At 37.4% G+C, this 288,358-nt stretch overlaps 2 protein-coding genes across 5 annotated transcripts in view; one reads left to right on the forward strand and one right to left on the reverse strand.

Moving 5' to 3' along the window:
- The first annotated feature begins 218 nt into the window (after positions 1–218).
- On the forward strand, positions 219–163,855 carry LOC145987118 (sodium-coupled monocarboxylate transporter 1-like). The gene is made up of 15 exons (XM_083121603.1): positions 219–386; positions 109,792–109,999; positions 110,722–110,881; positions 112,831–112,896; positions 116,395–116,446; positions 117,532–117,599; positions 119,508–119,662; positions 123,336–123,476; positions 124,264–124,372; positions 130,334–130,443; positions 132,999–133,182; positions 144,658–144,744; positions 148,467–148,633; positions 161,112–161,313; positions 163,559–163,855. The coding sequence occupies exons 2-15, from the start codon at positions 109,794–109,796 to the stop codon at positions 163,670–163,672; spliced, it is 1,821 nt and encodes a 606-aa protein (XP_082977729.1). The 5' UTR covers positions 219–386; positions 109,792–109,793; the 3' UTR covers positions 163,673–163,855.
- A 10,505-nt stretch (positions 163,856–174,360) lies between these two features.
- The window catches only part of LOC145987119 (sodium-coupled monocarboxylate transporter 1-like), a 138,010-nt gene continuing 24,012 nt past the window's right edge, over positions 174,361–288,358 (reverse strand). For 2 of the 4 annotated variants that reach the window (XM_083121604.1, XM_083121607.1), the window contains exons 2-15: positions 249,502–249,745; positions 243,810–243,969; positions 239,795–239,860; positions 239,483–239,534; positions 232,505–232,572; positions 212,215–212,369; positions 208,715–208,855; positions 208,238–208,346; positions 197,687–197,796; positions 196,435–196,618; positions 193,517–193,603; positions 183,495–183,658; positions 180,901–181,090; positions 174,361–175,764 (exon numbers count right to left, since the gene is read on the reverse strand). In XM_083121604.1, coding sequence (XP_082977730.1) covers positions 175,642–175,764; positions 180,901–181,090; positions 183,495–183,658; positions 193,517–193,603; positions 196,435–196,618; positions 197,687–197,796; positions 208,238–208,346; positions 208,715–208,855; positions 212,215–212,369; positions 232,505–232,572; positions 239,483–239,534; positions 239,795–239,860; positions 243,810–243,969; positions 249,502–249,698 — 1,806 coding nt within the window. In that variant the 5' untranslated portion in view covers positions 249,699–249,745 and the 3' untranslated portion in view covers positions 174,361–175,641. Of the gene's footprint in view, positions 175,765–180,900; positions 181,091–183,494; positions 183,659–193,516; positions 193,604–196,434; positions 196,619–197,686; positions 197,797–208,237; positions 208,347–208,714; positions 208,856–212,214; positions 212,370–232,504; positions 232,573–239,482; positions 239,535–239,794; positions 239,861–243,809; positions 243,970–249,501; positions 249,746–281,391; positions 281,499–287,601; positions 287,719–288,358 lie in introns of those variants that run through there. The other 2 variants (XM_083121605.1, XM_083121606.1) reach the window with 2 other exon arrangements.

The raw sequence follows: 288,358 nt of genomic DNA on the forward strand, positions 1-288,358 counted from the left end.
GCCCTATTGGATCCTCTTACATAAATTCTGACCTAGTGCCCTCTCCCAAGAAAGATTTCCGGAGATGCCCTTGACAGCGCCTATGCATTGGATTACAATAAGCGAAATTGCAGGTGGGTGGGGCAAGAGAAAGCAAGGAAGTGGAGGGAGAGTCAGGAGTCAATTTTGCTCATGGAAATCGCCTCGGGAAATCCCCTCTCCCACCTGTGACAAGCTGCCTCAGCCGTGCGTGCTTCGTGCAGTTCTCTTCCAGTACAGTGCTTCTGCTAGGGTCGATAAGGTTAGAGTGTTGACAGGGCGGTCGTTCGAGCTCCCATGGATTGAAGTAGGTGCCTATTTGCCTACCTGCAAGGGAATACATTCAATTGCTACTTCTCAACTACCAAGTAAGTAGTATTATGCTATGACTGAACATTAATTTTATAATGTCGTAAGATTGATTCACTAATTATTATTATTATAGGGCCTCCCCGAAGGCGTAGTGATAATGTTGTCGCCTTGTAATCAAGGTTCGGGTTCGATACCCGGTGGCGACACATGACACAGTGGTTCGGATCCCACTTTTAACTGTAGGTCCAGTCTCGATTAGCCTTTCTGTGCATAAACTAGACTTAAAACAACAAACCAACCAATCAATCATTTGGTTTATTTTACTTCGCATTTCTGTCTCTTTTGGCTAATCGCGAAGACGAGGATGAGTGATAAGAGCCTCCCCGACGGCTTAGTGGTAACATCCGGGTTCGAGACGGGACAGACTTTTTAAAATTCGAGACGGGACGAGACTGGCCACCAGTCTCGTCTCGTTTTCGAGACGAGACACGAGACGGGACGAGACGGCTCCTGAAAAGTCTCGTCTCGAAAAAATATAAACAAAATAACTAATCAATTGCAAATATTTATTTAATCGGAATAAAGCATTTTCTTTGGAAACCCAAAACAGCTTCTATTACAGGAATAGAGATCTGTAAGATTCCCCCTCGAAAAATCCTAATTCGTCACACGTTGTCAGTAACGAATTTGCAAAGACTTTAGCCTCGTGTCCCTGTATCTTCCTACTGAAATTTCCTCAGAATACCTTATATCTGGCAACTATCTGCTACCCCAAGAGCTCTCTTCCATTCATCCTTGAGCAAAACGATCCGGATGTAGTCACTGCCATTGTTTTCTACGGCCCTGTTCCAGCCATACTGGCGACAATCGTCATAAAATTTCTCGCCCAAACAGGCCCTTTTTTCATTTGCGACCCTCTTCTCAAAATCCACAGCAGCCTCAAGTGCTGGTTGCAAACTTCAAAGATTTCGCACTAAAAACCTAGGTAAAGATAAAGTTCCAAGTGCATATAACACAGTGCCATGAAGGCACATTTACGGGATGTCGGGGAAAGGTCATTTGGAGGCGAAGTGATCAGCATCACACTCCGGACGCTTTTGCCCTCCAGGATTGCCTCCATGCACCCATTGATATGAGGCTGTTGAGCCCCGGAGCTGCTTTATGCGGGGACAATGCGGATAATTCCGACCTTTATTCACCCACTCCGGGATTCGGACCCGGGTCTCCCGCCTGACAGTCAGACGTCCTAACATCTACACCACCGCGACTCTAAAAAGCTAGTGCAATTAGATACACTGCTTTGACGTAACGAACATAAAATTGCCTGAAGTCATAGGAGTAATAAGCGACATGCGACAGCAACAAGTGTCGCTTGGAAATGTACCCACAGTAATAAATGCAAAGTTCCGAACGGAAGCGACTAGACCGGCAAGCGGCACGTGTTGCTTTGTCGCTTGCGTATCGTTCGGACTGGGCCGTTTTTTAATAGCTTGCATTGTATCGCCTCTGTCTGTTGATAGTGAATTCACAGTGAAAGCTTGCTTATAGACTAAGGGAGATTTCACATCGAAGCGACACGCGACCCGTAACACGTGTCGCATCAGGATTTCACCAATCGAACGCAGGTTTGTGCGGCCTGCCATGCTCCTACGCTATGAAACATTGCTGTTCATTGGTTCGTTCCAAAGCAACATGTGTCGCTTGTCGCTCCGGTCTGAAATATCCCTAAAGGAGTGTGTCCCTTGTTGCTTTGGTGTGAAAACCATGTGTTGCTTGTCGCCTGTCGCTTCAATCTGAAAGCTATCTTGTAGAAATTTCACACTGAAGCGACAAGCGACACGTATAATTCCCTGCCAAGCGACAAGCGACACAATCTTCTTCAGTCTGAAGGAAAACATTCACCCCGCATCCGTGAACAACGGACCGAGGCTACAAGAGACACGTGCAGCTTTTCGTGTCTCTTCTGTTCGAAAGGTTGCATTGACTACGGAAAGTTCGCTTCCAAGCGACTCGTGACGACATCCAACTGATTACGATTAGTAATTGCGTTTATGGCATAGGATTGCATAAAAGACAGATTGGTAAGGCATGAAGAATTTGGAAGAAAGCCGTGTTGTGCTGGGTTAATGTAAGGGGATGTGAATTTCAGAAGTCTATTTTTTAGAATCTTTTCACAGACAATAGCAAGTGTGGAAAGGAGAGAAATGGGCCTGTAACATGTAATATCGTTTGCATTGCCAGATTTAAAAATAGGAATGATATTTGCTTTCTTCCATTGAGTGGGAAAGCAGCCTTCTGAGAAGCACCTATTGTATAACATTGCTAGAGGAGTAGCTAGTGAGTGAGCTGTTTTTTGAAGGAAAATAGTAGAAATATTGTCTGGTCCAGATGCTCGGTGAGAAGAAAAGGATGTAAGGAAGTGCAAGACTTCACTTGGTTCTGTAAAGACGGTAGAAAGAGAGTGACAGCAGATAGATTTGATAGGCGGGTGATCTAAAACATCATTCGAAACAAAATTATTTTGAAATGTTAGATTGAATAGTTCAGCTCTATCATTACCAACAGCTGAAATATCATTGTGTGTTGCTTCTAAAGGGATGCGCTTGGATTGTCCCCGTGAATTTATTAATGTCGAGAATCTCTTTGAATCAGTAAGGAGTTCGTTTGTGACTGTGTTGACATATTCTGTGTATTTCTGTTTCATAAGGTCTTTACTACGAGGGTCACTATTTATATTTTGAGCCTTGGCAACACTGATTGAAGTTAGGCGCAATTTGACGTTTGCACGGAATCGTCTGGCATTATTGACCATAACGTACTTCAAATGTTTTGTCAATAGCTTGATTTGTGTTGTTTATGTTGCCTTGGAGATTGCGCGAGAACAATAAAATGGAATTAACTCGTGAACATTTTCGTGCGATGATTTTTTACGATTTTCGACGTGGATTATCAAGACAAGAGTGCATCGATCAACTTACTTCCACATTTGGCGATGAAGCCCCATCCTTTGCCACTGTGAAACGCTGGTATAACGAATTTAATCGTGGCCGCCATTCGCTCACCGACGAGATTCGCGAAGGTCGTCCAAAATCAGTTGTTGTTCAAGAAAACATTGATGCTGTGCAAAACCTAATACTGCAACATCGTCATGTGACATACTGTGAGATTGAGGCAACCATAGGCATTAGTTCCACCAGAATATATAAAATATTACATGATCATTTAGCTGTGAGAAAGGTATGTTCTCGTTGGATCCCACACAATTTGACAAAAACTCAAAAAGACGCTCGCGTCAATTGGTGCAAACAAATGCTCAATAAATACAATCGTGGTGCTTCAAAAGACGTATATAAGATTGTAACAGGTGACGAATCATGGATATATGCATATGAGCCAGAACGTAAACAGCAGTCGACTGTATGGGTGTTTCAAGATGAACCCAATCCAACAAAAGTTGTTCGCGCTCGAAGCACATCGAAACAAATGGTCGCCTGTTTTTTTTCTTCGGGAAAACTGGTCATGTGGCAACTGTGCCTTTAGAGGAACGTAGAACGGTCAACTCTGAATGGTACACAACAATTTGTTTGCCAGAGGTCTTCGGTCAAATACGGAAAACAAACAAACGCCGTCGGATCATTCTTCAAGACAATGCCAGCTGTCACACATCTCGTCTAACAACCGACTTTATGAACAGTCAAAAAATCGAATTGATGGGTCATCCGCCGTACAGTCCTGATTTGGCACCCAATGACTTCTTGTTCCCGAATGTCAAGAATAAATTGCGTGGACAACGATTTTCGTCGGCGGAAGACGCCGTTGATGGGTTCAAAAAACATATTATGGAGGTGTCTCAAGAAGATTGGAAAAACTGCTTTGACAAATGGTTCGAACGAATGCAAAAGTGTATTGACCATAAAGGAGAATACTTCGAAAAACAGTAAAGCAGTTTTCAATGCCAAATTCCTGTTTTTTCATTGTTAGGCTCAAAATATAAATAGTGACCCTCGTATGCTTTCGAAGTGCTTTGAAAGTGTTGTGTGTACGATGGATAAAGAGTGGATGGGAGCTAGAAAAGCAAGGCAGATTCTATATATTATCTAGCTATTGATAATCAACAAACTTTATTTGATATACTCATGTTCTTATGATTAAGGAATCATATTTATTGTCACTATAGCTACAGTGAGCAAGGTGATTACAGGTTTAACGAATTTTCGAGAATAATATTTGTGATGTCTCCCAGTTATAACTTTTGTTGGCATAATATCCTGCATTACTTTCACGAGACGGGACAAACGAATATTTTCGAGACGAGACAAGAGACGAGACAGCATTCGAGACAGACCAAAGTCTCGTCTCTTTTCGTGGGCAACACTAATGGGGGCCTCACATTCTCACCCAGGGCCCCGCGATATGTTGCTATGCCACTGGAAACTGAATTCGTTGCCCAGATCATAATATCTTTTGTTTTGCTGCCAGTAGGCATAACTGCAAAATGTATTTCCGTCCGCTGAAGGTCACTTCGTGCAACTTTCACCAATTTAATTTATCGCCGATCGAGGAAGGAACATATTTTTCAGAAGCCTCCAAATGACGTCAAGAAGGAAAACTAGTAATTAAAAGCCTTTAGTTGGGGAAAGTAGCGGAACTCTTATGTTTTGATACCTTGGAAAAGATTACACTGGTAAACACACATTTTATTGCCAATGAAATAAATTATAGTCATTTTAGGGTATCTTTGCCATTGTGATTTCGAATATGATATCAGTTTTTCTACATTGGCTCTAGTTTTTGAGTAATGGCTGTCCTTTAAAAAACATAAAAAAACATGAAATCTCATTGTTAATCACTCTTAATGATGAGAAAAACGTTGTTTCTGAGATTTTCTTATGTGTAGGGTGTCGGAACAATCACGTTGAAGATCCCAGCAATAGTCTGCCACACTAGTGACGATTAGGTACCAAAACGGGAAGGGGGCAGGTGCAAGGACAGTACAGTCTCCCTTAGTAGACATGGCTTATCATTAAGAGACCATAGTGCGGAGGCAAAAAGTGGGTGGTAAACAGGGACGTAGCTAGGTTGATCAGTTTGGGGGGCCCAAACGTAAGATATTTTTCTATCAAACTATTATAAATTAACAAACTATCTATGCACCATAGAGGCCTATACTGCACTGTAAAAAAAAATACACTTTCTGCACATTTTTGGAACACTTCCTAGAAACTACTTTTGATCACTTCTTGTACACATTAAATGTGCACAAGAAGTGTACAGGAAGTGCTTCAATAGTGTACAGGAAGTGCTTCAAAAGTGTACAGGAAGTGTACAAAAAGTGCAGCAAAAGAAGTGTACAGGAAGTGTGCAAGAAGTGCTTCCAATGTAAATGTGTCCCAAAAGTGTGTAAGAAGTGTGCTGCAGAAACTACTTTTGATCACTTCTGGTACACTTTACACATTTGGAACACTTGTGAAAATACTTGAGCGACACTTTCAGAACACATTGAAAGCACTTCTTGCACACATGAGATATATCGCAATTCAGTACTCATACTTAGTTTCTAGAATAAAAATACAGTTGAGTCACATTGAACTTGACAATTGAAGGAGGAAAAAGCAACAACTTTCACACAGAACTCAAAGTGTGTCAATTGACACACAAAAGTGCGTAATTTTTTTGACTCCAATGACACCTTAAAAATGCATCAAACTGAAAGATGCACCTAAATGCATCGAAATAAATGTGTCAAATGACACATTAAAGTGGATATTTCGGTTGATGCACCTAAACGTGTCGTTGGAGTCAAAAAATTTGATGCATCTTTAGTGTGTAGAGTGACACATTGAAATGCATCAATTTTTTTCTTTTCTTGCATACCTGCAAGGGAAAAGTTCCAATACATTTCTCCACTGTAAAAAAATTTCACTTTTCAAACACTCTCTTGAAGCACTTCACATTTAATATGCTTCAGAAGTGTTGTATATGCTGAAAAAGTGATGGAAAGGAATATTGTCAATATTATATATTCTGCAAGTGTGTTAAGTGCATTCTAGAAATTATTTTATCATTTATAGTACACTTCCCACATTTAGAACATGCTGAAAACACTTCTTAATACACAACGAAATAATTTATCAGTACTGTAATATTTTAGGCGGAGGGAGCTTAGTGTAAATTTCTCTAGTGCAGGGTAATGGGGGTGCTAAGCTACATTTAATTAAAAAATTGAGCTTGTTCACATTTGTGCATATATAAACACACCTTTCTGCTTCAAAGTGGCATGGCCTTGTGAGTTCATGGTTGGTTATATGTGCAAATTTTGAATTGAATATTGAAACTGAAATGACACTTTCAGGAGATATTGAAAATAACTTTTGCACAAAATGAGAGATCATAGCTGAAAAAAGAAAGTAAATAAATTTTTCTTCTCATTTAATCTACATGTTTATGCCTTATCGTGTATACATGCAGATTAACAATCACAAGAATAAACCAAATAGGAAAAAAATTCAATTATGAACAAAAAATAAATGATGCAGGAGTAAAGAAGCATTGTCATTAAACAGAAAAAAATCAACAACCTGTAACCTAAAATGAATATAAAACACAGAAACACTATGAATACCATTTTCAATCACCACACCATTGTTGCTAATGAACAATAAGAGAAACTTAGGTGCAATTCATAGTAACAAATGATACAGAAAATCCTGACACAGAACATTTATTGTTTGTCACAGATACACTGGTACTTAATGCATAGTCTGATTTTAATCCTTGAACTTCTCACATAAGATAGATGACTTGAGGTGACAGTCTGTCTTTATGGCCTAATAGTATACATATACTGGACTAATACCATACATGTAGCACAACTTTTGGGGTAGTCTAATTCAAAACTATAGTATATGTCAACAAGTGCATAGATAAATGTTCGTAAAGTGGCACACTGCACTTTCTAGCATCTGCAGCTACCGGGACAACATTCCTTCCACTAATAGTGCCAGATAGGGTGCTTCTTTCTCAAAATCTTTTGTTACCAAATGGTGATAATTCCTGAAAATAAATGAAGCATGCATAAATATCATATTTTTTTCTTGAATTTAATTACAAAACATCACATTTATTCCTGATCAAGTATTATCCAATTAAAACAATCTCTCTTTCGCAATGAGACTTAACTATGCATCAACCCACAAAAAAAGATAAAAATACATGGTAGAACAATGCCCTCAAATGGCTGTTGTACACTGACATTAAATTTGACTTATTTAATATCTGCCATGACCCAAGAACACAATGCTTTGACATTCAAGCAGATCCCTGTACCAATTTGCTTCCCTTTTACCTACACTAAATTCCATGACTCCACATCCCTTTGAGGGGTCAAGGCCTGCCAGACAGACAGCTTTTCATTGGATAATATGTGCTTAACGCATTGTGTACCATCAGCACTGTTACTGGTGTTCAAGCTCACACTATTTTATTTATTGCATGTAGCTCCCCAACTGTTATGATATTGGGTTAATACAGAACTTTGGAACTCCAAAGAGTTCAAACCAAGAACCACTCATATTAAAGACAACAACAGTAACCAAGAATTCAGCTCTTCTATTTTACTAATGACTACAAAATATTTAGAATCCAACTTGTCAACTTCTAAACCTTTAGTATATTACTTTCACTGTTCCTCCCCTCAACTACAGCAATTAAAGTTTGTATGCGCTTACCTTTGATGCATGAAGACGGGTACACAAAAATACTCCTATACAGGCCAGACTTGAACCCGAAACTCATCACAAGAGCACTTTCTCCTTTATGTTGCATGTCTTTGCACAGGGCCAAGAAAATATTGATGTGAACTTACTGTAAAACAAAACAAATACCATATTTACTGGTATGAAACAGAGAACATTCAAGGTTTATTTAAATTAGCACTGGGAAAATATTACCATACCCAGGTGGTGTAAATATAATAGCAATAATATTCTTTGTAAAACTATAGAGGAGACAGATTCTGAAATATACTTATAAGCCAAAACAAAATGATTAAAGATATAGCATACTCAATTTAGTTCATTTATATTACTTTTCTGTTCATAAACGTTTATCCTATACATAAAAAATTGATTTAAAAAATACAAGACTAATTTTTCCTGTTTATATCATATAATATGAATGTGAAACAGTCAACACTTTATCACAGAGGAACATTACTTGGAGCTTTGAAAATATAATAATTAGGAACTTATGTGAGACTAAAACAGATGGAGAGAATGCATGGTTTTAAATTATGTAATTTGTATATGAATTACAATTGGAAACTCTTCATAACTTATGCCCGACCCTGTGGCCGAGTGGTTAGCACATCGAGCTGCGACGCCAAGGGTCCCGGGTTCGAATCCCGGTCGGGCTTGGTTGTTTGTGAATGTCCATTCATCAATTTCATCATTTCATCACTCATCCCCATCTTCGCAAATTAGCCAAGAGGCACAAAACGCGAAGTAAAATAAACTAAATCAATCAATCTTCATAACTTATCTCTCTTTTCTTCTCTTCCCTCCCCCTCTCACTCTTTTCTCCTTCCCATCCCACCACCTCTCTTTCCCTCACAAAAGGATAGAAAATTTGAGAGGGAGAGAGAAAGGCAGACTGAGGGCTCACTCTATCACTCTCCTCTTCTCTCTCACTCTTTTCTTCCTTCTCTCTTTCCTTTTTCTGTTCCTTCAGAGAAAGGATGACTGTCTCACACACATATTTCTCTGTCTGTCTCCCTCTAGGAGAGAAGAAAAATGGAAGAAATGCAGTGAGAGAGAAAGGGAAGATGACACACACATACACACATATTTCTCTCTCTCTAAATGAGACACACACTCTCATACATATGTGTGTGTGTTGGAGAGAAGAAAAATGATAAATCCAGTGAGAGACACAGAGAGCGAGAGAGATATAAAGGAGAAGAGGGAATAAAAGACATGAGTGAGGGAAGGAGTCTATTTCCCTCTGACAAAGAGAGAGGCTGAATAGAGAAAGCAAGTGGAAAGAAAAGAGAAAAGAAAGGATGAAACAAAAAGAAAAACAAATAAGAGGAGAAAGAGTTCTCTCTGCTCCTCTACCACTTTCCATGACTAAATGTCATTGTAATAATTAAATTTCCAAGTCTTTGATGTGCATAAAAGTTTGTATGTTAACAGAAAAAAATACCATTCCATATATCAAGCAATTAAGAAAGTGAAAGAGAATATACATGACTGTTTCTCGTGTTGGCCATTATTTTTGTATAGTTAAGTTACTTAAAATAATTTATCACTTGCACAAAAAAATATTTAGAGTGGTGTATTCTGGATTTTCCATCTGTGGATGACAGTTTGTATTTAAAGGTGGTAGGAAAAATTTAGAGCCAAAATTACTTTATGACTTAAAAATGCATATTCCACATGTCATTAGGATAATAGGCATTGCTACAGACACTTTTGAAAGGAAGCATAAAAAGAGGTAATATGCACAAATAGATAAAATAAAATAAAAGAGACAAGATATAGTTATTGCACATTAAGCAGTATAAAAGCAAAATTAAACAGCAAAATTGACATGATATCCTTATCTATAACATCTATGAGTATAAAAATAATTTTCTACAAGAGAATTCCACTACTGAAAGAGAGAGAGACAGACAGACAGACTACAAACCTTAACAGTTAAGCATATTGAATTAACCTAAGTCTCATTTATAAAGCTGGTATCAAAGGTATGAGGGGGTTAAGATCTGATCATTATGTCATCCAATAAGAAGCTATTCAGATTGTGAATGATGTTATGAGTTATCAGGATTTTCGAAAGGAGGAGGGGTACATATGCTTATTTTTATTAATGAGCCCTCAATTTGCTATTTTTTCTGCCTTTGATGTTTTTTTTCAACATTTTTTAAGGAATACTGAGCAAAAGAGGTGGTTATAAGTTGTGACCCCCACCAACCCCCTTTTGATATGCCACATTGATGTTGCGTCAAGCAGTTTAATAAATCTGAGCCTTAAATGTACCTAATGTTGAAGCGAAGGAAATATATTCTGAAGACAGTTTAAATTAATTCAACTTTGACTTCTTCTATTTATATTTGTTAACTCGCAAGTCCAAATTTCAAACAGGAGGAATACTTTTATCATGGTAAATTGTCTACGGAAAGTGAGATTTCTTATCACTGATTGATTTGGAAATGCAAATATTCATGTTTCAGATAACAATATGTAACACACACTTACCTTTTGCATCCTTGGTGGGTAGATATCCACAATAAGCACAGAATAATCCTTCTTCAGTCGAATCATATGCCTCACAATTCTCTGCACGACAATAGCTTCTGAATATTTCTCTCTTGTCTTCATGACAGGAACAATAGGTGCCTTAAGAATAATAATAAAAGAAACTTTTGCATGAGAACTAGTGATATCAAAACAAAATACTAGTTGAGTATATCAATTTAATGGCACAGTTAAGAATAATGAACAACAGACAAGTAGCATTTAAAAATATTTTTTTTATAAAGTCCTAGGATGATCATTTCATTCTTATTACTAAGATGAGTGATATATATTTTTTTTATTGTTTAAAGTGATGTTAGTATGGAATGTTAATTCGATATTATCCATTGTCAAGTTCTTGAAACTACACTGGATATGGAAAATATCCAATTAATATTGCGTGCTAATGTGGCGCGCCCAAGGAGAGTTATTGGTGGGGGTTATAACCCCCTTTCGCCTGCACTTTAAAAAAAAAAGAAGAACGCCAGACGTACGAAAAGATGGCAAAATGAGGACGGACCACAAAAGAAAGTGCGCACGCCACTGATAGAACCATTGTCTAGCATTCATGGATTTTTTAATATAATATTTCTTATCTTTCACATATATAAGGTTAAGATATTCTAGATTTTTATTACGCCTACTCCTCTTTTCTAAAAGAAAAAAAATAACATCCAGAATGTGTAAATGTCTCTCGTTCGTTTCCATATTTCTTTCCCCTCTCTCGCTTCCCTATTTCTCTCTCTCTCCCATGTACTCGTATTTTTTCTCTTTACCCCCTCCCTCGGTTCTTGTATTCCTCTCCCCCATCCTCTTCGGTGTATGTCTATGTATCTCTTCTCTTTCCTTCACTCTCTGTCCGGTTCTTCAATTCTCTTCCTTTCTCATATTCTCTGCCGCTTCTTTCATCTATTTTTTCTCTCCTTTAAAGCACTTCTTTCTTATGATGACATGCGAACATGATGTAAATATTTCCAACATCTCCACATAAGAAAAAGTGTTTTAAAAGAAATATAAGAAAGGGAGATGGAAGAAGCGGCAGAGAATGTGAGAAAGGAATAGAATTAAAGAGTCAGACAGAGAATGAAGGAAAGAGAAAAGAGACAGATAAAGATAAAGGAGCGAGTCGGGCACACACACACACGGTGAAGAGAGAGAGGAGGAGAAGAGAATTGTTTGAATTGTTGGTTTTAACTACACTTTTTGTACAAATAGGTTGGTCGGAACGGACCTATAGTTTAAAGCGTGATCCCAATCACTGCGCAATGTGTCTGCAGCAGGTATCGAACCCGAGATCCTTTGATTACAAGCCAATGACGTAATCAGCCATCGGGAGGGAGACCGAGGGCAAGAGAGGAAAGAGGCCGAGTCAGAGACAGGCGGGCGAGAGAGAAATAGAGAAACACAAGAGAGATAAAGCAATAGAAAAACGAGCGAAATAGAGAAGCAAGAATTGGAGAGAATGATATATATATCTCTGTGGAGATAGTAAAGAGAGAGAGAAAGAGGAACAAGTAGAAAAGAACAAACAGAAATAGAAAAAGACAGAGAAAGAAATATAAAAATGGAGAAAGAAATAGATGAGAGAGAGAGAGAGAGAAATATAGAAGCAAAGCAAGCGAAAAGAGGCAGGCAAGGAAGAGGAATAATAACAGAGAGAGAGAGAGAATAAAGAAGAAACAGGCCGAAAATGTGAGGGTAAACATAGGGAAATGAATGCTCGAAAACAGAGGAAATAAACAGGAAGGAAGAGATACTAAAATGAGAAATGAAGATGGGAAGCTTTAACGGAAAAGAAATTGACAAAAACGTTACAAACAAAAGGGAGAGAGGAATGAGAAGGCAGTTTTTTTATTCCAAAAAAGAGAATGAGGGGTCAAGTCACCGCGAGAGAGAAAAAGTGTGCTTTCTGCCATTTTCAAATTTTATATGCCTGTATATTTGCTTCACGGCAATGGAATTGTCCGCAATGACAAAAATAAATGAAATAGGCAGAGAACAAAAGCAAGGAAGCATTGAACTCTCACCTAACACATAACTTAGTTCTTGCAACTATTTAGATAACAACGCAGCTTAATGTGAAACTATTATGACAGTAGCGTACGCAGGATTTCATCAAGGGGGGTGTTCTTTCGAAAACTTTCTACAAATTCACATTACCATTGTTTTATTATACTTTAATAATAATAATAATAATAATAAATTAATTAATAATTCTTATAATTAATTAATTAGTTAAATTACTACTAATAATTACTACTAATGCAGCTGCTATTTATGAAAGAAATATAACAAAATTTCACATCACCTGCAAAAATAGTTCGAGATCGAGAATCTTTGGGGCCCGCCACACCACTACGTGTGCCTTCATGGCACGTTGCTATATGTACGGGGGAATCTACATTACCTTTACCTATGGAACTCGCCCAGGATGATGATGAAGCGCGAGAATACATGTTGCTAAATTCCATTGAGTCTATGTTTTCGTTGAAAAGTAAGTTTATAGACATTCCAACACATTTATCACTTCTAGGTGATTCACAAAGCACTTCTTCAACATTATTTAATGATGTGGATGTAGACTCAGCATCACTTGAGGAGTTCACAAGGGGATGTGAAATCAGTACCGGGAAGAATGTTTGCAATAAGGTCGGCAGACTCGGCACACTGCGACGAAGCAAGGAATTTTCACAATTCTCGCACGTCACTGCGCGACTTTTTGCAAAAAAAAAAATAATTGCAAAATTGAACTTTGCGTCCGCTTAGATTGTGTTTGGAATGTTGTGTTTTTCTTCATGCTGCATGGGAATAATAATTCAAATTATTATTATTACTGTCGCAGATCTTTGACTGGGATAAATTAGCCATTTTTAATTTTTTTCTACAACAATTTCCATAACATTTCAAAAGCTCAAGGGGGGGGGGGTTAAACCCGGTAACCCCCCTTGCGTACGCCACTGTATTATGGTATGGTAAATAATGAGCCCTGAAGCTAATCTCCCATTTTGGTGTAATCGTTGGGTCTGACCAGGTTCTTTCCTTTATTCGCGCGTTTATAATTAGGCAGTTAAATCAGAATTTCAGCGAACAAAGAAACATATAAAATGAAATTGTAGAAAACATGCATAAATACTTACTTTTCTTACTCCGAAAATCTGTGGTGGTAGTTCGTTCTCTCCTGAATCTGCACAGAACTACAATACACAGTACACAATGCGAAATGAAGCACTACTGAAACACGTGTCGCGAGAAGACGCCAACCAAGCGAAATGCTTCCGGCGATTGCGAAAGTTGTCTTCAACCCCTCACGCCTCTCAAGATGTACCGTTACGGTGGTGAGTCATGAGGGGTTGTTTGTCCAGAATTTTTCAGTAGCGAGCAGGTGGAAGAGTAAGAATAAACTTAGAACCAAAATAACCATAAGTTGGGACTCTGGGAAAAATTTCCTGTTTTGATTTTATTTTTGTTATTTAGCTTCGTATCACTTCCACTTTTGGCTAATCGCGACGATGAGGATGAGTGATGAAATTGATGAAGAGACACGCACCCATCTCCAGTCCGGGATTCGATCTCGGGACCACTTTCGTCGTAGCTCGATGTGGTCTTTCATATCTGTGCATCGTTAAAAAGAATAAAAAGACAAATAACTATTCGGAACAAATGACAATTGAAATTTGGTTAAAATGTGCGGCTTATATTCGGGCCAATACGGTATACCTATAAAAAGAAGCGAGGCGAATCCAGTTTCTATCTAATGAACGTACGGTAGTCTATACTTGTTAACAACTCCAAAGTATATTCAATTCAATGTCAATTTTATTGTTTGTAAGGTAATGATAATAACCAGCGCTCTTTTCCTGGTATATTTTAAAATTTATAAACATGCCGCAATATTTTCAATAGTTCTTACGATGAACACAAGAACAAACAGATGTCAAGTGTACCGAAACCTTTCTTCCCAATAATAGAACATTGATAACAACGCTAATAACACGGAAATTTTAACTTTCTATGGCTGAAGGGCAATAGGTCAAATCTTACTCTTAAAATCCTGTGCTTAAAATAATAATTTAATAATCGGGTCGTACATCTCTGCTACACTTAACGTTCCCTAACATTTTTATCGAAGAGAGTTCACCAAAAATGACAAAACGGGTATTATTTTTACAGTGTACAAACAATGTACCAATAATAAAATATTAGTGGCTTGTACGTACATGCATGGGTGGCACCAATTGTGATGTGACATTTTATATGTGTTACTGCTTTATATAATGAAATTGATTTATGTTCATAAGATATTAATTTGTCAAAAAAGTATAAAATGACAATCGATATGACCAACAACACAAAATGAAATCATGTGCTACAAAGTGTACAAGAAGTGTACAGACTTACTTTAAACAAAAGTGTACAGAAAGCGTTGAAGAAGTGCGCACAACTTTGAATGTGTCCCCAAAGTGTGCAACAAGTGTACAAAATTTCGTCATTTCGGGTCGCACACATCTAGAACACTTTAAGTACACTTTTGCAACACCTTCAGTACACATCTTGTGCATATTATATGCAAGAAAGTGTACAAGAAGTGTATTTTTTTTTTACAGTGTGTGTGTGTGTGTATATATATATAGTCTTGGAAATGAACAAGGGCCTCCCCGATGACGCATGGTAGCATCGTCGCCTTGTATTCAAAGGGTTCCGGGTTCGATACCCGGCGGAAGCACATAGTGGTTCGGATCCCACTTTATACTGTAGGACCAGTCCCGAATATCCTCAATGTGCATAAAGTGAACTTAAAACACCAACTCAATCAATCAATAAATTGGAAAGGAACGTCATTTTGTTCTGTAGCCCCCAACAGTCTACGGATATAGATTCACTAAATCCACAGCCATTATTCGGAAAACTAAATGCAGAATGAACTCATTAACTTAATGGCTGATACACCAGGAACAATGTTATTAGTCTTTAGATTTGTAAATTCGCTCGAAGAAAATTGAGAATTATGTAAAACCCTTTTCCGTGGTTTTAGATGCTGGAACCAGGTTTTACAAGTATTGACAACAATGCAAATATGAATTGTGTGCGTAATGAGTTTAAGCTAGGCATCTCATGTATATAGTTTGTACCGGAATCGAATTCGGTATATCTTAGTTCAAGGCGACCGCGTTAAACACTATTCTATAGAGCGGGCCGGAGTCTTCTATGGCATCTGATTGTTCACTTCCAGAATGATGACGATAAGAAATTTTATGCACACGTCTAATTCCTTAAAATTAATCTTATTTGTGTATGGAAAACTGAATATATGATGACACTGGATAAAACAAAGTTCCACACGCTCAAATGATTACGTTCTCGTCTTTGGTTCGACAGGTTCAAAAAGGGGTCCCGGGTTCGATTCCCGATGGAGGCACAGAGTGGTTCGGATCCCACTTTAAACTGTAGCTCCAGTCCCGATTAGCCTTACTGTGCATAAAGTGGACTTGAAACACCAGTTCAATCAATCAATCAATCGAAAGGTTCAAGGTTCGATCACTGGTGGTCAGGCCGGTAGCCAGAATTTGATTTTGGAAGTGGTTTATCCCTTGTCGGCAGCCGCCACCTAAAGGCGAAGATGTTGGGGGGAGGGGTAAATGCGCTGAAGATGAATTTCTCGGTATATTGCAACTTCCCATATACAAGATGTTTAATCATGTTAATGAAGTAAATTTAATTACTACCATACATTATTAAAATCAGATATTTGTAAGATTTTGGGAAAGGACTGCAGCCCCCGAACCCCTTCCCCAGGTACAGTCATGTTAGAAAAATTTGTCGCGTGGAATTTTTCTAAGTCGAACGTCTTACCAAATTATGTTAGTAGCTCTGCAACAAGGAAGTGTTGTGAAATATACAATCCTCCAATCAGAGTAAAGTTCCCTTTGGAGGAGCAAGAGTTGTGCCTCACGGTCTTCTTCACCGGAAGTTCAACCAACGCAACATTTTCAAACATGACATAAAGTCCCCATTGGTCAAATATTGTTTTAATAACTCAAATCAGCAGAAAGATTGTGCAAAATTTTACATTGCCGCTTTAATTCCATTTAATCGTTTCAAATTAGTATTAACTTGTCCCATTTATAGTTCACGAACTAAATATATGTATTCATGTATGTGTTTGACAATACCGTAATACATCACTCATTAGAACAGTTTTCACATTGTTTCCACTACGTGAGATGATATTTAATTTACATTTACGATAAAATAGTGGTTTGCATGTAAAAACAGTTTTCATTAATTGATTTAGAGATGCATTTTTATTTGTTGAGTTATGATTAAGTTAATTCGTTATTTTTCGAGAAAAGAGAACCACAGCTGAAAGAAAATACACAAATTGTATTATTGAGGTCAAGAGTTAGTCTTAACATCACTTTTTGCACACATAGGCTAATCACGACTCGGGATACATTTAAATTGGAATCTGCAACATTAGGCGACCTGACTGGAACTCGGAAAATGGCACACTGATGACAAGACGTCGATACATTATACCACTGTGCTCTGGCGAACGCCTTTAATAAAAAGGGGTTGTGTAAGTGGAAGAGGGGTGTCGGAAAGTAGAAAATAAATAGTATTTTTTTGTATTGAATTTTTTATTTATACACATACTACAACCCTAAGAAAAGATTTAGTTTGATACATGTGTGTGTGTGGGGGGGGGGGGGAGGTGGAAAGAGAGGGACAGAAAGATATTGGGACAGATAGGATGAAGAGGTGATTATTTTAGTTGTAGAAAATGTTTTACTTGACGTTCAGTAATAAAAACAATCAAAAATGACTATTTTATAAATACCATATTTAATGCAAATTTATTTTAGAAATGAGGGGGGGGGGGCGAGAAGCTGTTTGTTTAACTTCAGTGCAGGATAACAAGGGGTTTCGGGTCGAATACCCGGTGGAGACGCATAGTCGTTCGTATCTCACTTTAAACTGTAGGTCCAGGTCCGATTAGCCTATCTGTGCATAAAATGAACTTAGAATTCAGTAGGAAAATAACGTCGATCTAGAATTTTGGATTTTAGATGCGTTGAGACCACTAAAATTACCAATTCTTATAATAAGAAACCTGTCCTCATTTTTCAATTTTGAGAGAGAGTTAATTGTATAATCTTTCGTTGTTAATTCGAAAGAAGACTAATTCAAATAGTAACAATGGGGAACGAATTAAGCTTACGAAAAGTTTTTACAACCTTGGGGATTTGAACCTACGACCAATTGAGTGACAACCCAGTGCGATAACCACTATCCCACGAGTTCGTTCTTTCATACGGCATGATTATAAGGGACGAATTCGTTAAATGTGAATTAGAAATATTATCCCCAGCCGCCTCTTTATAAACAACACACTCAAACGCCCTTTTGCAACAAATTAAAGAAAGGTGGTAAAAATGTCACAAAACATTTAAGCAATATCTACTATATGTACGTCGAAGTCGTTTTACATGGAGAGGCTACAGCTTTCAAAATTGAGGTTGTGGTTGTGACTGTAATTGTAGGATACCCCATAGCTATTGATAAGTCAAGGCTCTAGTGTGCACTAGGTTGGTTAATTTGTAGCGACGTGCTTAGGAATTTGTAAAGAGGTATGTGTTTAATTTAGTCAGTGCTTAATTTTAATATCAGCTGGGTGTACGAAGGGTTACGAATTTCACCTATATCTCGCTGTCCATTTCATTTTCTCACTTAGGATCTAATTAGTATTGCAGGAGTCATACTGAAAAAAATCAGGTGACAATGACGAGAAATTAGCTTTACCGAAGGAATAGTTTTCATATTTTATAACCCAAGGCGCGACACGCCTCGAAGGGTCTTGGCCTATCTCCCGACTACCAGTCTTCCTCCCACAATCCTACCTAGAGGTGTGGAGATCTTCAACTGGTAACGAGGTGACGTGGGTCAGTACGTCGAACCCTCAGCCGTTATAGAATATATCTAAAACCGGGTTGCACCAGTCACTCGCAGCTCCCCAATTTCCTCACGATGGTGGGTTGCCACCGGTCCTATACACAGGTCGAGAACAGAGTCCGACTCGAACCCATGCCGTCCCACAGTCGGAGTCCAAATCACAGGGCTTTAGACCGCACCGCCACGGAGGAGGAGAGTTTTCATATCTTGTTTCTTATAAATGTCGACAATACATTAATTCTATTACGCACCAAAAATTAGTGAAAAAAATAGCCGTTTCTATGAGATTCGAACCTTCAATCTTCACTCAACTAGGTCGCTATTTTTAACAATTTCCCACTTTCTCACTCAAAAAGCTTCGTTGTAAACTTTATTAACCTATCTGCTGTCTATCACCAATTTATTGTACAACCTGGAATAGATTTTGATATCTGCAATTTAGAACTAGACTTTTGTGGTAAGTAATTCTCAACCGTCTACTATCCCTCGTTAACACAAACTCGCTTAAGACGAACACTCGGTTAACATGAACAAAATGTTGGTCCCGGCAAGGTATAGAAAGTTTTATCGGTTAACGCGAATTTCGGTTACAATGAATTACGAACTGGTTTTTAGTCCGTTGCGTCATTAGATCTCATTTAACACGAACTTTCAAAGTTTTTCATATTTTTTTTCTGTTGTTCCTCTGTCTTTCCTCTGATAGGTATGTAAGAAATCGTTCAACAATCTCTATCATCTTGTCAACAATCAACTTATACAGTATTGTAACCAACAGATTCAGATTAACAATGTGTTCAAATGTGTTTTTTCTATTCTTTAAAACGTAGCCAGTACGAGTAACATCAAGTTGCAAGCAGTATGACTAGAGTCATGGCCAAGAGGAAGCAGACAGGCATAGATCTGCAAACAAAACTGAAAATCCCCGGTTAGCACGAATTCTTTTAACACGAACTCATGATTTTTCGGTCCCTTGGGACTCGTATTAACGAGGGTTTACTGTATAATAAATAAATCAAGGTCTAAATATCTCATATTTTGTAAATGCGAAATGTCATTGTTACATTTTACAAACGATTTCTCATTCCACCGTTAGTTCCAGATTTAGCCACAGCTAATTAAATTTGTGTTTGGCGCTTTACTGAGGTGAATGTGACGTTTTATACTATATTTGCACTCTGGAAACCAGCGTGAAACGTGTTTCCCACATTTGCAAGGTCAGGTGAACCCTTATCAGTTGTATTGGATGCCTGTGAAAATGTTACTTCATACGTCATGGGGCTGTGGTGGATTTCTTCCCCTTCACCTTTTACCTTGAACGGTAGTAATCAATGACTGGGCGCTTCGAAACAATCACAGAAAAGCAGACTGTCTTGTAAATCGAATGTCATATATTATTTCGAGCTCCTAGGTTTTGGAAAGTGAAATAAAATAAAGGTATGTAACATAAATTCATATTGGTTAGCTTCTTTGGGTATTATTCCATGTCACTTTTCTACTTACTCCTCTCAAACTTTTGTCTACTGTTTTCAGTAGATCAATAGGTGTTTTGAAACATCTACAAGGGTTGGATAAAAAGTAATGGCAACACTGGTATAATTGGTACTTGACTGTATTGGCAGAGGAGCATGTGTTATATTCCTTCAATGTAATCATCGCCCCCCATCTCTACGACCTTCTGCCACACGTATGGAAGGCGTCGTACACCGTCAGCGCGTCCATCTTTATCGATGTCCCGCAGTGACCGCCCTATAGCACGTATGATGGCTTCGCGCGTGTCGTAGTGCTTCACGCCGAATGGTTCCTTCATTTTGGCAAAAAGGTCGTAATCACACGGTCTCATATACCGGTGAATACTGCGGATGTTCCAGTACCTCCCACTACCAGTTATGCAGGAGCACCGTTACAGTGTTCGCAGTGTGACACCTTGCATTGTCAAGCATGATGATGGGACACCGTGCCAGAACTTGCCGTCGCTTCCTTCTTAATGCGAGACGAAGGTGGTGTTCCAAGAAGGTGCAGTATTAAGCTGCGTTGACCGTCTGCCTGAGAGACGTTGTTCTTCTTGCCTAAACATATTGTTAGGGCGCTTGCACTCTCGTCCTCTGCTTCAGAGCACTGCTGTTTTTGACTGAATAACATACAATCGCACCCCACTCACTATACTTCCTCGTCTGACATTCCTTTATCAGCCACGAAACATTTGTGGCGCTGTGACTCACCCCTTTCACGGAACAGCAGTGTTGCCATTACTTTTTATCCAACCCTTGTATGTTCAGATTTTTTAACTTGGATTAAAATTTGGTGCGTCAAAACTTAGTGTATTTTGCACCCGTCACACTATATGGTGTCCAGCCCTTATCATTACAAAAATAAAAGCGTGTTTGAGAACTAAAATATCCTTACCTGGGTTAAAAGCTGAGGCTGTAAAGGGACACTCAGCACAAACAAGGACAAAACACAGGACAACACACACACACAGTCCTACGAAGGTTATACTGGCCATAGTGCCAGTCGCCAGAGCCTCGTTAGTCTGCAAAATGAAGTTCAGGGTGTACTACGTGGAAGTGAGGTTGGTTTAGATTTTAAATAGATATAAAAACAAATTGTGAATCAGGAGGAATAAAAAGTTATATTTACAGCCAACATGCTGAGCTAAACACACTACATGCAATATTACATGTAGTAATATAGAGAATATTTCACTTGTAGTTCCTCACAGAGGTGCCCACAGGGGATGATATGGCGCAGGCTGCGCCATCGAAATTTTTGGTGGGATTTTTCCCTTCAAATAATATAAAATTCAACATTTATATATTTTTCCAAAATATACGTAAATATTTTACCCCTTAAATGCACCATATTTAATCCATTAGATGAAGAAAAGAAAGCGTTTAAGGGTATTATCCAAGGGAGGGGGTATCCAACTTTTACATATTAGGTCTTAGGTGACACATTGGTTCGGGGGGAGGGTATTCTGAATTAAACGTTGGGGGAGCAGTATCCAAATCTAGGTCTTAGATTGTGTCAGGTATTTTATTTAGAAGGGGATTGAGCATTAAATTGAGGAGGGTATGCAATTCTTGTGTATTGCTATTGTCTTAGGCTGTTGCGGAAATTCTGGTGTGGAGACTGAGAATTATATTTTTGTAGGAGGAAATATCCACTGTTCATTATCAACAGAAAGTCTAAACTTGTCATGAAAATTTTGGTGGTAGGATTGATGTACATTAAAGAATACGCTCTGAGAACGATTCAACAACGTGCTGTACGTAGCCTATGACTTGTCGCTGGGAACTGTTCTTTTCTATGTCTGTTCATATAAGTATCTCATTTCCAATTAATTTCTTTAATCGGTTAAGCATTCTCTTAATTCTCCATATTTCTCGATGTTCCAATATTTCTTCGATTTGCGAGTTATATTCTGTAAGATTCCCCCTCGCAAACCCTAATTCGTCACACGTTGTCCGTAACGAATTTGCCCCGACCTTAACCCCGTGTTCCAGCTTCCAAAGATCCCTATCTTCCTGCTGAATGTTCCTCATAATACCTTAAATCTGCCAAGGTGTCAACGATCTGTTTCCCCAGGTCATTCCTTCCATTCATCCTTGTGCGAAACTATATGGAGGTAGCCACTGCCATTGTTTACTATGGGTTTTGTTCCAGCCATACTGGGGACAGTCGTCATAACCAGAGTTAGGATTTTTAGGGGAAAATTTCATTGGGAAAAAGGAAGGGAAAAGGTGCTAAAATAAGACCCAAAAAGGGGCAAAAAAGGTGCTGATTGGGGCAAAAAAGGTGCTGATAATTATACTTATTAAAACTTTCCCTCCTATTTTATTAGTCTACGCTATTCACTCGAAGCTGTGTACACATCACACACATAGGTTGTGTTACAGTTATTCACCAGAGTCGGGGAAATACTCAAAGCTGTTGTACCTTACAACATTAAGCATTTCTAAATTTTTAAAAGTGAGTTTGTTTCTTTTCGGAGATAAAACATCTCTCTACATCCACAGAAACAAGTGGAGCAAACTTAGTATTCACTCGGAATGGCAACTCTGTGGAAGTGTCAAATTCCACAACATCCGGATTCTTGTCAAGACTAGCCTCAAGTTTGTCTCTGGCAAAACCATCTAACTGCCCCCTCACAGTAGTAAAGATATCCCATTGGTTTTCCTTTTCGACGCCTTGTTCTTCTAAGCTTTTGATGGCTGTCGACAGGTACTTGTACGAATGTACACAAAATAGTTCTTTTTGCAAATCATCTATCTTGTCTGGGAGGAGAAGTTGCTGTGCTCGGTTGAATCCAGGGAAAGCAAAAACTCCTTAATTTTTTCAAGATTTTCACATAGAAATGCAGCAAACTCAATTTATGATCCCCAGCGAGTAATGATGGGGAAATGTGGCAGGGGCAGGCAGGTAGTTTCTCTGTAGGCAAGAATGCGACTCGGGGCCTTAAGGAGTATTTTCTTCAGATCTCATTTACAATGTTGTATTCATTCCTAATAGATTCAGAAACTATGTGAAGGGCATGAGCCAAACAGGTTACATGCTTTAACTCAGGGAACAACGGCTTCAATTGGTTAAATGCCGAAAGCATGTAGGGAGCCTAGTCAGTAACTGCAACAACAACTTTTTCGAACTGAATTCCACCGGGCCACAGTTTTTGACAGAAATCCATAAATTACTGCATCACTGTACTGGCATTGGTTTTCTGCAACTCATACATGTTTAGTAACATGGGCTTAACTTCCTCACCTGTCAGAGAAAAAACCAAAATGTTCAAAACATATCGTTGCATTGAGTCCATCGTCTCATCCAGAATTACACCTATATCGCAATCTGACACTTTCACCTTAATTTTACGAACAGTTTCTTCATACACAGGTTCAATATAGTTTTTCCTTAACGTACTCTCATCGGGCACTGACAACCGTGTGTACTTTTCAAGGAACCCTTTCAAGGCCGGATGGTTCACATTGTTGAGTGTGTAAAAGATGCACACAAGTCAACATTAAATTCCTTTAAATTTTGGTTCTTGGAAGAACACAGTTCAAATTAATTGCGTAAGAGAGGCTGCCGAGATTTACTTCCTTGCAGATTCTTGTTCTTTTGATGCTTAGAGCTGGTAATATGTTGCTGGATGTGATCTCTCTGGTGTTTTCATCTAATGTGATTCCCGTATCACAAACCGTGCATCGAATAACAGTTCCATCACTTTCTATGAACTCGTGCTTAAATTCTTGAACCAGACTGAGAAATCATGATCTGGGCACTTTTGGCATGGTAATGTACATGCACTAACAGAGTGAAATAGCAGGTAAGGAACTTACATCCACAAACAATATCTGTCCACTGCGCACACATGAAACGTGAAACCCACCACTTCAGAAACACATTGTTGCTTCACTGCTTCCAAGACCAAACTGCGTTTCCTACTTCCTTCCATCTTAAAAAAATAACGCCGATCTGGTGCATATCAGTAGCGGTCTTTCCATTGTTGATTTCAAATAGGCAACAATCAAGCACAGTTTAAATACATTCAATTTCAGTTAACAATGTGAAAACATCTTAAAGAGAAAAGTGTCGTGAAAAAAGAAAATACAAATTCAATGATTTGCTGAGGAAATACTAGGCAGATCGGAAAGTAACGCACAATATTTTTTTCTGCCCAGATATTGCAGCTGGAATGCTGAAATTGTACGACGAGAGAGTTTGAAGTTTGCACCACAGAGGGTATTTTTTCCCCCTCTGCAGCTCTAGCGAGAGAAGCCTGAACTACGAAACAAACATGGCGCGCATGTTACTGTCGTCCACGTGTGAAGAGCAGCAAAGTGTGGTTCGATTTTTGTGAGCCAAAGACCATACACCGAGTGAAATTCACAGGGACATGCGTGGGGACGACTGTCTGGACCGTAGCAATGTCTCCAGGTGGTGTGCATTCTTTCAAGAGGGCCGTGTGAACCTTAGTGATTCGCCACGCTCCGGGCGGCCGGTTACAGCTTCAACTCCGCAGAATATCCGCGCCATTGAGGCAGCAATTGTGAACGACCGGCGTGTGCACCTGCGAACCTTATCGCATACGTTCAACATTTCCTATGGTGCGGTGTACCACATTGTTCATGACACGTTGAAATTCCGTAAAGTTAGTGCTCGCTGGGTGCCTAAGATCCTGACAGACCACCACAAGGGCCAGCGAATGATGACAAGCATGGATCACTTAACGCGTTACGCCGCAGAAGGGCATGACTTTCTGAAAGGAATCGTCACTGGTTATGAGTCGTGGGCGTACCACTACACGCCCGAAACCAAGCAGGCCTCTATGGAGTGGAAACATGCTGGTTCCCCAGTACGAGAAAAATTCAAAGTGACTCAATCTGCTAGGAAAGTGCTTGTGACAGTGTTCTGGGACATGTTTTGTGTGTTATTGGTGGACTTTGCTGAAAACGGGACCACTGTGAATGCTGCAGTCTACATTAAAACTTTGGTTAAGTTGCGTCGTGCCCTTCGTGACAAACGCCGCAACATTCATGCTGATGGTGTCAAACTTCTTCGTGAAAATGCCCGTCCCCATGTTGCTGCTCCTGTTCTTGAGAAACTCACCGAATTTGGGTGGGAGGTGCTCCAGCATCCACCATTCAGTCCGGACCTGGCACCATCGGACTTTCCTCTGTTTGGTCTCAAGATGGAATTCCTGGCCGGCCAACACTTTGCGACAGATGCGGAAGTGAAATCAGCAGTCCGCAGATGGCTAAACTCCAACCAAACGGACTTCTACGAACAGGGCATATTGAAACTGGTACCACGATGGGAGAAATGTGTTGAGAAACTTGGTGACTATGTAGAAAAGTAGGTCAAAGATGTCAGTTCATTTGTGATTTGTTTGGTTTTTGTTACATATTAAACTTTTTGAGAAAAAAATTATTGTGCGTTACTTTCCGATCTGCCCACGTATATTTAACACACCAGTAAAAGGACACAAAAAGGGGAGGAAAAGTGATTAAGAACACGAAAAAGGGGGAAAATATATAAATGTCCCAGAAAAGGGAGGGAAGGGGAAAGGTTATCAAAAAAAGGGTAAAAAAGGTGCTGGATAATTAGCTCCATTCTCACGTTGAGGCAACATTTCACACACTGAGTCCTTCCAGAGAGGTCTCACTTTCACTACGAAAAAAAGGTGCGCACCTAAAAATCCTAACTCTGGTCATAACATTCTCGCCGCACAAACAGTTGTTTTATTGTGATCCCTCTTCTCAAAATCGTGTTTCAAGTCCACTTTAGGCACAGTAAGGCTAATCGGGACTGGACCTACAGTTTAAAAGTGGGATCCAAACCACTAAGTGCCTCCATCGGGTATCGATCCCGGGACCCCTTGATTACAAGGCGACGACGATACCACTACGCCATCGGGGAGGCTCTATAGTGAAATCGCGTTATCTCCCGGCGCGAGATCGCTTTTATGGCAGTGACACTCTGTTGCCGCGTTTACCTGCGAAGGAACTCTCGGTCAAGCAGCCAATTACTCCCACCGTTTGGGCAACAGCCGACAACGTTAAACGTGCCGCTTGTCGCTTGCGTGTCGCTCAGACTTGGCCATTTTCTAATAGCTATAGTGCATCATGTCGCCTGTGTGTGTTGATAGCGCATACGCGGGGAATGCCCGCTTGTAGACTAAATCAGATTGTGTCGCTTGTCACTTCTGTGCGATACCCCCGTGTCGTTTGGGGAATCCACCCAATCGAACGCAGGCTTGAGCAACCTCTCGTGCCGCTACGATGTGCAATGTTGCGGTTGATGGTCTCGTTCCCAAGCGGCATGTGTCGCGTGTCGCGTCGGTGTGAAATCTCCCTTACATGAAACCTTTCTAACCGAAGCGACGCAACAAACTGCACGTGTCGATTGTCGCTTGCGTGTTGTACGGATTACTCCGTTTTTACAATGTGTCCTCGGACTATTGTTCGCGCATGCGCTGTGAATGTTGCTTATTAACTGAAGTAGCCTGTGTCGCTTATCGTTTCGGTGTGAAACTACAGTGTTGCTTGTCACTTCGTTCTGAACTCTCCCTTTAAGGGAGCTTGCAGACCAAAGCTACAGGCGCTTGGAAACGAACCCTCAGTAAATGTAACCGAAGCAATACGACCAGCTGCACGTGCAGCTGAAACTGGGTCGTTTTCTTAACATGGTGCGTGGTGCCGCCTTGGTCTGTTGGTAGTGAGTAGTGTAATTGATGATAATATAATCTCGAGAAATGATGAGCCCCCCTCAGGCAGATTTGGCTACACTTAACACTAGCTCAAGATGTGCATATGAGCTTATTGCTCAAGTGTGGTACTCTGTCTAACCCAAGATTTTTGTAAAAATGCCCTCGGGAATTTCCCGTGAAATGATGAGCCCCCTCAGATTGATTTGCCTACACTTACAAAAGCCACATCTGTGAGATTGTTGTCCATAAGCTTGTCAAAAATATGCCCTTCTTGATATTGTATGATATCTTAAGTATAGTGACTGCTATAGTGCCCTAGCATGTATAGATTTCAAAATATTAACAATTCTGTTAATATTGCACTTTTCAGAAAATTCTATTTATAGAACAGACATAAATCAGAGATTTACAGCTTTGCATATATCAGGAAAATTATAGAGACAAAAAATGTAGAGAATCATGCCTAGAATATGCCTACAAAATTTTAAGTCTCCAGCACTGATAGTTTTTGAAAAAATCACAAATTCAAAAAATTATCGATTTTTTAACAAAACTTCTAAACAGCCTCTAGAGTTGAAATAAACAACTCCCATGCCTCTATCTTGAAAAATAGGCAAGTTATTCAAGATCTAGAGAACGGCAAGAGATTTTTGAAAAATTATAGAGATCAAAAAGTTGCATCTCGGCATGCCCATGTTAAAGCAACAAGCCCCATGTCTCTAGCAATCATGGTTCCAGAGATAATCAAAATTCAAAAAATTATCGATTTTTTCAAAATTTGAGTATGTTGCACTGGGGGGCATGCAGAGTCACCCCCAGAAATATAACTGGCCTAGGATCAAAACTAGTGAAAAATTCAGAAATAAAATTATCGATTTTTTTTAAAATTTCAGTATGTTGCTCGGGGGGCTATTCAGAGTCACCCCCATAAATATAACTGTCCTAGGATCAAAACTAGTGACAGAATGTAGAAACAAAAATTATAATAGGGCTTGGATACAACAAGAAGGGCATTCTGCTGGCTTGTATACAGCTACCAGCCACTATATTTTTATTTTGAACACAGCACTTAAAACTAAGCCAAGATGCTCACCCACCCACACCCACCCACACCCACCCACATCCATACATATTTACTTCCGGTCCACTTCTATTGCATCATGTTGTGCAATATAATGCAATAAATTATTGGGCATGTGTTGTTTTCTGATTAGTTGGTTATGACATAATGTGATGATGTGGTGTTTTCTGATTGGTTTAAGTAAGCAAGATTTCTATTGGCTCTATAAATCTATATAAGCCAGAGCACAGTGCTGTTTGTTACCATTGCTGGATCGGCAGTGGAACCCACAAGTGGGGGGCAGAATCTGAACAGGCTCTACCAGATTGTAGGAGACTTGAAGCATACAGTCTGGTAGAATAACTCAAGTAAGATCATAGGGACAGTATACACTGGTGCAGTAAAAGCCAATTTTTGGCAGGGGGGCCAAAGTGGTTCCTAAATACAAAATAATTAATATCTCAAGAACTAATTGACATAGAGCTATGCAGTTTTTTTGTCTGCACTGAACCAAACTGATATTTTTTATTAAGCATAGAATTTTGATTTGAATCCCAAGAAATTTTATATAATAAACCAACAACAAAAATACCAAAGCAAAAAATATTAAGACACTAAGTATATACACTAAATATACAAAGCACACTGCTGAACCCAACTGATATTTTTTATTAAGCATAGAATTTTGATTTGAATCCCAAGAAATTTTATATAATAAACCAATAACAAAAATGCCAAATCAAAAATATTGTACTCAATGCAATAAGAATATATCCAGCCCCAATTGGGTTAAGCACCAAAAGAATTGTAATCCAGACAAATGCAAAATTCTCACAAAAATATGCCCAAAATGCCATAGAAAATATAGCATGGAATACTTCACTTATAAACATATAGATACTTGTTCTGCACAGTCATCAACATTGCCAAACAAAATTGATTGGGTGTGATTGCCCTGTATAGCTTGGATTGCAAGGCCAAATTTTGTAATTTTCTAGACCAGGAGCTGGATCCTGTGCACTAATTATGTGAGCATCATGGAGCACACAATACACTTTACAATTTTAATCACAGAGGATGATGAAAAATATCTGTGACCTAGAAGGATATGCACAGAGCATGCACCCTGTGATGCAAAAACTGTTCAAAATAATCAATGCAGAGGTGGGAGATACAATTGTTGTGCATGGGGAGGTGATAGGACCCAAAATCCAGAATAACATATCTTACATACCTAAGGGCTCAGAGGTCTATGTCTATGATGTTTACAATCTAACAACAAGATTGTGCATACCCTTCCAAACCACAGAAACTGTCCTGTATATTGTATGTGTTTCTGCTGCACAGTATAGTGGGTGAGCCTTCTTGAATCACAAGGGCTATGTGAGACCCATCCAGCTTGTCAGTGATAACCCACTCATCTTCAGGGTCTATAGGGTGTGCATATTTTTCACAGTTCACCATGTCAGGGTAATAAACATTGTTTGATTTTGTTGTTTCACCCGCCATATTTTGTACAAGATAGGACAATTTGCAACAATATAATTATTACTTGAGGTTGTTACTCAATCTGAAATGTAATAATTGTTGAATTGTTAATAGATGATTGCGGTGCATTCTGATTACACTGATAGAGTGGATAATTCTTTACCACAGTTACATATATAATGTAGATTGTTTTTTTCCAGTAACTCAATAATACAATAACCAGTGCAATCTCTAAATTTTTGCCTTAGAAAATACAGAACAAGTTCATTCATGTGGGCATGTTTTGAGTGGCATACAAGCTCTGGGTTAAAATCTCTACCACTATACAAATATCCATCATCTGTTGTAACAAATTCAACATTTCTATCTATAATTCTTCCACTAATAATCTTATTCAAAAATTTATAGTGCTTCCAATTTAAACTTTGATCTGCAATCAGGTACAGTTTGTACTCTGCACAGTAGTTGTGATTATTAAACATTCTTATTGATGGGTAATAATAATCATCATTTTCTGTGTAAAAACTGACAAAGAATCCAACAATTTTTTTGCATAGATTGTATGTGAATTTTTCAAACATGCCAATCATATTAAGAAATAGGTATTGAAACATTTTGTCACTGGCAAGCACCCACTGCATCTCAGTTTCATTCTGAACTGCAAACAGGTTGTGCTCGGACAGGCCATGGAATCTAAGCTTAAACCCCTCAACAAGAGATTTGGATTTTATGTATTTTGAAATACATCTTGTGTCAAAAAATCCAGTGTCAGAATTATCCATATAATAATATAATTACTTTGGCTGCTGCTGACTTGTATTTCTCAAAAACTGCTTTTGTAACTTGGTATATCTATAAAAAAATAGAATTTTGTTAAGCAATACATATTTATAGAATAACTGCTATTCATTCTGTATCTACAAAAGCTATACTGCTGCTGCTTGTTCTGACAGGGTATGCCTGCCTACAAATATGTACAAATCTGCAGGCACTCAAAGCCCAGTCACCAGAAGTACAATTTGCCCAGAATCAGGATTAGTGACAGCACACCAAATAATATAAGCATAGCTTTGGCAATTGTGGCACTGCACATAATATCCTTTGATTCAGAATCAGCAGGGCAAGAGCAGCAGTCTCTATTCACCCTGTTCTCACTATAAGGTGGTGGAGCAGTTGGAACTAACTCTTCTTTATAATATTCCATGCTTGGGTGTATATAGAATATTTACCTGCTCTGGCAAAGTACAGCTACTAGGTAGGTAAAATTGTGGTAGAGTGAATTCAAGCTGAGCCCGGCTCTGCATTTGCAGGTTCACAAAGCTTTCAAGTTAATGGAGATCATGCCATGTTTCTATCTGGGTCACAGATGGTCCTATCTTCCCTGTGTTAAAGCCAATTTTTATAAGCCACATCGGCATATGCTTTTAAGCTTTTAAGCTAATACATGCTTTCAAGTTAATAATAATACCTACTTAAGCCAATACATTAATGCTTCTAAGCTAATGAATCAATGCTTTTACTCTTATGAAAATATGCTCTGAAATGGTCACTTATCAGTAACATCTGCTTTTGATTCATACCCCGTGAATATGTATAAACCTGTACGGGCAAACATCTTACAATTTTTAAACTTACAACTCTACAGGCCTAAGATGCTTGTACAGGCAATTATTACCTAACCCTGTTACCCCTAATGCTGCCCTACAATTGTAGGCAAAGCTGCTTACAATTGTACAGGCAGAATTACACTGCTTACAATTGTACAGGCAGAGCTGCTTACAATTGTAGGGCAGAGCTGCTTACAATTGTACAGGCAGAGCTGCTTACAATTGTACAGGCAGAGCTGCTTACAATTGTACAGGCAATATACAGGCAGAATTACTTATATATATTATAATACTGATATTTCTTAGTGTATAATATTTATAATATTGAGTACTTACAATTGTAAGCATCTCTGCCTGTACAATTGTACAGGCAATATACAGGCAGAATTACTTGATTGAAAACTTAGAGATATATAATATCTAATAGTTATAATACTGATATTTCTTAAATTTATAATATTGAGTACTTACAATTGTAAGCAGTTTTGCCTGTACAATTTGAAACTGCTCAGATTGATTTAAGATCTAAATAATATAACCTGCCTGCTGTGTAATAAGCATGGCCATGCAAAACAATATAAACTGACTGCCCTGAAACAGTGCTGTCCCACAACCTGCTTGCTGTACAGTCTTAGAAAAAAATACCTGGGCCACGGGACGTAGAATTTCGTAACGTCTTAAGCCTGTTGTTTATGCAACCCAAATAACAAAATATTCGCTTAAGTTTGCCTGGTGATTCTGAGTTCTCGGGAAGGATTGAGCTTTGATAGCATGAGTCACATGACTCGTGCCCCAGCCACAACAAACAGCTGGGTGCTACGATGCCTCCAGAAGAAAATTTCAGGAACTGTTTCTTGACGAAGCTACTCGTAAGGAAATACTCTTCTTTCAAGTGATATTAGAGTCATTGTCAAGAAGGTTCGCTGAAATGATGGTTCTCATCACAGACCACATGCCACACGTTAATTGTTTAAGTCCAGTTCATGCACTGGACCTACAGATTAAAATGGGATCCGAACCAAATCCTCTCTATTTGGTATTGAATTCGGAAGTCTTTCATTACATGGCGAAGACGTTACCACTACGACATCAGAGAGGCAATGGAACCCCTTGAGAAAGAGATAAGCGAAAATTGCTACGTGACAAACCATATTTGCCCGTAAATTTTAAAAATAAGACAATATTTTGTACTGACAGTTTCGAACCGTGGGAGAGGCATATATTTTTTTGTACCATCGTCCATTTCACGAGTTTATAATTCTTCCTCACCGACACGAGTAACGCGAGTGGTAGAAGAAAAGCGAAGTAAAATAACTGAAATAGAAATAAAAGGAAAAAGCGAAATAAATTTTATTCATAATATTCTGCAGTCACTTGAGTTGTATTCACGGGATGCTATCTTTAAAGAAAGCCGTGGTCTCTTCCTTGTCTTTTTCGCTTCCTTTGTGCTCTTGCTTCTCCCGTCACGATTGGTCTAAAACTAATTAATGCGACGTTAATTAAACAATCCAAACAACGAAACAATGCACAATCAACTGCACAAAACAACATTCCAAATGTTTTCGAATCGGAAAACAATTGAGATGCTGTAAAATGACTTAAGATGCAGTAATAAAGTGGGAATTCGGTACCGTATAGAATTAAATCGGTAGAGATGTTCGATTTGATTGGATGTTTGTTATTTAGATTTGCAATTCTTTCACTTTTGGCAAATAGCGACGATGAAGATGAGTGATGCTGTGATAAAATTGATGAAGGGACACTTACCAAGGACACCCACGCCCAAGTCGAGATTCTAACCAGGGACCCATGGCATCGTAGCGCGCTGTGCTAACCACTCCTCCATGGAGTGGACATTATAGCATATTTTGTGTGCTCAATTGGGATCAATCAATGGAATGAATAGGCATATTATATGATTAATAAATTCATATCATAATACCACGTCATATTATTCGGCACGAAGTAACATCAGAGACATTCAATCTTGCATTTTTGCCTTTCAACTAATTCTTTGAATTCAGGTTAATCACAACAATAAGATAAATTATGAAGCAAATGATAGTTATTACGAATTACCTGACAGAAACAACATTAAGCAGGCTCGGTGGTCAAGCTCATTAAGTGATTGACATTCGATATCGTCGCCAAAGTTCCCGGGTTTGAGTACCGTCCTTGTCGGGGGTGTTTGACTATTTCGTCATCAATTTCATGTAATGGTCACTCGTCCTTATCGTCGCGATCATCGAACAGGGAATAAAAATTATAAAAATAAATACGATGGAAGAGTACTTACTTCATCTCTCACGAAATCTCCTACAAAACCGGAATATATAAAATACATGTATATTCATTCACATACATTTTCGATTTCTATATTTAACTAATCGAGACCGAGAACGGGAGAGCAATTTTCAATTCGACAAACCGAGAGACGGAGAAACTGTAAAGTCTCGTTTCTTCTTGGCACCTCCGTAATCGAGTTATTCTGTTTGTCATTGGCTTTGTATTGGCAATTATTGTCATTATTCTTTCCCTGCAGGTAAACCATAACGATGAATTATGATGAAATGAAGCAGATAAAAGGGCAAGAACAAGAAAGTCATGCCTGTTCGGGACTCCAACCCAGAACCTTACGTAACGAGATTTGAAATTCTGGAGAAGGCGTCCGTGTTTCGCTTGGTTTTCTCTTTCCTCTACTTCCCTTATATTATCATACATGTATAATAAAAATGGATCTGATACGATATGTTGCGATTCATAATTGTGCTGGTTAGATGCTACAGATGTGAACTCCAACCTGCAATATATTATTCCCTTTTGTTTCGTATCTGGTTGAACATGAAATTTTCTTACACTGTGACAATTTCTTTCTTAGTTTTGGTTTGGTGCACAGATATGCTAATCTGGACTCGACCTTCAGTTTAAAGTGGGATACTAACCACTATGTGCATCCACCGTGTATCAAACCCGGGATCCACTGATTACAAGGCGACGACGTTATCACTACGCCATCGAGGAGGCCCCATGACAAAATGTTATTCACTCGATCTCTACCATAATTTATTTCAGCATTTACATTTTCGTTTTCTTCTTCTTTTTTCCTTTTGTTAACTACTCTTATACAACTCTTTTTGCGTCTTCGAATTTCTTCTTGTTTCAGGAAAAAATAATACATGCAGGCTGTATAAAAATCCCCCGTTCAAATAGATAAAACGTTCACTCTCGAGAACTAATTTACATGTTTATCACTAACGTAACCATTAGGAAACTATTGAAATGTTAACTGATATAACTGCAGATGAAACAATACTTACAGCCACTAACGAAATATCTATTCTTGTGTAGCCTCACAGACAACAAGTATCTGGTGAGTCATTCACTCTTGCTGACTACGGGCGAAGGTCACTGAACTAAAGGGTGGTGGCAAGCAAGCAGGCTTCTGCTCTACCAAAGACGAGGTCACGTGTTCCAGTTATCAATGGCGTACGAAATAAGGAGGAACACAGCTATCTGACGTATGATTTGGTCCCGTCATTGCACGTAGAACACTTTATCGTCGTGGCCTTGAAGTTCCCTCAGGGCACTCCTACGTAAAGGCTTCTCAGCTAGAAGGATATCTTCCCCATTGAGTGGAGGAAAAGTGGGTGCGTATAGAGGTCCTTCAACTTTCGTATTCTTTTTCATTTCAGAACCCGTGCTGTATCGTCGACTTAATCCAATCTATCCGATGTAGGTTTTAGGTTCTGTTTCTGTTCGGTTATTTCACGTTGTCTTCCTGCTTATGTTATTCGCGACGAAGGTTCTGGATTCGATAATCTGGACAATAACGGGATTGTGTTGGTTGCTTGATTTGGTGTCTTAAGTCCACTTTATGTCCTGTTAGGGTAATCGTGAATGGACCTACAGTTTAAAGGGGGATCCGAACCACTATGTTCCTCCACCGAGTATCGAACCCGGGATCCCTTAATTACAAGGCGCCCACGATCCCACTCCGCCATCGGGGATTGTGTTCGCAACGAATGAATCAAATTTGAGTGATATGATATGCAACCATTGGAAGACTATTGAAAGAAAAGCAATGGGAACCTGCCAGTTTTTCTACTGCAGACAGGAAACCATAAACATGGAAGAGAAGCTTATATTCTATGAAACCTGACGCTATGTGCTTGAATACTGGCTAAATATAATTCATAGAGGCATAGCAACGTTAAACAACCTCTTATATGATACATATAGGTTTAAAAATGTCGAAATACAAAGATTGTGTGCGCCTCACTGATGGCGTAGTGGTAAGGCCTTGTAATCAAGGGGTCTCGGGTACGATACCAGGTGATCGCACATAGTGGTTCGGATCCCACTTTAAACTGTATGCATTTCAGATTAGTCTATCTGTGCCGATGACTCAGTCGGTAACGCGTCTGACTACCATGCTATAGGCCCCGGGTTCGATCCCCGGCCGGTTCAAGCCCGGGAACTTTTCTAACGTTGGAAGCGACCCCGGCGCCCACCCAGCGTCGAATGACATGGGTACCTGGGGGAAACCCTGGGGGTAAAGGCGGTCAGGGGCGTGATGCTGATCACATCACCCACACTCACTAACGAATCAAGAAAGTGTGGGGCGGCGTGATGCTGATCACATCACCCCCACTCACGAACGAATCAAGAAAGTGTGGGGCGTTACCCCCACACCCCCTATACGACTTCATGGCGTAGCGCTAAGCACAGGTGAGAACTTTACCTTTTTTTTTTTTTTTTGCATAAAGTGGACTTACAACAAAATTTAAACTTGCGATAAAGATTATGATAAGGTATTAAAGAATTGGGTCTAACACATTTTTTTATTGTTTACCAATGACATTGTTAACTAATATTCTTAATTTCAGTTTCAAGATGAAATCGGCTACGAAATAAAAGGAGTGGGTTCATATTTCTGTTACGAAATTCCACTTTTGTAGTAGACCTGTGCCACACTAAGATGTGACATAATAAACAAATCTGAGACACTTTCAAAGTATTAAATTGCTATCTACGTATTTGGGAACAATCTTTCAATATAATACTTTTTTTGGACGCGTCAAATCATAGTATTTAATTCCTGTTTTAGCAGCTTTAAGAAACCTGATTTGGGGGGGGGGTTACAAATGCCCTTTCTGCTCCCGTCAAGTTACGCCTATGACAAACAGGAATTCAAAGTAAAAGACTGTTCCGACTAAATAGGGAGACACGTCTGATAGATTTACAATTGGGAAAATCATAATTAAGAGTGTAGTTGAAAACAACCTATTTTCATATATTGCATGCAGCTCTACTTTTTCTGCAATGTGGATCAAGAACTGGGGACGTGGAGAAGCACAACACTCCACGTAACCAATAGTCACGTGATCCTCTTTGCTTTCCTGCCATGTTGACCTTCGCGTGGAACACATTTCTTGGTGTTAAGACAGGCAAAATCACCCGATCATCGAAGGGTGCAATATGTGTTGCCTACCCTCCTGCATTACTTGCTCCTATTAAAGCCTTATGGGGAAGAACTTTTTTCCATGACTGTACACCACTGCTACTTCTTAACATAACCTGCCTGCTGTGTAATTTTACACATGTTCGGGCATAACTGCCTGCTGTGTAATAAGCATGGCCATGCAACACTGCCCATCCTAAAACAATGCTGCCCTACAGTTCTTAACCTGCCTGTTGTACTATAACCTACCTGCTGTGTAACATGTTCAATCCCCCAACATGATATTCTCAGTTCTGTTCTAAAATATTATAACCTGCCTGATGTGTAAATCCCTAATACTCGAAAATATTATAACCTGCCTGCTGTGTAATAATATTTATACCTGTTAAATCCTAACATAATATTCTCAGTTCTGTTCTAAAATATTATAACCTGCCTGCTGTGTAAATCCCTAATACTCGGGCCTAAAATATTATAACCTGCCTGCTGTGTAATAATGTTTACCCATGTTCAATCCAGAGACATGATACTCTCAGCTCTGTCTTAAAATATTATAACAACATGCCTGCTGAGTAATAATGCTGAGACATGTTTAATCCAGAGACATGATACTCTCAGCTCTGTCTTAAAATATTATAACCTGCCTGCTGAGTAATAATGTTGAGACATGTTCAATCCAGAGACATGTCTCAGCTCTGTCTTAAAATATTATAACCTGCCTGCTGTGTAATAATGTTTACCCATGTTCAATCCAGAGACATGATACTCTCAGCTCTGTCTTAAAATATTATAACCTGCCTGCTGAGTAATAATGTTGAGACATGTTCAATCCAGAGACATGATACTCTCAGCTTTGTTTTTATAACCTGCCTGCTGAGTAATAATGTCAATCCAGAGACGTGATACTCTCAGCTTTGTTTTTATAACCTGCCTGCTGAGTAATAATATTGATGCATGTTCAATGTCTTAAAATATTATAACCTGCCTGCTGTGTAATAATGTTGATGCATGTTCAATCCAGAAACATGATACTCTCAGCTCTGTTTAAAATATTATAACCTGCCTGACGTGTAATAATGTTTACCCCTGTTCAATCCAGAGACATGATACTCTCAGCTCTGTCTTAAAATATTATAACCTGCCTGCTGAGTAATAATATTGATGCATGTTCAGACCAGAGACATGTTCAATCCAGAGACATGAGATACTCTCAGCTTTCTTTTAAAATATTATAACCTGCCTGCTGAGTAATAATGTTGATGCATGTTCAATCCAGAAACAGTTCTGTCTTAAAATATTATAACCTGCCTGCTGAGTAATAATGTTGATGCATGTTCAATCCAGAAACAGTTCTGTCTTAAAATATTATAACCTGCCTGCTGTGTAATAATATTGAGACATGTTCAATCCAGAAACATGATACTCTCGGTTAGGGCCTATAGTTTTAATATTATAACCTGCCTGCTGTGTAATAATGTTGAGACATGTTCAATCCAGAAACAGTTTTGTTCTAAAATATTATAACCTGCCTGCTGTGTAATAATGTTTATCCATGTTCAATCCAGAGACATGATACTCTCTAATATTATAACCTGCCTGCTGTGTAATAATGTTGAGACATGTTCAATCCAGAGACATGATACTCTCAGTTCTGTCTTAAAATATTATAACCTGCCTGCTGTGTAATAATGTTGAGACATGTTCAATCCAGAGACATGATACTCTCAGTTCTGTGTTAAAATATTATAACCTGCCTGCTGTGTAATAATGTTGAGACATGTTCAATCCAGAAACATGATATTCTACTCTCAGTTCTGTCTTAAAATATTATAACCTGCCTGCTGTGTAATTTGACACATGTTCAATCCAGAGACTCAGTTAGGGCCTACAGTTTTAATTTCAGAATTAACACAGGTGCCCATATAGAAATAATTTCATTCTGGGCCGATGGGATGACCCGGCATGGCTCACAGAACAACATACTCAAATTTTGAAAAAAATCAATAATTTTGTTTCTCTGATATCTCTGAAACTATTGATGCTAGAGACATGGGGCTTGGTGATTTCTCATGTGCATCTCAAGATGCAACTTTTCGGTCTCTATAAGTTTTTCAAAATATCTTGTTGTTCTCTAGATCCTGAATAACTTGCCTATTTTTCAAGATAGAGGCATGGGAGTTGTTTATTTCAACTCTAGAGGCTGTTTAGAAGTTTTGTTAAAAAATCGATAATTTTTTGAATTTGTGATTTTTTCAAAAACTATCAGTGCTGGAGACTTAAAATTTTGTAGGCATATTCTAGGCATGATTCTCTACATTTTTTGTCTCTATAATTTTCCTGATACATGCAATATTTAAGCTGTAAATCTCTGATTTATGTCTGTTCTATAAATAGAATTTTCTGAAAAGTGCAATATTAACAGAATTGTTAATATTTTGAAATCTATACATGCTAGGGCACTATAGCAGTCACTATACTTAAGATATCATACAATATCAAGAAGGGCATATTTTTGACAAGCTTATGGACAACAATCTCACAGATGTGGCTTTTGTAAGTGTAGGCAAATCAATCTGAGGGGGCTCATCATTTCACGGGAAATTCCCGAGGGCATTTTTACAAAAATCTTGGGTTAGACAGAGTACCACACTTGAGCAATAAGCTCATATGCACATCTTGAGCTAGTGTTATGTGTAGCCAAATCTGCCTGAGGGGGCTCATCATTTCTCGAGTTTATATTATCATCAATTACACTACTGTAGTGCATATGCGGTGAATACTTGCCTAGACGAAAGGGGTTCGCGTCGCTTGCAACTTTGCAAGATTACAACCGCTCCGTGTGACTTGTAGGCTGTCCCGTATTTGTTCGGTGTGCAAGCTCCCTTCGTGTACGATGGATAAAAGGTGGATGGACGCCAGAAATACAAGGCATATTCCAGAAATTATTTAGCTATTGATAATCAACATCCTTGTAGTTAAAGAACCTTATTTTTTATGACTGTACGGTGAACATAATGTTTTAAAAGTTTAACCCACTTCCGGGAATAATGTTTCTCCCACTTTTAACTTTTGTTGGCATGAGTTGGGTTTGAGTTGGTGTTTTAAGTCCACTTTATGCACAGTAAGGCTAATCGGGACTGGACCTACAGTTTAAAGTGGGATCCGAACCACTTGTGCCTCCACCGGGTATCGAACCCGGGACCCCTTGATTACAAGGCAATGATGCTACCACTGCACCATCGGGGAGGCACTTTGTTGGCATGATATCCTACATTAATTTTACGAGACGGGACGGGATAAATAAAGCTCCTCGAGACGAGACAGCATTTTCACAAGACGAGACAGACCAAAGTCTCGTCTCGTCTCGTGGGCAACACTATCTCACAGTTGTCATCGGTTGTGTCCTAATTTCGAACAATGCCTAAATCGTCCTAATTGCGAATACATAAAACTGAAAAACATGTTTTCAAAAACTGATAAGATAGTGACGCAGAGAGACAGCTGATTTGACTAACAACAATAGCCAACCCGATTGACTTATCATGGTCTTTTGTTTCGTAAATCTCTCCAAGGTCATTTCACCCTTTGTCTGTCGACGTAACCTGGCTTTCATTCGTGTGTTAATGACTCGAAAACTCCTTGGTGCCTTAAGTGATGTGAAACTGCTTGAACAGGAAGCACCGGACAAATAATGTAGTGGAGGGATGGAACCGCAAAATCAACAGAGAGCTAGGTAGTCCACATCCGAGAAGGGAAGACCTTTTATAAAGCTTAAAGATTGAGGCAGAAAAGTCCAATGGCATGATTCTTAGGAGTCTGGAAGATGTAAAACGGAAGAAGAAAATGTGTTTTTATTTTTTTGGCGAGGAGCACTAACAAGTATTCCTAAATTATTAAGAACAGTGTCACATGTTTTGAAATTTAGGTAAAGTTAATAATTGTATTATTAAATGACGAAGCTCTTTCCAGTTAAGAACTGTGCAATACATATTATTATAAAAAATAGGCCACACTTTTATTATTAAATCATATATACTTTGGCGACTCTTTAATCATGTCGAATTTTCTATGATCCAACATAACACTGACAGTCTTAAGTCTGGAACTGAGTCCTTTTTAAAAGAAAATCGTTAAATAGACTCTGGAAGCGTGAGAGAAAGTTGTAGGTCCGAAGGCAGAAAAATGTGTTCGCGATTAGTCCTTGGAGTATTTTTCTGTTCAGGCAGCAAGCGATCGCAATTAGAACTATTCGCAACTAAGACTGTTCGCAATTAGGACGACAGTCATCGAACTACTATAAGCCAATTGACCCCCTCCCCTCTGGTTTACCCCCTCTTGAAAACCAGTACAAAACCATTGCGTCGTCTGATTAGATGAAACTGAAGAAGTATAATAATATTAAAACAAGGGGGGGGGGGCGAAGAAAGCCCGCCTCCACCCGCATACATTCGAGGGTATGCGCTTTGTGTCCTGGTACCTTTAAATAAACCACGACGTCAGTTTCTCTGAATTTAAACGGTTCCCCGCTTTTTTATTCTCTTATTTATTCAGTTATTTATTATATGCATAACGTAGCACAAGAAAATAGAAAAATACAAGATTTAGCTACATTGTTGTTATAATTATGCTGTTTAGTGTGTAATTTACCCATTCTAGAGACTGGAACGGTATTAAATGCTGCGTAATTAGTTAATTTAATTAATAAATGTACAATTAGTGAATAGGGAGTATGGAATTTAATAATGTTAATAATTTCTTTATTATCTTTTGGTTTGTACTTAAGGTTATGGTATTTCATAATTGTTGCTGGGTGAAAATTAATTCATATCGGCTTTTCTTATAGCTATTCTGAATGTCCAGAACAGTTTCTATAATTCTTCATTGGGGTGTTTTGCATTAACAACGTAATGTATTATAAAAAAATGTAAATTGAAGACCTGGTATATGTGTATTTGCACTGAAACAGAAGAAGGGACAATCGCAAAGAACACCCATTCCGAGGACTCGAATCCGGGAATTTGGGTGGAGAGATTGGAAGTCTCCACTTAACGCGCTGGACAGCGAGCGGCATCTTTGAACCTGAGTGAACAATAGCAAGTGATGCGTAACATCGTAGTTTTTTCCTGGCCTGTCTCAACAGCGAAATACCGTGGTTGCACAAGCAGCAGTTTCAGATGCTGGGGGAAAAAAAAAAGCTTTAGAAAGGCAACATAGATTGTTGTGTTACTGTTTTCCTGGAAGTATGCAGCGGGATTTTCACTTCTACGCTGTCATTTTAAGTCGTTTCGAAACATCCTCCTCTGCGGAGCCAACACGCGCGTGCAGAAAAGATGGAGGCGTTTGCACCTGGAGCGTGACCCGTTTCGCTGAGGTTGCCAACTTTTGTTCAGTCTCTCAATGCCAGTCCATTGAACGAGGGCAGAAGAGGAAGATGCACAAATGTCCTGCAGAGTAGTAACTAGGGGAAAAGTGAAAGGAAGCAGTTACGTTTCTCTACGGGAAATCCCCAATTGGATACTTTCTATTTTATGCTGAGAGGTGACCTCCAGTAAGAATCATTTTCTGCCTTCGCGTTCGACATGACCCCAAAATCGGCCAATTTTGGTTAAAAATTCAGACATGGGTGGCTTAAGGGCCAGGCGAACCGGACCGCCGCCCTCGAGGGAGCGTCACAACCGGGATGTCTTCCTTGAGTAGCGCCAACCAAAAATCTTAATTTTGATTATAGCGAGGCTATTTGTTTCAAAAGGAGTTGTTACAAACCAGATATGCTTATAACACGAGATGGAACATAGATGGCTTTGGTTTGGTTTGAGTTGGTGTTTTAAGTCCACTTTGTGCACAGTAAGGCTAATTGGGGCTGGACCTACAGTTTAAAGTGAAATCCAAACCACTATGTGCCTCCACTAGGTATCGAATCCGGGACCCCTTGATTACAAGGCGTCGATGGGAACATAGATGGCAGCACACGATGAAAGAATATAAATAAATTGTTGGAGGATAAATATCGACTTAGTGAAAGTAGAAATATGACAAAAAGATGTAGAAAACAATGTGTTGATGAAAATTAAAATAGAAGTTCAACAAGTTAGAGCGTGTAGTCAATTATTAGACACGCATAAAGAAGTACTCAACGAAGTAAACACTTAGGGAATCCAGAAGCACAGTTCAATGTAGCCTGTCTTCATTGCTACCATCCCTCCGAGTTGGAAATTTCTGAATTTATTGTTGCATAACTTAATATGCACTTTGCAAAATCATGTAGCAATTTAAGCTAAGAGATTAGTGTTATTTTGATATCATTATGTAGGTATTAAATAAATGCATACGATCAATCAACGAATTCTTTTGCATGCTGTATGGAAGTAAGGCGAAGATGTTTTTATTTATTTATTTGTTTTGGTTATTAGATATTTATCATATCATGTATGAATTTGTACTCGTACCTCGGATAAAGTGCACTTTGGCTGTAAACAATTATTGCAATACATCTAGCCACAGAAATATTTACTCGATCAAAAGTCTTATGTTTCAAGTTGTAAAAGGAATAGAATTAATTATAAATAATAGGTATTATCTTTCACCATATTTTGCTACGATTTTTGCTGTCTTACTCGGTAAACTAATGTGAATCCAAACACATCGAAACTTCTTACACGGCCATTCCATGTCAATTCATCCAGGTCATATCACCCACCAACCACAATTTTGATCAAATACGGTATGGGTCATTCCACGTCAATTCATCCAGGCCATGTCACCCCCCATCCCCGATTTTGATAAAATTCGGTATCCTTATATAACTTTTGATGTTGGTTACAAAAATGACATTTTTTTAAAAATTGGTCAAGGGGTTCAGAAGTTATGCGCTTTTTAAGATCTCCGTGTACGCCACATGCGGTTCCACTTTGAATGACACGCATTAGGTTATAAACAGAACTAGGAATTTTAGGTGCAAAATTTTGCCAATAAAGGTGAAAAAAAGGTGCCAATTTTTGTACAAAAAGGGTGCTAAAATAGGTGCTAATTTTCAGATGTAAAATTTATTGTGAGCAGTGCATAGGATACATATATGATTCAACTTGTCTGGATAAACACATAGAGTATTCTCTGGTTTTAAATCGTTTAATATAACTAAGCAAAGAAAATTTTATGATACATTAGAAAGCGACATAAAAGAAAATATGCTTCTTCTTACTTGCTTAACCCTAGAACACTACCGTGTTCCAATATTACAGTGGAACTACCGCTACGTAAATTTTACGTACATGAAGGAATCTACTTTTAAAACAACCTCTACATCATGAAAACAAATTTCTATTCATTGCGAACATTATTTTGTTTATTTTTCCTTATATTGGAATTTTATTCTTCATTTTAAAATGTATAAAATTTTTTTTATTAAACATACAATATTGTAAGAGAAGGTCTTGTTTGACAAGCCCGTTCGTACATTAAGAATGAAGGTGAAAAATGTCAAAATTACGTGAAAGATATTTCTGTTTTTACACAGATACGTAAAATTGACGTACAGTGCACAACATAACAAACCAAGTCAAGACAATCAGCGCTTGCACCCTCCTTATGTGTTGCCTTATGTCTGACAGACAACTTGAGGCACTTCTAGGCAGAAGGATGAGTGGGTGCGAGGTGGGAGGTAATGGAGGAATTTGAGCGCAAAACATATGTAAATTTTACGTACGGTAGTGTTCCACAAATGGGCTTCCCACAGGAGCAGTACGTAGTTGTCATCCTCCTTTTTTTGTTCCCTTGTGACGTGGCTGCTACTGTACTTGTCTCTTCCTTCCCCAGTACATTCAAAATTGACTTTATTAACTCCTGTGACAGTCCCGGATTTAGCATTTGCTCCTGCCAGATCTTGGTCAAGTTCTCATTGAGGTGAAGCATGAACTGAATTCGTGAGAGTAGTCTCTTTTCTGAGTTGACCTGATTGTTGTAGAAGTTGTGAGTGTGAATAATGTATCCATTGATCGCTGCTATGTTGATCATATTATAGAAAAATTCAAGCAAATTTTACGTGAACACAAATGGCGTTATTACTACATGCACGTCAAAATTACGTGCAAGATTTTTCTTCTGTTACTATCGCTACGCATTATTGACGTACAGAGTCCCACATAACGCACAAACTAAAGACGTTCACTGCTTGCGCCCTCCTTACCACAGTGCTGCCACGCACCTGACAGAATGCCCGAGGAATACCATAGGCAGAGGGGTAGGTGAGTGCGATGTGGGAGGTAGGGGAGGGAAATGAGCGCGAAGCATACGTAAATTTTACGTACGGTAGTGTTCTAGGGTTAAAATTAGTCATCTAGAAAACTGTTAAAATAGATTACATTCAAAATGTCTATGTTCTTCTGAGTGAGGCTACATCTGCGGTCACTAAGCAGATACTTGTAAGTTGAAAAAGAACGTTCAACGTCAACAGACACAAGTGGTGCGTATTTTGTTTTCAACCGGTAATCCACATCCTTGTTGTAGATTGTAGGGTTTGAACAACAATTCGTAAACAATACAGCATAGGACAAAAAAGCACAACTTCTAGCAATTGTAACGCGTCATTGTTGGCACTGTTTAAAGTCCGCGCGCTTACTACAGTGCGTCCATTTCGATCTGCAGCCGAGAGATCGGGAGAAACGTGGCGGGCGGCGCTGACGGAGATGCCGACATTTGAGGCCTGTAATGCCCGCTTATTTTTGTGGACATCTTGCAAAACGAGCACTAACCTGTGTTATAACACGCAAAAGTTCTTCTGTAATTCTTCCAAGTTCCACCCTTATATACACAAATAAATACGCTTTAGAAATTATATTAAGAGCCACAGATAATACTCTGTAAAACATTTTAATCATAGTTTTGACCAGTAACGTCCTGCTTAAGTTTATATCCTTGAAAGAGTTTTGTGTCGATGGGGATCGTTTGGAGGTTTCGAATGTGCAACACTGTATCAAGATTACGCTGCAGACGAACCGTTAAAAGCTAATGGTGTTCTTGAGCTTCCTTGCAATCCGAAATCTCCTAGCTCAAGTTTTTTGTTCCTTTGCGACTACAGAGCTGTGAAATAGTGGCAGGCAGATGTAAACCAAGAGCGTGTTAATTTCGTACTGTGCGTAAGAGTGTTATTCTTGGTTACTTGCCGTTACTTGTTTGTGTTATTGCAGTGTGTATGTGTGTTGTGTCAGTCAGACGATTGGAATGCCAACCGCAAGGTTCACGTTAGAACAAAGAATTTTTATGTATGACACTTACGTGAAAACAGACTCGTGTCGAGACGTGTGTAGGCAATTTGTACAGAAATTCCCAGGCGTTTCACCTCCACATAGAGATACGGTTAGACGTCTTGTCCTTAAATTACGAGAAACTGGATCGTTAAATTTTAAAACACCTAAGCAAAAACGACGGATTCTAACCGAAGCAAAACTCGATGAAATTGGTGCAGCGTTAGAACGTTCTCCAAACAAACCTCTACGCCGTGTTTCACAGGAGATGGGCGTGTCAAAATCATCAGCACATACAGCCACTAAGCTACTAAAATTAAAACCGTACAGAGTTTCTATAGTGCAAGAATTACGGCCCCCTGACAACGTAAGTAGAGTAAATTTCTGTAATTGGGTTTTGCAGAATATTGTAGATGGTATTGTTGATCCACAGTTAATAATTTTTTCGGATGAGGCATGGTTTCACTTGCGTGGTCATGTTTGTTCACAGAACAATAGATACTGGAGCACTGAAAATCCCCGAATAATACACGAAGTTCCGTTACACGATGCAAAAATTGGTGTGTGGTGTGCTGTAAGTGCCAAAAGAATAATAGGGCCTATATTTTTTGAAGACACAATAAATTCAGAGAGGTACCGCACACAAATACTCGCGCCGTTTTTTCAGTTATCAGATAATGAGAGACAATATGGGTATTTTCAACAAGATTCGGCCACAGCCCATACCGCAGCTGATTCTTTGGACGCTATAAGGGAGGTGTTTGATGACAGAATAATTTCAAGAGGTTTATGGCCTTCACGTTCGCCAGATCTTACCGTATGTGACTATTATTTGTGGGGAACTTTGAAAAATAGAGTCTACCGAAATAACCCTCATAGCATCGACGAACTAAAAGACAATATAAGGGCAGAACTAGGAAGAATTACGAAAGAAGAACTTTTGCGTGTGAATCAAAATTTCATCAAACGATGCCAGGAATGTGTGAATGTAGGTGGACATCACTTTGAACAACTCTTATAACACAGGTTAGTGCTAGTTTTGCAATATTTATATAAATGTCTGCATATGTCCATAAAAATATGCGGGCATTACAGGCCGCAAATGTCGGCACCTCCGTCAGCGCCGCCCGCCACGTTTCTCCCGATCTCTCGGCTGCAGATCGAAATGGACGCACGTTACATTAACGTCCAAGAACTGAAGAAAACCGATTCATTGTTGTGCGGTAAACAAGAATCGCGTGCTAAGAAGCCGTGCCTCGAATGTGGGTGGGGTTAAACAGCGCGCGAGTTGTATTAAAAAATGACAAAGATGCAAAAAGGGCGAAAAGGTGCAAGAGGGTCTGAGATTGTGAAAAAGGTGCAAAAAGGTGCAATCGAAACACCATGAGTAGAGTTCAATACGTGCTTATTTTGGAGATGAGTCACTTTTTTACCCATTTTCACAAAATAATTTAAGGTGCAGCACCTAAAATTCCTAGCTCTGGTTATAAACGATCGTATCTTCCCTCGGGTTTGCCATAGAAACTTCAAGTTTGTTTTCTTTTGTTCAGATAGTATAAGCTTTCATTTAAATAACGTTTCAGATGAATGCATCAATGAACATGTATTTTTATATATAGTTTTATGTATTATTTTAGAAAAATAAATGACTAACTTCAAGAGCGAATTTCATGCAATGCCCCCCTTAAATGTCCCCCCAATTTTATATGTAGGTAGCTCGGAGTGTGTACTAATGCCTGATGAAAAAATTGGGATGGGCGGTTCAGAGACAGGGTGATAAAAAATCATTTACATTAAGAGTAAATCTTATTAAAAAAGCTTATGTATTTAGCACAAAGCCTGAAGTTCAATATGTTTCAAGCTACAATATTCAAAATTTATGTTCACTCTGTGTGAATGTAAGCATAGGCGTAACCTGGCAGGGGCAAAGGGAAGCTCTTGCCCTCTCCCATATTTATAGATTAATTTAAAATTTGCAAGTAATAATTACAGTGGAACCCCGATTTAAGATCCTCGATTTTACATTTCCTTTCATTTTGCATTCAGTCTTGGTGGTCTGTTTAGAAATTTTTCAAGATTTTACAGCTTGGTCCCTGGAAAACGTAAAATCGAGGTTCCACTGTATCAAAGTTAGTTTCAACAGCCTTCATTTTTTTTTAAAAAAAATTGTATATTATATAATTATATATAGAATCATTATTAACATTCCCAAGTTTAGCAAATTTATCTTCGAGAACATTCTTTTTGTGCATTTTATCTCAATATGGAAGTTCTTTTTTGGCTACTCTTCATGAGGATACGTAATATGAAGTAAGAATTAATACTACACATTTGTGCTGATAGAGTTTTTTTTCAAATGGAGCTTTTTCGCCACATACCGCAGAAAATATCCTTGTGACGGGATGGTTGGAACAGTAAAATACTTGTATAGGCTTCTACGTATAGTATAAAGCAACAAGAACGGCAATTATGTACCAATTCCGTAGAAATAGTATTCAAGGCATAAATTTCTTAGTAATCATCTAGGATGAAATGACAACAACCCACAGTACAATGTGTCAGCGATTGCAAAGTACTACAACAGTACCAGGAAGTATGCACTATATTGAACTTACAGGTTCCGTAAGTTACTTTCTGCAAGTAACTGAGTTACAGTCAATCATTAAAAAAGTTACTCAGTTATTGTTACTGGTACTTTTAAAGTAACTGAGTTTCTTTTACAGTTACTGTAACAGTAATGTACTGTTAATGATCATTGATTTGTGTAAACGTTACACAAAATCAATAATCATGAAGACTACCGTGTTTTACTTATGTTTCTAGTACATAATATGTATTCATATATTTACATTATTACTGCTAATAAATTATGGAAAACACAGTCAGCTTTGTTTGAACGATTATAATTTTAAAAAATATTTGTATGCTGATCACTTTTTGAATATGGTGTCATTGATTCCACTTGCACTTATTCCTTTCTCCTCCATTCCAAGTTCAACAACATCCAAAGATCCACTCCCTCGACAATGACTTTTTCCTAGCTGGACAACATTCCAAACGTAAGCAGCAGTCTACCAAAAACAATGGAGTTTTCACATACAATTAGAAATGAATTACAGTAAAGCGTGGATGTTCTAAATTTAGAATGCAACAAAGTATAGCTTCCTTGCCAGCAATTCCAAGAAAATCCTTTCACGTAGCATCCGGAGAAGGTACATATTTTATTTTTATAGTCTGGAACAGAATTGTCCAATTTAGCTATTTCCCTACTGCAAAAAGTAACTCTTGTTACCGTTGTTAACGTTACAGGTACTTACTTTTAAAAGTAGCTAGTTACAGTTAGAGTTCATAAATAAAAAGTAACTGTACTTGGAACTTTGTAACTATTTACTTCGAAACACTAGTTGTTTAACAGTCAGAGAAAAAATAGTAAGTGCCGATGTAATATGTTTTGTATAGCTGTATGGTTTGACTTTTGTGAAGAAGTGGCTTTCCGAATTCCAACAGTAAACAGTTATGTAGTAGCATGTGTGTGCGTGACTCAAACTTGTTTGTAGGATTGCTTCAAAAGTCCACGTCAAAATGGAGTTGCAGCTATTAAATTCTTGCATCCACTTGGTCCCATCAACTTCCCACTACTGGCCAAAAAGTATGCTGTGTCCAGTGGACATTAACAACACAAACGGATGGACATATGTACTTAGTGATAAGTCAAATACTTTAGTGTGTTTAAAATGGTCAAAATATCCATCTAACATGTGAACGGCACAATTTATAGTACATGAAATTTTGGCAATGCATACAGTACAATTTTTAGGTACTATCTTAATGGGTGTCACTTGGAAACTATCTTCGGATTGAGATAATCACAAAGGTTTCCATCCCAAAAAAATAATGTCCAGGATTATTTGATAAATACATTTGAAAAATCACAATTATTACTCTTTATTCGTTTGTTCCTCAAGTGCCAGGAGGACCACAAAATATATTTAACTTGTAAATTAAAATTAATATATAAATTTGCGAGGGGGCAAGAGCTTTCCTTTGCCCCTGCCAGGTTACGCCTATGCTTACATTCACACAGAGTGAACATAAATTTTGAATATTGTAGCTTGAAACATATTGAACTTCAGGCTTTGTGCTAAATACATAAGCATTTTTAATAAGATTTACTTTTAATATCATTTGATCAAAATGATTTTTTATCACCCTGTCTCGGAACCGCCCATCCCAATTTTTTCATCAGTCATTAGTACATACTCCGAGCTACCTACATATAAAATTGGGGAGAAATTGAAGGGGGGACATTGCATGAAATTCGCTCTTGAAGTTAGTCATTTATTTTTCTAAAAGAATACATAAAACTATATATAAAAATACATGTTTATTGATGCATTCATCTGAAACGTTATTTAAATGAAAGCTTATACTATTCTGAACAAAATAAAACAAACTTGAAGTTTCTATGGCAAACCCGAGGGAAGATACGATCATTTATAACCTAATGCGTGTCATTCAAAGTGGAGCCGCATGTGGCGTACACGGAGATCTTAAAAAGCGCGTAACTTCTGAACCCCTTGACCAATTTTAAAAAAGTTGTCATTTTTGTAATCAGCATTAAAAGTTCTATAAGCATACTAAAGTTCATCAAAATCGGGAATGGTGGGTGACATTTTCACATAATTCTGGATGATTTGACATGGAATGACCCGTATACCTATAGAAGATTTGATACTAATTACAGAAATGACATTTTTTTTAGATTGGTCAATGGGTTCAGAAGTTACGCGCTTTTTAAAATCTCCGTGTGCGCCGCATGAGGCTCCACTTTGAATGAAACACATTAGGTTATAAATGATTTTATCTTCCCTCAGGTTTGACGTAGAGCCCTCAAGTTTATTTTCTTCTGTTCAGAATAGTGTAAGCTTTCATGTAAATAAGATTTCAGATGAGTATATCAATAACCATTTATTTTTATGTATAGTTTTATGTATTGTTTTAGAAAAACAAATGACTAAATTCAACACCAAATTTCATGCAATGCCCCCCCTTCAATTTACCCCAAATTTTATATATAGGTAGCTCGGAGTATGTACTAATGCCTGATGGAGAAATCACGATGGGCGGTTCAGAGACAGTGTTAACAAAAAATCATTTGCATCAAATGACATTAAAAATTTAATGTTATTGAAAATGCTTATGTATTTTCCACAAAGCGTGAAGTAAAAATGTTTCAAGGTATAGTATTCAATATTTCTATTCACTATGCGGGAAAGTAAGCATCGGCGTAACCTGGTGGGGGCAAAGGGAAGCGCTTGCCCCAAAATATATTGGTTAATTAAAATGTATAAGTTAAGTATATTTTGTTCACCTCCTAGCACTTGAGAAGTGTACAAATAAAGAGTAATAATTGTGATATTGCAATTGTATATACCAAGTAATCCTGAACACTATTTTTATTGGATGGAAAACGTTTTGATTCTTTCATCCCAAAGATAGTTCCCAAGTTACGTCCATGAAGGTAGTACCTAATAGTACTTACTCTATTGTACTCTATGCATTGGCAATATTTCATGCACTATAAATTGTGCCGTTCATATTTTAGAAGAATATTTTGACTATTTCAAACACACTAAAGTATTTGACATATCACTAAGTACATATGTCCTACCATGTTTATATGTCTACTGGACGCAAAACAATTTGTGGCCAGTAATAGGAAAGTGATGGACCAAGTGGATGCATGAATTTAATTGCTGCATCTCCTTTTCTCACGTGGACTTCTGAAGCAACCCTATAAACAAGTTTGAATCGGACACACATATTACATAACTGCTTATAGTTGGAATTCGAAAAGCCACTTCTTCATAACTGTCAAATCATACAGTCATACAAACTTATTTCATCAGCACTTACTATTTTTGCACTAACTGTTAAACAACCAGTAATAGTTTCAAGTAACAGTTACTTTTTATTTAGGAATTCTAGCTGTAACTAGCTACTTTTAAAAGTAAATAACTGTAAGGTTTTCAACAGTAACAGAGTTACTTTTTGCAATCCGGGAAGACTTAAGTTTGACAACTCCGTTTTCAATTTTTTTTAAAATACACGTATGTGCCTTTTCTGGATACTAGGTGAAAGACTTTTCTTCGAATGGCGTGGCAAGGACCCTATGCTTCATTGCATGCTAAATTTAGAACATCAAACTTTATTGCAATTCATTTGTAATTGTGTGTGAAAACTTCAGTGTTTTTGGTGGAATGTGGAAGTCGAGCTAGACTCTATTCCTAGCTCGACTTCCACATTCCACCAAAAACACTGACGTTTTCACATTGTCATTGTCGAGGGATTGGATCTTGTTGAACTTGGAATGGAGGAAAAGGAAATAGGTGCTAGTGGAATCAATGACACAACATTCAAAATGCCGTGATTAGCATACAAATGATTTCTTAATTAAAATCGTTCAAGCAAAACTGACTCCGTGTTTTATCATTTATGATGTAATAATATAAATATATGAAGACCTATTATGTCTCAGAAAATTAAATAAAACACGCGTCTTCATGATCATTGATATTGTGTAATTTATTACACAAATTAATGATCAGTAACTGTAAGTTACTGAGTTACTTTTAAATGAGTAAGTGTAACTCAGTAAATTTTAAAATGTAACTTACCGAAGAACCTGTAAGTTTAAAATAGTGTATACTTAATCTTCCTGGTACTGTTGTAGCACTTTGCAATCGCTGAAACATTTTACTGTAGGTATTTGTCATTTCACTGTAAGTGATCAATAAGAAACTTTTACCTTGAACGAACACTCTTTCTACAGAATTGGTACATCATTGCCGCACTTGTTACTTGATACTGTAGAAGTCTACAGAAGTCCTTTAACTGTTCCAACCACCCCACCACAAGGAGATTTTATGTAGTGTGGCAAAAAAGCTCCATTTGGAAAAACTTCAATCAGCACAAATATGTATTAATTCTGACTTCATAGCTATTGCATATCGCCGTTAAGAGTAGCCAGAAATAGAACATCCATATTGAGATAAAATGCACAAAAGAATGTTCTCCCAGATAAATTTGCTAAACTTTGGAATGATAATAACGACTATTATAATTAAGAAAACAATTGAAGACAGTTGAAACTAACTTCTTAGCTATAATGCGACGTTACATTGGTTCATGACATGAAACTCACATTAAGACACTACTTAGGACTTGCAAGACAAAGCCTTGGTTGCTGGGTCAAATAGCAGAATTTCATGGCAACAAGATTGCAAGGAGGTAGTTGGGAAAGGAAGCTGGGTTCCGCTGCGGTTATGTAACTGGCCTTGAATGTCAGAATATTCTCCCAAGCGTAATTATGTTGTTAACAATGGTATAGGTCCGGAACACGTGTCTTCATATGTCCGCGTTTAGAACAGCTACGCACACTTTGCTTCAGTCCATTGACTTTTAAAAACATGTCTGTGAAGAAACATATGACGTAAATATACTCACGAATTTCTTTCGGCGATTTAGAGGTTTATAACCTTTTTGGTGGTCATGTTGTAACTCACACTCCCACATGACGTCACCTCTGTATGCTGCCAAAGATGCTCCGGATGTTCGGATATCCAAATGTGTGCATTATCCGGACAGTTTTATAGTTTGTCCGTTTTAAGGGCTATCCACATATCCTGTTATTCGTCATTTTCGTATTTCACTGCGTACAGATTTTCTACAAATCCTTTATCAAACCTGTTATATTCAGATATCCGAATTATCAAAATATTCGTATTATCCGTTGCATCCGAAATCCGGATATGCGTTATCCGGATTTTCTGACCATTCCTAATTCAGACGAGACTTGGCAGTCATTTCGACTTGTAAATGCATGTCTCGTTCTCGTCTTGATTGATGGGCACGGTGCTATTTTCGTCTCGAGCCTCGAATTATACAAGCCATGAATACGAACAACGCTTTTGAATGAAGCTTTTGTTTTTGACGCATCGTTATGAATGACTCTATGAACCCTCGAAAAGGAAACTTTATCCTGAAAATTCAACCACGTGGCACAGACACAAAATTTCCTCTAATGGATTTGCTGTGATATATATACATATATATATATATATATATATATATATATATATATATATATATATATATGAAAGGGTGTTTCTAAAGGTCGTTTACAACGCTTGGGAGGTGATTCCTCACACGAAAACAAGCAAAAAGTCTAAGTTCCATTTTTACGACAGAGGCTTCGTTTCCGAGATAGGAGCCTCGCAAAAGGTGACAAAGTGAACGTCACACTTAACTGGGACGAATACTATCACAGATAGAGAGGCGGTTCCAAGGGAATCATAAAGGAATCGTATGTGCTCAGTCCGGAAGTCACTATGAAAAGTTCACTGCACGCATGCGCAATGGAGTCCTCAAAGGAATTGGGGATTTCCAGCAACAACAATGCATGGAAAAGGTATGTAACGCAGCAAGAAGGACCGTGACAATGAGAAATGCGTTCAAGACAACACATCCCGACCTCAAACATCAAAACATGACCACCGAATACAAAATCCGAAAAGTTGAGCACGGTTGCATACCCCAGTTACACGCGAGGAATGAACGAATCATGTCATGTGGCATACGAGAGACAGGAGGAGGGAAAGAAAAACACAATATCAGATGATTGAGACAACGTGTATTTTTACACGCGACAACTGCGTAATATCCCCCCCCCACACAAGTAGTTGTATTTGTGCTATTATGAGCACCACTTACAAGTGTAGAAAGTATGAACCCCCCTCAAGCAGATTTGGCTACACTTAAAACAAGCTCAACATGCCCATATGAGCTTTTTGCTCAAGTGTGGAACCCTGCCTAATCAAAGATTTTTGTAAAAATGCCCTCGGGAATTTCTCGGAAAGTATGAACCCCCTCAGATTGATTTGTTTACACTTACAAAAGGCACTTCTGTGAGATTGTTGTCCATAAACCTGTCAAAAATATGCCCCTCTTGATATTTTTTTTGGCCACACTTAAAATTAAGCCAAGATGCTTATAAAACCCACACCCACACACACCCACACCCACCTACACCCACCCACATACACCCACACCTACCCACACCCACACATATTTACTTCCGGTCCACTTCCGGTCCACTTCCGGTCCACTTGTGGCCAAGTTGTGGCCTATTTCTGCTTTTTTTTATCCAGCATAGAGTTTTGATTTGAACCCCAAGAAATTGTATATAAATACCAATACCAAAAATATCAACACACATACACACACACACACATACACATACACACACACACACACACACACACACACACACACACACACATACACACACACACAAAGCACAGTGCTGAACCCAACTGATATTTTTTATCCAGCATAGAGTTTTGATTTGAACCCCAAGAAATTGTATATAAATACCAAAGCCAAAAATATTAAGTGTATACACACATACACACATACACACACACACAAAGCACAGTGCTGAACCCAGCTGATATTTTTTATCCAGTATAGAATTTTGATTTGAACCCCAAGAAATTGTATATAAATACCAAAGCCAAAAATATTAAGTGTATACACACATACACACATACACACACACACAAAGCACAGTGCTGAACCCAGCTGATATTTTTTATCCAGCATAGAGTTTTGATTTGAACCCCAAGAAATTGTATATAATTACCAAAGCCAAAAATATTAAGTGTATACACACATACACACATACACACACACACAAAGTACAGTGCTGAACCCAGCTGATATTTTTATCCAGCATAGAGTTTTGATTTGAATCCCAGGAAATTGTATATAATAAACAACAACAAAAATGCCGAATCAAAAATATTGTAATCAATGCAATAAGAATATATCCAGCCCCAATTGGGCTAAGCACCAAAAGATTTGTAACCCAGACAAATACAGAACTCCCACAAAAATATGCCCCAAATGCCATAAAAAATATAGCATGCAATACTTCACATATACACATAAAGATACTTGCTCTGCACAGTCATCAATATTGCCCTCACAACCATCTACATCTGGTCTGAAAAGAAAGCACGAAGCACCTGTCAATGCTAGAGCAGCAAAACAGCCACGCCATGCACCCATCCATAGCAGTTTTAATGCCCAACTTAGGGATTACCGGTTTGTATCAGAGCCAAGATGTGACATTAAGAATTTTTTGAACAGTATAAATTCTGATCTGCAGGCAATTCTAAATGCACAAAATGGCTCTTATAAACTGTCCCTTAAATTGTTTGCACAATATAAGAAACCAAATGGCACAAAATTTACACAGCCCCACATAACAGAAACTGTACCGGTATACTCAAATGCAAATTCAGACAAAATAATAAGCAATATCTTACGTCTGTGCGTAAGATATTGTAGCATTTGTTGTTTGTTGTGTGTGTGTGGGGGGGGATATTACGTAGTTGTCGCGTGTAAAAATACACGTTGTCGCAATCATCTGATATTGTGTTTTTCTTTCCCTCCTCCTGTCTCTCGTATGCCACATGACATGATTCGTTCATTCCTCGCGTGTAACTGGGGTATGCAACCGTGCTCAACTTTTCGGATTTTGTGTTCGGTGGTCATGTTTTGATGTTTGAGGTCGGGATGTGTTGTCTTGAACGCATTTCTCATTGTCACGGTCCTTCTTGCTGCGTTACATACCTTTTCCATGCATTGTTGTTGCTGGAAATCCCCAATTCCTTTGAGGACTCCATTGCGCATGCGTGCAGTGAACTTTTCATAGTGACTTCCGGACTGAGCACATACGATTCCTTTATGATTCCCTTGGAACCGCCTCTCTATCTGTGATAGTATTCGTCCCAGTTAGGTGTGACGTTCACTTTGTCACCTTTTGCGAGGCTCCTATCTCGGAAACGAAGCCTCAGTCGTAAAAATGGAACTTAGACTTTTTGCTTGTTTTCGTGTGAGGAATCACCTCCCAAGCGTTGTAAACGACCTTTAGAAACACCCTGTATATCAAATTGGTATGCCGAAGAAGTCCCGTAGTGAAGTCAATTAGGTGTAGGAAAATTTTCAGATATCAGCGTTTTGTCTTCGTCTCAATTTTACATAGGCCCCACGATGGCGCAGTGGTAGCGTTGTCGCCTTGTAATCTCTGTAAATGCCACCAGTGGTTCTGAGATTGTTCATAATGTATCTTAAGTAGAATCCTATAGAGACAGACATGTATTGTAATCAAGTGGTACGAGGTTCGATACCCGGTGGAGGCACATAGTGGTTCGGATCCCACTTTAAACTGTAGGTCCAGTCCAAATTAGCCTTGCTGTGCATAAAGTGGACTTAAAACACCAAATCAATCAATCAATCCAATCTATTTTACGTAAGTTTGTCTGGTTTCGTCATGGTCTCATTCTTGTCCATTTTTACATGGCTGTCTCGTTTGGGTTTTTGTATTAAGTACGCTTTATGCACAGATAGGCTAATAGGGACTGAACCTACTGTTTAAAGTGGGATCTAAACTACTATATGCCTTCCCCGGGTATCGAACCTGGTACCACTTGATTACAATACATGTCTGTCTCTATAGGATTCTACTTAAGATACATTATGAAAAATCTCAGAACCACTGGTGGCATTTACAGAGATCGAAGTTTGGAAACCCTGATCCTCATCATAGCTTTTCTTCAGGAGTGTATACAGTTGAACCTGAGTTATACGTATGTCAATGTGAAGAGAAAAGAATACGTATAACTGAGAATTACTTACAAATCAGATGTAGTAATACCATGTCATATAATTATTAAGGTACTGTAATTGTACATATTTTGAGGATATACGTACATAATACAGGTTATTTCTGCCATATAATGGTAAATTGACGAATCTAAAATTTGATTCTTAAATACGTATAACATTTGCTACTTTATTAGTGAACACTTTGATACTGAAATACTGGAGTAGACGCTACTGTTTTTTAGTTTTACTACCAAATTTTAAACAATCGTGTAAAATAGCATTTCTTTTACTAATGACTGTCCAAAGCGTGGCATAAATGTTGCCTAAATCTGTAGCTACTTCAGTTCTAGTTTTATGTGGATTAGCGTCCACTTCCCGTATACATTTTATTTTTCCTCTTTCTCGTCTCCATGGCAATTACAACTGAAAACTGTCACTTCTGTGACATTGTTGTAGCTTGGTTACGTTCAAATTAACTGTATCTTATGAAAATTAGTACGTATAACACCCAATTACGTATAAATGCATTACGTACAAATAAGGTTTAATTAACTCGTTTTAAAATTAAATTTGGCCCGAACCTACAGTAATTTACATATAAAACAGAATTACGCAGTGCAGAGTTACGTATAAAGCAGTCTCATCTGAATATGTATTCCGGAAGAATTTCTCGTATAGTGCAAAAAAAAAAGGTAAAGCTCTACTCCTCTGTATTGCACTGTGCCATGAAAATCACGACGGAGTGATAGCGTCCACACATTCCCTTTCTTTGATATTTATTTATTTATTTATTTATTTATTTATTTATTTATTTATTTATTTATTTATTTTAGAGGTGATGTGGTCAACACCACACTCCGACCGCCCTTTCTCCCAGGTATCCGATCCTTTGCTCAGGTTGTGAGTGAGAGCCCCCCCAGAGGCAATTTATGCAGATATCTTATCAGAAAAATTACCCACTCTTAGAATCGAACTACTGTCCCGTGTGGTGTAAGGACGTATCCAAACGTATATCTTTGTACTTTTGTTATTTATCGTTGCTTTTCTTCCACTTTTGGCTAATCGCGAAGGTGAGAATGAGTAATGATTAGATGAGATTGATGAAGGGACATTCACTACGTATGAACCACACGCAAAAGATCTTGCGCAGACAAAAGACTCTTGTTCAGTTCGGTCACCGAGCCCGTTACCCAATCGTATCATATACCATCATATCGTATCATCATTGGCTTGGCGAATTTAGCTGGAGGGCTACGGGGGCACGTACCCCTCTCAAAAAGGATGGCTAAGTACATGGCTACTCTAAATGATTAATTCGATTTCAAAACACTGTATTTTCCAAAGTATTGCACATACAGATATGAATGATGCACGATAATAAGTGTAAACTCACCAAGTTTTCCTCACATTCGACAAATGTTCTATGTGTGCCCCTCTGGCCACACGACACACATCCAAGCGGTAGTACTTTTCTGTTTACACAGACAACCAGTGTCCTTAAACTGCCGATACCACCGCAAAATGCTCTGTTTACGTGGTGGTTCTTTTCTGTACTCTCTTCTGAATGCACACTGCACTGCAATAACAGATGAACATCTCGCATATTCCAACACAAAAAACTCTTTCCTCGGTTTGTCGAGATTTTGCATGGGCTCTGCACTCGTGCTGCCATCTGATGTGTCACGATGCAAACTTGGTGAGTTTACAGTTATCTTTATGTATCATTCATATCTGTATAATAATAATAATAATAATAATAACAATAATACCGGTAATTCCTTTATTTAGCGGACAAGGTTCAGCCGTAGGCTGCTCTACGTGCAATGCTTTGGAAAATAGTTTTTTTGAAATCGAATGGATCATTTATAGTAGCCCTGTATTATGAAAAATGATTGATTTCCTAATGAACAAAAATGTTCGACCAACATAAAAGCACAAATGTGCTAAAGGTCTTTTCTACTATTACGGTGGCCAATCCTGGCAAGGGAAGTGGGGGGGGGGGGGGCGAGGAAGCGACCGTCCAGCACGATAAAACCTGGTTTACGTTGGTCAAGTAGACGGGAGAGTAGCTGGAGCGAGTAGGGTCCCCGTGTTAAGAACCGGAGAGAGTACTGGAGCCGTTACTCAGTCCAGTAGTCAGGACACGACCGAGTTGCTTCCTCTTCCATCGATCTTTTCACTCGCGCGTAAACTCGACAGACCACTTGATCAATGTAAACGCTTTCTGAGGACAGTTCGAGTCTGTGTTGTGTGAGTGTCCATGGAATTTGTGTTAATTATAGGAACAAACAAAATAAACTACGGGTGTATGAGGCTATGTTGGAGATGAGACTTGATGTATTTGGCGTAGAAGTAATATTAAAAATGAAGAATTTACGTTCTACGTACAACCAAGAACAATTGAAAATAGAAAAATCAAGGAAATTAGTTTTCTTTCCAGACACGTCCTCGTAAATTTATTGGATTCATTTCTCGTGAAAAAAAAGTGTGTAAACCGTTTCAGAACTTTTTTTTAAAGAAAATCGCCAACGTCGTTCATCGGTTCATTTTGTCAAAAGAGCACCAAACAGCTGCAGCTACTATCTCACTTTGCTAGAAAGTGTGTAAACAGCTACTCGCCATAGAAGGGTCGAGTCAAGCAGACAGGCCAGTAAATCTCCCGCTCACTCGACCAATGTAAACCAGCCATAAGAAACGCTCCAGCCAGTAGAACGAGGTTCGCGTAGTACTTTTTCCCGCCACGTAGTGTCTCTCGGCGCCACTGCTGTTGCCTGGCTGGTCTGCGGCGTAATCCCCGCTTCCCGCCCGTCCATTATTTTGACTATCTCCGAGAGCTTCGTGCTACTAATATTACCCTCAATTCTTCCCTTGCCAGAACTATGACCGGCCGCCGTAAGAGTGGAAAAGACCTATAACAATGACTGGATCTCCTGGACGCTGAAATGTGTTGACGCCAGAAATAGAATTAGGGACTTCTTGAGGTGGTCAAACAATAGCGTAGTAATTACATTGAATTGAGACAATACAGAAGTATTTTTTTCAAGATCAAGTCTTTCCAATGTTTCTGAAAGTGTCGTCTGAGGAAGTGATTTCTCAAGCCTCCTTTTTTTAATTTTTAGTCAAAAAAATGGGAGGTTGTCGGAAATAATTAGGAGAAACCTGAATTTCGGTGTATTGTTAGACCATCATAAGAGATGTATTTTCCCAAAAGTCCCCGCCCCTTCCCCCCGTAGCTCCCCCCCTACGCCCCCTGAACATTCAATATGCAGTGTTTTAGGAAAACGTCCATATCTCTGAAACTAGTGGACATATCGGGACGTTCTTTTATTAATTTCCGTTCCAATATTACTCTCTATAAATTTGGTCATCTTTATGTTTTAAATATTCTCAGTGGTTTTTGAGTAATTTTAAGACAAAATGAAAAAAATGTAAATTTTTATACTTACTTTTTTCTTCTTGGCACTGTATTTTCGTTACGAATGATAAATTTGGAAAATTATCCAAACAAAAGTTGTAGAGTATAAAATTATCTTTAATTTGATACCAATGATGACAAGCTTGCTACTAAAATTTGCCCTGTAGCGAGTAAAGTTTGAACTCATGCGAGCGCTTTCACTTGCTGTGTGCGCTCCCCTATTCTCGCTACATTCCGCAAAAATGTGCACATTTTGATGTTTTTTGTTTATATGTGCTACATTTAAACAATATTTTTAATATTTTGTAATATTTTAAAGTAGCCCATGTGCTGTAGATGGATATAATATACAATTTTAATTGTCTTATTTAGAAAATATTAAAATGACCTGCATGCAAATATTTGCGTTAGTTAATAACCCGTGGTTCGACAGCCCGTGAAGGGCCTAGGCCGATCTTCCGACTGCCAGTCTCCTTCCCACAATCCTACCTAGAGGTGAGGAGATCTTCAACCGGTAATGGTGTGACGTGTGGTCAGCACGTCGAACCTCCAGCCGTTATAGGAGATATCCATGACCGGGTTACTTCAGAAAAATATCACTCTCGTCTGTCATTCTCATATTGTTGAAGGGCCTTCCCAATGGCGCAGTGGTAGCGTCGTTGCCTTGTAATCAAGGGGTCCCGGGTTCGATACCCGGTGGAGGCACATAGTGGTTCGGATCCCACTTTAAACTGTAGGTCCAGTCCAAATTAGCCTTACTGTGCATAAAGTGGACTTAAAACTCCAAATCAATCATATTGTTGAACTCTACACATGATTGTTTCAAGTACTTTTTCGTAGCCTAGTTACACTCTGTACGGCGAATCTTTCGAGAGAAAGGGAGAAAGCAAGTGAACGAAAAGAACAGTGCACGCTGCTGCAAACAGCTGGTAGCTGCAGCTGCGTTTCCCCTCCATGCACTCACGCACTCATTGGTCGAACCCTCTCGAGTCCCACTTGCGCAGAGGACTTGTTCTTGTTTAGTCTAATGGATTAGTGATAAAAGGATGGAAGGGACGAACCTACTGTAGAACGGTTGTGGATTGCATTTGTCGCTGTTGTATTAATAATTGAAGACATCCAAAAGATGGTCCATAGATCTGATTAATTCACTTCACTGGAATCAATACGGTATGGAGGAGAAGCTGTAGAGCCTGAAACTCTTAAAGCTTTTACAAAGAGCAAAGAAGAAAATTGGTTATGACTCTGTACAGATCAATAGCAATAACGAATGTGATAATATCAGCTGTCAGCAATGGCCATTTCAATTACCAAATGAAATTTCACTGACATTTCCGTTCCATTGGCTGTATGGGTGGTTGGATTGCGTAGTGGTAACGTTGTCGACTTATTACCAAGAGGTATAGGGTTTGATTCCCGGTGGAGGCACATAGTGGTTCGGATCCTACTTGAAACTGTAAGTTAAGTCTCGAGTAGCCTTTCTGTGTATAAAGTGGCCTTAAAACCAAACTCAAACAAACTAAGCACCTTATTGATGTTCTGTCATGTTCCAGCTGTCAAAAAGAAACGAAGAAAGCAGGACTTAAAAGTGAATGAATCAAGGACTATGGAGGTCTTCAGGGCAGCGCTTGAAGTGCAAAATGTTAAATGTTTGGACAAGCCATGGGGTTAGCTGGGGCGGGAACTACTCCTGTGATTTAACATGGTTACAATTAGACAGCTGGGAGAAGGCTTTGCGAAAATCTTGCTAGCTGTGGGATAACATCTCATCCCATCCGCCCTCATTTCGAGCCTTGATTCAGGGCTCTTTCAGAAACAACTTCAATTGTGTCGTCACTATTTTTTATGACTAAGAGGTTTGAAAGAACAACCAGGCTAAAGCATCCAACAAAGGAAGATTAGCTAATGCTGTTGCTCAGAAATTTGTTTTAGGAGTAGTTCTTGAAGATGCGATTACTGATGTGGACCTAATTTAGGTGGGTATACAAAAATTGATGATTAGTCAAAAGTTGTAATAGTTGGATCAGATGTAGATTTGCTGGTCCTGCAGTTGCACTGACAACGAAGTCCCCTGTGTCCTACAGTATCCAAAAACTCATTCACCGAGATGATCATAGATATGTTTCCTCCTGGCCAATGAAGGGATTATTTTTTTTAGGGAGAGTGGGGTTTGGGAAGACATAAGCAGAGGGACTTGTTATCATCTGATGCAAGAGATCAGGCCTCCATCTTCAGCCAAGGAGGATTTTCTCAAGAAGAATTGATTACAAATGAGGAAGAAAAAATATTTTTGTCTTGTTTGAATTGAGTAAATACAAACATATAGACTTTAGCTTCATAATTCAAACAAGCAAATCGTATTAGAAAGCTCATTTTGATTTGGATGAACTCCCTCCAAGTGCCTTAGCAGCATGGCAACATATTTTCAGGGCTCACTTACAAATCAAGACAAGGTTTGGAAAAAAACTTCAACATACTGACTGGCGATGGAAAAAACGTAGCCAAGGAAAATACATCTCTTATGATGGTCTAACAACACACCAACATTCAGCTTTCCCCTAATTATTTCCGACAAAAATCCTTCGTTTACTGTGTTATATAGAGTTTCTACTGCACAGAAGCTGCTAATAATGTCGCCTTGTAATCTAGAAGTCCCGGAATCGATTCCCGGTGGAGGTATATTGAACAGTGGTTTCGGTTTCTACTTTAAGCTGGGGCCCTGTTTCAATTAGCTTATCTGAGCACAACGTGGACCTAAAAGAAACCTTGACAAGCTGGAAAAAGATGGCGATTCGTAATAGTTGATACAATATAAGGTTATATGAGCTCCGTTGTCGGATTGATGGGTGATATTTACTAATTCGACCACGCATGAATTCCAAAACGACATCCTTTTCCCTCCCTCATGTAAGATTTCTTAACCATCATCATCATCATCATCATCATTATCATGAAATTGAGTATAAGGTTAATGTCAATGCTGATAATTAACTTTTATTCACTTTAAAACAGTAACAAAGACAGGTAACACATACTGAAGTTTCATTTATTTGCCAGAATCTCAAGAAGTGCCATTACAATAGTCACAGTCATCATCATCATCATCATTACCATACCTGTTCTCTTGCATATTAGGACGTGTTCACATAACCTTTGTACAAGTGTTCAGTTGAAGTGAAAATCATTTTTTGACGCATAAGCATACAGTTGAAGAAGTTGGAGTGTTGCTTTGAAAATGTTTAGTTCTCTTACAGCAAATAACATCAAGAAGCATAATTGAAAGCAGATAGACACTATATTATAACATATGCACCACATTACAAATAATGACATTATGTTACTGAGTACCAGTGGCGTAAATAACACCCCCGCAACTCCCGCATTACTGGTCGGCGCAGTACCTTGGTGGGCGCAGAAAGATAGATAGTTCACAAAGTTTTCTTTTCGGCATTAAAATATATTTTCACCAAAGTTACATTTTTATGCGCCTACAACTGCAAATATAAAATGTTAATGAATTTCGTCGCAGACCAACCAGACAACAGCAGTGCCGCCGAGAGACACGACGCGAGGGAAAAATGTACTACGTGAACCTCGTTCTACTGGCTGCTGCGTTTCTTATCGCGGTGGATTGGTCGCTTCCCCGCTCTCCACTTCCCTTGCCAGCTTATAGGGAGCCCGCCGTAAGACTGGAAAAGACCTGTAGAAAGCCAATTTCCATATTAGAAGAAGACCTATATTAGCTGAATATTTCAACTATTATACGCTAGCACTAAAACCGGACAGAAAATAGAGATATTTTGGTTATGCTACTCATCTATTTTAGACGCTGTTTATTTTGTTGGTTGGTTTATTGTGTTTCTTAGTTGTGTGTCAATAGGTTCGATAAACACTTTAATTATGCATGGTGTAAAGGTAAAATTAATGATTGGGTAGGTTTAAGTAAAAAAAAAATCAAAACACGAAATGGGCTGAATTCACTTGAATGCATGGATGGCATACAGTGCCTGGAAATATCACAAAGATGTGCAAACAATGTTACATTAAAATAATTTTAGATGTAATAATAACATTATCCACCTGTAGTTAGGCTCTCAGGGGACATCGACATCATAGACTTCTTAAAACTCATGTATTTTCATATATAATTTTTAACAGTTTGTCTGTTGTCTTAACCTTTTTTTACCAGTTTTCATATTGTTTCAAATTACATGTAAGTATTTTCATATTTGTGTATACCTGATATAAATGTAGGCTTGAATAAAATATTTTAGAAAGGAGAGCTTTATTTAAAAAAAACTGAAAGTTGCGGGAGGGACGCAGAGTGTATTAGTTACGCTACTGCTGAGTACATTACAAAATATACGAACAATACAACCATATTATATTTGACATTATGTTAATAAGATATGATAAAGTGAGTGAGTGAGTGAGTTTATTTTTAAGTCCACTTTATGCACAGATAGGCTAATCGACACTGAACCTACACTTAAACTGTAGGATCTGAACTACTATGAGCCTCCATAAGACTGGAAATACAGACATCGCAGTTCACTTGTCAGGTACGTTGCAATTCAGCAGTACACTTCAGTAAATAGTTATTTTGTTTTGGAAAAGGTCGTTCATGCTTGATTAACTTTCTTATATCTGTGCCTAAAATAACACTTCTTTCATCTTGGCGAAGGATAGATCTGTGTGAAATTTCTTGCAGAGATACTGGAAACATTCGCCAGGTCACTGCCAATGTCACCTTTGCTTCTGAAATTCCTGACATAGCATAAGGGAAACATTGTTGCTGCACCTACATACTTACAACAAAACACGGAACTATATTAAATGGAAAGTTCACAATACACAAAACATTGCAGACCAGACAAAGTGAATGTACGCGCAATAACATATTAATGACATGGTAGCTGTAGAGCATTTTCGTTATCAGCACCATGGATATACTAAAGAAAACACCATTACTTCTCTGACCCCTGAAACATGCAGGCCTGTGTAATTACAAGAGGGGTAAAAATGATATTAAGATAGAAATTTTAAGAACTAATTTCTAGTTACGGCCCCAGTTGAAATGTGAGTCAAAGACATAAGAAAAAACTGTAATATGAGTAGAAAAGTGATAATGGGGCTGTCTTTGCACCTGATGAAAAGTATTGTACATGACTTTTTGGGGGTTTGCGTGGCTTCCTTCAGTCATTTCAACCGCATGCTACTTTTAATGAAGGCCAAAGATGCTCCTTTGCATTTCTTCTTTGCTCTTTATTTTCTCATCTTTTCTGTCTTATTAATCTTTCGCCGGCCTCGGTGACGGAGAGGTTAGCACAGCGCGCTACGACGCCGGTGGTTTCGGGTTGGAATCCCGGCCTTGCCATGGGTGTTCTCTGTGAGTGTCCCTTCATCAATTTCATCATATCATCACTCATCCTTATCGTCACGGTTAGTCAAAAGTGAAAGGAAAGCTAAGAAAATAAACAAAATCAATCAAGCAACACTAACCCTTTAGAAATGATCGTTAAGTAGATAAAAATATTCGTCGTATTTGATGCTTCTATTTTATGTACTCGTAACTTCTACCGTAAAGGAAGTAGTTAATGTTCTAAGAAATGGCGTGGCTTTTAAAATATAACAGTACTCAAGAGTATTATAATTTCTTTTTACATTTTTGATCGCTGCAGCCAAATGTTGTTATAAATATTTTAACTTTTAATATATTTTTTTTAAACACACATTTTGGAAGTGTGTTCAAGCCTTAGATTTTTCTTTTAATGTTGTCATTCAACTGAATACCAGGAAAACGTGTGTACTTGTTGCAGAAACTGGTCTTCCATTTTTTATTTGTACAAATCGGGCGAAAACGTAATTATGGACTAGAGAAATCGTTGCACGTTCTCCTGGCCGTGGGCGCTGCTTTTCGTGAAGCAATTCTAATTGGGTGCATCTAACGTTTGTTTTAATTGCGAGGATCACGGACGGTTTCTTAAATAACAGAACCGTAAGTCAGGTCTGTAACTAAAGTGGGTTGACGTGTTTTTCTTCCTGCGCTAATAACATGATTTGTAGTTCGTATGCCAATCGTAAACTAGGGAAAATGTCGCCTCTTACAAAGTCAGGGTCCTGTTCAGCACATACAAATAGCCTGCATGAGAAATTTTCATTAAAAAAATCAATAAGCATTTTAACACTACAATTGTTTTTGGTAAAGGACAGTGCAGCACGCGGTGTCTGGTGTTCACTCCACGTATATTTTGCTCCTGAATATTGTCGACACTAGAAAGGATCACGATTATCATCCAATAACAACCTGGCTGTCCTTTGACGAAATATTTATTTGATGAGTAAGTTTACGAAATTGGGAACAAATATTCTGTTGAATGAAATTGATTTAAGCTTTTCTATCAACTTCCTTTACATTTTTGTTGGAAAACCAAAAGAAATACCTCAACCCTTGAAACAAAAATTGTGATCTAATGAACACTTCGGTTAGGCCGTCGGTTTTATTGTAGGAGGAAAATTATGCAGGGTATGATCAGACCCTGATTTAAGGGAGCTGCAGCCATAGGCCTCCACAAGGGAAAGTTTCTTTGAAAATAGATACATAAGGAGGAGAAATGAGGTACTGGGAATGAGGTACAAAAATTTAAAAAGATATAACTAACAATCGGACATAATTGACCTAAACGTTGTAACTGAAACTGTATAGAGGTGGAGGTAGGGTCTCTATGTTGTCAGCCCAGAGCATCCCTATATGAGCCATTCCATATGAAAGTGACAAACAAGGTTAATTTGTATTTATTGAAAGTATCACTTATTATGTAATTATGAAATTAAAGGGAAAACTAGTCAGAATTTGGAATTTTAATACAAACATTCACAAACATTAGTTTCTTGGCTTTTAAGTAATATTTTTTTCAAACCTCTTACTTTTTATAGTAGTGGTGTTTCCACTTAATTTAGTTTCATTAAGATGCAGTATTATACCACAAGAAAACTAAATTAATTTTAATTTCGTTCTAATTGTCTCACGTATATCTTAAGCTCTGAATTTCTTATACAAACCTTCGTTTGAAAAATTTCTTTGTTATTTCCACAGCCTTTGCATTGCTCGATAATCATACATTTGCATGATATCACACGCGTCACAAAATTTGTCACACCCGTCACAGGCAAAAAATGTTTATAAAGAAAGTATATATAATATATATAAATGGATGGATGTATGTATGTTCAGGCATAACTCCCGAACGCCTGTATCAATTTCAACCAAACTTGGTACACATATGACTTGCAATCTGGTAAGAAATACTGTGCGGGTAAGACACCCTTCGCGCCCCTAGGGTGTGGGGGTAGGAAGGGGGTGACATGTCAAAATAATCGAAAACGACCGATATTAGTGTGGAATCCATAGTTTTCTGAGTCGCTAAGATGAATAGTGACACTACGAATGTCGTTCAACTCCAAGTTCATCACCTATCGGCATGGCAGGTGAGAGGGGGTGAAAAATAAAATGTCAAAAATGACCTACATTAGTGTCGAATCCATAATTTTCGGAGTCTCTAAATTCTTTGGTGAACCCTCCCTTGAGCAAGCCACACTATAGTTAGAATTCATTATTTTCCTGTCTAATAGAAGATTGGGATAAATAAATACCCGGGCAACACCGGGTAATCAGCTAGTGTAGTAATATTTTTAGAAACTAAAATCATCTAAATGTCGAGTAAAGTTTGATGTGTGAATATATATATCTATATATATTTAGTAAACCCATAGATTTCACACACAGAGTTTTCTGAAAGCCTGAGGAAGTTCCTAAAGTCAAGTCTCAGAAGTGTCACATCCATCACAAGCACAATAAAGGTATTTTCTGTAGCCGAAAATTGAGATGTGGGGGGGGGGGGGTATATTCTGAAATTAAATAACTTTCATCAGAAAAATTGAAATTTCATGAATTGATAGTTACATATTTGAAGGTGCTAAGAAAATAATTTAAAAAGAAATATAAATTTGTCTGAACGTCACGCCCACCACAATGGAATTGCCCACCCTGCTGCTGCACTCTACAATGTATTAAATATACAAGGTATTGAAACGGTTGGGTGCTGGTAATACAGAGGTTGTTCGCTTTATATCAGACCATTTTCGATTCGGTGCTACCACCTGGCGTACCATGCTGGAACTATGTGTCTGCTGGCGGGAGCCGTGTTGTGTCTGACTTTGTAGGTGCGTGAGTGTTGGTCGTAAATGTTATGAAATGGCGCCGAAAATCAACCAAGTATTGGGAGGGTTACGTAATGGCCCTTTTCCATGCTAAGTTTTCATACGTACGCATTGTGAAACAGTGTCGGGAGAATTGGTTAACATTCGGGGCGACTACTGCGAAAGCTATTGTGGCCCGTTACACACAACAGGCTCTCCTTGCGAAACATTCACCCACGAAAACCACCAGGAGAAGGGCCGCAAGCCGTGTACACCACCTTCTACCGCGTCACATTGCCGAACGTAAGACGAACTGCAGGAAACTGTGTGAAAAGTACCTGACGGGTTCCAAATGGAAGAAAGTTGTCACAATGGATGAATCATATGTCGATCTCACTGCTGGTGGTTACATTCGGACGATCACATACCGTGACATTGACGGCAAGGGGCGCAGCAACTTTGTTCGTCAGTGCAGGGAAAGTTTCAATCTTGGCTTTATGGTTGTGACGGAATTCGGATATGAGGGTAAGTTGATGATAAGCAAGGTGGACAAAAACGTGAAGGTGAATGCCAGATACTTCCAATACTCCATTCTGATACCTATCTATATGAGAGCCATCCCACAATTGTATGGAATGGACGCGAACCAGGTGATGATCCATATGGACAAGGCTTCGAGTCATACCGCCAGAACATCACTACGTTTTTATCAGGAAATGGCAGAGGAATTAGGAATTCGTGTCATTCCGTTTGCAGACATTCCTGTGAAAAGCCCAGATGCCAGTCCAATGAATTTTTGCGCATTTGGACTGTTGAAACGACGTCTTCAACATCGCCGCCCGCGCACCCTTGATGGTCTATGGAAAGCTTGCAGGGAGGAGTGGGACAGAATTCCCATGCCTGTCCTGCGCCGGAGCTTGCTGCTATGGAAACTGCGATGCCGGGCGATAGTCCACAATGCTGGGAGTCCAATAGAACATGATCGGTGGTTTCGGCGCGGTATCTCTTAAGGTGTGTACCCGTCAAAAATGGTCGGATATAAAGCGAACAACCTTACTGTGTTAGTAGTAAAGGAGAAGGTCTAAATATGGGCGAAGGTTTAAATATGGGTTTTGGAGTTATCAGCGCTCCCGGGTGCTGCAGCCTGGCAGAGGCTATTGAAACTGATTATCTGTCAAGGACAAAGGTTGCGGCGCCAATTCGCAAGAGAAAGTGCAGGTTAGTTTCGGCCTTGGATGCTGTTATAGAATTGCGACCTCCTAAAACTTTTTGCAGGTATGTTTTAACTCAGTGTTTTCTGAATTCTCATCTGCTTTGTATAGGTTATGATATTAGCGGTACATAAAACAAATGTGGGCTTTTACAATGCCATGATTTGTTTGTGAAATATGTACCACAGGGAGCGAAAATAAATTGAAGATGAAAAATTGAGTGATGGTCTAAATGTGGGCTATGACATGAGGTCTAATGTTGAGATCACATTTTCAACAAATATTTGTTTTTTTTTTCTTAATTTCATTTTTTCCCATTCCGCGTGGTTTTCAAAACAGATTATTCATAAATATGAATTTTATAATATTTTAGCGATAAATGACTTTTTTAAAATTTTAATTGCTTTTTGTGATATTGCCACTAGTAGCCCATATTTAGACCACAATTTTGATTGGATTGATTTGTTGTTGTAAGTCCACTTTATGCACAGTAAGGCTAATCGGGACTAGACCTACACTTAAAGTGGGATCCGATCCACTATGTGCCTCCACCGGGAATCGAACCCGGGACCCCTTGCTTACAAGGCGACGACGCTACCACTGCGCCATCGGTAAGGCCCACAATTTTGAAATACATCATTTTACCATTTTTTTTGGAAATTGAGACCTTCTATACTTTAGCATGCTATTACATTTAAGTATATATTTCATAGAGATGCATTTTAAAGGCAGGTGCTTGATATATTATTTTTTTTCCTTCGAAAATGACAATATATAAAGAGGGGGCATATTTAGACCTTTTCCTCTAGTAGTAGTAGTACTAGTAATAAAATTCTTGCAAAAAATAATTGCGATATTGAAAGAATATTTACAAACTTACCAACGCAAAGAATTTCCAATAAATATGGACTGAAATTGAAGAATGTTCATTCCAAAAAGAAATAACGAACGAAGTATAGAATTGTTGCTTGTTGTAAGTTGTATACTTAAATAGTTTGTTTTAGTAGTAAAAATTCCACCATTATATGGTACATGATATAAACTACATTTATTATACACGAACTCTTCTCACAGTGTATATGAATTTTCACACAATTTCGTTTGGAAATAACAGATCAGTCCTCAGAGGTAACTAATTGCTTTCAAAATTTTTGCTCAAAAGCTCTAATTTTGCGGCAGGTAGCATCATGAAAAAATATCGTCTACACCTCTTTTGAGTTCCTGGTTAGAGTAACCAGACGTTCCGGTTTCAGTTTGTTTTTTTCTCTCTTAAGTTCACTTCATTCACAGAAATCCTAATATGGACTGGACCTGCAGTTTAAAGTGGGATCCGAACCACTATGTGTCTCCACGAGGTATCGAACTCGAGACACCTTGATTACAGGGCGACAACGATACGTTTCGGTTTCACGTACAGGGCCTGATGTCCCGAAATATATTTTCGGAACACTATTCTTCCAGGTTTTAATCCACAAACGATATCTGCAATATTTTCTGAGTAATTTGATTTTATCATTTTTAGTACCCGATCCTCAAATAATATGAGAAATTGTAATATTCCTATGGCAAATATGAACATAATTTTCAGTTTGCATTGTGTCTACGGGGTACAAATAACAAAGAAAATGCAAATAATTCTTGTGATACTTTATTATGTAATCTTTCGAAGTTGTGTTGCGAGATTACCTCGTAAGTTCGAATGTTAACGAGGAACACTCGTAATGTTATTTTTTGAAATTCCGACTCCATTACATATTGCTATTTTTGTTCCAAGAATGTGGGCCACGAGAGGGCCAGCCGATTTTCCTCGGGGAGGAGGCTACGTCACTGGTGGCATCCCAGATTGTGAAGAAAAGGAACGAAACCTATGAGAGCGACGGTAGATCTTGTTGATGGAAGGAGTAAGGTGCTGATAAGCAGTGTTCTTAGATATGCCCAATTTAACTTCATGCTCGCAACCATTACATACAGTCACCGGCAAAAAAATGGGACATCTAGATCCTGAATTGATTGATTGATTCTTTAAGTCCACTTTAAGCACAGAAAGGCTAATCGGGACTGGATCTACAGTTTATAGTGGGATCCGAACCACTGTGCCATGTGCCTCAACCGGGTATCGAACCCGGCACCATCTAGATTCTCATATACTCGCTTCCGTGTATGCAAGGCGTTATGTGTGTTGCCTAACTCTACGGCTGTGGCAGAAGTTGCCATTGAAAATTTGCTATTAAAATCTACTTATCGCCGTGGAGTTAGGCAACACACAACGCCTTAAAGGGAAGCGAGAATTTCAGGATCTGGGTGTCCCATTTTTATTACTCCTGACTTATGTGATGCTAATAATTTGATGGAAGTTTGGAAATTTTCAGTTTAAAAACTTCAAAAGAGGTGGTAGGAGCATTCATTCCATTGTCACGGGTGGGACACGAGGACTACATTTTTAATAAAGTAACTATTCTACAGATAGTTAAGCGAAATTTTTCTTCCAGTTTCTGTGCAATGAAATATGAAACTTTCACTGTTGATTATACATAACTAACCTTAAAATACTTTCCCAGATTTGTAGCTATAAGAGAACAATTTTGCGTCAAGGGTGTCACAGACCGAACACTGCCTCTTCACTTAATAAGAAATTTATTTTAGTTTCTATGAATTTTCTTGTAATAAGAAATTTATTTTAGTTTCTATGAATTTTCTTGAAATAAGAAATTTATTTTAGTTTTTACGAATTTTCTTGTAATAAGAAATTTATTTTAGTTTCTATGAATTGTCAAATGATGAAACATAAATTACTTAAGACAAAGAGAGAAGGTAATTGACCTTTGAATATTCTAGTAAAGTTGAGGGAGAAATTTAACAGTTAGGAGAATTATTTTTAGTGTCACGGGTGGGACACGACACAAAACTCAAGTAAATTAAAAGTTATAATAAAATAATAATATGGAAAATAAAATAATAATATGGAAAATATGCATAATACTTGAATTTTTGTCCAAAATACAATTTTAGATTGTTCACTCACAAGATAGGAGAAAGTTACAGCATTGAATTTAATTTTAAAGATTGAGATTTATTGTACTTTCACATGAAATGCCCAGTACGATATGTTCATATGCTAATCTACTTAAACGCCTGGTTCTAACGATTTCACGGAGACCTTGGCAGCCTTGCAAGAATTGAGGCGAGAATGAGATGAGACCCCTCGAGACGAGAACGAGACAGGCCTCTGTAATATCGAAATGAAACAAAGAATTCATATCGAGATTCTCGTCCTCGAAATCTCCTTGCCGACCTGCAAATAATTTATTGAAATATTTTTGATTTTCAAGACCTTAAAAAGGAACTGATTGTGTTTTATAGATCTGCAACATTCCAGGATAAACCCCCTGTAAATTGGCAACATTTTAGATAGAATAAAATTTGGACAACGGTTTTAAGGGATTTTTTCGTTTGTCTAAATTAATTTGCACTATACCAGCTACAAGTGTCACTCTTCGCCACTGGTAAGCACAGCTAAAAGCCGCCAACAGAAATCATATTGTTAAGAAAATTGCATGGGTATATATGTGTATGTATTTACTTATTTCGATTTAAGTGTTTTAAGCTGGACGTAATGTTTACTAAATTAAAAAGATTAGAATTCTCTTAAAGCCACTGCCACTGATTGCTAAATCTATAAAATTAGCTTACTTTGTTCTTTGTACATTAATTGTTGAAAACATTGGAAGATTTACCAGTTTTCGTGCATCAGGAAGAAGCAATACCATGGATATTTTCGATTGTTAAGATTTTAAAAATCGGCAAAGGAGTTTCCATGGAATTAGTGCAGCAAGAAACTAGATTAGCACTAAACGTATATTTTGCGGTAAGAAAGAATAAAACGATTAAGAAAAAAAAAAGAATAGAGTGATATATTCACGAGCGAAAAAGAAAAGAGACAGTGAAGACATGAGTGATATGCCAAGTGAAGAGCAATCACGGTCGACTGTCCAAGAGACAGTGATAGATGCAAGTATATGTGCTGAGGCTGGTCCATCAGCCGACGGGAACCCTTCTTCAAGCGCACCACGAAAGGCCACCGCAAAGCTCGTTCGTCTGAAGAGCTTCCGACGAAAACAACCGGGAAGCGATGACAGCGACGAAGAGAACGAAGAGGTCTCCCCCACAGTGGTGAAGTTCGCTTCGGTCGTCGAGCAGTACTCCATCAGCGACTGCTCGCGTTCAATAATCTCCGAGGTTCGAGTACGGCAGGAGACTCAACGCATAAGATTGATGGAACCCGATGCACACCCAGGTGAGGCGAAGAAATACTTGAAGAGGATGGAAAAGGTATTCTACTACCTCATACCCTGCATCGGGATCGGAGGTGTATGGAGATTCCCATACATGTGCTACGTTCATAGAGGAGGAGCCTTCCTCTTTCCCTACCTCCTCATGATCTTGATTTGCGGATTACCAGCTTTCCATCTGGAGACTGTCGTGGCGCAGTTCACTAGCCGAGGCTTCATTAAAGTGTTCGTTGCGTCACCAATCTTGCAAGGAACTGGATACGCGACGCTTATCCTGAATACTTTCCTGTGCGCGTACACGAGTATCATAGGAACTTACTCCCTATACTTCGTGTACTTTCCTCTGCACCAGGGCATCGACTGGAATGTCTGCAATTATGACTGGAATAACGATAATTGCACCCGAGTAGGAAGTGGTAGCGTCGACAGCAGTCCAGAAACTCCACAAGAGCAGTATCTGACGCGATTCGCCCTCAGGACATCTAAAAACATTGACAACCCCGAAGGAGTTGTGTGGGAGATGATATCATTTCATCTCTTGGTGTACTCTGTGATCTTGGCCTGCTGCTCCTTAGGGTGGAAGAAAATTCGGACCAGCTTCTACGCCCTGATGCCTCTGGGATACCTAGCCATGATCATCATGCTGCTTCGTGCGGTTACTCTCCCTGGCGCAGTGAATGGGATAAGAGCTTACCTGGTGCCCCAAACGAAGGAATTTCTTAGCGTCAGAATATGGGTCGACGCTGCAGTCCAAGCGCTGTTTACAGTGGGAGCAGGACTAGGCACGGTCGTTCACCGAGCCCGCTTCAACTACGTCAACCACAACTGCTGGTGGGAAGTGTTCTTCGTCCCTGCTCTGAGTACAGCGGTGAGCGTCATCTTTGGACTTATATTATTTTGCGGCCTTGGGTACTTACACGCCGAGACAGGTATTCCAGTGTTCTCCCTGGCAAAGGACGGTCCAGCAGTAATGTTCTCCGTGTATCCGGCAATGATAGACAAAATTCCAGTTCCCCAGGTTTGGAACGTTTTCATTTTCGTCTCCATCTGCTTTGTCACGCTCGCATGGATAGTGATTCAACTTGACGCGTCGCAGTGGAGTCTGTACGATGTGTATCCTAAACTAAAGAAGAGAAGAATGCCTCGTATTATACTGGTGACCTTACTCCTCTTCATGGGCTCCGCGTTCTGCCTTCAAGAAAACGGCATCTATTGGATAAAACTTCTGGATACCTACGCACCCCTCACAATAGCTCTTATATGCCTCATGGAAATTCTTGCATTTGTGTGGATACATGGTATGAAGAACTACGCGAGAGTTCTGAGGTTTGTCCATGGTGCAAGGAAGGTGAACGGACTCTGGTGGCTGTGCTGGATGTTCCTAACTCCTGCAACATTAGTCGGTGTCCTTTGTTTTTCCGTGGCCTGCGACAAACGGCTTTCGTATGGCAAAGAGCTGTTCCCCCTTTGGACTGTAATAGCAGGGTGGATCATCTGGTTAGCATCAGCAGTTTTCATACCAGGGTACGCTATATTCAAGATCTTAACCACGAAAGGAACACTGATAGAACGGTTACGAAATCTCATCCGTACATCTACCAAATTTGCACCAGAGGATGAAGTAGATGCGGAATCTTGGAGTGCTTTCTGTTCACTGTATTCACCCAGCACAGGCCTTTCAGATTGGATTTTATCGTGTTTCTCTCGACATTCACATGATGTCGACATTGAACGGGAAGAAGTGGCCTAGTAGTTTCGTGTAGTTGTATGTATGTACTTACCTCAATGTATTAAAAAAATTTATAATTAAAAATTTTCAAATTCAACGTGTGTGAGTAAGAAGAAGTAATTTTTCATGAAGCAAAGGACTATAGGGTAAGGACGGGGCAAACGGACATCCTAAGCGCAATTTTCAAAATAACTGTGAAACATTTTATTGAAAAATGAAAATAACTATTGGCATAAAAGGTGTGAACCTTCAGTTAACACATGATAGCACATAGTATGCAAACAAATGCTCATCTGTCTCAAAATAGTCTGATCAATCCCCGGATGCGGCAGTGTCTGTTTACCTCGCACGTTCGGGGCAGACGGACATTTGATCGGGCCAGATAGACACGTGATGATTTATGAACTATCATCACTCTCACAATAACAACACACATAATATGGGTTATTTCCCTTTGCAACACAATTTACAAGGAACCAAAGAGAACACTCTAAGCACTGCACCCAATTTTGACCCTGGTTGTGCACATCTTCGCATTTACGGCACTCATCACTTGTGGTGCGTTTAAACTTCTTTGATTTCTTGCTGCAGCTTTGAGTGTTTTGTACTTGAGGCAAGCGATGAAGGAAGGATCCTTCAATACATGTGATTACTCAGTTTTGCGTTTCCTGCCGCAGGTCCCAGAAGTTGATGGCAAAGGGTTTAGCTCCTCAAAACTTTCACGAGATGACACATCCTCTTCTCTTGCTATAGGCTCTGATGATCGCTCATCTTCAACATGGACACTTGCAGGAACAAAGACTTGCCCAAGCAGTCGTTGTGGATTAACGAGATATATTCCATAAGCATTGAACCCATTTACAGCATTGTTCGTTCTCGATTTCTCACCATCCTGTAACAAGGGCACATTGTATTAGAAACACAAACATTTGAAGGGTACAAAATGCATTCTATAAAATTCACACTTGTCATTTCCATTACTGAGTTAAATATACATTAGTATCTCAATCTGCTTACCTGGTCAGGTTTTTAATGCTGGATTCGCGTTTCTTCTTTACGATTTCTTCCGACGCTCAACACAACTGTTCGCAAACGTTCAGGTTCGTACACAACTCAAACTGCTGCACTGTTGCTGACTTCAAACCGAAAATATTCGTACTTTTCTTAGGAGATGTCCGTTTGCCCCGTCCTTACCCTACATATATGGACGAGAAGATCACTTAAGAGAAATATTTCAAGAGTGGGACGAGAAAGAGAGAGAAAGGGGGAGGGGAGGTTACACAAGATGAGAGAAAGAGACAAATGAGATGGCATAAAAAGGAGGGAAAAGGGAAAGTTGTAGGAAAAAAATCGAGCGTGAATGAAAGACTGTAGAGAGGGGGGGGGAAGGGAGGAATATATATTTTGTAAAACTCATATAATGCCTTACATTTATTCCTGTCCAGCCTAATTTAGTCGATCTCAGAAAGTGTCCTATCTCAATTTCTACAATTTTTCAGGAGACATAATTAAAGATTTTCACATATTTTAAACTATTACCACCGAAATAATATTTTGCTTCTGAAATTAAAATTTCGGATGTGTGTTTACTGAAGATCAAAGAAGCTGTCACACGGGTCATGGAGAAAGAAACTCATCGCTGAGGAGTGACTATGATTACAGGGTCAGCAGTTGGGAAACAAAGGGTTGACGCGTATCGTACATCAATGTAAAGACTAGATTCTGGGGAAGTGAAAACGGGCGCCTCCAAGCGAAGGATATACGAACTTCTTGCAGGTGCTATTTTTAAAACTCACCATTTTGCTGGCTGAGATCAATGTCTGCCTATTACGTTTGTGCTATTACTGTAATGTTGTATCATTGTTGCAGTTTATCACTTTATTTTTTCTTGCTTTTCCATGAAAAATGAGAAACACAAACGCATTTGTTACAAAATATTTGAAGAAAATTACTACTGTCTGTAATTTTTCGATTGAGACAAGGTATTCAACTATAAAAATTGAATTTCGATACCGTGCTTTAACATTTCTATGTTTTTATCTGATTTAGGTTAGAAAGGGGAAATATAGATCCAGTAGCAGCGAAACACAGTGATTGATTCATACACATTTATGTAAGACGTTGACGAAGTAATCATGGTTTCATACTATTAGCAGCAATTACAGCCTTTAGTACTTTTATACCGTGAAACTGTACTACGTAGAAATTTCAGCGAAAAATGCAAGCTCCACCAGGACTCGAACCCAGGTCTGTGGCATACCCTGCCATTGCTCTACCACCTTTTATCTTTTTTTAATATTCTTTATTTATGCATTACTGACTACTTACATGATCCTATGATAACATTATACATAGATCTAGATTACATAATTAGGTGTACTTACAGAATTAGAAAAGAGCCTGCAAGAAATTTGCATAGTGTTTTGCGGTTAGCTTGGTCCATCTGGTAATAATTCTCATTGTAGTGATATTGAAACGAAATTTGCATTGACACTAAATTATGTTCTAAAATATAATAAATATATTGAGCTACTAAAAACTGGACCGCCCTTACTTTAGTAAGAGGGAAGAACACAAAATCTGGGAACAATAAATGATCTACAGTAAATGTATCGGGCGATGTTCTACATATAGTACCAAGGCATTTACACAAATACTTCCATTGATCTACCGTTGCGGTGCATGTTACTAGGCGATGTGGTAAAGTGTCTTCAGCTTGATGACAATTGGAACATACAGCACTGTCAGTCATTTGGTATCGCCACTTTCGAGCACCGGTCGCAATTGCATCGTGGACTACTAGGTACCATAGAGATCGAACGCGGTTAGAAAGATGAGATGCACATATATTTCTCCATACGATTGACCATACTACATTGGTTCTGAGAAGCACAATTCGTTGCTGGTGATGTAACCTGCAAGTCAATTGGTTATAGAAAAATTTCACTGTCATGCCATCGACATCCATGTGAGGTGAACCGATTAGGAGATAGCAAAACTCGACAATAGTTGTCCTCAAATAGTCGTAGTTGGGAGGGATCTTCCATGGATAAATGGGTGTTCGCAGTTCCACTTCATCTATCAGAGTATGTAGTAATTTTGCTGTTAAACTGTCAGGGTAGTGAAGTAGTAACTCAATGTTCCGTTGTAGAAACAAGGCTGAGGCTTGTCTCTCCATTTGGCGCAAGTTCAGTCCTCCTTTACTTGCTGGGAGGAATAACGTTTCATGTGCGACGTGAAACAAATGTGCATGCCATATGAAGCGCGTTATCATCTTTCGTACTTGTACCGCGACTTTCGCAGGAACAGGCAAAACTTGCGCAGCATACCACAACTTCGATAATGCAAACATGTTCACATACTGTATTCTAGAGCATAAGGATAATTGTCTATAACGGTTCATGTTCAACACTGCCTGGATTTTTGGGAGAATAGTTGTAAAAGTTCTGGAGACAGTCTCTGTGATGGTCTTGTTGAAGTTCATTCCAAAGATTGTCACTGTATATGGGTATAGTCACTGGTTCAGTCCACAGGGTGGGGTTACGCCCTAGGGGTAAGACTTTAGATTTCCTCTGGTTCAAACTAAGTCTCGTCTGCTTTCGTAACGTTTCAAGTACTGCCTCCATACGAGTCAAGTCTAGCCGGTCTTTCACTATTACGGTCACATCATCTGCGTACGCACATATTTTGTGGTCTCTCCCAAGAAGCCTGAGTCCTTAAAGTTTTTCATGCATCATTTGTAAAAATGGAGCCAGAGCTGCGCAGAATACAAATAAGGAAAATGGACATTCTTGACGGACAGAACGCTGAATAGAAAATGCTTGCAACAGAAAACCATCAATAGATAACTAACTCTACCTTCTCTGTATAAGTTCTGTATAGATTGTACAAAGAAATCTCCACATCCCACTTTTCCAAAGTATTGGAAAATATAGTCATGTCTGATGGAGTCAAAGGTACTTTTAAAATCTAACGCCACTAAAGCAGCTTGAGAACCTTCAACAACTTGCATAGAAGTGATGATGTCACGTACACTAGTTAAAATGTGAAAAATTTTACCACTTGTACCATATACGTATTGATAAGGCCCTAATAAAGTATCCGCAAAATGTTGCAACCTTCGCGTGATCAAACGTGTAAGGATTTTATAATCAGCATATAGTAATGTGATTGGTCTGAAGTGTTTTGGCTTTCTGGACTGAGATATTTTGGGAATCAAAACCATAACACCCGTGAGACTTGTTCTTCTTCCTAAACACAACATTGAGCTAGCGTGTGAACAGTGGAGCCACCGTTGTCCAAAAGGTTTAGAACAATTCTATCGGGACACCATGGATTCCCGGAGCTTTTCCCCTTTTTCCACTTTGGACAGACTCTTTACACTTCTTTCTTTGAGAATGGCTGTTCTAAATAGCGACTGTCATCTTCCGTTAATATCGGGAGGTCCATCCCTTGCAGTGGAGGGCGATGGGAGCGTTGATCTTCCTTCTTTTTAAACTGATCTGCATATAAGTCCCGAAAGTAATTTCGTATTAACTTGGGTTCAGTTATTCTCCCCGTGGCTGTATCGAGACACGTTATCCTCTTTCATTGTGCACTGCCCCTCTCTGCTACCACCTGCACCAGCGATGCTGCTTCTTGTGCGTCAAACATAAGAAGACGACTCCTAACATTGTAACCTTGCATATACTCTCTGTGCATGCTCAGCAGCACTGCTTACACCCGTTTCACTTCTTGAAGCACTGGCTTCCCTTGTATTAGCAGTGTTGGTAGTTCGTGAAGAACTCTGTAATAAAGTTATATTTCTTATTGAAATCTGAGTGTTTTTCACGACTATATGCTTAATATAAATATTTATTGGAAGGTTTTAGAAAAGTGTTTCACCACATAATAATGTCGGTTCGACGCACGCTCATTTCTTCCCACTTCTTCCATTTTTGTTTTTAGTTCGGTACGAGACTGTTCATCTTCCAATAACCGTACATTGAACGTCCAGATCTAACAACTCTTCCTGATATGGTGAAAAATGGGCCTCCACGATGGCGCAGTGGTAGCGTCGTCGCCTTGTAATCAAGGGGTCCCAGGTTCGATACCCGGTGGAGGCACAAAGTGGTTCGGATTCCACTTTATGTAGGTCCAGTCCCAATTAGCCTTACTGTGCATAAAGTGGACTTAAAACACCAATTCAATCAATGATATGGTGAAAGTATTAGAAAAAAGTATTGCATACGACCAGTTTTTCATTAAATGTCTTTTCTACAGTTAACGGGCGCCGATCCTAGTGCTGGCAAGGGAAGTTTGGAGTGGGGAAGCGACCAATGCAGCACGATAAGAAACTCAGCAGCCAGTAGAACGAGGTACGAGCGGCTAAGGCATGGGCGGAGTTTGAGCTTTTGCTTTGGGGGGGCATACTCTGGGAGAAGCATATGATGTACCTGAGGGTTTGTTGAATATCCCCTAGCTTATAAGGGGTCCAGATACCTTCCCCGGGAAATTAAAAAAAACAACAACAACTTAATAACACTGAGTTTTAGGCATTTTAGATTTGAAAATGTTAAATTTCCTCGTTTAAGTAAACAAATATTAATTAGTATATTGGTTGTCAGTTTTAAAATAAGCAAAACAGTACGATTATTGCATTTTGCATTTTATTACTTTATAAAAGTTACGATAAGCTTTGTAAATTTTAGAAAAATTAAATTGAAAAGTTCTTTTGATGCCTCAGCAGTAACTGTTGACTCAACTCAAAGTCATTTTACATTTTTCTTTCTTCAAACTGTACACATCAATCAACTCGTCTAAGTCCCGCTATTGCGGCGCAATTACCGCACATGCCATCATGCCAAACGTCAAGATATGTGGTATGGCTTCATAACAAAAATGTAGTAACTGTGTTATATATGTATGTATGTATATCATGTGTTATTTTTTAGTATTTTTTTAAGTTGGGGGGGGGGCGGCAGGCCCCCTCGCGCCCTCCAGAACTCCGCCTATGGGCTAGGGACAGCATTAGCAACTTGAAAATACATGCTAACCTGTCCATGCAGGCATATAATAGTTGAAAGCATGTAAATATGTTAGGCTGTTTGAATTTTGTATGCATACGTCGATAGGTTAGGCAGGCCAGGTTTGGTGCTGTTAGCATGTACAGTATTTCTCAAGGTGCTAATGCTGTCCCCAGACGCTCGTCAACGAGGTTCACCGTTCACGTAGTATTTTTTTCCCGCCGCGTCGTGTCTCTCTGCGCCACTGCTGTTGTCTGGTTGGTCTGCGGCGTAATCCCAGCTCCCCACTTCCATCTCCAGAATTAGGACCGGCCGCCGTAAGAGTGGAAAAGACCTATAGTAGAAGAAGGGAGAAAATATTGAGTTTCGTAACGACGAGACACTTCGTTGATTGTCTTTAATTTTGGGTGTCTTGAACAGAAACAAACCTTGCAATAAATTCTCTTTTGAACTGAAGATCCGAGGTTTCATAATATAAAACACCAGATATTAGGCCATATATTTTTCAAATTTTTTGCACTAGAGTTCATTACATTGTTATCCCAGACGCTGCTGAGGAAGAAACTTCTTCGTTCTAAGATTCCAAATCTTGACTTCTTAGTCTATCAACTAACGTCTTTATATTTGCTAATTTTGTAGACCAATCTCGTTCTGACTTTTGTGGCAAACTCTTAACTTAAAAATATTTGCCGATCCCCAGAGGGAGTGGTTCTTTTCTCCAACATCGTAATTGGTTTATGATTATCTTTACAGATTATTGTTTTTAATTGATTCCAGCATACTAAAATGCATACTTTTGACACACGCAACAAAGACTTCCTTCTTATATCTATGAACCTCACATGACGGTTGCACAGGAGTTCCCATCCCTCCCAAGACTTATAACGCATTCCACCCCCCTTTATGCCGAATTATTTACTCAAATTATTTTCGTCAGACAAAATTTGCCGAACAATATACATTCAAACATATTTAAGCAATACATGTTTAATTAAGGTATCGTTTACAATATATATATATTTACATGTCTATTGTATATTACTTTGATATTAATTGAAATAACATTTTACGTAAATGATAATAACTTCTGCATGTGTCCTTAGAATAAAAATCTCATTCGTGTATTAACCATTTGAGGACAGAGCTTTGCTATGCATTATATTTAACCTATGTACGAATAAATATGATATACGTGCACGTGTGTGCAAATGTTTTACGACATGAGACTCGGCTGTGGAAAACTATTAATAATAACATACAGCAACCATATTTGTATAAAACAATATCAAAATGTAAGAAATAAGCAAGGAGGAACACCAAACTATTAAGATGTTACTTGTCTTTCAATCAAGGTTTGCTTCCAGATTTAGGCAACTTTGGTTTGGATAAATAAGTTCCGCTCTAAGAACCTCCGATGACGATAAAAGTACCTTAGGATTGCTCATTTGTAACCTGAAGACGTCGATAATTTATCACTGTTGCCCTAAAGTTAGATTTAAACGTTGGCACTTCCATCAAAACTACGGATTCCGTGAATCATCTCGCACAGCATTCGTACTGTACAGCTGATCGTTTGTTTGCCGGGACTGGATGAATTCCCGTGCTAACTACCCACAGTGCAATGGGCAGAAGGCATCAAATTGAATACCGTCAATTTCTTCCATCCTTCTCAATCCTATCTTCACGATTAACCACAAGGTAGAGAAGCGACGTTAAAAAAACTCAAGATGAATAATGTTTCCCACTGAAAAACTTCAGAAACACTTTACAATCTAATCATGTGAAAAGGAAGGATACTATAAAACAGTTTTAAAATAATTACCTTTCATGTTTCTCGTGGCTACTCTCATTAAGGTGATTTTGTTCACCTGGTCCTGAATCTGAACCTGAAGCACTTTCATCATTGATGTAATTTTGCCAAGGTCCACTTTCAAACTTAACTTCCACAATTTTGTACTTTATGGGAAGATTATTTTTAGTTTTATGTACATGTTTAAGCTCAGTGTGTCTTCCATTTTTGGCACGCACTGTAGTTTAATGGTCACATTCTTAATTCTAGATGCTTATTGTGCAGGTCAATATGTAGAGAAATTGGACGGATTTATCTTTCAGTACAGCGAAGATAGTAAGATAATATTGCAGAGGTTAAAATTAACGAATACAATTTTCTTTAAACAGTTTTTGCATGTAAATAAGTATTGGCTTTATGCACCGGGTTTCTAAATGATGTACACAGCTTCCTTTCCACGTAGAATTAATAATAAACTACATATGTATTATCTGTTACTGGAAAACTAATTGGCAACTGTGAAAGCTTGGGAACGTTGTGCTAATTCGGGACTCCGGCAAGTGGTGGCGCTAGTGGGCCTAATAAACAGAAATTGCGTCTCCACAACATTAAAAATGCTATACCTGTTTTGTAAATATTTTTATTTGGAGCTTTATCAAGGATATTGTGTACAACACACAGGTGAAGTCTATCGCTGATCTCCGAGAACGCATTAACGCAGCCTTCGGTCGTGTAACACCGGACATTCTGTGGCGAACATGGATGGAACTGGACTATAGTCTGGATATCCTACGAGCAACGAACGGTGCGCATGGGGAGACATACTGACTGTGTTGCACAAAACTTTCACTTGTGGTATATGTTTGAGTTTGAGGCATAAAAGATCTTTGTTCCATATCGTTGTTTCATTTTGCAAGCAACTGAAAGTGTATACTTTTACATCATTTGTGGACACCCTGTATATTGACTATATTATGCATAACAATATTTTTGGGCTGCAATAAAGGCTTGTAGGTTTATTATTTTTTTAAATATACATTACTGAACATCATGTGGTTAATTATGACATACGGATTAGAATTAAATTAGTTCAATAGTCTGTAAAACAATTATGCTGAAATTACGAAGAAAGTCACAAACAAGTAGTCGATATATGTTTGTGGACAATCCATAGAATTCATAAATAAATTCTTGATTTGTGTAGCCGATCTCGGTGGCGGAATGGTTATCACGATGCCAGGGGTCCCGGGTTCGAACCCGAGCTTGGGCATGATGTTCTTTGTGAATGTCCCCTTCATCAATTGCATCATATCATCATTCATTCGTATCTTCGCGATTAGCCAAAAGTGGCAGAAAAGCGAAGTAAAACTAAACTAAATCAATCAATCTAAAATTCAATCTTATTTTGTGTCGCTTTTAACCAGCAAACTTATGTTGAGTCAACCATTCAACGCGCCTGGCCACCGCGGCGGGAAATAAAATGTACGAAACCTTTAAACTATTGTAATGTTTTGATCAGTTGTGGATCTTATTTCGAATATCGTTTTGCTAAGCTTTCGCGATGGATAAGAGTAAGTTTTTTATTTGTGCTTCATTCTTAGTTCCACTTCTTCCCTCGGAGGTTAGAGGGCATGAAGATGAACAAGTTTTCTCTGTAACGTGTCGCTCGCTGAGACCTCGTGTCGAGGCTACGAGCATTTCCTATCCTGCGTTTCATTCATTCATTCCACTGGCAGTTCAGTTTCAGCCGGAAACATTTTATTTTATTATGCTATGCAAAGACTAAGTAATCAATAAAAGCAGTGCCGGTCTCTGGAGTGTTAATGCTTCTGGACAAAACTAAAGAAATATGTCTCTAATGCAATAATAATAATAATTCCGTATGTAATATATGCATGCATGCATGATTTTATAAGAGTGGCTACCTAGGGCTTCCTGATTCGAATTCTAGACTGGGCATGGGTGTTCCTTGCGAATATCCCTTCATACATTTCATCATGTCTTCACTCATCCTCATCGTCGTGATTATCCAAAAGTGGCCGAAATCGGCCATTTGAATTTGTATCGCATGGCTGCATATAAGATTGAAAACAATTCTTTACCATTTCGGGAGTTTTCCCGAGGTCCCGTAGCATCGAAAGGAAATCTTAAGGAGCAAAATTTTCTACGAAAACAAAAGTTCTTCGGTTTGATGTCCTCTACGCGCTGTGAAAGTTTGTCGGCGACACCCTGTGCGTGTGCGTGTCGTCAATCTTATTTAGTGTCGCTGCTTTTCTACCACTTTTGACTAAGTGACGATGAGGACAAATGAGCAATTGATGAGAGTGACAAACGAGCATTCATGCTCAACCAGGGACTCAACCCACACCTCAGTGGCGGCGATTAAGGAGTGGGAGGGGGGGGGGGCGGTGAACTGTCCTTGCCCACCAATTTTTGCACACAACCGCCGCTACTGCTGCAACCTATGTCGGGAATCACACTCAACGTTCATGGCCACGGAGGCGTCAATGTTCAAAACCTTGTAATGTTTTGTTTTGGCCAGTTCTGGATCTTGTTGATTTGAATGTTTTGAAAAAAGGGGAATATTTAGACGACTAAGCTTAATTGTTCCTGTAACGCTTAGACGAGTTGCAACACTCTTTGTTGTAAAGCCAATTCTTCTTGCTACAATGCTCTCAAGTGTATCATTGATTGATTGAGTTGGACAGTAAGGCTAATCGGGACTGAACCTACAGTTTAAAGTGTATCAGTTCTAAAAATTTTAGATTTAAATTATACTGCCTGCTTCGCACATCTAATGCTAGATCCTTAATACTATCTGAAGTGATGTTATACTCCTTATTTGATATGAGTATTATTGTGGACAAGACAAAAAAAAATGTGAACATACGTACATCCGCAGTCTCTACTCTTGTTTCTGAACAAGAAAACAGACACACAAAGTATTTCAACAAATATGTTTGTAAACACGGATTAGAATGAATTTGCATCGCCCATTAAATGCGATTCTTTGTTCATTCACATTATTTATCCAAACCGATGGTTACTTTAGGAGAACACCTTGTAGCAACAGCTTGCAGTTTACTTGGTGGCGTACCCATAGGGAGAATTTCTGGGAGCTCCTTTGCACAGCTCCCCCAAAAAGGTACATGAAAAATATGGTCAAATGTAGCACATGCTGCTAATGAAGAGACAGTTACCCTCTTCAATTCATAACTTCTCCGGTTACGCAATTCCTGTGCACGTAAATCGAATTTACCTAACATTTTACCATCCTGTCCCCTTCAGTAAAGCAATTTATTTCGTAATACACAACGGAAGTAATTTATTTTTGTAGTTTATCCGAAGAACCCATCATTACAGTGTTTGTAGGAAATTACGATGACGAATCAGCATCCGTTTTGATTACAAAAAAAACACATATCTTCTTTATTCCAAGCATCAGTTGTTACTCGCCTGGCCCCCCCACACTTTACCTCCGCACTCGAGGTTCGGTGCACTTCGTACTCGGCTCAGATTTGTCTAGGGGTATCTTTCTTTGTACGACAATGCACGTGGGTTGCTACAAGTCAACATAATTATATAATTAACTACAAGAGACAACGGATAACTTTTGCGAAACCTTTATGATCAGGGGAATAAATTACCTTGTCCAGCTTTTGTGAAATTAAAAACGGAAATTTTGGATATTTTCTATAGTTTAATTACCGTAAAATTTGAAGTATATACAAGTCGTATCCGAACGTTCATTTCTCTAATTATCGGGCCAAAACTCTAATTTTGATGTTGGAATCTCTATTGTTTGTACCTGGATGCTTTACATTTCATGAATTACATCTGAAGTACGCTTGTCACAAGGTAGACTCGCGTTACTCCAAGAAACGTCTTAACAGGCGCTAGGCCGCCCGACGTGTACATTTCTCAACCTCTACGGTGACAAGGCACTAGGCTGCCCGGCGCACCGTAATTACTTCAAAATAACATCCAGTACAAACTACCTTTTTACCTGTAAACTGGACACCAAGGCACTAGCTTGCCCGGCAATCCAATCTCTTACAGCATCCGTTTCGGGAGACCTGTCCTCCGGTCCTAGCTAACCGAAGCAAAAACAGCCTCTCCCTTCCAAGTCTCAGTTCCAACAGCCGATCTCCCCTACTCTCATCTGGGAGTTTATATACGTTTGGTTGGCGTCTGTTGCCAACCGCCCTTCTTTCAAAATTTTTAATCTTTTAACAGCTAAACTGCCCGCCTTTCTTTTGAACGTTCGAAACACGAAGCAAGAACAGAGAGCTACATGGTATTTATACATGGAAAAATACGAACCTAAAAATGCATAATAAATTGATTTACACTAATCAGACATATATATGTTTATACACTTGATTACCCAATTAATTAACATATTAATAAATATTTCAATAAGAAAAAAAACACTGTTGCCCTGACACGGGGGCAGGGTAACAGATTCCCCCTCCCCAGCGTTACAATTCAATCTGAAATTTAAATTTCAGTCTGTGTGAATTGTCTTAAAGTCACTGAGAAAAGTTAAGCACTGTATCTGAAAAAGAAAAGTTCACTGAAAAAGTTATTTTCACTACACGTCAAAACGTCTCTCTGAAAAGAAGAGTCTCGATTTCACTGCACTAAATATCCAACTTCCACACGGATTCTTCCTCCGGGAATCCTAGAATCTCCTGGACATCTGGGCCATCTGGTCATCAGGACTGCTCTCAGGTGCAGACGTATTCAGCTCCTCCACCTTCCAAAGAACATGTCCAGCTCCCGCTCTAGGGTCGTCTCAGCCTCCTCCTCGGTCCATCCGAAGAACTTCCGGCTCCTTAGTCCCCTAGTCCTTGCGTCTGGGACATCCGCGGTACTCGGTTCGACTTCTGCCAAATTTCAGCTTCAAATGCTTTCAAAAAGTTCTATCGTTCGATCATACGACCCGACTTAAAGATGGCTTCCCCATTTTTCCATCTATAAGGAAACTTTCCCTCCCTTTTCCGGGCATCGAACTGCCATCCTCAGCATTCTCTTAGCGATGAAAATCTCATGTCTTCATGTTCACAATTGTCACCACCCTTTATCGGCAAAAGGTTGACATAACATAAAATACAACAGTCCGTAATTTAAATCTTACATTCTCATGAAATAAATTTACCAGGACACTAATGTGTAGCGACAATAAATCAGGAACTTAATTACTACTGTACAAACAAGAAGTCGGTCACTCGGCTTCCTTTTCATCATTTTTCACAGCCCTTCTACCCCCTCCCCTTGAGATGGATTCTCAGGGTAGAAGTTAGGGACGAGTGCTTTCCCTCACACTTCTCAAATTTCTTCTCGGAATAACCTTCAGCTGGTCAACGTTAGCTAGAACTCTCTTCCCCTCACCTTCCTTTTCCAAAACAACATTATTTGGAGTAGTGAAATTCAGAATTCTGTAGATCCCTTTGAATTTCGGGAAAAAGCACGCAGTTTGCTTATTAAAAGCAGACGAAATCCTATGCTCTTGAAGCAGTACTCGATCTCCGACACGAAGATTAACCCTTCTTCTGCCCTTATTGTAGGCCCTTGACGCCTTTTGCCTCGTCTTTTCTTCTTTTTCTCTTGCAAATTCGAAAGCCGCGCCCATTCTTTCCTTTAACTGTATGACGTAATCCATCTGTCTCTCCGCCGTGACGTCCTCCCCGGTTCCATCTTCCCTCTGAAGCTCCATTTTCCGAGTGTCATGCGGTGTGTACAAATCACGTCCAAAGAACAAGAATGACGGCTTCAATCCAGTCATCGAATTCGTTGCATTATTAATAGCAAAACTTATCGCGTCCAAGTTTTCAGCCCACGACGAGTGTTCTCTGCAGAACTTTCCAAGTGCTTGCTTGATTATCTTAATAGCTGCTTCTGATTTATTTCCCTTCGGTCTATATAGCGTAATATAGACAGGCTTGCAATTCACAGAACGCAACGTCTGTGAATACAGTTTGCTTCGAAATACACTCTGGTTGTCACTGACAACGTATTTCGGAAATCCTGATTGAAAACAGTACTTCAAGAATGCTTGCGAGATCGTCCTCGCCGTTGTAGTTCTAAGCGGTGTCAAACTAATGTGCCTTGAGAACTCATCTTGAATGACTAAACAGTACTTGTATCTCCCTTTCGTACTTGTAGGCAGTGGTCCAAAAATGTCCAGAAACACTTTGTATCCAGGCGCAGTAGCTTTCCTCGAGTTCATAAAGCCCATCTTTCTGCTGTTGTCAGGATTATACTGAAGACAAGTGATACAACTTTTGCAATAGTTACTGACATCTTTGACTACTCCGTCCCAAGTATAATTCTCTAGGACCTTAAACAATGTCTTTCCATGTCCTAAGTGCGCAGATAATAAATCATCATGCGAAGATTTAATTACTTCACTCTTCAAATTCTCTGGTACCCACAGCTTCAATCTGGAGCTAAACGGTGGATAAAGTCCAGTGTTTTCGTCAACGAAACGGTAAAGCAGTCCATCATCGTCGAGACAGGAATGTTGCAGATAAAAGTCAAATTTTCTCTTCTCTCGAGCATCCTTGATTTCAACTTCTTCCCCATTTAAACATCCAATTAATTTCGACAAGGAAGGATCACTCTGTTGTTCTCCTTTCCACATATCTTTATCATTAAGATCTACGGGCGGCGAAGTTTCGTTCTGTCCGTCTGTCTGTCTTCCATTGACAGTGTTGCCAGCTGCATCTGTAAACATCGCTTTCGTTTTCCTTTTCTGCTTCCCGTCGAATTTCTTCTTTTGCTCAGAAAGTGGCCTAGGTTTCGCTCGGTCCGGCTTCTCGTTATCCACATTCAAACGAACCTCGTAATCCTTTGCTAATCCCGGTTTATCTTGAAAAACATCAATATGCCTTCTCACTATGGCAATCAATTTCGGCTTGTTTTCCTCTGAGATATCGGTACCCTCCATCAGTATGGCAATCCTTCTCTCTTCGTCAACGCCCCTCCTCTTTGATGTCGCTGCTACGTGTCTCCGCTCCGCAAGCAGAAACGTTCTCTCGGACTGCTTCGACTCCATCCGCGGTCGAACCCAGTCCCCTTGAACCAACAGCATCAACGCTGTCACGTGTCGGCGGCGAATCAAAAGGCACGATTTTCGAAAGATCAGGCTCAATTGCCCACCCGTTACAATGAATCATGGGTATAAGTCCCAGCTTAGCCATCAATGTCCTTCCCATTAACATTTCATGATTAGCATTAGATAACACAAATATCTGATCCCGAGCCTTGTGTCCGTGAAACTTAATATTCACGTAAGCACTCCCCAAAGATTCTACATTTCCTTCCGCAAGTATTACTTTAGTTCTGCAACCCTTCAATTTCACTCCATTTGTCTTCATTTTCTCGAAAACCTCCAAAGACACAAAGTTATTGGACGACGCCGTATCAATACATGCGTGTACTTCCACGTTAGCCACGTTGCATAAAACAACAGGTTCCCTTACATCTTTTACATTTACATTGTTTGGTGAAAAATTTTCCTTCCGCGTAAAATTTGCAGTTTCTACGCCACGAACTTGACAAATTCGTGGCGACTCTACGAGTTTTTTGTTACTCCATTCCCACGTTCATTAATCTTGTTTTCCCTACGGTGATTTGAAGCTCTGCAACCTTTCTGTCCACAAGTGTAGCATAATTTATTTCTCTGGCACTTCGAAAAGCGGTTCTGTTTGTTTTCATCCCTCACCGCAAGCCGCGAGGGTGGAGGGCGTGAAACCACATGTTCAGCCCTCAAGCGCTCGACTTTCGGGCGGTCAAAACCAATGCTCACAGGGTCCAAGAAAATATCAGATTTCTTTCTCCCCCTCTCCTCTTCGCATTCCTGCCTCAGCGACCAGCTGCGAATTTCGTCTTCAGAAACGAAAGACTTGAATCTCTGCCTTTCCAAAAACTCCGATTGCAATTCTAGCGAGTACTCGCTCATTTCTCTCATAGAAGTGAATGTCTTGTTGTACAAATAATCCCTAAATACCGGATTGCAGTGCGATTTCACAAAGTCAATTCTCTCCTGTGCAGAAGCCGAATTCCTTATCCTACTAAAATGCCTGTCAACTTTGCGAACGTATTCCGCCAATCCCTCGTTAGCAAGTTGAAACCTCTGAGACAAAAATAACTCTGCTTCTCTCTGATAATCCAATCCGTGAAAAGCCTGCAAGAATTTATGCCTGAATTGTGAAAAATCACCGAATGGTTCCGTGAACAAAAACCACTCCCTCGCTTCATTTCGCAACGAAAGAGGAATAAACTGCTTCAGAAGATCATCTTCAGCAATTTTCAGCGTTCTCGCGTAATCTTGAATCCTATCCAGATACGAAAAAGCATCTTCCTTCCCTACATTTCCTTCAAATGTCGGAAGCGGCAAACGAATTTCCTCCATTGTCACTCTTGGAACGCACCTCTGTTCCTCAACAACAGAAAGTTCTGTCGCGGTCGGGCTGGACCTGCTCGAGTTACCAAGCGACATTCTTGTAACTTCCCCTTTTTCTGTTTCGCAAGATCATCTGTTCGATCCTCGTCCGTTTCTCTCCTTAACTTTCAAAGCAAAAATCTCGTTCAATATCCTGCGACAAGACCTCAAATAACTAAGTTCAATCGCGGACAGAGTCCCCAAATAAATGAGTTCAATCCCGGACAGAGCCCACAAATAAATATGTTACTCGCCTGGCCCCCCCACACTTTACCTCCGCACTCGAGGTTCGGTGCACTTCGTACTCGGCTCAGATTTGTCTAGGGGTATCTTTCTTTGTACGACAATGCACGTGGGTTGCTACAAGTCAACATAATTATATAATTAACTACAAGAGACAACGGATAACTTTTGCGAAACCTTTATGATCAGGGGAATAAATTACCTTGTCCAGCTTTTGTGAAATTAAAAACGGAAATTTTGGATATTTTCTATAAGTTTAATTAACGTAAAATTTGAAAATATATACATGTCGTTTCCGAACGTTCATTTCTCTAATTATCGGGCCAAAACTCTAATTTTGATGTTGGAATCTCTATTGTTTGTACCTGGATGCTTTACATTTCATGAATTACATCTGAAGTACGCTTGTCACAAGGTAGACTCGCGTTACTCCAAGAAACGTCTTAACAGGCGCTAGGCCGCCCGACGTGTACATTTCTCAACCTCTACGGTGACAAGGCACTAGGCTGCCCGGCGCACCGTAATTACTTCAAAATAACATCCAGTACAAACTACCTTTTTACCTGTAAACTGGACACCAAGGCACTAGCTTGCCCGGCAATCCAATCTCTTACAGCATCCGTTTCGGGAGACCTGTCCTCCGGTCCTAGCTAACCGAAGCAAAAACAGCCTCTCCCTTCCAAGTCTCAGTTCCAACAGCCGATCTCCCCTACTCTCATCTGGGAGTTTATATACGTTTGGTTGGCGTCTGTTGCCAACCGCCCTTCTTTCAAAATTTTTAATCTTTTAACAGCTAAACTGCCCGCCTTTCTTTTGAACGTTCGAAACACGAAGCAAGAACAGAGAGCTACATGGTATTTATACATGGAAAAATACGAACCTAAAAATGCATAATAAATTGATTTACACTAATCAGACATATATATGTTTATACACTTGATTACCCAATTAATTAACATATTAATAAATATTTCAATAAGAAAAAAAACACTGTTGCCCTGACACGGGGGCAGGGTAACACAGTGCTTTACAATAGGATGAGAAACCTAGAAATTGTTTTTAAATAACTACATATATGGGTACTTTGTTTTTTCAAGGATATCCTGAACAAGCACATTACTTTAACTATGTACATGATAACATACATTCAGCACTAATCTTGCAGATGCAATGTGTCTCAACTAACCGAAGGGCTGAAATTGAGATGAAGAAACCTTCGTGTTTTTTGTAAAGTAGTAATTTGTGTTAGGCTAGGAAAAGCATGAAAACATGATTATTTTAAAAAAGAAAATCCTTCTGCAGTATTCTGTAAGCGGAAATCTTTTTGCTTGGCTTGGAAAGCAACAAAAGTGAAAGTTAATTTTCCTTATTCTTTCCTTTTCACTCCAGTCTGATCGCTACATAACTAGTGCTCGAAGTGAGGGGGGTGGTAGCCTAACAGCTAGCAACATTTTCGAAAAACATCCCCCGGTGTGGATGTCAGCAGGATTTTTTCCCATGGAGAGGTAAGCAAGGTATTTTTTTTTCAGGGAGGGGGAGGCAAAGGAGGCATATTTTCCCCCATAATAATGATGCTCCCTAAAAAAACCACTGCTCCAGTATCAAATTATCATGTTTCTTTAACGCCCTTAATTAACAAATTTCTGTGTGAAATGAAATTATGTGTGAAATACTAATTTCTAGGTGGATATTTGATTTTCCAGCGGGCGCCCCCCTAACCGGATGTCCATGCCCCCACTTGTGTCATTGTCACCATGTTATAGTCGAGCCAAGCTAACTCCCTGCGCGGTCCTACCGCTGCCCTCCCTATTTGAACAACAAGTGGCAACCTTAGAATTCCTCATCCCTGAAGCGGCCAGCAGAGAAACAGGATTTCGTCAAAGTAACCGTTCTGCGCTGTGAATGGGGGCCGGGAGTTAGTGTGGCCGGGGTATAAACCATAGGAGCTAACCCTAAGGCTTCACAATCATTCCCCAGATAAAATTCTCAACTTCAAGCACTGGCTATATCGCTGATGATTCAAAAATATTCTAGCATAAAACTTGTATCTATTCTCTATCCATTAAGAACGAAATTAATGGGGGCCATTCATTGCTAAAGGTTCTCGGTGGTGGGGCTAGGCTCTTTGTGCCCCAAACGAATTTCGTCCGTCTTTGGTTGCCCTAAGCTTTACATTGGAACGCGATTGAATGGCTATTCAAACGTGATTCCCACGTAAGAGTTTATGTTGTAATTTGTTAAGAAAAATGTGTTTAGTAAACCTTTACGATTTTGTAGCAAGTCATAAGTTTCTTCTTATTTTTACTGAACCTGAGAATTAATATATTAATGCGCAACGGCAAGATAGCTTAAACGGGTTAAATATAGTATATTTATGCACAAAGAACATTAAACTTGACGTCATTTGGGTCGTTCCTAGCTGCCATGGGTCAATAATACAAAAATTTAGATTCTACACTACGCTTTGTTTTTTCCTGGTTGTGAGTAGCTTATGTAATTCAACGGTCGGGAGGAATCCCCAAATCATCCAGAAAAAGTGTGTTAAATGCGTAAGCGCAATGAAATTTATTAAGCAGACATTTCCCCCCCCCTCATATTTAGTTCTCTAATTTTATTGATTTCAAAACTTTAATTCCTGTAATTAAAAACGCCCTAGAGGTTGCGAGACATGAAACAGAAGAATAGGTGTTTGTTGTACGAGGGTTGTTCAAGGAAAAAGTTTCCCTTTTGTTTGGAGAAAGTACGAGCCCGATAAATGAAATGAAACTAGCAATGTGTTCTTTCGTCTTTCCTCTACATTTACACCCAATGCAATGTTCGTGCGCGGCACGTGATTAGCGTGAGTCATGCAGTGAGAAACGTGCCCTGGCCATAAGGAGTAGCGAGTCATGGCTGAACAAGGTGTTTTGACGGTGTGGAGTAAAGAAGAGCTTCGTTCTGTGATCCGGTATGAGTGGGCAAATGGTCTTGCTCCTATCACATCCACAGGAAGCTGGTTGTTGTTTATGGAGACTCTGTAATGTCATTGTCGGTCAGGTTTCATCGCGTTGGGTCCCACGACAACACACTGCAGAACATCTCACGACGCGTACGACATGTTGCCTGGATTCTCTGACCTGGTAGCACAACCAAGGGAACAACTTTCTCTGCCGTATTGTGACTCAGGATGAGAGCTTCGTTCATCACTACACTCCAGAATTCAAACGGACGTCGATGGAATGGAAACAGCCGTGAAAAGTGTTCTTCTTTCCCTGGACCCCGAATTTTTTGCAGATGGCTTTCAAAAACTTGTGCAACGATGGGACAAATGCTTGTGCCGCCTTGGAAATTATGTTGAAAAGTGAGAAAGGACCATGCTACTTGGTGCAACTTGATTTTTGTCTGTAACTTAAGAAATAATTTTTTTGCAACATAGGGAAACTTTTCCTTGAACGACCCTCGTAATAACTATTTTTCTCGATATAATGTGTGTACATATAACAGAGGGATCACACTTTTCGACATGGCTGGTAAATGTGAATAAATAAAAAAAAAGGAGTCTGTTATTAATAACTATAAATTAAAGTCGTGATGAATTATGTATCATTCTTTAACGGACTCAACTCACAATAAAGCACTTACATTGTGAAAATTGGAAGTAACGTAAACAAATGCTGTGCAAATTTTAGGATTTTTTTGAGTTCTGATATCATTTCTGTTGTTGACGATCACCTTTTTTTTAAATCCTAGTTTTACGGTACTGATTATTCATCTATAATATTCCAACATATTTTCTGAAATTAAACTATGATGATATTAAACTTTCAATTTAATACAATAACAGCACGTTCAACATCAAGTTCCCCATGTATTTAAATGAGAGAACAATTGCCCATCAAAAGCGTGAGGACACAACTATCGTGCTGCCACCTACATAAGCTTTCGTTGACCAGCCCCATTTAAACTAAACCACGTGACTAATGATGAATACTTACTTTTATCTTATCTTGCTCGTAAATATATTGGTCGTAGCTATGCAGTAGGGTGGATTGAAAAATGGCAACCATCAGCACGCTGTTAGATTTCACCCCCCTCCCAGATGTCTTAAAGGATAGATTTTTCGTTCGTTTCATTCTTATTTTACAACCCCCTCAGTGATTTATCCCCACACACACACCCGCGCACACCCAGAAAGAGACGGTTAGCTAAAATCCAACTAATAGTGGTCGAGCCCTGTTGTTAATTCTCTCTCCTTCTCTGTTTTTTTCAATTGGGGTTGAAAGAGAAATTGGATCACCCCCCCCCCACACACACACACACACACACACACACAGTTCTCGGGCAAATTTTGTCGTTCTTGGGTGATATATCAGCTCGAAAGCCCGGACACATTTTCACAAACTTTCCAATGGGAAGCATGCACAAATATTTCCTACCTTCTCATTGGTTACCGCCAGTAGCTACGATTGTGTGCAAAAAATTGAAATGGGGGAGCAAGAACAGTTAACTTTTTCTTGGTAGGCAAATCTTAGCATTAAGAGGCCATAGTTCGGTGCAAAATTGGCAAAACGTGGGGGCAACCGCCCCCCTAATCGCCGCCACTTTTTACCACGGTAGTGACGTTACAACCGGGATGACACAGTTCTTCATATTGTTATCGGCTCGCACGTCTGAGTGCAGAAGACATGACATACGTTATGAAGTATTATGGCTTATTTTGCATAAATTTCAATTATAATTTTTTCGTGAAATAGACAAATGATGACTGAAATTAGTTTTATGAAAGCGCTGATATAACCGTACGTGCTTGAGATGCGGATATTCCATCCCGTAAAGAAGGGTGCTACCAACGAAACATAGAGAGATGCATGCATTCAGTTTAAAGGTATTTTAAAAGTTCAGTTCGTCTGATGTTTAAATAAAGTCTTCTAACAAACATTTCATAACCTTACGATATATAAAATAATATTGTTTGGTTCAGTACAGCGTACGACGGAAGAGGGGGGGAGAGAAGAACCGGAAAAAGTAAATTATTCAAACACTGTTTTACCAGAATTGCTCTTTTTTTGTGGGAACATAAAGATTCTCTTCATGTGTATCTAACACAAGCCAGATTTCACAAAAGAAGCTTTTAAAAAATAATTATTTCAGATTCTTGCTTGGCAGGCAATTTGAAATTTCCAAGAAAAACAATAACAAAAAACAAACAAGCAAGAAACAAATAAAGTGGAAAAACTATCATTAACACATTACTTAATCCTGTTAGCACATAAAAATAAACCCGATTGTAAACACGATCTGCTTTACGGAGGTAATAAGTTCTTGTAATTGTTATTTAATTGCTTTGTGTTTGTGCCACAGTATCTCGCGTACCTAATAACAACTCTGTGATGATATATTGTAGCTATCAATCACGATATTACACGTGCCAGGGTATATATATATACTCTATCACAACTATCTCTAGAGCAGACGAACGAAAACAAGTCTCTGCGGAAGTAGTGAAGCTTGGCGGTTCCACCAATGGACACGTGAGAGGAATGAGATTGCGTGGAGTGGTGAAAGTGACTGCAGGTACCAGCCTTCTCAGCAGCGTGTACAGTTTCGCTCTGTCGACTAGATCCCCCCCTCTCTTTTCTGCCGATATGCTCGGCCTTGCTCCAGAGATATGTGGGACAGGGTGTAGCATTAGAGTGATGACCTTCAAACACCAAGAGAGTGAGATTATTGTGTATGTGTGTGTGTGTGATACGTTCTAAGTTTTATTAAGCGTATTATTATTAAGTTTGGTATTATGTCCTTGTATTATACTTATTATTAATAACTCAGTATTACTCAGCGGTGAGCAATCAGACTCGGTGAAGTACACGGACTCCTCTCAGGTACAGGGATAGTGTTAGGCAAAGACAATGCTTCACAGCACAGAGGAATGAAACCATATTATTGCAGTAAACAAAACGAAAGGATTTATTCTTTATTTATTGCGATAATAATGCAAACAGGCTTAGTACAAAGGGGAGGATTTTGCTTTGACGATGACTTGACTCAACCAAAACGCATAAACGCAATGCGTGGCTATTGGCATGGCTATGGTCACATAGGTTTAGCTTGCGCCCCGAACTACCACACCAAGAGATATGCAATAATAACTGAGCCAATGTTTGATGTTTAGCCTTTTATTCCAAATTAATCCTTAGGTTAGCTTTATTTCTTAACATAGAATGATTGCAGTATTGTATAGCATCAATGAATGGCCATCGACATACCTATGGTCACATAGGCTTAGCTTGCGCCCCGAACTACCATACCAAGATGTATGCACAACACCGAGGAGGTCTTTTTAAGTTAAAAATCTTCGACAATCTGTGACGAATGTGTGAATGTTTCTTATGCGATATCCTCGCTTTTATAGTATTTCAAGAACACAGATTCAAGTACAGATGAATCAGGGCCTCCCAGATGGCGCAGTGGTAGCGTCGTCGCCTTGTAATCAATGGGGTCCCGGGTTCGATACCCGGTGAAGGCACAAGTGATTCGGATCCCACTTTACACTGTAGGTCCAGTCCCGATTAGCCTTACTGTGCATAAAGTGGACTTAAAACACCAAATCAAACAATCAATCAAGCACAGATGAATAACTTACTATCTACAAAAATATATTAGCAACAAAACTGACATGTACACAAATTTAGAAATACAAATTCACACAGTGCACTCTGTCAAATATAAGGATACATTGAATTACTCATAATAGAGCATAAAATACAATAAATATTAAACAAAAGATACACATTACAAACAACGTGTAATTTACATACAATAACAAAAATTAAGCTTTCTTTCACAATATATATATATATATATATATATATATATATATATATATGTGACATATTTTAAAGTGATGAAGTCACCAAAATATGGATCATATCATGTGTGTGTGCGGGGAGGGGGTAGTTACATACAGAATATAAGAGTTTAAAATCATATTAAATTATTTCATTTCACACTCCTGTCTGTTTTGAAAGGGGATTTCAGCGCTTCTATTTGAAGTTTGTGAAAGAAACTTTGCCGCTAACGAAGGACTCAGATTCGAGTCCTGACCTCAGCATGGATGTTTCTTTGAGTATTCCATAAACAGTTTCCTCTAATCCCTATTCACCGCCATTGTCACGATTAATCAAAAAGGGCAGATAAATGACGCAAAAGGATAAAAAGACAGCAACAATGTTTTAGGTTTGATTTACCACTTAGTAGGGAAACAGATGCTATCATGTGTTACTTCTCTTGTTTCTCAGCTATGAGGAATGGGTGTGAACTGCTGCTCCTCAACTTCCAAACTTCCTCGTCTGTGAAAGAAGTAGGTCGCTGGAAAAACCGCCAGATCGTGCTGTTCTTTCTTTCGCTCGCGCTTGTTCAAGTATTGCAGATTGTTTAGATTCTGATGCCTTCTAAGGTCACATCTATACTCTGTCCGAGGAATCTGTGGAGCAAACGAAAGATAACGGGTCTTCTGTGCAAGTAGTGACTCGAGAGAGCTCGACCAATAAACTCCTGAGAGGAGAGGGAAAGGCGAATGCTGATTGACCTGCTTTATTTTACGTCGCTTTTTGTGCCACTTTTGGTTAATTTGCGAAGATGAGGATGAGTGATGATATGATGAATGGGCACTATAAACATTCATGCCCAGGCCAAAATTCGAACCCGGGACCCCTGGCGTTGTAGCGCGATGTGCTATCCACTCCGCCACGGAGGCCGGCGATTGCAGCTACCAACCTTTTCAGCAGAGCGCACTGCTTCACTCCACCCACTTACTTTCTCCCCTTCTCCACCGTTATGCGCGGCTTTGTTCCATAGATTCCTGGAACAGAGTACATTTGCAGGAAATCCGAAAATAATAGAAAATAAACACCCAATCAGGCGCGGATTCACGGGGAGGGTGGTAGGGGCGATCGCCCCTCCCGACTGCAGGATTTTCGGATATATCATTATGCCTAATGTTTTTGAAGACTCGAATGTTCTGTTGGCCTCCCGGATGGTGCAGTGATAGCGTCGTCACCTTGTAATCAAGCGGTTCCGGTTCGATACCTGGTGGAAGCACATAATGGTTAGGATCCCACTTTGAACTGTAGGTGAAGTCCCGATTATCCTTACTGTGCATAAAGTGGGCTTAAAACATCAACTCAGTCAATCAATCAATCAAGTAACCGAATGCTCTGTTTTTTATCACCTAGTTGAATAGGCTTGAAAATATTTCTTAGTTTGATTTAAGTCCACTTTACGTTCAGCTAGGCTAATCGTAACTGGGCCTACAGTTTAAATATGGATCCGAACCACTGTGCAATGTGTCTCCAAAGCGGATCGAACTCGAGACTCCTTCAGAGAATACATTTTTGTATGTTTATTAAATTTATTCCTCATCTTATCGTTCAGTTTACCGTGGCAGTGGGAGGAATTATGATAATAACGACTTGCAATGGGAACCTCCTATTCCAGCCCTGGGTCCTTTTTCTTTTTTTCTTTTTTTTTTTTTTTTGCAAAATAATTCGCTAATCTCTAGAACATGGAAGTCAGCTTGGTTTCTGCTTAATAGTACAATAAATTGTTTACATTAAACAGTGAAAGTGAAGGTTAGAATTGATTCTCGATGATGTGAGGCACCCGACTGAAATTCTGCCTCCCAACCTTAACTTCTAGATCCGCCACTGCACCCTACAGCCAAACTAAATGAATCGTCGATATATGAACACCGGTATTGGTATTTCTGAATCAGACTTGAGCAATTCGCTTGGGCGATCACTTTGGTGCGTTGTGGGCTTCCAGCCTGTCCAGTTCACGAACCAATGTTGCCAGATTGTCAAGATATAAAAAAGGCAAAATTACAATCACAACTTGAAAATAAATGATCAAATTGCAGAAACGTACCATAGAACCTTAATAAACATTTCTACTCAACTTTTTATTCTCTGAACAGTTCTTACGAAAAACTACTAATTGATGTTGTATATAAAGAATTCACTTTATTATTATTGTGCTCCATTCCTGAAGCATGCTGTATTAACTTACATCGTCCCGACTTCCATGTGGCATTCAAAATTAAACTTGCTTTATATTTGTTACTGTACCCTTCAACCACAGTTGAAAATGTTCTTCCCAACCATGACTTGCGAAATATACACAGTCGTTTCGTCTTCTTTTTCTAAGAAGACTACATTTACCCCTCATCTTGAAACACGTTGAACAGAACTTTCAACAGAACCTACGCACCACGTTCGCTGGGAAGAAAATAGAGTGCAGAGGAGATACACTCTGTCCCGGGAATATCTGGAGCGACTGAACCAAAACAAGTCTCCGCGCAAGTAGTGACTCGAGAGGGAACGGGATTGCTTGGAGGAGACAAAGCGACTGCCGCTATCGGCCGTTTGCAGGAGAGAGTACTGCATCGCTCCTCCCATTCGCATTGTCCTCTTCTCTACAATTTTGCACGACCTTGTTCCAGAGATTCTCTGGATAGAGTATAGCGGTAACAAACTAAAATTAAGATCTGCCCCACGATGCATCTCAACCGGTGGAAAGAAAGTTGATGACCTGGGCGTTCAGAAACATGGATGAGTCGAGAATTTTCAAATACGGGAAAATTGACGTTTCGGGACTGTCCCTTAAAATCCGGGTCGCCTGGTAACCATGGCACGAACGCGATCGACGCAGTCCATGCACACAAGAACGGTCATCTACAATTACAGAGGATTGACCACTGAGCAGGCCTGTTCTAAATGCTGAACTATTGACATCAAAGTATCAATATGAAAGAAAACGAAAATTGATATTTCAATAATTTGATTGTTCACAGTACATGTTGTACAGTCCCCAATTCAAACCCAAATTTCTACTACCTTTGATACAGTGACGAATGAACGACCTCTCATACGGGACGGATTACCTTTTACAACACTTATCCTCTAGGTTCATTGAAGGTTTCTTGTTCATTTTAGACACATTCTCAGAGGTCAATCACAAAATGTTTGCCGTCAAGGGTCTGATAGAAATTTACTAATTTTGTTTGAGTACGGGGAAGCGATCACCTCTTATGACATAAAAGTGCAGAGGACGATCATAATTTTTATCTTAATTGACGATTATTGATCGTCTTATGCTTATGGTCCAGTCAATAAAGGTCGGGAATCAGGGACATCGGAACTTATTTTGAAGTGGGGGGGGGGGAGGTTTTCAAATCCATCAACCAGTTTTTACAATCTCTTCCCCCATATATATATATATATATATATATATATATATATATATATATATATATATATATATATATTAGAGCTTATTTTATTGTTATATTTATATATTTATTACATAAATAATAATATACAGGGTGAATCACCTAAAATTACCACCGGAAATATTTCGTGAACAACAATAAATATTGAAAAACTGCTTTCGCAGATATAAAGGTATGAGAGGGGCTCATGAAATTAGTGGACACAATACGTTCACTACGTAAGGAAGTACGATTTTCAACACAAACTTAGTTTTTTTTAAATGGAAACCCCATTTTATTTTTAGCTCATTTGTAAGTACGGAAAAATTCATTCAGAATGGCGTTTGTTACATTGCAATACGTCAAGTAGTTCTAAAGTAATTGTAACATAAAATTAAACAAGGTACAAAACCGGAAGATATATATACACAAAAATCGCTCCCCCTCCAGACACAAGATTATTAGAAAGTTGTGTCTGGAGGGGAGTGATTTTTGTGTATATATATCTTCCTGTTTTGTACCTTGTTTCTTTTGTACTTGGTACAGAGTCTGAAGAAGGTCTTGCTAGAAGGTTGAAACCTTACGTTTAGTTTGTTTTAAAATAAAATAAATTTCTGCCTTGGTCAGCAAATTGAGTTTTTCATTTCATGGAAACAAGGCCTAATGGTGTTATAATTAGGAAAGCTGTTACAATCCAACAACTGCGGGTTACAATAAAATGTGTAGTTTGTACATAAGTAAGCTTTGACAAATTATCTAAAAGGATCTGATACATCTTTCTGAATTAATAAATATTTGTACATTAGAAAGTATAAATTTTATACATTCCACCATCAGTTACATAAAGATTAGTACATTAACATCTTTCTAATTTTTAATTGGCGTCCATTCATTTACGTGATAATATTTAGTACACCGGAACAATCAACTCTTCTCGTTTGGTCATGACAAATCTTTAAGTTTTCAACTTTTAAACTTTGCATCTTATACTCGTACATTTTTCTCTCTTTCTTTCTAATTGATTTATCAATTTTATCAAATGAAGCAAGGGCGTAACGAAGTACACGGATTAACCATACGTTTTTTCAAACTCTGAAAAGGCCGAGATGATACTAATCTATGGCGAGTGTAGGAAAAATGCAGCACAAGCGTGCAGGCTGTATGCAAGACGGCATTTGCATACAGCAAATGCAAGACGGCATTTGCACTCGGCTCTACCGACAGGCATAGTGGGGGGGGGGGGGCGGGGGGTGCGCCTTCACGCTGAACTTTACGTTACAATTACTTGAGAACTTCTTGACGTATTACAATGTAACAAACGCCATTCTGAATGAATTTTTCCGTACTTGCAAATGAGCTAAAAATAAAATGGGGTTTCCATTTAAAAAAACTAAGTTTGTGTTGAAAATCGTACTTCCTTACGTAGTTGAACGTATTGTGTCCACTAATTTCATGAGCCCCTCTCATACCTTTATATCTGCTAAAGCAGTTTTTCAATATTTATTGTTGTTCACGAAATATTTCCGGTGGTAATTTTAGGTGACTCACCCGGTATAGTTATTGAATATATGAATACCCACAGTGACGAAGGCTCATGTGTGATAAGAGGAGGCCCAGAGGCCTCTTTTACGGATTATTTTATTGACGTGAAGATTTAGTTTTATTTTCCCCTAAATTTCGATGTTACTTTTTACTGCAATTCGTTGTTATTTTTTGCTGTTTAGAGAAAATTTTGGTAAATGATTTACACGTGTATATGCACACTGCACAGTAAAACACCGTAAATTAGATAAGAATTCGACGGTCCGTCAGCACAACACACGTCAAAAAGAGAACTTCCACATGCAAGCACACAGACTTGTTCTCTCAGACAAATCACCTCATGTTGCAGGAATAAAATACCATAACAAACTTCCCACATACATCAAAGAAATTACAGAAACTCACAAGAAACTGAAATCAATTAAACAGTATTTAACAGATATACCCCTATATAATCTCAATGAATAATCTCAATGAATTTCAATAGTTAAACTGGATTAGTAAATTGAAGCATTTAAATTCTTTTGATATTGTATGTCTCCTATATTTGGATTATCTCTTTTACAAGTTTAGTATGTGACACTTATAACTGTTTATGTTTAACCCATATGATTTATTTGTATTTTTGTGTTTGCATTTTGTTCTTTTTATTGTAATCTTACTCCTTTTGTAATATTTAGTATTGTATGACGTTTTCCACACCCATAGATATGAGTCTACGGAAATAAAGAATTTATTATTATTATTATTATATATATCTTCATCCCATACTGCTCACAGCTGCTGTTTAACTCTTCTAACATACTATTTATGGTTATTTCATCCTCAGCGAATAATGCCATGTCATCAGCAAATCTTATGCAGTTTATTCTTCTTCCTCCTAATTTGACACCTCCTGTGCCCTGGAAACAAATGTAAAGAAGACAAAGGCAATGGTTATAGGACGGAAACCAAGGAATATTAATGTGAGAGCAAACAGTGAAAGAATCCAGCAAGTGGATAGCTTCAAGTACCTCGGATGCACTATAAGCAGTGACATGAGCTGCAACCAAGAAGTGAAAATGAGAATCGCAATAGCAAAAGAAGCTTTCAATAGAAGAAAAACTGTTTTTTGTGGACCCATGGACATAGGTCTAAGGAAGAGATTAGTGAAATGTTTTGTGTGGAGTGTAGCACTATATGGTGCAGAAACCTGGACGTTGAGAAGAAATGAAGAGAAACGACTCGAAGCTTTTGAAATGTGGACATGGCGAAAAATGGAGCGTGTAAAATGGACGGACAAGGTAAGAAACGAAGCCGTACTGAAAAGAGTTGGTGAAAAAAGATCTATACTGGAGACCATCAAGAAGAGGAAAAGAAACTGGTTAGGACACTGTCTAAGAAGAAACTGCCTGCTAAGAGATGCCTTGGAGGGAATGGTTGAAGGAAGAAAAGTCCGTGGAAGAAAGAGATATCAGCTTATGGATGATATTAAATTAACTGGGTCGTATGCTATTACGAAGCGTAAGGCAGAGAACAGGGAAAGCTGGAGATTGCAGTGAAAAACCTGCCAATTAGGCAGAAAACAATGAATGAATGAATGAATTATATATATATATCGCTTGGTGCGGAAGAAAATCCAAACTCATCACTACAATTTACAGAGTAAATGTCGAAACACGCCTTCTGCAGTTATTCTAATCTGAGCAATGACTGTGTCGTCTGACCAAGTCTAAATTTCGAAAGGGAGGGGGAAATTAGCCTAGGCTTGAATTTCCAAGAATTTACGTACAAGGTGCACCTTTTCTAATGGCCGATGACCTTTTTGACAGCAAGGGGTCCTTCAAGAAAGCTCGTGTTCGGAAAGTGCACCGGAAGATTTTAAGTTAAGCTGTCCTCTGTGCCCCTCCCTGGTGTATTGTTATATGAGAATGCACTTGTAGGTACAAAACCTGGCAGCCTTCAAAGAAAATGGAAACAAGCGGCGAATTCGTACGGGGATACTTGATTTGCAGAAACCTGACTGCGATGTCACTTGCTTCTTGCTGTTAACGGAAACTTGGGAGCACAGTCACAAATCTAGTGCAAGAATATTTTTCCAAATATTCTTCAAAACTCAGATAAGTTGAAATACAGAAATATAGTCTCATTTGTTAGGGCGTGACTAAGGGTTTGGGAGTGGGAGCAAAAATACAATCTTGCCCCTCCTTTTTGGTTTCGTCACATCAGGCAATACTGAAAGCACTTGTGGGTAGAGGTGGAACAACCAAGAGAGAAACTTTTATTTCTTGGCCATTTCGATTTATTAAAAGTTTACTGTTTGCTTTAAACGTCATGTTCAGGGCTGATGGCTTAGTTTTAGAACTCTGAGAGAGGTAACACCATTTGTTCTTATGTTCACGTGTGACGTTTCTTTTTTTTTTCTTTACCGGTGTACATAGCATCGTGCCATGAAGGCACATTTAGGGGATATGGGGGGTGGGTAGGGTCCACACATTCTCGATCTCGGACATTTTGAAGATTATGTGATCAGCACCATGCTCTGACCGCACCCCCCCCCCCAAGGTTGTCCCCAGGTACCCATTCATTTTAGGCTGGGGACACGCTGGGGTCATTGTTTCACATCGACCGCACCTGTACATTCAAAACCGGTACATTCAAAGGGAAACTGGAAACCGAAGCGGCAAATTCCTAATGTGATAAGATAGATTCTTAGCAATAAGATAAACTTTCGACTTTCTTGCAACTTTTATTGAATAATGCTAATTTCCAGGAGGTCCACTGACACGTTCGACCCCCCCCCCCTCCCGACACCCATGAACATGGTCTAGTCGCCAAAAACCAGTCTGGTAGCCAGTCCAGCAAAGGCCAGCTCCTTGTGATTTGTCCTTAAGGTAAAGAGTGACAGTTTCGCACCAGTTGTATATATTTTTCAATATCGTCGGAATGGGCACTGCTACTAAAAAAAATACCGAGCAGTATGCGAGAATATGGATATATTCCTATATTGCAAGTGGAAGCGTTTTTTAGTTTATTATTGAGCGAGATACGATATGTAAAAAATATGATGAACAAGTGTTTACAGAATCTCATGTATTCCTTGTGGAAAACAAATTCAACTTCAATTTACGACTAATGAAATGGGAATTTCGACTTTTCCAACTACAAACATATTTTTCAACATATCCTTTTTACGTTCGTATACTTTTCTACGCCGCTGGATATTTGATATTCCAAAGAGTATACATAAAAATAATGCTCCTACAAGCGCAATATATTTTTTCGGCGCACAACTCCTCTCTGTAGCAGTGTTGCCAAACCTGATGCGCATAAAAGAGTTAAAACTGACTTTCGAGGAGCTAGATTTTCGAAGGCTCGATAAAGTGTCTCCTAGAGTAATGTTGCTTGTCACAGAGGGTCGGGTGGCGCTTCTATTACCGTTAACTTTGAAGTGATGGCAATGTATTCTTAGTTTTCACTGTCTATTACTGGCGGCATCACACATCTCAATAATCCGCCGATGGTCATATGAAATCTAAAATAAAGTATTCCCTGATAACAATATTATCTCACCTTCACGTCAGCCACGACGCTATAAAAAAAAGTAGCTTGGGAGGTAAGAGGGGGTGGGGCGACGCAGCCAATAATTATAACAATATCACGTGCAAAATGTTTATATATATATATATATATATATATATATATATATATATATATATATATATATATATATATATATATATATATATATATAATCAAAACTTTGTATATGTGGGAAATGATCGCACCATAGTGTGACAGGGGGAGTGGGTGCACGAAACGGCCATCTTGCTCCAAACGATCTCGCAGCCGCCGCAGAGAGGAGGGCCTCTACGAAACCCTTCCCTCATGCCCTTAAGTCCGGGATAATAGATGAAAGAAAGAGCCTTCATATGATTAATTGCTACACCATTTAAGATATTCTCAGTAGATGAGCGTGATTTCTACCATACATGCTGACGACCGCCATATTGGATATTTTTTGATTTGCTATATCTCTGGAACAGTGGAACCTACCAACGTTTGGTTTTGTCAGAAATGCTCCAAATAGTGTAAACTATTTATAACATTTTGTGAGAATATCTGAAAAGAGGTTAGATATCAGTGTAGCATTAATTTTAAGGAGATATCAAAGATCTTGTTAAAATGGGGGAAAAGAACCAATAATCCAAAATTGAAAGAAATGTGAACTAACTTCCTTAATTCTAAAGTCCTTCAGTATGTTCTTTTATGCTTTTATTCGTCGATTAGTTTGTTTATTGTACTCTTTCTACCTTTACTTGATTTCACAATTAATACGAGGGCCATACCAAAAGTAATGCAAAAGTGGTCATAACTTCTTTATTAACTGATGTAGATCGTTCAAATAGCACATGTAGTTGGAGTGACTCTTCCTCTATACAAACCCAGCTCCTCAACATAGTCTCCATTTAAAGCGATGCATTTGCGTCATCGTTGAATCCAACTCTAGAATCCTCTTTGAAAAAAGTCCGGTGTGCACTGTCCGACATCCACAGAAGGCTACAGAATGTGTACGCAGATGACATTGACACCATTGACAAGAGCTATGTGCACAGGTGGATGAAGAAGTTTACAGAAGGGGAAACCAGTATTGAAGACAAACCGCACAGTGGGAGACCATCAACTGTGATCACTGACATGAATCATCAGCGAGTGGATGAGTTGATTGCACGTCATTCTCCTAGATTTCCTGGAATGCAGCCGTACCGTCAACAGTACGCGGTACATTGAGACACTCCATAAGCTTAGAGAAGCCATTAGGAGGAAGAGACCGCACAATAATCTGAAAGCCATCCACATTCACCATGACAATGCGCAACCACACACCTCTTTGGCAACAAATCAGGTGATTGGCAAAATGGGCTGGTCCCTGATCCTCCATCCAGATCTAGCACCCTCAGACTTCTACTTGTTTAGTTCCATGAAGGACAGTCTTCGGGGACAATGATTTGATGGCACAGACGAGTTGAAAATGGCTGTGAAGAAGTTGATGTCGGACAGTGTACACTGGACATTCTTCAAAGAGGATTCTAGAGTTGGGTTCAACAATGGCGCAAATGCATTACTTTAAATGAAGACTATGTTGGGTAGCTGGTTTGGATAGAGGAGGAGTCACTCCAACTACATGTGCAATTTGAACGATCTACATCAGTTAATAAAGAGGTTATGACCACTTTTGCATTACTTTCAGTATGACCCACATATAGTAGTTATTGAAAATACCATTGTTCAAACATTTTGTTAGAATTACAATTATTATTTTTTTCAGACATGGAAGATCGGATAGCCAGTCCTAGTGAGCTTGTGAAGAGATTTGACTGGCCAGATTATGTTGTTTTTGGAGGGATGCTGGCCATCTCAGCCGGAATCGGGATATTTTATGGATGTTTTGGGGGCAAACAGAAAACAGTCAGTGAGTTTTTAATGGCAAACAGAAGCATGTCTACTTTCCCCATGGCCATGTCTCTTATTGCAAGGCAAGTTTAAATGTTAATACTTACTCCTTTATGGTTGTTTATTTGTTGAGATTAACTTTTCATATGTGATGATAATGATAACTTTCATTAGAGCAGAATTTCTGCCTGTTATACTGTACAGTGTGAAAAAGTAAAAGGTCAGAATAAGGCTTAAAAAATCCAATAAGAATGATATTAGAATATATCAGTATAGCAATCAAGTAGAAACTAATGATACCAATATAAGAATCAACATCACTACCTTGTTAAGAGAATTGTTACTGGTTCAAATTGAAGGAAATTGGATATTTAAGTAGTTTGAATTATTATTTTATATTGATTTCATGTAGGAGTTAAATTTGATTTTATATTAATTTAATAGAAGTTAAATTTGATTTTATATTAATTTAATAGAAGTTAAATTTAATTTTACATTAATTTAATAGATGTTAAGTAGACATATGTTGACTTTGAAAGTATGAGGTTGTTTATTTTAATTATTCTAAAATTATTAATAGTTTATTTATGAACATGATATATGAAGCTTGATTTTTTGTAGTGATGCATATGTAGATTACCTTTACAAAATTCTTAGTTGTAAATTTTGTAAAAAGACTAAATTTTTATAGCCTTTTAGATGTAGTATATTGTCAATTATGTGGATTCAACCTAGCTTAATAGAAAAATTATTTTGATTGATGTGTTTAAGCGTAATATATATATATATTTTTTTAAAATTTTAGTTTTATCTCTGCCATAACTATTTTGGGAACTCCTGCTGAGATGTACAATTATGGAACGCAATACTGGATGGTCGGACTTTGTTATTTTATGGTTGTTCCTGCAACTATTTACATTTACATGCCAGTTTTCTACAACCTTCAACTGACATCGGCTTATGAGGTAAGAAACAGGATATGGAGTTGCTTAATCGTTTAATCTCAATAATATTCAAAACTTTCATAAATGACCTTTGTTAATGACTGAAACTATTCATTGAATTGTTTCATTGTTCATTTAATTAAATTATATATTTACTCACCATGGTGTTTCCTCTCAATTGTGCATTATTTGACAGCTTTATCACTCACTATCACTCCATTAACTTTACTGATTGACACTTTTAAGAAAGAAGATAAATTTATTTTGAATGTTACACTCCAAGTAGTTTAATACTAAGTCACCCTTTGATTAATTGATTTTGTTGCACACAATCACAAGTTTATGCTACTTATAAGAATCGATTGTCAAAAACCTACTCTAGTTAAATTTCTCTTGTACATTTTTTATTGTCTCTTGTTCTCTTTCCGTATTGTTTTCATAAAGAAATATTCCTTACATTCATGGGTTGTAATATTTTTGATGCATTCTGTTTTCTTATGTGCAATACAATTTTTGACTGAATCTCTCCTCAACTTTCGCACATGTTCTATTGTTTATCCACATTTCATCAGTTCTAGTTCTGTCATATTCAGAACAAATCAAATTTCTTGCTGCTCACATCCTATTTTCATTTCTTACTTTTCCTTCCTTCACTATCTTATAGTTTATTTTTTTATGTTGTATAAATTACCTATTTTTAAAAGTCAATAATCAATATTTTTTTGCATGGAACCTTGTTTTGCACTAGATTTTGATACTGGATACATAATTATCAAATGTGTTCAAGTTCTTTAGCTCATTCCCTTAATGAGACCTATGAAGAATGAAATTGAAAAAACAATCTTAAATATTCTGCAATAGTCCCAGACAGTACAAATCTCCATGGTAGATTTGTGTCATTTATGGTGCAATAGCAAATAATAAAACAAATATTGAATCATTTGAATGAGAAGACAATTATCATTTGAAAATTTTCAAATTAAAATTATTGAAACGTTAATTAATATTAATCTCCTCCATTGCATTTTGAAAATCAACTTGCTATTTCAATATACGTGAGTATGTGGATTAGTGTTTCTTGCAGAATTCATAGTAATACGTACAAGATACGGTGACCAACTTTTTCATATTTCCTGGGATCTTTCGTATTAGAGCTATGGAAGTCCACTGGATATTTTTCAGGGAGGGATAAGCAAGGAAATTTTTTCCAGGGGGGGGCAAAGGAGGCATTTTTTTCACCATAATAGTGATGCTTCCTTAGAAAACACTGCTTCAGTCTGAAATTATCATGTTCCTTCAACACCCTTATAATAATTAACGTACATTACTGTGGCTGAAGTGTTTTTTTTTTTTTTAGTTTTTTTTTATCCTCCCAGTTCCCGCTTTGACATTCTATTTCTCTCATATATTTCATTAATAACCAACTCATTCTGAGTTTTGCAAGCCTTACACAACTTATAGTCGACTGCAAGATCTTACATATTTAACATTTGGTTGGTGAAAGTGACATCATATCTTGAAGTAGTTGATTGAAGCTTAATTCTGCAGCAGCAGTGGACAAATACATATGTGTTAGGACTAAGAAACATGCAAATTTGTAAATTTGTAATCTTTATTGTGATGTGTATATTATATAAAATGTCAAATAATTCTTTTGATGAAAATTATCCATTCCATAAACATTTACTGGAGTGACGACACTGCTAAAAATGCACAAAATTTGTCACAACTAAATCTCTCATAACTTCCTGTAAACTCAATGCTGAATTTGAAAATCTCACTTAAATTCATGGCCGAAAGTTGGTCACCCTAGTAATAAATGTTTTTGATTTTTTTCTGTGGAACAATTTAATCATAAAATTTGATATATTATGTAGTGCTATAGTTAAATATGTTCTTGCATGCCAGTCCTTCTGTGCTTGTCACCCCATAACAGAGAGGTTATAATTTTTTTACTTTTATTTTTTCAGTACTTAAATTTGAGATTTCATTCATCTGTTAGACTGTTTGGTTCACTTTTATTTATCCTTCAAATGGTGAGTACAAAGAGCCACTAAAGTACGAAGGGCATACTGAAAGTAATGATCAACAATTTTTCATGAACAGTTTTGGTTTTATTAAAGAGAAACACAATACATCATAAACCACAGTCTTTCTTTACTTTTCAACGAAGTCTCCATTTATTTCCACAAATTTTGTCACCTTTCTGGAAGCTTGAAAATATCCTTACGGTTGAACTCCTTTCCAGCTGCTCGAAGTAACTGACACTGCTTTCTGTATGTTCTCCGTCATCTGGTAGTGTTGGCCTCGTAACTGTTTCTTCACAAAACCAAACAGATGATAGTTGGAGGGTTCAGTGTCAGGACTGTAAGGAGGGTGAGGCAGAAGTTCCCATCCAATTTTCCAAATTTCCTCCCTGGTGAACTGAGCAGATTGCAGGCATGCATTATTGTGTTGAAGGATATTTTTTTGTCCAAGATGTTTATCATGCAATGCACGGCGGAGCTCGACAAGTTTTGGATATATTTGTGAGCATTGAACAACAGGTTCAAGAAATTCAACCAAAATACACCCCTCTGAATCCTAGAAGATGGTGCCCATTACTTTGACAGCAGACTGCACTGTCTTTGGTTTCTCTTTTGCCAGTGACTTGGAATTGTGCTATTCCCTGCTCTGCCGCTTTGTTTCCAGTTCATGATGATGGAACCAGCTTTCATCACTGGTCACAATACTCAATAAAAAATAATCGCCTTCATTCCAATATCTCTGAAGAAGAAGTTCTTGAGTGGTGTTTTTTCATTGCACTTTGTAGGCTGCCATCAATAAATGTGGGACTCAGCAGCAATAATTTTTTTTAAAAAGCCTAACCTTGCAATCATTTCCTGCACTGCACTGTGCTCTGTCTAAAGTATTACTGCAATTGTATTCACAGTGATTCATCTGTTTTCTTTAATGATGTTCCCCGATGACACAGTATTTGCATCCTCACCTTGAAATCAAGGGGTCCTGGGTTCGATACCTATTGGAGACACATAGTGTTTCGGATTCCACTTTAAACTGAAGGTCTGGTCCCAATTAGTCTTACTGTGCATAAAGTGGACTTAAAATTTCAATTCAACCAATCTTTAATGATGTTGTCAACTCTTTCCATGTTGCGTTCCATATGGAGACAGTTCTTGAGCTATCTCTGAAAGGCTGGTTTTTGATGCTCGTGATTCCATCTTTCAAATGTTTTACCCATCTACTAACACTGCTAGCACCCATGCATACATCTCCATATGCACGCTGAAGTATATTCTGAATTTCAGCAGCAGGAATTTCCTCTTTAAAAAGGAATTCAATCACTGCACATTGTAGAAACAAAACATCACTGTCAGCCATTATGAAACAACTGTCTGCGCTCATGCGATTGAAGCTAATGATGTCACACTACCTTAACACATTTTAAGCTAATGATGTCACACTACCTCAACACATTCAGTAGAGCCTGTATTTTGCAATGATTTACTTTGTTTGCATGTATTGATATGGATTTTGATTTTTGAAAAATTGTTGCTAATTACTTTCAGTATACCCCTCATAGTATAAAGTATAATGTGTAGATATCAGACTAATTACAGCTCACCCAGTGTAATAGATTTCATACTTCACAATAATTTAGAAGTTTCAGCAAGAGAATGTTCAAGAAAGGGAAATCTGAAACCACATGTTAGCATTGTAAAAGTATGAAAGACATGTCTGTCTGGACATGACCCTGTATTTTCCAAATTTTCGAAGTTGTTTAGTCAATCTCAGGTTGGCAAGTACTTTTAACCTTAAATGCATCCAGATCTGAGATTGTCCACTGATGACCATATGGCTACTATACGATGCACGCTTTTAGAAGCGATATCGGGAGGGGCCACTCAGACGGTGTGTGTAGCGAGCAGCCTATTGCAGGAGTGCAACGTTGCGGCGCTGATGTTAAAAGCCGTGTTCTGTATTTTTCTTGCGTGCAAGAAGTTTTCATAAAACTCGCCACTTCAAGGTTCATCACAAAGAGGGGAAAGACATTTTGAACCTGACTGTCCAAGTCCCATGAATTTCAGTCGCCTACAGCCGGAGTTATCACTCCTTGAAGAAACAAGGGAAACATCACTTTTCATTTCCTTCCGCCTGTTTTTTTCTTTGCCACCGTGTTGACGCAGCTGAGTTGTTGTGTCTAGAGAAAACTGTGGGTGTTAAATTCGTCTCAATATAAACAATGATACTTCATTGTCATGGGCGTTCTCGAACGTTGAAAGTCTGGGTCAGTTTGAGTTCAGCATTTTCGTAGCAAAGGCCGGTGTAACATTATTTGCTTATCGTTCACTCATGCGCCACAAAGAACAGTCGTGAGAAGATTAAATACAGCCCTTTCGTGCAATAGTGTGTGTTCCGTGTGTTCTTTTTATTTTAAATAATGTCACTCTCGAAACCTAGCACCAGTAGTACAGGCACAAGGGTAAAATAATACATTCACAAGGGAGAAATATTATTTTTAAAGTGTATTCATACTTCAAGGAATTGGCGTCTGAAGAAGTGCGTGCTGAAACAGTGTTTTCACATAGTAGAGAACTTACGGCTAACGCGTGTGGTGTAAGTGTGTCGCGTATTGTAAAACAGGGTAAAACATCTACCACAGAAATCGGTGAACCCCTATTTAAATCTCCTGTGAAACATGCCAGAAAACAAAAAAGTATTACGCTTAGATGACTTCAAAAAAAATGTACTCCGTCATACAATATTTGAAATGTATGACAACGGCGAATATCCTTCTATCAAGAAACTTGAGCGTGTCATGAGGGAAAGAATTAATTACACTGGTTCCTCTACTTCTATGGGGTTAATACTAAAATGCTTGGGCCTCAAATATAAAAAAAAAAAAAAACAACGATGGGAGTAAATTTCTGTTAGAAAGGGGTGATATAGTTGCAGCGAGAATTAAATTTTTGAGATCTAACTTGCGCTAGCAGTTAGTTTGGCAACAGCGCAGTAGCACTGGCTGGGTATTGGCCGAACTCATGTTCCTTCTAAAAGCGTACGCCGTATAATCTTAACGTTTAACCTTGGTTTAACCAATATACACATCATGCTCTCTTCTTCCCTCTTGAAGAATCTAAGTGTGTGAAAAAATTAGGGATATTCAAAGTCATGTGTCTGGACAGTAGTCTTTCTCAATTTGTAAAAATAATATTAGTTGAATAAAATAATAGTGGACATTAGTTGATACATATTGAAATTTTTCAAAAATACTTGCACTTTACTGTCAAATCAAAATTATAATATGGACGTATTGTCTTATGCAAAAATTGTATTTGAACAGTACATATTGAATGTTTTCAACATATTTTTCCTCTCCATAAACAGTTTAGGATAGAAAAACATTGTTATGGTACAAATAGTGTCAATTACTAAAATTGTAGAAATAAAGTATTTGAAAAGTTATTTGATCTACTTGAGTTGCATATACCAACCTGTGTAACCATAACATTTATTTATTTATTTCATTCCAGATATTATACTTGCCAGTAGTTGTCTATGCACCATCACTAGCTATGAGTCAAGGTACACTGAACATTTTTTTCACTTTTTATACATCCTTGTGAAAACAATTTAAGCTACTATCCCATATTTGGAAAGGAAATTACAACTTTATGCAATGATAACATACTAATCATTGTTAAAGACTAAAATATTTTCAAAGTATGTGAATTGTATAATTTAGTATTTTAATAACATTCTGAGAAATTGCAAGGTATTAATATTCTGAGAAATTATAAGTTATTAACAAGTAAATGCTAATAAATCAGTGACTTATGTATTTCACGTATTTGAATACTATATTTTTTAAATACTTGTGAAACTACAATTTTTCCATTTTTTAACGTCGGTGCAAGGAAATCATAATGATTTGATTTGTGTTTGTTTCTAAGTCCACTTTATGCACAGAAAGGATTATCTGGACTGGACCTCCAGTATAAAGTTGGATCCAAACCATTGTATGCCTCCACCAGGTATCGAACCCAAGTTATCTCTAGTTACTATCATTAAAAAGCTAATTCAAATACTAAGTAAAAGGTGACCAAGTTACCACTATGCGATCAGGGAGGTCCAGAAATCAAAACGAAAATTATTCCTTCAATTATAATAATAATAATAATAATTTAATATACTGAAATAAAGTATGGTCTAATTTGTAGATCTTTAATATTCTGAAGCAGGGATAATAATTTAGTTGATCATTCATTTTTTTTTTGCTAGTAACTATTGATAAATAATTGTGCATACTTTAAATTACTTTAATTGCTGAAGTTATATAAAAAAGGAAAAAAAAAGAAATTTTCAGTTGCAATTGGAGAACCTTTATTACCTAGCCTTAATATATTTGATCATCCTAAATCATTTATTGGTGAAAGAGCATTTTCATTTTTATAAATAAATGGGATTCTGAAACTTATTTCACAGGAAGTGACAAAGGGTTATTTTGCTCTGTGACCATTTTCTATTAAGGTGCATTTGTACAGTTTAAGAAATGTTCAACTTCATAATCAAAGATTTTGATGCAATGAGAAAATAGATTGTAGGTTTATTTGGCTTTTATTGCATACTAATATATTGCAGAATGATAATACATTTTTAATTTATTTTAGTGACTGGTGTCAATGTGTACATAGTTGTATCTGCTGTGTTCCTTGTATGTGTATTTTATACTACATTGGTAAGTTAATGAGTTTTTTAATTGAACTTTTTACATAAAAAATATCCACCTTACATGAATGAATACAATTGTTCAGATACTTAAAATCTTAATTGAAGATACAGCATTTTTGATAGATGTTATCTTTCAAGGTTGTTTTTCCTATCTGAATGAAATTTTTTGGTTAATAAGTAAATAATATCTTAGAAGCTGAGTTTTTCTTGCTCCTTTTATTAATTTCTTAAACTTTGTATGATTGATTTCCTTTATTTTACTTCGCTTTTTGTGCCACTTTTGGCTAATTTACGAAGATGGGGATGAGTGATGATGTGATGAAATTGCTTAATGGATGCTCACAAACATCCATGTCCAGGCTGGGATTCGAACCCGGGACCCTTGGCATGGTAGTGTGATGTGCTAACCACACTGCCATGGGGCGAGCATAAACTTTGTGTGGACTCAGTACATAGGATATTACATAAAATTATATTAGCACAATGTGTAAGAGCCAGTTAAACTATAAATAGGTGTTAAATATTTAGGTATACTAAAATAGATTCAATACATGCTCCCAATACTCTTAACTTTGGGAGTTGGGAAAGAGGGTTGAACAGGTCCTTCAACCCGTTGGAAGTTGGCATCATTCCTTTAAAGTTACAAGAAAAGCAAAAACATTGTTAATAACATAAATAAAGTTCAGTTAGTTTGTATTTGAACAGAATAACCAAATCAAACATGCATTAGAGAAAAAAGTTGAGTGTAAAATACAGGAACAAGGTTATTTTTTTCTTTCATATTCTACCATTTCATCCAGAGAATAAATTGTTCCACACTGGAGTTTTATGTGAGCGGTCACACAACATAAACTTTATACCTAAAATTTCACCTAACTTTAAAACCTTTTTCTTGAACGATGTGTGCAAAAGTTATTAACAAAATGGAATACTATATATTTCAGTACACTAACTGTATGAAATTTAATAATAACAATAATGAAAAACTGTTGTTATCCACTCACCTGATGGATTGAGTAAAAAATGTCAGTGGATATGTTGGGAGTGCTCTCGAGCAATGGTAAATGAAAACATGAAAGCTCATTGCATGGGGAAGGATAATAAAAGTTTGTGAGAAGGGGGATCGAAGCTTGAATGGCCAGAGGAGGAACATCTTACGTTCTGAGTCGAGACAGGGGTAAGACCATTATCCTAATTTACCCAGTGCCGACCTCAGTCTTGAATGTGTTAAAATGAATATTGATTGTGTTCAGTGATTTATGTAAAATTAGATACATCTGGCATCCTGCAACGAGGGGCAGTTGGCTAAGTGAGTATAATTGTATCTGTGGATCCGTAATAGTCTTATGGTTCGATCCCAGTTCATGATAGAATAATACGCTACTACAAATACTACTGCAATGATGATGACTACGTTTAATATTTGCTTATAAGAGCTATTATTGTTGGAATAATAATAATCATGATAATATTTTTATTTTTTCTCCTATTCAAGTTTTATCAATGTCCTGATCCACCCAATTAAAACTTTGGGCTACAACCATGTTCTTAATTTGAGACATTTTCCTGAATGATTTGAAAAACAAAAAGTTTCATGTTGTCACCTTGTAATGAAGGAGTGCTTCGGATTCTACTTTAAACTGTAGATCCAGTCCCAATTAGCCTTTCTGTGTATAAAATGGACTTAATAACTCAAAATTCCTAAGCTCAAAAATCAAAAGTCTTATTTTCTGATAATATTTTGGTGTTAAGTTCCTGACAAGTTGAAAGAAAGTCACTTAACATTTCCCCCACCAACCTTAACAAAACATTCACTTTGGTTTTATGTGTGTCATTAAGTTTACAAATAAATTTGTGTTTTTTTGTTAGTAATTTTCATCAAGCATAAATAATTTACATTCATATACTTATTTAGGGTGGAATGAAAGCTGTGATATGGACAGACACATTTCAAGTGATTGTGATGTTCTTCTCCATGTTGGTTGTTGTGATCAAAGGTACCATCGATGAAGGAGGAGCAAGTGTGGTGTGGGAGAGAAATTTACTAAGTGGAAGAATAGAATTTTTTAAGTAAGTTTCCCTTCTATATGGAAAAAAATATAAAAAATATGATAGCTTTGTATGTATTTTTGTTTGTGTAATGCATTTTGAAGTAAACCAATGTGGAAAATTCATTAACTGTTGTTTTACAGTTAATTGATACTGAACTTTGATTTTCCATTATATTATTTTTTAACACCATTAAGCCTTGTTTCCATGATATGAAAAACTCAATATGCTGACCAAGGCAGAAATTTATTTTATTATAAAACATAAACTAAATGTAACGTATCAACCTTCTAGCAAGGTCTTCTTCAGCCTCTGCACCAAGTAAAAATGTAACAAGGTACAAAACAGGATGGTATATACGAGGGTCACTATTTATATTTTGAGCCTAACAATGAAAAAAAAGGAATTTGGCATTGGAAACTGCTTTATTGTTTTTCGAAGTATTCTCCTTTATGGTCAAAACACTTTTGCATTCGTTCGAACCATTTGTCAAAGCAGTTTTTCCAATCTTCTTGAGACACCTCCATAATATGGTTTTTGAATGCATCAACGGCGTCTTTCGCCGACGAAAATCGTTGTCCACGCAATTTATTCTTGACATTCGGGAACAAGAAGAAGTCATTGGGTGCCAAATCAGGACTGTACAGCGGATGACCCATCAATTCGATTTTTTGACTGTTCATAAAGTCAGTTGTTAGACGAGATGTGTGACAGCTGGCATTGTCTTGATGAAGAATGATCCGACGGCGTTTGTTTGTTTTCTGTATTTGACTGAAGACCTCTGGCAAACAAATAGTTGTGTACCAAATAGAGTTGACTGTTCTACGTTCCTCTAAAGGCACAGTTGCCACATGACCAGTTTTCCCGAAAAAAACAGCCGACAATTTGTTTCGATGTGCTTCGAGCACGAACAACTTTTGTTGGATTGTGTTCGTCTTGAAACAACCATACAGTCAACTGCTGTTTACGTTCCGGCTCATATGCATATATCCATGTTACAATCTTATATACGTCTTTTGAAGCACCACGATTGTATTTATTGAGCATTTGTTTGCACCAATTGACGCGAGCGTCTTTTTGAGTTTTTGTCAAATTGTGTGGGATCCAACGAGAACATACCTTTCTCACAGCTAAATGATCATGTAATATTTTATATATGCTGGTGGAACTAATGCCTATGGTTGCCTCAATCTCACAGTATGTCACATGACGATCTTGCAGTATTAGGTTTTGCACAGCATCAATGTTTTCTTGAACAACAACTGATTTTGGATGACCTTCGCGAATCTCGTCGGTGAGCGAATGGCGGCCACGATTAAATTCGTTATACCAGCGTTTCACAGTGGCAAAGGATGGGGCTTCATCGCCAAATGTGGAAGTAAGTTGATCGATGCACTCTTGTCTTGATAATCCACGTCGAAAATCGTAAAAAATCATCGCACGAAAATGTTCACGAGTTAATTCCATTTTATTGTTGTCGCGCAATCTCCAAGGTAACATAAACAACACAAATTAAGCTATTGAGAAAACATTTGAAGTACGTTATGGTCAATAATGCCAGACGATTCCGTGCAAACGTCAAATCGCGCCTAACTTCAATCAGTGTTGCCAAGGCTCAAAATATAAATAGTGACCCTCGTATACATTAAAATTACTCCCCTCCAGACTATTAGAAAGTTGTTCTGGAACATTCTAGCAGGTGGCTTTCCCTTCTCAACTGTACTTTCACCTGAAAGGCGATTAAGCTAAATATTTTCTATCATCTGGAATGTGGTTGGACTCTTTATCTCACGCTCTTTTTTTTTTCATTCTTCTTCCTTCTTCTCTTTTCTTTCTCTCTTGTCCTTTCCACTCTTTCTAACACCTTCTTCCATTCTATGTTTATCTTCAGTCCCCCATTCCAGTTTATTGTGCCTTCTTCACCCTTCTTCTCTATTTCCTTGGCCTCTTTCCATATTCTCACTAGTATTCTCTTCCCCCTTTCTATCTGCTTAGCCTCATCCCACTCTGTCATGTCCTGTTTCTCTCGTGTGTTTAAATATCTCATTTCTCTCTCTATCTTAAGTCATACATCATCCCTATGTTATTTCAACCTGTCTTTCAGCCTCTTTTTCGTTTCTCCTATGTACACACTCTGACATTCTTTACATTTCACTTCGTAGATAATCCCTTCCTCTTCCTCTTCTCTGTTTTCCTTTTTCTTGTTTGCATTCTTCGCTATTCTTAAGATTCTTCTCCCTCCTTTCCTGCAAGTTTTAATTCCCGCTTTCCTAAGCACTTTGCATATCTTTTCTGTGGTCTTCCCCATACTCCTTATTCCAAACCTTCTCTCTTTTTCTTTCTCTTCCTCTTTTTCTCTCTCTTCCAATTCTCCCCTGCCACTTTTCTTCCTTCTTCTGTTTATGTCCAATCTATCATCCTTCTCGTAGCCATTCTTTTCCAACTGTTTCCATAGGCTATTTATTTTGTCTTCTTTTTCACATTCTTTCGTGTATATTTTCTTGATTCTGTCCTCCATATTCTTTATAAAATTTATTTTTGTCACCTCACTTACATCACTTCTTTTGTGGCAGAATACCCCTGCTGCACACTTCTTCTGATGCCAAGCAGTTTCAATTTCTTGTCCTCTCTTCCGTTTCATCAATATATATATATATATATATAGGTAGCTTATCTTGTCTTCTTCTTCTATTTTGAGTTCCAACAATATCCCTCTTTCTTCATCTTGTATTTCTTTGGCAAATATGTCGAGCTGCCTCTTCGTTCCCTCCATATGCCAAAACAATCATCCACATATCTGCAAAACAGAAGCATTTTGTCACCTCCTTTATCTACCACCTTTCAGGTGAAAGTACAGTTGACAAGGGAAAGCCACCTGCTAGAATGTTCTAGATCAACTTGCTAATAGTCTGGAGGGGAGTAATTTTTGTGTATATCTATCATCCCTTTTTGTGACTAATCCAGCACGATAAGAAATGCAGCAGCCTGTAGAACAAGGTTCACATAGTACTAATTTCCACCAAATTGTATCACTGTTGTCTGGTTGGTCTGCTGGAAATTCCCCACTCTCCACTTCCCTTGCCAGCTTCTAGAGCACCTGTCGTAAGAACTGAAAAGACCTAAAATGTCTATAGTATGCTCCTGTTGCATTCCTTGGATCATTTCTATTTCACACTGGAGCTCCTTTTGTGTTATGATACTTTACCAGGCTAAAAACATGCATATTTATTCAATAATTGAATTGAAATTGAAATGTATTTATTTTAAGTGTTCTGAACAGATTTATACCTTTATACAACACTGTGTATTTAACATACATGCATAAAACTATTTTACAGAGTAAGGTTAGCTACATAAAAGAGGCATATAATAATATCCATTCAATACATAAGTCAAAATTTAAGAAAGATAAATAAAAGTTAAAACGTAATTGTTCTAAAGGATGACCTATAATGCAACTTAAGGTAATCTTTATATTTTCTTCATATTGATTCATATAAAGAAAATAAAGAAAAGGAGACTATACAAATGTACGTAGTCAATGGAAACCTGTTCACAATTTTTTTTAAAAAAAATGTAAATATACTGTATTAGCAACATGCTGATTTGTAAAGATACTTTGAAGCAACTTGTATGATGTATCAATATTCATGAATTTAAAGGAAAGTATATCAAGTTGATCTTTATTTAATAGCTTTGATCCAAATCCAACAACTCGACACACTGTGTGGACTTTAGTGTTTGGAGGTTTCTTCTTCTGGATGGCCAACTATGGAGTCAATCAGGCTCAGGTTCAGAGATATTTGACTGTTCCCAAAGTGCAACAGGCAAGAACGTAAGTATTTCTCTCCTCCTCTCCTACTCCTCCTCTTTCTTTCTCTTCTTTTTATTTCTTCCTCCCCTCTATCTCTATTACATGTTATAAACAGATCCCAACATTGAGAATTACTTAAAATGTGATCTAGGATGTTTTCTGGGTTGTGTATATATGAATAGTAGTCTTCCATTGCGATTCAAATGGTAAGAAATTGAATGAACTTCTAGTATTTGATTTGATATTTTTTTCACCTTAGGGATTACAGTAATCTATGGTTTCATTAATAACACATTGATTTAACATTTTTTATATGAAAATTATGGAAAGGTAAGCATAAAAATACCTGATCATGCATTTGCACACATGTCTTTCTTTTTAATTGGTTAGGGATAAAGTATAAGTATGGCATACCATTATAAACAAGTGCAATATTGGAATTATAGCTTTCCTGGCGACGTGATTCTAACAGATGTTCTCGGGTTACCAGCCAGGTTAAATTGGAGTTGGCTTCCAACGTTTTGAGGGCATACATTGCTATCATCTTCATTCCCTGAATGTATGTATGCCCTTGAAACATTGGAAGCCAACTCCAATTTAACCTGGCTGGTAACCCGAGAACATATTTTCGAAACAAGTGCAATATTGTATATTATAAACAAAAAACACTGCATATTTTACACCCTCACTTTCAGGCACTATTTTTTCAAGACCATTCAATGTAATGATTTTCAAGCAGAATTCTTGAATTAGTTGAACACGTTCTTAAATTGTCCTAATATCTTGTTTTTCTGGTATATTTTTTCAGAGCTCTTTGGATTAACAACTTTGGTCTGGTAGCCATCCTTTCCATTTGTGCATATGCTGGTTTGATTGTGTACTCAAAGTATCATGATTGTGATCCATTATCAACAAAGGTATGGAAATAACTCAAACTTAGGTGCATCAATGTGGGCTATTTTTTGGAAGAGATACATAGTGCATTCAAGTCTCCTATATTCTAATTACATATCATCATCTCAATGAAACAGAGTTTTCTGTTACAAATTTGTCGATACATCTAGGTAGATGTAGCTCATGACAAGGGTTAGGTGGTAGAGAAGCCTACTGCTGAACCTCACCCACTAAATAATGAAATTATTATTATTATTATTATGTTGTTTTTGTTGTTGATGTTTAAGAATATGCAAAAATAATTCTCACTAGAGCCAGCCTTAGGGAGGGACAACTCTGACACTCAACCAAGGTCCTGTACTTGAAAAAAAAACGGGAGGGTTACACTAGATATAATTTATTTTTATTAAGAGTTTATAGGGCTAATGATCTCAGATATATTTATAAACCTCATGAATGCATGGATAACTTAATCTATATAGCTAGTGATTTGTTCTGTGTATGTCGGTACTTGAGGACAAAATTTGTCTGGAACATAATATAATCAAATGCTTTAAACAGTGCTCACTTTGAGACAATTGGTAATCAACTTTTCCCCTGCAGATTATTAAATCTATATTAATTTGCATTCAATCAATTTTGTTTTAGCCATTTTGCATGGTGAACAGTTTGTTGCTTTGAGAAGATTGTTTTTAGTCTGTATGAGTATCTTAGAACACTCAGTAGCTAGAATTGATAGAATGCGCTACTGGTATAAATAATTGCATATCCCTTGTGTGTGTGTGTGTGTGTGTGTGTGTGTGTGTGTGTGTGTGTGTGTGTGTGTAGTGTGCATATTGGGGTCCATTACAAAGTGACAGCCTTACCCAAATAACCAAAAGTTTTTGGCCGAATGTTGGGACAACTGCACTAAAAGTGGATGGCCATATGTAAGAACATACTGTTCAGCAACAGTATTTTGGCCATGGTTCTAATGTAGGACCAATGGGTAATTGCCATAAAGGATTTCCAATATTCCATTCCATTATTTTGACCCTGTCAATAAAAGTTCTGTTAACTTTGGCCAACATTCCTGTTTCTTGTAGCAAATTTCTTTTCACTCGCTGTATAATGTCAATGAATTCATCAATGACATAACATAATTTTGTAAATAAAGCATGATTATTGCACTTTTACACTGTATGCTCTCTTTATATTATGAATTGACATTTGCAGGCATATCCATATAAGAACAAAATGAGTGGCGGGGACAAAGCAGATAAATGGGAAGGGAGTGATATAGGAAATGGAATTTTTAAGCATCAATCTTTTATACAGTGTATGTCATTGTTGTGAGAACTGTGCACATTACAAGAATAAATGTTGGGCATTGGTGTTGTAGTTCATTACCACATGTACAGTTTTGGGGTAGTGTAATACCTATTTTCACTAAGTGTGCTTTTGTGTGTGTGTTCAGTTCATAATCTATTAATAATGACTGTAATTGGCCGTGGAAGGGGAAATTTATGAAACCATTTGTGTCTTGTATTAATTTCCACTAGTCATCATTATGTATGACCTACTATCATTAATTGTTCCTTGCACCAAACTGTTCAATAATCCTTGATTTCATTTTTTACTCTAGGCTGTAGGTCTGTATAAGGAGGTCTGGTAAAAAATATTTGAGGTAAATCCCTTGCTCACTTAGCATACACATCGTTAAGCACATTATTTTGGTTAATGTGATGTGCCTTGACATATGTAAAATGGACAGTTATATTTTTGGATTGTGCTTGTTGAGTGAATTTTAAGATCAAGATAATGATGATAGATTGCCATGGTTGGCAGGATAGTTGGTGTAGGATAATATCAGGGCCTGTAAGACACTTAATGCATCTAATCTGTCAGGATGAGTTGCAGTTGTGGTTGTGTTGCATGGCATAAATTAAGGCACAGTAGATCACAAAGCATTCTGTTGTAAATATGGAAGTGTCTGGTGGTAGTCTAATGATACCCTGTCCCAGCTAACTGTGGAGCAGGGCTAAGCATACATAGCGGCAAATCCCTAATATTTCCCTAAGAAATTCATAAACCAAGCATGTGGAACTGGAGACAAAAATACGGTCCATTTGCCACGTGCATACGGTTTTATCATTTTCAAAAGCAGGGAAAGCTGGTAACTCCACTCGTCCATTACACAATCCCATTCCTCTCACTGTTCATTGGTAGAGCAGTCTCCCGCCACTACTTTCACAGAGACTTGTTCTTGTTCGCCTGGTCCACAGATAGCTGGTACAGGGTATAGTGCATGGTGTTTCACTTCAGGGATATTATGCTCAACCTACATCCTGATTCTTTTTTGGAGCCACCAGTATAAATAAAAATTGAGTATGGCCATATTTCTCTATACTGATCATGATGACCATGATCTAAAAAATGGACATCGGCCTGGGCATAGAGAGGAAAATATAATTTGTATACTGGAGGTGAATGATATGTGCAAAGACTGTTGGTAAGCATCAGGGTCTATACAACAACAGTGGAGGAAATGAAATTTCGGGCTGAGAGGGACTATAACGTTTGCAAGTGCACACTGTTTTTGTGTTTCAAATAGCAAGTTGAAAGGTTGATGATGATTCTCCCAGGTTTGAAAAAGGAATTTGCTTTTTTTTTTTTTTTTTTTTTTTTTGATGAATGAGATAGAGCCGACTTTCTATTTTCCGTATAAACACTAATGTTTGGGCTGGAATTCATTGATCCTGAGGAGACTCGTAATGCTTGAGTTGTAGTACATCATTTTTTGTAACAGTTTTGGAGTTGCTCCATCATAACTGAATGACACATAATAAAGCAAGGAGCAAAAGCAATTTCTGTAAAATTGTAACATGATTGTGGGTTTCAATTCCTTTGGTGTTTGCCAAGCCACGAAGGATATTTAAGATGGATTATCCTTTATTAAATAATTTATATGTTGGGTTCAATTTTTTTACAACCAGAATAGATTACTAGATATTTGCATGTAGATACCACTGGGATATGAAAAATATGGTTAATATGGTTTAAAAATACATTTTGGCTACGAGAGTTAAAAATCATGACTTCAGATTTGCTAACGTTGAACCTTAATCCTACTTAATAAAACCATTCTTGTAGTTTGTGTGTTAGTCTTGTCCTAGCTATTAGCCCCTGTGTTGCTTCTGGAGTACTCCTATAAAAACAGAAATCATCTCCATATTGAATAAGTTCAAAACCCTATAATTGTTCATGGTGCAATTTCCAACAGAGGAATATCTCATCCATAGCAGCTGACAAATGACTGGTGAGTGTCTCCAAGTTATGAATAGCTGCTCCTTTCATTAACAAAATATTATATTTTCAGCATGTACTGTGACTGAATTGTTTCGAAAGAAATACTGTCACATGTAATTTATTCTACACTAGAATATACAGCATATTCTTGAATGTGGTCTGAACAGGAGAAACTAGTTTCTAGAACTGATTTTGATTCACTTTTCCATTGATGGGCAAACATTGGCAAGAACATAATATCAGCTTCAACTTGTGAACCAATGCAAGCCCAACCTTTCTCACATAAAAACTGGAGTTGGCCCAACAGTTCTGGTTAGTTGGGTAGCTAATATGCTATCAAGAAGGCCAATCTGCAAAAGAAATGTACCATTCACTGCCCAAATAATTTTAAGGCTACTCTGTTGGAAAGCATTTTTTCCCCATTTTTAAATATTATGACTTTTTTTTAAAAAATTTAATTATTGCCATGAAGTACTAGTATTGGTTAAGACAGGGATATCTTTTTAAGACTGTGAAACCAAGATTTGTTGAATTCATCTGAGCATTTTTGATTATAGAGCTCTGAATATTATCAGTATTTGTCTAAGCTCCTGCACCTACCTAGAGTCAGCCCTGATCCTCACATAACTGGATGTTGTTCTTATCTGTATATACCACACAGGTATATGAGGTCTCACAATTAAGTTCACGAACTCAGCACCATTTAGCGCTGAAGGCAGCACTATACAAGCAGCTCTGTAAGATTTTGTAATCTTGCTATTTCAGTGTCTCACTACAGTGTTCGCGTTGACGTGTGGCAGATTTGTGCTGAGTGGCATGCATTGTTGTTTATGCTTTTGTGTGTGTGTGCGCCGTCATGAAAATGGCTGAGCTGGAATTAGAGCAACGAACAAACATCTGCTGAAACTGGGCAAGAGTGGAAGTGAAATATGGGAAATGTTAGTTCAGGTGTACGGCTAGAATGCCATGAAGAAAACAGCAGTGTAGAAATGGATTAAATAGTTTTGGAGGGAACAAGTGACTGATGAAGAGGGTGGTCAGCCAGTAATGAGCTGAACAGACGAAAACATTGCCAAAATTCATCAAATTGTGCATGCAAATCGGTGACGGACCATGAGATCCACAGCAGACTAAGTGAACATTGAACTGTGCAGAATTTTTAACTGAAGACCTTGGCATGCAAAAGGTGTGTGCCAAAGGAGCTCACTGATGAACAAAGGAGGGTTGAACTGGACACAGACCGGTTGGAGAGGCAAGACAATATTTTGGGCAGAATAATCACAGGTGATGAAACCTGGGTCTTCATGTATGACCCTGAAACAAAGCAACAAAGTGCCCAATGGAAGTCACCTGATTCTCCATGATTGAAAATATTCCATCGATCAAAATAAAAAAATAAAAACCTTGTTAATAACCTTTTTTGATATCCAAGGGATTGTCCACTATGAATTTGTGCCACCAGGACAAACAGTTAACCAAGTGCACTATTTGGGAGTGTTGCAAAGGTTGCGTGAAAGGTAAGATGCAAATAACCAGAACTTTCACCAACTCATGACTCGTGTATCACGACAATGCACCTGTGCACATGGCACTGTCTGTATGGGAAATTTTGACCAGGAAACAAATAACTTTGGTAGACCATCTGCCGTACTCACCGACTTTGCCCCCAATGACTTCTTTTTTTAAAAACACTAAGTTGCTGACCAAGGCAGTTTATTAAGATAAAAACACTTAACAGGTAACATTTCAACCCTGTATCAGGGTCTTCCTCAGATGAAGAACTAAACTAAAAATCTTTTTTTAACCGAAGATCAAGCAAGTTTTGAAAGAAAGACATTTTGATGACATTGAGGCTAATATGATGGCAGCTCTGAAGGCCATTCCAGAAACAGAGTTCTGAAATTACTTTGAAGGGTGAAGCAGGTGCTGGCATCGGTATATAGATTTCCAAGGGAAGTACTTTGAAGGTGGCCACAACACTATTCAGCAATAAGGCATGTAGCATATTTGCATATTAAGTTTGCAAAATTAATTGTCAGACCTCGTATACCATTAAGGTAAATGACAAAATACACAGTTTGTTTTTAATTATGAAAATGAAAGAAATATTCAGATATTAAATAAAACATAACACACCACATGCCAACATTTTCAAAAAGCTAATGTTTACTGTTTTGGCAGGTACTCTCACTTCCTCGTGATTTCAACACAGCATGTGGCTTTTCCAGTTGGGTTGACAATATTTAAGTTAAAACATAAAAAAAAGTTGCAAAATTATTCAGAAGTTAAAATCAAGGTAACAGTTGCCTTTTCACAATGCACATCCTTCTGTGTCTGGCTGGCTTTTAGCAATATTTGAACCTAATATTGGTTACGTTTTTCTTTTAGCCCACTTATGCACAGGTAGGCTAATCTTGACTGGAGTTACAGTTTAAAGTGATTTCTGAACCTCCATGTTCCTCTACCAGGATCAAACCTGGGACTCCTTGATAAACCTAAGTCTTGTCAAACATCCTGACGAAGTCACATGCTGTGGTAAAAGCCAATACTTCATGATTTTTAGAAGAAAAAAAAATATTGAATCGTTAGAACATTGGTTACCATTATCAGAAAGTTTTACGTCTGTATTCTAACAGTGTGTAAGTAAAACCGTTCCTTCTGTAGATAAATAAAAAAAAAAATACTTATTTTTGTAGATGGTGCAAGCAGCAGACCAACTCTTTCCTCTGTTTGTGATGGATACTTTGGGCAACATTCCTGGTTTGCCAGGACTCTTTGTATCCGGAGTATTCAGTGCAGCACTGAGGTAAATAATGAACTTTATTTCTCTGTTATTATAAAATTTGATTTTTATTGATGACTTTCTATTTCCTACATATTTATAAAATTTCCAAGAAAGGGAAACACCAGAAATTCAAGATGCTCTAGGTTTAATCACCAAGGGAGGTCCAAATTAAACTGTAGTTGTAGGTCCAGTCCTAATGAATATAAATTGTACTTAAAAGCAAAATTAGACTTATCAGAGACTAAGAAAATCCAATTGCAGTGCAGCACACAAATTACAGCTCATGAAAATGACATACACCCTTAATTATCTCCTCCCTATCTACCCCAAGAGAATATGCTATTCCTCCAATCTGATATACATCCTCATCTGCCACACCTTAGGTAACTTTTATCAGAGGGAATGTCTACTTTCCTCAACAAACACCAGTTCTCCACTTGCAACGAAATATCATGGACCTTCCCAATGTCATAGTGGTAACATCATCACCTTGTAATCAAGGGATCCCAGGTTCAATACCTGGTGGAGGCACACTCACTTTAAACTGTAGATTCATTTCCCATTAAAACTTTCTGTGCACAAAGTGGACTCGACTCATCAGAGTTTTGATTGAAACCTACATAATTTAATTCAGACTTCAGAACTCTGTCAGTGGCACTGATATTGTGAATACCCTCCCAGTGTAAATGTAATTATTAATAAAATAAGTTCAATGTCTGGACATTGCATACACAAAAGAGCAATAAGAATCAACCATTTCAATCTTGACTGATTGCCTGAGAAGTTAAAGGCAGTTGTACATTCTGTGTGTAGGCTTCATTCCCATTAGAGGATTTTTTTTTCATAATTTTTTCATCTTGCTGCATTGCTAAAGATTATTGATCAAAATTTAGCTAAAGGCAATACATGAGATTGTAATAACAAAGTGATTTGATATCTGAAAGTTATAATTTTACAATTGATAACTCAAAAGTAAAATCACGCCTAGTTTTCTGAATGTTGAGATTTTTCATTCCTTTTTTTCACGATGATGGGGATGAGTTATCCTCAAAGTGTCAATATCCATTTGCAATCTTTTATTTGTTTTGTTTTGTGTTTTGTTCCAGTTTCTGGGTTTATTGTGTGCAAGACTATGATACGTTGAAGTTTTATTAAATGAGTTATTATTAGATTTGGTACTATGTTGTTGTATTATTCTTATTATTAATAACTCAGCGGCGAACGATGACACTCAGCGAAGTACACAGACTCCTCTCAGGTACAGGGATAGTGTTAGGCAAAGACAATGCTTCACAGCACAGAGGAATAATACCACATTATTGCAGTAGACAAAATGAATGGATTTATTCTTTATTTATTGCGATAATAATGCAAACAGGCTTAGTACAAAGGGGAGGATTTTGCTTTGATGATGACTTGACTCAACCAAAACGCATAAACTCAATGCGTGGCTATCGGCATGCCTATGGTTTCATAGGTTTAGCTTGTGCCCCGAAGTACCACAACAAGTGATATGCAATAATAACTGAGCCAATGTTTGCTCTTTAGCCTTTTATTCCAAATTAATCCTTAGGTTAGCTTTATTTCTTAAGGTAGAATGATTGCAGTATTGTGCATAGCATCAATGCATGGCCATCGGCATACCTGTGGTCACATAGGCTTAGTTTGTGACCCGAAGTACCATACCAAGATGTATGCACAATACCAAGGTGTTATTTTTAAGTTAAAAATCTTCGAGGAGCTGTGGTGAATGTGTGTTATTTCTTATGCGATATCCTCGCTTTTATACTATTACAAGAACACAGATTCAAGTAAAGCTGAAACACTTACTATCTACAAAATGATGCTACCAACAAAACTGATATCTACACATGTTTAGAAATACAAATTGACACAGTGCACTTTCGCAAATATAAAGATACATTGAACTACTCATAATACAGCATGAAATACAATAAATATTAAACAAAAGATATACATTACAAACAAGGTGAATATTACATATAATAACATGAAAATTACGCTTTCTTTCACAAAAGAAATATATTAGTGACATATTTTAAAGTTGTGACATCACAAAAATATGGATCATATCAACTATGATCAGCTTTAATGTTTAATGAGCCTTTTCTTTTCCTTACATAAATTATCATGTACGGAATATTTCTCCATGCCAAAAATATATATTTTTGATTAGATGTTGTAATAGTATTGTACTTATGATTCTGAAATAAGATATTATGATGCACGTAACCTTAATAATAATAACCTTCTTATTCGTTGTTGATGATAAAGTGGCTAATGAACATGGTCTTTAAAAACAATTAAAATAAATATCTACCTGGGAATTAATTTAAAAAAGTACATAATTTTTAAAATCTTAAGAACTATAACAAGAATTCTTGACATGAGTTACAAGTTATAATAATATTAGATCAGTCAATACAGCTCATCATATTTGTTGATATCATCTCTAAAATGTTGCAATATCTGTAGTTTATGCAAAATTAAACAAAAAGGTTACACATAAAATCACCCCTAATTTGTTTGTGTGAAATTAATCTTTTCTTCTAAAGCACTGTATCTACAGGCCTAAACTCATTGTCTGCCATCACACTGGAGGATTTTGTTAAAGGCTCATGTGGAAAGAAGTTGACAGACTCGAGGGCTGCATTAGTGTCACGAGTCCTTGCAGTAACATATGGACTCTTCTGCTTTGCCCTTGTCTTCGCAGTGGAACATCTGGGAGGTGTGCTTCAGGTCAGTATTCTTTCTTTAAGCCAAAGAGTCATTGCATGTTACATAATAGTAATTTTTATTTGTTTATTTAACCCCTTCCCTGCAGCAAGGTTGAAGGGAAGTACGACAAAAAAATCATCTGTCTGTATATAGATGCAACCGCAAATTCATGTCATGGTAAATAATGCAAGAACTAACTAAAAAGGACTTGCCACAAAATGAAGCTAAGGAAAACAATCTAAGAGACTCTGCCGCAAATAAACATTCCACATTAGGTAAGGTCAAAGGTAAGGTTCCCCCTGCATACAGCAAATGTGCCATGAAGGCACATTTAGGGTATGTGAGGGTAGGGTCTCACACCCCCACTACATATTCTCGATCTTGGCCATTTTGTAGGTGATGTGATCAGCACCATGCTCCAGTTGCCTTTACCTTCCAGGGTTGCCCCAGATACATATTGATTTGAGGCTGGGTGACCCCCAGAGCCATTTTATGCAGGGACTAGGGCGGTAAAATTCCAACCTCAGAACACCCACCCCAGGGAGTCTCCCACATGACAGTCTGACACCCAACCAATTAGACCACCATGGCTCTAATTCTGTTTTGCAAAAAAATATATTTCAGGAACTGAGAATCATCAACAATGGATTTTTCGATTGTCAATAGCCCACATAGACTAATAATAGCACAATAAAAGTGTTGTCTCTAAAAATGACTTCCTGCAATACGAAAACGAATACCGTCTATATATAGATGCTGTGCAAAAAAGCCCCAATTATGGAGAGTGTATATATAGCTCCACCGCAGGGAATGGGTTAATATTGCTTTTCTATCACTTTAGTCAATAGCAATGAGCATGGTGTTGCGCATTACTTATTGCATACTGATAATGTCATCCCCTGGATTCAATACCCAGTGGAGATACATAGTAATAAACTCTCACTTTAAACTGTAAGTCAAGTCCAAATTAACCTTTCTGTGTATAAAGTGAACTTAAAAACAAAGTCAAATAAACAAAAACACACACAAGTTTGGGGCTCAAATGGAGAACTTTCAAAAGTGAAATTTTGAATCTATTACTCCATGCTTTCCAATGAAGGTGACATAATTACTTAAAGAGAATTTGCTGATATTTTTCCTTTAAAGTACCAATCCAGTTCACAATAGAAAAATTGTATCTTGATGGTGAATGTACCATCTGCACCATATGAAGACTATTTGATAATTTCCATGAAAATTGTGCCAGGTTATAATTCCAGGGTGTTTTGTTTGCTAGTGTCCCTTCATCAGCTTCATCATATTATGTGTATCTCTCATCTTCTATATCATAATTAGCCAAGAGTGGCAGAAAAACAATGCTGAATAACAAAAATCAAATCCATGAAAATAGGAATGTTGAGAAATGAATCATGTATGAAAATGGACATATTTGCAGTGATATGGATCACATGCTACCATGCTTGTTTGCAGTTTTTCCAATATCTTTGAAAATCAGTTTTTACCAATGTTATCAGACATTTTTATGTAAGTTTTTAAATGCTTTTTGTATTTTTAAACTAAGGATGAACTAATAAGAATGTGGAACCAATACAGATTATGTAGTGATGTAAAATTTACCAATGATAATGTTGGGTGCTGAACGCTAGAACAAATTAAATCCCGCTCTATTCAGCAGCTACAGAGTTCTATTTGGTGCATTACCTATAGTGTCAAGTGTGACTGCAGCAGCTCAGACTAAAAAAATCTCAGTGTAGTGTCAGCTTTGTGGTTCCTGTGGCATATTATTGAAGCAAAAACTCCAACACTGCCATTGTGGGCTCCTGGAAAATGCAGAGGCAGCAGCAGCAGCACTAAGGTAGTCAAATCCTTGCTGGCAATGCAGGTAAGAACAGCTTTATGCAACAGATATGTGACGAGGTAAAGCGAGCATTGCAAAAACCTGAATTTGTTGAAAGTATTTGTTGACTCAATAATTGAATATGCAACAAAAATCGTAGTGCAAAGACTTGAAGAATTGCTTAAATTCAACAGTGACATGGTCCAAAACCTACACAAGGAGATCCGTAGCAAGGATGATGATGATACAGAAGCTGTATGAAAACATTTATGAGCTGGAACAAAACTAGTGATGTAACAGTGTCTGAAACTTTAGGATCCCTGAGAAAAAAAGACGAGTACATGGAAAATATTGCACTTTCACTTTTTTTAGAACAATTGGGCCTAAAATTAAAGGAAAAAAGTATTTGTTACTTGCACCGTGTTGGGACAAAAATTCCGAGGAACAACTAGTTCACAAGTTATTGATCACAGTCGGCAGTGGTCAGAAAAAGAAAGCAAATTGAAGAACTCTGGCATTGAAATCAGGAAGGACTACAAGTGCTACATCAAGCCATCCAAAAGTTCAATTCCAATTATGTATAAACACAGGATGGAAATATTGTGATCATTTTGGATGACAAAATAAACAATATCACGAGAGGTACAGCATCAGGAACTCTAGAATGGGAATGAGGATTCAAAATTCAGTGCACAGGCTGTTAATTGTCCTACCTTGAACTACATTATATTAATAAAAATAAATATACATAGACAGACATATCCCAGACATAGACTGGGACAGCAATGTTTTATGTGATACTTAATCTGTGACAAAGAATAAATAAATAAAAATAAATAAATATATAAACTAGAATAATTATGAAAGAAGTAAGTCAGATAAGTGCTTGCCTTTATATATTGTTTGCATTTTTGGTCAGGAAATGTCCCCAAGACTACATGTTTTGATTTGCTACAGGGAGGAGGGTAGGGGTGGGGAGGGAAGGAAAAACAGTCATACCTTTATCTTTCAAGAATGGGTGAAATCGCTAAATCTACTAGAATAATCAACTCATCTGAAACATTGCTAGATTTAATAATTGTTGACAACCCCAATATTGTGACTTCTTTCAAAATCCGGAGCCCAATCTGGATTTCAGAACATTGCTTGATGAGTATGCTACTACATTGTGTAAAAGCAAGGGATAAAGCCAAGTATGTTAAGTATCATGTTTTAAAGAAATTTTGATATAAACATTTCAGTCATGGTGCTGCAAATATCAATTAGATCGAAACTGTAAAATTTTGGAAAATCAACTCTAAAATAGAAATTTTCTTTTATTGTAAAATACAATAAGATAAATTCAAAGAATGTGTGGAATAACCTGAAAACAATCACTTTTGATCCAAATCTCTCCTGGTCAGTACATACTACAGCCCAGTGCATAAAAGCACTAACAATAATGAGATCATGCTGTAGAAGAAGCTACATTTTTACTAGAGAAATGAAATTATATCTCAATGAAACATTAATATATATTTGTTTTTGATTATCGTGATGTATTGTGCGGCACAGATTTACAACATAAAACATTGAACAGAATACAAAAAAAAAAAAAACATAATTCCTGCATTTGTTATGTTCTTTTGATCAGGAAAAATTAGCATATTTTACCATTGCTCAATGCATACAAAATTTTTAACATGTCTAGGTGGCATCTTCTGCATCAATGCTGTTTAGTATATAAGATATTAAAATTACAAACACCTAGCTATCTCCATGAGAAACTGACATTTAGAAACTCAATACATTCGTACAATACGAGAGGTCAGCAAAAATTGACAATCTGCACCATTCTGCTGTCAGTTTCAAATGCTCCTTCTCTCTCTGCTCTGCAAAGCTTTGGAATGCTCTTCCTGATGACATTTTATATGCTACATCACACCAAGAACTTCAAAGAACATGTTCTATTATTTTTATTGCAAAAACAACAACTGAGCATCAGCTCATTCAGCTAAGCAGCAAGATGAGCCAAGTAAAACCCTGTAATTTGTGAATACTTACCTGACACAACAAATACTCTGTATTTCAAATTGTGTATAGTAATTTTAATCTAGTGCAAAATGTGCATGTACATGTGTGTATGTTCATTGTATTCTCTCCTAAAATTTCATTATTCTTTTATTCATGTTAATTCACTTGTTATAAAATTGATTTTAGTGTTATAAATACATGTACTGTAACTATTAATTTCCAGAGTTAGGTCGTAGAGCAGCCTAATCTGAACCTCACTTTGCAGTAAATAAAAAGGCTTTTCTATTCTAATCTATATATTCTAAGATTGATAATCAGTTGTCTGCGATGTGATAATCATTCATTCATCTGCATAATTAATATTTGTAACCGGGTGAGCTCAGTGGAATTTGCTTTAGATGAAATTGTTTTGTGTAGAAATTTAAGAACACATAAAATTTGCCTTTGCATCCTCAATAACAATAACAGTATGACTATATAGTCCAGGGGCATATGTCAATATTTCTATAGTCTGTGGGTTTTTGAATGAAGGGTAATTTTGACTATTGGTAATATGTTGCTAGTGTGGTACACAATAACATACTACAAGGTGTTCTGTCCGCAATTGTGGCAGAAGGCCTGTGTGACATCATAAATCCAAGATGACTACCGCTGTATGCATTAACTACGAAATTCCATCATAACTCCTATAATAGTGGTTTTGGAAATTTTTTTATAAATACATGTTTTGTTCAAAATTGAGCAATTGATTCTTACAGTTTTGTTTCATATCTCGCACTGTTATGGAGATATATCTAGTAAAACTATATTGTGCCCTTTTCTGCAAGGATTCTATGCATACATGTATTTTACACTTTGCTTGACATTCTGGCAAGTAAAGGGGGGAAGTTACTGCCTGTGATATTTTGTTGATGCCTACTATTATGGCGTATTGCCTGTGTGACATCATACATCCAAGATGGCTGCCTCTGCAGACATTAACAAAAAAATTGACCCTATCTCCTTAACTCCTTTAGGAGTAATTTTTACCATTTGTAAGTTTGTTGGGTTTTTACATGAAGGGAATACATGTGTAAGGAGGATGCTTTCACTTAGAGGCATGCAATCATGTATTTCAATGTGTCAGAAACCATACATGACGTCCAAAATCCAAGATGGCCACCTTAGAGGTTCTGCACATGAAACACACTCCATAACCTGATTTAGAGTTTGTTTATCAGATTTTTCCAGAGGCATTTTCTGTTAATAAATAACTAACTAACTAACTCTCTAGCCTTCTTAAACCCGAAGGTTCATGGCTGCAGCAACACAGGCCTTCCATCTGTCCCTATCTTGAGCAAGATCTATATACTCTTTTCCATCCCTACCAATTTCCTTTAGATCCATCTCAACGTTGTCCCTCCATCTTCGTCTTGGCCTTCCTACAGGTCTCTTACCATCAGGTCTCCCAACAAGAATCCTGTGAACTCCTCTTTACTCTCCCATTCGTGCCACATGGCCTGCCCACCTAAGTCTTCTTGATTTAATTATTCTAATAATATCTGGACATGAGTACAAATTATGTAGTTCTAAATTATGTAACCTTCTCCACTCACCTGTCTCCTCATCCCTTTTAGGTCCAAAGATTTTCCTAAGGATCTTATTTTCAAATACTCTCAATTTATGTTCCTCTTTCAATGTAAGGGACCAAGTTTCACACCCATATAATACTACAGGCAAAATTACTGTTTTGTATATTTTAACTTTTAGTTTCTTAGATATTAAACGAGAAGTCAAGAGTTTATGAAGAGAGAAGTAACATGCATTTCCTGAATTAAGCCTACTTTTTATTTCCTCTTTAATATAATTTTCATTTGTTAATATTACTCCTATGTATTTGAATTTGGAAACTGGTTCAAACGAGATGTTATCAATAATTAGATTTTGATTATTACCTAACACTTGGTTTTGGCCTGTAAGCATATATTTAGTTTTCTCTTTGTTAACTTCCAAACCTATCTCTTTAGCAGTTTTGAAAAATATTTTAGCATTATTCTTAATTGTATTCACATCATCCCCCAGTAAGTCTACATCATCTGCATATGCTAACAACTGAGTCACACCATTTAATTTTAGTCCTTCTTTAGTTTCTTTTACCTTCCGAACAGCATATTCTAAGGCAAAATTAAAGAGCAATGGAGATAATGCATCTCCTTGTTTTAACCCATCATGAATTGTAAATTTGTCAGACATATTATTACCCACACGAATTTTACTTTCTGTTTCACTGGTGCATATTTTTATCATACTAACAAGCTTCTTAGGTATTCCAAACTCTACTAATATATTATATAATTTATCTCTTTTGACCGAATCATATGCTTTCTTGAAATCAATGAATAGCTGATGGACATTTTGATTATATTCCCACTTTTTTCAAGTGTCTGTCTGATGTGAAAAATTTGATCTGTAGTTGATCTGTTACGTTTAAATCCACATTGATAATCACCTATAATTTCATTAGCATATGGGGTTAGTCTTGTTAAAATAATGTTAGACAATATTTTGTATGTTGTTGAGAGTAGAGAAATTCCACGGTAATTACTGCAGTTCATTTTATCACCTTTTTTAAACACAGGAACAATTATGGATTCTTTCCACTGTTGAGGGATTTCTTCTTTATTCCATATTAAACAAATTAATTTATGAATTTGACATATTAATGAATTTCCACCATATTTAATTAACTCAGCTGGTATTAAATCAATGCCAGGTGCTTTGTTATTCTTTAGCCTTTTAATAGCATCTTTAACTTCAGTCAAGTTAGGTTCTGGAACTAAAGGTTCTGCTGTGTGGACTTCATTTACTTTTGATTTATCTCCTACATGGACATTTAAAAGGTCATTAAAGTAGTTCTTCCATCTATTTAGAATATCGCTTGGGTCAGCTAGAAAATCACCGTCTTTATCTTTTATCAAGTTTACTTTAGGTTGCCACCACTTTCGAAATTCATTTACACCTTTATATAAATCTCTGATATTTTTATTTTTGCTGTTTGTTTCAATTTCGTTAATTTTGCTTTTCAAGTAATCTCTTTTTTTACTTCTAAACGTGCGGTTAACTTCTCGCTTTATTCTATTATAATTGTTTAGATTTGTATCATCCGAGTTATTTAACCACCTAAGTCTAGCCTGATTTCTTATTTCTATTAGATTATGACATTCATTATCAAACCATGGCTTACTTTTTCTTGGTTTATGGTATCCTATACTTTCTTTAGCTGCTGATTCTATTGCATTACGTATGTGCTCCCAATTCTTATTTACGTCTGTTTCATTTATATTTTCGTCATCATTTAAATCCTGCAAAACATCAAATCTATTTGACAGTTTAATTTGGTAATCTTTCTTAATTCTTTCATCAGCAAACTTTCCTGTATCAAATTTTATAACTTTTAGATTTTGTTGCTTATGATTTATCACTGAGAGTCTTTCTCTTAATTTAGCAATTACTAAATAATGGTCACTGGCACAGTCAGCACCTCTATGTGTACGAACGTCAAATATACTAGTATGCCTTCTCTTATCAATGAGAATATGATCTATCTGATTATGAGTTTTACCATCTGGAGAAGACCAGGTATATTTATGGATATCTTTATGTTTAAAAGTGGTACTTTTCATAATTCTATTAGAATTCTATTCTGTTAATAAATAACAAGTGAAAAATATTATTATAATTTTTAAAACTACAGTAGTGTTCAAAAGTTAAGCATAGCAAAGATATGAGAAAATGTTTTATTAATAAAGTGACAGAACTGCAAAGAACATAGTGAAAATTAATCAAAATGTTATATGTTGTACAATAGAGTAGAATGCATGCAATTAACAATTGTTTTTTAGTGCAAAGACACATTAAAAACATAAGAAAATAGAAGATATTTCCTTGACGAAAAAAGGAGGTTTGTATGGGATGAAGTTGCCCCTAACAGCTGCACAACCTTGCAACGACATAGCATGCTATTTACAAGGTGGTTCAAGAGTTCTACAGGCAGCTGGTTTCATGAAGAAGAGTGCGGACATTTGGAAATATTTTTGTTGGAGGATCGCGAGCTAACTCGTCTCCTTACGACACTACAGGATTTATGTCTGGGGGCCTTGGAGGCCAGTCCATGCGGTGGATTTATTCACCTTCAAGAAAGTCATCCACCAATTTGGTTCGATGCGCACATGTATTATCATCTTTTTATCCTTGAAGTTTAAGTCTGAGCTGACTGCGCCTCTGAAAAGTCTCACATGTTATTGGAGTACTTCGTTTCTGTGCCTTTGCACAGTAAGAGTACCTCCAGCAGAGAAGTGCAGCTCTGTACGTCCATTTAGCATGATGTCTTCCCATACCAGTATTCCATCTCGACCAAACTGATCCCTTTCCACAATATTTTTTTAATAAAATAGTGATCGAGGTTCTCTCCAGATGAATGTGCAACAGGAATCATTTTGCAAATTGAATCTGAATTGATCTGTGAAAGAACACGTTCCTCCGTTTGTTCAGGGTTCAATTTCGATGATGCTGACTCCACTGTAAGCGGACCCTTCTGTGCACTGGATCAAGTGGAATACACACAGAGACCAGCTGTCTTGAGTCTCTGGTACACAGTTCGGTGAGAGAAACTCTAACCCCTGGGGTAGCTACAAGCTTTAAGGACAGCTGTCTTGCAGAAATCGTCTGGTTTCGTCATGCAGTTCAAGCTAGATATTGGTCTTGTTGTGGCGTTGCTACTCGATGACAACCTTGTTCTGGCCTACCATGAACATCTATTGTGTCTTGGAATCTTCGCCAAATCCTGGAAATGACTGTAACACAGTCAACGCTAACGTGACTTCAGTCTGTGTTTGACCTGCTTCCAGACGTCCGATGATTCTTCACTGACGTCTTTCTGCCATGTTCTTACCGTACATTGAAAACTTTACCAAGAGATTGTCCTCCGATCACAATGTTCAATACAGAATGAGGCACTCTTGTTCTCATATATTGTGTTTTGTTTACCTTTCAATCACATGGCTATTTGACACTAGCAGTACTGTCGCTTATGTGCATAACGTGAGTTACACTGCTTGATGATTATTTATGGTGATCGTGCAGGTCTCCCCCTTCAATTTTTTTTACTTTTTGGACACTACCATATTATGGTAAAGGATAAGTGAAGTCTCCTCTCACTTCCTCATTCAACATTCTCTGTAGCCCTAGGCAGTGTCAATATGACAGGAATGATCTTCTTGTCATCCTCATTTCCTCTTTTCCCATCAACAGCCTATGGAGATGCATAGCTTTTAATGCTTTTCTGCTTTCATTTGACACCAATATGTGGAAATAACTCCTTCTGATAAAAAGTGTGATGGGAACTTTGGTTGGAGCAAGATGTGAGCCTTGAACATCCCTTTTCGCAAACAGATACCATTGTAATTTGCTGAACTATTCGATTTTGGTGTCATGCAAAATCCTGACATCTTAAAACTCCTGTCATGATATTCGGGGTGTAAGAGATACCCAAATATCAACCTCACTTCTACGAATTATACCCTGGACTGCATTTTGCAGACTAACATTGCTCTGACGTCTAGTCCCCGATGCCACAATGGTATCGTCATCGCCTTGTAATCAAGGGGTCGCAAGTTCATTACCTGGTGGAGGCACATATAACAATTCAGATCCCACTTTAAATTGTAGGTCCAGTCCCAATTAGCCTTACTGTGCATAAAGTGGACTTAAATAAAACACCAACTCAATCAATCAATCAATCAATGCTCTGGCATCTGGACCCATGGGACTTGAGTTGTATGCTGCCCATATGTGCTTGTGATTGTCCTTTCATCTATTTCATCTTATAATTCGTTTTCATCTTTGAAATTAGCCAAAAGTAGCAGAAACGAGAAGTAAAATAAACCAATTCATTCTTTCATTCTGTCATCTTGTCACATTGAATCCAGGAGAACCAAGATTTGCAAGAGATTCAAGTACATCATCATCTACGCCATCAAATGCATTCAACAACCACTTTCTTGCCTTCTTTGCAAGTACAAACACAAACTGAGATACCATTAATAGAGAGTGTAAACTCTTCCGCCAAAGTGACTCTCACACATTTCACCAGGAGGAGTTATTTCCAAGCATTGGAGTGAAATAAAAGCAGAAAAGAAACATCCAAATCTACCCAGCCCAATAGGCTGTTGAATAGAGATAGAAGAAAATGAGGATAACAGAAAGATCATTCTTGCCATATTCTCACTACCTGGAATTTCAGAGAAGATTACAGTTGACATGTGGTTGCAGAAAGAGGAAAGGTTCATACATATGCCGGGATCAGTTCCTGTGACGTACTGAACTGTGTCTTTGTAGTGCAGATGAAGAAAAGTGTGAAAACAATAGCTTACAGGACAGAGACTCAGATCAGAGTGACTATATTGATGACATGATACTATTTCCCAAATGATTACAACCACTCTCTATCTTGATGACAGGTGAGCTACTTAAATTTCAAAAGACAATGCAGAATTCACAGGCAATTCATTACTCCTTTCCTGTAACATTAATAATAATAGTAATGATAATAATAATTATAATAACTAATATTTTTCACTTGTTATTTATTAACAGGAAATGCCTCTGGAAAAATCTGATAAACAAACTCTAAATCAGGTTATGTAGAGTCTTTCATGTGCAGAACCTCCAAGGCGGTCATCTTGGATTTCGGATATCATATATGGTTTCTGACACATTGCAATACATGATTGCATGCCTCCAAATGAAAGCATCCTTCTTACACATGTCTTCCCTTCGTGTAAAAACCCAACAAACTTACAAATGGTAAAAATTACTCCTAAAGGAGATAGGGTCAATTTTGTTTGTTAATGTCTGCAGAGGCAGCCATCTTGGATGTATGATGTCACACAGGCAATACGCCACAATAGTAGGCATCAACAAAATATCACAGGCAGTAACTTTTCCCATTTATATGCCAGAATGTCAAGCAAAGTGTAAAATACACGTATGCATAGAATCCTTGCAGAAAGGGCACGAAATAGTTTCACTAGATATATCTCCATAACAGTGCGAGATATGAAACAAACTGTAAGAATCAATTGTGTTCCTTTTTCAATTTTTAACAAAACATGTATCTATAAAAAAAAATTCAAAACCACTATTATAGGAGTTATGATGGAATTTCGTAGTTAGTGCATGAAGCAGTAGCCATCTTGAATTTATGATGTCTCACAGGCCTTCTGCCACAATTGCGGGCAAAACACCTCATAGTATGTTATTGTGTACCACGCTAGCAACATATTACCGATAGTCATATATTCCCTTCATTCAAAAATCCACGGTATTACAAATGCCCCTGGACTAATACAGAAATATCAAATCTGTAAAATTATCAAACTTTAACGATGCACTGATATATATCAGTATTGGCTGATGTTTATAGGATATTAATTAACCAACATCATTTCTCATTCTTGCATGTTGTTTACAAACTATTCATGATTGAATAAAGTCTAGCAGATACTGTCTCAGTATTTGAGCTAACAGTCATTATATTCATATTACATTTTAATTTGAAATGAAAGTATCTTCCAGATACATCATACTTCTCGATTTCTATTTTGCAGGCAGCTTTTACTGTAAATGGAGTGGCTTCTGGACCCCTACTAGGTCTTTTCACTTTAGGAATGTTTTTTCCATGGGCAAACACTTATGTAAGTATAAATGGAAAATTTTCATGTAATAGGAAAACATAGAAACAGCCAGGATTTGGAAACTAATAATTATTTTGGCAATGAAATAATTGTTTCAGACTTTTTGGGATTATAATTGAATCAAATATTCATCTTGGAAATCTGTTGTAATAGCTACAGAAATTATATGAAAGTGATAAGTAAACACAATGAGAAGAATGAAGATCACATGCGAAATACTTTACCCTGTAATGAAAGTTGCAATGAAAGAAAACTAACAATAGAATGAAGTTTAAAAAACATTTTTTTTGCAAAATATTACTCATATTTAAGTGCTAATAATCTCACTTCTATTACATGAATGTATCAACCTTTTTATGTTTGCAGTGAGTAATATATTACCTATTATATTTAGGTATATCCAGTGTGTTGTTTCCCCATGAATGTGAAGAATGTGTTTATGCATAATTCATTTTGCAAGACACATGCAGTTTTCAATAATGAAATTCAATGTGTGGAAAATTAGACTTAAAAGAAATACAATCTAATTACAGTACCACCCCCCCTTCCGAGTTACGTAAGTAATGCGTTCCGTAAACCTTTACATAAGTCGAATTTGTTAATTGCCGAAGTGTAACTTCATAAGAAACTGCAATATTTATTATTATTATATGTATTTATATATACAGGGTGCTTGGAAATTCCCCTTACAAACTCCGAGGACTATTAGAGGGGACTAAGTAGACAATATTTGGAATAGGAACCCATGTCCGGAAACGTACCGTTTCCGTGCTACAACCATGACAATGTGTTGGATGTGCTGTGTTGGTATGCAACCAGGTAGGCAGTACATGACGTCAGAAGATCACCTGATGACCTAAAGTGGAATCATTTATTACAACCATGTCAAATGAGGTGTTACATAAGGTATAGAAGTGAATGACGTGTGACTCAGTTCATAATACAAACAAATTTATTTGGTAACAATTCCAAGGGAACAAAAAAGAGACGTACTATCATTGATCACAATAACACCTGTGTCGACAGTGGAACGCAACAATTTGTTTCTGTCTTCTACACTGGATGTGTCGCATATGGCACTGCTCAACAACAGTGGCTCAATGTGACGACCACCAATGTCATTGCACAGATTATACTGACGAATCATGTTTCGGTACACTCGCTTCATAACATCTGGTGTCCCGTCAATCTCTTGTGCAGCGACCATAACTCGAGCTAACAGTTTGTCCTCTGCCTCTACAGGAGTCTCGTACACCATACTCTTCATACGACCCCAGAAGAAATAGTCCAATGACGTTAAATCTGCCGATCGTGGGGGCCACGCAGTTGGACCACCTCGGCCTATCCATATTTGCCCGAATCTTCGGTTAAGATGTCTCCAAATGTCACGTGTAAAGTGAGCCATCATGCTGAAACCACCGTTCCTGACAGACGTTCAATAGCACAGCATCCAAGAACAGGGCCAATACTTCCTGTAGGATGATCAACTATGCGGAACCTATAAGCCTGGCTGGAAGAAGATATGGCCCGATCACATGACTGTCCAGAATACCTGCCCACACATTGATAGCAAATCGGTGCTGGAATCCCTGGACATGCATCGCATGAGGGTTTTCGTCTGAAGAGATGGCTGTTTTGAGAATTGAGAACACACTCCCTAGTGAATTTACATTCATCTGTGAACAGAACTCGACGTGGAAACTGGTGTTCGTCGATGCAACGGTGCAGAAACCATGTGCAGAAGTTAACAAGTGGTACAAAATCGGATATTCTCAAAGCCTGTACCCTTTGCTGGTGGTAAGGATGTAGTTGTTGGTCGTGCAGAACCGCCCACATGGTGCTGCAAAAAACACCCATTGCACGCACAATTGTTCGCATACTTGTTGACGGGTCCTGTTCAACATGGTGCAGTACAGCCTCTTCTAATTTGGGCATGTGGTGTGTCTTTTGAGCACCACAGTCCTTACTGTCGGCGGTGAAGGTACCTCGTTCTCAGAGCCATTGCCTGGCAAAAAGTGTATGCAACGGAGTCGCACATTGTGGATAATGCTCTTGATACAGCCGACAGGCTGCTTTTCCATTCCCTTCCACTGTGCCATACACAAGGATCATGTCCGTGTATTCTTCAAACGTGTACTCAACCATGTTCATCAGAGATGCACAGGCTCGTGAATTGGACTCCAGGCAGGATACTGCGGCAGGGTAGATGTCACATGCCATCAGGTGATCTTCTGACATCATGTACTGCCTACCCCATTGCATACCAACACAGGCACATCCAACACATTGTCATGGTTGTAGCACGGAAACTGTATGTTTCTGGACTTGGGTTCCTATTCCACATATTGTCTATGCAGTCCCCTCTACTAGCCCTATGAGTTTGTAAGGGGAATTTCCGAGCACCCTGTATATGTATATTATTTACACAGTATTATTTTATAAATGAAACATCATGGAGTAGTATTTACTCGGATATACACTATGAAAGTATGAAAAGGATATAAAACAATATAAAAACAAACTGAATCACACTTTTCAAAAAAAAAAAAAATGTCTTGTGACAGCTATGTATAGTTGCAAATTTACGTAAGTCACATATTACGTAAGTTGGGGGGTTACCGTATACTGTTCCAGAATCCATCTATTGTTAAATATATATAACAGTCCACACTTAAAAATGTAACAACTAAATGGTCCTATAAAAAGGCATTCATCAATTTATCAAGTAGTTGCTACATTAGTCATCCTGCACCATATCTTCCTCTTTCAATTCATCTGAATACATAATTAAATTTAGGATTATTAATACTGTGAATTATTTTTCAACTTTATTTAATACAGAAGATAAATATATCATATATACAAGTATAAACAAGTAATTATTTAAATTCATAGCACAAACACAGTTGAAATTCATTTATTAATATAAGTATATATATAATTTCTCTGGGTTTTTGGCCTGTGTATAAGACCGGCAGCCACCCACCATCGTGAGGAAAATGGGGAGCTGTGAGTGAGTAGCGTAACCCAGTCTCGGAAATCTCCTATAATTGCTGGGGATTCAATGTGCTGACCCCACGTTACCCCATTACCAGTTGAAGATCTCCACACCTCTAGGTAGGATTGTGGGAGGGAGACTGGCAGTCAGGAGATCGGCCTAGGCCCTAGCTGTCGAGCCACGGGTTATTTATTATTATTATTATTATTATTATATATAATTTCATTGATTGATTGATTGATTTGCTTTATGTGCCATTTTTGGCTAATTTCCAAACATGGGGATTAGTGGTGACATGATGAAATTTATAAATAGACACTCACAAACATCCATGCCCTGGCTGGGATTCGAACCCAGAACCCCTGGCATCATAGCACAATGTGCTAACCACTCCACCAAGGGGGGTAGCATATATAATCTCATGTAACTTATGTGAAACGTATAGTGAGTAATATATTATTATCGGACTCTCACAGGGTTCTCCCTGATGGCATAGTGATAATGCCATCGCCTTGTAATCAAGGGAATCACTGATTCGATACCCAGTGGAGGCACATATCCAGTAGTTTGGATCCTACTTTAAACTGTAGGTCCAATCAGAATTAGCTTCTCTCTTCATAAAGTGGACTTAAAACAAAATTCAGTGACTCGCAGCTTCCATTCACAAAATCTGTGTAATAAATGATTCAGTGTCTTTTCATTTCATGTGTCACTCATTTTTTAGGGTGCTTTGGTTGGTGGTGTGTCAGGCGTCATTCTTGTTGCTTGGATCGGAGTTGGTGCTCAGGTTGCAAAAGCCTATGGGCAGTTAGCACCTCCCCCGAAACTTCCAGTCTCAATCAGCGGCTGTTCATATAATATGACAAGAGCTATAATGCCTAAAGTTCTAAGGTAAGCTTTGTGTAGTCATAAGTGGTGTCAGGGGAATGCAAAACAGTTTTTGCACAACCCTCTTGTAAGCCTCGGCGATAATAATAAGATTATTTTTAATGAAAGTTTTATAGTAGACCTACATATTGTGATTAGCTTATTGTGTTTCAATTTTTGGTGGGTAATTGACATGTTGCAATTATAGATCCAGTCGAATTGAACTGCTATAGAATTGTTATTTAATCCTGCATTAGGCGTGCTATTTTCTGTAACATACATAGCCACATTGTGTACACTTACCCTTTAACTATCTTTACAGTATGAAATACGCCATGAATTATAATGCACATTCATGCAGAATGTTCATTTTATGTATTTCTGTTAAGATAAGCTGCAATTTTCTGCTGCTCATTCTGAGTGATGTAATATTATAAAGTTAACGTCAGTTGCAGCATGTTCACTTTCACTCACGTGGTCACTTTCATCACTAGCATACACCTAGGCATCCTCCCCTTCCTCACTAATGCACTTCTGTGTAACATCCGAATCTGCTGTGTTCTCTGTCTTTCAACACTTTGATATGTTTCCTATTAAATAACGGGTGCCCAGAATTAAAGTTACCCAACTCAGAGCCTTCTGTAGCCTGTTTGAGGCATCGTAGAACTCTGAAATTTGGTGAATCCACTATGCAGACCAAGGGGAAGAGCATGGCAATAAAAGAAAAATGGTTCAGTTTTCTGCCACCAGGTTGATATGTGGTGTTGTACTTCCATGATGGGTTGTAATAATGACGTAAACTACTCCAATTGGTTATGGATTTCCCTTAACCTTGCAATCTTGCAATAAACGAGAGATTATTTTCTCACAACTTCCAGCCACTAACAAATTTCTTCCTAATTAATAACTCAGCTAAATCACTTAATGTTATTATTTGTACAACCCACAGGCATGCAACTGATATTAACTCTATAGTATTACACAGCTTTGAAGTGCAACAGAAGAAAACAGCTAAGCTTAGAACAAATACAAAGAAAGAATGTCCAGCTACATAAAAGTACCCATGTGTAGACAGTGTTGCAATCTCTCAATGAATACCGATGGGAGACACTGGTACCCCACATGCCCAATTGCCATAAATGAATCTTTCTTTCTGTTTTGAATAAACTACTATATAAATTAGTTACAGAATTTTTATTATAGTTTTTGTTTTGTTTAATATTCTAGATTTTGATCATTTTCTGTATTGTGAGTGTATTATCTTAATGTTGCACTATAAAACCAGGGACTAACATGGAGAATGTGCTGAAAACTGTAGGGAATGAATGCAAAACACTAGGGAAAAAAGACTACGTCATAATAATTGCTGGTACAAATGCTGTGTCAAGAAATAAGTCTGAAAGCGATACGTGCACTTGACGAAAACTTGAAGAAACTAACACACACAAATGTGGTGGTGGTAAACGTGCCCCACAGGTATGATTTGAAGAAGACATCTTGCATCAATACCGAAGTAAAATCTGCAAATGGTGGTGTTAAGAAACTCTGCAAACGCTATAATAATGTATATATAATATATGTTGACAATGTAAACTGTGAGATGCATACAAAGCATGGTTTGCATCTAAACAATAAGGGGAAGAAATATATGTGTGATAGATTAATGGAGATTATAAACAGGAAAGGTGAAGTTAGTGCGCCCATCCCTCTTGCATGGACAGAAAATTGACAAGACTCCCAAACAGGGAAAAAACGCTCCATTGCACGTAATGAAGCAAATGTAATGCCAAACAATGCTGAGAATCAAGAAGACAGAAAACAGAAGAACAACAAAAATGATGTGCAGTGTAATATTATCTACCAAGCTAACTCCAAAAGTTCAAAAACTCCATGTATATCAACAAGAGAAAGGTGCATTCCGAAAAAATTGAATGATGATTTTTTATTGTAAAAGATAAAACATTCGTACATTTAGAAAATAACCCAATCAACCATCTTAATCATTTGAAATCCTCATCAAATAACCCCCATCACCTGTAAACAGTATTGATACACCCGGACTGAAGACTGCAAGTAAAGTAGATAAAAAAATTCTAAAACAAATGACAAATAACTTCCTTCTGACAATTATGCACAATAATGTACAATCTGCCACGAAAAAAGTAGATCTCATTGAATTATCCTTATATGAATTCCAACCCAACATTCTGACATTAACTGAATTTGGTCTCACCGAAGATGAATCACAATTTTATACACTAGAAGGATATAGCTTGGTGTCAAAATTTACCAGAGAGGAACACAAAAGTGGGGGCATTGCCATTTTTACAAAAACTAGCCTGACAAGGACTAACCATTATGCAACAAAATGGTATTTGAAGCTGCTGGAATTTAAGTTAATATAAATAATCATATTTATACAATAATAACATTATATAGATCCCCAAGCTGTAACATCAATGATTTTCTATCAAAATTAGAGTTACACTGTCAAATTGCAATGTCATCATTCTAGGTGACATAAATATTGATCTCGTTTAAAACAATACAAGAAGTAAAGAGTATATAGATCTTTTTAAATCTCATGGGCTTAAGCAAATTGTAAGAAAACCCACCAGGATAACACTCACTACTGAAACCCTTATAGGGGAGACCGGGGTAATTAGAACAGGAAACAGCCTGTAGAAGTTCCACTGTAAATTACTCAGAAAGTTACTCATGGATTTTTTAAAAATTTCTACCATTTAAAAGGACATCTTTTGCATATTTTTGAAAAAAATTATGACCATACCTGCATTGCAAATACTCGTCCAAAAAAAAAATTGTCATGACACCATAAAATTGTTCCAATTTCCCCATTTGGGGTTAATGGAACATAAGTTAGAAATTTCAACTGAATAGCTTTAGATTGCTGTTGGGGTAATACAAACATCATATATAAATGTCCCATTTACCCTGCAAATTTGAACACAATAGCTCTACTTCTTCTGGAGTTATCAATGAAAATGCTTGTTTAAATAAAATCCCAAGTTAACGTCTTTTTTCATAAAGTTCAATTTCCCAGCTGTGAAGCAAATATGTGTGAATGAAAATCAGTGTTCTATGATTTATTTGAAAGGTTACAGGCCATTCTACAATGTAGTAAAGAAAAAACTTCTAATAGTTACATGTACAATCTGGTATACCCAAGCGAAATCAAGCAAATTACGCAATGTTCTAATAACCCATTTGCAGAAATTTTTGGGGTAATAAGAACTTTGCTTATAAAAACCAGGCAAATTGCCCATAGACAACCAAACTCACATGAAATGATGTGTGCCCTTATGTTTTATTATAGGGGTGAAGAAAATTTTGAAAGGGTTCTTTCATTCACATCCAGTATATGCAGAAGCAGAGAAATACCAAGCATGCGTCACATCATTTTTGCAGGTGTATAATAAAAGTCAAATAAAACTTACTTTTGTGTAGTTATTCCAATAACAAATTTTCTGCATGTAGTTTTAGTGTAGGTACATAGGTATGAAATGTTATTACACCAGTCTTTTCGTTTTAAATTATTCTACATTAACATGTTCCAATAACCCCATGTTCTAATTACCCTGGTCTCCCCTAGATCATATTAGCACTAACATGCCTTTTGACATGATAAAAACAGAGGTAATTCACAATTTAATATCTGACCACAGCACACAACTAATGCAAGTAAACCTGCCCACAAACCATAATATAACAAGAAGATATGCAATAGAATGTAGAAATATTAATGAAGAAGATACCAGGTATCTATCTTATCTTCTAAAAAAAGAATGGACAGAAGTGTACCAGTCTGATACTACAGAAAAAAATTTGGAAAAGTTAATAAAAACCCTTGTATATTACCTAAATGTTGCATGTCCTATTATAAAGAAATATATCTATTTAAATAAAATAGACAAAGATTGGGTCACAAACAAAATTCTGAAAAAAAAAATTGAACTAAAAGCATCCACAGCAAATTCATAGCTACCAAAGATAAAATTTATAATGACACATATAAAAGTAATAAAAAAGCATATGAAAAATTAATTAAATCTGAGAAAGCTCACCATTTATCACAAAAATAAAAAGCAATAATAGCAATAAATCTAAAATCATATGCGATATACCAAACAAGCAAAGAGGGAAAAATAATAATAAAGAACACCCATGAAAAAATGGGTCAACGGATGAATAAAGATTATGATTATGAAGATAAAGAAAATATCTCACTAGCTATAAATGAAACTGAGGTAAAAGACCCAGAGACCATAGCAAAAATATTCAATAACTGTCTTGTGAATGATAACCCAAACACTAGTTTGCAAACAAAACTCAGTGAAAATTTGGGACAACACACAAATGCCATTCAAAACTCTATGATACTGGAAGAAATAAGTAAAAATGACCTTGAGGAAGCTATTAATTCCCTAAATCATGTGATATTGATGGTTGGTCTAACTATCTAGTAAAAAAAATGTACACCCTCTCTACTCCTGCCTCTACAATTTGCTATAAACTCATCAATAAGAAATGGTATATTCCCAAAGATCTTAAAAAAGAGTGTCATAAAACCGATATACAAAAAAGGGCCTAAAACAGACCCCTTAAATTACAGACCAATAGCAATTACTTCACTCTTCACCAAAATTCTCGAAAAAATAATCTCCAATAAAATCCATGATTTTTGCTCCAAATTTAATATTATAAATGAATATCATCATGGTTTTCAAAAAGACAAATCAACAAATTCTGCAACTTTACAATTTATAAAAATAATCACTGAAGCCTTTGTGGACAATGAAATTCCGAGCACAGTATTCCTAGATCTGTCCAAAGCATTTGACTCTCTCAACCGCAACACACTTATGCATAAACTATATAGTTTAGGTATCCGAGGTGTCATACTTAACCTAATTAAGCCATTTCTCTCTGATCAAATACAATGCACTTAAATTGACCACATAGATAATTCATCTATCAACACTATTTACTCCAGCTTTAAATCATCAAACATAGGTGTCCCTCAAGGATCTATACTTGGTTCATTTTTATTCATCCTTTACATCAATGACATACCAAAGAACAACATGACTCAAACTATCACCTATGCAGATGACACTAATATAGTATGTAGGGCAAAAACAAAAGGAATAATTAGAAATTCAGACTTACATCTCAATTTATCAAATAACCCAGTACTATGTAAATGTAAGCCATCAAAAAAACAAATTTCATGATTTTTAATCCTGGCAACAAGAAGAACATTGATAACTTGACGGTTTACTTAGATGAAAATTAACTAGACTATGCTAACCATGTAAAATTTCTAGGATTGATCATTGATAATAAATTAAATTGGGCATGTCATACTGATTATATCTGTGATAAACTCACCAAAAATCTTCATCTATTGAGAATCCTTTCACAATATAATATCAAGGAAATCAATATGAATCTTTATTATGGTCTTATTTATCCTCACTTAGATTACTGTATTACAGCTTGTGGAAGAGAAGCTCACGTACATACAAAATGGGTGTTCACACTTCAAAAAAGGGCTGTTAGACTTATATGCAAAATACCATCCAGATCGACATGCAGAATTGCCTTTCGCGAAAACAAAATTATGACTTCATACTGTTATATATACTGTTTATATGTTTATAAATCTATTATCTATGTACTTAATGACAAAACACAATTTTGAAACGAAGAAATTCATGAACATAATACAAGACAAAGGCAAAACTTTCATATCAAGACTAACAGATTAACTCTGACAGACAGGTCACCACATTCCTCAGGTTTAAAATTCCACAACAACCTTCCCTCTTGGCTAAAAAAAACCCACTCCCTTAAAGAAAAAAAATGCAGCTAATCAAAAAATACCTCACAGACAGAGCTCTGTATGACATTATTGAACTATGAAATAGACTGGGTACAAGTATCAAGTATACAATGAAATTCAATAATGTCATAGAAGGAATAATGTGTATCTAATTTTAAAAAAATCATGCATGTACTTTATATAAACATGTGTGTGTGTGTTTGTGTGTGTGTGTGTGTGTGTATGTATGTTTATCATTGTGAATATAATGTACAATTTATATTAACTTCATTATCACATATGTGCAGCATGTAAAAATTTTTGTTCCTATACTGTAATATCTTGTATACCATAGCTTATATTATATTTTCATGTATCTGACGAAAACCATACCCATGCAAAATGGGTCAACGGATGAATAAAGATTATGATTATAGGTGTGGTAAAAATTGCTATATTTTCGCCATCCTGCATGCAGAAATGAAAATACAAGCTTAAATGTATCCTTTCTGTGAACTATAATAATTTAAATTAATTTAATGATGATTTTAAGGTACCAAATTACCATTTGGGCTCATTATAATCTTATAATTACCTGTAAGACTCTATAATGTACACGTTACACCTCTCATAGAAAGCTACATATCCATAGATCACAGATCCTGGTGCTGCTCATGTATGTAATCATTTGGGGGCTTTACCTATCAAAATCATGAATTATTTTGATGACGGAATATCCTTGAAATATGGAGAGCCTTTTGAGGTATGTTTACTTTCACATTAGTAGAAGGATATCCATGTGCATGTGTGTTTTTTTTAGTGTTTCTTTAAGTAATTCTATTTTCAGTTATTGTCATCTCTGTTTTGGTGTATGTAGGCCCATGTATAGTTAATTGGGTATGTACTTTTAAAGTAAAAATTTAGTCTATTTTTTAAAAAGAGTTGTAAGCAAACAATGAATTATATGATGGACTGTAGTTCTGTTCCTAGGATCTTTAACCAATAAGACGACACATAAATTAACAATAACAACAATTTATTACTGCCAAACGGTAAGATACAAAGTTGTACAATTTCTATAGCATCTTCACCCCTACTATACTACCGACACAGACTATTCAATCCCGTGTAATGTGAGCATAGTTGCCTGTCTGCAACATTCCCCCCTTTGTGAACATTACATGCTAACAATAGTATTTCTTCTTTTACACATACATTAGCTAATACTAAATTATCTTACATGAATATCCCCTTACATATTTTCTCCATTTTTGATTTAGTCACATTTTTAGTTAGTATATCAGCTTCTAGATTTTCTGAATTTACATGTTGAAGATACACATTCCCATTTGCTACATCCAGTTTTACAAAATTATATTTTCTATATATATGTTTAGTTCTTGCCTTTAGAGTGTTACTTGAGATCCAATCAATTGTTGATTTACTATCAGTTTTAACAATCACTGGTCTATTTACAAAATTTTCAACATCTAATTGTGATATTAAACTTATGACCCATTTTATAGCGCACAAACCTTCACATAGTGCAATCAATTCTGCCTCACAAGTAGATAATGCAACCAAACTCTGTAATTTGCTTTTCCAGCTGATGACTGAGTTTCAACCTTGACAAGATAGCCAGTACGAGATTTCGCTTCTACTGCTGTACTCCAGCTTGCATCCGTGCATAATTCAAGCTTACCACCTTCACTTGAAAAATTTAATGCATAATTGCATGTTCCTTTCAAATATCTATATACTCTTTTTAATGCTGTTAGATGTATTTCTCTTGGATCTTTACTATACCTTGACAATTGACTCACACAAAAAGCTATATGTGGTCTTGACCCTACAGATAAATACATAAGTGAACCTAACATTTGTAAGTACTTTGTTTTATCAACTGGTGTTGACTCTTCAAAATTATGCAAATCTTGGTTCAAATCACCTGGTGTTCTCACTGGATTACAATCATGAAGTTCATGCTTCTTTAATATTTTTGAAATATAACTCTTTTGTGACAACCTTCTTCAGTTACAATTATGTCCATACCCAAAAATGAACTTGAACTATTATTCTCTTGAATTACAAAATATTTCTGAATTATTTGCATTATCTTATCTATGCTTTCATTATTTGGACCTACTACCAAAAAATCATCAACATATACTCCTATGTACAAAAGTTCTTGTCCTTTCAGTTTATAGATACATGGATCACTTTCCAGTCTTTTGAAACCTATTTTGGCGAGAACTTGATTCAGTTTCTCATTCCAACAAAGACCTGATTGTGGTAACCCATACAAACTTCTTTGTAATTTACACACTTTGTTTTTATGCCTATCTTCCATGAACCCTTCTGGTTGTTCTATGTATACTACTTCTCTTAAATTACCATAAATATGCAGTTTTTACATCATAGAGGTTTACTTACATTTTGTAATGTGCTCACACAGTTAACAATACACATACTGATTCCATTCTTATTACTGGTGAAAACTAACTCTCATAATCAAGTCCTTCTCTCTGTCCGCAACCAACTGCCACCAATCTTGCTTTTCTTTTGTATATTGTCCCATCCATGTTCTCCTTTGTACTAAATACCCATTTGCTTCTTACGACCTTCATGTTCTCCTTTCTGGGAACTAGTGCAAACATTATGCAATTCTAATGCTTGCATTTCTTCGTTCATTGCAATCTTCCAATTTTCACTGTATGGTGAACTCACAGCTTCATCGAAAGTTTGTGGTACGATATCTTGTGCAAAATTTGTTTGTTCTCTTGCTTTTATCCTCACACATCTCTTCACACCCAGACTTTTAAGTTGATCTTTTTTTCTTTTCAAATTTTCTTTGTGTCTTGTTTTTAACACTTCGTTTGTTTCTCCTTTCTTCCATCCACTTCTTTTGGCTCCACTGTTTTCTATGGTTAACTTATCTGTTTGTATTTCTTCTGGTAGATCTTCAGGTGTTAAGTCAAGAAATATGTCCGGTCCTCTTTCTTCTACCTTCGATTCATGCAAATGCACATTGCTGTTGTCATATTGCTTACTTTCCCTGTCTTATCATGTTTATACTTCAAGTTGTTAAATTCTAGTTGCTCTTGTAAGTTACAATTCATCAGTAAACCTCCACAGTTTCTTTCATCGAACACAACGCTTCTAGCTTCATGTATTTGCTTCATTTTGGGGTTGTACAGTCTGTATGCTTTCCTTCTTCTGGAATACCCAACAAATATTTCCTTTTCTCCCTTTGGTTGAAATTTGCTTCGACACTTCTTCAGAATGTATCTGTATGCCATACATCCATATACTTTCATATGTTTTACTGTAGGCTTCCTTCCCGTCCATTTTTCCATTGCAGTTTTTGTGCCACCATCTTTGGTAGGGATACAATTTTTGATGTACGCTGCCGTTGCAACCGCTTCAGCCCAAAATTCCATGGGTAACCTTGCATCAATTAACATTGTTCTTCCCATATCTAGTAGTGACCTGTTTGCTCGCTCAGCAATACCATTACTTTGTTGACTGTATGGAACAGTTAACTGGTGATCTATACTTTCTTTCTTAAACAACTCTTGAAATTTACTGTTAACAAACTCAGTACCATTGTTTGATCTTACACTTTTTATGCAATTGTTAGCTTCCTTTTCATATTGGTTTTTACATTTTACAAAATAATCAAATGCTTCATCTTTTGTTTTGAGAAAGTATACAAACACCCTTCTACTGTAAGTATCTAAAATAACATACATGTATTTAGCACCTCCCCCCAATGACTCTTTTTCTATAGGTCCACCAGAGGCATGTCGTGAACGCATGCTGTGCATGCGTCAATTGTGGGAAAAAGGACAGCTTGCTCTGCGACGACATTCACATTCATGAGCATTTTTACATTCTAATTTCTTCATATAGGAGAAGTATTTATTTTACACAAGAGCGCTGAACTAAGCTTATATTACATTTCTTGGATCTGAAGTGAAAGAAAGTAATAATTATTTTCCCACAATTGATGCATACGTCACTTCAGATCTAAGAAATGTAATATAAGCTTAGTTCAGCGCTCTCATGTAAAATAAATACTTCTCATATATGATGAAATTAGAATGTAGAAATGCTCATGAATGTCGTCGCAGAGGAAGCTGTCCTTTTTCTCACAATTCACAGATGTGCAGCATGCACCGCATGCATTCACTAGATACCTCTGAGGTCCACGTAAATCCATGTGTATCAAATCCAGTGGTTTCTCACAAATATCATTGCTTTGTTTAAAGGGAAGTTGTACAATTTTTCCCTTTGTGCATGCATCACACAATTCTAATTTATCTTAAGTTTGCTTATAATCTAAATCTCTTACCATATCAATGCCCTTCATTTTATTTAAGTATTTTTCATTCAAGTGACCTAATCTTCTGTGCCACATGTATATCTTATTTTGTACATTACTTTCCAAAGTTAAACATGCATCCTTAATATGACTTACATCTGATCATACATAAGTTTGTAATGTGTACATACGATTCCTTTCCTTTGTTTCTGCCACTAACATGCCATTTTTGTCAATTACCCTTGAAATATTGTTGGAAAACAACACCTCATTATCATGATTAACCAAACCTCTAACTGATAATAAATTCAAATGCAAATCAGGTACATACAATACATCATAAATACACACATCGTGAAATTGGCCATCATTTGTGATTGTTGATACCTTAATGTCACCTTGCACTTTGGCCACCATTGATTTTCCTTCCTCTGCAAGATGCACTTCACTTTGCACTTCTCTTCTATTTATCAGCCAGTCTTCTTTATTTGTCATGTGAGATGTACATCCAGAATCTATATACCTTACCTGCACTTCTCTTCTATCTTCCTGAATGTTGTATACATTGTAAGCAGCTTCCATGTTGTATTTCCATGTGAATCCTGCCTGTTTCGTTTCCCTTCAGTGTTTTAGGAGATGTAGATGTAAAGGTAGACGTAAAAGGTCTCCTAGCTTAACCTTTACCACCTTCTTTATTGTGCCAACATTCTTTCGAAAAATGTCCTACTTTTCCACATGTCCAGCATCTTCGCACAGCTTCTTTCTTCTTCCGATATTTCTTATCCCATGTCTTGTATGCCTGTTCAGATTTTGTCTTTGTAGTTCATTTTATGCAACCTAACCTCCTCTTCTTTTAAGGTATCTTGCACTTCTTCAATTGTCGCACCCCTTTGTGCTCGTAATACTGCTGTGACGTTATCATACTTTTGATGAACACCCCATACAATATGGTACAATACTTCTCGTGTAGTAATTGGTTGACCCAATCCAGCACTTTTTGACATTATGTTTCGTGCTCTCAAAACATATTCGTCAACACTTTTCTTCCCACCCATATTTATATTCTTCATTTCCACACCGATATCTATTATTTTGTCCAGTGTGTTTCCCATGTGAATACATTTATTCCGTTTCTAGGATCTTTGACAGATACGACAATGCATAAATTAACAATAACAACAATTAATTACTGCCAAACGGTAAGATACAAAGTTGTACAATTTCTATAGCCTCTTCACCCCGAGACCGCCATACTACCGGCACAGACTATTCAATCCCATGTAATGTGAGCATAGTTGCCAGCCCGCAACATGGATATACAGATTTTGCAAAAAGTATTGTCCCCCAGAAAGAAAAAAAATTGAAGTAGTTCGTAAATTAAAATGTCAAATTTTGTTTGTAAACATCAAGAGTAAAACTCACAATTTTGTTTGTATTTTTGGTATTTTTTGTCACTTTTTTGCCACCTTTGTCTAATCGCGACAATGAATGAGTGATGATTGGATATAGTTGATGGAGGGACAAATACAAGAAATGCCCATGCTCATGCCAAGACTAAACCTAGGAACTTCTGCAGCAAGATCAAAAGTTGATCACTTAACATGCGAAGCATGCCGAACCAATGCATTGCTGTATGTAGCATAACAGTTTTCAGTTTATATTCTTATACCTAATAGTCTCGCACTGTGCCCATGATGTCTAAGCATCAGGCTTTAGGCTCTGGCTGCAGGACCCTGCTGGTTTAAGTCTCCTGGGAGGGATGTATTACAACTTTTCCCCTGAGATTTTGGATTTTGACCAGTGTATGGTACCAGTGGCAACTCACCATCATGACGAAATTGGGGAGCTAGGAGTGAGTAGTGTAACCTTGCCTGGGAAATCTCCTACAATGGCTGAGGGTTCGATGTGCTGACTCCACGACACCACATTACCGGTTGAAGATCTCCACACCTCTAGGTAGGATTGTGGGAGGGAGATAGGCCAAGGTGCTTCCAGGGCTGTAGAGCCATGGGTTATGAATTTTTTGTTATGTATGGGACCAGTGGCCACCAACCATCATGAGGAAATTTGGGATCTACGAATGAGTATCATAACCTGATCATGGAAACCTACAACAACAAAGGGAGTTTGTCGTGCTGAGCACACATCACCCCATAACTAGTTGGATGATCACCCACCTCTGCTGATATGTGTGGGAATGAGGCCAGCAGTTGGTAGGTAGGATCTGGCCCTCAAGGCCTGTTGACCCATAGGTGGTTGTTGTTGTTGTACCTAATGGACATTCATTTATATTGCAGTATCCCTTATTCATATTTCCCTCTCTTTTATTACAGTACTGAATATACAGCACTTCCATTGTATAACCTATCCTACTTGTGGTATGCAGCAACAGGTGTTTTAACTTGCCTGGTTGTAGGGCTGGCTGTGAGCTTTGTTACTGGGCCACATAAGGTCGAAGAAATTGATCCTGATCTCCTAGCACCATTTGTTAATTGGCTTCTGAGAAGGTTTTACAAAGGCAAAAATTATCCAAAGGTAAGATTTTCTTTTAGATCCCAATACAGGATCAGTCTTCTGCATTTATTATAGTGCAAATACAAATTTCCTTGTTTTTCTGTGCACTGTTTCTGCACTTCTCTACAGATTTCACTACTTAAATTAGTCACTTTAATATAGCCCCCTTTCGCCATTATATTGACTTAGTGGAGGTGTAATTAATGACTAAGGTTCAATTTCGTCAAATAATCCTTTTCTGTGAAGTTTCATCAAAATTTTCTTGGAATTTCTCTAGTGAAAATTCCCCAATGGCGTAGTGGTAATGTAGTCACTTTGCAATTAAGGGATCCCAGGTTCAATACCTGGTAGAGGTACAAGTGGTTTGGATCCCACTTTAAACTGTAGGTCCAGTCCCAATTAGTCTCCCTGTGCATAAAGTGGACCTAAATTCAAAGCTCAAACTCGAGTGAAAATTGAAGCAAGTGGTCAACATGCTGGATTCTAACTATAATCCCTTCATGTGTCATGCCTATCTTTGAGAAAATTAAGTTTTTACTGTTTTGGCTTGAGATAATTCCAAGAAGCTTGCATGGAAAGTGAACAAAATAATTGGATGTTACCCTGAATTAAGTATGAACACTATGTGATTTTTTATATTTTGACAGGGGTTGTGCAGACAGTTTTCTAGCTTTATGTGTAGGTAGGCAAGAAAATCATAGATTTTGCCATTTTCTGTACATGAGCATCAAAATCAACTCACATGTAGCACTCAGCAAATACTTGCTAAGAATACAACATGGACTGCATCTGGTTTTCCAAGCACTGATAAACCTATAATTTTATTTTGATGTATTATTTTTTAGTGCAAGCATAATGTAATATGGCCCATGACAAATTGGTGAAGAAATATTTGTAGAAGTTGTAAATAGATCACGTAGCATTTTTCAACTTTTCTTTGCAAATTTTAAATCTACTTGATCTGTGATTCAAAATAATTTGATGAAACTTTGGGTGGAAACTCACAGAACAGAAGGGAGTGGAGAAGGATATGGATGGGAACAGTGAAAAGTGGTGGACTAGAACTGTAGCAGTCTGGAGTGTTTCTTCCAATACCATGTCAGTCAGTATTTTATCTATATGACACCACAGTCAGGTGGGCCCAGCCCAGTTTTCCCTACATGCAGTTAGAAAACACGAAATACTGCAATGGTATTGTAAGTGAAATTGGACATGCTCAAGATTGTGGATGAAAATATGTTTTTCTTTATGTTGCACCATGTATACCATGCTGTACATTTTTCCAGAAGTGTCTAGAATACATTTTCGGAGTGTAAGGAACTAAGCTCAACCATTTTTTAGAATTTGTCAGTTCACAATTTTGGAATAAAGCTTTTAAAATTATATTTGGTAGTTTACGATATGAGTGGTGGCAATATCACAAACCTTTTTACTATGATAACTGCTATAAATGTAAAGTTTTTGAGTAGCAGTTCTTACAATTTTGAGATAACTTGGAGGATTAGTCTCACATTATATTTGAACAAAAGCAGTCACCACATTTTAAGATGGTAGGCAAAAACTGATTTTCCTGTATTGGGAGATCTTTAAATTATGCTCATATTTGACTAGGTTACATTTAATAGATGAAGAAACCCAAGTCTCAGCAGTGTCAGGACTAAGCTCTGAGGTTTTTATAAAAACTCTGTAATATAGTGCGTGGTTTAGGAAGGGTAGGGAAAAAGTCACTAATTTTGTGACTGCAATAACTGCTTTCTAAATTTGCTTTAACTAGATACATCCAATGAGCGATTTGGTTTTGCAAACATTTCTCTATGTTCATGAGTAGTTTAGAAATGTAGTGGATTCACTTAATCATATCAACCACAAGATTGTTGACTACTGCTCTGTTCGCACCTGTAAATTAAACTATCTTACTCCTACAATGAGCATTCTGCAATGCTTTGCTATGTGCTTCACCACTCTGCACTGTCTGTTGTCAAAGCTCTAAAATGTTATTGTTTCAAAATCAGCGCTGCTCCACTTCATGGCAATCTGTCTCTTTCTATCCTCAAGGATAACAAGGTTTGTTAATAACTTGATATGTCTATTCATAATTTATTTGTAGATTCAAAGTGCTTTATCTGGAGAAACTCCTGCATTTGTTTCCTTTAACTGAATAGATATATTGTTTTCCTTCATGCAATGTCTATATGTAATTCAAACTTTTGACATTGTTACATTAAAGTTTGTGCTCTCAAATATTTCTATGTGTTTGTTTTTGCAGACTAAAAGTTCAAACAGCATAGAACTAAATCTTAATGAGAAAAATCCCTCCTCTCAAGCTGTTGGTGTAGAAAATCCTGCACTGGTGACTGAAGATGAGACAAGCAAGAATTGACAAAGCAGCTGAGTAGTTACAATTTAACTAGAAGTACAAGGACAAATTAATTGCATAATTTTATTGTTCAAATTAATTGGTTTCATTTAAAAAATTGAAACCAATAATTATGTACAAATGAATGTAAAAAATATTTTTAACTTGTGATATATTTTATGTGAATAAATGAGAGAATAATTTCTATTAATATTTTTATTGCACTTGTGTTATATGTGTGTTAATATAGCCAAATTTGTGGTAGTCAAAAGTGGAAGACAAGCAAAGTAAAATAAACCAAATCAATCAATCAATCAAAGTACAGAGTTATTTCAAGTGCATGGTCTTTGGATGGAGAATAAGAAAGTAATGCTTTGATGTGATGTAATGCACAAAACCACTATATAGTTGTTGATTACTGGAGCAGAAAAGAACATACATAAAAGAACGATGATACCTGAATTATATATTTGCCGCAATGAATATTTCCAGTAACATTGATGGGCACCTAGGTGACTGTAATGTTTAGTGGTTGACCAATGATTTTGCCACTAAAACAGGTTGAATCCCCACAGGGGTGGCATTGGTTCACAATCAATAATTTTGTGTATTACTGTCAAAACATAGAGAAAAGTAAATTAATTTAAACAATTATTATTACTTCATTGTTCATATAAAATTAACGAGTTTATTCTGCTAATTAACTAGATACTTTTGGAACTTTGTAACTAAAACCATTACATTTTCAAGTAAGAAAACTAACAGTTACTTTTATTTTCATGTTTTGCATGGAAGACAATTTTCTTCACCCAAAGATTGGAAATATCTTTTGGGACTGGTGCTGCCATATAGACAGCAGATTTGGTAGCATGGTGTAATGGTAGATAATAGTACTAGCATATCTTGGGAGTTAGTGTAAAAAAATCACACAGGCAGGTGAATGTGATGATGATTTACGTCCTTTTATTTGAAGTCTTGTACGTGGTATGTGGCAATTTTGCTAGGAACCTAAAAATGCAAGAGCTAGTGTGTAACAAATTTTGTGCACTGTTGAGAAAAGTGTGGCAGAGACCCTAGCCATGATGACACAAGTGATTGGTGAAGAAAGCATGAGCCATGCATGGATGTTTGAATGGTATGCTTTGTTCAAGATTGGTTGGACATCCATTGAAGATGATGAACATGCAAGGGGACCCCCTCAGCCGATCAACACCTAAAATTGTTGCCAAAATTTAACAGTTTATTCATGTGGGTTGACATTGAACCATTCGTCACCTTCCTGCAGGGTGCAGGGTTATGATAACCCTGGTGATGAGAGTTTGGTTTAAAGTTACACCACCACAGAACATGGCTTCTGGGATGCTTTTTTTTAAAGAAACAGCAGAATTGCGAGGACCAGTGTGTATGTGTGGAAAAGGGTCTACTGCAAGTTTGATGGCAGCCAATAGATCCAAGGTGACCTTTTGACCAGCTGGTAGCACCAGTCTCGAACATTTTAGATATCACCTCGTACTTTATAGAATTTTACTTTGAACACATGTACACATACATACATGCATGTGTGTGTGTGTGTGTGTGTGTGGCAACAACATGTTATGGCTCTGAGCATCCCACAATGGCAGAGATGATGTACTGTTGATGGTTTACCATGTGGCCTTTCCAGTTATATCCAAGGTATCTGCTGACCAATGACAGGTCCTGTATTCCTTTGATATGGAGGGTTAGGTGTAGAGTTGACAACTCTGCCCTGTGTAAACAACTACCATGAAACAGCAACATGAGGCATGGGATCTTCCTAGTCTTGCCTGTTAAAATGAAGATTCAAGTATAGTTCACAACTAAAGAATGCAAAGAGCTATCAATTTCCTGCTTATCAGGCTGTGTTATGTGCTTCCGTGTAGCCTTTTCACATTTGAAGCAGTACACATGGATGTTTCTTAGTGAGTGTCCCTTCATTAATTTCATCTTTATCATAATTAGTCAAAAGTGACAGAAAAGTGATTCAAAGTAAGCTCCTTGATATACTACGAGGTAAATTTAAAAATAAGAGCCAATTACAATATACAGGGCTATTCTAAATGATCTTCCAGATTTCCAAGTTTAATATCTCACGTTTATTTAGTCACAATGACATGCAAATTATTTTAAATAAAAGAAAAACTCAAAAAGTTTTTTTTACATACATACGTGTTATGTTCCACGTCAAAGGTGCTCAATATGAGTGCCTTTTGTAAATCGGCACACATCAACCCGATAATCAAATTCTTGCCACACACTTCCCAACATCTCCGAGTCAATGGGCACAACTGCTTCTTGGATGCGTACTCGAAGTTCAGGTAAGTTGTTAGGTAGGGAAGGCTCATACACTTGGTTTTTAACATATATAATAACATATTATAATAATTACTTATAAAAAGTGACTGGCAACAGTAATTAGATCATGCCTGCCAAGTAATATTATCTAGTCCATTGGCCACCGAGCAATCATGTTTTTGGTAGTCAGCTGTTTGTTAGTGTGTGTTAAAATGGCTGCATGTTTACACAATCCTCCAGTCAAGGAGTACGGTCTCTGATTCAATTTCTTAATGCCAAAGGCAAAATGTTGCCGAAATTCATGGAGAATCATGCAAAGGGTATGGTCGACATGCACATGAGTGAAGGATAAGTATGGCAATGGTGTGCAATCACACCCAAAAATTCTCCATGAAGTTTAGAATAAAATTTCTGTTATTTAATAACTTCTCCTCGTACATTTTTAAATTTTCTTATCTGATATTAAAAGTGATAAATTTCAGGTATTTTCATATTATTTGTAGTCCAAAAATTATATAATAGACTAACATGAAGACTTCAACATCAACCACTCACCTTATAGTTATGGTTTTAACATGGAAATTCACAAATTTGACACATCATACAATACAAAAACAATAATTTCCATATGAACCCATCCCATTATGAAATTCTGCACCCAAATAGTCAATTGATGTCTTCAAAACATATATTTAAAAAAAATAAGTTAAAAGAGGTGTTTTTGAGATTTAATTTTTTTTTCAGGTTTCTGGAAAATTACAAAATTCAAAGAGCACAGTCGTGTTGCATTTCAAATTAAAGCTCATTAAAAGCAGAAGAGAATGACACCAATTTTAGCTCTCTGGTTCAAATAGTTTTTGATCTACAGCTATTTAAAGATTTCGGAATGTCGTAAAATTTTGGGATTTTTGCTTTTTTGAAAGTCAATAACTCAAAAACTAAGAGCCGAAAAAATCTGAAATTTGGCAGTTTTTGTCCTCTTGATAGGTGCTATGGATAAACAAAATCCTGTAAATCTGAATCCTAAAGGTTCAAAAATATTATTTTTTGGTTTGTTTGACATGGAATGACCCAAATATATATTTGAAACTACAATTTGTGCTCAAAGTGTTACTATTGCTGTAAAGAAATAAAAATTTCAATTTAGTGCCCCTTACATGAGTTAATAATCCTTTATATTGACTCAAATAATAAGTTTATATGTTTCAGTGAGGATTCAATCATCCCAGAGTAGGCAAATAATTTTTTTCTCATTTTATAATTTTTAGACCTTATTATGCTAACATGTATGCAATTCCCAAATTTGAATAATCACTCTGTATATTGAAACAAAATTGCATTGGTTTTGCATTATAGATGTCTCAAATACTATTCTAAAGCTGTTTGTACATGATGAAATGACTCATGAAAAGTCATTGAATTAAACTCTTAAAAAGAAAATGATATCAGAGACCACATCATATTTCTTATTGGATGCAAGGTTAGGCCCAAGAATTTCTATTGAGCCTGACTGTCAATCAATCAGAGCACATGCTATTGAAATCGTTTATCAGAAACAAGCGTTAAGGTACAGAATACTATTTATTTCTATTCTGTGCTGAAAAGAAAGTGCCGTGGAAAGTGTAAACACATTTTTGTGACTTGCGAATAGATATGGGAAAAACTGCTTAGCGGTAATCCCAAGTAAAATGTAAATAAATAAATAAATTGTGACTTGCGAGAAAGGAAAGGAGGAATGGTGGAACATTCTCATCTGTATTTATTGAATTGCAATTATACAACTGAGAATGATGTATATGCATTACTTCAGCAGTGAGTAATGTGATAATAAAATATATTCAACAACCTACCATAATACATACAATTCTGTGTTGCTCTTCAATTGAAATTTAGATGAATTTATTGAAAACAACTATATGTATGTTTGTAGAAATGAGATTTTTATCAAATTATTTGCTGTGTTCACATTGTTTTTCTGGTGTCTTAGATTACATATAGACTATTACCATAATACTGAGAAAATACATCAATATCACACTCACTTCTTTCAAGTTTCTCATATGACCTACGTCTTCCTTTGGATAGAAAATTATCATATTTGTTATGACTAATCACTACTCTATTTCTTTTAATGCCATATGCACTGCCACGTTTTGATAAAATGTGAACTTGTCCTATTTTTCTTTGATTGTGCACATGTGCAATTTCAGTCCATCCAAGATTTCCAATAGGAATGCAGTTTCAATTGACAACTTTTAATTGTCAAGTTAAACATTCAATTCAACGACTTGTTCATGATTCATTTGATCATGTACAGTGTCTCTCAAAAGTTTTAGGACAACAACATTTTAAACTAGGCAACCCAATTTACACAAGCCGTTGGTGGGTTGCGTGCAGAGTTAGGCTCAATTTCAGGGTTGCCACGTGCACAATAGATATTTATAAAATACGCAAAAGAAATATAAACAATTATTATTGTATAAAATTATTAAAAATATCACTATTATATCGCAAATGACAAAATTCTTTCTGAAAGAAAAAAATAGGTTTCTAGTATTTCATCGCTGATGAGTCTACAGTAAGGAAAAGAGGTGAGAGGAAACGAAAGGTTACAAAGGAGAGGAGAAAGAGAAAGCGAAAGGAGAAGAGGAAAGGTAGAGGAGAGAAGAAAGATAGGATAGACAAGGAGAGGAGATGTAGTGAGGAGAATGGAAAAAGATTCGAGGAGAGATGAGGAAAAAGAACAAAGAAGAGAAAAGAGGAGGAACACGAGAGGAGAGGAGGAGACGAGAAGAGGGAAGTGGAGAGTAGAGTAAAGGAGAGAAAAAGAGAAGAACGAAAAAAGAGAGTGCAGTGGAGTCGGAAATCTAAGACAGGAAAGGAGATAAGAGGAGTGGAGAAGAGTGGGATGAAGATAAGATGCGAGAAAAGTAGGGAAGGCGATATGAGATAAAAGCAGAACAGAAAGAGGTGTAAGGAGAAGGAACTGGAGAGAAGAGGTAGTTGCAGAAAATATCGTCTGAGCGTCAAGAATGGATGCATTGGTCAAATTATCGACATGAAACATTCAATAACATTTTGAAATGTATTGGAGAATATATTAGATCGGTGCGAAATGCCTTTTGACTGAGTTCAGATCAAATTAAAATCTTCCATGTAAGATCTTTGATTTTACCTGCGATTACACCACTAAAAAAATGAACGTAATTTTTAATATTTATAAGAATTATTCATTTTTTCTCCACTTCTCCGTTCGTTGAAATTGAGATTTTGTAATTCAATATTTCCCCTCCCCACATCGTTAATTCCAAACTGAATCATTCCGTTTCACACAGCGTGGACAATGAACACAATGGGATATGTCTAAAACTTACGAAAATTTTCTGCCACCGTAAGGGTTTGAACCTATGACCATCAGATTGACAATCCTGAACGGTAGCCATTACCCTACAATCTTTCGCTCCTTAAGCCAGGTAGAAGGAGCTGACCAATGTGAAATGTAGATGCAACTCTCCTGCATGTAACGTGCAAACAAGTATTGTTTGTAACAAAGGAAACGAAAGCAGTAAGACTCGGCAAAAACATTTAATGGAGAATTGCACATGGTGAGAACTTTTCATTCGATATTTGCGGAGGTATCCTTGCACTGAACTCAAGTGGGAAAAGGGGTAAAATTAGCATGTCCTGAATTGCCACACATATAAATAGTTATTTCATTAATATTTGTCAATGTCTTTGAAGCAGTACACAATTATCGTTAGAGTGTCATAATTCACGATCTTATATATAAAAATATCCCGTTGAATGTGTGTCAATTCATTTATTTGTTTATTATTTTTTTAATAAATTTCATATGCAGAACAATGCATCCACTATATACTGCTCTTACAAATAATGTTACCATGCTCTTGTTTAATGGAAGGGATTCTTTTTTAAGGAACATCTAGTATGGAGGATCGAACGTGGGACCGCAATGCTTTCAAGAACTCTAACCAATACCCTACGCCCTTTGTTTTCTTGGAGCTACAGTTCCTAATTATTCTGTCGCCTCAATATTGTAAACGTTATCTGCAAAAAAGAAGTTAAATACTCAGATATAGCTCTGTACTTCTAGAATTACTTTATACACATGCATTTGAAATTTAACTCTGAATTTCTTTCTTCGTATTGGTATATCTAAGCTTGTGAATATATTTTATTTGTAATTTTATAACTGTTTCACGAACATCTACGAAATAGTTCCTTATAACTTGGAATATGGTGAATAGATATGAAATGTCTTGAAATTAATTTTCGACCACTAGATTTTGGCAAGGGAATTATGTGTGATCCGTTTCCAGTCATTCATTGCTTAAACAAACGTTTTAAAACTACGTGGAATTTTCATTCTGGGATACGTTACTTGCTACATGTATGCGAACTACACTCTGTCCCACTTATCTCTGGAGCAGGTGAACGAAAAAAAGTATCTGAGCAGCGATGAACACGTGAGAGAGGAATGGGATTGCATGGAGGGAGGAAAACCGCTGCAGTTACCAGCCTTCCCAGCAGCGTGCACTGATTTGCTCTGTCCACTCGATCCCCTCTCCCCACTTCTCTTCCGCTATGCGCGGCTTTGCTCCAGAGATCCTGGGACAGGGTACAGTTAATTGTTTCTCAAAAGGTATCATCTATGTCTGTATGCCACACATTGAATTCTTACTCACATGGAAAAAAAATGTCAATTTGTATTCAGGGGTAGTTTCACAGTTACAAACTATTTTGGCCTTGATGAGAAGTTTAGTGTAAGTAGGCATTTTGTTTATAATTTTGAAATTGAGGTCGTCTAAGGTTGAAATCCTCATATTAAGGGCTTGAACTCGTCATCCCAAGAGGTTGAAGATCGTCCTCTACTTTGTGCGTGACCTTCTTTATTTTTCTATTCATAATTCATCCTCATCGTTGCGATTAGCCAAAGGTAAGATAAGAAAAGTCCTCCTCCGTGACAGTGCGGTCAAAGGAGCTGTGCTTTGGACTCGGACTGCAGGACGGCATGGATTCGAGTCTGCCCATGCTCACTCTCTAGGTTCTCGGCCTGTGTATGGGACCGGTAGAAACCCACCATCGTGAAGAAATTGGGGAGCTACGAGTGAGTAGCGTAACCCGGTCTTGGAAATCTCCTATGGGGCATGTTCCTGGGTAAACAAAAAATAATCGATCATCGAAGGAGATAAAATAACCTCCGGTTGACCAAGTTGCCAATATAAATAAATGGAATACAGATTGTCTTCGAGCTTACATTGTTAAAAAGGAGCGGATACACGTATTACTATCCCAATAATTATTCAATACGGTTTTTTGTTTGTCAGGAATTATCACTTAAACTATTGCATGTTGAGCTGGTGCCTACCTAGCCGCCTCTGATGAAATCTACCATTCTTCAGATTCTCTTTAAAAGTCGACTCTGGTCACTTGTAACGTGCTGGGTGCAGACACTGTGCATCGAACCACAGTGTTTTGTGATAAGAAGCGGCCTTGAATAGCGTGAGTGAGTCACTTTGATCGCGAGCAAGCTAGACTACCAAGCTTGTCTGCCTTTGAAAACCAAGTCTTTTTTTTCACGGTTTCCGAACGCGATTGCTATTGTAGAAGTATATATTCTCTCAAAAGAGCAAGAAAGGAAATTCGACCAATTTTCTCCCGTCGTCTAAAACCAAATATTATCTATTAAACGAAAAGTTCACGATTTGTCAATAAACGGTTTAATCTATCTGAGCATAAGGTGAATGTAAATACTAAATTTAATAGAAAGGTACTCCAAAATTTCTCTTTCACTGTCTACGTAAGGTCAGTACCCAGGGGAGGGTCCATGTGGGCCATGCTCCCCCCTCAAACCCTAAAATATTTAAATGTGAACCTATAAATAAATAAATACGAAAATAACATCGTCGATTTTTGAAATGTGTAAAAATTTCAATTTTGCTCTTGCATAAATGAATCTGTTTCTTGCGCAAAAGTCTTCAAACTGCAATATTGGGTGGTTTTAGTTTTATAATCATTGATGCAAGGCTAGCAGACATCCGATTTACCGATTTAGTCAGGACAGTGCGTTACTTTCAATCCCTGTCCCGACTTTTTCGAACTGCAATCGTGATGCGAAAATGTCTCTTTATTATTGTCTTTTTTGTTAACTCACAATTAGACATGTTCTTTATTGTATGAATAATTCTAAGTACGCAACATAGAATTATCATGACTTTTTAATGGCGCTCGCACTATTTGAACTATTTTGTAACATCTGTCTATCTGTCTGTCTCTCTCTCTGGTCTACGTCAATGACAGAAATACAAGCAATATTCTTATTTATTTTTAACCCAATTAAAGGAAAGTATAAGCATTTAAAAGAAATAAGAAAGATCATCACTGTTGCTCTTCCTTAGAAATTGTTGTTCTTCTAGTAAGAAAAATTAGAAGGATTTAGTCCAGCACCTTAACACAGTGTCCCACGAGTCTCTCTTGACTAATATTGTCAAGTGTGACATGATTTTATGAATAAAATTTTCCGCCTGTTTACGGATAACGTTGCACACATTTGGTAGTTTCTCACACGGTGTAATTATTTCGTGTTACCTTACGCAACAGCAAATACATTTCATAAGACTGTTCTGGACACAATACTTGCATCAGTTAACAAGCATTTTGTCTGTTACAGCATCACAGGAAAAGAACATCGTCCTGTAATGTTCAAGCCTCTAGATATTTTCCATTAGTAATGCCTAATCACAATAATAAGTTAGAAGAAATAACTCGCATTTTCACAACTACCAATATTCTCGTTTTTAATTACTTCGAAAATTATTTCTCGAAGATATCGGTTATACTACAAGAAAGCAAATCAAAATTAAAGTAAAAGTTCAACTACACGTATACCAAACGACATTTACAATATTAAAGGGACAGAATACTTAGAAAAAATTGTTGTTTCATTCGAAGGTAAAGGCGTGGTGCAGCGGTTCTTCTACCCGGTTTAAGGAACGAAAGCTTGTAGGGTAGTGGCTACCGTTCAGGATTGTCAATCTGATGGTCGTAGGTTCAAACCCTTCCGGTGGCAGAAAATTTTCGTAAGTTTTAGACATATCCTATTGTGTTCATTGTCCACGCCGTGTGAAACGGAATGATTCAGTTTGGAATTAACGATGTGGGGAGGGGAAATATTGAATTGCAAAATCCCAATTTCAACGAACGGAGAAGTGGAGAAAAAATGAATAATTCTTATAAATATTAAAAATTACGTTCATTTTTTTAGTGGTGTAATCGCAGGTAAAATCAAAGATCTTACATGGAAGATTTTTAATTTGATCTGAACTCAGCCAAAAGGCATTTCGCACCGATCTAATATATTCTCCAATACATTTCAAAATGTTATTGAATGTTTCATGTCGATAATTTGACCAATGCATCCATTCTTGACGCTCAGACGATATTTTCTGCAACTACCTCTTCTCTCCAGTTCCTTCTCCTTACACCTCTTTCTGTTCTGCTTTTATCTCATATCGCCTTCCCTACTTTTCTCGCATCTTATCTTCATCCCACTCTTCTCCACTCCTCTTATCTCCTTTCCTGTCTTAGATTTCCGACTCCACTGCACTCTCTTTTTTCGTTCTTCTCTTTTTCTCTCCTTTACTCTACTCTCCACTTCCCTCTTCTCGTCTCCTCCTCTCCTCTCGTGTTCCTCCTCTTTTCTCTTCTTTGTTCTTTTTCCTCATCTCTCCTCGAATCTTTTTCCATTCTCCTCACTACATCTCCTCTCCTTGTCTATCCTATCTTTCTTCTCTCCTCTACCTTTCCTCTTCTCCTTTCGCTTTCTCTTTCTCCTCTCCTTTGTAACCTTTCATTTCCTCTCACCTCTTTTCCTTACTGTAGACTCATCAGCGATGAAATACTAGAAACCTATTTTTTTCTTTCAGAAAGAATTTTGTCATTTGCGATATAATAGTGATATTTTTAATAATTTTATACAATAATAATTGTTTATATTTCTTTCGCGTATTTTATAAATATCTATTGTGCACGTGGCAACCCTGAAATTGAGCCAAACTCTGCACGCAACCCACCAACGACTTGTGTAAATTGGGTTGCCTAGTTTAAAATGTCGTTGTCCTAAAACTTTTGAGAGACACTGTACAAACAGCTTAAGATAAATTTGAATTACTTTTATCCAGACAAAAAAATTGCAGCAAAAAATGGGTTAAATAATTATAAATGCACATGCTGATACCATTTTGAATCAGTGCCGATGTTGATACTTTTACTGATTGCCACCAATACAAATATCAATTCATTTAATACTTTAAACTTGAAACAAATCAAAGTATATCAAAATATTTATTACATTTAACATACACATAACTATACCAGAATTTTACTTTAAAATGTTCCTAATTTCAACTGAGATAATAGTTTAAAAATCTCTCCAAAATGTTGTTGCAAAAATTATAAAACTTGTAGATTTTGCATAATTTCCAGGATATTTGGACTCCATGAAAGTGCTGTGCTGCAGTATTGTATACTCTGAGGATACATCAGTTTTGACCCAGTCCAAGAATATGTACACACATATTATCATAATTGAATATGGTACAGTATTTTCAAGAGCCCTAATGATTAACATTTCATGTGACCACAGCAGGCTTATGTAGAGTACTGGAAACTTTGTAAAATATTTGTTATTTTGTTCAAAATTTGCAAGAGTACCCAAGTCCAATGAATTTAGATTAATGGAGAAAGGTATTGCATTTAATTGTACTTTAAAGCAGTTAGACTACTCGACATAGATAAAGAAACTACAGTGTTGCTTTATTGCCTCCATTATTGCTACACAATAATTACAATATTTAGTATGCTATTACTTCACATAAGAATCAATTCATTCATTTGTTCTCTTCGTTGGAAGGTTTTTAAGGAGATTTCTCACTGGAATAACACATGCTACATACATATCCCATGAGGACAGACCAATCAACTGCATGTCTTGGAACTGCTTTATTACAATTTGATGTGTTGTGTGTCAATTGTCAATTTAAAGTTATATTTCCATTGCACATTATATAAGTTGTTTTCTTACGTAATTTGGACTTAAACAAATGTCCGTAAACTAGCAAAAAAATATTACTTTTACAATAACTTGTATGATATAGAAATGAAATAAAAGAATTAAAGAATGACATTCAGCAACATTTTTACACTTTCATAAAAAAAAATTTAAATGTAACAATTATCAGAATATTTTTGTACATAATTTTAAAACATTTATTTGTACTAGTTGTGGACAATATTATTGTTTCCATCAATATACAAGTCTATACATTGCAGCTTCTTGATATAAGAAAAAGTGGCACAGTTCAGTATTTGAATAAAGTTCACATATTTGATGGATTTTTCTGTATTGAAAGTACAAATTTGTCTTCCACTTCACTTGCTTGTATTTTATTAATATTCAATCATGAACAACAATGAATGCATCACTATTTTGTTGGTGTTCATACCATGCATTGACCATTGAAACTCCAGAATATGTTGAGTACACTGAAAACTAATTTGTTTTCAAGGCAATTCACTGCACTTCTGCATAATTATGAAATGGGAGCATTTTGTTTCATTACAGTTTTTAAATTGTTACAATTGACTTGTTAACATACCAATCAAAGTCCAGTCACAATTGTGTTTTCATGCTCTGGATAGGACTCATAGGCCTTGTTCTCTTGGCCATTCTTGTCCAAACCTTTCCTTCTCACCTTTGCTTCTGGTAGATCAGTCTCTCTTTGCTGTAATATGAAATGAAAAATTGATGAACATATTTTGAAAATTGATACGTGCCATTCGGTGTGGGTCATTCTCAAAAAAATGGGGTAGAAACCTTGTCCAGCAGTCATAAAAAATGTTTTAAAAATATTTAGACATTTTTTTTTTCAGTGGGAATTAATTTAGTCATTAGTTATAAGATCCATCAGCTTTATTTTTTCCAGAAATAATTTTTACTCTTTTCTGAATTTTACACAGAATATGTAGATTTTCCCCTTCGTGAACTGTCTACATTCAAAATTTATGGGTATAGATTACACTAGCCTGTGGTATGAACCACAATAGGTGACTTTTACTAATTGTGATATGCTGATTTCGAAAATATATTCTATTTTGTTGCATCATGTCAGCGTATTTCACAACATGTAATTTCATTATTATATCAATTTATCGATAACAACAACATTTAGAAATAGTGCAGAAATGGCAAATACAAGATAAATACAATAAATTATAATAATATAGTAATATAGTGCACAAAAATAAAATATAATTACATTTATTATGTAATATATGTGTCTAAATACATATAATAAATTGTATATTCTACGTTAAATGTACAATGTCTGCACAGTGGTCCTTCACATTACCAAGAAATTTCCTTACAACTTCTTTGAATGCTTCCCATGCATCTTCATCAATTTTGTCTTGTTAAAATCATCATCAATCATCATCTTATGCATATGCAGTCCATCAAATATACCTTCTCTGACTTTAGCGAAATAAATGTTTTCATAAGTATTGGAATCATGGGCAATTTTTGTCTACTGCCTTAACAAACTGTTGTATAATTCCAAGTTTTATGTGTAATGTGGGAAGGAGTATTTCCGAAAATGTTTGTCACAATTTCTGTATCAAGAAAATATAACCACATGAGCCAAGAGATTCTTTTCATGAGCCCTAGGTAGCACCAAATCATTCACCTCTGGTTGGGTAAATAGTTTCTGTGAAGTGTCTAACTCTTTTGTTTCAGGATACATTTCATCACTGCTTGAATATGAGGAACTGCTTTCAAATTCATTGTTACTTATGTTTTCTGGTTGTTTAGGCACTAGTAAGTCAGGTCCATGAATAATAGGCTGCCTACCTAGCTGATGGCAGATCGTGATGTTTCTTTTTTGTTGCAACCAGTTACTTGGGACAAACAAAATAACAGTCATCATGATGATTTTTCTATTCGCGCTGCACCAGATGTATTGCAAAAGGCATTTCCTTCCATTTTCTTTCATACCAATAACGTAGTCGCTTGAAACAAATGTTACATGCACTATGTGGTAAAAGATTTATCCTTGTCACCCACCTTCACACTGAAATACAAGAAGTACAGTTTCTTCATGAATTAATCTATTTTCCGTACCTTTCCTATTGATCATATAACACCCACAAATGTTCAACAGTGCATTGTGTATCTTATCTAATGTATTTCTCATTCCATTTTTTTTTTCATTCAAGATCTTTGTTCATATTCAGTGTAATGTGGAGACATGCGGTTGTACTATTACGATACACATACAATGTAGCTATAAAAAGGTAAAGTGTTCCCCTGTGCTTAGCATCACGCCATGAAGGCATATATAAAGGAAAAACCTAAATTGTGCAATAATTGGACGTGATACACAAAAACTGTTGTTATTTTCGGATTTAGGTCATTGATGCCTATTTGTATCATCAATTTTCATTTTTACCACAGAGCCATTGCAGGCTGGTGTTATTTTAATATATTTTCCATTACACAAGTTAAGATTTAATATATTATGATTAATTAAGTAATCACATTGGAACCCCCTATGAACATAAAAAATTATCGCTGCTGTTGAGTTAGTGATTTAAGTCCACTTTATGCAAAGCAAGGCTAAAAGGGACTGGACCTACAGTTTAAAGTTGAATCTGAACCACTGTGCGATGTGCCTCCACTGGTTATCAAACCTGGGACCCATTGATTACAAGGCGACAATGCAACCACTGCATCATCGGGGAGGCCCGAACATCAAAAAATAATTTTATGAAATATCATAGTTAAGTAAAACATTAAAATATAATGTTCCATGGGGAATTTTTCACTCCAAGGACACTAGTAAAAAGTTCCTAATAAAATCCAGAGTGTGCAACACTGAAACTTCACAGCAGAAAATTGAAAGGAATGGAAGCCATTGTGATTTCAAGGGACAGTTGGAGGTTCTTGCTTTATCTTTTGTATGAGATTATTGCGATAACGTGATACGCATTGTTTATTTTCAATATGTATATGGTTCATTTGTTTGTTTATTTTCACATTAATCTGTTCTTATTGGCTTGTGTTATCAAATTTATATATTTTTTAAAATTTATGTGTGATTAAGAGTGATAACGGAAGCAGAAGTATTTCCTGTTTATAGACATTTGTAGAACTGTCCCATCTTTTATTGGATCCATTGCCAGGACAACAGTGGGTAAAAGGACTAAAAGGATTGATTGATTGATTGATTGAATTGCTATATTTTATTTTGCTTCTTGTGCCACTTTTGACTAATTTGTGAAGATGAGGAGGAGTGATGATATGATGAAATTGATGAATGGACACTCACAAACATCCATGCCCAGGCCAGGATTCGAACCCGGGACCCCTGGCGTCATAGCACGATGTGCTAACCACTCTGCCACGGGGGCCAGCAACTAAAAGGAGTTGGATTTTGTGTGAGTTGATGTGAATTTTGTGTAAAACGCTATTATAAAAAAAAAGCCACACCTTGCTGAAATGTGATTGTATTTGTGAGTATAGTTGTGTTACTTTGCAGAGAATGTTTAAAGTTAAAAGATTTTATAAAACTTGTAAAATGACAAGAAGCTGGTTTTGTTTCTAATTGTATGTCTTGAGAGTGCTCAGTGTAGCATAACATTAAGGAGAGTCTCATAACATTGCCGCAATGAAAATTGGGTAACTACCGTGATGTAGTAATCCAGGCATCATGCACCAAAAGGGACGTCACAAACGTTCTGATATTCCAACTTTGTTGAGATCATATGTCCACTCTGTGGATTCTCAGGATGAGAAATTTGGCAAATCATGAATTATTACGATTTAAATGATACATATTATGTGCAGAACTTATCTGAAAATTTATGTTTGCCTAACTTGTATTTCCATGGAGTTATACAATAATGAAAAACATTTCATCCACTCCATGGATGTTCACTCTGTGGACCGACTGAAGGGGATAGTGCTGTCCACAGAGAGGACAATTTCATGTTTTTATCATTTGTTGAATCTGAATCAATAAAAATATTTGTAATTTTAGACCTACTTATTCTTTTAAAGTGAGTTCTTGTACATTCGAATATATTTATTTCTTTTTTGTATTTCTTGTTTATCAAATGAATAAGCTAACTTATTGATAAGCAATTGTGTAATATATTAAGACTTCCTAGTAGTCCTCTCATTACCATACTGTAATTTTATGGCTTATTTGTAAATAACTTATGAAAATTATACTTTATGTAATTTATTTGTGCTGCTGCTCCAATTCCAAATACCTTAGTTAAATCAAGTGGTAAACGAGCATGAAGGAAGGAATGGAGGACGGTAAGACAGAAATGTCAAGAAACAGAAAAATACCAGGAACTCCCAGAGAAGATGGAAATTTCATCTACTCAAACTACTACACATAGTCAGGTTTCACCTCAACAAGTGGTTTAGAAAATGGTAAAAAGGGGGCAAGAAAATTCTGAATGAAACTTCTGAAACAGAAGACTAATTTGGGAAAGGAAAATTAAAAATAATGAAAGAAAGTTGTAAATTACCAAAAGTGCTTGCAAAAATTATAAAGTACATATGGCAAATCTATTTTTATGCTACCTAAGGAAGGAAGTGAAGAATTTGCTAGAAGCAAATAACATTGAAGAAACTGAAAAAAATACTTTAAGTTTGGTGAAGTCATCAAAGAGCAGATAATGAAACATTTCCAAAACGAAGGTTCCACAAAGAAGAAAGCAGCTTTGCTGCAAGTATTACCAGTAAATATTATTTTAAAAAAATAAATACCTTGAGAAAGTTAGATCTATCACTTCGAAGAAAATTTTATGATCAAGTAGAAATAAAGTTCAAGTCTCTTTTTCACCAAGGAAAAGGTTATGTACAGAAAAGTTTGGTTCCTTAAAAAGGGATATATAACACACAAATCCACTCCAAGAACTTCAATATCCATTCTATGGAGATGAGAAAGTCTCCTCAATGGACTACAATTCTATAGTAAATTGTAATTACTCTTGCATACAGAAAGCTCCGACATAACCCAATGGTTTTGTGTGAGTGGTCTCATTTGGTTTGTCGAATTCCAGATAAGACTATTTCATCATTAATTTTCACCAAGATGATTAATTCAGGGTGAAGGTGATAAGAGATACAAATTGGGAGGTGGAGGATGAAGTGCTGTCTTGCCTACTCATCACACAGCCTATCAGATGAGCGTATTCTTGGTATCTTCCCGTGCTCTTACACTTTAACAACTGAATGATTTTGTAGCTAGGATCCTGTGCCAAAACAGCTTGCATCTTTGTTTGGGATGCTACATCTATGCTTCATTTAATCGCCTGGGAAATACAGCATTCAACAACGGAGAATGCCCCATCCAGTCAGCTCGCTCAACATTTTTTTCAATTTCATGATGCAGGCTGGAAGATTGGGGAAATTTTTACAAATGCTCACATATCTTGCTGTTGCACTTGCCACTCAGATTCGTTCAAGGTCTCAAGGTCTCAAGGTCAAGGGTCATTCTTAATAGAAATTATTCTTGAACTTATGTGAAAGGTTTAAAATTAATTTTCTCTGGTAAAAATAGGGCTGTTAGGCATTGATAGGAATATATAGTTCATATAGGCATTCGGTCCTGTAGAATTTCAGCAGAGGGGTGCTGTGCACATGAAACACAAAGTTTTCTAGATAGCATACATCAAAAACATAACAAAAAAGTAGGTATGGAACTAGAAATTCATTCCCTAATAATAGCCAAAGGAAAAAAAGTAAAATTCAACTGTTCTATCTGATTACAGATTATCGAACATTAGAGCACAAGAGTTGAATGTAAATTTTGTCTATTGCATACTCTTTATAGAAGCTGTATTACCTGACTTTTCCTGCAAGACATTGATGGGCAGTGCTTCCTAACTATTGGAGAGAGTAGTTTAGGATTTAATTCATTGGGATCCTTTCCTCCTGTCAGGTAGCTCACAACAACTCCTACCAGTAATACTGCGAGAAATCCCAAGGGTGCAAACAAGAGGTAGGATATTTTGTACAGTGGAAATGGCTCTCCTCTGCAAAACAAAAGAAAGAACAATTGCATCGTTAATAACGATTAGGAACAGAAAGCTTCTCAATTTAAAAATTAGTAGACAGTTTGCGTGAAATTAGTTTTTATTCAGTAATGTATGTAATTTTGGTCTCCCTCTACCTCCCCCTCTCCCTGCTTGTCTCTTGTTGAAGACACCTTTTGAAAAATAAATGAAATACTATGAGTCCCAATTTGGATGGATTATGACTAGTGGAAAAAAGTTGTTACTGAAACCTATATTTTGCATATGAAAATAATTCTGCCGCAACATTGAAAAAGTGGCCTTCACAGAAGCAGCCCTGGTGTTCCAACCAAACAACCTATGACTGAAACTTTACAGGTCTCCACCAAGTGATACATATGCACAATGTTAATTGGATATTATGCATTGTCTAGTACTGTTAACTATGCTTATTTTAATCCTTAAATGCATGAATTATTTTTTGTCAATTTTTTCTTGTTTTTTAGTCTAATATCTGTTGTTGTGTACTAATAAGCGATTTTGAATCATTTTTTGAAAATTTTCATTCTCTCTTTTATAATTATGCCCCATTACCATATGGTAACGCTATGCGTTCATCCCCTATAAATTGACTTATATTTGAAAACTTGGAAATTTCTTAATTAACCTTCAAATTACTTTCAAAATTTGATTATTTTTTAAATAATACAAATATTATAGATCCATTGTACACTAATCTCACATTTTCTGAGCTAAAGGCGCTCAGGTAACTATTTAGTACATAATGATTACTCTTTATTCACATATTGTATATCACTCTTGAATATTCTCCTGTCATAGAAACTTTGAATTGATTTGAATTGAAGTTTTAAATCCACTTTATGCACAAAATAGCTAATCGGGACTGGACCTAGAGTTTAAAGTGGGATCAGAACCACTGTGTATCAAACCCGGGACCCCTTGATTACAAAGCAACGACATTACTACTACGCCATCGGAGAGGCCCTTATCATAGAAACGTATGAAACATGGAACACGAAGTCCAACCACATATTTGACATGTTCAATGAGAACACTCCTGTTGGACCACAAGCATACCACACACCTTTCAAAACCTTCCTTTGTGTTCTAATGGGCTGCCACGCCCCCTTAGGTGTAACACAAAATGATGCCACATAGTTTTGAGTGATTTCCATCCAAATCCAAGCTGGGAGAATTTTTGCCTCTGAAATTCTTGTAGAATATACATAAGAGGGGCTGCAGTCTTTCTAAATTTGTTTTCAATGTCAGTGGAATCTTTTTATACTCTTGCCTTGATAGATACCAAAACAAATGAGGCATCCACGGAAGGTTTTCAAGCACCAGGCAGGCTTCGGGTTTACCTCTAATAAATACTTGTAGGAATGTTTTGCATAATACAGGATCACAGACTCAACAAAGCTGAGCTACTGAACAGGCACAAAATGTTCCATGAAATGGTTATCTATTATTACTATTATTTTTATTATATTTATTATTAATATTAAAATAACATAAATTATAAGCAATATTAAAAAAGAAACCATACAAAAGATGGCAAGAGGCTTTACAAATTAAATTTCTTGGTTTACATGCAATAATAATAGAATAAATGAAGTAATTGTTGAAAAGGCTGGTAGCTTTTGTATCTGCATTGCATTCCCATATCATAAAGTCACCGTTATGAGCAAAAATTGAACAAGTGATGCAAATTCTTGAACAGAAAACATCATTCGTTTTAAATTACATGTGTTTACTAAATGCTGAAAACATTCAGAACTCCATAATGAAAAACAATCAGATAAAAACACCATATTTAGTTTCCAGTGTATGACATTTTGAATAAAAGAATCGAAGGTCAAAATAAATACATCCTCACACAACAATGCCGTTACCTGGAATGAAACTAACGGTCTCAAACACAAGCTTAATGCTTCTTAGAGTGACTTCTGGCAGTAGGTTTGCCTACACACTCAATATAGACAAGCCTCTAGCACGAAAGTGTGTGAATGTTGAGCATTAGCATATGGTAGCGCTATGCGTTTAAGGATTAACATTACGTTTCTCTTGTCACCAGGTGAACTACTTTTTTCTTTTTTTTAACTTCTGATTTGTAACAAATGCAGTGCACTAACCAACCATCTTATTCCCCCTAATTGGCCTCCCCATGGCAGGGTGGTAGCCTCATTCCACTGTACCCAGTGGAGTCAGGTAGTGGTCCAGATCCCACTTTAAACTGTAGGTGCAGTCCCAATTATCCTTTCTGTACATAAAGTGGACATAAAACAACAACTTAATCAATCAATCAATTATTCCCCCGAATTATGCCATTGTGCTTTACGTTTTCCTCCTTTTTGATTTGTCTCAAGTAAGAATTTTTCATTACGAATTCTACTTGTAAACCTACAGTGTATTTACTGGAGGCTCTATTAGAGTGTAGTTGTACATGCAGCCATCAACAGCAACTGGCTTCTTGGGGTGAATAATTTGGTGGCGAGAAGCTGCTACCTGAGATCCAAAACCTGACCAGCAGGTCAAAGCCAAGCCAGCAAGTGTTCCAACAAGGGCACCCTGAAAATAAAATTTGCAATCCTTAAAATGTTTAATGAAATTATTCAAATAATCTGAAATGCATAACTAAAAGACTCAATAAAATGGCATAATGTTTGTCAAATTAAGGCAACATTTTAAAAAATTACAACCCTTGTTTAAATCTCTGACAATTGCTAGTTGGCATAGTTGTATAGTGAAGAAAATCTATAAAATCAATAACAGTTTTTAATATGCAATTGTACAAAGCAATTTTAAAGTGTTAGTTTTTCCAGACCCTTTAATTTTCAATCTCAAAGCAATGATCTGACCTCCATGGCAGAGTAGTTAGCACATTGTGTCACAATGCCAATGCTGGGTTTGAATCCTGGTCTGGGCATAGGTGTTCTTTGTGAGTGTCCATTCATCAAATTCATCATGTCATCATGTCATCACTCATCCCCATATTCGTCATAAGCCAAAAGTGGCAGAAAAGTGAATTAAAATAAAGCAAATCAATCAATCAATCAACTGAAAGCAATGAAATATAGTTGTCTAAAGAATATATAGAGGTAACTCAAAAGCTGTTATTTGCCAATGTTTTGTGAACCACTAAAAAGTGTGTGGTAGATGGGTTATAGAATTCATCACGGATACCAAATATTATTAGAAAGGCAAACCCTACAATCATCATGAACAATCCTATCAGCAATTACTTTAATTTCTGTTATATTAACCTGTTGTGCTTACTATATCTATTAGATGAAATTAATCAACCATCCCTAACCACAGTAGCGGCTTCTGCCTATTTGCACGTTCGCCTGTGCACACCCAAATAAATCTGTAATGCAAATCATGATCATTATACTTATTCATTGAACTATGTCTCCTTCGAAACATCAAGTGTTCCCATGCCGCTTCACCAACAGAGGTGGTGGAAAAGCAGGCGATAAGTGATTTCAACCCACGTAGACCGAGGGCCGCTCGTGGCTCGCACTATGCGAGTTACGTTCCCTATGATGCTGTTGCAGCAGTCGCATAGAGAATGCTGATTGGGTCTTCTGGCTTGGGGCCCATGCCTGGAGATTTTGCATCATAAGGAAACCCCATGAACACATGTCTTAAGAAATGTAGTGTTGCAAACCCATTCAATTCGAGATGGTGTGTCGGAGTCGAAGGAACCCATACATGATTGCAAATTGAGGGATTTTTTCTTTTAGAAAAGGAAAGTTTTGATTGTATATTGTCCCTCTCATCCTGTTCCAAGCAAGAAAGAAGGGGAAGGGGAGGTGGGGGACTGAAAGTGAAACTGGTGTTTTAAACATTTCTGGTATTGCCTTTACTTAGTGCATCTTGACCAAAATAAATGGTCCCTGTGGCACAGTAGCCACAACCCGTGTGGAGGGAGCGTACATCAATCAGTCAGATGTTTTGCATTGTGTGTCTGTTACTGCATTGCAAAATTGTTTAAATCGTAGTCAAAAGGTCGTTCCTGTTTCAGTGCAAAGTGTTTGATTTCATGATGAATAGGGACACTGTACATAGTTCACAGAGACTTCATATTTAACGTTGTTAACTTTTTGGAGTTAACTTAGCTACAAAGCCTGTAGCAATATAAGAAATATATAGATACGGCAGAAGGGAAGGAAAAATTCTGAAGTGCGAAGCAGGGCAGTGTGGACTGAGTGAGTACTGTAATTTTCTTCAAGATTTATTTTTCTCTTGATTTCGCTTCATTTGCTTGGATCAATCAGTCTGTCATTAGAATTAAACAACATATAGATAAATTACAACTGATTTTCTCCATGTGGTAGTTGGATCGGCTTCTTTGGTTTACAACAATGTTATTAATCTCCTTGTTCATTAATATCAGTGGAGCGGGGGAGGAAGTTTTTACGAAATATTTTGCAAATTGACAATAGTGTTGATATTGTAGATCGGTATTTCTATGTTTTGAGTGATTTTGTAAGGTTATCGAATGTTGAATTACATATTGCACAATAACATCGCTCTTCTTGTGACTAGCTGGAAAATGTCCAAAATATTTTAAATTTGTAAGAAATCCGTGTTAAAAAAATCATGAAATATATAACTCTGTCATAGCCTCCTTTTCAGTGAAAGGTGATCAAAACTTGGGTTGCCAATACATTTAGCATCATTATGTCTGCAAGAACGAGTGCGAGTATTAGACAGGGGTGGTACTACACTTCTTTTGGACGTGAGACTGAAGTGCACACCCATAGAGCCAAACATCCAGTCCCCATTGCCTAATCTTTTTTTTTCTTTCTTTTTTTTTCACTCAATAGTTGGTAGCACTGAATAGCATGAAGACAACCTGCATTCCTTGCAATTCCAAAACTGTAAACAAGGCACCCCTCTTGTCGCTCAACCCTCCAGGCGACACTGTCCCATCGCCAGCGCAGACGTTGCCAAATGTCTCCTTCTTCCGTGCGGGAGTCGCTAACGTGAGGTCATTGCTTCCGAAATTGGATGAATTAAATTATGTAATACGTAAGTTGGATTTAGACGTATGTGTAATCACGGAAGGTTGGATAAGCGATTCCACACCACAGTCTGCATTTCGCTTGCCGGGCTACGAAGTAATCACACAAAGCAGAAGTAACAAGAGGGGAGGTGGAATTCTTGTGTATTACAAATATGGGTTAAAGATACAGAAAATAGAGATCGGAGTGAACACCGATGATGTCGAAACCCTAAGTTTCATATTATACTACAAAAATGTGCGACTTGGCATGTGCGCTGTTTATCGGCCACCCAATGTAGCGTACTCTAAACTGTCGGTACTCGAGGAGGTGATGTCTGAAATATACCCGTCCGTCGATAGATTCTTGTTGCTCGGTGATTTAAATTGCGATTTTTTACAACCAAATAAATCAGAAACGCGGTTTCTAAAATCGATAATATCTTCTTTCGGGCTAACACAAGTTGTAACAAAACCAACGCGCATAACTGAAACTAGCGAAACGCTGCTAGATATTATAGTAATAGATGACGTTACCAGAATGCATGCAACCGACGTCACAGTGCCTATCGGTAAATCGGATCATTGTGTCACGTACATCGACTTAGTTTACGAGAAACCCGCTAATGAGAGAAAATATTTGAGTTACAGAAGCTTCTCCTCTTTCGATATAGACAATTTTGCCGAAGACATAACAAACGTTCAGTGGGAAACACTGCAATCACTTGATACCGTTGACGAAAAAGTAGACTTTTTTAGCTCCAATATTGTACGAATATTTGATTGCCATGCACCTATGAAAACCGCCCGAGTTAAGAGGAAGCGCGTTCCATGGATAACTCCTAATGTCAAGTTATTAATGCGTATTCGAGACAACGCTCTGAGGAAATTCAAATGGACAAACAACGTTGCCGATTGGAACCACTACAAAGAACTCCGAAATTTTACGACTACCGTTATCCGACAGGAAAAGAAGTCATACTTCTCTTTTAAATTTGGCGCTATTCAATTAAATAAGAAGGAAACGTGGCGTGAACTAAAACAGTGGGGCGTGCTGGATAATAAAAATGTCAATGATAACTTATCCTCACTTGTGAACACAGCACACGAGCTCGATGCTCTCAATAATCATTTTGGGCAAATTAGCAATCTATCTAGTATTCCCACTCAACTAAAAACCCAACAAATTGAGTACTTTGAAAGCCGTAGCTTTACCGATGAAAATAAATTATTTTGTTTTAACACAGTAGCCGAAATTGATGTGCACAAAGCAGTGCATAAAATTAAATCAAACAGTGTTGGAGCAGATGGCATAAACACTAAGATGTTAAAGATTGCACTACCATATGTACTGACTCCATTAACTCATATAATCAATTATTCTTTGTCTAAAGGCGTGTTTCCAGAAACATGGAAAGAAGCGCGAGTCTTGCCTCTTCAAAAGAAAAGAGAAATCAGTTCTTTCGATGACTTAAGGCCCATAAGCCTATTGCCAGTACTCTCTAAAGTACTAGAAAAAATTGTATTTTCGCAACTAATATGTTATGTTGACGCGAACAACTTGTTACCTACAGTTCAGTCTGGGTTCCGTACACGGCATAGCACAGCAACAGCTTTAACAAAAGTTACAGACGATATTCTTTGCGAAATTGACAACCGTTGCTCCACACTTCTCGTATTACTGGATTTTAGTAAAGCTTTCAACACAGTCCAACACGATTTGATAATATCTAAACTCAAATACTATAAATTTGACTCTGTAGCCGTAAGGTGGTTTGAATCCTACTTACTTAATAGAAAACAGAGAACATTACTTCAAAATTCACCCTCGCAGATCTCCGAAGCTGTAGTTTTAAGAGCAGGGGTTCCGCAGGGATCAATTTTAGGGCCTCTCCTTTTCACCCTCTACACCGCAGACTTAAATAAAGTTATAAAATTTTTCACACCACATTTCTATGCAGATGATACACAACTGTATTTTTCGAATAGACGTACAGCGCTAGAAAGTAGTATTTCCTCACTCAACACCGATTTAAATAATATTTACACATGGTGTACATCAAACGGACTTAAGATAAACCCTGAAAAATCACTTTATATGCTAATTGGAACGAAACAATCGCAAAAAAATTCTATTGTTGAGCCAATTGAACTTAAAATTAATAATGAAACCATTCCATGTAAAAATTCAGCAAAAAATCTTGGCTTGATTGTTAACGATATGTTGGACTGGATGGACCACATCAATGCACAATGTAAAAAAGCATATTTTATTCTGAGAAATCTCTACCGTTTCCAAGATCAACTACCTTCAGAATGTAAACTTAGACTAGTTCAATCTTTAATTTTTCCACTATTTGATTATTGTGACACTGTGTATGGGTCCAAACTTGCGAAAAAACTCACCAGAAAAATTCAAATTGCACAAAATGCATGCATCAGATATACTTTTGGCCTGGATAAACGCGATCACATCCTTCCCACCTTAAACAGACATAATATTTTAACAATGGCCAACAGGAGGCTACTACACTATCTATCCTTCATTCATGATCTGCAAACTGAATGTAAACCCGCGTACCTATTTGAAAAATTATGTAATCGCAACACAATTCACAGACACGGAACACGTCGTCACAACGAATTTGACATTCCTCACCATTCGACTACGCTATATACCTCATCCTTTTCTATATCTGCCCCGAAAGCATGGAATGCACTACCAACAAATGTTAAATCCATAAAACTCAATAAGAGTTTCAAAATTAAATTGAAAGAAATGCTTCTACAGGAACAGCAGCAGAACAGTAGCACATACTAGAAATGAACTGGCACTCAACAAACGACAAAACACTCATATTCTATAACTGTAACTATTGGAATTTTATTAATATCTTCAAATTATTATTATTATTATTTACTTAAATGCAACCTTATGTTAACATTTACATTTATATTTTTTTTTCTTTTCACATTTGTATTTTTATTTTCTTTTTTAATATTTTCTTGTTCTTTCACATTTATATAATCCTATGACTAATATTACTGAAATGAGAATATTCGTAATTGTAGGTAATGTGATTTTTTTTATATTTCTCTTTAGTGTAATCAAGCTTTTTTCCATCTGTACTCATATATTATCATATTATATTATATATACTTATATTTCTTATGTAGCTCATGACAAGGGTTAGGTGGTAGAGCAGCCTACGGCTGAACCTCGCCCGCTAAATAAAGGAATTATTATTATTATTATTATTATTATTATTATTATTATTATTATTATTAATAGAAACAATTGCACATCAATGATGTTGAAGTTATGAATATTCTGACTTCATAAAAACAGAGTTGTACTGGTATGTATTTCCAACAAGAACTGACTTTTCACTTAAATTTATTTATAGGTTTGTTGAAAACAAGTATAATATCACAAGTTTTATTTCATGTATAACTAACTCATTGCAGTGGTGGCCAATTTTGGTGTAGAATTCTAGTTTGTATAATTCTAAGCATATTGGGCCATAGTGGTGTTTATCAGTGGTGAACCAATTTTTTTTCACCCCCTCCCTCCCCACACATATATACAGGGGATGGACAAAAATATGGAAACACCTGGTATAAAACAGGTAGGCATTGCAAACATGATTTGCTTCTGAATGGTAGGTGGCGTTGTGGTCACTGGCACTTCCTGTGAGGTATACACCTTGGCCAACCTGACAGATGGGCCAGTTACAGTTCAGCGACCGGTCCGTGCAGGTTGTCGTGAATCATGTATGAGCTGACAGAGTTTCAAAGAGGGCAAATTGTGGGTGCACGTATGTGGGAGCTTCCATGACGAAAGTAGCGGAAATGTTTGGTGTATCAAGAGGCACAGTCTCGAAGATCATGACTGCCTACGAGACTTTCGGAAAAAAACACATCAGCGAAGCACCAGTGTGGACACAAGTGTGTGTTGCGTGACAGAGACAGATGCACATTGGGTAGGATTGTGACCAAGCAGAAGATCACCACGACTCCAAAAGTCACTGCTGAGCTGAATACAGTGCTTACAAACCCTGTTAGCGCCAAAACAGTCAGAAGAGAACTCCACAAGCAGGGTATTCATGGCAGATCTGCAATTCCCAAACCACTCGTGACTGTTGACCATGCTGCTAGATGGAGACAGTGGTGCAATGCCCATAAAAACTGAACAATGGAGCAGTGGAAGACTGTAAACTGGTCGGATGAGTCATCCTTTACATTGTTTCCGACTGCTGGCTGAGTGTACGTGTGGAGAACACCAGCACAAGCGTACAATACAGACTGTCTGTTACTGAGAGTGAAGCATGGCAGTGGTTCAGTGATGATTTGGGCCGCCATCTCCTGGTATTCTGCCGGACCCATCATCACCCTGCATGGACATTTCACTGCCAGTGACTACGTAACCATTTTGAGTGACCAGCTGCATCCCAAAATGCAAACTTCGTTCCCAGATGGTGATGTCGTGTTTGAAGATGACAGAGCCCCTGTTCATACAGCTCACATCGTCCAGGACTGGTTTGATGAGCACAAAGATGAAGTGTCACATCTGCCATGGCCTCCACAATCGCCAGACCTCAATATTATTGAGCCCCTGTGGTCGGTTTTGGAGACCAAGGTGCGAGCCCGCTACCCACCACCAGCGTCTATACAACAACTTGCAGCTGCTTTGGAGGAAGAAAGGTACAACATCCCTTTGACAACCATACACGACCTGTATTTGTCCATTCCACGTCGACTGCAGGCCGTTCTGCATGCCAAAGGTGGTCCTACTCGATATTAATGAAGGTAATGTGCATTTCTGCAGGTGTTTCCATATTTTTGTCCATCCCCTTGATATGATCCTCCAAAACCATATCAAAGATTCGGTCATATTTAATATTATTCTTAATTATTTTTACTTTTATATTCACTATAAAAACATTATGAAAGATGAGATATTTAATAGTTGAACTAATGACCTAATTCTGTCATTCGAGAAGTTTAGAATTTGTTATTTGCAAGCTTCTTGAAAGCAAAATCTTTCATTGTTGACAATTAGGCAAAAATATGTGTTCTCAGTTTAGAATCGAACTATTATGAAAGCCATAAGAGCTAAATTTCAGTTGGAGTTATTAGTAATATAAGCCTTATGGACATTGGAAAGAAGTTTTTAAGAATGTGACAACTTCATAGTAGAGAATATTATAGAAACTTTAAGGATCATAACTGTTGTTTTAGACATAGAAAAATGAACCTTATGGAACATACTGTTTAATCTTTAGAATATTGCCATTATACACAAATTAGTTCTGAATATCACAGCTGTAGCTATGTTTATCTTTTGTGTCATGGGAGGCGCTCTGCTTGACATGCGGGTGTATAAATACAGCTTCGGAACCTAATTCAGGGGCATTTTCATCACCGACTCCAATGGATTAACATCTTAAATACTCAGCTCCCTTTATGGGAGGGTTCAAGAACTCAGTCTTCCTTCCCAAATTAGCTTAGAGACATAGTTATTCTGTTGTATGGGTAGGTTCGCCCTGTGGACATGCTAACATGTCACCATACAAAAGAATAAGTTAATTTAAACTTTATTTTGAAGTTTTTCTGAAATTTTTAAATAAAATCTTAGCAAAATAATGTTAAATTTCGACTCAGAACTTACTGTTATTCTGACGCATGGTTAGGTTCGCCCTGTGGACATGCTAACATGTCACCATGTGTGAGAATAAGTTAATTTACGATTTCTTTCAACATTTGTGATAATTCAGTTTCATCTCTTCGAAACTTATATGTAATATATTTTGAATTGTTGCATAATGCAACAGGACTTAAAGTTATTCTGCCGTATGAGTAGGTTCGCCCTGTGGGCATGCTAACATGCCATCATACGGAAGAATAAGTTCAGATTATTTCATCTCCATGATTATTATTTGATTATCAGGTTATTCATTGTTGATATCTGGCATGGTTAGGTTTCGCCCTGTAAACATGCTAACATGTTGCCATACCCGATATCAAGTCGATGTCTCTAATATTTTACGAATTATAGCAGTTTGTATTTCTGCATATATCTTGAAGCCAGACCATAATGTCCAATTTATATTAAAATCGGAGTCAATACTTAAAACCTTCGCCAGTCACGTCAAAGTTATGCTTCATTATGTCAAGGAGCGTTCATAAAGTTCCAAGCAAGCGCCTGGTCGTCTTTATATAACTGATATGACAGCTTGATCCATATTATGTAAATAAACTGCAAAAGTCGTGTAGATTTAATTATAAGAAAGACAACTGTTCTGTCCTTTATTTATGGAGATCTGTAAGTAAGATGTAAATTTATAAAAGTATCTTGAAAATAAACCATCTTCAGGAAAATAATTGCCCATAAAGAAGCCTATTGAAGACGCAGACCTTTCTTCGGAAACAGATGTTACTCACTTATAAAATCTCCCTTTTCCATAGCCTATCAAATGATTTAGTACATAACACTTGAAGCTTCATATCCCATGTATTTGTTCTACTATACCCGTACCTGAGAGGGGTCAGAGTATCCCATTAGCCCACTGAGTTTTAGCCGAGGTAAAGAAACAGATGACATAGGATATTGAAAGGTGATTGAAGGAAATAGGAAGGTAAAGATGAGGATGGACGCTTTGTCTTCGTGATTTTTTTAATGTAATAGCTACGATTGTATAGTTTTCGAAGGTGATTTATGCTCGAGGATGCTGACGTCAGAGGGTGGCCTAAAGGTTCGAGAGAGGAACCGCCACGAAGCCTAGTTCAGTATGAGAGCAGCCTAAAGTGTCGCGATGGATGTTTCCACTCACTTTCTTCATCTCCTTCGAAGTTTTGAGCTGGCGATTGAGCACAGGTCTCTCCCCAGCCATGCAGATAAGCTATGATGATTTTAAAAGGATGGTATTTGTTTTATTTTGATTTTGAGCATTTTCCCTCATCAGTTGTTATGTTTTCCTTCCTAATTTTGCATAACGCTATGCATCGCTCTTCATAGTCATTCACCTGTTGATATGTACTGATAGGAATATTGGCAGCCCTGAAAGGACTCCCCTGGAATTGGAGGAAAGGAAATGAAAGGAGAGTGATCACGGCACATTTCACCCTGTAGATACTAGAAAATTACTACATTAATGGAAAATTTGAAGTTGTCGGACTTCTGTTTTTGTTTTACTTCCATGCCTGCATTGGTGTTTTATTTCTATTATATCTAATTAATATATAATGAATATATAGAATAAATAAGAATTGTTGTTGTAGAAAACGTCAAATTTTCAGAATATGCCATTGAGTGATACGTCAGTATCAATTTGGCCCTAGTGAATAACAACAAATATGATTTATCTATCCAAATGACATTTTTTAAAAATTATACAATTAAATATCAATCAACCTACCTTGCTGTTTGCACAGGGAAAAAACATTCCTAATGTAAAAACGCCTAATACAGGTCCTCCTGTAATTCCAAATATACTAATGGCTGCCTAAAATAAAAATAAATAGTTGGATATACATGTATATATATGCATACTATAGTCTCATCTTCTCTTCATGTTGTGTATACAATAAACAAACAAATAAGCATAATCATGACCGTATTTATAGGAAAATAATGGGAGGAGTTTCATTTTCAGTAGTCCAAGTATAGTAACATTTAACACTAATACTAAACTGGTTATTAATTACATTAAGATTATCTTTAAACACTTTTGAATTAACATTTCAAAATATTTCACTGTGCATATCAACACACACTAATTATATTTACAATATCAATATTTTTCATTAGATTTCTATTTTCAATTTTTTTAGGTATTTTTTAATTATATGAGTTATTTGAAAGCTGACACAGTTATTCTGAAGATATCAATAAAATACAGTTATTGTACATGAAGATACAAGGTCATTCATTATGTCGGCAGACCACCTCTGAATAATAAGTTATATTTTAAAAATTATTTCAAATGAGTGGGGTGTGGACCTCTTAAACTCTTCTCAAAGGTTTGAATTTTGGAAGATGAGATACAGTTTGAGTCAAAGCCATTTAATACCCTCTATAAAAAGTATAGGAGTTGTGCTGGATACAATTGGTCATGGTAGAAACACATTAGATCCAGGGGGAACTCTAGTTGTGTGTGTCAAGTGGAGGTCCACCACATTGTTGGTTGCCATATTGAATTCAACTCAAAAATTTAAAATGAAAAAGGGGTGATGCAAAATATCTTATCAGGCTAGAATTTCAAGATGAATGCAATGGTAAATGTTTTTTCAATGTACGTATCTTAACCAGTAATAAGTCCATTCATGTAATCATTTTCTCCTTCTTTTTAGAAATTAAAATGGAATAAGTAAGGCATGAGGGAAGATTATGAGCCATTGTTTGTGGCTCTAATCGGCATGAATATTGTGAATGGTGTCTCAAACAATTACAATGTGATGCTTCCTTTGGAATGAAAAGTCTTTCACAGTGACAAATCTAATATTTATGTTCATGGTGATGTTAAGAAGCAGAATATGTGATACTTGTCATCTGATAATCTGCATTAGATAGATCCCAGACAAATGGTTGGTGCTGGTAAGATAATTATGTGGTGTGAGAAACATGATTGGTTTGTCCATTTTCATCAACACAAACGTAAATGCTGAGGACTATTTGGATTTTCACCTTTGCCTATGGAATCGGGAATACAGTACTTTTTCCTGAGTTTTTCAGCAGGATGGAGTTCCATCACACTATGGGAACTATGAGAGAGTTCCTTCATGTTAAATATCCCAGTAGATGGATTTCAGTCAGGTACCTGTTGAACAGTCTGCAAGTTTCCCTCATCTAACATCTTTGGATCTTTGGTAACATTTGAAGGCAATGGTATATGCATTAACAATCTGTGGAAGTTGGAAGTACTTCAAGGGAAATCTGTGTGGTGGTTGGTGAGGTCACAGTGAACATTGAGACAGCACAGAAATGGTTCAAGCAGTTCTCGTCTGTGGACATGAGTGTGGAAGACAAGCTCCAATGTGAGAGACCAGGTACCATGGATGCAGATGCCTGCTGCAGCACATGACAGCCGATGCAAGCGTCTGTACACGGCAAGTGGCACGACAGGTTTTCTTTCTTCATCAAATGGGTTTTGTCTCTCGACAGCCTCATCTTATTCCCCACAAATTGACACCACAACACACAACAATGACGAGTCTTCATTGGTCAGCAATTGCTTCAAAATCCACAAAACGACAAGTTTTGGCATCAAATTGTCACAGCTGACGAAAAAGTGGATCTTTCTAAAATATTCTGCCAGTGGTAAGCAGTGTTGGTGGCCACGGCAAGAAGCAATGCCACTTATTCAAAGGAAATGGGTTGAAAAGGTCATGTTGTGCACATAGTGGAATATTGAAGGTCCAGTGTTCTGGGAACTCATACCAGGCAGTGGTGCTGTCGATGAGAACCTTTAAGCTGTATAACTGCACCGGGTCCCTGAATGCTAAGAAGTGGCCAACATTGATGAGTCGGAAGAGAGCCTTGTTGCAGGTTGATAATGCCCCATGATAATGAAAGCAACACAGATCAATCTCCTTATGAAGATGAGTCTATTTTTACTTGCTCTTTTTCCTCAATATACTGGGCAGGAAGAAACTCTCTCAACAACAAGAAATAAATTATTGAATTTATTACAAAGTTTAACAAATTAGTTTATATAAAATTAAATTCAAAATAAAATTATAAACATTGTTGTGTTTTCTTGATAATTTGTTTTTCATAACAGGCAATGAGTAATGAGTAATATCACGATATATCATTTTATTATTTATATATCATATCAAGAGTGTTAGGAGAAGAAGACAGGATTGGAACACCGTGGAAAGAGAGGAGCGGTGGAAGGCCAGGAAAAAAATGGAGAGGCTTGACTTCTATGCCGACCCAGCCAGAGGCAGGAAACGGCAAAGGATGATAATGATAAAGAATATAATTTTGTTATTATATAATAAATAATATAAATTTTGAATTACAAGTTATATATATATTAGGCAATACATATTTTTTAAACTATTTTTGATATAATTACTGTAAAAAGATATTCTAGAAAATGACAAAAAGGAAAGAAACCCATATGTGAGTGCGACACTCACCATATACCAACCACGTTGCTCTGGAACATATATACTAACAAAGGGTTAAGTACTTCCATAAGCATAAAACAATTATATATTTGTCTATGACAAGAAATGTAATTTCCACTTTAATTCGAGAACTTATTCATAGTTTAAATAAATTATTTTGTCAAAACATATTGAAGCAATTTTCTGTAAGGATCATTACCTGCAACACTCCTCCAAAATTCTCAACAGCAAAGACTAGTGCATAAGAAAGCAGTCCATACAGGACAGCCAGTAATTTGGACACTTTGGCTTGCTTCTCATCACTCATCTCTAGCTTCCACGTGTCTTTGATAATATCTTCCAAGAATATTGCTGCCAGTGAATTGAGTCCACTTGATAGAGTACTGGAAAAAGAGAAACAAAATTCTGAGTAGAAAAAATATCTAGATTTGACTTTTTGAATATATTTGTGCAGGTCCATATCAAGGGGTAGGCTAGGGGGATGGGGGGTGCAGCCTAGGGGTACCATACACAAAGGACTCCATTCAATGTTTTTTTTTAGAAATACAACAAAATCAGCATATTTGACCGAGAAATTTACATTTTGTGTTTCTGTTTGCCATAGTAGCAGTAATAGCACATTTTAAAACATTTTCTTTAGAGACTAAGACATAACTAAAATATTCTTAAATATATAAACTTTTTCTAAAATCAGAAATGTAAATTATGAATCTATAAATATCGCCTATATTATTTTTCAACAATTTTTTCTTTGTTTCCTCCTTTCAAAATTTGTAGGATGTAAAATCCCTAATCATGGCATAAGAAGAAAATGTTGAAGGATGCACATAAAATGTTTGTGCCTGGTAATGCCAGGGGGATGGGGGAAGCAGAGTTCTACCTAGGGCACTAAAATATCTAGTATGGGACTGTATTTATTGTCCATCACTTTTGAAGTGGATATTTTTGGTTTATTTCACTACTTTTTATCTTTACCATTTGAATATGAAGCTATTTTTTCCAACTAATTAAAGGCTAGTGCTTTGCACAAAATGGACTTTTACACAATTAGGAGATATACCTTTATGCTATCTATATTCTTCTAAAGTTTATTCTTATAGTATCTGCAAAGAAAATATCAGAGTTCTCACTTCAGGAATTGAAAATCATTATCAATTCTACAGTTTGTAGTTACCTTGTAGCCTTGTGCAGAATAGTTACATTCCAAATTAAAGATGTAATACATCTTTTCTTGAGCATCAATAAAATGTAACAATCAGGTTCTATTTTTTTATCCTGTGGCATATCCACCAATCATACATAGATTCACTAACAGCTTCAGCCTTCATTTTGCAAGGAAGCTAATCATACTGTTCTTACTATGCACTAAGCATCAGAAGTATGGACATACATAGTATTGTTAAATAAAGAAAACTTATTATTTTTCTTCTAAAATTCTAGTAACAATTTACCTTAATGCAGCACTGAAAATCCCTGCTACAAAAAGGCCTGGTATCCCAGGTATTGCTCCAAGTGTGTCCATCACAAACAATGGAAATAGCTGATCAGATGATTTGATGAGCTGAAAAAAAATATATTATTTAATTATATGTACTTATTCCTATTCATCTCTTGTTCTGTGGGTGAGTGTTTGAGACTTTCAGTTTTCACAATTTTGTGATGTTCCCAAATGACTTTCTGTATTTGATCCAGTCTAATAGAATAGCAATATAAAATTTACTAAAAACTGATAGCGGACGTATCACCCTACATGGAACAGCTCTGGGTTCACCCAGTCTCTAAAAAATGGATATCCCAGAAACCTAACAATATATGTCCGTGTCCTGAATGCATGTGATCATGACTGTGTTTTGCTTTGTAAAAAAAGTAAGTGCTGTTATACTTCATAGAAAAATATTGCAATGGATGAATTATTGTACACAAAGAGCTGTAATCCATGTATTGCATCATGCCATGAGGCACCAAGGACAAGGACGTCAGAACTTATTTCAGAGTGGAACGGGGGAAGTTATTAAATCCACCAATCAATTTTTACAATCTATTTTCCTACATACATATAAACCTACATAATATACAGGGTGTTACTAAAGTTAGTTTCCAACGCTTATGAGGTGATTCTACAAGTGAAATTAAACACAAAAGTTCATGTGACGAAATGCCAAAAACTACACCCATTTGGAGTTATTGAAGTGGGAAAAAGTGGGAAAATTATGTTTACAAGGAAATAGTGGCACAACGGCCAACCATATGACCATGGTGAAGGGCGTTCTACAAAGAAATGGGGCATGCTCTATTCAAAAAAGCACATGGCAGATGTGTGAAGTTGATGTGCAAGGGATTCCCCAAAGGAAGTGGTGGTGGTGCTGCGCTAGGTTGCATGTGTGTTGACATGTTCACTGTGTGCAGAGTGGAGGTGCTGAGGGAATCACATCACAGACGATGTTCAAACTGTCTGCCATTAACTTCCACGCAAAGATGACAATGCCAAATCTACAATTGTCTAGTGCGAGCAAACAACCCCACGGTGTCTGCTATCGTCACTGCGGCGACATTAATGCGTGCAATGAGTTCCTCGGCTGACACGACAGGTGTTTTTTCGTATACGAGGCGTTTCATCTCTCCCCATAGAAAGAAGTCCTGGGGAGTGCTGTTCGGCGATCTTGCTGGCGAAGGGCATTCCACAAAGAAATGTGGCATGCTCTATACAAAGAAGCACATGGCAGATATGTGAAGTTGCGGTGTTAAATGCTGTCAGGGACCATCCTGACACCAGTATGTGCACTATAGCCAGTGCCCACAACACCTCCCATGTTAATATGTTCCGCATCCTATCCGAAGAGGGGATGTACCCTTTCAAACTAGAAAAGTTACGAGACCTTTTACCTCAGGACTTTGACCCACGTGTGGTGTTTTGCCAATGGTTTTTGCATCACATGGAAACTATCCCGAATTTTGTGAACAGGGTGTTGTGGACCGATGAAGCAATGTTCACCAAAACGGGTGTGTTCAATAGTAAAAACAGTTACGTTTGGGATTTTGCAAATCCACATGCAATTCTCGTGGCACACAATCAGCACAGGTTTGCAGTTAAAGTGTGGTGTGGGATAGTGCATGACCATTTGATTGGGCTGTACATTTTCCTTGTTTGCCTGTGTAGTGGTACATATCATGCATTTCTTTGTGATGTTTTGCCTGAACTGTTGGAGGACGTGCCCTTGGCACTGAGGCAAGGACTATGGTTCCAACACGATGGTGCACCACCACATTTCAACCAAAATTTGCATCACACATATGCAACCTAGCACAGCACCACCACCAACTTTGTTTTTCTACGTAATGGTGATGTCCACTATGGATATTCACTTTCTTCTTAGTTGTCAGTCTCCACATATCACTTTCCGTGGATAACACATCTCGCTAAACCCTTCCCTACCCCCATGACTTCAACAGACCCATTCACTTCCTTTGGGGAATCCCTTGCGCATCAACTTCACACATCTGCCATGTGCTATTTTGAATAGAGCATGCCTCATTTCTTTGTGGAACACCCTTCGCCACAGTCATATGGTTGGCCGTTGTGCCACTATTTCCTTGTAAACATAATTTTCCCACTTTTTCCCACTTCAATAACTCTGAATGGGTGCCGTTTTTGGCATTTCGTCACATGCAGTTTTGTGTTTATTTTCACTTGTAGAATCACCTCCTAAGCGTTGGAAACGAACTTTAGTAACACCCTGTGTATATATATATAGGCGCCAGATTCTTTTTGGGAAAAGAAAGTGGTAATTTTTCCTTGTACAGCGGTCAAGTGACCTTTGCACTTTCCTTTGGACATCCTACAGATATCACCTTGTAATTAAATGATCCCTGGTTCAACAGCAGGTAAAAAGAACTTGCCAGTGAGAAGTACCGTAATATTCCAATTTATACTGTAGCATTACTCCCGATTATCATATTAAAATTAATAAATTTTAGGGGACATCCAGTACAAAGAAAAGTATTACCTAAAATAAGTCTTGAAGTTTAATGCTGCTGAATGATGCTGATTATTACCAAGAAATCATTGTGGGGATGTTAACAAGTTTTCTGGGCTGATGATAAGAATGGAGGTAGCTCTCAAAAGCCTATTTATTTAGTCTGGTTGACATCCAGGGAAAATTATATTTTTATTCAATTTTTGTCGCATTTTTATTTCTTGAGTTAATCGTGATATTGAGAATGAATAATGATTAGAATGAATAAAAATTAGATGAATGATGATTAGATTAATGTTGTTGTAGCAATACTTATTGCTACAACAACAATAACACACTCATGCGTGGCTCAGAATTCGAACCTGAAACTTCCCCTCCCTGATTTCAAAATGTCAGATGCAAGCGCAAGGGAAGTCAAATTCTTGCTTGCAGGCAATAAAAGCATGTTCCTTACAAGCAGTTTGCTATGTGTACAAGCATTTAAATGTTCAAATTATTTATAAAAAGAATGCATTTTCAAAGCTCGAAATTCATGAGGGCTATACTCTTTGGAACTTAAGGAATTTTCTTATCAACACTACTTAAATTCAAGAAATATGAAGTGGAATTACTGTTATGTAATTTTTGCGAATCATATACGCAAGACCTAAAATTTAAAAAAAATTGTCTGGTTTCAATTTTGCATTCATATTCCATGTAGAAGAGGGTATAATGTAACTGCTAGGCATGTGAATAGCATTTCACCTTGCAGGTATTGTATATGATTCCATGAGTTGCAGGTTGTAAGATTCCATATGGGTACAATCATTCTAAATTGTTACCGATGGCTTTCAGGTGATTAAAAATGTTAGACTGTTCAATTATATTTTATGTTGATATTACACCTTTAATAATTAATAGACAGGTGCATTTCTCTCCTGTTTCATTGCTGGGTTTTCAACAGGGAAGACTCCAGTAGTAAATAACCTGGTAGTTTAAATGGACTCTCGCCCGCTAAAGAGAAATTTTCATGTGATATTTAGGAATGTGGGCTATGTATAATTGGAATCTCCACCCACAAAATAGTCTTGCTCGTCGCCTACCTCCTCACTCCTTTTTTGGAGAGTTACTGCTTTTCAGTCACCTTTGTGGTTAATCTGATTTTATAAAAAAGTGACATTAGAAAAATCTAAAAAGTGACGTCATGGATTTTCAATAATGTCACTTACAGATATTGTCAATTGTAATTAACATTACATATTATTTGGAGCTGGGTTCCAAAGCTGTGAAATTGTCCCCTCTCCATAGGAATCGAAAACCCTGTCCCTTTAATGAATTAACCACTATGCTATCGACGGTAAACAGCCAGTTTTTGTAATATATAGTTGTTCTCGGAACTGTCACTAAATTATTTCAAAGAAACAGTTAAAGGAAGATACAATCGATTAAAAATAGTCTTAATTATCTTTAAAAACTATGTTCCTTTTTTCAAACTTTTTAATAGCCACATGGTGCTTGGAAAGGCTTGTAAAGCAAAACTTAACTTCTTCCAGGGTCAGCTCTAGGTGGGGGCATACAATATACAACCGAAACCTACAACCAAAATATTTCAGAAGTCTGAAAAATCAAAGATTTTTGTTCCTTAGTCTGACGTACAGGTGTTCTATAAAAACACAATTTTGTGCTACTACCTAAAAGCAATAAGCTGAACATGTTGAAGGTTAAAACCAAGAATTATGTGAGCTTGTAAATTGGTGTTTCTTTTCATGGTTCGACGTTCATTATATTTAATTACAAAACTCTGTGTTCAATATCAAACTATTGTTTGTGGCAAATTTTAATCATATACAATAACATTTCTCTATCATAATTCCTTTTGATTTCCTTTTCATTGAATTTTAATGCTGTGGCGAATTTATATTGTTTCATAATAAAATAACATTTCCACTTCCTGACTTGGCTCTATAATTAAACGAATATTGCATATGAACAATAGTTGATTGAAATACCCGATTTTAATTTAATACTTGTTTACAATATGATTTAAATAATTTTGGATGTCAAAACAACCCATGAAGTTATGAAAAAATCAAATTAGTTGCTTTATTGGAACCACCAAGCCAAGGTCATATAAACCCACAATAAACTGGGTACAAACAATTATTTTTATCTGGCATGGGACAAAGACATTTTGTTCACTCACTCTTCCCCTGCAACCACCTTTTTGTAATCAAAATTTGACTGTATTAATAATGATACTACGACGTAGGGGTCGACGGACGTGCTGGTTTGATGCACCAGGCGATTCACCATAGATAACGGACTGTAACTGGCCAACGCAACACCAGACAAAGCATATGCTTTTACTTAACCTTCATATTCTCCTGCCAAAGAGGTTCCGGGCACGAGCATGTAGAGAGAGGGAGGCCAGTATTCATCAAAGGACATTTGGTTCCTCCATGGAACCTGTTTCGCAGAAATGTGCCAGGTAGTACGTATCTATTTAGGAACTACAGGCAGTTCTTATCTGAGTGCATCGTCGAGCTCTGCTCCTCCCCAGAGTATTGTTACAAGCGAGTGCACCTGTACAAAACCTGGAGGAACTCGAAACAGAAGTAGCAAATTCCTAGGGGGAAGGGGTGGGAGAGACAATTCACATTCCATTTTGTTTGAAGAGACCAAACTGCCATTCGTAATCTGTACTTCTTGTTCTCTATGTTAGCAGAAACTAAAGTCCAGGTTTATTTAACGAGTACAAAAATATTTTCTCAAAATTTCTTCAGAATCAAAAATGTTAGAAAAATATAGTCTCATATTTTAGGCCACGAACAGGGGGGGGGGGCAAAAATACCATAATGCCCCCTCTCGTTGATGAGTGGGGGGCAAATTGCCCCCACCACCCCCCTGGTTCCGACGTCCCTGACCAAGTGAGTGTGGAGGATGGGCTATACATATCATATCCTTAACCTTGTCCATCATGGACATGATGTCATGAACAGTATGCTCTGGCCACTGTTAGCCCCAGACACTCACAGATTAGAGGCTGGGCAAGCCTCAGATTTGCAGAGACATTGTCGGAACCTTCCCATCTGAAATCACCTGGGCTCAAGAGCCCTACTGGCTGCACCACTACTACAACTATTATATTTTACTGTCAAAATGTTTACAAATATATAATGATTGACTGAAATACAATTGCCTACTGATTAATCAATCAATTCCCTATGGCATATTAAACTAACCTAACCTCATAGCCCAACAGCCAAGAAATTTTCACTGAACATCACATAGTCAGTGCACCGAGTCGAATCACTGCTGTTTCCTGACTTCATAAATTGGAGCTCATTGCTGATTCATTTCCAGTCGTTTCCCAATTGTGCTCATCGTTCTGAATCTATACTGAAATTTTGTGTGCAAAATTTAGTGCAACTTAATCATTTGACTATAGGGAAGAGGGGATCCTCTACCATATTCAGTGGAATATGCTGAGTCCAAGACCAGGGCAGTGTTCAGAAAGTTGATTTTTAAAAGTAGCTGAGTTAAAGTTGCTTGTTTCAGGAATTTTCTTGCAAACAAATTTCACGTAATCATTGATTATTAGTTGTAATAAAATAAATGCATGAACACTTAGCCTACATGCATGTTATGTTTTTTGTATGTAAGTCTTCTTATGTTTATATTATTATGATGGAACAAGGAAGCAGCTTTGCTTAAAAATTCATTAATTTTATGTATATTTTACTCTCTCTATGTATTCACATATGTTAACAGTGGGGTAGAACAGTTTTGTGGCCCCCACAAGTAAAACGTTTGAGGCCATTAATGAAAAAAAAAATACAGAGATTACTACAGGGTGGCTCAATAAGTCACTTAACACCCCCAGTACAAGGCCACTGCAGCACGCAACATGGAAATGGTGATGACCAATCGTTATCAGGCCAAGGGGGAACCACATTGATGCCACCCACACGGTCGGAGGCCATCTTGATGTCCGCCATCTTGAATTCAACTTCACAATTTTAAATGGGAAGGGGGTCGTGTGACATATCAAAATGGGCTAGAATTTCACGAGAAATGCAATGGTGATGGTTTTTTCAACGTATCTTTAACCAGTAAAAAGTTATGACTGAATTCTTGTACCAATTTGCTCCTTTTCGAGGTGTTAGAAAAATGCCTTAAAATTTGTTTAGCGCTTCGGTAATGCATCGAGATCAAAGTGACGTCTATGGAGAGACGTTCGCATGCCATTGCACATTATTTTAATCGGATACATCCATGAAGAGCTGTGCATTATGAATGGTTGTCGCGAACAATTTACAGTGTGACGCTTCCATTGAATTAAAAGTCCTTCACAGTGACAAGGCTAATGTTTATGTTCATAAGGAAGTTCATAAACAGAATTCAATTCAATGATTTTTATCTGATAACCCATTTGCGACAGATCAAAGCTGAATGGTTAGTGTTGGTAAGTTAATGGTGTGGCGTGCTGTGTGGAACACGATTGGTTAGTCAATTTTCCATCAACGGAACCTTAAATGCTTAGGGCTACTTGGATTTGTAAAAATAAACAGTTTTTTTCATCATTGCTTATGGAAGAAGGTACTTTTTACAGAGTTTTTTCAATAGGGAAGAACACCAGAACACTTATGGGAACGTTATGAACCAGTTTTTGTCCAACGTTAGTTATCAGATGACAAGGGTCACATATTCTGTTTATGAACTTCCTTATGAACATAAACATTAGCCTTGTCACTGTGAAGGACTTTTAATTCAATGGAAGCGTCACACTGTAAATTGTTCGCGACAACCATTCATGCACAGCTCTTCATGGATGTATCCGATTAAAATAATGTGCAATGGCATGCGAACGTCTCTCCATAGACGTCACTTTGATCTCGATGCATTACCGAAGCGCTAAACAAATTTTAAGGCATTTTTCTAACACCTCGAAAAGGAGCAAATTGGTACAAGAATTCAGTCATAACTTTTTACTGGTTAAAGATACGTCGAAAAAACCATCACCATTGCATTTCTCGTGAAATTCTAGCCCATTTTGATATGTCGCACGACCCCCTTCCCATTTAAAATTGTGAAGTTGAATTCAAGATGGCGGACATCAAGATGGCCTCCGACCGTGTAGGTGGCATCAATGTGGTTCCCCCTTGGCCTGATAACGATTGGTCATCACCATTTCCATGTTGCGCGCTGCAGTGGCCTTGTACTGGGGGTGTTAAGTGACTTATTGAGCCACCCTGTATAACATATATACACGTATAATAGTTAATAGAAACTTATTTGTCTGGCAACACAGCTGACAACGTCGAAATGATCCAAATAACAAAACTGGAATTCTAAGGTGCGGTGGGAACATAGATGCCAACTTCAGTGGAAAATTGCTGAATCTGATGGATTTTTAATGCTTTTTTACAACAAAATTCATAGAAAAGCAACCACCAGTGCTCTAAGTGAGGAGGAGGGGGGATTCAAGGGAATGCTATACCCCACATTTAGAAAATTATCACAAGGCATCCCCCCAGTTAAGGTAATTTGCATAAATATACTGCAAGCATTCCTCCACTTTGAGCACTCTTCTGGCTACTTTCGAGCAGACATGAACATGTAAGACCATGAAAAAATTTATTGTCAGTCTCAGCATATAATATGACCAGCTACGGAAAATCATATACTGTAACTGCCACTAAAAAATGGAATTCCCTCCCAATCACTCTTACATCCATCAAAAGACACAAGCTATTTAATAAGAATCTTAAACAGTATTTACTGGCAAGGCAGCAAAATACTTGATCACAAGCAACTTTTCAATCATAAAAATACCCACTGTAACATTTAGCAACTGTGTGCATATTAAACTTATCATTTCATTATTTTATTTCACTTCTTTATTATTATTATTATTATTGTATTACTCATTGTTCCAGATATATATACAGGGTGTCTCATCTAACATTGCGACCTGAAATACTTCGTGAACAACAACAAATATTGAAAAACTGCTTTCGCAGATATATAGGTATGAGAGGGGCTCATGAAATTAGTTGACACAATACGTTCAACTACGTAAGGAAGTACGATTTTCAACACAAACTTAGTTTTTTTTTTAAAATGGAAACCTAATTTTATTTTCAGCTCATTTGAAAGTACGGAAAAAATCATTAAGAATGGCATTTATTACATTGTAATATGTCAAGTAGTTCTCAAGTAAATGTAACCTGAAGTTGACGCTTGAAAAAAACATTCTCACAAGTTGATTCGTGTGTCATAACATGCATATCCCCCTTTTGACGCCATTCGTATATCGTAACAAACATGTTACTCTTCTGCATACTATGCACTGTGCTTAGGAAAGTTGTTAAGTTCCCAACAACTGTGGGTTGTACATAAGTAAACTCTTGACAAATTATCTAAAAGGTTCTGATACATCTTTCTGAGTTATCAAATAAGGGTTTTTTAAAAAGTATAAAGTTTAAACATTCTGCCATCAGTTACATACATAAATGTTAGTACATTAACATCTTTCTAATTTTTAATTGGCATTCATTTATTTACGTCATAATTTTTAGTACAGTGCAACAATCAACTCTTCTTGTTTGATCACGACAAATCTTTAAGTTTTCAACTTTGAAACTTTGCAGCTTATACATTTTTCCTTCAAATTGATTTATCAAATTTATCAAATAAAGCAAGGGCATAACAAAGTACACTGATTAACCAGACATTTGTAATAGTGTACGTACGTCAGAACTGGTGCTGAGAAAATAGTATTTTCAGACTCTGAAAAGGCCGGGATGATACTTATCTATGGCGAGTGTAGGAAAAATGCAGCACATGCGTGCAGGCTGTATGTGTGACAACATTTGTGCTCGGCTCTGCCGACCGGCATAGTGAGGGGTGTGCCTTCATGCTCAACTTTAGGTTACATTTACTTGAGAACTACTTGATGTATTACAATGTAACAAATGCCATTCTTAATGATTTTTTCCATACTTTCAAATGAGCTGAAACTAAAATGGGGTTTCCATTTAAAAAACCTAAGTTTGTGTTTATTTCTTTCAATGTATACCCTGTATTCCATTGTATTGTATTAATCTCCCTGACAGGCTGAAACACACCCGCTAATAAAGACGATTTTATTATTTGGGCATACATTAGAAACCAACCTGGTGAATTTGAGTAATAACGTACAGATGTATATCTTGTACGTGGGTACAGAAAGTGCTACAGCTTGCTTTCATCCATGTAATTATGTTCCGAAGAGAAATGTTTTCTTATACAAATGTGAACTTTTCATCAATGTGGAAAATATGCTCTGCCATCAATTAAATATATTTTATATTATTATAATAATATGATTTAGCAACTTTCTAATGGATTGCAGTTTAAGCAGGTTTGTATTCCATTCGGCAACACTGAGTGAGAGGCGTTACAGAGAGCAAAGATTCCCTTGCCTAGAGAGCTTGTGCTAAACACTACCATCAAATATACCCTGGCCATGCCATGCTACAATGGAGGAAATCATCATACATAAGTCACGAAGTTTAAATAAAGACACCCATAAACTAGTGTTTTTATCACAGTACTTATGTGAAAGTGAATCATCAGTCCCATTTGCTAGTGGATTTTTCCTGGCTCTTGGTTTGGGTTTCAGAGATAGCCTAGCTAGCCTAGTATACACATATCTGCCTCTATTGTACACAAAAATCTTAAATAATTATTTAAATATATTAATTAGAAATTTTTTATTCATGGACAAAGTTAAGCCTGTGGCTGCTCCACCACTTAAGCATTACTTTTCTTTCTTAAATTGGAATCCAATTTGACCTTTGGCGTATTGAAGTAATTGTGATAGCACAGCGATTCCATCTTCTATTTTTGCAGTGAACTTATGCCAAATGCTTATATACAGATAATATTTTAGACTGAAAATAAGCTACAGCTGTAATGGGTAGTAATTCTCAGAATATATTATATTATATCATATAGCATTTTCAGCTTATCAGTTCTGCATTACAATTGTCAAAAAGTTCTTACCCTTGTAGAGAGAGGATCACAATCTGCATATTTTGTGTAAATGACCAATCCTGCATAGCAACACAGAGTTAGAACACCCAGAAGGCCTACTGCATTGAACCACAGTGCACTGGAAGGAAAGGAAACAAAAGTTGTTATTTAGGTGGAGTCTGATAAGGAGCAACTACCATTTCAATATTAAATTTCTGAAATTGTATGTATTTATGTCACTTTAAATGTATTTCTAAAATTACTAGTTTATTTGAGGAAACCCACAAATTAATTTTGCTCAATAAAAATGTTGAATTTTCGTGTTGACTGGTTTGTAATGAAATTGTAGGAAATTATTTTTTAGATTAAAAGCTATTTCTTAATTGACAATATTATGCCGAAATTAGTGGTTACCTCCACATTGAATAAGATATGTATTGTAACGATTTCTTAATATAAAAAAAAATGTTTGTACAATTTAGTAGCAAACTTATTTGTCTTACTTACTTGCGAGCTTTTTCAATAGATGGCACTGTTAGATACCGTTGCACTTGGGCTTGATTTACAGCATATACGCTAAGCATTAGGAAAGAGCAGCCAATCACAACCCACCAGAATGTGTGACGAGTTGTTGGGTTAATGTTGAAGCTGGAACATATATATTTTACAACTTGTACATGCTTCATTAGATTTTAAACACACAACACACTGAGAGCTTAGATGTAGGAAATTGCAAGAACTTTCTAGAAATTTTTGACAATACTGATGTTCTGAGTTTATCTTTGTTTTGTACATTGACTAAGTTATAAAACAAATTAAGAATACAGAAAAACTATTTTGGAGAAAAAATTGTACCAAATCCCATGGCATATGCACCTAGAGTTCTTACAGTCACATTACAATCTTACTAGTGATATTTACTAAAAAACTAATCTAAATTCCACAGTAAAACAGTCCATCCTGCTGTGTGGCTTTTCATTGTATGATCAGAAGTCCTATTGCCACGTTTTCTGGCTTTTGGAACTGAAGTCTGAAGTCTGCTACCAGTGGCGGTGATTGGGTTCCAAATTTAGGTGCGGGGCAAGGTCAGTTTACCTACTTTCGCTGCATACATAAGATTTAGCATTGTGTGGGGGCAAAAGTGGGAGGCAACTACTTAAGACAAATGACAAGCCACAAAGACAAAATTTTGCAATTAACATCCTGCTCAAGATTGATAATGACCCAACTTTTCTATCGACAATTGTTTTCTCAGATGAAGCAACTGGTTGTGTTAACAGACACAATGTTAGAATACAACGGCGTGCATTCAGGGTATGCAAGGTACACAATGCGTACCCACAACACAGTAAGAAAAAATCAACATTTTTTCGTCTTCCCCAAACATGAAAATTCAACAATGATCACTCCAAAGGCGCTTCCACTGCAAGAAATTCCTATTTCCACGCAAAGATGCTGATGTTGCATTCTGTCTTGTGTAGTCTAGCCTGGCTTTCCTGAAGGCAGTCCCGAATGACCCCGATTGTGACTTTGGGCCTGTCTGCACCCACCTGAGCCACGTTTCTGCCAATTTCTGTAAGCAGATACTGTTTATTCTGTTTGGTACCCTACAAATTTGGAAGGTAAACCCATTGGCTGAGATCAGCCCCGGTCACATGTTTGGGTCTGCCTGCACTCACCCCCTCTATCACTTCTTTCCCTGTTCTAAGCATCGAGGGTACTAAAGATTTTGACAGTGTCTGCAGTGTTGGCAGCAGTCAACATATATTTTTTTTGTGGAATGTTTAGCTTACTAGCATTTAGCAGTCATGCTTAGATAGATCACTGTGTTGGGTTGCAATAAAAATACATTATAAAAAATTATTGTTGATGCAGGAATCAGAGAGGAGGGTAAGAATATGTAGTGGTGGAAGATCATATTTAATATATGCGTAAACTATCACATATAAATATTTATATGGTGTTAAAGTCACACTAGCAAGTTTTCTTTTTTTCCGGATAGGGAAGCGAGGACCAGAATGGACTAACCGACTGAGGATTGCATCTTTTGTGAACCCCCTTTTGGCATCATCACTGTGTCGAGGGTAAATATGTGAACAATTTGCAAGTTTTGCACAATTTTCAAAGTACAAGAGTATCTGTTTATCTCCTTTTGGAATCAAAATTTTATTTGAGTTCCTCCCTCTCTGCAGACATTGCAAAGTGATGTAGTTGGATGTTATATTGTTCCTAACATAATTTATTTTAGGTTTTGAAGTGTTCTGGGATGTACATGCTGACATATTTTCCACATGTGCTTAATTATGTCCCTTCTACAAAACATTTTGTCGACTGGCATCTCCGATTCATTCGTCCACAAGAATGCGTGGTTTTTGGGGATAGCAGACACTTGTTACCATGGGAGGTTGATTTTTGCGTTCTTCTGTCCTGTGGAATTTGCAGTGAGTGTTTCGTTCATATTATTTACATTACAGGATCTATATTGTTTGTTGGTGCAGTGGATTGATATAATAAGGGGGACTGGGAGTTATTAATGACATTCTGGAGAAGGGATTTTCGGCATTTACGAAAAAAGTGTAAACAATCTGAAATAAAAGATCTGTTCCTGTTTCAGGCAGGAGTTGTAAATGATGGTAAGCAGTATATTAGGCATTTTGAGAAAAAAAAATCTGTACAGAGTGGTTGACTGAGTAGGAAAACAGTGAAATTTTACTGTTGGCCTTGTTTGTTGGTTTTGAGAAAAAAAAATCTCTACAGAGTGGTTGACTGAGTAGGAAAACAGTGAAATTTTATTGTTGGCCTTGTTTGTTGGTTTCATCTGAGAAAAGTGTTGTGAAATAGTAGGATGCTGAGATTTATCAAATTTATCCCATGCAATTTGAAAGCATGGAAAATGTTTGTGCCATTTCGTTCCCGTTCAATGTTCATCGCACTGCATGAAGGAAATAATTGAAGTTGAATTGTTGGACTCTACATAGCTACTATCAGAATATTTGCAAATATAAAATATCATACATATATTTTACCTCATTACATTTGGATATTGATACAAGGATGAGAAACTTCTATTATGAAATTGTGGAAAAGTAAAGTAGTTTTCTGAATAACGTGATGGTGTGGGAGGGGGGGGGGGCTTACCCATTTCGGTTGGCCCATGTTGCATACCCTAGTCTAAATGTCACTGAACGCCACTGTTAGAATATGGGGTTCTGAGAATCCTCATGCGTATGTGGAACATATCCGAAACAGTCCCAAATTGAATGTTTGGTGTGCTTTAACGCATAATGAAGTCATAGGCCAAATCTTATTCGTGGAGCAAACAATAACAGGAAATATGTTCCTAGAGAAGCTGGAAAACTTTGTAGTTCCCCAATTACGTTATTTACAACCTACAGTGATATTCCAACTAGATGGTGCCCTGCCACATTGGAGCCTACAAGTGAAGGAGTATCTTGATAGGGAATTTCCTGATCGTTGAATAGGCAATGATGGGCCAATTTCCAGGCCACCACACTCGCCTGATGTTACCCCTCTGGACTTTTTCTCTGGGGTTATGTGAAAGACATTGTGTATTCTGGCCCAAAGGTACGAAACCTACAAGAACTGCAGGACTGAATTAGGAATGTGATAGCTTCTGTCATGTCTCTGATGCTACAGAATATGTGGAGAGAAATTGAATTCAGGTTGAACATCCTCTGTATCACAAAAGGAGCTCATGTGGAGCTATTCTGAGCTGTGCTGAGTTGTAATTGCTACCAATAAAACTTGGTGAGTTTTTCTTCAAAATGCTTGCTTTTCTTTATATCTACTTCTATCCATATTAAAACCACAAACTTTTAAAAACTGTCAGTCCTATTCCAGACACCCTATATTTGAAATGTACATAAACAATAATGTAAATTCTATGGAAATCCATATTAAACATTCTTCATTAAGCAATTAAGGTATAGAATGGGGAAGTCTTTTGCATCTAAAGGCAAATGCCAAAATCAACTAGTGATATATACTTAAATAACTCCAGGCGGTCACTTTCGAAGCTCTTTTCCCATACAACAGACACTCCACCAACATCATAGCTTCCTTTTACAATCACTGCAATGATTGATCCATACATAACAATTGTTTGAAAGGTGTCAGTCCACATGACTGCTTTCATTCCACCCTGGAACAATAAATGCAAGTTGTAGTCATAATTAAACAGTCATTAAATTGCTGAAAGTTAAAAAAATATATGTGCATGCCATAGAACTAACAATTCAAATTATCTATCTCAAACATAATTATATTCAAATCCAAAAAACGATTGGCATAAATCTATGATTTTCTCTGCAAATTTCTGAACATTGCCCAAAGGGTAGTCCTGAACAATGAAAAACAGTAGCCCAATAATATAGACCTGCAACTAACATTATACAGGGTGTCATTTTAATGGCGCCCACGGTCCACGGAAACGTATAGAAGACATCAAAACAAACAACTTTTTTCAATAACATTTTTCTCGTTCGAGCGTAGTTTCGGTGCTACAGTCGTTCAAAAAAGCCCGTTTTGCCGCTTGAATGCTGGCAACCACACACAACATTTGATTGCATTTGTGGCGTCATATCCCGTCCAGGGAGCTTATTATTGAAAGTCAACACCTAGCTCACGAGTGAGTTTTCTCGTTCGGTAGCCAGCCGAAAAGCGAATTATTGAAACTAAACGAGTTGAGCAGCTAACGGATTCGGGGTCTCGAGTTGCATGCGAGTGAAATGTTGGCTGGCAAGAGAGGCTACTGTACCATCAGCCAATGGCGTTGCGACTTTTTCCATCTCGGTCATGCACATCTGATCGCGGACAATTTTGTTTCGTCTGCAATGAAATACAGAATGAGATGTATCGATACTCTTTTTCACGTATGATCTTAATGCACGAATGTGTTAAGTGTAAAATGTGGGTGACATCGCATACAATTAATGACCGTGCTGTGCCATCTGGAAATAGCAGTAAAACTCTTCCACGGTTGACAAAGATATGAAGAATAAGTGAAGTTCTGTTGCTGCGTAAAGGCAAGTATCCATTCTATTTTTAATATAAAAATAATTATTGTATTTGTTGAATGGAAATCACAGTTATGAGTTTATTAAAACCGTATGCACCATTCATAAGCAAGGATGTCTTCGATCTAATCTAATTTAAATTGTTGCGAACATGCGAAATTGTGCGAAGACGCACAATCTAATAAAACGGTGCCTAGTGGTGAAAAAGTTTAGTTTGGTACACAAAAGTTAATCAGGTCTGGATGTTGTGTTACTCACAGACCTCATTTCTATTATTGCTCGACACCAAAATACTCCAAGCAGAAAGTAACCACAAAAAAAAATACAACTTGTGCTTATGTGTGTCTGCATTTTGCTTCTTTTCTATTTTAAGCCACTTTTCTTCATTTTTAGCATAATTTTGTTATTCTACTGTGAAAGCTTGTATTACGTACTTTGAATCTCCACCTGTATTTAAGGATGATTTTCATTATTGTTACTGTGTTTTCCAATTTTCCAATTCCATTGTTATAATGATACACATTATTTTCTACTTGAATCGAATTCCGTACATCACTATAAGCACATGTTAAACATGTTTCATTATTATTTAACTCGTTTTTATGTGCAGATCGATTTTTCAACATGTTTCTGTAGGCATACATCAGTAGGTTAGGGTTGGTGCCCTTAGCGTTATAATTATACTCCTATGTGCATACACATACAGTATTACTAATTTTACATTTTAAGTGGGTTTGGATACTTTAACATTTCCACATGTTCCTTGATGTGCTACACAAATATAGAACATTTTTCATACATCAGTGATTTGTGGCAGAGTAGCCTGCACAAGCTACTTTTCACAACAATTCCTCATGAATTAATGCATTCTTCATATTTAAAATGTACAAATTAGTTTGTCGGTAAGAGTTTAGTATATCGGAGACACATTTAAATTGAATATTTTGTTTTGGAATGGTTCGTACTTACCAATTGTGTATTGCGGAACATAGTTCAAGGTGCCATTATGCTTTTTACACGAAAAGAAAAAAATAATATTTTCACATACAGAGTACTTCTTTTGATTCATTTCTTCGCTTTCGTAACACACAATATGGCGGGCTGAGGTTGACTACTGTAGTGGGTATACAGTGTTTCCAACCTTCTTCACCAAAATACCTACTGTCATGTTTGTCACTTGTGCAAATTGTACATTATGCACGGGTAGCTGACGGATAGCCCCACGAACCATTTCCTATAAGGTTAGGTTTGGTTAGGTTAGGCAAGCATATTTAAAAAAAAAGGGATTGGAAACACTGACAGGGGCTTACGTTATCAAACGTATGCAGCATCCGGTTGTCGTAGGGCAAGCAAATGAAAGCAATGGCAATTGTGCATCGGTGATATATTTCTCTTAAAAATACATGATTTCTTGCTCAAATATATTCCACGATGAAAGAAAATACCTTGACGAACATTGTAAACCTTGGAAAAACTCATTTCCATAAGTAGTTTCTTCTGTAAAATTGAAGAAATGTGTCTCCGATATACTAAACTGTTACCAGTTTCTCTAAATTTACTTTCAGTATTCTAAATGTATTTCTTATCTTTCTGTACAACTTGCAAATTTCATTACACAATCTGATTCATTACTATGTTGGCTAGTGTATTACTTCAGATAGTTAGTATATATTTTTCATTCTAATTCGTTTCATTTTTCTTTCAGCGTTTCAGATTAAGCATTCCCAGAACTCCAATGGGGAAGTAACATATGGCTTGTGTTTGTGTACAGCTGGTATTGGAGAGGTCTCATCTTGCTGCAATCATCTTCATGCTTGAACCTGGTGTACAAAAAAGGGATAATTTATCATGCATTGAAAAAGAAAATGCATGGCTGCTTCCTCATATGTAAACACTACTAACCATTTCAATAAGTATCATGGACTTCGTTGCTTCCGTGCAGAAGAAAAGAAGGTTGGACATGATAAGTGATACCGAAATCATCGATGAAATATCAGTCTCTTGTAAACATTCCGAAACCTACAAAAGACTAGTGAGATGTATTTCTTCAAAATTACGTTATTCAATTTAGGCACCTGGCCAAAATTTAGTGATCAAAAGTGCTTTAATATGCCAGGTTGCACTCAAACTACCTGTGCTCAGAGTTGGAAAATAAATGTAGTTATATTTTGTGGTCAAGCAGGAAGTTCAAAGTGATTTCAGTACAAATCAGGGATGAACACTGTATCAAACAACTGGTAGTTTCACCATCTGTTTCACTATTTTTTTAAGCTACTGAGACCAAGTTCTTCCTTTCTCCTGAAGTTTGTAACTAAGGTATAACCCATGAGAGAATATGAACACAGTCAAAGGTCTTACTACTAATGTCTACATGTCTGTTATTCCTAAACAAAAATTGTCCTTGCATGGGCGAAATACTAGATGAAATGGTTAATAGTATTTGCTGATGCTGTGGGAAGGGAGTATATGGAATAAAGTGCCCATAGTTTGAGAAACTTTACTGTGAATGAGATTTGCTCTGTGAAATCATCTTGCTGAACTAAAGACAATGATCTCATGAAGTTGAAACTAGACTATCCCTATTACTTTCAGGTACAAACACAAATTTACAGAGAAGAAAATGTTCATATGTAGGATTCTGGGGGATGTTGAAATGTGTACTGTACTAAAAGACCAGGCATTCCAAATCAAACATGCATAGATATTAATAAGTATAGTGCTCATTTTCGTTATATATGTGATTGATTGGTTTGGTTTATATTACTTCGCTTTTCTGTCACTTTTGGCTAATTGCAAAGGTGAGGATGAATGGTAATGAGATTAAATTGATGAAGGGACTTTCAAAAAAGAGCACCAATGCCTTGACTGGGATTCAAACCCAACAACCCTAGCATTGTAGCTTGCTATGCTAACCACTCCGCCACTGAGACTGGCTGTTATACATGTGAGTTTACATAGTTTTCGGTAATGTAGAAAATTAGAGCATCTACTTAATGCAGCATGTGCTCCAGTTTTGTTCTGGGATTTCAAGTGGAATGATGTGAATTTATTCAGTTGCTTTGTTTATCACAAGAATGTTCTTGAGCTGTTAACATGTTCACTTTAGCTGATGATGTTTGAAAAATGAAAACTGTTTTTAAAATTAAGTTTGTTGCTGCAACCATTCAATCAATTTTTCAACAGTGCTATTAATACATAAGATTTTTTATGTGACCATCACATTCATTGAAACAAAATAAAATAAATACAATTGATACCTGTCTACCCACAAAAATAAACTAAAGTGCAGAAACGTGCATAACTAAAACAGTAAATTTTTCAAAAAAATTTCTTTTCTACTTAGTTTATTACATACAATAAAAGTGTTTGCTAAATTAGAAATTTTGCTTGGGTATTTTCATCCTTCATTTGAAATATGTTTGGTACCCTTAACCCTCTGTACCTGTGAAATGTTTTGCTGTGAACATTTTCAGTTGTTTTTAGCTCTCTGAAACATGTTTTTGTGAAGTAAAGTACATTTGATACCTTAACGTGTTACTTTACTGTGAAGGAGCACAGCCCAAAGACTTCCCGGCAGTGAATATAGCACCCAACAAGACATTCCACAACTATGTTGGGGGCCTTAGGTTTGGAGCTTATAGAAAGTTCCATGTTTTTCATTATTTTAGTGTGCATACAAGCATTTTTTACTAATAAAAAGCAGCAAAAGTATTCGGAGATGGCAGGTTTCTACTTGTGCTGGCCATAATTTGGGTTCAAATATCTGTTATTTGTGTTTTCTGCATGCAATAATCAATTATATATTTCGTAAAGCATCAAAATTGGTTGATTAAAAAAGGATAACTCTTGAAGGGGTACAGTGGTTAAAAGTACATTTCTTCTTATTTTCTGGTGACAGTGGTTTCTGTAACAAAGCTACCTTCATTCATTTGTTGGAACTTGAAAGGACAAATTATGTGGACTGTTCCTTTCAATTATAAGAAATGTTTCTATTTGTGCTTGAAAGTGTTCTCAATTTCTTTTCAAACATACAATAATTCACAAGCAAAATATATTTCAAAGCTTCCTGCAACCCTTTGGCTGACATCCTATGGGTGCGGATGAAAATCTGCTTGGATGTATTTGTGCTGCTGGCATGAGAAGCGAGACATTCGTGAATGGCTTTTCTGAAAGATCTCTGGTGGTGATTGTTGTGTGCATCAAAAGGAAGGAAATGTACTTTACAATTAAGGTGCTGACATTTATCACAGATGAGGTTGACATACATGGTGAACCTTTCTTTCGGTAGCTCTGATAGAGTCCTGGTCGTGCCTGTATTTTTTGCTTAAAATTTTACTTGGTGAACCATCGTCTATGTGAAATGAAATTTCATCCTAACTTGGCTAGCAAAAGTTAATTCTGTCACCATTTCCCTCCCCCTGATACTTTATCAGTTAGCATTGTTTACACAGCCACCCTTCAGTCTTAATGGTTGTGGAAAGCACCATAGAAGCTGAAGGGCTCTTATTTGGTTATGAACAACTAAACGTAACATATTCATTTGGTCTACTGAGAGGAAATGAAGGTTCTTGAGTATATGTACTTGAAATTTAATTGCATGAGGTGAATTGGTCACACAATGAATGCTGTATTCAACAAAAACCCAATGCCACAGAAACAGCACAACAATCACCCATGTTGATATCCCAAGAAAACCAATTATCACCCATGTTGTTTTATGTTATACATTTTACCTCAAACAGGAAGTTCCATGGTTCCGAAAACTTTTCCATCTGTTCATAAAATGTGCCACTACTATATTCTGGAAAATATTTTTTCTTGTATGTACGCATTGCTTGCATTGTAGAATTATTTCTCTTGTAGTCTACAGTCATTACAAGCATAAAAACACAGTTTTTCATTGTGACGTTTCAGCAGATCATATGCTCCCTTAATCAGACTGTTATTTTTAGTTTTATTTACATTTATTCAAAAATAAATGTCTGATGAAGGGAGCATTCGTGTAACCGGTTCAGTTATTGCAGGATTCACCAAATCAAAACTGACAAGCAATTAAGCTAAACCTGCTTTTTTTCATTGTAGGCAGCACTTTGGTCAATATTTTAACAAGCACTACAGCAGAGCCGCTCTTGGTCACACACAACTAAACCTTGACATTGACTGCCATGCTGGGGGCATATTTAAATATATTTTACAGAAAAAAATAACTTACATTAGTGTGCAGAAGATACCAATCACACTGCCAACCTCAACTTTCATTAGAGCAGTTATACTCTCAAGTAAAATTAGATATTTTTACCAATCCAATGTTTCTCTAGTCTGTAATCTACTGCAATTATATTAATTTTGTGAACGTATATAAATTAAGTCCTCCTCTGTGCCCGTGCCTTCTAAGGCACCTTGCTTTGGATGGCAGCTGCGGGACGGTATGGGTTCGATCCCAAGTTCAGTCTCCAGGAATTTTCGGCCGGTGGCAATCCACCATCATGAGGAAATTGGGGAGCTCCGAAAGAGTAAGCGTAATCCGGTCACGAAGACCTACTACAACGGTTGGGGATACGTCACGCTGACCCCCCGACTATTCCAATCTTGGTTGAAGATCTCCACACTTAGTGGTGATGAAGGAAAGCATAGGAGGGAGGCCGGTAGGTAAGCCAAGGCCCTTCATGGGCTGTTACGCACAGGATTATTATTTTTATATAAATTAATAAATCCTACTTTTCTATAATAGTACTTTATTTGTATCCAAAAATATTTCATATGGAGAGACATACACACTTTCCAGAGAAAAAAAATTACAATTATTAGAAATATTTATGCGTATGGGTTGATCTGTGAATAACCAAACTGCACCATACACAATAGTATATTTAGAGAATAGATTAGTTTGAATTCATTGCATGGGTTTAGCAATTCCACTGTTGTCATAACAACATTCGTAGCTATTCATTGACAAACAAAAAATTGTTAAAGCACAACACACTTGAAAAATTTTGTTTGTGTTACATCACCTGGTTTAGCACTGACAAATTGGGCAGGTATTGTTGATATCAGGATACTATATTTTCTGTAATCAAACAAACATCCAATCACCTGCTCGACTTGTTTTCTGAGATTTGCCAGTTTCCTAGTGTATTGCAGATAGAAAGTCGTATATACACGACATTTGACCACTTGTCTACTATTCAGGATGCTGAACAACTACCATGTACACTCAACACAGGGAAACCGCCATTAAAATGGTTAACTTGCTGGGACCACTATAAAGCTGCACTCTCATTGAAAGTCTTCAGTAAAATTTGCTTTTTGACACTTGAAATACTTCGCAAGTTCCTGTAATCTGACATCACAGTGTCAATATGTTCCAGGGTCATGTCTGTCTTCCATGCAGTATATATTCAAATCCTAAAAAATAAAAGAGTATAAATAGTACATGTATCACAAAGAGAAAAATGGAAAAAAAATATATATGGTTGGGGTGGACCAATGTGATATGCTCACGTTGGCTGCTACTAATGCTTAACCATTAGGGCTGTCCCATTCGTAACAAACTGTGATTATAAAAATATATATCGTACACATAAATGGAAAGAAAGTTTAATCTGCACTGTGTCATGCATTTGGCTCTGACTATGGGATATGCATAGGTTTGGGTCTCCTGGGGGAAGCTCTCTTATTTTTTCCCCCTTTCTTGCACAGGCGGCGGGGTCGTAGTGAGGCGCGGACACAGAGAGAGAGAGGAGTGAAATGGCGCCTCATTACGACCCCGCCGCTCTTCTCTGTTTTCCTTTTTCTTGTTTGGGGGGCAACTGCCCCCTCTCCACTTTCCTCTTCTCGTGGCATCGGGGTCGTAATGAGGCGGCCAGGATTCGAACCCGGAATTTTCCCAAGATTTCAGCCTGTGTATGGAACCCATGGCCACCAGCCATCGTGAGGAAATTGGGGAGCTAAGAAAGAGTAGCTTAAGCTGGTCATGGAAACCCACGACAATGATCAGGGGTTCGTCACGACCCGTCATGCCATGGGAAAAAGAAACTTTCCCACTTCTCTCTGGATTTTTCATTTTTGTTTACACAGGATTATTAAAAAAAAAGAAACACACACACCAGCTTGATAACAGCAGCATGTGAAATGCTAGCATGGTTTTACAGCAATAATGTCCTATGAATAGTATTCTGGTTTCGTTAGCAAAAAAAGTCATTTCACTCAATACATTACAGAGGTAAGGAAATTCTAAATCTAATGAAGTACATTTCAATATGATGAAAATAACAACTTAGTTTGTTACATTTATTGTTACTTTTCCCTACAAAATTCATTCATGCTTTTCGTACTTTGGATTTCATACATTTATAACGGATATTAGAAACTATTACTAGTATATGTAGAAATACTGTGTGTCTGTGTTAATGGTTGCATGGATCCCTATTGTGCTCCACTGAAATGTGAGCTTTATAACAAGTCAACAATGGATATATTTCACATAATGGATGAACAGACTTTCTGCACTCTTCCACGAAGGCACAGTGGGATCCATGAGTATTACCGTGCAAATTGTCCATCGCCATGTTCGTTCACTTTCTTTGACCCAATGAGAGCTTCAAGAATTAAAAGAAAAGTCAAAACAAGCTGTTGACAACTTCTGCACCAGCATACATGAAAATCCATCGCTTAAAAACACTTAGGATGTAAGAGAAAAATTAATTAAAATAGTCATGGACAATTTTCACGGTAATACTCATGGATCCCACTGTACACTGGGAGTCAAAGTGATTAGTGTTGCCAAACTACAGAAGCATGTGAAAATAAACGAGTGGATCACTACCGTAATCCCCACAACCGTGTTAAAAAATTGATTTTTTTCAAACATTTACTGGAATCATTTATGGCATAAGTGTGTCATTATGTACTAGAACAAGAATTGTGGCCTTGTAAATCCATGAAACTTGACATTATAAAATATATATTAACTGTGGTTACATGCGCAGTAAATACAAATTGTTAAGGCAAGGGGAATTTATGTGTGCATCAAGTTCATATGAACATAAAATCTTAAGATTGAATATAACTTAAGGACCTCAAAAGGGAAGTCACTTCCACAGAGCAATTTTCTAAATACTTTCTAAAATAATGTCATGCATTTCATCTCCGATATTGTAAATCAGCAAGAAATTTGTTATTTAGAAGCAGATTTTTTTTAGCAGCAAAGTATTGTCAGTTATAAACACAGCAAATCTCAATCAGTGGTTATTCACTAACTTGTTATGTAGCTACATTAACCATCCAACTTTCATGTTAATTCTAGTGTTGCCCACGAGACGAGACTTTGGCCTGTCTCGTCTCAAAAATATTTATTTGTCTCGGGACAAATGATCAATCTCGTCTCGTCTCGAATTTTTAAAAGCCTGTCCCACGGGCAACACTAGTTAGTTCAGTCTCATAGTCATAGAAGAGAGGATTCTCAGTATCTTCCAGTCAACCATGTTCTTAACTGCTTAGAATAAGTTCAGACATTGACGTTACCTTATCTCTTGTTTATTTTGTTTCAGTTTTTAAAGTCTAGTGAATACTGGTGTCATGATTTATGTAATACATTCAATTGTAACTGCTAGAGGTCTTTAGTTTGAGATTGAGTTTTGTTTTAAGTCCACTTTTATGCACAGATAGACTAATTGGGACTGGACCTACAGTTTAAAGTGGAATCTGTACACTATATGCCTCCAACCAGGTATCGAGCCTGGGATGCTTTCATTACAAGGTGACTGCATTACCGCTATGCCATCGGGGAGGCTGCTATGGGTTTTAGTGATGATGACATGGAAGGTTTTGTTAATACAAGGTATATGTGTCAGACACAGAGGAATAAGTTGACGTTCCAATGTTTTGTTTGCTACATATTTTTAAAAATGCAGATTATATTAGTACTTACATTACTGATGTGTATATATTAATTTTTAATTTTGTTGGCCTCTGAAATTGTCAGTATTGGACCAATGGTTATAAATTAGTGGAACACCTCTAAATGTAAATTTTACCACATATCAATGAAAAATAGAATGCCTACATTCGCTTCCATGTGTGGTAAATAAGTTTTTTCTACATTTCTTTTGCAAAAATAACATTTCTTAAATTTTGGAAATCATGAATAAATGTGTTAAAAAAGACACTCACCCTCTCCACTGTATTCTGCCCTTCTTGGGAGAAAGTCTTGCTTCATGCAATTCCTGACTCTGGCCTGGGAAATGGAAATTCTGCAATCTCTTGCCACTGCCAACTAGTAGCTGCCTGTTGCAAAAAAGCAAATATAAACATCACTAAACATGCTAAAAATGTTTGAATTTAGTTCTACATTATCAGTACTCAGTAGTAAGTGTGTATACATTTGCATTTTATATCCATTCCATTATTTCAAAATTTCTCTATACATTTTGTAACTCTGATCAACACAAAACGTGTTCTCGTAGTTAAACATAATTCAGGTTAGCTGCTAGTGTTCTATTTCTCAATTATGACCTTTAAAGTGCTTCTGTATTTTCAATTTAATTTTTGTTGCGCCGCTTTTCTATCATATGGATCAATCGCGACAATAACTGCGAACTTATGACATATATACGATGAGACAATCATATATTAACGCCTTACCCCATGAGCATTAAAGTGCTTTTATATTATTTTTTACACAAGAAAAGGGCAAAGGTAATATTTTCCGTGGATATAGCACCGTGTCATGAAGGCAACTTAGAAGAACATTGGAAAAACCTATTGTATTTTTTTAAATATATTTTTATTTACACCTTGTACTACTGCAATACAATATACATTGACAAATATGTCTTCAACAAAGTCAAGCATGCGTACGCGGAAACCAATATTTCCTTAAGAAATCGAAAAAAATGCATTGACTAACAACGGCATATTTACATCGCTGATTACTGTTATTTTAATGTGCAAGTTTATAATAATAATAATACAAATCGTAACATACTCACCCTAAGATGGCCCGGAATGTAAGTATTCTCTTGCATCTCACATTATCCTTGTCTGAAGTACCAAAAGCAAACATAAATATACATCCATCTTCGACAATTATGGCAAACGACTCGACCGAACGACTGATCTTGGTTGGGTATGAGCTACCGAGTGCTAGCGAACGGAACGACTCGAGAGCCAGTGAACGAGTGAGTTTCGATAATACGGTATATTCCATGTCGTTTGTCTTGCAACCGACTTCAGCCACCAACTCGTCAGCTAGCTACCGTAACGAGTTTCAATAATAAGCTCCCTGAAGCGATGCGTTACAGGGTTGCCAGGAACACTCATATTCTGTGAAAAATGACATAGCTACAATCAGCCACATTATGTACCGTCAAACAAAACGAGAAAACACGTTCTGTAACCTAACAGGAAGTAAACAAACGATACGAAAAATGGTAGAAAGAAAATAGAATTCAAGTAGAAGTGGTCATATCGAATTTTGTATCATCTTGCATGTCAAATATTTGCAAATCTAGTTACCAAGTTGGTATCTACAATTTAGTCTATCCACTTCGTTCTTCTGATACTAGTTGTCTGTGACACACTGAACAGATGATAAAATAGAAATGAAAGAACTCAAAATTCCAAAGGTAAGCAACACATAATATAATGTATATTTAGGGCATTATGAGGCAAGTGACAAAAATGGTTGAAAATACAGGGATATAAATAGTAGTAAAACAAACTCTCCAACGATTGTGTTTATCTACGTACCGGATACACATGTAATAGTTTGCAACTCTGAACAGGGCAGTATATTCGCTACTGATTCATCATTAGATTGTTACTGTGGTTGTACGTGTTTCAGCCGTAATGTAACAACATGAACCTCGGATACTTCCGTTATCAACACAAAGTACCACAAGGCATCTGGACACAAACCTGTAGATATCAACCTTGCAACGAGATTTGCAAATATAATTGACATGTAGCTGGGCGTAAACAGCCACATGTTAAGTTGTAAGTACAATAAAATTTATTGTTGTTGATATTTGACATGTAGGCTGAGACAAAATCAGATATTGACTCTTCATTTTAAATACGTTTGTACCATTTCTCATATCGTTGGTTCACTTTCCCCTTCCCCTGAGATGACTGCTGATCTTCTGGCTGGTAGGCTATGAGTTCGGTTTACTGGACGCGTTTCTCGCTTCGTTTTAATTTGTCATTTTTGTGTTCCTTGCAACCCTGCCGTGCACTGTTTCGCCGCAGGAAATGACGTCACAGATACGATCAAATGTTGTGTTGGGTTGCCAGCATCCAGGCAGCAAAACTGCCTTTTTTGAACGGTTGTAGCGTCGAATTGACGCACCAACGTGAAAAATGTTACTGAGAAAAGTTGTTTGTTTCGATGTCCTCTACACGAATCTGTGGTCCGTGGGCGCCATTAAAATGACACCCTGTATAGTGCACTTTTATGCACAGATAGGCTAATTGGGACTGGACCTACAGTTTAAATTGGGACCCAAACCACTATGTCTTTCCACCAGGTATCAAACCCAGGACTCCTTGATTACAAGGCAATAATATTACCACGACGCTATCGGGGAGGCCCTATCAGCCCAACTAGTCAAGCTCTTTCCAGTCTGCATAGTCACACTAAGGTTCATAAAAGCATGTGAAAAAGGGTATTGCTTATTAACTGTGTCATTCACAAGGCAACAAATATGGAGAATTAAAACTTATGAGTGCAGTAAGATTAAGTGATCTATAATTGCTAGACACACTATTCCTCAATGCCTGACAATGCTTTCAACTCTTGTTGTCATCACCTTTTTAGCAATGAGATTATTCTTCACCATTCATAAATCTCTATATGCACTCCCTTCCAAAAGTTAAGCACGCAATGCAAATTTTCAAAAGCATATTTGAATTTGAGTGGCTGAAAATCGCTGCGGATGTAAATATCAGTTTTATGTGTAGCTTCCTTTTTGTAAGTAGAGAGTGAATCATCTGTACCTAGGTGCTTAATCTGTGTTCTTGAAATAGCATAAAAGCGGCGATTTCGTGCAAGAATCATCACACTTTCGTTGAAGATGCCCAGCATTCTGAAGGGTTTGAGGTGCATTTAAAAGCTGATACAAAGTGTTTATAACTTTTGTAGAATTATTTTTGATAAAATTCGTGTTTCTTTGGCTGAAAGAAGATGAATAACGTAGTGAGCACTGGCGTACTGTCAGATACATTGAAGCAGGACAGTCAATCAAATATGTCACTATTTTCTTTGGCATTGATCATTCGGTAATTTCTCGACTATGGAAACAATTCCAAACAAGTCAAACAGTTGTCCGGACACTTGTGCCCAGTCGTCCAAGGGTTACCATTCTCTCTTATGATTGATATATTGCTATAGTAGTCAAGCGGAATCGATGAGCGACCTCCACAACTGTTACATCCATGGTTGAAGCGGCACTTGGTAAGTCAATGTCTACCAGTACTCTCCACATGAAGGGATTGTGTGCTCGAGTACCACGTGTTTGTGTTTCACTAACCGTCCAACCCAGAGAAGCAATATTAAAGTGATGTCGTAATAAATGTCAATTGGACTGTCTCAGAATGGTGCAATGTCCTGTTCACGGACGAGTCCATATTTACCCTGGAATCAGATGATAAGCGTGTAAGAGTCTGGAGAGAATGAGGCACATGCAATCAGGCCAAGAACATCATGGAACATCACACATTCAGAGGTGGCAGCATCATTGTGTGGGATGGAATTTCAATGGGATATTGCACCGAGCTGCAAATCATTAAGGGCGGTTCTGTGACGGCTGTGCGGTATCGGGATGGAGTCCTAGACCCCATTGTGAGACTCCACGCTGCAGCAGTTGGTCCTGATTTCCTCCTTATGGACGATAATTCCTGTCCCCATCGAGCCAACATCATTGACAAGTACCTGGGAAGTGAGGACATTTCTTGTATGGAGTGGCTGGCAAATTCCCCCGACCTTAATACCATTGAAAACTTTGGGATTCCCTCGGGTGTACTGTCTCCGCATGTTTACCTCCTTCAGCCAGCCTCCTAAGAGAGTTGGAAACTGCCCTAATGGAGGAATGGCTATTGCTCGCATCTGCGATGGTTGATCAATTATTGCCTCATTGAAAGCATGGAAAATCGTTGTAAAGTGTGTGTGAAGGTCCGGGGTGGTCTCATACCATATTACTGTAAGTTTTGTTTGGTATATTTGCCTTTACACATCATTATGTTAATGACCCAGATGTGACATCATCATATAACTTACGAAAAGTATTTTTTTTCATCTTTGTACACAATTCTTGTTTTCTTTAATGCATAAACACATTTGCTACCATCATGTGCAATTTTGTGTTAATCAAAGCTTTATTTTCCATTTTTGTTGATTTTACCATCGCGTGCTTAACTTTTGGAAGTGTGTTTATATAAAAATGGGTGTGTGTGTGTGTGTGTGTGTGTGTGTATGTGTGTTTGGTCCGGCGTAACTCTCGCTGGGGCGATTTAAACCAAACTTGGAACACGTATCACTTGCAATCTTGAAAGAAATACTGTGGGGGGTAGACACACCTCACACCCCTAGGGATGAGGATGGGAGGGGGTGACATGTAAAAATAATTTAAAACGACTGATATTAGTGTGGAATCCATTATTTTTGGGGTCGCTAAGATGAATAGTGACACTCCCAATACCGTTCAACTTCAAGACACCCCTGACACCCCTAGAGGGTTGGGGTGGGAAGGGGGGGACATGTATAAATAATCAAAAACGACTGATATTAGTGTGGAATTCATAGTTTTTGAGGTTTTTAAGATGAATAGTGACACTCCCAATGCCGTTCAACTCCAAGACACCCAGGCACCCCTAGGTTAGGGGGTGGGAAGGGGGTGGTGATATATAAAAATAATCGAAAATGACCGATATTAGTGTGGAATCCATAGTTTTTGCGGTCTCTAAGATGAATAGTGACACTCCCAATGTCGTTCAACTCCAAGACACCCCTGGCACCCCTAGGGTGGGGGTGGGAAGGGTGTGACATGTAAAAGGACTGATATTAGTATGGAATCCATAGTTTTTGGGGTCGCTAAGATGAATAGTGACACTCCCAATGCTGTTTAAATCCAAGACACCTCTGGCACCTAGGGGAGGGGGTGAGAAGGGGGTGACATGTAAAAATAATAAAAAACGACTGATACTAGTGTGGAATCCATAGTTTTCGGGGTCTCTAAGATGAATAGTGACACTCCCAATGCCGTTCAACTCCAAGACACCTCTGGCACCCCTAGGGGAGGGAGTGACCAGGGGGTAACATGTAAGAGGACCAATATTAGTGTGGAATCCATAGTTTTCGGGGTCGCTAAGATGAATAGTGACACTCCCAATGCCGTTTAATTTATTTATTCTTGTTCTTGGAGGTGGAACTAAAAATGTTGTTCATAAATTGTTGTTAAATTTATATTATAATGAATTTGTAAAAGATATTACTTTATAATTTGTATAATGTACTTATACTTTTAAATACCTGTAAATGGTGGAGTGTCAATATATGTAAAAAAAATGCATTTGTACATGCTAGTCATAAGCTAGATTTTGAATTCCTCTGTAGTGAATGAAACTTTGAAGCCACAGGGACCTCAAAATTGTAATAGTTGTGCTTTATAGATCACCAAATGGGGATCGTACTATTTTTCTTGAAAAACTTGAGGAAATGTTAGATTTTTTCAGTAAGTCTCAATGGAAACACTTTAGTATCGTAATTGGTGGTGATCTAAACTCTCATTTTGATGTAACAGAAGATAAACAAAGTGTGACTGGATATAAAAATCTGCTTAGGCAGTTTAACTTTAACTATATGAATAATAAACCCACTAGGGGTTCAGCATGCCTGGACAATATATTTACAAACATAAAAACATCTCGTATAACATGTGATGTGACTGTATTTGCATACCCAGATCATGGTTCTCCTTGGCTAAATATTCCTAACTTAAAACCATCTGATTGTAACTGTAAGGAATCTAAAATAGTGATCTCAAGACCAATAACGGATGATAAAAAATTAAACTTCAGGAACTTGCTCTGTAATATAAACTGGCTAGATCTGTTAAGTAAACCTCAGTCCTTGGATACAGAACACACATTGTCTGATGTAACATTTGAAAAGTTGTTAATGGTATTTTTAGATATTTATGATACGAGTATTCCCCAGAAAAAGTGTAAAGTTAGTCTCAAAGTTAATAAGAAGAAAATACCAAAAAAGAATGCTGATTGGTACACTCCTAAGTTAGCTGGTATGAAATGTAGGGTTTTATTATACTTAGATTTATTTAAGAGGGATAAGACAGATCTGGCTAAATCAATCTACCTGAGGGCAAGAAAGGGATACAAATGGGCTATAAATGAATCAAAGAAATTCTATAATCTAACTAATATTGAAGCATCCAGGAATAAACGCAAGACTGCCTGGAACTTAATTAATTCGATTGCCAAATATAGCAAAAAAGATGTTATAGAAATCTCCCCTAATGACTTTAATAATTTTTGTATTAATTCTGTTGCGGAAATTTGTAACAACATTGTACGACACTCTGAAACAGTTTCCGACTTACTTGAACAGTATAGCGTAAGAAATTCTGAAATAAAATTTGTTTTTTTTCTGAAATAACTCCAGAGATAATTATAGATGTTGTGATAAAGCTGAAACCATCAGATAGTGTAGATATCTATGATTTATCCAGTAATTTTGTGAAAAATATCATAGATTGTATAATTCTTCCACTGACCTTTGGTATAAATATATGTCTTAGGGAAGGAACTTTTCCAAATGTATTGAAATTATCAAGGGTTGTACCAATTTATAAAAAAGGTGAGAAAAATTGTTTAGCCAGCTACCGTCCCATCTCACCGACTCCAGTGTATTCAAAAGTCTTAGAATCAATTATGCATTCTCAATTATGCAATTACTTGGACCATAATAACTTAATTTGCAAATCACAGTTTGGTTTCAGGAAGGGTAAGTCAACAATTGATGCCATGGACTCTCTAGTCAAAAATGTATTTAAGGCTTTTGAAACTAAGGACTTTGCTCAGGCCTCTTTCTGTAACCTGAGCAGGGCTTTTGATTTTGTAGAACACACTACACTTTTAAAAAAGATGACATACTATGGCATTGGTGGTACAGATCTTAAACTATTTCATTCATACCTTCAGAACCATAAACAAATTGTCTGAATAGGAATGGAGAGGTCAAATGTAGCTGAGGTCAAATGAGGTGTACCTCAAGGTTTGGTTCTTGGACCTTTATTGTTTGCTCTCATGATGAATGATTTACCATTTTGCTTCACTGCTCACACAGATGATACTACCTTCTTTAATGCCAGCTCTGACTTTAACACTTTTAAAGCCATAACTGATAATACCCTATATCAATCTTCTTTATGGTTCAGAGCTAATGGTCTTTTGCTGAATGAAAGTAAAACTCAACATATGTTTTTCAGTCTTAGAGACATCCCGATCGATAATAGCTCAGACAATGTGAAATTTCTAGGTATTGTTATTGATATTAAATTATCATGGGAGGCACATATTAAATACATAACTGCCAAGCTCTCCAGGGTTATATATATTTGTTGAGGAATCTAAACAGTCATGTACCTGAAGATTACGTAAGATCTGCTTACTACGCTTTCTTTCAAAGCATTATTTCATATGGAATTTTACTTTGGGGGAACTGCAGTTATGTACAAGAAATTTTAATACTGCAGAAAAAAGCCGTGAGAATAACTACCAACTCACACAAATTAGTTCATTGTAAGCCACTGTTCATTAAGATAAAATTTATGACTGTGATAAATCTATATATTTACACTGTGCTGTTGAATGTAAAGAAAAATTTGCGACATCTACAAAGTAGACAAGATGTACATTCCTATACAACAAGAAACAGCAGGCGTATAAATATACCCTATCATAGACTCTCAAAATCCCTGAATAGTTATGAAGCTCTAGGATTAAGACTATTTAATAAGCTACCTCTTGATGTGACATGTAACAATTCTGCGTGGTCGCCATTCACTTATTATTAAACCCTGCGTGGTCGCTATATTCTTTTTAATATTAGATGAAAGAGTTAAGTAGAATGTCCCTGCGAGGTGTATGCTTTTAGTTTAAATGTATTCTGTAAACATTAACGGATCCACCTCCAAGTTTATTAGCTTCAATTATTATTAGACCCTGCGTGGTCACTGTATTCTGTAAACATTATCAATTATTGTCATTTACACTATTCAACTCTTTGTTTAGTATTGCAGAGTCCTGCGTGACTCATTATTAATTGTATTGTCTGAATGCACACAGTTTTAGTTTATTATGACACGTGCATCTAGTGATTTTCCCACTAGTGATTTATCATTATCAAAACCTTGATAATTCTCAGTACGGAGTTTGCAATATGTAAAAAAATGAGTTGGCAATGTGTACTTTTAGTTAGAATTTTCATCGCCCATGCGCCGCCGCAAGTATAAACCCAGTGCAGCGAGGCCCGGAGCTCAGTTGGCTCCCTGATGTCAACGGGCAAACATCCAGGGTTAATCAGCCTCCCAGCCTGAAGACTAGAAGCCATCCCAGAAGGAAGGAGGAAGAAGAAAGAAGAAGAAAAGCCTAGCAGCAACCTACCTACCTGGTACGATCGCTTCGGCTGATAGGTGCTCAGGTTCTACGTGCCCAGCTTGTCTGGGAGTACCAGGACCTTTCCTTCCTAACCTGCCGTCCCTGCATAGGAGACACTGGTTGGCTCGCCAATTCACCGCTAACGCAGGGTGTCACGGCATCCTTTGATCCTTTTACCCAGCGCCCACTGTTCGAGGGTACCAATTGGTTTCGGCCAATTCCCGGCTGTGGTTGGGGGTACTATGCACAACCTACTCTCTCTTACAGGGCAACCCGTGACGTCAGCGGCGACCAAGGCCCTAAATAAAATTAGGTCCCCATACTCCCCCTGGCACCTCACTGCGAGGAATGAATTGAATGATCCCTGCCCCCTTTATCTCTTAGAGACCAAAAGTGGTGCATGTAAATACAGGTTCGTGGTACAGGTAAATGCACGTAAGGGTTACAGGTAAAGACATGTGTGTAAGTGTGCTAACGGACATCCTTGTGTTGTGATTATAATAAACATTACAGATATATATATATATAAACCTGGTATAACCTTTCTTTACACCCAGCAAGCCCTGAGATAATTCTGAGTCTATGTTCTATGACTGATAAGAAGTTAGCACATATGGGTATAAACTTTTGCCATCCTCCTAATTTGAAGTGCTTAGAGTGTGGTAATTGTGTGATGAAGAGGGTGAGGACGTTGCAGACAAATATGCCTATGAATGTATTTAAAAATAAACTGTATGCCTTGTTAGTTGCTACACCATTGTACTCAACTCAAGAATTTCTTGAAATTAAAAATATTGTATTTTAGTGCAACTTAAACATAAAACGGTTATAATTTTATATTATTTTATAATATATTTCACATGTATTTTGTTCTTGATGTTGTCTATTGCTGTACAAGCTTAATGACAATAAATTATTATTATTATTATTATAAAATTAGTTACATTTTACACTATAGTTAGAATTCATTAAACACCCGGGCAATGCTGGGTAATCAGCTAGTGAAAGGTTATTTAAGCATCACCTTCAGTGAAGAATGCTTTAATGGGCTACTGTGGATGACTGCATGAGTGGGGTTACAGCTCAAGCATATGTTTTAATTTTTTTGTAAAATCATGAAGCAGATACATGCTATTGTAATGGACATAATTTTCTGCAAATTTAAACTACAATTAAAATATTTAACTGTATTAATGTTACATTGAAATGTAGTATTTTAGGAATACAGTAACCCCAATGATATTTATTGTCAGGTACATAAATTAAAAGCATTGTCTCAACACTATTTTCATCTAACAATTTTCAAACACACTTTTCTATATCCGGGATTTGGCAGCACTTGAAAAATAAATCCTGACTACACTCCTGGTTCAAGCTTCAAGCACTTCCTCAAGTATTATTTGCTAAAATTAAGTTCACTGTTCATATGCCTAATGTGCTACGAAATTTATTTATTTTTCTGTGCTTTTGTGTCTGAAAAAAATATTCTTTCACCTTGGAGTGAATGTTTCTTACTTGTCTAATAAAAGCATACGGCATGGACTAGCTTTCATGAATGATGTTATTCAAGCCTAACACCTGTGGAACTTACCAGGGATGTGTAAAATATGCAGACAGCAAACACAGTTGTCACTGCTAAGTATGTGTTGATCCCAGTCACTGAAAACAAAATGGATAAACGTGTAACAACAGTGCAAATAAAATCGACTAAATTAATGTTAGTAAGAAGATTATAAATAATTACTAAACCTCCCAGCTACTGTGCATATAAAAGAGCAAAAGTTTTCATTGCTAAAAGCGTAATTTTATAGTGCTTGTAAAGGTAATTAATTATAATTAGTTATTAGTGTTAATGCACTGAAATGTAGTAAACATGTTTGCTTAGAAATGCTCACCAGCTATTCAAATCTTAAATATTTCCCGCCAACAACAGCAGTGAGGTTTCAACTAAGACCATGATTTACTTAAATTCAGATTGTCTGCTGATACTTTCTTGTTTCTTTTACATTATTTTCTACATTATCACTTCTGGTAAAGGTAAATATACCCCTAACACATTGAAACATGCTGTAAACGCATAAAGGGGAGCATGGAAGTATGGGCCCACTTATTCACAATCTCTGCTATTTGTGGCAGTTGTGTGATCAACATCATTTTCCATGACTGTGTTAGTGTAGGTTGTATTATATAAAAAAACATTAGAGTGTATATAAGAATCATGCGTTGATATACATACTACATAGTCTGTAGTCTGTTTGAAGCTGACATGGTTATCAATGTTCAACTGTTTAGTTCTCTCGATTTTTTGTTCAGCACTTGTGTTCGTCCAAGCAAGATGGTCTAATAAAATTATCTGCATAGAAACTGCAATGTTCTTCATTAACCTAATAGTTACAAACTTTCAGGGATGATGGAAAACCTTATTCAGAAGTTGTAAGCCCACACCATTGTGACAAGAAGAGTATGAAACCCCACAAACATGTATGGGGAGCTCATAAAAGGATAGGAGAAGTAACTTCCATGAAAGGCCCTGGAGAAGGCATGAAGTCAGTCTTGAGGTGTGTAGTGATGAGGTACAAGTGTTACAAATGCAACTTGTTGATGAGTGAACACAAAAACAGTGAAATGAAGTACATTCTTGAGGGACTGACAGATAGGGTGTTCATTGATGGAGAAGCCAGAAGCAGAAAGGTTGCACCAGACCATGTATCCATGGTGGAAACATCAATCACACACCATGTTTTCCAGACATTTCCAACATTTCCAGGAAACGGAACATTTGCAACCTTAACTTCTCAAGCTAGAAGGATACAGAATTAAAAGAATGTGTGATTTTGAAGTAGCAGTGCATGATCGTGTGGCAGAACAATCTTCAATAAGCCCTCGGATAATACCATACGAAATGGGTGTGGCCCACAGTTCTGTGTGGAAAGTACTGCAGGAACAGAAACTGCACCCTCATTATTTACAGAAGGTCTGCACTTTGTGTCCACTGACTTCGGACCTCATTTCGTGCTTTGCGAATGTTTACTGCAGCTCTGTGTGGTAAACCACAGTTCTTTGCCAATGTGCTTTTCACTGATGAAACCTGTTTCACTAGAGACGAGGTACTTAATAGTGTGTAAGCACGTGGATGGGCATAGTTAGCAATCAATTACGATACCATTTTCTTCTTAACTAACTGGAGCAGTGTACAGTGTGTGTCTGAAAGACATCCTCCCAAGTTCTTGGAACACGTTCCACTAATTGTTCATCACCACATATGGGTTCAACATGATGGGGCCCTAGCCCATTTTGTATCTAGTGTTCGTGAATATCTTGATCAGACATTCCCTCAAAGTTGGGAGAAAAGGTCCTGTTCCTTGGTCAGTGCATTCACCTGATCTGACCCCTATTGAATGTTTTATTTGTGAGATCACATAAAAAGTGTTGTGTAAAAGACACCTGTATATAATGAAGAGGAACTCATGGAAAGAATCCTTGTTACCTGTGTTATTGTCAGAACGACTCCAGGGATGTTAGAGCAGAAGCAATTGTTGTACCTGCATTGAAGCTGGAGAACATAATTTTGAACAATTTCTACATATGTATTCATCTTTCTTGGTAAGTATGGTGTGGTAATGGTAGCAGATGATAATTTACTTATTAAAGATAAGAACAGAGATATTTAAGTGTTTTCCACTTTCATAAGCATCCCAAACTTTGATTTTTTTAGACCATTTCATGCTCAGATGGGTTAATCCAGACTGGACCTACAGACATAGTGTCACAGCCACTGCGCTAATGTTGCATCCAAGAAGGGATTGTGTAGAATCTTCTAACAACAGTTTTGATTCATAACTCTTAACCATGGGCACCAACATCAATTTTTTAAAAAAAATTGGGTGGGCTCATAAACTTGAATCATAAGTGTGTAAAAATTCCGTCCAATTTCTTTGAACCACTTTGAGACTGCTTCCTGCACTTCCTCATCTGACACGAAATGCTGACCCCCTAGGTCCTGTTTGAGAGGACCAAAAAGGTGGTAGTCACAGGGTGCCAAATCGAGGCTATAGGGAAGGTGAGACCACACTTTCTACTTGAATTTCTGCAGTAAATCCTGTGTGACACCAGCTGTATGGCTTTTCTCAGCTTCTTTAAAGTCTCACAGTATGTTGCGGCATTGATTGTTGTTCCTTGGGGCAAAAACTCACTGTAAACAATGCCTTTGGAATCGAAGAAGATTGTCAGCATGACCTTTTGAACCATTGGACAGGTTATGGTTCTCCTTGGTGGTGGCGAATACTTGTGTCTCCATTCCATGGATGCCCTCTTTGTCTCGGGAGTGTATTGGTGCACCCAGGACTTATCTCCTGTGATGATTTTGCTCAGAAACTGCAGACCATCCATGGAATAATGCCGAAGAAGTGACAGTGCAGCATCAAAACGTTGATTTTTGTGCCCGTCAGTTAACAAGCGTGGCACCCAGCGAGAGCACAGTTTACGAGAAAGCATCTGATCACGAATCAGCATAGACGCACTACCATAGGATATGTTCAGTTCACCTGCAATCTCATTAATTTTCACACGGCGCTTAGCAACAATGATTGCATTCACATGCTCCGGGTTGTCAATAGTGTTCACAGTTGCAGGCTGCCTGACATGCGGTTCGTCGTTCATGTTCGATCTTCCTTCTTCGAACATCTGGCACCATATTGTGATCATGGGGCATGACATCGTATTCTCACCATACACCTCGACAATTTGGCAATGGATTTCACTCCGATTATGCCTTTGTGCCCACAAAAATCGGACGATGGAGCGCACCTCAATGTTGGATGCAACCTCAATACAACGTGTCATACACACACTGTGACTACTCGCATACTAAACCAGCTGAAGCACGGCTGCTTCTGGTGTGTGAAGAAAACATTCCCGACAGTGTTGCCACCAAGCATGATATTTTATCTCTCTTGGTACAGGAACACGGGTCGGGTGTAACTTACTTTTTGATTCATCGTAGTATAAGTTGGTGCCACTGCTCTTGACCTGGATTCCTTATCTCTTATGCACAAACACACACTAAATTTGCTAGTCCACAATACTTTTGTAAAGTTGCATATCCCTCTTGTCTCAATGGTTTTGGCTTATAACTTCTGAATGAGGTTTTTCCGGACAGGGGTTTGTTATCTCATGTTGGTGCTTATGCCGCCTCCTTCATCCCTGAAAGTCTGTAACATGGTCATGGAAACACCCCGTATATGATAAGGTGATTTGATTTGATTTATTTATTCACCTTTATGGATTACAGTAATCCATGGTTTTTATTGATTGATTAATTTCCTTTATTTTACTTCGCTATTTGTGCCACTTTTGGATAATTTGTGAAAATGCAGATGAGGGATTATATGATGAAATTAATGAATGAACACTCACAATCATCAATGCCCAGGCCGGGATACGAAGTCAGGACCCCTAGCGTGGCAACATGATGTGCTAACCATTTTGCCACAGGGGCTGGCTCATGGTTTTATCAATGTTACATGAATTTTAACATTTTATTAAGCAATACAGTATCATTTTCTTGTTACTAAAATTGTACCAATACTAAATTCTTACAAGGAAAATATATTTTTCTACAATATATTTTTACATAGTGATTTTGATGCTATATTTCCTGGATACATATATGGATTCAAATAAAATGATATGCACATATTGTGAACATCCTTTCAACAATGTTTCTATAAAATATGTTACACTTACATGAAACAGGAAATATAACAAAAAGAAACAATACTGTTTGGATACAAATATACAACACGTTTTCTCAAGAATACCAGGATGTTTTGCAGATGCGTTCACGACCTGTTTTTTCATTAGATTATCCTCAACATCCTCTGGATAATATTAATTTCCCTCGTTATTTGCACATATTGGAATATTTTGCTCAAGGGGAAAGTTATTATTTTATATACACAGATGGATCTAAAAGTGAATCAGGTGTTGGATGTGGAGTGTAATATCCACAACATAAAACAGACCTATTATTTCGGCCCTTATCAAAGTCTGATAGCTCTGCACTATGCACCATCTCTTTCACAAGTAGTTCTCTTGCTCATGGAACAACATGAAGGCCACACAAATCAAATTAGATACTAAATGATTCAAATTAGATACTAAATTAACCACCATCATAGGTGTGCAATTACTTTTTAGTAGATAGTTATAATAACAAGAGAAATATCTTTTATAAAACTTTATATAATCTAAATATTCAGTTTCCAACAAATTTGTTAAGTTTGATTGTTAATCCAGATGTGCGGATTGGTTATAGTTTGTTATCATATTTAAGGAAGTATAAAAGGCAAAGTGTTTTCTTTTAATCTAACATCTGTAAAATAGGGGGGAAACTGATAATTTTAATGTAAAACAATTATGTACATTTTATATGTGTATTGTAACAAAAAACGGCATAAAAGCTGTTAGGTTCAAAATAAAGGAATGAATGAATGAATGCACATATACACATAGATGGATATTCAAGGATGGATTGAAATAAAATGAGTGAATATCCTTACAGATGTGCATCAAGATATTCAGCTACAGAATAAATATAATGTTTTAATAACAGTTTAAGTTTTTCTTAAAATCGATGACATTCATTGATTTGTAATTTTGAGGTAATATGGTGTGCATTACAATTCCTTTATGATAAATACTGTTTCTTGAGCAGTTTGTTTTGTGTGTCTCCAGATGAAAACATTGAGAACTTCTTGTTTGATATCTGTGTACTTATGGCTTTTAGCAAAATTTGATTGGTTTAAGTGAATGAAATTGAGTTTTTCTCTAATGAATATGTAGGGGATTGTCAGGATTCTTAGTGAACCAAATAATGGTTTATAGTATGTGAAGCTAAGCACAAATTCAATGATTCTTATTATGTTTTTTTAAATTTTAAAAATGTCATTTTTGTCTTTGGTGAGTATTCCCATATAAGTATTGATTCTACATAAGCAGGATGTAGCATGAGTACTGTTTTCTTATTTATAATATTTCTTACAGCGCTGATCATGTTGCACATTTGACTCAATTTATTTGGAATAATTTAGATGTGATTATTCCATGTTAGTTCTGAATTTATCCATACTCCTATAAATTTTGTGCTGCTTGAACTTCTGTTATATTAAAGTTATTAAGTTTCACTTAAAAGTTGTGGTCTGTCTTTTGAGAGTGTTTTAAATGCATGAATGTTGATTTGATTGTGCTTAATGTCAGTTTGTTTTCCTGTAGCCATTGTTTCAGTTTCTTTTCTATACCAGGGGTTCCAAACTTCTTCGTTTTATGAAGCCCTTAGTGTTTCAAGTTATTTCCACAGTGCCCAAGTCAGAATGTAGGTGTATCTAACACTTATAATGCTCAGTTAGTGTGGTTAGGTTGCTTGTCTTAATTTAGACAACACACATATTTTTCTTATATGTAAAAAGTACTAAATAAGCACATATTAGAACAATCATATTCAAAACAATCACTGTCATTCCAGTGAAAATATTGGAGCATTTCGTAGCGCCCGTGTAAGCTAGTCCTGGTGCCCCAGGGTGCTATGGTGCACACTTCGGGAAGCACTGATATATGATATATACTATCCATTTGTAATTGTAATGCTTCAGGATTTTTGGAGCTAACAAATATACTAGCATCCTCTATATATAGATTTGTGGGGTCAGAACACCGGAGAGTGACAGTGGAGGACACCTCGAAGGTAGTTCAAAGAAGCAAGGTGTGGGGACAAGGTAAGACAGCATAACGAGCAGAGGTTAAGGTCCTCAGTTGTCCAGAGTATCTCCAAAAATGAAACTAAAGATTGGATATGGATATCGACGCACTCCATGCATGCCACTGCCCCTTTGGCTGTGTGCCAGAGGCATCTGGAGGAGAAGTAGCATGATGACAGAAGATAGCAACTTGTAACACACAAATCATTCCATTTTTATTTTTTTTCTGCTGGTTTTGGTCCACTCCACTGCTTTCTTCCTTTTGATGAACTGTACCAGATGTCTTTCCTGATTCACAGTGACGTGCGGTGACGTCAACACTTGGGGTAGCAATCAGTGGCATGCCCAAGGGGGTGGCTACAAGGCAATGTCAGTTCTCAGTGAAGCTCGTACCAGCGAACAGCCTCAACAGTGCATGCATGCTACATTAAAAATTCAAGCACATTACATTGAAAACCTCATATTTCCAACAACTTTCCTCTCTTTCCATTTTTCGCCATCTGCACTAATAATGCAGTTGTCCTATGGTGTCAGACTTTTGAAACACTCTGTACATATAAAGATTGTCAAAAATTGAACTATTATTATTTCATGTGTTTAGTCTGACACTATTTTTGATGCTACCGTTGAGTTCTGGCACATACAAGGCTTGATCGAAAACATGATCAAATAGTTGAATGTGTTTTATTTTTAGACTTTTCGCGAGCATATTGGCCACCAACCGCACTAGATATGTGTCAGATGGTATCATAGAATTAGGCATGTCATAGATAAATACCAGAAATAAAAGATAAGTTTAAATCAATGGGACTTACCTTGACTTAACGCTAGCGCTGGAGCATATACCACTACAGCCATATAGAGTACCTAAAAATAAATGAAAAGTTTAATTCACTGAAACTTAAGTATTAAAAATTCCATATACCCTGCCAGATTTTTAACATCATATATTCTTTCAAGCATTAAAACTTACCTTCTTACTCCATAGTGCTCTTATCTCAATGGCCTTTATGTAACCAGAACTGTAATTGTACTACTTAGTTTGCTTTCAGCTTTTTATATACTTGGGCTATAAAATATATATATATAAAATATCACAAACTACTATTATCTAAGTTAATACTCACCATTTGCAGTGTGAACAGCAGGGATCCTATTAAGCGTATGGTGTGATTGAACCTAAGTTGGAGGTACTGAAAAAGTAGAGTGAAAGCAATATAAAATGTGTGTGAATTATTATGAATGCTCATATAAAAAAATATGTATTTTTAATTTTGCATCTAAGTTTACTTAATAATAATCATTATATATATATATTTTTTTTTTCAAGACAAGAAATTCTCTAAGCGCTGACCTCTGTGGTTAGCATAGTGCACAATGATGGCCCAGCGGCCTTGGGTTCGAATCTTTTCCTGAGCAAAGTGTGTTCTTTGTGGGTGTTCCTTCATCAATTTCATCATATGATCACTCATCCTCGTTGTTGCGATTAGCCAAAAGTGGCAGAAATGCGAAGATAAATAAAAAAAATCGATCAAATTCTCTAAGCAAGTCTTCTAAATAATAAGTATTTCAGGAATATATTCTTAAACATTATCTTCTTGCCTCACACTTTCATTATTGAAAATATATATGTTTTAATATATATATTAGTGGCCGCGGTGGCTCAGTCGGTAACGCGTCTGACTACCATGCTCAAGGTCCCGGGTTCGATCCCCGGCCGGTTCAAATCCGGGAACTTTTCTAACGGTGGAAGCGGCCCCGGCGCCTACCCAGCGTCGAATAACATGGGTACCTGGGGGAAACCCTGGGGGGTAAAGGCGGTCAGGGGCGTGATGCTGATCACATCACCCCTACTCACGACCGGATCAAGAAAGTGTGGGGCGTTACCCCCACACCCCCTATATGCCTTCATGGCATGGTGCTATGCACAGGGGAACACTTTACCTTTATATATGTTTTAATTGTATGTCAGGTGATACATGAAAACTGTTATTTTTAATTAGACAGTAGGAAATTAAAAATATTCTATTAAATTAAACTATTGTGCATCATGATAAAATAAAATAAATTTATTCACGTTTTGTGGAATGACAGATTAGGTAGCAAATAATATTATGAAAAGAAGTACTCATTCACTGAAATTAAAAAAGCATAATAAAAATCAGTTCCATGGATAAGTGAGAACTTATTTTCAGCATATTAAAAAAATACAATTATAGAAAATATGCATTTAGCTTTACAAAATCAGTGGCGGATTATTGACATTTTTACTAAAGCTGTTACCTGTGATATTCATTCATGATATATTCCTAATTTTAGGCAGTGTTTCCTGGAGAGGTGTGGGTGATCCCTTACTTTTAGACATCAAAGGGAGGCAAAGGCTATCACTATTTACTCCTATGTTAATTGACGATCTAGTAGTAGTTTAAATCTTATGAAGGTGTGATGAATCACCTTATTGATGTCAAAAGAGGTTATTTTTGTTAATGAATTTCTCCATTCCTTCCCTTTAATCTACCCATGTATAAAATTTATGGGTTTATTTCATGGGCTAAGCTAATACTGATTGGTATCTGTATCAGAAAGTGTAGGTTGGTGTTTATCTACCAATACTGGCTGATACTTTTCCGGCATTTTGGTCTTACATGGGATCTGCAAAAATGCAACATGATAATTTTGCAGATTCTAATTATCCAGGAAAGTAAGCAATTTTAACATTTATTTTTATTTTGTATCAGTTCTGTATGAAAACCTGAAGTTTGTGGTTACATAATGTGCATTTTAATATTCTGATGTAATTCTCGTACATTTTAAAGCAAAACTTGTGATACAAGATGCATACAATTAGAATGGAATACCCATGAACTAAGACTAATCAACATTTTGAAGAACTTTTAATTAGTACAATTTCCAAACATTGATATTGGTATTGGTGGGAATTCTAAAGAGTACTGGCATCGGTATGGCTATCAGTTTATTTATTTATTTATTTATTGCAATTTCCAGTATAGCAGAAGCCATTTTAAACCGGAAAGACACAACAGTAAAAACAGTAGCCTAGTGTTAAAAAGAACACATGAAACAAGATAAAATAAAATAAACAAAATATAAACATAAATATAAACATAAACAAGCCAAGACAGTACCAAGGTATAACTTACGTACATTTTTTTTCTAAGTTGGTGATAAAAGACGAATATGAACTGAAAATATCTACTTGGTATGAGATGATATTGAATTGGTTCGGTAGCCTATGGAATATTGAACGTCGCATGAATAATAGTCTGGGAGTTGCAGTGTGGAAAGTCTCCTTGCTCTGTGTTTTATGTCTGGGCACTCTGAAGGAGAGTTCGTGGAGTGGGATGCTACATCTTAGGTTTCCATTTATGATCTTGTATAGTAATTTCATATCTGCAACATATCTACGTGATTCTGAAGTATTTATGTTTAAGTTTACAGGCAGATCTTTCTTAGGTAGGTGTTTCAGGGCCAGCACTCTATATCGAACGATGGAGAGGAAAAAGCTGAGAACACGCTCGATCTTGGAGGTATGAGAAGGTGCATCCATGTTCCAGATGGGTGAACAGTATTCTAGAATGGGGGACACAAAAGTTTTGAAGTAAATGGAAAGTGCTTTAGGGTTCTGGATTTCGGTGAATCTGTAAAGTAAGCCTAGCATACGCATTGCCTTTTTTGTGATGGTTGATATGTGATTATCGAAAGTTAGTTTAGACTCTATGAGGATACCTAGATCTCGGTGTTGTGCTTCTTTTGCTAAAGGGATGTCGGTGAGTGTATAATTACCTTCAAGAATGTTTTGCTTCAATGAAATTGTTATGTAAGAGCATTTCGAAGAGTTTATGGATAGTTTCCATCGCTTACACCATTCAGAAAATTTGTTTATGTCATTTTGGAGAAGTCGCATGTCTGATGGCTGTTTTATTTCTCTCATAATCTTGCAATCATCGGCGAACATTAGAATTGTGCTTGAGATGGGAGAATTAAAGAGGTCTGTGAGATCATCCATATATAATACAAATAACAGAGGGCCAAGAGTGCTTCCTTGCGGCACACCAGATATAACAGGAAGCCAGTTAGAATGAGTTCCAGGAAGTATAACACGTTGTTGTCTATTACTTAGATAGGCTTTGAATATTTTTAACGTGTTTCCAGTTATATTAAATCTGTCAGTTAATTTATGCAGTAAATAATGGTGATCCACTAAATCAAAAGCGTTGGACAGATCAAAGTACACAACATCCAACTGATTACAATTAGTAATTGTGTTTATGGCATAGGATTGCATAGAAGACAGACAGATTAGTAAGGCATGAAGAATTTGGAAGAAAGTCGTGTTGTGCTGGGTTAACGTAAGGGGATGTGAATTTCAGAAGTCTACTTTTTAGAATTTTTTCACAGACAATAGCAAGTGTGGAGAGGAGAGAAATGGGCCTGTAGCATGTAGTATCTTTTGCATTGCCAGATTTAAAAATAGGAATGATATTTGCTTTCTTACATTGAGTGGGAAAGCAGCCTTCTGAGAAGCACCTATTGTATAATATTGCAAGAGGAGTGGCTAGTGAGTGAGCTGTTTTTTGAAGGAAAATAGTAGGAATATTGTCTGCTCCAGATGCTCGGTGAGAAGAAAAGGAGGTAAGGAAGTGCAGGACTTCAGCTGGTTCTGTAAAGACGGTAGAAAGAGAGTGAGAACAGATAGATTTGATAGGCGGGTGATCTAAAACATCATTCGAAACAATTTTTTTTTTGGAATGTTTGATTGAATAGTTCAGCTCTATCATTACCAACAGCTGAAATGCCATTGTGTGTTACTTCCAAAGGGATGAGTTTGGTTTGTCTCTATGAATTTATCAATGTCCAGAATCTCTTCGGATTAGTAAGGAGTTCATTTGTGACTGTGTTTACATATTCTGTGTATTTCTGTTCCATAAGGTCTTTACTATGCTTACAAAGTGCTTTGAAAGTGTTGTGTGTGTGTGGGGATTGGGGAAACCTTTCCACAGCTGCCATGCTCTTTTTTGTTGTGCAACATGTGATGCAACGGATATCGGCTCAGCTCTAGTAAACAGACAGAAACAAAAAAAGAAGTGTTGAATTTCCCTCAGCTTGTTTCTGATTACATACCTCATAAGCAGAAGTAAGCTGCAAGTTGAAAAACACTGGCATGTAACAATAGGCAACCATTGGGATAACCAGGAAGTTGGACAAAGCACACAACCAGTACAGAGTTCCAAAGTTGTATATTTCTGCTGGTATGCCCAATAGTCCCACAGCAGAAACAAAACTGTAAAGAAATAAATAAAATAGCGGTAAGGTATACAAAGAAAAAATACAGTAAAACCTCATTAATCCGGACCCCAATAAGTCAAACTTCGCTTAATCTGGACAGGCAAAAAAAAAAAAAAAAGTAGATGCACCACAAATTGTTAGTGAAGGAAATACATTCCAAACTGTCCCAACAGAATATAGACATGTACTTCAAACCAACTTCCAACTTCCAACATCACAACTTCGAGTGATGCCGAGCCAGGTCCATTGGGCACATCATCATAATATGGGTATCACGTATAGAATAGAATAGAATGGTCTTTATTTAAGCAGGCGTGTTTCGGCCTCATGGGCCGTTCTTACAACCAACCCTTGTCAAAGATACAATAAATGAATAAAAACAAAAAGAAAGAAAAAAAAACACATAATGATAATGATAATACAATAAAGATAATATAAAGATTATACAATGATAAAATAATACATTGAATAGATTAGTATATATACTGTTGAGTAAAGATAAGTAATAAGTCTTCGGTAGTTCAATATGTGTGCGGGGGGGGGGGGTAGGTTAGGTATGCATTATATGACGTATAAGTGCAGGTGCAATTGTTAACATATGAAGGTTAATGAAGTTGTTGGGACAATAGTAAGTTCTTCAGATTTTTCTTAAAACTTTGAAGGCAAATAATGTTAGTCAGGCAGTTTGTTCCATTCCCTGATCCCTGTAACAATGAAGGACTCTTTATATGTGGCGGTTTTATGTTTGGGGATTTTTAGATTATGCTTCTTGCGGATATTATGTTCGGCTGATGTTCTACGAGAACAGATCTTATCGGATATGTATTTTGGGGAGCCACTCTTAAGTATTTTGTGCATCAAGGTGAGTGTTAAGTATTTTCTTCTATTTTTAATGTTTAGCCAAGAAAGTTTCTTTAAATAGGGGGATACATGTTCCTTTCTGTTTAGGTTAAATATGAAACGTATACAACAATTCTGAATTTTTTGAAGTTTATAGTTTAGGCCCTGGGATATATTACTGTATACTGGAGTGCAATAGTCTAATGTGGATAGGACGAGTGTTTGCATAAGACAATCTTTAACATTTGCGTCCAGAGTATGTTTTAAATGATACAAAGATTTAAGTTTCCCCATACAGTTTTTCACAATAAATTCGACTTGTGGCTCCCAATTTAAGTGTCTATCGAACACAATTCCCAAGTTTTTGCTTGTATCCACTTCGCTTAGTGGTATACTGCCAAGAGTTGGAGGAGAAGGTGCGTTTTTGTGAAGTTTCTTAAGGGTACCATGAGTTCCTATGGTCATGAAGCAAGATTTTGATGGATTTAATTGAAGAGAGTTTCTCCGTGACCAATTTGTTATAGCATCAAGGTCGAGTTGAAGTTGGGTCATCGCATCATAGTATTTTTCTGTATTACACTGAATATAGATTTGCGAATCGTCAGCATACTGATGGTAGTGGCAATATTGGACAGCGCGGTCGAAATCAGCTACGTAAATTATGTATAGTAGTGGACCCAATATACTTCCTTGAGGGACGCCTTGTTGAACAACTAACCATTTAGAGTATGTGACTTCCGGTTCCCGATATTTCACACGTTGTTTCCTGTTGCCGAGATATGATCGAAACCAATTTAACGCGTTTCCGGTAACGCCATAGTAATACAGTTTGGCCAATAGCAATTCATGATTGATCGAGTCGAACGCTCTTGAATAGTCCAACAAGACTAACAGTGTAACTTCATTTTCATCTATTCCTTTACTTACATTGTCTACGATATCTACCAGCGCAGTGCAAGTACTATGCATTTTTCTGAAACCAGATTGAAAGTGTGGTAGGAAACCTTGAATATGTGAAAATATTTGTTCATAAATTACTTTTTCAAGTATTTTGGACATTGTGGATAGAATGCTAATAGGTCGTAGATCTTTTATTTCTGTGGGGTTGGATTTTTTAGGTATAGGTGTTACTTCGCATTTTTTCCACTCTTGAGGGAACCAACCTTTGGAAAGGGAAAGATTAATAATGTGCGTAAGAGCTTCTAAGCAAAAGGGGATGCAATACTGTAAAATAGTTAGGTTTATGCCATCATAACCGCACGCTTTTGATTTCATTTTGTTAAAAATTTTACGTACTTGTTCGCTACTTACTGGGGTAAAAAAGAATGTGTCATTGTTGGGTTGCTCAAGATACGTATGTATGTACTGCATTGTATGTACAGTAATGCTTTACATTTACTGTACTCTATAGTGTATTTAGGCCTATGCCCTTTAAAGACACCATAATAAAAGTGTTTTGTTGCTATAAACGGAGTTATAATGCACTTTCTACTGTTCTTTTAGGTTATTTCAGTTAATCTGGACTTTCATTAAACTGGTCAAATTATCCCCCCCCATTAGTCTGGATTAACGATATTTTACAGTATTAAAATTTCATTTTTATTAATCATGTTACCTAAAAAGTGTCTGATCTTGCTAGCCTGCATATCAGAATGGTCAGAATAACATGCTATAAACTCTGAGTAAGATATGGGTTCATTCACATTATGTATTTTCAGCAGTTCACCATCTCATCGTACTAATGTAGAAAAGCAACATGAAATATATGAAATTGAAAGAGAGACAAACTATACTCTATCTTCTTATCTCTGGAGCAAGGCTGCACATAGCAGCAGAGAAAGGGATAGAGTGGGCAGAGCGAAGCAATACATGCTGTTGCAAAGGCTGGTAACTGCAGTCGCTTTCGGCCCTCCACACAATCCCATTTCCATTCACGTGTTCATTGGTGGAGCCATCTCAAGTCATTACTTGCACAGAGACGGGTTTTTGTTTGCTTGCTCCAGAGATAGCCAGGACAGAGGATCACAGGTGTAGATAGGTGTTGTGTGATTTGAATCATGCTTCAGCTGCCAGTGGTAGCTTAACGACTGGGCAGGCGACTGCCCGCGGTGCTGCCCTTGGGGGTGGCAAATCCCCTTGGTTAACACCAAAACCTTATTTCTGATTACATAAGCATGGCTATTTGTTTGTTTGAGTTTACTTCTAAGTCCATTTTATGTAGGGTTACCAGACGTCCGTTTTTTCCCGGACATGTCCTACATTTGAGCATTATGTCCGGCGTCCGGGAGGAATTTTAAAAATATCATAAGTGTCCTACATTTTGAGCGTCACATAAATTTAATTAGGAAAATACGTAACAGAAAAAAATCATGCAAGTTACAAGTCTATGGACTGCGCTTCCAAACTCAATAGTGAAATCTATTTTGATTCAATCATTGCACAAAAAAAAAAAATGCCCTGCTATTAAACAAACGGGAAAACGGAAGCAATTAATGAACAAAGTTTTAGGACCACTTTCTGATAACTTCACTGTTCAATGCCTGAACAGAATTTCTTGCCTTAGGGTTTATACTGATGGAACGAGGTGTTGCCCATTCTTATTCAATATTCAATATAATTTAATTGTAAAGCAGGGGTATAGAGAACAAAGCTATTCAGGGTGTCTGCGAGTCAAGAAAGTCATGGAAGTCAAGAAAAAGTAAAGAAATAAATAAGTAGGTCCAGAAGTCAATAAAAGGGCAATACATTTTTCTTGTGGTCAAGAATTTTTGCTATTGATTGGTTGATTTAGTTTATTTTACTTCACTTTTTTGTGTCCTTTTGGCTAATTGCGAAGATGAAGATGAATGGTGGTAAGATAAGATGGATGAAGGGACAGTCACAAACATATAGGGACAACCGACACAAGCCCCACATAAGACTATACTGGCTGTGAGTCCAGACGCCAAAGCCTCGCTTGTCAGCTAAACACAGTTCAGGATGCATTAATACAAAAGCAGATCTAATTCTCTTCTTAAATTCAGCTTCAGTTTTCATCTTAACTGGCCCTTTGTTAGGGGTTTTCATGAAATAAATATTTATTTTCTTAATTACTAAAATCTAAAGCATCTGGGCAAAAGTTTTATCTTGAGCCACATCCTGCCAGCTGCCTATTGGGCCATCACATTTCTATTCCCACAGCCAAACTACAAGCTCGGGATGTGAAATTCCATCGGGAGAGGTGGTATTTCTCCCATCAACAATCTTGGCCTCTAAAATCACCCCACCAAAAATTCCCAGGGGAAGGGGAGAGTTCTTGTTATAACAACAGAAGATAAACAATTAGATTTGACTTAAAACATACTTTACTAAGGATAATATCGAAAACACACACAAAGATAGTGTGGTTGTGAGTGTTGAATGCTTTCTCTCTCCATTAACAGATCAACACCAACAACAATACACGCACAATAAAAGTAAAACAAGAATAAAAGATAACTATGAAATCTAATTGATTAATATTAATAGAAAGCAAAAATTACAAAAATTTATACATAATAAAACTATTTCAACTATTTTGTAATCTATTGACACCTTTCACCAGTTTATAAAGAAATTAGTTTTAAACTTTATAAATATCTGATATGTATAGAAGTAACATATTAATTCCTTTATATGTATATAATAATAATGTATTTTAAATATTTAGTAATTTTCTATTATATTTAATAACTTTATAAATATGTATATCATTCTATTTGTGTGTGTATGTGGATTAAGATCTTCCTCCCCCTCACCAGTCTTGAATGATTTCGCACCGTACATAAACGTGCCCCATGACCATTACCAATGTCTTTGAGCTAAATACAATGTGATAGAGTGTTCAGACATACATTTAAATCTGATATAATTTTTCCTGTGCCATTACTTTATTGATAATTCCACACAGATAAAACAGGAGCAGTGAAAATCAGGCAAAATCATAGCTGGCTCAGTAGATCAGATCAATGGCACAGTATGCCAAAGACCCAGATTCAAGTCTGGGCAAACATGCATTTTTTTTGCTTAAAGTTATGCAAACTTATTAATATCTCGGTACATAGGAAAAATAACTCTTAACTTGCAAATGATTGCCCCCTCATAGATCAAGTCATGCCTACTTAGAACCAAGCTGTACTAAGATAACTGGAATTTATTATATATTTTAGCATATTGAATTTCATATTCCAATTTGTAATAGACTCTCAGTCACAGTTCTAAATACCTGATGCTGTGAATAATTCCAAGTGTTGCACATTTAGATACTAACTTACAAATCACTGTACAGCCAAACATTTTCTATGTTGAGAAACACTAATGCTCAAGTTGGAAATTGTTACATGGGGGCATAGGTGCTCTCAGGATTTTTAATTTTTTTTAAATTTTTTCATTCCAATTATGAATATTCAAATGAAGCTTTATGAATTTATATTCTCAGAAAAAATGAAATCCACGTTATTGTGACCTCGATACCACTCCTGGATTGGGGAATTTGCTTGAAATACTTTAGGGTAGAAATGAAAAAGTGTGTTCATAGTTCAAAACAGTGAACAATGATATAGGTAGGAGAATGTTAGACAAAGGGAGGATTGGTGGTATCTTCCCATATGCTCCAACTTGAGCACTAGGCTGTTTTCTAGCATTAACCCATGCAGCACAATTTATATACCTTGCAAGCAAAGACATGGCCATGGGGAATGTCCCCATCTGTCGATTGCCCATGAGAAACTCATCGGTGGTCTTCTGCTTCCCACCAAAGCACCCGTAGTACACTCCAATGATAGCAGAAATCATCAGCATGGCAGCAAACACAAGGTAGTCGGGCCAGCCGAACCTTTTCGTCAGGTCTGGTATCTCTGGATCCATTTTGTTGGTGACGAGGGCTACTCGATCCACCTAGTTTTGTGAAATACCTGTGGATGGAGAACAACAGAGGTTATTTACATTACTTCGTTTTGAAACTTGTATAGGGTCTGAAAATAATGTAACTTTAGAGTGGAGACTGGGAAATAATTAGATTCATGGATTCATGTACATACCTCTTTCCCAGCTTTAACTTTCTAAATCTCCTGAATTTGGTTCAAATTAATTCAACTGATTCATAATGTTCTTATGAGGAATATTTCAGTTACTAGTTCTTTTTCTACTTCTGACTGATAATATATATATATGCTCTATGCCATGGAGGCACATAGAGGTGTGGATGTAAGGTCCCATACATTACCAATGTCAGTGATGTGCACTGAAGAGTAGTGAGTTTAGTAGTGATAGATCAATTGATCTCATCTTTTATATTATTATCTAATTGCAATATTTGTCGAAGCCACAGTTCATATGCAAATGCTTTCTTCAGGTGCTTGTCACCTCTGGGTATGATCAGGATATTTTGGACAAATTCAACCTGTGCTCATATATGGTATCTCTTTCTATGGCAGTTCATCCAAAATGCAGAAAGTTTCAATTTGGTAAAAACAGATATTAAAAATAAGGGACAATGTACCCCTCTCAGGCCCAACAAAATAAATTTTCAGTGAATTTCAAATATTACCTCTTTCATGCAGTGGCGTGCCCAGGATTTTCAAAAGGGAGCAGTTATGTACTCTATTTTTGGTAATCATCCCTCATTTTGCCATCTTTTCCTACATTTGACATTCATTTTTTCTTTAAAAAAAAAATGGGCCAAAGAGGGATTATAACCTCCAACAAACCCCCCTTGGGAATGGCACTGCTTTCATGTTAGTACACTAGAAACATTGTGCATTATTCGTAGAAATTCTGAAATGTTCTCGAACAATATGGATATACACAAGTACCCCAAGTAACCACCAGCGTTGGGCCAATGCCAGTTTTTACATGGAAAAGATTGGCTTTATGTTGGTTGGCAAATTGACGTTGGTCTTACTTTGGGCCAACGGTGGTTGCCAACGTTTTCTCAACCATGGAAACGTGAGTCAAAATCAGTTTTATAAACAACTTTTTAAATATAAGGCAACTTTCAGGAGAATGCTGAAAATTCTAGTGTAAAATAATTTACATGTAAAAGTCTTTCTTTTCGAATATTTCAGTCACAGCACATACTGGAAATATAATATATTTTTATTGAAAGTACAAGTTATTTTTATCTTGCAGTCATTCACCAGTCCTTTGTCAGCTACCATGGATGAAAGATGTGTTGGGAATTGCTTACTGCTTGTCTCTTTTGCTGTAGTAAAACAAGAACATTCTTACAGATATTATTGTGAAGGTGTTATGTGCAGCCTAAATTCTATGAAAGGTGGAAAACTAAGTGAACTCTATAAGGTTTTGTGCTACCACTTGAAGGTATGGTGCCTTGAAAACAATGATACCATGTGACTGAGAAAGTGCTGTGAATTTTTTTTTTCATAAATAACTTCAACTATTGTTTACATTTGGCCTCACAATAAATTATGTATATATCAGAAAACAAACCCATCAATTCTTTAGTTTTCAGTATGTTGGGCCAATGTATTATAACCATACGTTAGCCCAACGTAAAAACTACACATTAGCCCAACGTTGGAACCACAGCCAAAATGACCATTGGCCAATGGTATGTTTTTTGAGTTGGGCCAACCGTTGGCCAACCATTTTCAGTACGGTTGGCCCAACGTTGAGCAAACCACTTTTGGTTACTTGGGCAGCACTCATATGCATAACTCCCTACACCTTTCAACTGTCCACACATCCAAAACACAAAGTAGTCTAGGATTTCAAGGTTGCCAAAGGAATTCAAGAATCACAATCCAAATAAATTTAAAATGACAGTAAAGAGCTTTCTAAGAAAATATTTGTTTTATGGTACAGAATATTACATTGGTCACATTTTTCTTTAATGGACATTAATTTTTTTTATAGTATTAAATTACTTTGTAACTTGCCCTAAGTATTATTGTTTTTACATTTCTCTATATTATTGTTTTACTATTTTTATAGATATTAGTATGTGTTAATTTCTTTGTATTCAAAATTAGACATTAATGTGATAACTAGGGTTAGGATTTTGATGAAATTGCATCTTTTTTTCTGGTGAATAAGAAACCCAAATCTTTCAATATTTATATGTTTCATGTCGTGCTGAAACTTTTAAGCACTATTTGTTGGGGCATTTTTTTGCATTTTTTGCCACTATTGTTTGTATAAGTTATTTTTTGGCATTTTAAGTCATTTTTTGGTCATTTTTTTTTATTTTCTTAGTTTTCCAGAGCACTTGTGCGCTGCGAGTGCATGGGCAGCATTAATGTGAAAGGATTAAGATGAATAAATATCCTATTTTTTCATATCTTCCCTAGACAATTTAAAATATATGAAACCGCAGCTACCTTCCATCCGTCTCAGAAGAAAATAAACAACATGAATATAATGATTTCCTTACAATGAAATTCAATTGTTAGAAGTTCAAAACAGCTCGCAATTTTGCCCCAGGAGAAGAAAGTCGTTGCCCTGCCTAATCTTATCTTCAAATCTGCTCAGACCAATTGTTGTGTTCCTTGAAAGTGAATGGATGGAACGTGTGATCTGGCCATTGTCGAAGTTCCTGTTTATTGCGAGATTTTACTTTGGTGCAGTGTTCAGTAGAGCAGGTTTTCGAAGCATTGGACAAGATGCCAAAAACTAAGCAAAGTACACAGTACAAATTAAAACAGTTTGTGTCCCAGTATGGTGAAAATACGTTCAGTACAGACGGATCAGTATTATTCTGTCAGCTTTGTGGTGTAAGAGTTGCTGCGGAAAAGAAATTCACGGTGGAGCAACATGTAAACCGCGAGAAACGCAAGGCAGCTCTGAAGCAAATTCAAGATCAGAAGAGAACGGTGCAATTATTAATGGGTGAGTGTTCCTCCAAATCCTCTGTTATTTCTGAAGAACTGTGCGACGCTTTTATTTCTGCTGACATTCCTCTAAGTAAACTAAATAATCCTAAACTAAGAGCATTTTTGGAAAAACATACTGGGAAATCGATACCAGATTCTTCCACGCTAAGGAAAAATTATGTCAAGAAATGCTACAACCAAACAATGGATCAAATTCAGCAGAAAATTCATGGTAAAAAAATATGGGTGTCAATTGACGAAAGTACCGACTCACTCGGACGGTACATTGCAAATGTAGTGATTGGTACGATGCAGGAATCCGAGTCTACTCAAGTGTTTCTAATAAATTGTGAATGTCTAGAAAAAGTGAATTATTCAACGATCAGCAAAGTTTTCAATAACGCGATGCAGTTATTGTGGGCGACGGCATTCAATATGACAAGGTGTTGCTTTTCGTAACAGATGCGGCACCGTACATGGTTAAAGCAGGGAATTCTCTGAAAGGTCTGTACTCGAAAATGGTACATGTAACATGTCTTGCACATGCATGTCACCGTATTGCTGAAGAACTGCGAAGTCACTTTCCTGATGTAGACCAACTGATTGTAAACATTAAGAAGATTTTCCTCAAGTCCCCATCATGAGTGTTAGCTTTTAGGTCTCATGCACCTGATGTGCCTTTGCCACCAGCTCCTATTCTTACTAGATGGGGTACAAGGTTAGAGGCTTGTGGTTACTATTGTGAAAATTATAAAGTTGTGAAAGAAGTTGTAACCTCGTTCGACAGCAGTGAAGCATTGTGTATAAGACAAGACAAGGAAATCTTATCTGATCCCGAAATGCAGGGAAAATTATGCTATATAAAGTCCAACTTTGGCTTCCTACCTTCTGCCATAACTTCACTCGAGACATCTGGAGCTACATTGGTTGATCAAGTTAATGTCCTTAACAAAGTTCAGGATAATTTGGAAGCAGTTCCAGGTACTGTTGGAATACAAGTGAGAGAAAAGATGCAGAAAGTGCTAGGGAAAAATGCAGGATACACAATAATATGTTCTATTCGTGACGTATTGTGTGGGAAAACGTTTTCATTGCCAGACTCTGAAACCGAATTAGAACCAAGTGACATTGTATGTTTTAAATATGCCCCTATTACCTCTGTTGATGTTGAAAGGAGCTTTTCTATGTATAAAAGTGTGCTAGCTGACAATCGTCATTCATTTCGTTTTGAAAATTTACAGAAAATATTCGTTACACACTGCAACTCAAAACTGAACAGTAACCTCTCATAATTTGTCAAAAGTTGCATACTAGAGTTGCTGTAATTTGAAGTGCAAATAAAATTTTACTTTGGAATTTTTAACGGTTTTTAGGTAATTTTTAAAGTCATTTTTTGGCAATTTTTAGGTCATAAATGCATCTTTTTAAGGGCATTTTTTACGAATTTTTAGGTCATCAAAATCCTAGCCCTAGTGATAACCTATCCCACATCGAAGTGCAATTTGTACTTGTATGATCAAGTAGCATCAAATAAATAAATAAATAAATCAACAGGCAGGCTGGAAGGAGCCTTTCTAGCAGCCTTTTCAACCCCCTGAGCAGTTCCAGGTAGAGACTGCCGCCGAAAGGAAGAAAGGAAACTTCCATTTCTACTTCTCTATCACCTTATCTCCAACCTGCCAGATGCTGCAAGGTTTCAGGGACTCCAGTCTATCACCTATGGAGCCTGGATTCATTTCCTTCGATTCTCTTTCTCTTCTTCAGATGAACTAAGGGGAGTGATTACAATATTTACACCACAACAAATTTTACACTTTATATTTATATATAATAGCACGATACCCTCAGATGGCTTCAACTTTTATTATTTATTAAAATGAAAAGCGTATATTTTGTATGCGGAAAAATTACTGCAAATATTTTATTTCTTTAAGTAAGGAAGGTAATTTTAATACATAAAAAATATAACAAAGACCTCTGTCATTTTCATTTTAGGAGCATTTCTTTAAATATACTAATCTCTTGCCCAAAAGTTCAATAGCTAATCAATACATTTTGATAAGCATAAACGATTGGAGATGGTATTTTACTTTGTAGTAAAATAGTGTTCAAGTGAAAAAGTAAAATAAACATTGTGCATATTTCACAAAACCTTTTATTTTGCTGTGCCAAATTGCATTTTTGACCTTCTCACATCACTTTTCTGGTTTTGAAATTTAATCACGACAATAAAATGGTTAACGAACTCATGGAAATATGGAGGACATTCATGCTGTGCTCCAAAATTAGCGCGTGTTTAAAATTAGCTTTTGTCTCTTTCTCTCTGCGTGTGTGTGTGTGTGTGTGTGCGCGCACGCGCATACACGCTCATGTGTTAGTGTGCATAGGTGCAACCAGAAAGTTTTGAAGGGGATCATGGTGCGGCAGCGGCGTATACTCTGGGTCATCTAGGTAATCGCAGATGACCCGGCTGTATTTCTTTCTTTTTTTTTTTTTTTTTTAAAAAAAATATATATATACACACATTTCTTCGCAATATTCTTCCAAACCAATTTCGATGCATACATTTCTTTGCTTCCAGCGCGCCGCGGATGCTTCCAACCGTTTGCCGCTGAATGTCCGGGAACCTTTCTCCAGCTGGTGGAATGACGTTAGGGAATCTCACCCTGACGTCATTCCACCCGCTTCCTTTACAACCCTTGGTGAGGAGGGAAGAGAAAGAAAAGAGGGGGAGGAAACTCTGCTTCTCAGCTCAGGCGCGGCGATTCCGTGGCCAGGGTAAGCTCCTTCTGGTGAGAGTCCACCGGTCTCAACCCCTAGAGTTTGCCTTTCCCTCCGCTGGCGACCATTGACCTCCTACAACCCTCCTCCACAATTCTCTCCCGAAGGCTATGTCGTCGCTAAACATAGAAACTATTTTTTTTATGGCAGGGACATTTCTCAGGAACGGGAATTTTGGGTTCACAAATTGCCTTCTGTAAGGGAAATAGGGAAAACATACCCGGTAAAGTGCGAAGAACAGGAAAATATGAATAACATAGGCAAACCAATTCTACGCTAATTTTCACTATACATTTACTTCTGTCCTGCTGATGTCTGTTACATAGAAATTTATCAAAAGGAAGAAGCTTAAATATTGAAGATGAAGCAAACTAAATTAAAATTCAAAACTTAAGCAATTAATGCACCTATAAGCTGACTCCCCCCATTCTTGTATTTGCAAAAATAGTGATTGTTTCTTCTCTCTAATCTTCAAAAGCAGCGAGAGTGCTTCCTTCACGGAACTGAACATTTTTTAAAGGAAAAGATATAAATAAATTATATATATTTTACTTAATTGAAGTTACTATTCCACTTTTTTAGATTAACAGTGATGAAGATGAACGACTAAAACATATAAGGAACAAACACATCAGGCACGTAGCCAGGTGGAGGATTGTTTAATGAAGTGATCGACACATTACATGGTCAACTTTATGATAGATTTGGCGATTTTCATACATTGCACTTTGTTTCCCTCTTGGATTCATTTCAGTTCCCAGTGTTTAAGAGTAACTTTCCAGAAAGAACTTTCATGTCTGTATTGGAAAAATATGGTGCACACTTTGATTCTGTGAGGCTGAAAAATGAACTCACCGTTCTCTATGCATCTCAAGATCTCAATTTTACTGGGAAGCCAATTTACGAGATAGTTTCTAATATGGTAAAGAACAAACTAACTGTTGCCTTGCCAGAAGTATATAACTTGGCAACACTCATTCTCACTATACCATCCACTACAGCTTCTGTTGAACGTTCTTTTTCGGCACTCAAAAGAATAAAATCATTCTGCAGATCAACCCAAGGACAGGAGCCCGACCCTGTGGCCGAGTGGTTAGCACATCGCGCTGCGACGCCAAGGGTCCCGGGTTCGAATCCCGGTCGGGCTTGGTTGTTTGTGAATGTCCATTCATCAATTTCATCATTTCATCACTCATCCCCATCTTCGCAAATTAGCCATGAGGCACAAAACGCGAAGTAAAATAAACTAAATCAATCAATCAATCAACCAACCAAGGACAGGACAGGTTAAGTGGACTTGCTCTGCTATCAATTGAAAAGGAGTTGTAATGTATGTAATCTTCGGAACAACCCCACCTTTCCATTTCATGAATTCGTTATTGGGAAGTTCACCTCTCAAATAAGAAGACTGGAGTTCAACTACAAGTAATCGGGTCCTGGGGTAAGTTGAATTTTGCACTTAAATTAATAATGAAGGTTTCTATTTCACTAGTGCATGTCTTTCATTTTATATTTCCGTTTTTTTTTTATTTTGCTTTATAATACTGTATTGTTTTATTATTTGAAATTATACACGTATATTAAACTGCAATAATGAGAATTAATTGATTGTGGTCGCCACAATAAGACAAACATTCCCACAAAATATTCCTAAATCCCATATGGATCCTGATATAAAATGCACGGAAACGTTTGGAGTTTGATGATCAAGGGTCGGAGATTACCCACTCGTTAGAACCAGCATACGCCACTGTGGTGCGGAAGAAGTATTTTTGAATGCAATTTTTGGTAGAAAATGGAGCAAATAACTATAATGACCTTTTTTCAAGATATTTAGGTCCAAATGAGAGTAGGGGGAATTAAGACTCTCCCTGCACTACCCCCTTTGGTGCCTCTATGGACCTTGCCTGTGTAAAATGTATGAAGAAAATCGGAAGGAGGGAAAGCTTATGGCTTGGATCTCTACAGCACGGTCGAAATGCTCTCGCCATACGCGGGCGTACGGAGACCTGATTGGTTCTAGGGGCCATGTGACCTTTCCTGCCTTCCGATTCAAGGCGCTGTACTTCCGATGTAGACGACAGAAGTAGAATTCCCGGTTTTTCGCGCTCGTGCCTCTGCTCATGCTGTGTGATGCTACAATAAGCAATATTGACTGACGTATCTTTCTTTAATGACCACTGCATCGTGTAATTTATCGCAAGAACAGTGAAGTGCATTAAAAACTAAAAGAACAAAAAAGTTTTTGTCAAACAAGTTCATAAAGTCCTCGTGGTAGAAGTTCAGCCTGTGGCTGCTGTACCACCTAACCCACAAAACTATTTATTTAAAAATATATTTTTTCGTTAGTATCTAACTGCCTAATATTGTGCCAGTGGAAATGTTTAGTATTCGTTTCAAAACTCTTAACATTGTATGATCTCTTGACAAAATTATTTTAAAATGTTTATCAGCATTCTCAAGATACAGTAAACAGTGGTCTGAAACTCTGAATTACTACTAATAGGCACTGTTACGTCAATAGAGTGTACGAATGTTGGATCATCCACCCCCCTTCGTGTCAGTGTGTTTTGCACAGCGCGAGAGGTTTCCGGTTCGAATCCCGAGCCTACGAATGTTTGTTCTTTGTGAGTGTCTCTTCATCAACTTCATCAATATCATCACTCATATTCATATTTGCGATTAGCCAAAAGTGATAGAAACCGAAGTAAAATAAACCAAATCATTCAATAGTTGTATCATCCACAACAATGAAGTCTACTGTTGTTCTAAAGGCGCTTGTGATTGCGGTAGGTTTTTTAATTACTTGCGTCATGCCTTAAGGTTTCCTTGATTATAAAATACTGTTTTGCTACACATGTGTTACGTGTGGAGCAAAATACTCCGAATGGTGTGCGGTGTTTCTGACTTGAGCAATCTAATTAAAAATGGTATAGAACAACAGTGCTCCAAGCATTTATTGCACACTGAGGAATCTTATTTTCTACATAAAACAAGCATGGATCATGTTTTATCGGAACCCGGCTGACTTAATGTAATAAACACAATGAGATTGTGATTTTAAATAGACAATACATATGTTGGCTAATTCCATAAGTAAACTCTTAAGCAAAAAAAAAAAAAAAAGGCCTACCCTTCCTTCTAACTTGGCGTTCCCATCCGAAATGCTCATGCTACGCCACTGGTAGCCATGAGCAAGAAAGGGTACATCAATGACAAGGTATTTGTTCAATGGTTACAACATTTTACGAGGTACAAAACGGAAGGCAAAGTTGTCTTGATTCTTGACAATCATCTGAGCCACAAAAGCCTAGAAGCGCTGACTTTTTAGTGTACATTAAGGATACTGTTTCTTCACTCAATGTTGATCCAAATTGTACCGCACGGTGATCAAATTTGTACCTACCTAGGTACAATTCTAATCAAATTTTATCCGACTGAAATTTCGTTCTGCTGTCTACAGTAGCAGAACTAAAAATGTCATGTTATTCCAGCGTCTTTAGTAATAGGTAAACATTTCATTGGCACAAAAACTGTAATTTTGCTGTCTATTTTTTTGAAGATATATTGTATTTAATTTTTTGTGATCTAAAATGTACCACCTTACACCATTTGATTATTTAACATTCCTTTTTTATATTCAATTGCAACGGCGAGAGTTAATCTTTTATCCTATCTACAATAACCTTAGATGCAAATCATGTTTAATTTTTAAAATGAGGTTCATCCTAAATTATAATTTCCTTTCCATTGAAATAGGTAAAGTCGTTCGTCTGTATTAAAATAATACTGTTTTATGCATTTCTTGGGGGTGAGGGGGAGCCCATAAGCGAGCTTTAAATATTAACCATAATCAGTTGCTACCACAAGTGACAAGGTCACTGCCCGTCACTGCCGTATCTCGGTGGAAGTGACGTGACAAGCACCATGCTTGGCCCTCCTTACCCCCATGGTTCACCCCAGTTATACGTTATACATTGATTAGATGTTAATCCCCAGACCCGCTTTATGAAGAGACATTGTCGGAAAGATTATTACGTACTTCCTCTGATCACCCAACTGGGAATCAAACTGGGTCTCCCGCGTGTCAGTCAAACTCCATACAGCATACACCATTTTGTTTTCATATCAGCAATCTATAACATAGAATTTAATATTATTGAACAGATTTGAGCAGGACATCATATACCTACATATCTCCAAGGGATATCCAAAGGATATCTACAAATGTCCAGATCAGGATCATAGATATTATTGGTATCCATTAGACGCCCATGGGATATCCAACCTTGGATATCCGATTCTGGATACCCATAGGATTTCTCGTCCTGGATATCCATAGGACTTTCATGGATATCCCGTTCTTTATATCAAGAGAATCTCTCGACCTGGATATCCAGAGGATCTCCCGTCGGGGGGATTTCCCATCCTGGATATTTAGAGTATCTCCAAACCTGGATATACATTGGTTCAGCAGTGCTATTCATGAGATATGCGATCTCGTATGTTCACGTGTTATTAAAAAAAAAAACATACATGTTTTGATATCCGTGTAAAGATTCCTTCCGAGTGTCCAGTCATTCGCCATATGAATGTGCTGAAACTTTGTGATGCGGTCTTAATTATAACACACAAACTTCTTCCTAAGGAATCCCATCGTGTACAGGTACATTGTCTGACCCAGCAAGTCACGCATACGTGAAAATCCCTTCGCTACTATTGTGTCTCATTCGCCACACCAGTTTGGTTTGAGGACGATGTAGTGTTTAAACGTGGTAGTGAAGAATAAGTTCAAATTGGGTGCATATCTCGCTTATCATGAATATACGTGTGAAAATGCGAGGTCTGACAATTAAGTTCGCGAACTCATCCTAGGAAAAGTGCTACATACCTCACTGCTGAATATCACCTTCCAACGAAGTACTCCACTTGCACTGACGCCAGCGACTAGTCCACCATTCAAAGCAATTTCGGAACTCTTTTTTCTGGAATGGCCATAAGACCTGTCGTCCTATTGCCCTTGATTTCCTGAATGTCATCAAAATGTCTTCCTTTCAATATTTCTTTTATCTTCGGGTAAAGAAAAAAGCCATTGGGGGGGGGGGACATTCCTTTTTCATCACCAGCGATAACACGGCTCAAAACATCGTCTTGCCTCTCCAAAAGGTCTTGGAATTCCTCAACTCTCCTTTGCTTTTGTTCATCGGTGAGGTCCTTCGGGACCACTTTTCCACATACCTTTCTCATGACAAGATATTCAGTTAAGATATTCCTGTTTCTCTCTCTACCGATTATATTACTTCATCTGCTTTTCTTCTCAGTCAGCCGACGATTTTCAAGCACAATTCGATGAATTTTTTCAGGTTTTCGCCATTTCTGCTTGTTACTGAATGCCCTGGCCTCTCTTCATCAGTGACGTTTTTTCTTCCTCAGAAAAACGTTTAATCCATTTCTAATCTAATTCAGGCTCTAATTCAAGCTTCAACATTCTCGTGACGGCACACAAAAACACGCAGCAACGGGTCTCATCAAATCATTGAAAAAAATATTTAAAAATTATATGTATCGAAATTAACTATTATAACGTATTGTGCGAAATAGGAATAAGATAAAAGTATGATAATCATTCCTTTTCTTTATGCTCCCTTCCCTTCCTTTCTTCATGATCATCTCTTTTTCTGTTTGCTCTTCTGTTTTCTGTCTTACTGTCTTCTTTATTATTTTTCACTTTCCCCCTCTTCTTTCTCTTTCTCTATCTCTTTGTCCAACTCCTTTATTTTACTTCCCCTCTCACTTGGTTTTTTATTTATCTTTATCTCTCGATTCTGTACTTCTCTTCTTTTTCCTTTCTCTCTCCCTCTTGGTCTCCGTTCATTCTTTCTTGCCCTGTCTATCGCGACTTTACTTCTTAACGCCTTTGCCTTCCCCTCTTCGTGTCAGGCTTCTTTGTTTGTCCTATTTTTTCTTATCCCCTATTGATCTCCTCGTTTTTCTTCTTTCCTCACAAATTAAGCATCGACAACGAGTGTTCGCGGCAACTCAGCCGCGGTATTGTGTCTAATTTTATTCAATTAACTTATCATCAGAGTTCCAATTGCAGGAGAAACTGGGGAACTTCTCCCTAATGAGATTTTTCTTTCAGGAGCTCCGCGTTTCTAATTCGTTCTCAACTAGGGAAATAATATGTGCTATATTAGTGAGTATTTCCTTAACTATTATTCAACAAGGATTTGGAGTTTGACATGTCAAAGCACCACGGCAATAAAAAAAAAATGAAAATCGTGGAAGTATAAGCTATACCTATATCAGTGATATATTTTTTTAATGTGCTGCATATTTTAGTTAATATACCACAAATAGTACACTTCGTTTGCTGTTATCACAATCAATCAAATTATACTGACTCTATAACAAAATTGGAACAGGGATATAAAAACGTTTTCACCTCCATACCCCTCCCCGATACATGGTTTTGAATTCTAACCCTGCTTATGATTTGTATATTCTTCGTTATTATTATTTTTTGTTGCTTTTCTGCAGCGCACTCTTTCTGGCAAAAGTTTATTTAAGTCCACTTTACGTCAGATAGGTTAATCAGGACTGGATCTAGAATAAATAGAGAGATAAAGTATTATTCACTGCGCAAGGTGCCTTCACCGGGAATCGAACTCGGGAGCAAAATGACAGTGTTACCGTTATGTCACCGGAAATATTCATAGCATGAATTGGTTATGCACAGTAGCGGCGATCAGGGGGGCGTGAGACAGTTGCCCCCCACTTTTTGCCCCCGCACTATGGCCTCTTAATGCTAAGCCTTGCCTACCAAGAAAAAGTTAACTGTCCTTATACCCCCGTTGTGGTACCCAATCGCCACTACTGGTTATGTAGGTTTTGTAGAATAAGTAATAACAAAATTGTATACATGCTGTTATTAGTGTTCTTTTTAAGATTGTATCGAAACAAAATTTGGCAGTGTCTCGGTCTCGCCTCGAGTTGAAAATGCCTGTCTCGTTCTCAGTCTCAGTCGAGGCTCGTTGAGTCTCGAAATAGTTATAACATGTAAGGATCCGCCCTGGATCGTACTTGGTTCGATGGGTCTATTGAGCCTCGGCTTCACACTCAGTATCGCTTCGGGGCTTGGGTCTCCTCGGCTCAAGGTTCGGGTTATTCCGGCTTCTTCAATCCTCGATGTAAGGTCCCTCGTAATTCTAGGTCAAAGGTTCTCAATGTACTTATAGATCTTGACCAAGATTCTATAAGTAATCGACAATCCTTTTTCCCACTAGGTTCTGTCGATATTCAGTTAAGTACCCAACTTCCTTTTCTCTTTTCAGCCTCTGACCAGAGAACTGAAAATTAATCCGCGACCACAGAATAAGAAAAGGTGTTCCCTGACCAGGGACACAAACGTTGACTACTAACAGTCTATCGACCGATCCCGAATTCTGGTGTATCCTACGACAATCACAATCCTCTCAATTATATCTCCTGACCAGGGGCATAGAACCGAGAGAACATAAGCCTTCTGAACAGAAGAGCTAAGTAATTGTCCTAACGATAATCCAGAATAAACTAATTCCTAGTAGCGACGTAGAAATACGGGTGTGAAAAGAAAAGACGGTAATACGAGTTCCGTATTTATCTGGAGTTCGAATACAAAAGGCCACGGGCCACCGAGCTTTGTTGCTTATATAGGATTTCTCGGTGCCGTGAAGGATTTACCAACTTTTATCTTTACCTCAATTTTACATTACAATAAAATACATATTAATAAAATATCAAAGAGGAACATAATTAGCTATATACAGAAATTATTATTTTTACCCTTTTGTGGATATTAAACATGCAATATAATTTTAATTGTTACACTCAGCATTTAATTTGACTAGTGAGTAAGGCTTCTTCCAACTCCCCTCTCTCCCTGCAACGGCCACGCGAAAAGACAACAAAGAAAAGAAAGAAAGTTTACAACGTTAAAATGTTAAGCAAAATTTTCTTTTAAATACAGGTTTTGTCTTGCGCGGGCATAACTTTCGTTTACCTTAACGTAACTAAATTCTGATTACACCGTCTTGAAGTAAAGAATCAGGGATTAATATGATATTAGTTAAATTATTGTCCGCCAAGGGACACGACAGATATAGCGTGGGAAAGACAGCCTAATCTTTCGTCTTTTTCCCGGTTTCAACGTTTACATAAAGTTGAGTCTGCCTGGCTTCTACACAATAGCGATTGTTTTCTCGCATTGTTGTCACCGATAAAGAAACTCCAGCTCAGCTTGCTGGCAGAAAGAAACAAACTCTTTGAACTTATATTTAACATCTGGATGTATACTCTATATACGAGGTGGGTTCCACTTTTCTTGGTAATTAACCATTAACACCCAAAAATTATAAATACCAAACAAAGGAAAATATTAAGTTTATATACATCCTTGTAACGTGAACACTGCTACACGATACAAACATGAACAAGATATACAGGATGTCATCGCACAAACTTTCGCATTGTATGTATATCATGAAGACCAAAAAACAACTTTCCTTAATTACATTTGTATGTTTGACGCCTCGAACCCTGAGCCCACTAAATACAAAGCGACGGACGTTGTCACTACGCCATTGGGGAGGCCAGGTAAATTCTGGGTGTGGTATTAGAGCCAGTCAAAACATACAGAAAGAGGAGCAGCTTGTGGATGTGTCGACCGAACAATGATTGAATTTCGAGGATATTGTACACAGTATTGGGAGATGGTCCCTGTCCTATGTCATTGCGATAGTACAACTTGAAACCATTGTCCTTGGCATGGTACAGAAGCAATTCGGCATTTTCCCTCTTACTGTTGTCCAAATACTTGCATTTTCTAATGAGACTGCAGCACGAATGATGCCTACACGAGCATCCTCATCTGCGTTGTACACACCACGCGGTGCTTCTACATCATCTCACCTGCAAGGGAAATAATTTCTTGGTTGTTTTATTCATTAGCTAGGGAGTGTTCTTTCTTGCCGGCGCTGAAATGATCATTCCTACTAGTCTTGATGTAGAATCTCCTGAGAATTAAGCCCTTGTTCGTAGGAAATCCTCTGTAGCCATCATCAAAAACGATATCCCTTCCATCTGTTTTCAGAGTGAAATCTACACAAGGGATTGCAATGTTCTTGTGATTCATTGTTACGCCATGTGACTATAGAAGGAAAGTATTATGATGCAGTCGTGGATACGGGGGCTACACATTCATGCGTTAGCGAGAGTTTATGGCTGGAGCTATTGAAAATTAACCCACGGTTGCCTTGCCTCACCGTAGGCGGATTGAAAGTTGTCTCGGCATTCGGGACTAAAGCTTCAAAAGTAATCACACAGACGTATTTAAATATGAATTTTGGAGGGACTGGAATAGATGTAAACTGCTTAGTGATAAGAAATTTAGTAAAGCAGATTTTGTTGGGCACTGATTTCATGGAGGATAACCATGCAATCCTGAATTATGAGCAGCATGTTTTAAAATTAAGAACTGAGGAGGGGTACACAGAAATAGAATTTTCAACATTTAATGAGCCAGCGGCGTGTCAGGAGTTGCACAATTTCCGAATAGTTTACTCTTGTATGGAGCCTATTTGTCGTTGTGGGGACGAAGTTATGTCAACAATGGGGTGGGTCCGAATACAGGAAACGTGTGCGGGGCTGAAGGATGTAGCTGCCGGCATGAGAAGGAGCCTGCGTTTTTAGTAGAGGGAGATCAATTTTGCGAAGAAAATCACTCGGTGGTTAGGGAGAAAGGAGGACGAGAATCTTTCGAGAATGTAATGGAGGGAGATGTACACAAGGTGAATGTAATTTCAAATGAAGCTTTATACGAGAGGGACTCCGTGAATAAAGATCAGCCGCTAGATTTGTTAAGAAGGTTTGAGAGAGGGACCAAAGAATCACAGAGCCACGCGATAGAAGAAACTAGGGCTACCAACATCGAAATTTACGAGAGCGTAGAAAGGGCGCAAGGGTTGACTCCTGAACAAAGGAGAAAATTAAGAGAGCTGCTTTTCGAATATCGCGAGATATTTGATAACAAACCAGGGTTGGTCCGTGGATACGAGCATGAAATCGACATAATAGATGATAAAGCTTTCACTCAGAAAGTGTATCCCATTCCTTACCAGTACCGGGAGGATGTAAGCAAACAAATTAAGCAGTGGTTACAGTGGGGGATTATCAAAAGAGCAAAGGCACGATTCGTGAATCCACTTGTTTGCGTGAGAAAACCGGGAGGAAAATCAGTCAGAGTTTGTCTCGATTCCAGGGGTACCAACTTGAGAATACAGCCAGAATACGACTCTCCCCCTTCCGTAGTAGAAGGGCTTCAGAGATTTGAAGGGAAGAAATATATTTCTTGCCTTGACCTATCGCAATTTTTTCTCCAAATCGGCCTTAAAGAAGAACACCAGCAATATGTGGGTTTTATGTACGAGGGCATTGTGTACACATTTCAGAGACTCTGCTTTGGGTTGAAGACAGCGTTAGCGAGCGCTATAAGGTGTTTGCGGCAAGTGTTGGATGATGAAACTTGTCATTTCATGGCGGCCTACTGTGACGATATTTCTCTTGCCGATGATGATTTTTCGGACCATTTGCAGCATTTGCAAGTCATTTTTTCCAAACTGAAAGAAGCAGGGTTAACGCTAAAATTAGAAAAGTGCCAGTTTGTGAGGCAGGAAGCTTCATTGTTGGGATGCAAGGTGTCGTCCGACGGGATTAGGAAGGACCCAGAGAAACTACAGACCGTCAATGATTTTCCCAGGCCAAGGAACGCAAAGCAACTGAAGTCGTTCTTAGCCCACTTGCAGTTTTACAGGATTTTCCAGGTGAATCATTCAGAGCTCATGGTGCCCCTTCTCGAACTTCTTCGCAAGGGAGCGGCGTACGTCTGGTTGCCTAAGCACCAGGAAGCATTCGAGAAGATAAAACGTGCGTATTTGCAGGATGTGATAATCCGTAGCCCTCTCCCTGGAAAGACGCTGTATCTGGAGACAGACGCTTCCGACAAAGCTGTCAGCAGTCTGCTGTACCAGTTAGAAGATCGAGGGGGTCCTCGGCTGATTGCATGCCACAGCCGCGTCCTCAGCGACTGCGAATCGAGGTACACAATAACGGAGAAGGAGTTATTAGCTATTATTTATGGCATACAGAAAAACGCCGTGTATTTACTGGGAAGAAAGTTCACTGTCCAAACGGATCACAAGGCGCTACAATTCTTATTCACATGCAGGTTAACAAACCCACGAATAGCGAGATGGATATTGTTCCTACAGTCGTTCGATTTTGATGTCCGGTACATCAAGGGTGAAGAAAACATGGCGGACTTCTTTTCGCGTTACCCTAGCGGCACAAGGAGTGCTACCGTTCACGAAATAAAGGAGCCGCACGAGGTAATAGCGAACATACACTTCAAGCCATCGCCTGAATTGGTAGAATTCATGCGAGAGTTGCCAAATCGTCAACAAGAGGACCCTGAACTTGGGAGAATAAGAGATGAGATGTTGAAATCGGGAGATGGAAAAAAAAAAACTACGATGTTCGTACACATAGAGGTGCTGACTGTGCCAGTGACCATTATTTAGTAATTGCTAAATTAAGAGAAAGACTCTCAGTGATAAATCATAAGCAACAAAATCTAAAAGTTCTAAAATTTGATACAGGAAAGTTTACTGATGAAAGAATTAAGAAAGATTACCAAATTAAACTGTCAAATAGATTTGATGTTTTGCAGGATTTAAATGATGATGAAAATATAAACGAAGCAGACGTAAATAAGAATTGGGAGCACATACGTAATGCAATAGAATCAGCAGCTAAGGAAAGTATAGGATACCATAAACCGAGAAAAAGTAAGCCATGGTTTGATAATGAATGTCATAATCTAATAGAAATAAGAAATCAGGCTAGACTTAGGTGGTTAAATAACTCTGATGATACAAATCTAAACAATTATAATAGAATAAAGCGAGAAGTTAACCGCACGTTTAGAAGTAAAAAAAGAGATTACTTGAAAACCAAAATTAACGAAATTGAAACAAACAGCAAAAATAAAAATATCAGAGATTTATATAAAGGTGTAAATGAGTTTAGAAAGGGGTGGCAACCTAAAGTAAACTTGATAAAAGATAAAGACGGTGATTTTCTAGCTGACCCAAGCGATATTCTAAATAGATGGAAGAACTACTTTAATGACCTTTTAAATGTCCATGTAGGAGATAAATCAGAAGTGAATGAAGTACACACAGCAGAACCTTTAGTCCCAGAACCTAACTTGACTGAAGTTAAAGATGCTATTAAAAGGCTAAAGAATAACAAAGCACCTGGCATTGATTTAATACCAGCTGAGTTAATTAAATATGGTGGAAATTCATTAATTTGTCAAATTCATAAATTAATTTGTTTAATATGGAATAAAGAAGAAATCCCTCAACAGTGGAAAGAATCCATAATTGTTCCTGTGTTTAAAAAAGGTGATAAAATGAACTGCAATAATTACCGTGGAATTTCTCTACTCTCAACAACATATAAAATATTATCTAACATTCTTTTAACAAGACTAACCCCATATGCTAATGAAATTATAGGTGATTATCAATGTGGATTTAAACGCAACAGATCAACTACAGATCAAATTTTTCACATCAGACAGACACTTGAAAAAAAGTGGGAATATAATCAAAATGTCCATCAGCTATTCATTGATTTCAAAAAAGCATATGATTCGGTCAAAAGAGATAAATTATATAATATATTAGTAGAGTTTGGAATACCTAAGAAGCTTGTTAGTATGATAAAAATATGCACCAGTGAAACAGAAAGTAAAATTCGTGTGGGTATTAATATGTCTGACAAATTTACAATTCATGATGGGTTAAAACAAGGAGATGCATTATCTCCATTGCTCTTTAATTTTGCCTTAGAATATGCTGTTAGGAAGGTAAATGAAACTAAAGAAGGACTAAAATTAAATGGTGTGACTCAGTTGTTAGCATATGCAGATGATGTAGACTTACTGGGGGATGATGTGAATACAATTAAGAATAATGCTAAAATATTTTTCAAAACTGCTAAAGAGATAGGTTTGGAAGTTAACAAAGAGAAAACTAAATATATGCTTACAGGCCGAAACCAAGTGTTAGGTAATAATCAAAATCTAATTATTGATAACAACTCGTTTGAACCAGTTTCCAAATTCAAATACTTAGGAGTAATATTAACAAATGAAAATTATATTAAAGAGGAAATAAAAAGTAGGCTTAATTCAGGAAATGCATGTTACTTCTCTCTTCATAAACTTTTGTCTTCTCGTTTAATATCTAAGAATCTAAAAGTTAAAATATACAAAACAGTAATTTTGCCTGTAGTATTATATGGGTGTGAAACTTGGTCCCTTACATTGAAAGAGGAACATAAATTGAGAGTATTTGAAAATAGGATCCTTAGGAAAATATTTGGACCTAAAAGGGATGAGGAGACAGGTGAGTGGAGAAGGTTACATAATTTAGAACTACATAATTTGTATTCATGTCCAGACATTATTAGAATAATTAAATCAAGAAGACTTAGGTGGGCAGGCCATGTGGCACGAATGGGAGAGGAAAGAGGAGTTTTCAGGATTCTTGTTGGGAAACCTGATGGTAAGAGACCAGTAGGAAGGCCAAGACGAAGATGGAGGGACAACGTCGAGATGGACCTAAGGGAAATCGGTAGGGATGGAAAAGAGTATATAGATCTTGCTCAAGATAGGGACAGATGGAAGGCCTGTGTTGCTGCAGCCATGAACCTTCGGGTTTAAGAAGGCTAGAGAGTTAGTTAGTTAGTTATGTTTGACGCCTCGTTTTGACGCTACTAGCCAACTTCCGTGGTGTAATTACACAGAGCGTTACGATGCCACGGGTCTCGGATTCGGATTCTGGGGTGTCCCTTCATCAATTTCATCATATCCAGAGGATCCAACTTAAGATAAATTTTTGGGGTAGCAAGGTAAATTTCTATTTGGGGGGGGGGAATGATCGGCATAAACAATACTCTATATATACATATACATATATGTAAATATACATAAAATTTGTCCTACGTTATTTTGAGGAGGCAGAAAGTGCCTTGCACACCTAAAGCCGGACCCTATGATCATATCACTCATCCTCATCGACACGATTAGCAAAAAATGGCACAAAATCGACGCTAATTAACAAAAATCGAATCAAATTGAAACTTATGAGTAGAGGAGACCAGGGTTCGTTGTGACAAAATGAGGATATATTTTCTTTCGCTTAACACTATTATTATTTTCACATTTTTTCATCTTAAATGTAAGCATATACGTTTAGCTATTACCATGATTTTTTTATATTTGTTCAAGTTACATCATAAGAAAAATATGTGCTAAAAAGTAAAAAGTGTTTTCTCACAAACATGCCCCGGTGTGGGGCTAGTTGGGACATGCCGGGGGCAAGTTGTGACAGTATCTAACCACTTCTGAATTACATACTAGTACATATTAGTATAGACAAATTACACATCATCACTGTGCAGTAAAAATAATTTCAATGATTAGATACATCATAAATTACACCATTAGGATGAAAAAGTTGCCTCGCCATCTGATTTACTAATTATAATTATTAATAAAGTGATATCTTTAACACCATATCAAGAAAATTATGGTGTAAGTCTTGTCTAATATAAAGATGTAATAATCGTTAACAACATAATAATACAATGAAATAATGAATTGTACAATTCAAGGTGCTTCATATTATGATCAACCAAGTCACAACTTTGACGGATATAATCAGGTTTTCCCTCAGTACAAGCATCACGCACCCACTGTTACACTCAATGCACTGGACTCACATCTACCGATATTTAGAAATGGAAATGGTTCCATACACACAAGTCAAAAACAATCATCATCATTATCTGAACTTTGAACGTCACATTTTCAGTACTTTTCTCTTTTTCACATAAATATCTGTAATTTGACGTTTTATACCACTGTTTGATCCTTTGGCAGTTCTGGCTGTTTCTTCTTGCAGGAGTAGCTATCAGTGAGTATTGCTGACACATGTTATTTGTTCTTGCTCGTTTCCTGGGCCCAGTTTTTGGAACAGGACGAAAGAACACGTGAAGATGGGACGATAAGATAAGCTTGATCTGATGTATTTGCTGTTTGGTGCTTGGCTACATCCACTGGAGAATTCTTGTCCGTAGCCCCTCACCAGTCAGTTCAAGTTACTATCCACTCCCTTTTATACAAATATTGAATATTACACTGGTCAACAACCAAAATGCGACATTACTGATATATACAATTTCTAGTCAATATTGGTCTCCTAAATTTGAAACTGTCGTTAAAAATCGCAATGGACTAATTATAATTGAGTTACAGGGCATTGTTGATTTGGAGAAGTTCCCTCTATATCGTATTGCATAGCTGTGAGAAGTAAATGTCGAGTTTTTCTTTTTTTATCTTATCTTTGTGGGGTGCCGACTTGTCAAAATTATTGGGGGGCTCTGATCACTGAAATAAATTAATGAATGACTCACTTCCTCCCTTCTTTAAAGTTTTGTCCTCATTGTTCGGAATCTCAGCCCCCCAGCGTTGATGGTCTAGAACATTTCAAATGCGTATTTAAAGTTAAGTTAACGTGGCACAATTCAGAGTAAACTTTACAAGAGAAGCAAAGTAATATATTAGATCCTCTTAAGCAAATTATTTTGGGGGCTCTGCCCTCACATCATTAACATTGGGGGGCTCGATCCCCCAAAGCCCCATGGAATCGGCGCCTTTGTCTTTGTTTATTTGTTGTAAGGAAAGGGGGAACTGTTCAATTCCAGCCACAAAACCTCTTTATTCATTGTTTTGTGAGGTGTTCATTTGTGCAGACGTGATTGTGGCTTTATAAAACTAAGTTGAGTGTGTGCATTTATCGAAGATCGTGTTTGCTTATTACGTGGTCCGTTTATGGTAAGGTTGGCATTTAATTAAATTGCTGAGTGATTTGGGAAAAAATGCCATGCAAATGCATTAACAATGCTAACAATTTCTGTTATGTTTTTGGTCAAATTGTGTTTTCTGGACAGCGGAGAAATATTACCCCTGCTGTAAGACAATAAATAGAATATGTATTTCGGTAAATACTGCAAATTCGGAGATGAAGATAAGACTTGGGTTCCACATTTCTGTTGCTACACGAATCTGCTGGACTGGTTGAATCACAGAATACCATCGATGCCATTTGCTATTCCCATGTTTTGGTTGGAGCCCACTAATCATACAGACGATTGTTTTTTTTTGTATGCTTCCACCAATACAACGTATGTCCAATACTAAAAAGAAGACAATTGTATTAAAAAATATTCGTTCTGCTACTTGTCCTGTCGGGCATAGTAATGAACTACCTGTTCCAACACCTCCTGAATCCTATTCCGTAGACTCACAAGACGAACCGTGCGATCCACAACCTTCCACATCTACAGATCCGGACTTTGGAGGTGATGTTAAACTTACAGAACAGCACAAGGTTAGCCAGAATGAAATGAATGATTTAGTGAGAGATCTTGAACTTTCAAAAGCCAAGGCAGAGCCATGGAGTTATTAGCCTCCAGACTTCAACAATGGCTAGTAATGTCAAGGTGTCATTTTATCGTGACCGTCAGAAAAAGTTGGAAGAATACTTTTCTACCGAAGGAGATCTGATATACTGCAGTGATATTAATTGTTTACTGGGGGCTATGGACATTAAGCACATCTGTGAAGAGTGGCGGTTGTTCATAGATCCATCGGTATTAAGTCTAAAAGCTATACTGCTTCATAACAGCAATCAATTGCCGTCAATCCCTATTGGTTATTCTGTGCAAAAGAAAGAATCGTATGATAGCCTAAAATTCCTCCTTCAATCAATTAAACACAACAACTACAAATGGAAAATATGTGCAGATATGAAAGTCATTGCTATTTTAACTGGACTCCAACAAGGCTATACCAAATATTGCTGTTTCCTCTGCGAATGGAATAGCAGAGACAGAGCTTCTCATTTCATTAAAAAGGATTGGCCATTACGTCAAAGTATGGAAACTGGAAATATGAATGTACAAAATGAACTCGTTGAATCTGAAAATATTATACTTCCTGCACTTCACATAAAGCTTGGACTGATCAAAAACTTTGTCAGAAAGTTGAATCGAAACTCTTTGGCATTCAAATATCTACTTAATAAATTTACAAAAATCAGTGAACAGAAGATCAAGGAATGAATTTTTGTGGGCCCTCAAATTCGTCAACTTCACCAGGATGAGATCTTCGAACACCTGCTAAGTGATGTTGAAAAAGGTGCATGGAGTTCTTTCAGAGAAGTCTTAAACAATTTCTTGGGAAACGAACGTGCTGAAGACTATGAAAAACTTGTAAATAATTTGGTTTCATCCTATCAAAAAATGGGTTGCAATATGTCCCTTAAATTCCATTTTCTACACTCTCATTTCAATTTCTTCCAGAAAAGTTGTGGGGAGGTAAGTGATGAACAAGGTGAACGCTTCCACCAACAAATATCTGTAATGGAGAAAAGATACCAAGGGAAATGGAGTACAGGAATGCTTGCCGACTATTGCTGGACAGTAACCAGGGATGATCCTGATCTTCACTATAAGAGGGAAGCAAAGAGGAAGCGGATTTAATCCCTCGTAAGTAGTAAAGAACAAACCATACACTAGTATAGAATAAAATATTTATTTTGTGATTAATGTAAAAACTTTGATTCATGAATTTACTTGGAAAAGGCAAATGGAAATGTACCCATGTTTTGTACTGTTCGTATAATACAGGTAAAGCGTAAAAGTCACATGCACACCAAGCAAACGTCATTCCACTAAGTTACAACATTGAGAAATCCGATTTTTCGACAATAGCTCGTATAATTCTTAAACCGGAAGTCGTGTGGCATTTTCATTGTCAGTTTCGTGTTCAGCATCATGGATTGATGAAGTAAAGTAAATTTTCATCCATGTCGCAAAAAAAATTAAAGAATTGGTGACCACTGTGTATCAGGGAGTGGCACAAGTCGATCCTTTTGCTGACTAGCATACTTCATCGTGGATGAGTGATGTGGTTCTTGTAGACCTACAGCAAAGTCCCCTGTACGATCTTCATTAAGTGATCACAACCTTCATTCTCCACCAAACTATCGGTTACATAGGATGGTATAAAAATCACTATCCGTGAATATGTCTCTGTTAAAAGGATATACCTGTGATTTGGAATCCAGCCTGAATATTTGTTGGATTTACACCAAGAGAAAATGCTACTTTTATAATGGAAGGAATGTCGTCAATGTTAATTCCAGAATTATTTTTCATCCACCCGTCACTAGCATTCGAAACACATTTCTGAAAAGAAGGGTCGACTCATCTGTCCAGAAGTTGTAATTAACGGGACTTGTGGCAGCGGCGGCCCTAGATTTAATCATCTAAGGGTGCTAAAGGGGTGCGGAATGAAATTTGGGAGGTGTGATGGTAAAAACAAAGAAAAAATAAATATGCATGCACGTTTCAACCGCTAAATCAAATACTAATCAACTTTTAGCAGGCATCTATGATAACATGCCAATGAAATTAATGAATAGTAGCAACTTTCTTCAGTTTCACTTGATTTTAGCACAACAACATGCATAGGCATTTGAAAGGTACATCTTGTTCAATGGAGGCCAATGACATACATGGACGACCGGAGGTTTTTTTTTCCAGAGAGAGGCAAGAACACCCGTCTCACTTCAGTACCTAACATTCGGTGCTCAATATGACGGCATGATATAATATGACACTGTAAGTGTTTTCGGTTGAACATAGGTTTTAAAAAGGAGTGCTGAAGGAGGTGCGGAAGAAAATTGAGGGTTACGCAAGCACCCTTTCTCGCCCCCCCTGGCGCCGCCCCTGCTTATGGGGTGGAAAACAGAGCAACATCTTTTTCTTTCGCATATTGAATTACTATCACCGAGACATGGAAATCGTGGTTGTTGAATAATAAAGAATAGGACACGATGTTGATTCGAGCCATGGGTTTGTTTCATAAAATGATTCATAAATCCCAAGAAGGAGATTTTTTTAAAAAAATGTGTATATATATATATAAATTGATTGAGTTGGTGTTTCGAGTCCACTTGATGCACAGTATGACTAATCGGGACTGGACCTACAGTTTAAAGTGGGATCCAAACCACTATGTGCCTTCACCGGGTATCGAACCCGGGACACCTTGATTACAAGGCGACGACGCTGCCACTGCGCTTCCGGGGAGGCCCTAAATATATATATAAAGTATAGAACTGCTATGCACACAGAGCACTTAACAGTTAGCCTACTGCATGGGAATTAAGTTTTAAATAACTTAGCTCAAGTATCTAATGGAGTTAGTTGAGACAAACGAGGTTGGTTGTGACAGCTGTCACAACGTTCAGCTTACTTTTCTCACAACTAGCCCCGTATGTACTTTGTCACTTCAATATCAAGTTCAAGTTTAAATTTACACCAAAATCTCTCACATACTGACTATAATACTATAATTCTCAGGATATATTACTGCTGCTTGAGGTTACATTGAAAACTAGAAAATAAATAATATTTAGCAGAGAAATTAGCTAAAAATTCCAAGGAAAAAAACACTTACCTAACTCTTCTCTGGCAAGAAGCACACAACTGGCAAATAATGGATAAGAAATGCACGTGCCAATGAGCCACCAGTGTCAACAACAAATGAATATCACTAATAGTTTCCACGAAACAGTGCTTGTTACAACGAACCCCCGTTACAACCAACACCGGTCTCCTAATCGAAAGACGGAATATTATTCAGGATATGTGTACCCAGGGTATATGCAACCACCCAACACAGGATCACAATTGACAATAATGATTCACTTTGTAATTACTGTAAACCAAATATAAGAATCAGGTAAATATCCGCTTAGCGTGTCTGTTTTCAGGAAAGTACAAAGGTTGAGTCATTACGTTAAAGGAAATTGTCCCGCATTCTTACATTCTCGTTATAAATATCCTGGTTACCTTTAATTCAAGCAAGACTGCTTTCGTTTAACCCTGGGGAAATTCATTGTTGACCTTACATAATGCTACATCGGACATGCCGTTCGAGGGTTTTAGAAATGTCAATTATCTCGTGTTTTCATTTGCGAACGTGAGCGCGGGAGGCATTCACAGTGTATTCAAGCGCTGTCAACGTAGTTCTTCGTGCCTTCGTCGATTGTTTCTTCCTTGTCTGAGAGCTCAGAAAATTCGTTCGTGATATCTTCGCAAGAGAACTTGCGCAAACGTTGATTACTCGTATCCGACCACGAAAGCGAGCTCATAATTAGCAATTGTGAATGGTCAAGGATAAATGCTAACTTGCTAATTACAGAACGTGAGTTATCGTAGTGTTCGAATCATTCTTCCCATTCATAATGGCAGCAATTGGGTCCAAAACTATTAGCGTCGTCGCCTTGTAATCAAGGGGTCTCGGGTTCGATGCCCGGTGGAGGCACATAGTGGTTCGGATCCCACTTTAAACTGTAGGTCCAGTCCCGATTAGCCTTACTGTGCATACAGTGGACTTAAAACACCAACTCAATCAATCAATCAATCCAAAACTAGGGAGCAAGGTGCCAAAACTGGGGGCATGTGGGAGGGGGGAAGAACACTTTACTTTCCCTTGGTAGATAAAGTTTTGCATAGTGCGGGGGCAAAAGTGGCAAAGTGTGTGCTGCTCCCCCAAACTGCTCCCCCAAATCGCCGATACTGATAATGATAAAATTAACCTTTTGATTACGATGTTACCATGTACGCCGCCAGATTTTTTGTGGACCTCTTCAATATCGTAGTGGTAACGCAGTGGCCTAGTAATACTAGGGACTCCTGGTTCGGTTCCCTGAAGTAAATGGTGGTTATATTTTTCCATAAACTTTTACACCCCTCGCTCAAGAAAAATCTTTGGATGTTAGAGAATAAACTTTGGTCATGAAGTTCACATTGTATGACCTCTGACATGCAAACATCATTTATATATTTCTGAAAACTCACAAAGTTATTTATTGAAGCATTACTCTATAGAGAGTGGAACATGACCTTCTTTGTGCATTTTATACTTAGTTCTTTGAGCTAAATAACTTTTCCTCCTTGGAAATTGACTGAACTCTAGTTGTGCTACCGAATATTATAAATTTTGAAATTTGATGTTGTGATGCCCTGTCTTGTTCATATCAAGTAGTTGAAAGACCTGTGGTATTTGTTTAAAAACTTTCTTTCTTTATGTTTAGAGCTTACGTAGTGTGCTATTGTTTGCCATTTTCTGCTTTTCTTAGAAGCGAAAGCATGTAACGCGATTTAGTATGAACGTACGCGTATTTAAGCAAATAACGAGAGCGAAATATTGTTTTTCTTTGGGTTTTTCCACACCCAAATATATAAATTCGGTTTATATTTTAACTCTTTAAAGGATCAACAATATGTTCTAGAGGGCAATTTACTAATTTATTGCCAATAAAAGCAATGATTTGGAAAGCATTTAATAAAAGTATACTTGGTAATTTCTAGCAATAAATTTTAGGTTAGGAGAGATGTCACTACCAGACAGTGCCCAATACCAGATCGCAGAGGTTTAAGCATTCCTATGTTAGACAGCAGTCACACTTAGTAGTAATAGACTTGAGAAAAACAACCGAATGTCGTCTTAGTGCCGTTTGATATTTGCCCTTGCCAATTCGGAGAAATTCGTTGAGAAGTACACGACACCTGGTATGCACTACACACTTAACGTTTACCCCATTAGTTGACCCTCATCTTATTGCAGATTGATTCAATGTGATTAGACAATACGATAATGAGCTGACATTAAGAAATTATTTCTTCTAACCTCTTGCGTGGCTCTAGTACCGGACACTAGCTGTGTTCCCAATACAGGAGAGAAAAAAAATTCCCGTGACTAGCATAATAATAACGTAATTTTCTTTCAGAAGTTTGTTTATCTGAATAGGATTGATTGATTTGGTGTTTTAAGTCCACTTTATGCACAGTAAGGCTAATCGGGACTGGACCTGCAGTTTAAAATGGGATCCGAACCACTATGTGCCTTCACCGTGTATCGAACCCGGGAACCCTTGGTAGCGACGACGCTACCACTGCGCTATCGGCGAGCCCCTATCTGAATAGGAGTACGTGTAGAAGCAGTAGGGTGCTCAATGCGAGTTGTTGAGAGCCATGTTCCCCATTTGGTCCAGCATTCCTTAAAAAAAGAAGAAGAAACAGAAAAAGAAGAAAATGAAGAAGAAGAACGTCAAGGGCAGGAAAAGTTGGCAAAATGAGCACTGACTATTAAAAAAAAAAAAGCATACATAGGGAATGCTTCTTCTCAAAAATCCTGGGCACGCCACTGTGTAGAAGGAAAACGAAATGAAGAAAACATGGAAAGCCTAATGTGCTGATGGGAAAAATCAGTGTCAGGGATCCATTGCAGAGATAAACAAAAGGCTATTGCTATAATTTCCCAACGAAAGGCGGTTCAGAGCGCCACCCACACACATGGAATGTTCTGCACGGCGATTTGGAGCGTCAATGGAACAGAAGTCAATCTTAGAGAACAACTTCTCTAAAAAGAAAGCATCTGCATCTTAAACTACATCATGATGATCTGTGGAACTTTTGAAGACTGGGTGCAATGTTGCACTTGTGGTGGTTGTACCGACAGTATAAGCAGGCAAGTGTCTAGAACTACATTTTGAAGGGGGGATTCAAACCAAGGGTCTCACATGTAATAGTAGTAGTAGTAGTAACGTTTATAATCAATGGTTTAATAAAATTAAAATAGGTAAATTAATAGTTATTATTGTTGTTATTATTGCAATAACAGATAAAAAGAAGCATGTATACATTATCTGGAGATAAGATCACTAAAGCGGCTCCAGGGCTCACCCAGCCTCAAATCAATGAGTACCTGGGGGCAACCCTGGTTGGTAAAGGCGGCCGGAGCATGGTGCTGATTACGTCACCTCCAAAATGAACTAAATCGAGAATGTATGGGGTCCTACCCCCACAGTTTCTAAATGTACATTCATAGCACGGTGCTATATGCACTTGGAACATTTGTATAAAAACAGCTGCCCTGACAAAGAAATTAGTGTCAATAATTTTTTTAATGGAATTATTGAATAACGTAACGTCCAGCTGATGAAAAGTAAAGCTGCTGATCATTATTTTTATGTGTATTTTTATTAGTAGTAGTGATAAGCATGAATCACAGGCACTGTTAACGCAAAGCTGAATATTTAAAATCTAATCCTTACCTCCGTTGAGGTTCTGTGGGAATAAAGCAACTTTGTATTATAAAACAGAACAAGTATTTTGCTTATTTAATTTTGTACTTGGTTAGTCTTTGGAGGAGAGTGCTGAGTCCCTGAACCTCCTAAATACATACTTGAGTATATTATATGTTATTTGGGTAACATCTATTTAAATTCCTATTGATGGCATAGCTCATGAATGTAAAACGTGTTGAAATGATCTCCTTAAAGTAAGTAAATATCCATAATTTTATAACATGAATTCACCTTATTGTATGTATTCACCTTTTTGTTAATTTCGCTGTATTTAAAGGAAAATGTCTTATACTGGAAGCACTTTTTGGAGCAACACAATTTGCAACACTTTGGAAAGACAAAGTCACTGAATCAAACACAAGTTACCTTGAACTTTTGTCTTTGTACAAACTTATCACTAATATTGTCAGTTTCTTGATTTATACTTTCAGGTAAAATTTTATGTAAGAGCTTCCGTTACGCAACTGAACTAATGGCAGTCTAATAACAGTTTTTCTGCCGACGATGACTGTGCGAAGAACCGAGATTATTTTCTGGTTGTTTACGTAAGACGAAGTTCTGTGGATGATGAATGACCGGCTCTCGTTGGCTTCCAGTGTAACGGGTCAGGGTCGTCATTCTGACAACTAGCCTGTCACTTCCTAGGAGGAGAACTTAGCAGGCTTTCCGGCTTTCGAATCCAGCAGCAGATCACCCAGTGCATTGGCGGATTCAATGGGAGGGGTTCGGAGGCACATGCCCCTTCTAATTCAGAAAGTATTGATAACATTATACAGGGTGAGTCAAAAGTCCCTGACTACCCCTTATAAAATGAAAGGGAGTGTAGATTACATCAATTGGTCATGGTAGTAATATACTAGGCAAGGGGGAAACTTTCTGGTGAATGTTATGACAACGTCCGCCATCTTGGATTCAACTTAATTTCTTTAAATGGGAAGGGGGACACGTGAGGTATGGTGTTAGGCTAGAATTTTACCAGGAATTCAGTGGTGAAGTCAGATTTATGAAAACTTTAATGATGGAAGTTATGGGCATATGGAAGTTACACACTGTGATCAATATGCTGTCCTTCTTGTTTTATGCACATGTTGAGACGGTTCTCCGATGTTATATGGACACGAAGCAAGGGCATGGAGGTGTGATTTGTGCACATGCATCCAGTATTCCGAATCTTTTCGGCATACACGATTGACTTCAAATGACCCCACAGGTAAAAATCGAGTGATCTGGTAATCGGGGAGGCCATTCCACTGGCCCACGTCGACCAATCCATCGACCAGGGAAGTGGAGGTCCAAATAGTGACGAATCTGACCCCCATAATGAGGTGGTGTCCCATCCTGATGGAAATATGAGGGGAAGCTGCCATCCTCGTCAAAACTAACGGAAAAATGAGTTCTTGTAACAACTGCAAGTAGCCCTCTGCATATAAATTGTCATGAATGAAGAATGGGCCAATGACACGTGTCCTCCAGATCCCGGCCCACACCATAACCTTCCCAGCACCACGACATTGCACAAACATTCGACGTGTGCTGCGCTGCCGAGACTTGGCAAACGATGCTAGCTAGCACTGCCGTAACTGTTCCTTCGTCACTGGCAGTTCTGGGCCTACCAGATCGTGGCCTGTCCTGGATTGTACCGCTGTCTTCGAACCTGATCAGCAATTGGAGCACTGTTACGTGCAACACTGGGTTCCGTTAAGGGTCCCGTTCGTTGAAATCACGAGCTAAAGCACGGGCAATTCTGCTCCCCCCTTCCCACAGCTTGATTATCTGGATTCGTTCGGCCTTGGTCAATGGCATGGTTCAGCACTTGCAAATGATACGTAATTATCACTTTCATATGCCCATAACTTGCTTATCATTAAAGTTTCATAAATCTGACTTCACCACTGAATTCCTGGTGAAATTCTAGCCCAAAACCATACCCAACATGTCCCCTTTCCATTTAAAGAAATGAAGGTGAATCCAAGATGGCGGACGTTGTCATGATATGTACCAAAAAAGTTTCCCCCTACGCCTAACATACGTATTACTACCATGATTAATTGCTGCAATCTACACTCCCTTATATTTTATAAGGGGTGGTCAGGGACTTTTGACTCACCCTGTATTATGCAGGGTGAGGCAAAAGTCAGGTTACATTGGTGAATGGTCAGCACGGTCGCCAGACCTAGAACCTTTGGATTTTTACTTGAGGGGGCACGAAAAGGCCATCGTGTACGGTAAGAAATTTTACAGCCTAGACCACCTAAAAGAAAGAATCACAGCCACCATCTCCGAAATCACCATCACCACACTAGGAGATGTGTCTGGGATTGAAGCATGCATTCCAACAGATGATGCGTATATTGAACACGTAACCTTTACATATAATTCATGCGTATATTATTAAGCAAGTATTTGTTTTCCTATATAACCTGACTTTTGCTTCACCCTGTACAACGAACAAAAGATATTCGAGTAATCCTTATCCCGATAGTAGATTGATTGTTTGATTTGTTGTTTTAAGTCAACTTTATTCTCTGATAGGCTAATCGAGACTGTACTTACAGTTGAAAGTGGGATCCAAACCAATGTGTACTTTGCCTCCACCGGATATCGGGAACTCGGGACGCCTTGATTGCAAGGCGGCGACGTTACCACTACGCCATCGGGGAGGTTCTCCATATAGAATAAAACAACGTTTTGCACAAATACATTAACCGGGATTAGGTTTACTAGACACTTAAATAAGCCAACATCGAAAATCGAATCTTGGGCTTGTTGGGAACAAGGCAATAACGTTAACTGATGGACACAAATCGAAGACATTCAAGGTAAAATATTTCCAATATTTCCGACACTTTCGCTTGAGGAAGTGAATTCTAAAACGTATCCCTTTCTGTAATCATTGTTAATACAAACAACAGACTATTTCTATTTCTAAAAAATCTAGAAATTTCATCGCCCTATAATCAAAGGGTCCTGGGTTAGCTTTCTGGTGGAATTTCGGATTCCACTTTGAAGGTAAAGTATCGATTGATTTACCTGACAACAAATTGCACCGAAAGCGAATCCTTGTAATGGATATTTTCACTAAATCTTAGTTACAGCAATTTTAAAAAGTACGCCATAGAAAAATAACTCCTGCAAGTTCTCGCGTCTCTCTACGTTCAATTTAAGGCAAAAATGAAACTTCCAAAGTTGCGCTCAAAACACGATCCGCCATGTTGATAGCCTACGTCATGTATTCGTAGCTGGTTTTTCGTCGGCTATTCGCAACGTGTGCGGCAGGTTTCCGATCTGTACAGATATAAATAATGGAAGAAGGAGTATAGTGGAAGAGAAAGCTATGCTTTTTAGTGACTCTTCTATTAAATATTCCTGCCGTCTTAATGTAATGTGACCCTTCCAGAAGAAAACAATGTAGATCCGCCTTTAAAGCAGTGTCTGCTGTCTTGGTTTTTGCGTTTTCTTTGCCATCGGTTACGTGCCGAATCGTGTGAATCTGGCCGTCTGAAGCACAGAATTTTATTCGGAGGCTCAACGGTGGACTTAATATTTTCATTTAGGTTCTGCTTCGGTGATCATGGCTGCTAAATATTCTTTCTCCCAGTCATTTTCCTTCTTTCTCTCTTTCTAAGTTTCTCTTCTTATGTTTCTCCTTCCCTTCCTCTGTTTCTCTATCTCTTTCTTCTTTGCCGACCTCCGTGATGGAGCGGTTAACACAGCGCGCTACGATGCCAGACGTCCCGGGCATGAGTGTTATTTTTGAAGTGTCCTCATTAATTTCATCATAGCTCATCCTCATCGTCGCGATTAGCCAAAAGTGTCAGATTAAGAGGTGCGAAATTACCTAATTCAATCAATCAATTAATCATAGCAAAATCCAGGTCAAATCACAGGTACTTCCTCCATTTTGCTTAAGCAGACATTGATTCTGACTCCCTACAGTCTCCCCCAGTTATCTCTGGAGCAAGGCCGTGCATAGCGGCAGAGAAGGGGAAAATCGAGTGGGCAGAGCGAAGCAGTACACGCTGCTGTGAAGGCTTGTAACTGCAGTCGCTCCTCCTCCACATGCAATCTCATTGCCCTCTCACTTGTTTATTGGTGGAGCCGTCTCGCGTAACTACTTGCGCAGAGACCTACCTGTTTTCGTTAGCTTGTTCCAGAGATAGTTGGGACAGAGTATAGAAATAACTTCAAATAGCTGCCTGTGCACATGCTCTTCTCTTATGGACAGCGAATGAAAATTTCATACGAGTAATTTCATTTCAATGAAAATATATTACATTTATAATTATAAGGGACTCAAATAGATAAATCTAGCCTCCCTAAACTCAACGTAAATGATACATACGCATCTGCCCTTCTCTACTACTGTTAAAACCCGCGATCGGTCGCGCTCACTCGAGTCACGTCATCGGTCGCGGGTGAGCGCGGCGCTCACACTTGCTTTTCAGGCATATTTCACCGTATTTTATTCTTTTAAAAATTTATTTTTGTACTTGTAATTATCTGTTTATTATAATCCTTCTTATTCATTACATTTTTGTTTCAAAATGTTTATTTGTTTTCAAACAGCGTAGTACAGCGTCGAAGCCAACAAGTCTCAGCGTGAACAAAAAGCGCATTTCCTCTCCAGAAATCTGATATGATATAAAATCACTGCGACACTTTTCGAATTTTCTATTCACGACAAGAACATATAGGTACGAAAACTCACTAGAAACAGGATAGACCTATTGACTAAATAATGCACAAATGTAATATATATATATATATATATATATATATATATATATATATATATATATATATATATATATATATATAACATAATCGGTCGCGTGTGAGCTCCTAGCGCACACTGACAACACTATTTTCACAATAATGGTCTTTCTAATAATGCAGTTTACGTCATCTCATAAAAATGTGATCAGGTCGCTCGTGAAACTCTAAAAGTCAGCTAGAGAGCACCACAGGCCAATATTTTAAATGCTGTTAAAATGGCACTTCATTAAAATTTAAAGTGACCGATCGCCGGTTAAGAATCTGTGTGTGATATTCAACCACCATCTCACCTGAGCAGAGCACGTTAACTCGGTATCTAGAAGAGCTTTCGGTGCATTGCATTCACTCTATCGGCTCAAAAACTTCCTTCCTGGACTCATAAAAAGTAAACTGGTCCAGTCTCTTGTCCTTCCCATTGTTGACTATTGCGACATTGCTTTCTTGCATGTCAAGCTAAACGACTGCAGCGAATTCAAAATGCCTGCATTCGTTTCGTTTTCGACCTAAAATATTCAGAGCATTTGACACCGTACTTTGCGAATGTCGAGTGGCTTAAATTAAGCGATAAACGTAATTTTCTTAAGTTAATTTTACTGTACAAAATCCTCCAAATAAAAGACCCGCAATATCTCTACACCCGTTTTCAACATCTATCCGACTTTCACAGCCGCAACACCAGATCGCGCGAAAGGTCTCTGCTCTCCATTCCACTCCACAAATCCAACTTTTATGGAAATTATTTTACTGTTACCTCAGCAGGCCTTTGGAACAAGTTGCCACCTGAAATTCACGTCTCTTCGTCGATTGCGACGTTCAAAAAATTGTTCAAGTTACACATATTATATAATGAAAATTAAATGTTTGACTTACCTAATAAAGTGGCGGGTGCATAGAATGATACATAGAAGGACGTAAGGCACAAAAATGATTTAACGTAAGAGTTAAGATGAATTATTGTCAAAGTTTGGACTGTGTTTATGTAAGTGTAATGTTGGACTGTGCTTAAGTAAGTGTAATGTTATGTATTTGTTTCTACAGTCACGGACACTCCTGGGTTGTAACTAGACGTCGGATTTTAGGTTTTTAACCTATTTTTTCCTTTGCAGGTATGTAAGAAATAACAAATGACGTCAGCGTTTTATTAAAAAAAAGAAACATCTGATGAAGTTTTATAGTGCCTAAAATAACCTATTTTGCTTGTTAGAACCTATTTTTGGTTTATGCGCCTAAATGAAACCCTTTTTTTAGGTTTATATATATATATTAAGGTTTTTTAGGAGTTTTATGTCTCGCAGAGGCATTTTCTGAAACATATTTTCTGTCAATTTCCATTCCTTTACTTTCCAGGCAGCTTTCTCTTCCTTTCCTTCTTCGATAAAAATAATAACTAAACTGTGAAAAGCATCAGGCCATTTATATGTATAAATTCAATGAGAATTGGATTAATAAAAGTTGGATAATTCACGGATAATCCCGGAATTCAAGGAATTCCCAGTGACTAGCCACCCTGGTATTGTGCAGCAAATCATAGATACTTAATTCTTTCTTGAGATCAACAAGTAACTTTTGCTAACAACACAAATATAGGATTACAATAATTTATGGATAATTTTGAAAGTGATGTATGCAAATGAAAATTTGGTTAGAAAATTAATATTTGGTTGTTACATATAGCTATTAAAATTTCTTATGGTTGTTTTGAAATTTTGTTTTTGAAGATGTAAAAATAAGTATTTTTCAGGAATTTTGAAGCATTTTAAGTTTCTTTTGGAACCTACTTCAGGATTTTTCGTGCCTAATTTAAGACTTTTTGATCCTATTATAGGATTTCTAGAACCTATTTTGGGATTTTTAGGAACCTAAAATCACACTTTTTAGAACCTAAAAATCCGAGGTCTAGTTGTAACATTTCCATTAAATTTCAATGGAATCGTTCCAACCCAGAAGTGTCCGTGACTGTACGTGTGTATGTGTAAGGGCAAAAATATGTATGTGTGAGTGTGAGTGTTTGTGCCCGTATCTATTGGTTAGATTACCATTCTTATATTAATTTTTCTTTGTATTTTTTTATTTCTCTGTAATTTTTATATATTTTTTTCTTTCTTTCTTTTTTCAATATTTCAATATTCCACATTCACATTTTTTTTGTAAACATGGTCAAGTGGACGAAAAGGCTCCACAGCTTTGCCGTGTAAAAGAAGACGAAATAAATCAATAAATAACTAATTACACTGTTACGAGGTCGTTCGTTAATAGAAGGACAGAACTTCAAATTCATTAACTTTTTAGATTTAGTAGCTTTGAGGAAGGGGGTGGGAGGGGGGACGCTAGCTTTTCCATTCCTGCACGGTCTTCGCTTGAGCTCACTTTCAAACGTTTCAAACATATGTTCCAAAAATCATAATTAGTATTAGTGATCTACATTTTAAAATTTTGAATGCCAGTTTGCAGGTACTACACAACTGGGCCATTGCAGTGAGACACGAAGAGTTTACCGTATGTCGTGCTTATGAAACAGAAGATATTTGTTTATCTTTTCCTAACGGTTCCCCTGACCTTGAAAATTACATCGTGCGGTCATGGAAACGTTGTACGCAACTTGTGCGACACGCAAGACGTTCATTTATGCGTTCGCTGGAGTAAACGAACTTGGAAAAATTGACCCACTCACTACTCTGAGTTCAACTTGAAACGAACTTGTTATCTTTTCGTTTCTGGCCCTCGTTGTTATTAATCAAACCTTTACTTTGTTTTTCGTGATCATTCTTGAATTCTGCTTAGGTGTTAATAACATGAAAATATCACACTATTCAACGCAACGTTCTCAACAACACGTAATTCGAATCTGTGTTCAAATCTAAGACTCGTGTGTATGCTATAACATGAATATTTCTAACTTCCATTACTAACACTTTAACATTCCTAAATCCAAAGGTTCATTGCTGCAGCGACACACCAAGATCAGGTCGATCTTAACTAGTGGCGGCGATTAGACGGGGGCGTAAGGGGCAGTTGCCTCCCACTTTCTGTCACTTTTGCCCTTGCATTATGCTAAACCTTTTCTACCAAGGAAAAAGTAAACTCTCCTTGCTCAGCAGTTTAGACACCCCCGGTCTGTTTTGCAATCCAATCGACGCCACTGATCTTGACCATTCTTCTTTAATTCCCTCCCGTCTCCCACCTTCGACTCCACCTTTATTTTTGTCCTTTCAGAACATAGGCATCGTTTAGTCCATTGAATAAAGGGGAGAAAAGTCGAATGTCGAAAGTAATTCCGTAAAATCTAAAATGTGAATTTTGGCCACTTCTTCGACTACTAGTAGGAGCGCAAATGCTAAAAATCTCCGCCCCTCCTATGGTGTTTTCTACCCAGCGCCCCTCCCCCACTCAAGCCACAGATTGTCAGACTAGTTCCTGACCTATATCTCCGTAACTAATGGTAATGGACATACGCATATAACATTATGGAACAGCCATTTTGTATCCTCTGTAGGTGTTTTTATCTAATTTCGGCATGCAGATTTCGTATTTGCTACTCATTTTTCTTTGTTCAGTGACACGGTGGACTGTGCTGTGATAAAATATGTCGACTGAAAGAACCTCTTAGCTGTGTATATCACCCTAACACATTCTGTTACATTTCTGACCAATGGACTCCAAAATTGTAATGTAAAAATATCACACATTGTGTAAAGATAGTGCACCGACTGTACTACTTTGGATGTCACTGGGAGATCAAGACCGCCCACGTGCCTCACATGGTACATGTCATACTTGTACTGTAACACTAAGAGGAAAAGAGAATGGTTGAATGGAATTCATGAAATGCCTTTTATATTGCTGCTTTTCTCAACTACATATCTCTCTCTGTGACGGTGGCACATAGTGGCTCGGATACCACTTTAAACTGTAGGTCCAGTCCCATTAGCCTTACTGTGCACAAAGTGGACTTAAAAAAACACCAACTCACCAAAAACACCAACTCACCAAAAACACCAACTCTCTCTGTGAGGCGGGATACGGCTTATACAGCTACCAAAACAAAATACAGAAGCCGCTTAAATGCAGAACCAGACATTCGCCTGCAATTATCATCAATTGAACCTGAAATAAGAAAACAGTGCAAAAAAATGTAACCACAGGTGCCTCATTAAACGTTTAGTCTATACGTTATTTTATGAAACTTATTGTTGCTCTCACCAACAATGTAAAATCTATTGAAACGCAAATGGTTTGATTTATTGAACTTTGGAAGAACATATATGTATGGCCAAGTTTTGATAATATCATCTGTATTGGTGGTATTTGAGAATAAATTGAGTATTATGGTAAATTTCAAAGTTTTTAAAATATAATTTCATTGTGCAATTGTTTAGATATCTCTTTACTTTACATTCCCTTACTATCTACCCCCTCTTCCTCCGTTCCGTAACATTCCTTCTAAACACCATTAGGCTAGTCAAGTCAACAAAGGATGATTTTGGGGTCCAATAAGGAAATAAAATCGGGGAAAGCTGGAACAAATTTTATTATCTTCCAAGAAGGGTTCATAATAACATATTAATTTTGCACCCCTGTACCACACCAGATTTGGCTGCCATCTTTGTAAAATGGCGTACAAAATCAGTTTTTTGCAAATATCTAGCTTGGAAAGCACTTAACAGCAAAAGAGGTCATGACAGAAAATAATTTACATAAAATTTTCTAAAAAACATGTTCTGTCCATTTTTCTTCTAGGAAGCAC

Source organism: Lepisma saccharinum, chromosome 4 (assembly GCF_977018435.1).
Source record: "Lepisma saccharinum chromosome 4, izLepSacc3.1, whole genome shotgun sequence".
Lineage (NCBI taxonomy): Eukaryota > Metazoa > Arthropoda > Insecta > Zygentoma > Lepismatidae > Lepisma > Lepisma saccharinum.

Coding starts and splice junctions, on each gene's coding strand:
- LOC145987118 (XM_083121603.1), top strand. CDS start 109,794: ATGGAAGATCGGATAGCCAGTCCTAGTGAGCTTGTGAAGAGATTTGAC. Junction 110,000..110,721: donor GCCATGTCTCTTATTGCAAG/GCAAGTTTAAAT, acceptor TTAAAATTTTAG/TTTTATCTCTGCCATAACTA. Junction 123,477..124,263: donor AAAGTGCAACAGGCAAGAAC/GTAAGTATTTCT, acceptor ATATTTTTTCAG/AGCTCTTTGGATTAACAACT.